The following is a 288,358-nucleotide window of genomic DNA, read 5'->3' on the forward strand; positions in this document are numbered from 1 at the left end:
CAAAATACATCTGGAAAGACTGAGTTCTAAACCCTGACCATTACACAATATAACCTAAATTACACAGAGAGGAAATTGGCAGTGGTATTTCCAAAAGAAAGAACTTGCTTTGGATCAGAGGGGACACCACCACCCATGCCTTGAAGCCCCTGTGCACCCTAGAAATCTTGGAGTTTTATTTGAAGTGTCATAAATGGATTATTCTTGTTTAAAAATATTTTCAAAATTATCAACCTTTTGATAAAGGACTTAAAGATTTCTTCCACGTTCCCAGGAATGTATAAGGCAGACATCTTTGTTTACGTGTCATGACCTGAAAACGCTGATGAAAATAGAGATCTTGTTACCCACGCCTTCTCTACCCTTATTAAAATACTGCACGTATTATTCTTGGAAGGCACAGATCATGACCATCATTTGGGAAAAATTCCTAAGAACCCAGTCTTCTTGGATTTTGTTTATTAGTACACAGCCAGCTGTGCATGCAGCTCCGTGTCATAGCGTTGGCCTATTTTCTCTCTTTGTTCAGTATTGTCCCTCCTCTAGGGGGTTTATTTTTAGCGTCGATTGAAATTAAAGAGTTCAGTGGAATCGGTTATCATAAATAAAAACAGCTTTGTCGGAAAAACAAAGGAATTCAAGAAAAAGAAAATACTTGATGGATCTTACTTAAGATCAGTACAACAAATGCCTGGCTTCTAAGGAAACAGAAATATTTTTTTTTTCAACGTTTATTTATTTTTGGGACAGAGAGAGACAGAGCATGAACGGGGGAGGGGCAGAGAGAGAGGGAGACACAGAATCGGAAACAGGCTCCAGGCTCTGAGCCATCAGCCCAGAGCCCGACGCGGGGCTCGAACTCGCGGACCGCGAGATCGTGACCTGAGCTGAAGTCGGACGCTTAACCGACTGCGCCACCCAGGCGCCCCGGAAACAGAAATATTTTAATTAAACCTTGCAAATCTTCAAAAGTTGAGCATCATTCTGTGGGTTGATTTTTCTCACGTGACTGGAAAATTAAATGGCTCAAGTTACTTCATAAAGCATATCAATGAGCAGGTACACAAATCCTGAGAACAGCTCTTCCCTTAACTTTCAATCCAAATTGGTTCAGATATCACGAAGACAGACGGCCAATGTCTAGCCCAGGGAACAACTGATCGATTCCTTCCTGGTTACCTTTAGGTCTCTATCTTTGCTCTCTATCATGCCTACCTGGAATGTATGTTGTTCATATCACACCGGTTTACTCTCTATGATCCAGGTAGGAATACGGAATTAAAATGGAAAAAAAGGGGCGCCTGGGTGGCGCAGTCGGTTAAGCGTCCGACTTCAGCCAGGTCACGATCTCGCGGTCCGGGAGTTCGAGCCCCGCGTCAGGCTCTGGGCTGATGGCTCAGAGCCTGGAGCCTGTTTCCGATTCTGTGTCTCCCTCTCTCTCTGCCCCTCGCCTGTTCATGCTCTGTCTCTCTCTGTCCCAAAAATAAATAAACGTTGAAAAAAAAAATTTAAAAAAATAAAATGGAAAAAAAAATAGCTTCATAAAAAAGAGGAAAAATGAAATTGCAATAAGAAATTGTAACTTATTTCAGGTCACTGAAATTCAATACACGTAGAATTTCTTTCCTGTTCTAAATCTGTTTCTCCTACTACCTTCTTTATACTGTTGGTAATGGCATCACCATCAATACGATTCAAGTCGGAAAGCCTAGAACAGTCTTTGTTTCTCCAGTGCCCACATGTAGGCACTCATCAAGTACAGTTGATTTCATCCCTTAGAAACTCCTTCATATCAGTTCCGTCTTCTAACTCCACTACCACTGACCTAGTCTGTGTCCTCATTTCTCACAAAAACCTTTCTCACACTTCTTGCCAATCTTCCCTCTTATCTGCCACAGTCATCCACACATACCTCTAAAAGGTCAATCCGAATATTCCTTTCCTTCATTCACATTCACCACTTAAAGAACTATGGCTAAATTCCTTACCATGGAGCTCAGGGTCTTTCATAACTAACCCTAGTCTACCTTCCTAACGTCATCTCCAACCACTCATTTCCATACGTCTTACATGCTAACACTCTGGATAGATGGATGGATGGATGGATGGATGGATGGATTTATTTTGTGTATGTATGTGTGTATTTTTTCTTTTAATGACTATGAACTTTTATATTTATTTTTTAAGTAATTTATTTAATGTATGTATTTATATTTTTATTTTGTTTACTTTTCTCCCAGATGAACCATGGAATTTCAGGCCCCTATTTTCAGCTTGTTTTTCTCGTGCTTATTCTCACTGCCTGGGATGCCCTCACCCCCTTCAGTCACTAATAAAACTCTAACTCATCTTTAATTATTATTTTTTTAATATGAAATGTATTGTCAAATTGGTTTCCATACAACACCCAGTGCTCATCCCAACAGGTGCCTTCCTCAATGCCCATCACCCACTTTCCCCTCCCTCTCACCCCCCCATCAACCCTCAGTTTATTCTCAGTTTTTTTTTTTTCAACGTTTATTTATTTTTGGGACAGAGAGAGAGACAGAGCATGAACGGGCGAGGGGCAGAGAGAGAGGGAGACACAGAATCGGAAACAGGCTCCAGGCTCTGAGCCATCAGCCCAGAGCCTGACGCGGGGCTCGAACTCACGGAACGTGAGATCGTGACCTGGCTGAAGTCGGACGCTTAACCGACTGCGCCACCCAGGCGCCCCCAATTCTCAGTTTTTAAGAGTCTCTTATGGTTTGCCTCCCTCCCTCTCTAACTTCTAACTCATCTTTAAAGATCCAACGTTCTTGGGAACCTGCGTGGCTCAGTCAGTTAAGCATCTGACGCTTGATTTCGGCTCAGGTTGTGATCTCACAGTTCATGGGTTTGAGCCCTGCAATGTGACTAAGTGTCTATGCTGACAATGCAGAGCCTGCTTGGGATTCTCTCTCTCCCTCTCTCTCTGTCCCTCCCCTGCTTGCGTGCTCTCTCTTTCTCATAAATAAATAAATAAATAAATAAATAAATAAACATTAAAAAACAATAAACAAAGATCCAACTCTGAAATATCACCTTTGCTCCACAGCTTTCCCTTCATTTCCTCCACAACCACCACTGCCACTCTAGAAACACAGAAGTGCTCCCTCATTTATGTTCCTATAAGCCCTTCTCTTCCAGCTCTTATCGATTTATACCATACATGGATCATATGTGTATACTAGTCCTCACTTATTATCTGTGTCTCACATCTCTGCTGAGTATGTATCGCCAAGGTCGATACCGTATGACCCTGTTCACCCTCAAGCTATGGCTGATTGGACCAAAGATGAAATACTATTTTGCAATGGACAGATCTGGTGGCTACCACATTAACCAAGTGGTCAAGCTTGAGGACAACAACGGAATGGCTTGATATGATGTGACTCCTCATTGGATACTGTGGGAATTATACACACCACTCATGTGATCTTCTTCCTAGATGTTTTACCTGAAGCTAATCATAAGGAAACATTCTAATAAATCCAGAATGTGGGACATTCTGCAGAACATCGAGCCTGGACTCTTCAAAAGGCTCAATGCAATGAAAAATAGGTTGCTAATGGGAATCTCATATCTACTCTGTGAATCTTTAGAGCTATAAGCCAGATCCCCAAGAATTCAAACCAGATAATAACTCCCTCCCTTGAATCCAGCAAAGACTCAAATCCTCTCAGAAGTGTAAGGGACCTACACCTGTTCACTGCCATCCACTGGAGAAACATCAGGATTTCTAATCACTATCAAGCAGCTTAATCCACACATCCTTGATCAGCTCCCAGAATGTAAGGTCATTCGGCTGTCTGTTCTCCTTCTAACTATTGTTCCTTTATCCCCTGACTAAACCTACCACTGATCTCTTTATCTCTTACCTCTCCATTTTATCTTTTAAACCTCCATTACATTTCAACAAACTGTATTACAATTTAAGCTCCTTTCACCAACTTTAACTTTCTCTAACCTCAATTTAAACAGGTTAATCTCTTGATAACACTCCTCTTCCCACACCATCAAGTGGAGGCTGCTATTTCTCTAACATTAAATTGACCCTTGGATCAAGTAATGGGATCAGTGTCTGCTTCATTTCATACTTCTTTTAGAGCTGGACACATCTGTAAAAACCTTGGTTTATTGCCTGGGAAAATGTTGCTTTATGGCATCTAAACACACCTTCTTTGGTTGTGGAACTACCAATCGCTGCTCATGTTCCTCCATTCATTAGATTTGACTCGTGGTTACTTCAGTATTCTTTTCCACTCATGTCTGGACATCCTAAGGTGTTCCAAATCTACGTTAATGATCTATCCATCATTCTGGACTAGGAGTACCTTAATCTTCATCTCCCATGACTTCCACCCCATTTGGGGCAGACATTTCCACGGCAACCCTCTGGACCTTGTAGTCACACAGCACTAATTACCTCTGAACTAAATTTGGTCACCATGCCATTTGACAATGCTTTCGTGATTCTCACTCTCCCGATCTCAGGATGTCAATTCTTGCACCACTATTTCACAAACTCATCTGCTTTATCCATATAAACTCTCCATCATCTTTTCTTTTATTCCCTATCAAATTTAGATTTCATGTTCTATCACTTCAACCCTCTGTTGTCAGTATCAGCTCCCATGTTTTGTGGCCTAAGGCTTGCTGGGGGCAATGTAGTTAGATTTTACTAAAAAGTGTATTCAATCAAATATGTTCATGGTGCTGTTATAATTTTTATCCTTACTCATTTTTTGGTTTCTTGATGAATCAAACACTGAGAAAGACATGTTAAAATATCTATGATGGGGGGCGCCTGGGTGGCTCAGTCGGTTAAGTGTCCGACTTCGGCTCAGGTCATGATCTCACAGTCCGTGAGTTCGAGCCCCGCGTCGGGCTCTGTGCTGACAGCTCAGAGCCAGGAGCCTGTTTCAGATTCTGTGTCTCCCTCTCTCTCTGCCCCTCCCCTATTCATGCTCTGTCTCTCTCTGTCTCAAAAATAAATAAACGTTAAAAAAATTTTTTTTAAATATCTATGATGGTACATTTGTTATTTGTTTATATTCTATCTATAGATTTTGCTCTATGTGTTTTAAGGCTAAGATACTGGGTACATGCAAGTTTGGAATTATGACATCTTCATAATGAGTTGAAACTTTTATTTTGAGGTTAACTGTCAATACGAATGTATCATACTTATTGCCCATTATGTCTCAGTATAATATATAAGCTCTTTATTGTTATAATTTGGCTGCTAACTTCACCATGATTTTACATTCAACCTCTCAACATACCTTGTTAACAGCATATATTTATGTATTTTTCTTTTTAATATATTGATTCGGTCTGACAATCTGTGTGTTTAACAGGAAATTTAGCTCTATTTACATTTATTGCCTGAAGTTATTTTATATTTTTTGTCTTGTGTTTCTCTGTATTTTATTATCTTTTTTAAATAATGGCTTTGGGATATGATTCACATATCGTACAACCCACCTTTTTAAAGTGAACAATTGAACAGATTTTAGTACAAAGAATTGTGCAAACATTAATACCGTCAATTTTAGAATATTTTTATCAGCCCAAAAAGAAATCTCAGATTCACTAGCATGCCCACCCACCCACAACCCTGCTCCGACCCTGTCAAACGTAGAAACTATTAATCTATGTTCTCTCTCTATAGATTTGCCGATTCTGATGCAGGAAAAGCATTTAACAAAGTACAACATCCATTCATGGTAAAAAAAACCCTCAATAAATTAAGGATACGTGGAACATACCTCAGCATCAAAAAGGCCATGTATGAAAAACCCACAGCCAAGATCATCCTCAATGGGTAATAACTGAGAACTTTTCCTTTAAGGTCAGGGGCAAGACAGGGATGTCTACTCTCACCATTGTTTTTTACACAGCACTGCAAGTCCTAGCCTCAGCAATCAGATAACAGAAATAAAAGGCATCCAAATTGGCAAAGAAGAAGTCGAATTTTCACTATTTGCAGATGATGTGATACTCTATGGGGAAAACTCAAAAGTCTCAACCCCAAAAAAATTGCTAGAACTGATACACAAATTCAGTAAGGTCACAGGATACAGAATCAACATACAGAAATTTGTTGCATTTCTATACACCAATAACGAAGCAGCAGAAAGAGAAATCAAGGAATTGATCCCATTTACTACTGCACCCAAAACCATAAGATACCTAAGGAATAAACCTAACCAAAGAGCCAAAACATATGTATTCTGAAAACTATAAAACACTGATGCAAGAAATTGAAGATCACACAAAGAAATGGAAAAACATTCCATGCTCATAGATTGGAAGAACAAGTATTATTAAAATGTCTATACTACTCAAAGCAATCTACACATTTAATGCAATCCTTATCAAAATACCAGCAGCATTTTCACAGAGCTAGAACAAACAATCCTAAAATTCGTATGGAACCACAAAAGACCCTGAATAACCAAAACAATCTTGAAAAAGAAAAGGAAAGCTGGAGGCACCATAATTCTGGACTTAAAGCTATATTACAAAGCCGTAATCATCAAGACAGTATGGTACTGGCGCAATGGAACAGAATAGAAAACCCAGAAATAGACGCACAACTATATGGTCAACTCATCTTTGAAAAAGCAGGACAATGGAAAAAAGACAGTTTCTTCAACAAGCGGTGTTGGGAAAACTGGAGAGCAACATGCAAAAGAACAAAACTGGACCACTTGCTTACACCACACACAAAAATAAATTCAAAATGGATGAAAGATCTAAATGTGAGATAGAAGACCATCAAAATCCTAGAGGAGAACACAGGCAGTAACCTCTTTGACATCGGCCATAGCAACTTCCTACTAGATATGTCTTCTGGGGCAAGGTAAACAAAAGCAAAAATAAGCCATTGATACTTCATCAGGATAAAAAGCTTCTGCACAGTGAAGGTTGTGAAAAAGTTAATTCTGACATTTTTTTTGCTAGTATTCTCATTTCCTGTATGAAGGAATGGATTTTCAGAGGTCCCTACTCCACCAATGTGGAAATGCTTCCCTCATCATCCTTCCATTTTTTTTTTTTAATTTTTTTTCCAACGTTTTTATTTATTTTTGGGACAGAGAGAGACAGAGCATGAATGGGGGAGGGGCAGAGAGAGAGGGAGACACAGACTCGGAAACAGGCTCCAGGCTCCGAGCCATCAGCCCAGAGCCTGACGCGGGGCTCGAACTCACGGACCGCGAGATCGTGACCTGGCTGAAGTCGGACGCCCAACCGACTGCGCCACCCAGGCGCCCCATCATCCTTCCATTTTGATTGACTTTTTTTTCTCATGCCATCTCCCCCTTTTATTTTAGAATATTTTTCTTTAGGGGCGCCTGGGTGGCTCAATCGGTTAAGCATCCAACATCAGCTCAGTCATGATCTCATGGTTCGTGGGTTTGAGCCCCGCGTCGCGCTCTGTGCTGACAGCTCAGAGTCTGGAGCCTGCTTCAAATCCTGTGTCTCCCTCTCTCTCTGCCCCTCCCCTGTTCATGTGCTCTCTCTCTCTCTCTCTGTCTCTCTTCCTCTCAAAAATAACCATTAAAAACATTTTTTTAGAATATTTTTCTTTAATCTTTTTTAGTGGTTTCCTAAGACATTTTATCATGCATGTTTAAAGTCCCAAGTTAAACAACATCTTACCTCCTCCTGAAAAGACAAGCAACACAGAACATTAACTCAAATCGCACCTTCCTCATAAGTTACTTGAATATAGTCTCGTATTTTAATTTTATTATATTTTCTTTAAATTAGCCATTGTTCTTATCACTTAATACAGTCAATGGTGGTTTTGATTTACCCATATATTTACTTCTACCTTTATTTGTCATTTGTCCTCAAATCTCGGATGATCTCAGATCATTTTCCTTCTCCAAAAAAAAAAAAGTACTTACTTTAAAATTTTCATCAACACGACTCAATGGGTGGTAAATAATCTTGTCACGTGTCTATAAATATAATTTTGTCCTAGCCTTTAAAAAAATGGTCTCACAGGGGCGCCTGGGTGGCTCAGTGGGTTGAGCGTCTGACTTCAGCTCAGGTCATGATCTCGCAGTTCGTGGGTTTGAGCCCCATCATCGGGCTCACTGCTGTCAGCACAGATCCTGCTTCAGATCCTTTTTCCCTCTCTCTCTGCCCCTCCCCCACTTGCAGTGTCTCAAAAATAAATATTTTTATAATTTTTTTAAAGTTTATTTATTTTTGAGAGAGAGAGACAGAGAGAGTGAGAGGGGGAGGGGCAGAGAGGGGGAGAGAGAATCTCAAGCAGGCTCCGCACGGTCAGCATGGAACCCGATGTGGGGCTTGAACTCACAAACCATGAGATAATGACCTGAGCCGAAACAGACTTGGACACTTAACCGACTGAGCCACGCAGGCACCCCTCAAAAATAAGAATTTTTAAAAAATGGTCTCATTGAGTATATAGTTCTTAGTTGATAATGACTTTCTATCAGACACTGAAGATATTATTCTCCTGCCTTCTACCTTTCATTGCCGTATTAGAGAAATAAGCAATTAAGCGAATCACTGATGCTTTGTAGCTCTTTTCACTCTAGGTGTTTTGTCTTTTGCTTTTCCTCTGGTGTTCTATGTATTACCACAAGGTTTGTAAGTGTGGATCTCTCTTTTATTTTAATTGAGATGGGTGTTCTTTTTTTTTTTTTTTAATTTTTTTTTTTCAACGTTTATTTATTTTTGGGACAGAGAGAGACAGAGCATGAACGGGGGAGGGGCAGAGACAGAGGGAGACACAGAATCGGAAACTGGCTCCAGGCTCTGAGCCATCAGCCCAGAGCCCGACGCGGGGCTCGAACTCCCGGACCGCGAGATCGTGACCTGGCTGAAGTCGGACGCTTAACCGACTGCGCCACCCAGGCGCCCTCCAAACACAAACTAAAGAGCATTTTACCATGTCCGCAATAACTAAGTAAAAATATAATTTCAAAAGTACCATTCGCAATTGCATCAAAATCATAAAATATCCAGGCATTAACTTAATCAGGAAGGCCAAAGGTCTCTATGGAGAAAATGATAAATTCTAATAGCAGACACAGAAAAGCCAAATAGACATACATTCCGTACTCCTGGCTGGAATGACTTGTTACAAATGCATCAATTATCCCCAATTAATATTTAAATCCTATGTAATCTCAACTAAAATTCTAGTTCGTTTTTTTAAGAAAGTAAATAAATGTCCTAAAAATGTACACAGTATAATAAAGGTCCACGCATTGTTATGTCAACCTTAAGAAGGGTGAAGAAAGTGCCATAATAACTTTTTTTTTTTTTACTTTTTAGAAAACCGTAATACTATTGCAACAAATACACCTATATAACAAAATAGGAAGCACATAGATAGACACGTGTTTATGTGACAATTTAAAATAACAAAGATGGGGCGCCTGGGTGGCTCAGTCAGTTGAACGTCCGACTTCGGCTCAGGTCATGATCTTACGGTCCGTGGGTTCGAGCTCCACGTCGGACTCTGTGCTGACAGCTCAGAGCCTGGAGCCTGTTTCAGATTCTGTGTCTCCCTCTCTCTCTGCCCCTCCCCCGTTCATGCTCTGTCTCTGTCTCAAAAATAAATAAACATTAAAAATTTTTTTTTAAATAACAAAGATGGCACCACAAATCAAAGGAAAAATAATGGATTACTTAGTACATGGTGTTGAAAAAAACCCTCTCTCTGTATGAAGGAATATAAATGAATATTGCCATTGTGTTACAATAAGAAAGTCTCTGCCTCCCAAGTTTGTCCCTGTGATCCAAAGCAAGCAGGTCTGAAAACTCCATCTTGACAAATAATCCTTCCTTTTCTGAAGAATCTGCCCTTATAAAAACATAATTATAGGCGAACTAATCTTTGACAAAGCAGGAAAGAGTATCCAATGGAAAAAAGACGGTCTCTTCAACAAATGGTGCTGGGAGAACTGGACAGCAACATGCAGAAGAATGAAACTAGACCACTTGCTTATACCACACACAAAAATAAACTCAAAATGGATGAAAGACCTAAATGTGAGGCAGGAAACCATCAAAATCCTAGATGAGAGCACAGGCCACAACCTCTTTGACCTCGGCCACAGTAATTCCAATAAATAAATAAATAAATAAGAAAACGTTAATCACTATGTCATATATCTGCAACTATTGCACAATTGTGTCAATTATTCAAATTAAAATATATTTTTTAAATTTTTTAATGTTTATTTATTTTTGAGAGAAAGAGAGAGAGAGAGCATGATCGGGGGAGGGTCAGAGATAAAGGGAGACACAGAATCCGAAGCAGGTTCCAGGCTCTGAGCTGTCAGCACAGAGCCCGATGCAGGGCTCGAACCCACAACCTATGAGGTCACGGCCTGAGCTGAAGTCGGATGCTTAACCGACTGAGCCACCCAGGTACCCCTAAGATAATTTTTAATAAATAAATGAAATTTTAAAAAGTGTTTTATTTATTTTTGAGAGAGACAGAGTGTGAGCAGGGGAGGGGCAGAGAGAGAGAGAGGGAGACACAGAATCCGAAGCAGGCTCCAGGCTCTGAGCTGTCAGTACAGAGCCCAACTGGGGGCTCGAACCCAAGAATTGTGAGATCATGACCTGAACCGAAATCAGAGGCTTAAGCGACTGAGCCACCCAGGTGCCCCATAAACAAATGAAATTTCAATTTGGTTCATCAAAAAAAGTGACAAGTCTTACAAATGATTTGAATATGAAAAATAAAGTTAAAAAAGATGACACCCAGTTTCCTATCATGAGCACCTGAGTGGATGATATTAATATTTATTCCTATGGGTATGAATGTGTTTGAGGCCAGGGTGCAGAATCAGTAGTTCTTTTTTATGTTTATTTATTTTGAGACAGAGTGAGTGTGGAAGGGACAGAGAGAGAGAATCTCAAGCAGGCTTTGCACGGTCAGTGCAGAGCCCAACACGGGGCTCGAACTAATGAACTGTGAGATCATTACTCTGAGCTAAAGTTGAACGCGTAACCAACTGAGCCATGCAGGAACCCTCAAAATCGATAGTTCGTTATTGGCTATTTTAGGATTGAGATGTCTGAGATACTACAATATGATGTTAAGTAGGCAACTGGATACATTCGTTTGAAACTCAGGAAACAGTTAAGCCAAAGATAAAAGTTCTAAGTCTACAGAATAGTGCGGTTCTCAACTCTGGCTGCAAAGGAGTATAACCTGGGAAGCTTTTAATAATAGTACAGTCTAAGCTACATTCCCAGCATTCGTCTATGTGGTCTGTAATTGGCACTGGAAGTTTTTAAATGCTCCCTAGGTGATTCTATATTGCAGCTATGGCTGAGAAGCATTGATATAGTTAGAAGTGGAGGAGTTCTCCAAAAGAGAAAGAGTAGACAGAAAGAAGGCACAGGAATGTGACCTAAAGAGCAAAGGTTTTCAAAACCGAGATTTACGACCCATCTGTATCATAATCTTTGGGGGTACTGGTCAAAGATAGGTTCTTAGGCTTCATTCAGAGCTCTTAAATCAGAATTTCTGAGAATGCCCAAGAATCTGCATTTTAACAAGCTTCCAAGGTGATCGTAGTGTATTACTAAAGTTTGAGAACCTCTCATTTAGAAGTAGGGTAGGCGTAGCCAGGGGAATGCGGAGGCAAACTGGGAGAATACAGTGTCCTAAAGATATGAGAGGGCAATGTTGAAAGGAGGGAGAGGCCAACAATGAGGAAAGCTGGTGAGAGGTCGAAAGAAATGATGAGAATAAAGAACTGACCATATCTGGAAACACTGAGATCATGGCGATTTTAGCAAGAGCAATCCTTGTCAGTGAGGTGGGGAGGTAGGGAAGAATAGAGGGGACTGAAGGATGAATGGGAGGCGAGGAAGTGGAGACAGCTTAAGGAATCTTCTAAGAGATTTGGGTTTGTAGGCAAGCAGAAACAGCAGCCAATTGCTGGGAGTACTGTGGGGGGTTTTGTGATTGTTTTCAAATAGCATGTGTTTTTATCTTGATAGTAACAATCAAGGTGGAGGCAAGAAAATTAACTAACAAAAAAAGCAAAGTACAGTTTTGTTTTGTTTTTTTTTCCCTTCAGATAATAGGTGGCCTTTGATTAAGTGGAAAGACACATCTTCCATTGTAAGAGTCCTGAATAATCCAATAGTTTTAAGGGTAGTTCAATCTGCAAGTGGAAAGATTAGGGAGTTCTCAACTGATCATTTCTACTTATGAAATGAAGTGTGAAGCAAATTAACCAAGAAAATGTGGGGATGAACTTAAATTCCTGAAAAGCTTATAATTTGTATACATTACCTCTAGTTGGACCACTGAGAAAGCATTCCACCTCAAAATGAAGTATTTAATATGGCAGGAATCATATTAAAGTTACTTTGTTGCTAAGGAGATAATCAGACCTTCTGGTTTAAAGCAATCTCTTCTGCATTATAGTGCAAACCTGGAATTTCAACTGAGCAACTGTTAGACTTTTTTTTCTTTTTCAAAAAATTTTTTTAATGCTTATATATTTTTGAGACAGAGACAGAATGCGAGTGGGGTGGGGCAAAGAGAGAGGGAGGCACAGAATCCGAAGCAGGCTCCAGGCTCCGAGCTGTCAGCACAGAGCCCGACACGGGGCTCAAACTCACGAGCTGTGAGATCATGACCTGAGCCGAAGTCAGACACTCAACCGACTGAGCCACCCAGGCGCCCCCTGTTAGACTTTTAAATAGACGATACCCATAAAGGAGGATTGGTACCTACCTACAGGCAATCCTGTGGCCAACCAATATAAAGCTTACATCTGAATTATGATATAATTTTCTCAACAAAATATCTTTGGCCATCTGCACATTTAATATCCAAATGGAGGAAACCTACGTCACATAAGAGCTATGCTGGGCAATCTACACAATTCCCATTTCATCTACTCCATGTACTAGCCATATAGACAGGTTAAGTTAGCACAAAGTTCCATAGCTCGTAAAGGAATTTTGGATTAAAGGGTCTGTCTTATGCTCTGTGCACAATACATAACAAATTATTACACTTAAGGTTCACTGAACGCAGCACTGAGTGATCTCCAAAACTTAGGGAAACAGTGATCCTCTTGTACGAATTCCATTGTATATTATATACCACTTCTTCTTTATCCATTCATCAGTCAATGAGCCTTTGGGCTCTTTCCATAATTTGGCTACTGTTGATAATGCTGCTATAAACATTGAGGGGCATGTGACCCTTTAAATCAACATTTTTATATCCTTTGGATAAATCCCTAGGAGTGCAATTACTGGGTCGTAGGGTAGTTCTACTTTTAACTCTTTGAGGAATCTCCATACTATTTTCCAGAGTGGCTGCACCAGTTTGCATTCCCACCAGCAGTGCAAGAAGATTCCCCTTTAACTGCATCCTTGCCAACATCTGTTGTTTCCTGTGTTAATTTTAGCCATTCTGACAGGTGTGAGGGGATATCTCATTGCAGTTTTTTTTTTTTTTAGTTTATTTATTTTGAGAGAAAGAGAGAGCGAGCATGGGGGAGGGGCAGAGAGAAAGGGAGAGAGAGAATCCCAAGCATGCTCTGGGCTGTCAGCGTGCAGCCCAACACGGGGCTCTATCTCACAAACCGATACCAAGAGTCAGACACTTATCTGACTGAGCCACCCAGACGTCCCTCATTGTAGTTTTGATTTGTATTTCCCTGATGATGAGTGATGTTGAGCATCTTTTCACATATCTGTTAGCCATCTGTATGTTTTCTTTGGAAAAATGTCTATGCACGTCTTCTGCCCATTTCTTAACTGGATTATTTGTATTTTGGGTGTTGACTTTGATAAGTTCTTACAATTTTTTTTAATGTTTATTTATTTTTGAGAGAGAGAGACAGAGCACAAGTGGGGAAGGGCAGTGAGAGAGAGAGAGAGAGAGGGAGGGAGGGAGGGAGACACAGAATCTGAAGCAGGATCGAGGCTCCGAGTTGTCAGCATAGAGCCTGACATGGGGCCCACACTCACAGACCACGAGATCATGACCTGAGCCGAAGTTGGATGCTTAACTGACTGAGCCACGCAGGCATCCTAACTTTGATAAGTTCTTTACAGATTTTGCAGGAGGAAAGAATATCCAATGGAAAAAAGACAGTCTCTTCAACAAATGGTGTTGGGAAAACTGGACAGCAACATGGAAAAGAATGAAACTGGACCGCTTTCTTATGCCAAACACAAAAATAAATTCAAAATGGATGAAAGACCTAAATGTGAGGCAGGACACCATCAAGTCCTAGAGGAGAACACAGGGAGTAATCTCTTTGACATTGGTCACAGCAACTTCTTACTAGACACATCTCCTGAGGCAAGGGAAACAAAAGCAAAAATGAACTATTGGGACCTCATCAAGATAAAAAGCTTCTGCACAGCGAAGGAAACCATCAACAAACTAGAAGGCAAACATTGGAATGGGAGGATATTTGCAAATAACATATCTGATAAAGTGTTAGTATCATAATCTATAAAAAATTTATCAATCTCTACTCATTTTTTAATTGGATTATCAGGGCTTTTTTTAGTGTTGTGTAAGTTCTTCACAGATTTCAGATATTAACCCCTTATTGGACATTTGTAAGTGTCTTCTCTCGTCAGTAGGTTGCATTTTTATGGTTTCCTTCACTGTAGAAAAGTCTTTTATTTTGGTGTTGTCACAATAGTTTAGTTTTGCTTTTGTTTTCCTTGCCTGAGGAGACCTATCCATAAATATGTTGCTAAGGCCGGTGTCCAAGAAGCTATTGTCTATTTCCTCATTTCGGAGTTTTATAGTTTTATGTCTAACACATTTAGGTCTTTAATGCATTTGGAGTTTCCTTTTGTGTTTGGTGTAAGAAAGTGGTCCAGTTTCATTCTTCTACATGTTGCTGCCCAGTTTTCCCAAAACCATTTGATGAAGACAGACTGTCCTTTATCCATTGTACTTTTTTCCCTTTTTTATCATAGATTAATTAACCATGTAAGTATGAGTTTATTTGGGGCTCTCTCTCTTATAATTCTGGGCCTCAGCTTCCTAGTATAAAGAATGAAACAGCAGCAGTACACAAATTGTAAAAGCTTTTATGGAATTAAATTTTTTATGATTATACCTAGGAGTGTATCATGAACTATTTCTTATCTTATTACATAAAACACCTGGAAATTTTGGTGGCACACAATAACAAGAAATTATACCAGTACTTTGTATATCGGTACATTTGTACATTTGGTATATTTGTACATTTTATTTAAAAAAATGTATACAGCATAGATGTTGTTTCTTCACTAATAAGCATGATTATATGCAATTAAGTACGATTTTATAATTTAGGTTACACCATAACACTAATTTCTAACACTAAATCAATCTTAATTTTATTATTTGAAAAAAATTTTTTTAACGTTTATTTATTTTTGAGACAGAGACAGAGCATGAATGGAGGAGGGTCAGAGAGAGAGAGAGAGACACAGAATCCGAAACAAGTGCCAGGCTCTGAGCGGTCAGCACAGAGCCCGACGCGGGGCTCGAACTCACGGACCGCGAGATCATGACCTGAGCCGAAGTCGGCCGCTTAACCGACTGAGCCACCCAGGTGCCCCTCAATCTTAATTTTAAAGATTATGAATAAGAGACAAACTTCAGTAAAAGTATATGGATTTCATTATTTGTAATTCAATTAATAAAAAAGCATCTAGTACAATGTTTCACATGATTCTGCTCTCCCTTTTTATATTTAATTATTAACCTTCCCATATTTTCATCAGAGTAAATGAGTCATCTTGCCCCAGAAGTCATTCAGCTGCCCTTGGTAATTCAGGCTAACTTGTATTTTAATTTGATTTTTAATGGACAATTTACCACATGCTTTGGGAGGCACTAAAATAAGTGAAATGATTCCAAATGTTTTAAGTCAATATAACTTACTTTACCATAAAAAAAAGGAATGAAATAGAGGCACCTGCGTGGCTCAGTCGGTTAAGCCACCAACTCTTGATCTCAGCTCAGGTCATGATCTCACAGTTGTGAGATCAAGCCCCACGTTGGGCTCCACACTGACAGCATGGAGCCTGCTTGGGATTCTTTCTCCCTCCCTCTCTCTGCCCCTCTCCTGCTCATGCTCTCATTCTCTGTCTCTAAAAATAAATAAATAAATAAACATCTTTAAAAAAGGAATGAAATAAATAAATACCTTTTTCCATTTGTTCACAAGGGATGTAATCTGTAACTGAAAGTGTGAACTCTAATTAAAAAACCGTAAATTGGGGCGCCTGGGTGGCTCAGTCGGTTAAGCGTCTGATTTCAGCTCAGGTCATGAGTTCACAGTTTGTGAGTTTGAGCCCCGCGTGGGGCTCTGTGCTGACAGCTCAGGGCCTGGAGCCTGCTTCGGATTCTGCGTCTTCCTCTCTCTCCGCCCCCTCCCCCACTTGAGCGCACGCGCGCGCTCTCTCTCTCTTTCTCTCTCAAAAATAAATAAGCATTAAAAAATTATAAATATTTAAAATTAAGTATGTATTTGTATGGGGCCCAAATTTTGTATTCATCATGGTAGCCTGAAAGAGTAAGTATGCTTTGAACTTGAAACCAAGAATTTCTGCCTAGCAAGAGGAGAATGGACTAACATGAACACCATGAAAAGTAAGTGTAGTTTTCTTTCTAAGCATTCCAAAAGAGGAACATGCTTTGCGTTAATATTTGCTAATTTAACATTATATGAACTTGAGTTTTATAAATACTTATATTATTCTTCATGTGACTAAAATCACATGGTCATGTGTGCTTAAAATAGATTTTAAAAGAAAATTTAAAAAATAGTATTAATCAGAGCATCAAGAACATCTCTTTTTTTTTTTTAAGTTTTTAAAATTTATTTTGAGAGAGACAGAGACAGAGGGAGACAGAGAATCCCAAGGAGGCTCTGCACTGTCAGCACAGAGCTCAATCTCATGAACTGAGAGATCATGACCTGAGCCGAGATCAAGAGTTGGAGGCTTACTCCACTGAGCCACCAAGGCGCCCTAAGCACACCTTTTAAAACCATAAAAGAAGGGGAAAGCGTTGGTGGGGAATGGGTTAAATAGGCAATGGGGACTAAGGAATGCACCTGTCCTGATGAGTACCAGGTGATGTATGGAAGTGTTCAAACACTATATTGTTCACCCGAAACTAATACAACACTGTATGTTAACTAGCTGAAATTAATATAAAAACTTAAGAAAATAATTAAATAAAACCATAAAAGAAAATCCAAAAGTTCTTAATAAAGTAGAACACATTTCAGAATAGAGACCTATTAAAAAATGCTAAGTACCTGTTACCAAGACCTTGAATCATCACTTAAAATATCGAACTACTATTGTATAATAAACTGATACTGACATAAAGTTTGAACGACCACAAAGCCTTATTACTAAAACTGATTACTCAACCAGCAAGATCTGCATCACTTGGGAGCTTGTTAGAAATGGAAAATCTGGGGGCGCCTGGGTGGCGCAGTCGGTTAAGCGTCCGACTTCAGCCAGGTCACGATCTCGCGGTCTGGGAGTTCGAGCCCCGCGTCAGGCTCTGGGCTGATGGCTCAGAGCCTGGAGCCTGTTTCCGATTCTGTGTCTCCCTCTCTCTCTGCCCCTCCCCTGTTCATGCTCTGTCTCTCTCTGTCCCAAAAATAAATAAACGTTGAAAAAAAAAATTAAAAAAAAAAAAAAAAAAAAGAAATGGAAAATCTGAAAGCCCACCCCTGAACTGTTGAATCAACTGGTATTTGGTTAATAAGGTCACTAGGTGCTCCACATGCATATTAAAGTTTCAGAATCACTGTCCTATAGAATAATATTATTACTTCATAAATTATACAGCATTACTTGTTATTTCTTTGCATTAGAAGTGACTGAGGTATCTGAAAAAGTTCTAGAAAATTCAATTTGCTATCTGAAAAATCTATTTCTATTTATATATTTACATATGTACATACCTAATATATTTTTTGCCTATTTAGGTAGACCCTTGATGAATATTAATGGCATACAGTAAAAATGATTAACTTTCCTTAATCTTCAAGTGGCAGGATAATATTATGTATTTAAGAATCAAAGAAAATAGGCTGCAATAGCTTCTTCAAAATTTTTTAAAAGAAAAAATTTAAAGAATTTTAAAGAATCTTCTCTTTTACAAATTGTGGTAACTTTCAAATGATTCAGTCAGCAACTTCCCATCCTAAACTACTGATGTCAGAATTCTCACAGCTTGTAAAAACTCTGATTTTCCAATGCAGTAAGACTCTCCTTGGCTACAATAGACGAAGCCTTGCTTAACACGTGCGTGCGTGCGTGCACACACACACACACACACACACACACACTCACACACACACTCTCTCCCTCTTTCTGTGGAAAATCTAAGCTATTTTAACACCATAAGCACAGGGATTTTTTTCATGTTTTAAAATGCAGAAATAAAAAAGACTACGCCTTAAGGAAGAGAAGACATCTAGGCATTTCCAAATTAACTTAATATACATTAATGTATCAAAGGGCACCCAGTCTGTTAGAGCACTCTGGATGCTGAGACAGGTTCCTGAGAACCTTAGAACCACTCTATGTATAACATCAATATTTATTAAAGCAAATAAAGACAATTCAAAATTCTGTGATAAAGTTAGGATACTTTTTTAACAACTTATGCTCAATGTTTACTTCTTTTCCAAAAAAACTTTTTTTTACATTTATTTATTTTTGATAGAGAGAGACAAAGCACAAGTTGGGGAGGGGCAGAGAGAGGAGGAGACACAGAATCCAAAGCAGGCTTCAGGCTCTGAGCTGTCGGCACAGAGCCCGACGAGGGGCTCGAACTCACAAACTGTGAGATCATGACCCGAGCCGAAGTCGGCCACTTAACCGACTGAGCCACTCAGGCACCCCACTGTTTACTTACTTCTTAAGCACATCTTTAAATCTCAGACTTTAGGGTAGCTTTATAGTTACAGGGGCAATATCACCTTTAATAATAATATTTACCTGAATAAGCTTCCACTAGTAGGATGAGTAATAATTATGAATAAATGACAGTCATTTTAATGAAATAGGTGGAGCTTTTAAAAACTGGAATTACTTGAAAATGAAAGATTTTTTTAATCAAATTGCTTAAGGGTAATTCAATCATATACCTCACACTAAATTCTACAATATAAATAACCACCTATCCTATCTTTTATTTTACGTAAAAGTTTATCTGACATTTATGTATCTAAAGAGTCTAACTTATATAAAGGTGATTTATTTTGTGACGGTATCTTAGGAACTGTAAAGAGAATCTGAACTCTTAAGCAACTTACATGAAATATCCTCTTGAAGTCTATTTTTCCATAGTAGAGAATACAGACACAAGCTATCAAATACCTAGGAAAGATGGATGCTGTGATGTTGGGAGAAGAAGTAAAGAGAGAGAAAAGAAATCTCAGACTTTAATTTTTTCATTCAACTTTATCCACAGTTTGCATCGGTAATATACATTTAGTGTTCCATTTATTTTTAAATGCATCAGAAAATCAATTATGATAGATCTGTGACCAATACAAAGATTTCTGAATTCTTCAAAAAATTCACTTAGAAAAGTCGATAAACTAGCATTCTGTAAAGATAATTATTAAACAAATGGTAATGCATTTTTACTCCTTATTTCAATTCTAACATATCCAACATCACTTCTTTCTTGTGCCATACAGTAATAAGATTTAGCAGAAGTAGCTATCTACTACATTTTTTAGGGCCTAATAAAATATTTGCTTGACTTATTTAACCCCTTCAAATCACAAATCCAATTCAAATAATTATAATCATTCTTAATTCAATAAGTGATGAAGTAAATATAAAATAACCATAAAAACCATTTAGAATAAAATTTACACTTATTTTAAAAACTACTAAAAGAAATACATCAGAGCCTTGATAAAATGTGTCCTTGGGGACTATGCTGAGAAACTGACTTAGAGGTGGTGTTGCCTTTTGGCACTAGAGTAAATAGACTGACATGATGTGAACCTCAGATGGACCCATCTTAAATGGAATCATGCTTTGCGGCGAAGAATGCTGTAAGTGAGGTTCTGGTGTATTTTCCCTTTAAAGCAATAACTGACAAGTAAGTGAAATGCAATAAGGAAATGGCCTATAATTTCAATGAGAAACAGGAAAATACCTGTAAAACAATTAACATCTAGACTGACTGAGAAGAGGAATCCTACCGCATGGGAACTATGAAAGCAGTATGAATGATTGCTGTAGCTCTTAATGGTCACTTGATTTGTAACGCTGTCAGATCTGTACAATAAAAACTAACAACTTGAGATCTTTATTTGCCATTTCTTACCTTTATTACCCAAGTTTTCACTAGCGAGATTGATTATGCCAATGAAGTTTTTTTTTAAATCCAACTGAAAAATAGTAACTAATTAGCTGAAATATTTAAAGTAATAAATTACTAATAATTTAATTTTAAACCTTACAGTTATAAGAAGCTTTAGTTCTTTAAAAGCTCCAATTTCACACTTGGGGAATGTAAAGAACACATGTGTATTCTAATGCCAAAATGTAATTATATGGCTTCATTGCCAACTGATCAATAAAAGTAGAGTTGTTTCTAAACCAACCCTTATTATACCATTTGGCACACTAGTTTTTACCTTTTATATATACCCTTTGAAATACCCAGGCCAACACTTTTAATAAGTTGCATCCATATTAAGAGGTAACAAGTGCAAATAATCACATATTTAAGATATGGTACTTGCTTGGCTACTACAAAAGTAATTATACTAAGGTTCTTCTATAGCAAACTGAGTTATTACAGTAATGTTTTTGAAAAATTCCTGCACTCCTACCAACGTAAATTTATCCAGCTCCAAACTAAACAAGGACTTTAGGTAACATAGCATACTTAGGAAAATATTTATAGAATGGTCTGTGTTTAATTCAACATCATGTTCATTGAGGATCCTAAGATTTACAGGATCCACAAATGGCCAGATTCCAAATACACACCTATTCTTCAATCGCTGCTCTATGAATCTGAAAAAAAAAAAAACAACCCAGCTAATGGCAGCATGCCGACTGAAAGTCCAGACACAGATCCAAACTTTGGCAGTTTTATCAAAGTGTCCTTGATAATGAGTACTTGGCTACTTCTCAAAAACCTTACTGCTTTGTGTAACATTTTCAATACAGAAATAAAATACTCTTCAAATAATACATATTAAAAGATGATTAAGTTTTGCAAAATTAAATAGCATAAATTAAGCATATTAACATTGTTTTTTTTTTTTTTTGACAACATGACATAACCAATTTAAGGAAAACTGCAATGGACTAAATAAAAAACCACAAATGTCACCGTGTGAGGCACATTTAAATCCTCACATATAACTGACCTTACAAAATCTACTAAAATATTTTAAAGTTCCATTGATTCCATTAATACATAAAAAGAAATTGCAAAAATGCTTAAGACTATGTAAGAGTCATCAATTACACAGGCACTTCACATGTAAACAGTCTACAGTACAACTGAAAATATTTTGGCACTAACCTATAATACTAAAAGAATTTAATATAAAGCCAGAGTTCTGCATTTTCTACTCATTTTTTTCTAGAAAACTAAGACCAAAGATTGAAGAAACTGTGTATAAACTAGAATTAGAAGTGTATTAAATAACTCAAATATAGAATAGTTTTAAATCGGTAAAAAAATGATTACCTCATCCAGGTGTTTACTAGTATGCTCTGATATAAAAAAGTAAACCTAATGTGATTATTAAATTGAAACCACATCTTAAATTTAGTATCAATCTGGTTTTTGAAAAATAATGAAGGTTATCAACTGACTCAGTAAAAAGAGAATTTGAATTTATCAAAAACTCTTATTAAGTTAATCCAGTTTTTTCCCCAAAAGAAGTTTGGGCAATTTGAAATTTAACTTTGATGTTTTAACATGATTTTTTTTAAGCTATGGATTGACCTAATAAAATTATTAATTTTGATTAGACATTCTTATCACGAATTTGAGATTTTTTAAATCACTTCAAATAAATGAAACTATACACTTAAAATTTTGAAATGTTACATCAAGCCGTAGAAAGCTGAGATGCCTTGGTTGTAGGTAATTCAAGAAGAGCCTGCACTGTGACACCAACTTTCACAAGACCTCTCTCTTCCAGAATATGATGAGGCAAACAGAGTCTTTCCTGAAAAACAAAATAAATGATATCAGAACATCTGTTTTTTAATAGTGCAGTAAAGCCTGAACAAGTCAGAACTGGATTTTTAAAACATGTGTCCTGTAAAACTTCAAGTAGAAAGTACACAATTTTAATTAAATTCTAAACTTTTTATTCTCTTCTTGAGGTGTAATTGCCATGTAACATTATATTAGTTTCAAGTGTAAAACATAATGATTTGAACAGCATTCTCTTCTCTGTATCTATAATGTGCATTTTATTTTGTTTGTCCACTTGGGTTTTTTTTAGAGTCTACATGTAAGTGGAAACATACAGGATTTGTCGTTCTCTGTCTGACTTAATTTTGTTTAGCATAATTCCCTCAAAGACCATCCAAGTCACAAATGGCAAGATTTCGTTCTTTTTTATGGCTGAGTAGTATTCCGCTGTATGTATACCACATCTGTGTCCATTCATCCACCAACGGTCTCTTCGGTTGCTTCCATATCCTGGCTATCGTAAATAATGCCACAATGAACACAGGGGTGTGAATATCCCCTTGAATTGGTATGTTTGTTTTCTTTGGATAAACACTCAGAAGTAGAATTGCTGGATCATATGGTATTTCTATTTTTAATTTTTGAGGATCCCGCATACTGTTGGCCACAGTGGCTGCACCAATTTACCTTCCCATCAACCTGACGCAAGGGTTCTCTTTTTTCCACGTCCTCATCAACATTTTGTCTTTTGGACAACAGCCATTCTAACAGCAGTCAGGTGGCATCTCATTGTACAAATTCTAATTCTAAAATGGCTCTTTTGATAGACTTTTAGGGTATGGGATTCTATTTTACGGTCTCTGTTTTGATCTGAGGTTGATCTGATCCACATAAATAAGCGAGTATTTTAAAGTGAGACAGCCATGCTAGAAGTTCCCTAAGCTCTTGTGCTGGAGTAGAAAGAGCACTCCATTTCCAGTCAGGAAATCTAAGGGCCATGCAATACGAAGTACTAAAGGTACTAAAAACTACCCAGAGACTCAGTTTCTGCAACCTGAAGAAAGGACCGTGTAAGAAACAAACTGAAGAGTGTAAACTCTTCGGTCCTGTACAAAATTGGCCTCTCTCGTTCATTCTACCAGTTCTGAGGTTCCACGGTCTCTAATATATGAAATGATTCAGTACTTTTTTTTTGTCTTACTGTTACTTCTTTCCAGCTGCTAGTGATCTTTGTTGCTTCTTAGTTCAGTGGTCTAGAATTTGAGAAGTAGCAACTGCCTCCGCTTGTAAGCACATCACATCTCATTTGACCTTAAGGCAGCTTTGCATTAGGTTTCATTAGCCTTGGCTGATCCTCTTCTAACTTCTTTCCTTTTTGTAAGTAATCTCTACTCCCGACGTGGGGCTCAAACTCACCACCCCAAGATCAAGAGTCACATGCTCTACCAACTCAGCCAGCCAGGTTGTCCCTCTTCTAGCATTCTTGATGTTTTCAAGAGTTCTGTCTTCACTCTCTTCTCTTTTGTACTATATCTTCTCTTTGGTATTCTCAAAGCCTTATCAAAATTGCAAGGGTTAACTAAATAAATTTGGTAGCTATTTCTGAAGAAACAGGGCAGTCCACTGCTTCAGCTGGGACACACATTCATCTCAGGAAAGTAAGCTAGTAATGGATAGTGTGGGCGGCAAACAGACCATCGACAGGACCCATCTGGTCCATAACTATACACTTGGTGAGCACAGTATCTTACAAGTCTAGAAACATTACATTTTTTTCTAAATCCACTGTTTCTTCAAACGTGGGGGGCCTTGGCAAGACTAGGCCCCTATTCCCAAACAGTAATAACTATATCCTCCACCCTGATGACTTTCAAATCTTTATTTCCTGCCATGACCTCTCTATTGAGCTCCAGATACAAATATGAACATGATACAGCCAAATGGATGTCTAACAGGCAGATCAAAATCAATCTGTCCACAACCGAATTACATCATCACTAAGTTAAACTGTCCTTTTATATTCTGTACCTACGTCAGTAATACACTATTCAATTTCTCTCAATATAAACCTCGGAATCCTAATAGTCTTCTCTTTCTTCCTTATTCCCATAAACCATTCACCAAACACTACTGGTAATAATCCCATTTATCAGAAGCATTCTCAAAAACTATCTTCTTATCTCCATTTTCACAATAGCACTTGCTGCCTTCCCAATGTTTTGTTTATTTATTCAAATAATCACTGAAATGTTAGAAAAGAAAAAAAGGTTTCAAATCAATGACCTCAGCTTCCACCTTAGAACTAGAAAAAGAACAAACAAATTAAGCCGATGGCAAGAAGAAAGAAAGAACATATGAAGTTGAGAGAGGAAAGCAATAAAATAAAAACCAGAAAATAATAGACAAAAAAAAAAAAATCAGTGAAACCAAATGTTAGTTCACTGAGAAAATTTTTAAAAATTCATAAGCTTCTAGCTAGGTTAATCAGAAAAAAGAAAATACACAAATTACCTACATCAGTAATAAGAGAAGTAACATCAGAAGAGATATTACAAATACTAAACTGATAATAAGGGGACATTATAAACAACTTTATAATAATAAGTTTGACAAACTACATGAAATAGACAAATTCCTTGACACACAGTATACCAAAAGCTCATGCAAGAAGAAACAGAAAACCAGCATAGCCTTGTATCTATTAAAGAAATTAGAATTGTAGTTAAAATCCTTTCCACAAAGAAAACTTTTGGCCCAGCTGGGTTCATTAAAGAATCTGACCAAATGTTTTAAAAGGAAATAAGATCAATTCTACACAAAATTTTCACAAAAAGTGAGGAGCAGGGAATACTTCCTAACCTATTTCTTAAGGTCAATATTACCATGACACTAAAGCCAGGCAAAAGATATTAAAAGAAAAGAAAACTAAAGACCAATATCCCCATGAACATAGATGTAAAAAGTCTAAACAAAATTTTAGCAAACTGAGTTCAACAATATCAAAACAACAACAAAATCTATGATGACCAAGAGGGTTTATCCCAGAAGTCTACGTTTGAGTTAATATCTGAAAATCAACCACCATTAAGTCACAATACTGTGAAAGAAAAAGGATGTTATCATCTCAGTAGTTGTAGAAAAAGCATTTGACAGAACTCAACATCCGTTCCTGATAAGAACTCTCAACAATCTAGGAACAGAAAGGAATTTGCTCAACCCGATACAGTTCATCTATAAAGAAAAACAACAGCTAACATTTGCAAAGCATATATCTCATAGAGTACTTTTATCTGGAATATAGAAAAAAAACACCCACAACTCATTAATAAAAAGGTGAATAATCCAATTAGTAAAGGGGCACAGGATTTGAAAAGACACTTCTCCAAAGAATGTATACAAATAGTCAATAAGCACATGCAAATGTGTCCCACATAATTAGCCACTAGGCAAATGCTAATTAAAACCACAATGGCTGTGGGTGCCTCACATCCAGTGAGCTATGCTAGCTTACTGTCAACTTCCCCTAGAGGGTGAGGGTCCCCAATCCAGCTGCACAGCTGTGGATGCTGGGGATTGTGTTGGATGTCCAGAAACAGTCAGGGGTGGCAAATGGGTCAGATCCACATTTCAGCTCTGGAGGAACTCTGGGTGCGGGGTGGGGCAATGGGATCCTCCGGCCTTTGCATCCCAGGCTCCCCCATCGAGCCCAGAGCCCAATCCCTCCCGAGGCAATGGCAGGACTGGGTCCCTAGCTGACCAGGCGCAGGGATGCTGCAGGGGAGGCGACACAGGCATCAGCCACAAGAAACCGAAAGCAGCAGCTGCGAATCTCTCCCAAGCACAGTAAATGATGTGACGTTCCCCGGCTCCTCTGAGAATCTCTGCCTGCTCCCTCCTCTTTCCCACCCTCAGCTGTGTCCTTGGGGCCTACGTATAGAATGAAGAAAGCTGAAACAAGTGTTCAAAAAAAAATTTGTTCATGAGTGTTCATAGCAGCGTTATTCATAAGAAACAATGAGTGGAAACAGCCCAAACGTCCATCAACTTATGAACTGTAAACAAAATGTGGTATAAATGTTAGTCCGTTAGTTAGGAGGTATCAGCCAGGAGGGATAAACTGGTGCTGGCCACACCCTCGGAGGCACCCCCAAAGGTTAACAGCCACACCTTCAGAGCCACCTCTAAGGGCTAACAGAGCAGGAAAGGCTTAGCCACAGAGTTGGCTCAAAAGGCACAAAGGGACTTCTAAGAAGTGAGCAAGCACACAAAAGGTTGCCTTGTGCTATCCCCTGTCACCTTAGGTTACCTTCAAGTCACAGCAAAGCCCATTAAAACTCTTGAATATGCAGCACATAAATAAATACAATTATAACAGAATGCATCATAAGTAGGCACAACGCACAGAAGCCAAAATGTTACACAATCAGCAGCCGACAATCAAAAATGCCAGTCAAAGCCAAATTTATATGTAAACAAAGCAGGCTTATAAGGCTGTAGCTAGAGCTTCTCAGGTCCGTTGCCATTCTTACTCCGGCAGGGGCCTGCTTTCACTCTTAAAAGTATACTATACTTATCTACTTGATAAACTCTATCTCCCTATTCTGGTCTCAGGTCTCTAATTCATTGCTGCATCCAGGCCAAGAACCTAGTGACCCAGTAACCTCGACATACAATAAAATATTCAGCCATAAAAATAAATAAAGTACCACTTTACACAACAACACGGATAAACCTTGGAAACATTATACAAAATGAAAAAAGCAGACACAAAAGATCCCATATTGTAGGACTTCATTTATACGTAATGTCCAGGATAGGCAAATCCGTAGAAACAGAATGGGGTGCGGGGTGCTGGGGGTGGGGAGTATGGACAGGGAGACTACTAATGGGTAAGAGGTTTCTTTCTGGGAGGATAAAAATATTCTAGGGGAGGAGCTAAGATGGTAGAATACTAGGAGGACCCTAGGCTTCCCTCATCACTGGAACATACCTAGATAACCATCAAATCATTCTGAATACCTAAAAAATCCATTTGAGGACTGACAGAACAAACTGCACAACTAAAGGGAGAGAAGGGGCCACATCATGGAAGGTAGGAGGCACGGAGCTATGGTCTGGGGAAGAAAAGTGCTGCAGAGGGGAGGGAGCCCTGGTTGTGGAGAAGAGAGAGAGAGAGAGAGAGAGAGAGAGAGAGAGAGAAGCACAATAGGGGGTAGCATAAGGAAAACACTTCTCCAAAGCTACTGACTGGGAAAAGGAGAGAGGCTGATTTTCATGAGTTTTTGCACCCAGTGGCTCAAAGACTGAAGTATTAGAGGTCTGTGGCACAGCTGGTCTAGAGCCCTGAGAGCGCTGCAGTGCTCCTGTAAGAGGAGATAGGCAGGTAACCCAGGGGCAGACATGTGACGCGTGGATTGCCTGAGATGCACTGGCAGAGACAGTTCTCCATTCTTGGAGCACATCTGAGAGAGGTGGAGTTTCCTCTCCAGGGACAAAGGAGCCAGGGAACGCCATTTCCCACCCCTGCCCCCTGAGCATAGACACAGAGACACCCACTGAGGGCAGCCAACCTAGGCACTGGTTCTTTAGCGCACTTGGCCCCTGCCCTTCTGGGTCAAACCTGCATCAATCCCAGTGCAGCAAGACCCTCCCCAGGAAGACCGGCACAGGTCCCCCCCCACCCCCCGCCATACCTGGGTCCCTAAAGTTCAGAGTTTTAAACTCAGTGGGCCTGGCTGGGATAGAGTCCAAAGTGCACTGCACTGCTCCAGGCAGGCAAACAATCCAGACATATTGTGAAAACAGCAATCTGAAAAACACCTAGGACACATGAGGGGAAATTATTAGCTCCTCTGGGAGGGCTTCCCTGACAGCAGTGAGCATAAACCCCTCTCTGGGGACAAAGGAGCTGGTTGGTGCCATTTCCCTCTCCCATCCCTCAGCATAGACTAACTTCAGTCAACAGCACAGTGCCAACATCCGCTGCTGAAATTACTTTCACTAAGCCCCGCCACCCTTCGTTGTGCTGGTACTGCTTTTCTCAGGCAAACATCCCTGAGAACTGATGCAGCAGGCTCCTCCCCCAGAAGACCGGCACAAAACCCTGCACAAACCACATCTACTGACCATAAAGATCTGCAAGGCTTCAGCTCTAGTGGAAAAAGCATCAGGTCTGTTACCAAGCAGACCAAAGCACATGTAGATAGAACTCGCCACGCTCTGGCCAAGGTCCAAACACTCCCCACTGCAGGCAAGGAGCAACTCTACAGAAGACTAACGGACGGGATACAACAGTCATAACGCGGCAGCAGAGCACATGTAGCATACACCAGAGACACTTCCTGAAGCGTCAGGCCCTGGATGTTCTATGATTTCTTATTCATAGAGCCATTAACCTCAGAAGCAGGGAACATAACAGGCTTTCCTAACACACAGAAGAAGACAGAAACCTAGACAAAATGCCAAGACAAAGGAATTCACCCCAAAAGAAAGAATAAGAAAAAGTCATGGCCAGGGATCTAATCAAAACAGATGTAAGTAATACGCCTGATCCAGAATTTAAAAATTTTTTTTTTCAACGTTTATTTATTTTTGGGACAGAGAGAGAGACAGAGCATGAACGGGGGAGGGCCAGAGAGAGAGGGAGACACAGAATGGGAAACAGGCTCCAGGCTCTGAGCCATCAGCCCAGAGCCCGACGCGGGGCTCGAACTCACGGACCGCGAGATCGTGACCTGGCTGAAGTTGGACGCTTAACCGACTGCGCCACCCAGGCGCCCCAGAATTTAAAACAACAATCATAAGGATACTAGCTGGGCTTGGGAAAAGCATAGAAGACATCAGGGAGACACTTACCACAGCGATAAAAGAGCTTAAAACTGATAAGGCCAAAATGAAAAGTGAAATAACCAAGATTCGAAACCAACTGGTTGTAATGACCACAAGGATGGAAGAAGCAGAGGAATGAACAACATATAAGATAAAATTATGGAAATAATGAATCTAATCAAAAGAAGGAAAGAAAAATCTTGGACCATGAATGTAGACTTAGGGAACTCGGTGGCTTAATGAAGTGTAGTTAACATTCATATCATAGGACACCCAGAAGAAGAGAGAGAAAAGGGGACAGAAAATTTATTTGAGGAAATTATAGCATCCCTAATCTGGGGAAGGAAATAGACTTCCAAATCCAGGAGGCACAGAAAACTCCCATCAAAATCAACAGAAACAGGCCAACACCAAAATATATCATTAATTTGCAAAATACAGAGGTAAGGAAAAAAATCCTAAAAGCAGAAGACAAAAGAAGTCCCTAACTTACAAGAGATGACAAATAAGGTTAGCAGCAGATCTCTCTACAGAAACTTGGCAGGCTAGAAGGGAGTGGAATGATACACTCAATGTGCTGAATGGGAAAAATCTTCAGCCAAGAATACTCTATCGAGCAAGGCAATCAATCAGAAAAGAAGGAAAGATAAAAGAGTTTCCTAGACAAACAAAAATTAAGAGTTTGTGACCACTAAAGTAGCCCTGCAAGAAATATTAAAGGGGACTCTTTGAGTGGGAAAGAAAGACCAAAAGCAACAAAGATTAGAAAGGAACAGAGAAAATCTCCAGAAACAATGACAAAACAAGTAATAAGATGGCACTAAATTCATATCTATCATTACTCTGAATGTAAATGGACGAAATGCTCCACTCAAAAGACACAGGGTGTCAGGATGCATAAAAAACAAGAGCCATCGAGGGGCGCTTGGGTGGCTCAGTCAGTTAAGTGTCCAACTTTGGCTCAGGTCATGATCTTACAGTTCGTGGGTTCAAACCCTGTGTTGGGCTCCATGATGACAGCTCAGAGCCTGGAGCTTGCTTCGGATTCTGTGTCTCCCTCTCTACCCCTCCCCCACTCGTGCTCGGTCTCTATCTCTCAAAAATAAATAAAACATTAAAAAAAAAAAGACGCATCTATATGCTGCCTAGAAGAGACCCATTTTGGACCTATAGACAGCTGCATACTGAAAGTAAGCAGAGGGAAAAACATTTACCATGCAAATGGACATCAAAACAAAAAAGCCAGAGTAGCAATACTTATATCAGACAAACTAGATTTTAAACTAAAGATTGTAACAAGAGATGAAGAAGGGCACTATATCATAATAAAGGAGTCTATCCAACAAGATCTAACAAGTAAATATTTATGTCCCCAACTTGAAACCCCAAACATATAAAACAATTAATAACAAACATAAAGGAACTCATTGACAATAATACAATAATGGTAGACTTTAAAACCCCACTCATATCAATGGACAGATCATCTGAACAGAAAATCAACAAGAACAATGCCTTTGAATGACACACTGGACCAGATGGACTTAATAGATACTTTCAGAACATTTTATCCAAAAGCAACAGAATATACATTCTTCTCAAGCGCACATGGGACATTCTCCAGGATAGATCATGTATTAGTTCACAAATCAGGGCTCAGCAAGTACAAAAAGATTGAGATCATACCATGCATATTTTCAGATCCCAACGCTATGAAACTGAAAGTGAACCACAAGAAAAATTTTGAAAATACCACAAATACATGGGAGGATAAAGAATATCATTCTAAAGAATGAATAAGTCAACCAGGAAATTAAAGAAGAAATAAAAAACACACATGGAAACAAATGAAAATGAACAAGATGGTCCAAGAGATTTGGGATGCAGCAAAAGTGATCATAAGAGGGAAGTATACAGCAATACAGAGCTACCTCAAGAAGCAAGAAAAATCTCAAATACACAGCCTAACCTTACACATAAAGGAGCTAGAAAAAGAACAACATATGAAGCCTAAAGCAAGTAGATAGGAAATAATAAATATCAGAGCAGAAATAAATGATATAGAAGGAAGAACAAGAACAACAAAAAACCACAGTAGAACAGACCAAAGACACCAGAAGCTGATTCCTTGAAAAAATTAATAAAACTGATAAACCCCTACCTGGACTTATCAAAAAGAAAAGAGAAAGGACCCAAATAAATAAAATCATGAATGAGTGGGGAGAAATCACAACCAACACCACAGAAATACAAAGAATTATAAGAGAAAATTATAAAAAAATATATGTAAACAAATTGTGGACATTCTGGAATACAATCTGGAATAAATTCCTAGAAATATATCAACTACCAAAACTGAAATGAGGAAATAGAAAACTTGAACAGACTAATAATAACCAGCAAAGAAATTGAATCAGTAATCAAAACTCTCCCAACAAACAAAGTCCAGGATCAGATGGCTTCAGAGGATTAATCTAACAAACATTTAAAGAAGAGTTAATAGCTATTCTTCTCAAACTGTTCCAAAAAATAGAAATGGAAGGAAAACCGCCACGTTCATTCTACGAGGACAGCATTACCTTGATTCTAAAACCAGATAAACCCATTAGAAACAGAACTACAACCCAATATCCCTGATGAACATGGATGCAAAAATTCTCAACAAAATACTAGCAAAGCGAATCCAACAGCACATTAAAATAACCATTCTCCACGATCAAGTAGGATTTCTTCCTGGTTGCCAGGGTTGGTCAATATTCACAAATCAATCAATGTGAAACACCACATTCATAAAGGAAAGGATAAGAACCAACATGATCCTCTCAACAGACGCAGAAAAAGCATTTGACAAACTACAGCATCCATTCATGATAAAACCCTCAAGAAAGTAGGGATCCAGGGAACGTATCTCAACATCTTAAAGGTCATATATGAAAAACCCATGGCTAGTATCATCCTCGCTGGGGAAAAACGGAGAGCTTTTCCTCTACAGTCAGGAATAAGACAAGGCTGTCCACTCACAATGCTGTTATTTAACATAGTACTGGAAGTCCTAGCCTCAGCAATCAGACAACAAAAAGAAATAAAAGGCATCCAAATTGGCAAAGAAGAAGTCAAACTTTTCACTATTTGCACATTACATGATATCTATGGAGAAAACGCAGAAGACTCTACCAAAAGACTGCTGGAGTTGATACACAAATTCAGTGAGGTCGCAGGATACAAAATCAACATACAGAAATCTGTTGCATTTCTATACACAAATAACGAAGCAGCAGAAAGAGAAATCAAGGAATCAATCCCATTTACGATTCTACCGAAAACCATGAGACACTCAGGAATAAACAAATCAAAGAGGTAAAAGATCTGTATTCCAAAAACTATAAAACATTGATGAAGGAAACTGAAGACACCACAAGGAAATCGAAAGACATACCATGGATATTCTTTCCTGCTTTGTCAAAGAGGAGTTGACCATATAGTTGTGGATTCACCTCTGGGTTTTTTATTCTGTTCCACTGATCTATGTGTCTGTTTTTGTGCCAGTACCATACTGTCTTGGTCCCTACAGGTTTGTAATACAGCTTGAAGTCTGGATTTGTGACCCCCTCCAGCTTTGCTTTTCTTTTTCAGGATTTCTTTGGCTATTCGGGGTCTTTTGTGGTTTCATACAAATCCAAAAGCACAATTTTTAAACATGATAAATTTTACTTCAAAAAATATAAAGCTTGTGCTGTTTGGAAGATACTATAATGAGGGGCACCTGGGTGGCTCATTTGGCTAAGCATCTGACTCGACTTTGGCTCAGGTCATGATCTCATGGTTCTGGAGTTCAAGCCCTGTATTGAGCTCTACGCTGACAGCGCAGCGTCTGCTCGAGCTTCTCTCTCTGTCCCTCCCTCTCTGCCCTTCCCCTTCGTGCTCTCCATGAATATAAATAAATAAACTTAAAAAAAGATACTCTAATGAGAATGAAAAGATAAGCCAAAGACTTGTGATACAATATTTGTTTATCACATATCTGGCAAAGAACTTAGTTCATAATTTATAGAGAAATCTCAAACTCAGTGACAAGAAAACAGCTCAATTAAAAAACAGACAAAAGAGGGGTGCCTGGGTGGCTCAGTTGAGTAAGTATCTGACTCGATCTCGGCCCAAGTCTTGATCTCACGGTTCCTGGGATGAAGTCCCGTGTCAGGCTCTGTCACTGATAGTGCAGAGCTTGCTTGGGATTCTCTCCCTCTCTCTCTCTCTCTCTCTGCCCCTCTCCTGCGCACACATGCATGCATTCTCTCTAAATAAATAAATAAACTTTGAAAAAAGAGACTAAAATAATAGAAGATTAGAATAGAATACGCCATAAAAGAAGCCATACCAATGGCAAATAAGCCCCTGAAAAGATGATCAACATCATTAGCCTTCAGGGAAGTGCAGATTAAAACCACATTGACAAACTGGTACACACCTATCACAATGGCAAAAAATAAAGAAAAAAAACCCACTATATTAAATGCTGTTGAGGATATGGAGGAACTAGAACTCTCATATACTGTTGACAGGAATGTAAAATGGTACAACTACTTTGGGAAACAGTTTTTCACTTTCCTGTAAGGTTAAGTACACACCTACCATATGTTTCATTCATGTTACTCCTGGGTATCTACCCCAAATTAAAGAATGTATGTATATATCCAAAGACTTGTGTATAAATGTTCATAGCAGTCTTATTTGTCTCAGTGGTCGCTAAAACTGGAAACAATCCAAATGACCATCAACAAGTCAATAGACCAACAAATTGTGGTTCACAATGAAATACTACTCAGCAATAAAAAGGAATGATCTATTTATATATGCAACATCACTGATGAGTCTTAAAACAATTACACTGAGTGAAAAAAGCCAGAAAAAAAATCATACATATTCTATCATTCCATTTATATACAACTCTAGATAGAAAATGCAAACTATTTTTTTTATTTTTATTTTTTTTACATTTATTTATTTTTGAGAATCAGAGTGAGACAAAGCATGAGACACAGACTCCAAAGCAGGCTCCAGGCTCTGAGCTGCCAGCACAGAGCCCGACGCGGGGCTCGAACCCACAAACTGTGAGATCATGACCTGAGCTGAAGTCGGACGCTCAACCGACTGAGCCACCCAGGCACCCCAGAAAATGCAAACTAAACTATAACGAGAGATAGCAGATTAGTGGTTACCCACGGAAAAAAGGATTGCCAAGGGACACACGGAAAGTTTTAGGGGTCATGAACATGCTCATTATCTTGACTATGGTGATGATTTCATGGTGTATGCATGCCAAAACTTACTTAATTGTATAGCTTATCTATATGCACTTTATTGTATGTCAATTATACCTCAAAAAAGCTATTAAAACACAAAAATCTCTTGGGGCTCCTGGGTGGCTTAGTCAGTTAGGCATCTGACTTCGGCTCAGGTCATGATCTCAGGGTTCGTGAATTAGAGTCTCACATCGGATGAGCTTGAGCCCAACTTTGGGTGAGCCTCACTTCTCTCTCTCCCTCTCTCTGCCCCTCATGGGATTCTCTCTCCCTCTCTCTGCCCCTAGCTCACTTGCACCCTCTCTCTAAAAAAAATACAAAAATACAAAAGTACATTAAAATGAAAAAAAAAAACACTAAATGAAGAAATGGACTCTATATTACAATTTCTAAGTCAAGGAAAAACAAGAAGCTAATGATAAAACTCTTTCCCCAATACCAGTAGCTGGGAAGTTTTGAAAATGGGAGTTGATAACTGGTCCTTCCATAGTCCCTCTTGTGGTAGCATGGGTGGGTTACTAACCCTTTCCTAAAACAAGCTAGAAAGAGAGTATTAGACTATGCTAAGTAGAATAGTTTCCGTTAAGACCTTCTTAATTGATGCTTCTTGCCTACTGTACCAAGAAGGCATCTGGAATATGTTGCAATGTCTTTTCTTTCATATAAAAGAACACAAATAGAGAGTATCCAAGCTTGAGGATATGTTCTAAAGTTAGTTCACCTGGGTTCATAGCTTGGCCCCACTGTGCACTAAAGATGAGACCTTGGGCAAGTTCTCTAACCTCCCTGTGCCTCAGTTTACTCATCTGTAAAATGTGCATTCATTCGATAAATGTTTATCGAGAATGCCCCCCCCAAAAAACTCTTAAAAATGATAAAACAGAAAAATATATATAATGTAATCCTAACTAGAAAACAAAACTTCCTAATTTTTCTGTTTTCTCAATAAGAGATTAAGAGTCTAACAAAGAAGAACTAACATAAAAGTGTTTAAGAATTAAAATTTTAAAACATCATGTCAAGCATAAAGATGTAATTAGAGAACAGCAGCATGTAGTTTCGAAATTACAGGGTAATTCAACTGATTCTCTCTATATAAATTATATTTATTCACTTGAGGAAAGAGATTAAAGTGGAATCTGTCGACCAGATTATTAGGACACTGGTAAAAAGAGCTAAGTGAGCACAACTCAATATATAAATGTATCAAATCAACACACTGCACACCAAACTTAATGTTATGGATCAATTATATCTCAATAAAAATGAATTTTTAAAAATAAAAGGATGTCAGCAAATTTGACAACAAATTATATTTAAAAAACTAAATAAAGAAAATAAAAGGGAAAAGTATCACAACTATATTGTGATCTGCTAACAACACCATGTCCTTTCAACACCTGATCATCTTGATGTTGGGCCTATGATGTTTTCTAAAAAAGTTGTATTTTAATTATTTGTTTTCATTATACATTTACAATACTACTTTAACTGCTAATTTTATAGTACTGCAATTATCACCTGAAACATAAGCCAAATTCTACAAATTTCAGACAAAGTTTATCCCATGAGAAATTGTCATAATATGTTACTAATATGTAGAATTCGACATTCTAAAGTTTAAAACGCTGTTCACCCTGAATGCAAATCTTCTGATGAGAGTCTACCCATGGATTTACAAAGCAGTCCAAATGTGTTTCAGCAGGAGAAATGAAAGCAGCAACTGCATCACAATCAACTTTTAATATAGCCACTAAGTTATGTTTTCTCAATGATATGTATGATTACTGCATTTTTCCACATATGTAGCTATTTTATAAATGACTTTAAAAGCAGCTTTAAAACATTCATTAGACAGCTGCTACAGTTAAAGCTGGAACTCAGTAAAAGGTACCAAGAGAACGTATTCATTTTCACGTCCAGAAAGCATTATTTGTTCCTATTGTGAAGAAGAACCCTGGTATGCACATAATAAGTTAATATTTAAACGATCATTTTGTTAGAAAAAGAACAGTTACCTGTGAGACACCCAACTTTTTACATGCATCAAGAAAATTTTCTACATTTCTTCGACATTTTGCCATGCTCAGTTTAGGCTGTGAAGTAAGGGGAAAAAGGTATTTTTCAGGCACATTTATACAAAAATTAATCAAAACCAAAAATTACATTTACTGACGTGTATTACTGAAAGACAGTTTTGAGAAGCTCTATCTTCCTTTAGAGAATTACTGAAGAAACTTACCACTGCTGGTGATGGCACGTGAATACTAGCTACGGAGCGTGGCCTTATATGATTGGCTAAATGGCAAAGAACAACCCCATCCATCAGTGCAGCTCCAATGTCATCAGGCAAAATGACTTTTAACCTGGATTCAAGATTCTATAAAGAAATGGGTATAAATCACAGATATTCTATCTAAATATAAATGCTATATGTTTGTATCAGTAACCATTATATAATCCAAAATTTTAAAAAGCTTTGCAAATAAAATGCATCTAGCTTGCTAATTTTCCAAGTTAAACTCATTTCTGCAAAGCAAATCTGTAAGGTCAATCTCGCTTACGTTGCGAAGTTGTCGTATTTGCTCTCGTTCTTCCCGGAGATGTTCCATCTTTCTTCTCATTGTAAATCCTGGATCTGCTGCCCCATATTCCTGACGAGATGAGCGGCTAAAAGCTATAAAAACAGACATTTCCTAGCTTATCACAAGGCTAACAGGAAGAAGCAACCAGCAGTGGGGAAAGAGGCATGATGAAAAGGAATCAGTACAAAACTACAAAAAACACCATCACTCAATACATTCTAAATACTTTTTGTAGAATATCATTGAAATCTACTTATGTGCATAACTGAAAGCAACAGGGAAGACAAGTGTAACAATTTCTACCACCCATACATGTTCTTATTTAAACATATGTTATTAGAAACTTATGATCCAGGTTAAAAATTGTTATTGAACATACATCAGCCGTTATTATCTTTAAAGAAAAAGGAAATTATTCTTGAAGGTCAATACAGTTATTCAGGAATAAAAACTATAATTCAATACCTTGCCAAGTAACATGGATCCATTTTCTTTTGGGCTTGCCAAATGCGAAAAGATCCCTTTTTAAAACCACAATATAATGGAGTGCTAGAATTTCAAACAGTGTTTGGTCTGCTGGCAGAGTGGTCATTCTAACAGCAGTCACAGTAGAGTAGAAATAAGACTGCAGTATATCTAAGGCAAAAAGCTGAGGTTTCAGGAGCTTGAAGGTAAAGAGGAAGAAAGAAATGGGGGATGGGAATTGGAAAGACAAATAAGGTTAAGAGAAAATTACTTTTAGGAGAGGGGAAAGAATCTATGTGTACTTAAAACTACGGAATCAATCCCATTTAAGCAGGAAAGCTCTAGTTTCATACATAACCAATACATTTTATTTGCAGAATATATATTTACCTGATCTAGGCTTCAAGCCAAAAGGACCATGTGAAAAACCATCAGTTCTATCATACTCCTAAAAAAAAAAAAAAAAAAGAAAAGAAAAGAAAGAAAGAAAATAAATAAATAAAACCACTTCTCTTTCCAAATAACCAAGGTAGTTATTTGTATCCGTTTCAATTTTAGAAGTATTTGGTTTTTTCCATGATTAGTGGAGCACAGAAAGGTAAACTGCATTTCAATTCAAATCGATACATTTCACTTTTAAAAGACCTACAAATATTTGCTAATTGATCTGACTGCATAAGCTTTTAAATACTTCTCTCTCATAGTTTAAGGAAAATTAAAAATTATTGAATTACATAAAATAAATAGGTATTTTTTGAATGAAGAACCAGATTAAAGCCTCCGAAAAAAATGAAGTGAGCTTCAATGAAGAAATAAGTGAAATTAGCAACATTTACTAAGTGTCTACTACGGACTTGACATTGAATAGATAATCTGAGGCAAATCTACACGTTCACAGTAATAGGGAGTGACAGGTGATACCAACAGATGACAAATTATCATCTCTTCTATTTTAAGGTTCACTGTTTCCAAGTGCATTTTGAGGTGTGCTATGGAAAGAACTGTGGTATGTTTTTAACGTCTGAGCTTGGAGTTAGAAAGCTTAGCAAAACATTTAATTTCTCTGTGACTATTTCTTCACATTTAAAATGGAAGACTGTTGTGAAGATTAACTGAGATAACTAAAAGAAAGCACTCTGGAAATTGTACAGCTGTAAGAAAACAATTTTAGCACTAGCTTACTTAACACTTGCAACAACTGCAAGGGCCTCAGTCGCTTCCCTACCATTTATTGACTGGGATCTTTGGCAAAGGTTACCAGTCTCCTCAGCTATAAAATTATGAGGATAATACTCAGCTCATGGGGCTGCTCTAGGTTCAGGTGTACAGGCAAGCACTTTGTTAAAAGCAGAGTACTATAACTAGGGGCGCCTGGCTGGCCCAGTCGGAAGAGCATGCAACTCTTGATCTCGGGGTCATGAGTTCAAGCCCTACGTTGTGCATGGAGCCTCCTTAACATTTTTTAAAAAATGAAAATGAAAATAAATAGTATAGCAATATACTAAATGTTTTTACCATTTTGTTTTACAGATGAAATGGGAGTTATCAGAATTTCGGTGATTCTCTGAATCTTCTGCTGATTAGTATGGTACATGCAGTTCAAGTTGAATGTTAATTGAGCCACCACCACATGTATTCATCACCCTATCCATCCACAAGCCTCACGATTTGTTCGTTATTTTGGTTAAAAGAATTATGAATTCCCCCAAGTTTCATTTCTCCAAATGCAAGCAAAATGTATTATAAAAGCAATATAATTTATCTGAGAAAACTGGCACTAATACTCTCTCCCCATGAGCATAGATCATAAAATCATAAAGCAACCAGGCAACTAGTCACTTATATGCTTACATTTTTATAACTGAAAGTAAAAGAAAGGATTAACAAAAGCATGTGACAAAGACTAATTTTACAATACCCTAACTTAAATTACTTTCTAAAAGAACGCAAACCATTTTACCTGCCATACAAATAATTTAGAGATGTGTTTATAAAACTAACATCCAAGTCCATTTAAAAGTTTTATAATGCAACTCACCCAAAACAACAGACAAATGATCCGGGCTTTTTAAAAAAACTAACACCACCTATATAAAATGAAACACTACCTTTGTAATTAACCAAAGTTATATGGTGAATATGGATGACCCAAACATTTAGACAAAGTTCCAAATTCACCAAATGAATACATAATCATTTATTTACCAATGCCAACACACTTTTATAATACTAAATAAGGTCATCTGAAGTAGCAAAGATACTGCTTAGAATTGTTCATTTATCTCTTGTTGTAAAGCAATAGGTCTCACTAAATTAGAAGAACCAATCATTCAAACCACTAGAGTATTTGGGTAAGATCTCACAAACTCCACCTTTCATCCACCCCTCCTTCCCCAGGCTCGCCCTTAGGTCTAAGATGCCAGGAAATGTGTACCCTCCTGTCGATAGGAACAACCCACCGCAGGGATGTTTCTCGTGGAAAAAGGAAGTTTCTGTTGCATTGCTTTCAGACCTAAGTGGTTATGAGAAAAACCAAAGGTCATTGCACAATGCTGAAGTACTTCTTTCAAATTTAAAACTGTAAAGTTGCTCTTCTCATTTCAAAATATAGATGAATTCTAAAACACAGAATTTTATAAAGGGAAGTCTTTTCTGTGCTCTACAGGCATTTTCCAATTATGATTATGAACATTTGTACAAAAGATGGTGTCCTCAGAATTTTTTTACAGACTAGGTTTGTACAAATTAACCTACTGTGGATTTTTTAATATGAGTGAATAAATTGTATTGTTTCAAAAAAAAAAAAAGAAAGAAAGATGAGGTTACAGAGAAGAGACAAGGAAGAAACCTATGTAAACATATATAAAAACAGAACTTGTACCTCAGATGATACTGGAGATTGTGGTGACATATAAGCATTATCACTGTCTTGCTAAAATATAAAAATAAAAAGATGAAAGATGAAATTAAAATACAAATGATGATTTAGACATATAAAAGAAAAACTGAAAATTGCTTCTGATCCACTGCTAAAGGAAGAATCTAGAAAATACCATCTACCACCTTGCCACTCAAAGTGTGATCGGTGAACCAACAGCATCAGCACCCTCTGGGAGCCTGTTAGAAATGCAGAATCTCAGGCCAACCCTAGACCCGCTGAACCAGAATCTAGATCAATAAAATCATAAGCACTTTAAGGTATCAGAAGCACTATCTAGTCATATCAAATATTCCTGTGAATTTATGTCCTTTAAGTAACACAAATGAGGAAAATCTTTCTTTATTTCTTACAAGAGATCCATATATTAGGATTAATTCAAAATGCCAACAATACGCGACAATCTGAGAGAAGTACGTGGAGGCAAGTAAAAATTGCATCACCTCAAATAAGAACATTTACCTGGAAAATTACGTGTATCTACTATAGGCTTAGAAATAAATACAAAAGATTTACCTGCCTAAACTAACATTAAATGGTCCATGTTTTTTTAATGACCACTAGCAACCAAATTGAAAAATCTTAACATTTAACCTTGAATATGCATACCATAGGACATCATCATTTCCTTCAACAGAAGATTACCGACTACCTACTGTATGTCAGACACTGTGCTACACAGTGGGAATATTAAAACTTAGTAAAATATCATCCACTCAAGGATCTCTCAGTCTAGGGGGAAAATAGATTCATTTGTACAGGCAATACAACCTTCTCAGTACAATGACAGACCCATGGCCTGGCATATTATGAGACGCAGATGAGGGGCACCTGGGGAAATGGTAGGGGTGGTGGAGAAAGGCAAATTTCCTGGGAAAGTAAAAAACTGAGTAGGTATTTACCAGAAACAGAAGGAAGGGAACAACATTCCAAGATGAGAGGACAAGGACGAAGGCACGGGAGCAAAAATCAAAGGATGAGGCAGAAAACCTGTGAGCAGTTCATACTGCTGGACAGCACAACGAAAGCGAGAGAAAGCAGAACACATCATGAGCAGAGGCTGGTGTGGTAAACAGGGGCTTGATCAGGAAGGCCCTAGAATTTACCTTCTAAGTGACGGGGACGCATTGAAGGTTTCTAAGCAAGGAGAGAACCTGCTCACATTTCTGTGTTCTTTGGAGCAGTCACTGTGGCTGCAGGGAGGAAAATGGACTGGAGAAAGGGATGAGAGCAAGGACGCTATTGTGGTGGTACACGCAGAAACTGTTAAGGGCCTGGGCCAGGGCAGAAATAGCAGAAGTGCAGGTGGGGAATGTATTCAAAACATTTCAGTATCAAAAAGAAAAAGTAGGTCTTGCTAAGTGATTAGATATTGAGGTAGGCAGGACCAGAGTGGATATAAAATATAAAGGGACAGGGACAATAGCCAAGCTGAGCGTCTAGCTCAGGGTTCAGCAAACATTTTCTGTGTGGTCCCATTTCTTAAAATTGAAGTATTCAGAAGCCCTGCCAAGTACTCAACACCAAATTAATACCAATCCCTTCAACCAAAAATACCCAAAGCTGAAGTATTTATGGTGATGACACTGTGTCATTCCAAAAATGCTAGGTTACTGCATAACTTAAAATGGTGAGGTAGAAAAATTTATAGTAAGGCACAAACCATAGAAATCTAATTTCAAATGTTAAAATAGTGCACAGAATTTGCAGAAAAAGATTAACAAATTCCCAAAGAATCTCAACTGACCACAAGGTTGGTTTAGGGAGACAAAAGATGAGGAAATGTAAAAGGTAAATGTTAATGAAATTCTAAAACCGAACTATTAGATGGGGCGCCTGGGTGGCTCAGTCAGTTAAGCGTCTGACTTCAGCTCAGGTCATGATCTTGTGGTTCGTGGGTTCGAGCTCTGTGTCGAGCTCTGTGCTGACGGCTCAGAGCCTGGAACCTGCTTCTGATTCTGTGTCTCCCTCTCTCTCTCTCTGCCTCTCCCCTGCTCTCACACTTGTCTCGCTCTCAAAAATAAATAAACATTAAAAAGAAAGAACTGAACTATCAGAAATTCCATTCGAGGTAAAAGATATATGGAAATTACATAATTAAATCAATAACTGCATGATGATGTTCTGTTTGTATTATTGGAAAAAACCCACGCATTAAATCACTAACAAACTGACAGATGTATTACATTTTACTTTCATTGAACCAACTACATATGAAAAGTAAACATTTTAAAGAATTGCTTTACCCTCTTTTCTCACCTCATCGTTTTCATTGCCACTTGAACTCTTCCTTGATGATTTATACTGAAAAAAATTTAAAACATATACTTTACTTTTCTTTGAACATACGAATTCTCTACGAGTAAATGCTATGTGAGGTTTATTCATATCTTATTAAATTCTCTGATACTTTCGTTAAATTACCTGATACCAAGTTTAGATATATAAGCAGTTAAATAGTCCTTGGCGCTTACTAATAGCTAACATACAGTGCTTTCTATGTGCAAGGCATTGTTCTATATATCTAGTAACGTTTCTTTCCTGAGCCGATCCATTTCCCATCCATTCAGGTTTGCTATCTGAAGGTTGTCTTAAGTTCTCCCTTTTTCTTAACCCACCATATCCAAGACATCATTGTCAATTCTTTCCGTAATCTCTCTCAGACTTACTTCTTCTGAACTCTTGTAACTACCAGGGTGCCTGGGTGGCTCAGTCAATTAAGTGTGCGACTTTGGTTCTGGTCATGATCTCACGGTTTGTGGGTCCAAGCCCCACGTCGGGCTCTGTGTTGACAGCTCAGAGCCTGGAGCCTGCTTCAGATTCCATGTCTCCCTCTCTCTCTGCCCCTCCCCCACTTGTTCTCTCTCTCTCTCTCTCTCTCTCTCCCTCTCTCTCTCTCAAAAATAAATAAACATTTGAATTCTTACAACTACCAACTTATCCTGGGCCCCCATTATCTCACACTTTGTCTGTAATTTCACCAAAAATGCAACCTATTGCTAAGAAGCCTACTGATTTCAGGTAAGAAAAAATACCATACTAGGTGTTTATATTGACTATACAATAACAGTAGTAGCAATAATAGCTAATGCTAATATTACTGCTTCCTATAGCCCAAGTACTGAAAGAAGTGTGTTTACATGTATCATCCCATTTAATCATCTGTAACCACCCTCAAGTAAATACTATTATCTGCATCTTATACTGAGGCACAAAGATAATATGCTTAAAATAAAAAATGCTACTATGTGAAAAGGTGCTTGTTTTTACAATCAAGAATTGAAGAAATGCAGTATGACAACCACTAGTGTTCTTATTTCTAAGTCCTCCTCACCACAAATAATCTCGTAAATCAGTGGCAGGTTACAACACTTGAAATATTGGGGCGCCTGGGTGGCTCAGTCAGTTAGGTTTCCGACTTTGGCTCAGGTCATGATCTAGCAGTTCGTGGGTTTGAGCCCGGCATCCGGCTCTGTGCTGACAACTTGGAGCCTGGAGCCTGCTTCGGATCCTGTGTCCTCCCTTTCTTCCTGCCCTGACCCTGCTCTCTCTCTCTCTCTCTCTCGAAAATAAACATTAAAAAAAATTTTTTTTAAACACTCGAAATACCATTTGCAACTCAGGATTCTCCTATTGGAAAACCGACTTGCAAATTTCTTTGCCTGGCACTCCCATGTTTTATTTAATGGCACCCTTTACTTACGCAGCTTTAATTCCCTAACTCTTGGGAAACGAGATAACCTACCTGATAGCTCAACCACAGATTGGTGAACGAGCACTATTACGGATTACAAATACGAGACCTAAGTTCCTCCACTGTCTCTCCAGTGATTTATGACAACCACCACTAACCTACCAGGGTGCTTTTTCAAGCTGACCTCAGACATAGTCTCAATATGTTTGCAACCCGATGTTCCAGAGACAGCCCCTGAAGGGAGCCGGCATGTGCGAGCAGACCTATCTGCCATCTCTAGGCTCAATGCTCACTGGCAGCATGTATTCTTGGTCCTATTCTACTTTAACAAAAGGGTGACATTTGCACAGCAGACCCCAGGACCTGAAGGTGGTGTCAGTCATAGCAATAATGGAGAAGAAACGCATGGATGTCAAAACGGAGCCGCTGCCAAGCTGAATACTGATGCAGGATCTCACCCCTAAAGGCACTGTTGGGAGGGTTTCAAAGAGGTTACTACCAGTACCACAAGTATGCCAATGCGAAGAAAGGGAGCATCGTGGGGGTTTCTATGTCACTGGCATCTTACATGCTTTTCAACTACTGCCGTTCATACAAGGACACTCAAACATAAGCAGCTACACAAGTACCACTGAAGAAGGCCCAGTATGGATTCCTGCCTTCCTGACCATGACCTTCTTTGCCAGGCACCCCTGATAATTTGCTGCAACCTTTTTTATTTTAATGGAGAATGAATACCCGATAGAAGATGACTCCTGCAAAAACAAAAACTAAAACAAAAGAATGACATTTGAGTGAATAATAAGCTAATTTTTATTAACTGTATACTCTGTGGCAAGTGCTTTTCTAATAAGCACTTTATATTATTAAGTAATTCATTAGTGAAAATAATCCTGTAAAGGAAGACACTATTCGAGTCATTTGAGGATAGAAAAAAATTAAGCTTAGCAAGGTTAGGTAATTTGTCAAAGTCACACAGTTAGCTGATCTCCCAGTTAAACACTGGAACCAAAGTGGTTTGATTTGACAAGCCAAGGATATTAACCCCTATGCTATACTTCCATCTCTAAATCCCGAATGATTAGCAAAGGTTTGCCAGGAATACAAAGGGCTGGTGGGCATTCTCAGAAGAAGGAAAGCACAGAGGAATAAAGAAGCTCAGTCTGTGCAGAAAACAAAGAGTAGCAGTATGGCTACTTGAGAAGAGTGAATTGTGGAAGGTAGTAAGACTTAGAGAAGTCGGGAAGCCTGGCGCCTGACATTTTTTAAAAGTCCAAACTTGGGGTGTCTGGGTAGCTCAGTCAGTTAAGTGTCTGACTCTTGATTTCGACTGAGGTCATGATCTCATGGTTCATGAGATCGAGCCCCATGTCAGGCTCTGCACTGACAGCACAGAGCCTGCTTGGGATTCTCTCTCTCTCTCTCTCTCTCTCTCTCTCTCCCTCCCCCTCAAAATAAATAAATAAACATTAAAAAATTAGTTTAAATAAAAAAATTCTTAAAATGTCCAAGCTTTCTGTTATTGATACTAGAGAGTCAAGAAAGTCTGGCCCTAAAATAAAAAAGATAAGGCAATAGCTGCAAGGGGAATTAGGGATAACTGTAGAGGTCTAAGCACATTTATAAGATGGAAAGTAAAGAGACAGAAAGGATGTAGAGAAGTGAATAATTGATAAAGGAAAGAAACAGAGGATGATGAAGTCAAGAACACAGATAGTAATAATATTACCTACTACTCAACTATACTTCTAATGAAAACACAGAAAGGTACTACTTAGTTTGCATTACTGCACAGATTTGAAGGTCCTAAAACCCCAAACTTAATATATACACAGATTTGAAAATATTCTAGAAGTCCAACTTGTACTGAATCAACGCAGCTGCCCTCAATTAGTATTAGTCTGAATAACTGAAGCTTACTATATCTAAATTCAAATAATATAATAAAGACCTGTTTACAAACCAGAGAAACAAAAAGGTCAATTCACTTTTGAAATTTAAGTTAATTTCACAGGAGAGACAGTAACTAGTGCACAAACTCGAACTCGGAACAAATCAGGTTATTTCACAAACCCAACTGGCTTCCCCATCCCAGTATAAAATTAACCATGATCATAGAAAATATACAAAAATATTTTCCTTGGAGTTAGCCTTTAAATTCAAACATTATACTATATTTATGCAATCAGATAGGTATTTTAAGGGTCATTGTAATGTTTTAGCGCAACAGTAATAAGATACCTTTGAAGACAAATATGTATGGCATTTCGATAAATCAAATCATCCTTAAAACTGATATGTTACAGTTACTGTAATGCTTTATAACTTCTTTGTTTAGAAATCAATCATCAAATGCATTTAGAAATTCATGTGTTATCATTCTTACAAGAAATTAAAGCTACTAATTTATATTAATGTAATTTATCAAAAAATCAGATGTTCATATTTTGTTGTGTATCTCATTAAAAAGGTTAACACGTTTCTGTAAAGTGTAAAATACATTTGCTTTTTGTAAATGATTTTTAATAAGGTAATATATTTCCTGAAATACTTTTACTTTGAAAAATGTGGTGACTTTATTTTGGCAATAAGGACACTAAATTTGATTTAGTAGAGTAGTAATCTACACAAGAATGGCCTGGAAGCCTAGAAGGGTTAGTCAGTATCACTCTGCTGTACTGATTTACTTACTCAGATAATCTGACCCAATTTATCTTCTTGTTCACATAATCTGGCTAATATGTTGAAACATTTTTTACTTACTTTCAGGGGCTTACCTGAAAAACCTTACTACCCAAATTCAGTCTTGGCAACTAGGAAGCAGTAACTGGAGAGATCCACATACAACAAACATTCACACAAACGCTTTCAATAAATATACTGAATAACAACACCATTAATAATTTACCATGGAACATAAAGAAACCTTGTGGCTTAGCCATTTATATGTCTTAGGATAAAGCGGCAACAAAAGCTCTGTATGTTTCTTAACACAGAAAAGCTAAAGGGGCCATCACTGAGTGAGCCTGGTGATATTTTGCTATGAATCTCTAGAGTAGTGCATTTTAATGTTGAATGAACTATAAATCCAGATTAAGTGCAGTGCTATATCCTATGAATAACCCTTTTGATTCCTGGGAGACGGGTGATTAAAAGAAATTTTGTTTTTTTTAAATAAAGACACTTCATAGCTGTCAATGATGTTTCAATCAAGAAAATCCTGGCAATTCTGAATAATGGTTTTGACTTAGAAACTATCTCAGGGTTTATATATTTTTTTTTACATCTTAGGAAAAAAATTGTTGACATTCCATTTTTTTGCAGTGTCCTAACACTGACATCTTCTGACTGTTGAGGAGAACTACATATCTCCTTAAAATTTCCCAGTCACTAAAACTTATCTTTGCACCCACTTTATTTTAAAGTGGAAGACATTAACATTTGTTGAAAGATAATAATGTAATGGACATTTCAAATATTATCTCATTTGATCTCTTAGCAACTTATAAAAGAGAAATATTACAGGAGACAATTGAAGCCATAAAAAATAAAATCCTTATCAACAAATGATGCTATTAACTCAAAGAACTTTTTTAAGAGCTCACTGAGGCTTCTATTAAGACTTTATTGAGAAGTTCAGTTGGGGGCGCCTGGGTGGCTCAGTAAGTCTTAAATGTCTGACTTCTTTCTGCTCAGGTCATGATCTCATGGTTTGTGGGTTTGAGCCCCACGTCAGGCTCTGTGCTGACAGCTTAGAGCCTGGAGCCTGCTTCAGATTCTCTGTCTCCCTCTCTCTCTGCCCCTCCTCTGCTCGTACTCTGTCTCTCTCTCTCAAAAATAAATAAACATTAAAATTTTTTTTAAAAAGTTCCGTTGGGTTACCATAAAATATTTTTTAAAACAATGAAACTGTATTAATTTGCAAGTTTAATTTGATATTAGGCTATCCACAGTAGATAAACAGACAGCACAGCATAGGCTCTGGGTTCAAATCCTGACTCAGCTACTTATTAGCTAAGTGACGTGGAGCATATTACTTTGCCTCTCTGTGCCTTAATTTCTCCATTTGTAAAACAGGAACGATAAGGTACTTACTTCACAGGATTGTTATGAATATTAAATGAGTTGATATTTGTAAAGTACTTAGAACAGTGCAAAGCACTTAGTACATGGTGTGCAAGAGTTCTGATAAATTGTCAGAATTTATATGCTTTTACTTTACTAGTAGATCAAATAAATATCAAAATCTCATTCTTTAGCCAGAAATACCAAAACTTCCCCCACATCATCACTCATTCATCAGGTTTTCTCTACTAACAAATTTTATCGAGTGCCTTTGTTCGAGATCCTATAAACTAAAAGAGGAGACTTTAAAATCAATGTCAGAATGTACATAAAACTGCAGATCTGTAGAGACATGGGATAAACAGACTTACACCATTACTGATCAGGGTTCTACTTTAGAGTGTTTTTCCTTTTTTCCCTATGTCTTCTATTACTTCATTACCTCTCACACTGACCAGGTAACATGAAGCGCAATAAAAAGATTCAGTAATTACTTGTTGAAAGATGAAACTTGCTATGACATGTAATGTTTCTGTTTTGGTCATATGATACTGCTTCCATATATGTTATACTCCCATATAAGGAAACAGATCAATGTGTACAGATAACCACTTCTACCAAAGAAAAACATGAAATATAATCCTACCCATTAGTGATATAAACTTCAAATTACCTACTCATTAGCATAGAGCAATGTCATTTACATAAAATGATTATTATTAGATAAAAATTAGGCTTCAGGAAACAGAAAAGTACACAAAGACAACAGAATTTGCTATTCATGGGGCAGGAAGCTTCTCCGCACTGTTCATTTGAGTCAGAAATTCCAATAATGGATTCTGATTAGTACTGAATATTATGCTAATTCCACAGGCATCTACAAACATAGCGGACTTTAACCACAAATGAGTAATACTACAATACTTACAAAGGTATACCCAGTAAAATTTCATTAAAACACTCCTAAACTAGAAATCTGAGAGAATTCAGATAGTCTAAGCTTTCCAAATTTATCTATGATAAAAGATCATCTTAAGAAATCTACTAAGGTAGCAAGAAGAAAAAATGAGGGACAAACACTTTCAGGCATTTTTAAGAGCCATGTACACAGCATTTATTTAGACAGAAACAGTTAAATGCTAATTGCAAATATGTGTGAACTACATACTGAAACAAATCTAATTAAAGACCTTTTCTAAGTAATTCTTCTAAAACATTACTACATATTGCTACAATTAGCAGGATAGCAACCATCCATCTTTCTTGTCAGGTATTTGGTAAATCACAATTCAGACTGATCTACTCATCCTTAGTTATTCTGAATTATTGAAATTTTACCTATTTAACTGGATCATAGTATCTATACTCTTGCATGGGGGAAATCAAGACAAAATAACATATTTACTATATGTAACTAGAGTTCTATTCTACCTTATTAACCCAAAACTGATAAAATCAAAACTAATAATTACGAAGTAAATTTTGCAATTCAATAAAGTACCTTGAAATATTCTTTTCTAATCTGTTTGCTCCGCCTCCTTTCTTCACTCTGCCAGATTATAGGTTGAGATTCTGGCCACTGCTGTTCATCTATTTGATCCTTCTGATTTTCTAAAGGCTGTAATGAGACAATTTCTTTTAACTAAATAAATGAGAACAAAATATTAGATATAACAGTAATTCATTTTCCTCTTACCTGCCATGTGAGAGGTGATAACGGTGAATTAACTTCATCTGCTGAGACACTACAAAATTAAAGATGCCTTAATATATTAAAATCTTTAGAATTACCCTTAAGTATTTATTATGAGCATTATAAAGTTGTCTCTCTCTCTCTTTTTGTAGCAGAAATCTAAAGAATTTACCCATGTCTATGGTTTGAACTAATAACATAAAACTTAGCTGACAAAAACATATTTAAGTTCCCAATCACTTATATTCCTTTAAAAAACATTAAAACGAGTTTACTTAATATCATCCTACGCACAGAACTCCTCTAAGGACTTTTTAGAGGCCAAAAGAAACGTGACACCTAGACAAACAATGAAAACACAGAATGTTTATTGTATTACACCATTACCAAAACCAAACAAACAAACAAACAAACAGAAGCTGAGTAATTTCTTTATACAAATGTCTTTTGTTTAAATGCCAAAGAGAATAGGGGAGCAATTCTTTTTTGACTATTGAATTACTGATTATGAACCTCTAACCCTTCATTCTGACACACAGGGGCTATGGCAGAAATTCTTTTCATCTATTTTTGTGGGGAACAGTAAACCACACATGCTGTTGTTAGGTAGCCACTCTGAACAAGAAGTTCCTTTGGAAAAAATACACAAACAAAATTCCCACAAGAGCTATTATTATTCAACACTGTTATAGAACTTCTCTATAGTACAGTTAGAAAAGAAACATGTAAAAATTAGAGAGAAAGAAATAAATTTTCAAAATTTATAGAAAACATAATTAGCCAAAGGAGGTAAAATCTATTCTTACTAAGAGAATGTTACGAGTTATAAAAAAATATACAAAAGTTAATAGCCTTCTCATATATCAATTATAACAAGCTATAAAATATATTAGGAAAAAACTCATTCATAAAAGGAAGGAAAAGCAAAAATATGGAAGAAACTGAACTTAAACATGCATAAGACCTACATGGAAAAAAAAAAAAACTACCAATGTCTAGTAAGGAACTTGAATAATTGGAAAGTTCTTAGAAAGACTAAGTATTATAGGTGTAACTTTTACTTCAAATTAATGGACACCTGAAATGAACTATAATAAAAAACCAGAAAGTATTTTGGGGCTTGTATTAGAAATGCAATAGGGGCGCTTAGGTGGCTCGGTGGTTTAAGGGTCTGACTTTGGCTCAAGTCATGATCTCGTGGTTCACAAGTTCGAGCCCCGCGACAGGCTTTGTGCTGACAGCTCAGAGCCTGGAGCTTGCTTCGGATTCTGTGTCTCCCTCTCCCTTTCTCTCTCTCTCTGTCTCTCTCCCACTTGTGCTCTGTCTCTGTCTCTGTCTCTCTCTCAAAAGTAAACATGAATTTTTTTTTAAATAAAGAAATGTGATAAAAGAATTTCCAAGTTGATTTGGAAGAACAGATGATCAGGAAGAGAAAAGTTATGTAATAAAAGGGACTTCCTTACTAGGAAATTACATATATTCTATTAAATTAGAGTAATTAAATACTACTAGATCCAGATTTTCCAGGGGAAAACAAGTACAGGACCACAAATATAACAACTTTTGATTTAAAAATATGAAATTTACAATCACCGTAGAAATGATAGGTTATGTAGCAAATAGTGTTGAGACAACTGGTTAACCAATTATAAAATACACACAGAAAGAAAGAAAAACAGAAGGGGAGGAGGAGAGGGCGTGAAAAAAGGAGAGAGGGAGCAAGAGAGGAAAAAAAAACACCAGATACCTTACTTTTTATCAAATACCAAATTAATGACTAAAAGATTTAAATATAAATAAAGATAACATCACAAGCATATGAAAAATATGGGCAGTAGAAGTTTTTACACATTGGGACAGACAAGGTATATGAAGAAGCAAACTAAATATTGACAAAACACACAAAATGTAGGAATTATACTTTGTGTCTGGCCAAGACAGAAGTAACAGTGATCAGATTTATTCCCTGACTAAAAACACTAAAAGAACAGACAAGATATATAAAATTCTACCTTCCAAGATCCTGAATATCAGACAAGGCCAAAAAAAAAAAAAAAAAAAGACATTTTTTTTTTTTTCCTGGACAGACGGCTAACAAACAAGTCAAACCCCACAACTGTGCCAGGTTGCTGCAGAAAGAGAGCTTCCAGGCTTCAGGCTTCAGCCCACAGACGAGGAACCAAAGCACGGCCCAAGGGTATCCGTGAATTAAGGAAACCGAGCTGGGACCCAGAGTGAAAGAGGTAGATGGAATTAACAGGACAAAGTAATAAAGAAAAGAGCAACACGCAGAGAAAGAACTTACGAACTCTCACAAATTTTCTTCAAATTTTCAAATTTCAAAATCTTCAAATTTTCAGCTGAGTACTGATCACTGATCTTATACTAGGCAAAAGAATGAATCACCAGAAAGATTCGACAGAATAGTTCTCAGACTCACAGAGGACTACAAGCAATACGGGTTCCCACAAGCCAGACCGGAAAAGCATATAGTTGATGGAGCACCAGCCAGAGTACTAAGAAAGTCTTGCCCCACGAGGGGGCCAAATCTGGCCCTAGACTAAATGTCACACTGATTCCACGTAACAAGTCATAAAAACCAAGTCCCCAAAATATCAAATCGTTGTCAAGTAATTTAACCACATCCGAGAACAAAGTTCCAGAATATTTACAGCAATGCGGTAAGATCCAGCACCCAAGAAGGTGAAGTTCACGGTTCGACCAAAAATTCAATCAGGTAATGTTCAGGAAGCTCGAGGAAAAGACTAAACATGTTAAGTACAGACGTGATGGACATAAAATAGATAAAAATCAAAGTTCAAGAGATGACAAGTACAACATCTCTTTCAAGTGCGAAGAAAATGACACTACATGGAAACACAAAGGAACACGGGGCACTAGAGATGGTGACGAAGGGAGTAAGGATAAAAGGCATTATTCTGATTATTTAAATGTCCTTAAAGAAGTAACTGACTATTTAAAGCAAAAGTATGACAATGTATTATGGGGCTTATGACATGTATAGAAGTCAAATGTGTAGCCGCAACACCACAGAGGCCAGAAGGGAAGAAATAGGATTCTGTTGTGAAGTCATGCAATGTATGAAATGGCCTAATAGCACTTGGGAGATAGACTGTGAGATGTTCAAATACTATACTGTAACCCCCAAAATAATAACTAACGTATGATAACCAAGAGTTATAGCTAATAAGCCCATGAAGGAGAGAAAGAGGAATTTTCAAATAAAATTTAAAAGACAAGAGAAAAAGAAGAAAGATGGCTACAAAGAATAGATAAGACAAAAATTAAACACATTACAAGATGATAGATTTAAATCCATTAATACCAATAATTCCATTAAATATGAGCAATATTAACGCTGCCATTAAAATTCAGACTGTCAGATTAGATAAAAAAGGAAGGTGCCACCATATGCTAACTATAAGAAACCCACTGTCTTCACAAAAACACAAATAGGTTAAAAATAAAAGGATGGTAGGGGCGCCTGGGTGACTCAGTCGGTTGAGCGACCGACTCCAGCTCAGGTCATGATCTCAAGGTCTGTGAGTTCGAGCCCCGCGTCGGGCTCTGTGCTGACAGCTCAGAGCCTGGAGCCTGCTTCGGATTCTGTGTCTCCCTCTCTCTCTGCCCCTCCCCCACTCATGCTCTGTCTCTCTCTGTCTCAGAAATAAATAAACATTTTTTTAAAATTCAAAAAAATAAAAGGATGGAGAAAGATGTATCATGTGCTGAGATGACTATATAATATCAGAAAAGTAGACTTCAGAGCAAAGAACATTACCAGAGATATAAAAAATGCCATTTCATAATGACCAATGTATAAACTCACCCTAAACATTTATACAGCTAATAAAAGCCTCAGAACATATGAAGGAAAAATGATAGGACTTCAAAGACAAATCCCCGATTTGTGCTGGAGATTTCAATAGTCTTCTCTAACAACTGATAAAGCTGACTGACACTGAAGTGTGCCAAGGGGGCGGTGGGGTAGTGAAGACAAACAATGAACAAATAAAGCAATACACATTCAGGATGCCAGATAGTAAAAAAGTATAAATTTAGAACGTCATAGGGTTCTGTGGAGAAAAATAAACCCGAGATATGGATAAAGAGACAGAAGTGGGAGAGGCATGGTCTTTTACTTAAGTTGTTCAGGGAACCCCTTGCTGCTGCTGCAGAAACCTGACGGCAGAGCATAGGGCTTATACGGTTACCTGGGGGGAATCATTCCAGGCAGAGGCAAAAGCCTTGAAGGAGTGGAAAATGCCTGGTATATTGAGATTCAACAAGGAGGCCAGTAGAGCTAGAGAAGAACTAACTAACTAGGAAGACCGAGGCAAGAGAGGAAGACAACAGGGAGCCAGATGATGTTAGAGGTTTCCGAGTCCTCAAAGGGCTCTGGTTTTTATTCTCAATGAGATGGAAAGTCATTAAAGAATTACTTCTGAAGGGTGACGTGATCTGACTTACATTTGAAAAAATACCGATCTGATGCTTTTTTGAAAAACAGGCTAAAGGAAAGCAAGGGCGGGAGAACTGTTAGGAAGCTACTGTAATAAATGAAGTAAGAGAAGGCCAGGGCTAGGGTGGTAGGTGTGGAGGTGACAAGATGTGATCGGATTCAGGGTATATTTTGAAGGTAGCATCAACAAGATTTGCTCGTGGATTAGATAGGGTGTGTGAAAGAAAGTGACGAGGTTGACTCTGAGGTTTTTGAGATGAGTAACTACAAGGATGAGTTGACATTTTCAGAAATGGGAAAAAAAATACAGGAAAACCAAGTTTAAGAGGTACAAGGAGGGAGATTAAGAGTGTGGTTTTGGAAAATTAAGTTTCATATGCCTATGATACATCTAAGTAGAGGTGCTCAATAGGCACCGGGTCATACAACTCTGTGTACACACGCACACACAGATGAAAAAAGGGCCTCAAGGGAAAAATACCAAAGTACTATAGCTTGTGATCTGTAGAGAGATGGACAATAGGTGCTGTTTGTTTATGTGTTTGCTAAATTTCATAATTTTTCAACAAAAAAGCTACACTAATCTTATAATCAGGAACAAATTTAAATTATTTTTTGTTCTTAAAAAAAATATTGAGGGCCGCCTGGGTGGCTCAGTCGGTTAAGCGTCCTACTTCGGCTCAGGTCACGATCTCGCGGTCCGTGAGTTCAAGCTCCGCCTCGGGCTCTGGGCTGACGGCTCAGAGCCTGGAGCCTGCTTCCGATTCTGTGTCTCCCTCTCTCTCTGCCCCTCCCCCGTTCATGCTCTGTCTCTCTCTGTCTCAAAAATAAATAAAACGTTAAAAAAAAAATTAAAAGAAAAAAAGAAAATATTGAGTGTTTTGAAGATGAGGAAAGTAGAAGTAACAGTTCTATGAAGGAGAGGCCAGGATTATACATCACAATTTTGAGGTCTGAGTAACTGGGGCTTTCTCAAGAGAATGTTAGGAACCTGGGGAGGAAGCTTAAGATGGGAATGAAAGGAAGTGACAGGGAAAGTGATAACACAAACTTTACGAGAGCAAACATGTAAGAAAACACAACCAGTTTTCAAAAAGGGAGGGAGTGGGTTAAATCCAATTAATGAAATTTGAATAGAGGAAAGTTTCTAGACTGGAGTATAAAAAGTCATCTTGGGGGTGCCTGGGTGGCTCAGTCAGTTAAGCGTCCAGTTCTTGATTTTGGCTCAGGTCATGATGTCACAGTTGTGAGATCAAGCCCCGCGGTGGGCTTGGCACTGGGCATGGGGCCTGCTTGGGATTCTCTCTCTCCCTCTCTTTCTACCCCTCCCCAGATCACTCATGCTCTCTAAATAAATAAATCAATAAACGAACTTAAAAAACAGTCATCTCACACTTGAACTCAGAATTCTGAAAGCCCAAGTGAAAAAAAGAAGGGTGATCCCAGTAGAGAAACCAGGATATAGAACACAGATATATGAAACCATGCTAGAATAAAGAAGAAAAAGCACCCTTCCAAACGGCAAAATTGCCAGTGGGAAAGCACATGATAAGGTTCTTGAGGTAGGCAGAAACTCACTTCAATCTTACAGGTTAAGTCAAACATTTTCAGCTTTCTCCTGAAAGTTACAAAGAACCAGTAGAAAATAATAAATGGGAGGCACACAGTTAGATGGTTTTAGAGCCATCCCTCTTTACATCAGTGCAGAAGACAAATTTAAAGGTAGGCAAACGTGAAGAAAAGAGATGACTGGTGACTGCTGCAGTAATCCAGGAGGAAAAGGATGGGGTCTAAACCAACACCACTGTGCTAGGAATGGAGAGGTTGGGAAAGATGCAAGTGATGTTAAGGAGCTAGAATTTTCTGTGATTGACTAGATGACTGACTAGATTGGGAGGGGTGCCTAACAGAGAGAAGTTTCCGATGATTTCAAAGTTGCTGGCTTGGGTGACTAAGTAGTGACACATTCATTCAGGCTAACCCTATGAGAAGCAGTCACGTCGGGAAAAAGTAAGTTCACTTTAGACCGTGAGGTATCCAGGAAAAGTTATCAGTGGGATGTGTGAACCTTGAGGAAGCTGAATGCTGTTACCATATCTTACGATGAGGGGTTCTGGAACCAGACAACCTGGGCTTGAATCTTCACTGTACCACTTACTAGCTGTGTGACCTTGAGCAAATTATGGTAATTTCTGAGCCTCAGTTTTCTCCCCTACAAAATGGGGTAACAACAGTAACGAACTTCACAAAGAGGATTAAATGAGAGAAGACATCTAACACATCAGAACAGTTTGCACATAACAAGCATTCAAGAAATGTTCGCTCTCTCTGTATTTTAATACTCAGCCTACCCCTAGCCTTGGACCTCTACACTCCTGGGGGAATGACCCAGGAGTTGAGCCTGATGCAAATTTTCAAACCACCATAAAGAATAAATTGAAACTTTCAAAGTCTTCTAGTTCTGTGGAATTCATATATATTAACTTAGACCCTGTATTTATGTAGAAGAATTTAGTAAAACCCAATTGAAATGAAACGAAAAAGTGAACAGTAACAGAGAATAAACACAATGATGAAGAAAAACATTATTCCTGGCAGTAATAGTAATCCAATAAATGGTTTGCTGAATTAATAAATGAATAAACGATTCTATCACCAAGACAGAATGCAGATATGAGCACAAAATAGATCAAATAAGCATTTTTGGATTCGTTTATATCAAAAGTAAATTCAACTCGTGCTGTAAACACATTTCCCCATTAAGTTATCTAGTTATATTAAATCTATATCATTTATTCAATTAAAGCCCACACATGGGAACACCACTGTTAGAGAATCAAGTTTCATTATACAATACTAAATATAAGGACTAAGATATTTATATACCTCTTTTCGCATTCCACAGTTTGTTTTGGCTTGTTTCTTGGGACAGAAGTTGAATGGTTAAGAATCCTAGAAGTAAAGCAATACGTTAATTTCAAAATACATCGAAAAGTATTCTTTTTTTTTTTTTGCACACGATAGAAAAGATCTCCCTAATAAACTGCATCTGGTCCATGAAGATCTCTGCTAGAAAACAACGTTAAATATTATTTCGATCTAATGCCTATAAGCGCACTGGGTATTACTAGGGAATGAAGCTCACCGACTGTTCCATGCATCTTCTTTCATAAACCCTTTCTTTAAGTTTGGGGATCTTCTAACCATGCTATTGCCCTACGTATCTAACTTTTGGCCGAGACAGAAGATAAACAGATGCAGGTTGTTTAGGTACCATCATGATTGATTTCATTTTCCCAGCACAGCAAATGACACGAGTTATATTGATGTAACAGATGACTATTTTGCTAAAAGCCAAATACATCTTAATTCTAAAGGCAAAGCCATGTTGAAGTTCCATTCTTAAAAAAAAAAAAAACACAAGTTTATTACATTTTTAATACCCAAATGAAATGGTATTTGAAGAAAACAAAAAAGAAAAAGAATGATAAAGCATTATATGAGAGAACTATTTGTCCATAATTTTATAGAATTCTAAATATTATTCTCAAAGTCAAAAGTAATGAATTAATATATTTCTTTAGCATAAGTCACCAACATATTTAATAGTTCTTAATATTTATCTAGTGACCATAGATATAAATGTAACTTTTCAATTTTAAAGTTTAGTCTAATAAAGAATAAAATACATCTTTTATTCAAAACTTTTTGGAGGTCAACTATCAAAATATACAGGAGAAAACACTTAAAAATTAAAACTACATATTAACTACTAAAATATATCATAAGCTAAAGATAAGTTGGTAACTACAGAAAGATGGTTGACATAAAGAAGCCAATTTCTATGACCCCGCGTTCCTCACTAGCTTGGATGTATTAAAGCTCCCCTGGGGAAAGTCACATGAGAGGCAAAGGACAAGGAACACAGGCAAAGGAGTGTAGCTTTGCACCAAAGAATTTCGAGATTAATGACATCTTTATTCTTCTTAGTATGGGCATGTAACTAAAATTGCACTTAATCCCCAAATGCAGAAGAATCAGGGTAAAAAAATACCCAAGACTATTAAGAAGAAATACTTTTTTAAAGAGTGATTTTTAAAAAAGAGATATAACAGTGTGAACTATCCTGAGGGGTGAGTGTCAGAATTATTGCGGGGGGGGGGGGCGAAAGGGGGGGGGGGATCATATTACTATGCCCTCACTACAGTAAATTCTGAATTCTCCTCAAACCACACTTACTAGCATTGTGATCACTGATGCATATGAGTCATACTGGAGGAGAAAGAAAAAAACACTTGAGACCTACTTACCTATAAAATGTATTTCATACACTTAAGAATTCTCCTATGTAAATGTTTGTTTGTACGTGGATCTTTAATGTTTTACTCTGTGATATTAAAGGTCAAAATAAACCTCTGCTTGGGGCGCCTGGGTAGCTCAGCCAGTTAAGCTGTCCAACTTCAGCTCACGTCGTGACCTCCCGGTTCACGAGTTCGAGTCCCGCGTCGGGCTCTGTGCTGACAGCTCAGAGCCTGGAGCCTGCTTCGGATTCTGTGTCTCCCTCTCTCTGCCCCTCCCCTGCTCATGTTCTGTCTGTCTCTCTCTCAAAAATAAATAAACATTGAAAAATAATAATAATAATAAACATCTGCTTTATCTAAATATCTATTCTAGATTATTAACACATTTCCCTAATCCAGTTACCAGTACTATGTTTTAAGTAAAAGACTATAAAATTCAGCTGTACCCACCTGGCCCCTTAACACTTAAGGCTTCCACAAACTCTACAGACACCCTGATGCATGCCCTGCTGCTCTGGTCCTCTGGAAGAGGTTTTCACTGAGCGATGCTCTAGAACATAAACGCCTCCGTCTGTATTCACATCTCCCGTACATCACCCAAACCAAAAGACGGAAGGGGTAAGATTAGGGGGAGAGGACAGGGAAGTCATTAGTAAAGCAAACAGAAAAGAAAGAATGGATGGATTTCAAGGGTTGAGAGAACTACTTAATTAGTTATAACAAGCTAGAGGTTAACACTGGACTACTTGTATGGTCAGAAAAAAAAAATCCCATGAAATTGGTTATGTACATAATTTCAAAATTCCAAACCAAAGTAATGAACTTCTCAAAATCTGATTTTCCTTTCCATGATCCTTAGTTATACATCAATAGAACGTTTCAAAATTGCTTTTTTTTTTTTTATTCAGCCATATCACATAGTACTCAGAAGTACATCTTTACACAATAAGTGAAAACTCTCAGGACACACTTAACAGCAAATAACATAATTATTAAAAAGAAAGATATAATAGAAAATAGCATACAAGTTAAGAGGAATGAACATGCAATGGGAACCGGTCAACTGAAGCTATTCATTGCAAAAGACCCACACATATTGTAATCCTTTCTCTAGGATGATAACCAAGCAAATTCTAAGGAGCCAGCTAAACGTCAACTTATTATAAAGCCACATAATAAGAAAATCTGTGTAAGAAAAATAACAGTAGCCACCTCTCTAAGAATAAGATAGATAAGAAGGATTGGTGGAAATTTGAAGAATTAGCTAAATAATTTAGGGTAGAACATTAAGGTAATTTTTAAGACAATAGTATTTTTTTTTAATTTCCCAAATTACAGCGAATGTTGAAAACTTGCAGAATAGGGGCGCCTGGATGCCTCAGTAGATTAAGCGTCCAACTTCAGCTCAGGCCATGATCTAATGGTTTGTGAGTTTGAGCCCTGCATCAGGCTCTGTGCTCACAGCTCAGAGCCTGGAGCCTGCTTCAGATTCTGTGTCTCCTTCGCCCTCTGCCCCTCCCCTGCTCACACTCTGTCTCTCTCTCTCTCTCTCTCTCTCAAAAATAAATTAAAACATTTTTTAAACACTTGCAGAACAGCTGTTTTAATATGGACAGCTTCACTGATTCAGAGGGACTTCAATACACTCAAATACAAGTAGAAATAATCCAGTATTTTGATAAGGGGGATAAAGATGAGCTTCTAAAAACTCAACAGTAAACTGCCAACACAAAGTAGCTTAACCTATGCAATTCAGAGAGGAAAGTCTTCTAAAAACTAGGCTTCAGACTTTGAACACGTACCAGTTATCTACTTGATAGTCTATTCGATCTCCTTTCCCACTCTTTTTGACTATTAATTCTGTGCAATACCCTCTTGTTATTTTCCTAGGGTAGCTTCATCCACCTAGTATTAGTATAAACATGCGTAATGAATAAAAGACATTTTTAAAAGTAGCAGGAACTAAACAACTGGCAAAGTTGCTTTAAGAAAATCATCGCTGAACCCAACCTAAGCAGCTTTTTAACAGCCTCTCGTTTGGGAGTGCGCACACGGCTTCTTTCAGCTCAGAGCTACCACTGCATTTACCTTCAACTAGTAGCTAGCTAAAGAACTTCTAAGTAGTATACAGTCAAAACAGGAGTCCGAGGTGGTACTTCCTGATATGCGAGGGTAACCTTACTCTAAATAAATTATTTTAAATCGTGACAAACAACAAACAAAAACATTGCAACGACTGTGTTACAACCTAAAGAGACATATTATAACTCCTGGTTGATCTGCAATTTTAAATAGCATTTCAGATTCTTTATGAATAAAGTTGGAATCTACAATGCAGTATGGAAGAGAAATCTACAACCAGAGAAGGTGTAAATAACATCAAATCCTCTAAGGCATGGATATATCCTTATAGAAGATTACTTCTGATTTTCTTGGACTCACTCCAATTCAAGTATTGTAATAGTAAACAAAAATTTTAATTATCTATACCTAAGAGATGTGAGCAATAGCAACATACTTTAGAAAAAGGGAAGAGATTATTTAGTGGAGAAAATGCTAGAGTTAGCATAAAAAAATTCTGAGATCAATTTAACAGAACTGGCCAAGGATCTAATTAAAATTGTTTATAAATTATACATTTCAAAAGTAAAATGTGTTCCTTACATTATGACCAGATATGATAAATATTTTAATGCCTTCCAAAGCTAGACATAATTATTACATTAATGTCACTGCATATTAACGTTTATCTTTAAAAAATCTGTACTCCTATGTGTTAACATCTGAAAAGGGAGATGAAGAGAAACATCAGACATAAATTGCTTTTGCACACATCTAAAAAAATAAGTTATTTAGAAAGGACATCACTACTAAATTAATAGTTCCTATTAGCTTTACATTTGTTTACCTCATCTTCCAGCAATCAGTTAACTAATAATATTACTGAGTACCTACCATGTACAAGGCACAGTGCTAGGTGCTATTTTGTACAGATCACAAAACTATCACACAAAAAAACCCTAGGAAACATCATTTGATGTTGTTTCTATGCTAAAAAGAATAATTCAAGTCATAGGAATAGATTAAAAACTAATACAGTAGTAGAAAACTGGAAAATATAGAAATGATATATAGGACGATGTTAAAATCTAAAATTATGTACTCTGGTGCTATTCTTCACACAATCACAGAAATACTGTCGTGGGTTCTTTCAAAATCAATATTATCTGCTCATAATGATAAATACAATTATTTCACCCGCCAGGTACAAAAGATAGAAACTCAACTATTTCTTCAGCTACACAGAGCAGGTGATGGCTTGCTTCAACAAACCTCTTAAACCATGGGGGAGATCAATACTCGGATTATACTGGAAGGGGAAAAACATACACTAGCACTCACAAGTAGCCAGTATAAAAAGAGGCCCATTAGAAATGAATCATAGGAAGAGATTAGAAAATAAATTTCACAGAAAAGGGTGATAGAAAGTTATGGTAAAAGAAAAACATGAACTGGGAATGAGGATACATTAGATATAGAAGGAATAAGGATGAGTGATATTTTCTAGTATGGTTTTTAATTCTATAAATGTAGTAGCTGCACACACGCACAAAAAATATTTAGTAATTATTTTAAAAAACATAGTGGCCCTTAAAACCACACATCTGCAATTTGCTAAGTCTTAACAGCCATTATTCTCAGCCTATCTAAGCAAATGCCAGTATATCTCATATGCTCAGCCTATCTAAGCAAATGCCAGTATACATCCTAAAACACGGTCACGTGAGCCACAAACATTTATTGTTTTGATTAAGAAAAACAAAATACTCATTAGTTACCCACACTAATAAATGTACCAAAATTATCCTTTTAATTTTCTCAAAGCAAAAAACCACTCAGATCTTCTTTATCATTTCAAAACTAAACTAAATCATGCAGATGCACGAAGAGCTGACCCTGAGCAGCACGCAGAACTTCTGTAATTAAAAAGGGACTCGCACTCATTTCATACTCCTTCATATAATGTCTTTCTTATGGCCAACGGCACGTGTATCTGGAGAAAGTCCAGCCAGAGGGAGAAACCCTCCCTGACCAAGAAGCAGACCAAAGTGAACCTGTGACCTTCAAACCATAATGCTGATTTAATCAACAATTATGTAAGTCCATTCAATTCTAAGGAGTTTACGCATATCCCAAGTAATCTGGAATTTCATAAAAAGCATACTACACACACATGACACGGGGAAAAATGCTTATAACGTCTCTAAGGCTATTGTGAGCTAAAATGAATACCAACAAATAAATCAGTTACTATTATTTAGCACACAGGACTAAAAAAGAGACACCTACACAGTAGTTAAATAAAATGACTATGTGGGTATAAACCATTTGTTAATTGTGGGTGTAACTGGACGCTTCTCTCCTAAGTATTTCCTAGTGTCTTTTAATAGCCCCTTGACACAGATCTTAAATGGTCCTATTGTTTACTGGAAACTTCATTTGATAATCTTTGAATAATCATTTGAGGATTATAACGTCTGCCTATTTGAATCTCATTACTGAAAAAAATACCTGTTCTTCTGCTCTTGCTGCAATAACTGAGCGGCTATTTTCCTCAAATCAGTTACTTCCTTCAAATCATCATCCTCTTCCTCTGCAAGTAACTGTTCTTTCCCAAGTCTGAAAGGTGACACAAACATGGTTATCCAGAAAGTAAGGCAGATGACATTTTATGCCAGCTTCCAGAAGCAGAAACCATTTGTTCGTTTTTAATATCAACTGAAAGCTAAAAACCTAATGTCCTTGTACTTGAAACATTAAAACAAGAAATAAGGAATATTTAAGGAATATAAAAACATACCTAACCTCTAGTCAATAGGAAATGTGTCATACTGGTGATATTAATAAATGGCTAACAAAGTAAACTGTATTACCGTTTTGTAATTTCTGAAATGTATAATTTAACAACGCATACTCCTCAGTCTTGAGTGTAATAAGAACTCCAGAGCCCTATATGCCTGTCTTTATAAATATCAAATGTTATCAGTTTATCAGTTTATTCATTGTGACGTTAAAAGTCTCTATGTAAGATGTTTAAGTAGAGGAAGTGCAAAACAGGTCCAAGTAAGACTGGCGAATTTGCAGGAAAATGCTCATTAAAATACATAATTTTTAATCAAAGAGAACAAAGGAATTTTTAAATAAGTTCTCCAAACTCCAGTGATTTTATCCCAAAGGTATTTCATTTACAACGCAGTATCAAACCCTAAGACTCCGTATCTTCACCATATCTTGTATGCCACTGTGACCCTCAAGTTTAGGCAAAGATCTTCAGGAGATAAAGTGAGAAAGTAAGAGAAGAATGACATATAAAGAGTGTAAGACAAAGCAATGTACCTCCTTATGGGGTACCAGAGATGATTAATTCAAGATTGCTTAAAAAGTTACCAATGAGGTCATTTGGAGGAAGCACAATGGACAGAAAAGAGAAAAGCCTGGAGATCAGAAACAGCTAGGGTCACACCGTAGGTTCTAGTGGATGCCATCTAAGTGGTTCTAGGCAAGAAACTTTAGAGTCTCCCAAGCTTCATCTTCCTCATCTGTAAAAATGGGGATAGCATTAACCCTGCAAGATTTAGTGAAGATTAAGTAAGAAACATGAGGGGCACCTGGCTGGCTCAGCTGGGAGAGCACGAAACTCTTGATCTCAGGGCCATGAGTTTGAGTCCCATGTTGGGTTAAATAAATAAAACTTAAAAAACTATATAATAATCTTTGGGACACCTGGCCGGCTCAGTTGCAAGAGCACGCAACTCTTGATCTCAGGGTCATGAGTTCGAGGCCCACACTGGCTATAGAGATTACTAAAACAAAATAAAAATCTTTAAAAATAAATAAATAAGAAACACGGGAAAGCACACAGCACAGATCCTGGTACATGGTAGGTATACGACAAATGTTCCTTCCTTCCTTCCTTCCTTCCTTCCTTCCTTCAGCTGTATAGCAACTTTAAGGAGTGACTGAATGTGGCAGGTCACACTCCATGATTTCCTAAGATGATACAGAAAAGATCTCAAGTGCATTATTTTCATAAAACAGAAGTAAATACCCTTAAAATTACTATAACCAGTCTGATGAAATGGAAAGTGTAGTAGACAAAGAGTTGAAACATCTCAGTTCCAGACATTTGAAACTCCAGGTCTATATCCTTATTGGCCAAATGATGCAAAAAAAAAAAAAAAAAAATCATTTATTTTCAAGAGTTGCTTAATAGCTCAAATGAAGCAATGAATGTGAAGGTACAGTCGTCCTCGGTAATAATAGAATTATTACACTTCTTAGCCAGGGTGGTGGGGGGATGTATATACTACACTGAGCTTAAATGCTTACTATCCTCTTCAGTTTAAATGAGGAATGCAGACAAATGTTTCGTGTATAAGTTACATTTCAACTGGAGGATTCGTGTATGCTTACCTTTTTTCATCTCCCAATTCTTCATTTTTCTGAGATTTCTCAGGACCTTTTTCTTTTCCCTTACATAAAAGAAAGTTACCATTTTAAATCTGTGTGGTGTACTTTTGTGAGATAAAGGAGAGTATGTTATTAATATTTGTTCAAAGTTTTCTTTACCTTAAGGAAAGAGACATATGATCCAATATGTGCATCTCCTTGTTCAAGAACTGCTACATCTTCTGTGTTGGGATCAATAAAATCATACACCTCCTGGTCTAAGTATAGATTAGTAATTATTAGAAAATATAAATAGTAAGCAGTATGCTTTCATACTGTAGTGTTTAGAATAAAAGTATATTTTTTCAATAAAAGAGGTGGCCAAAGACATTGTAATTTTTCGAAATGCATTTTTGATTAAGGGCAATATACATGAAATAAAAATAGGGGTGCCTGGGTGGCTCAGTCAGTTGAACATCCGACTTCAGTTTGGGTCATGATCTTGAGGTCCATGAGTTTGAGCCCCACGTCGGGCTCTGTGCTGATAGCTCAGAGCTTGGACCTGCTTCAGATTCTGTGTGTGTGTGTGTGTGTGTGTGTGTGTGTGTGTGTGTGTGTCTCTCTCTCTGCCCCTCCCCCACTTACGCGCACATGCTCTCTCTCTCCCTCTCTCTCTCAAAAACAAATAAACATTAAAAAAAATTAAAATAAAATAGCAGGCACCCATATGAATTACCTTTCTGAGAATCAGGTTTGCTTCCAATTGAGTGACTGTCATTTCTTGATGTCTGTTCTCTATTTGACTCGGAGACTTGAGAGTGAAGGCTGATTGTGTCGTCATCTGATGGCTGAAAGGAATAAGCACAAAGTACAAATGAGGCACTTGAAACATAGAATAAGGATTAGGTTATTTTAATTTCACATAAGACGTGTAGAGTATCTGCTTTACATCTCCAGTTCTCAAACCAAAAATTAGTATGTTAAGCTTTCCTGTTCTGCTTCTAAAAATGTGCATGTCCTTTTTTCATCTGAAGTCATGAAATGCAATAATGATTGTATTTTTAAGCAAAATAAATCAAGTGTGCACAAGTGTCTATGTATTTCAAAACTCTAACAAAGTTTACAAATAAAATAGATTAGCAATAAAAAAGACTCACTTCAGTTGTAGATAATCGTTTCTCTCCATTATCACTTCCAATCCCAGAGTCAGGGCCATGATTTTTATTTGGATAAAAATCTTCCATACTATGGAAATAGAAATTCTAAGGACAATTAGGGTTTTCTTCTTAAATCAATACAGACTTGACCTAAAATGTCCCTAGATAATACAGAATATATACTCTTGATGTTTAACATCCTTAAGGACATGAAGGGAAAGTATCAGAAACCATCTGATAAAATATTTTATTCATATCCCTCATGTAATATTTTCCCTTCATGTGCTCTGTTGTAAAGTGTCAATTGTTAACAAAAAACTATTACTTCTCCTGAGAGATTCAGAAAAGCAGAGTCCTGCTAAAAAATACTCTTAATGAAAGCCCTTTCTATTTTTCTCATTGCTTTAACAAATTTTACCATAGAACACTGAAATATGTTTTTAACTTCATAGTTTCTTCTTCATTAGCTGTAAAAATACGATTTCGCTTTATAAATAATGCCCATCCGATAATTAAGAGAAAATGCAAAAAAAAAAAAAGTATGCAAAGCACTGAATAAACAATTGTTTTGGCAGAGCTGTCCTTGAAAATTTCGTAATTACACAACACAAAAGTATGCCACCCAGGTTGCAAGGTATTTTTCGCTTTAATTTGCAAATTTACATACGCGCAACCTTGCATACACTCCATACGGACCACTTATTATGTGCCAGGAATTAAGCTAAGTGCTTTAAAGACAATACCTCACACACGCCTTGTAAAAACTCTAGCAGGTTGGTGGTGCAGTCTCACTCTGCAGATGAGAAAACTGAGGCCAGGAGGGATTGAACAACTTTTCCATGACACGCAATTTGCAAATGGCGGCTTAAATGTGATCCCAAGATTATCTAACACTGAAGTCTCTGATCTTAATCACGATGCTCTTATTTCTTCCCCAAATGCCGATCCGTACACTTTCCAGGAATGTATCAATATAGGTGCGCCGCCTCCTCCCCTCCGTACGCAGAAGGCCGGGCGGGGCCCGCGCGACGCCCGCGCAACGCCCCGCCCACTCCCTCCCCCCCCACCCATCATCAGGCTGTGACGTCGTCAGGAAGCGCGCTCGTGAGCCACGAGGCAGAGCGAGCGACCGCGCGCCGGGAGGAGGCGGCTGAACGCCGGGAGGTCGCATAGAGCGAACGAGCGAGCGCCCGCGCGTGTGACCCGTGTGGCGTGAGGCGTGAGGGGAAGCCGCTGCCTGCCCCCTTCGCCTTCCCTTCTCTCCTGTTCCCTGCGACCGTGACCGCGACCGCGGAGCAGCACCATGTGGGCGCCGGCGGCCGAACTCGGTAAAAAGCTCAACTCCAACCACGACGGGTCCAGCGAGACCGCAGAAAAAGAACAGCAAGAAGCGATTGAACATATAGATGAAATACAGAGTGAAATCGACATACTTAATGAACAAGCCAGCGAGGAGATCCTGAAAATCGAAGAGAAATACAACAAACTCCGCCAACCGTTTTTTCAGAAGAGGTCGGAAGTGATCGCCAAAATCCCAAATTTTTGGGTAACAACATTCGTCAACCATCCACAAGTGTCTGCGCTGCTTGGGGAGGAGGATGAAGCGGTGCTGCATTATCTGACAAGAGTTGAAGTGGCAGAATTTGAAGATACCCAGTCAGGTTACAAAATAGATTTATATTTTGATGAAAACCCTTACTTCGAAAATAAAGTTCTCTCCAAGGAATTTCACGTGAATGAGAGTGGTGACGCATCTTTGAAGTCCACCGAAATCATATGGAAATCTGGAAAGGATCTGACGAAACGTTCAAGTCAGGCACCGGACACGGGCAGCAGGAAGAGAAAGTATGAAGAACCTGAGAGCTTTTTCGCCTGGTTCACTAACCATCCTGATGCAGACGTGGATGAGTTAGGCGAGCTCATCAAAGATGATATTTGGCCAAATCCACTGCAGTACTACTTGCTTCCTGATACAGATGATGAAGAATTAGAAGACGAAGAAGTGGAAGAAGAAGAGGAAGAGGAAGAGGAAGAAGAAGAAGAAGAAGAAGAAGAGGAAGAGGAAGAGGAAGAGGAAAAAGAAGAAAAAGGGGAAGGAGAAGAAGAGAAGAAGGAAGAGGAAGAAGAAGGTGAAGATGATGACAAGGGGGAGAAAGGCGAGCCGGATGGAGAGAAAGGCGAGCCGGATGACGACAAAGGTGACTAATGGAACGCGGATGGATGCCAACCTTCCTTTTTCAGTTTTCTCCAGTCTCTGGGAGCAACTTGCAGTCTTCCCCACCCCCACCCCGCCCACCCCCGCCCTTCTCCTCCTCTTGTGCTCATTTGCCCTGTTTTTTGTGTACTTCATTTTTTTTAAAAATGTTTGTTTGTTTGTTTTTCAGAGAGAGAGCCAGAGACACACGCAGCGTGAGAGCCACAGGCGGAGAGAGGGGGAGACGCAGAACCCGAAGCAGGCTCCAGTCTCCAAGCAGTCCGCGCAGAACCGGATGCGGGGCTCCAACCCACAAACCGTGAGATCACGACCCGAGCCCAAGTTGGACTGAGCCACACAGGCGCCCCTCGTTTGCCTTATGTTTTGAAGTCTCTTTTCTCTCCCTTTATGCCATGGTTCTCTACTTATTGGGGGGGGGGGGAGGGGGATACGTTGAGCAGAATACACTGGGAAAAGAATCTCTACCCCTTTCTGTTCCAAATTCATTTTTATCCCTTTAAAAATTTCGTCTCAAAAACTTTATGGAATCAGCACTGCCATGTTCTGTGGGGAAAAAAGGGGAAAAAAAAGACAAACGTTCTGCTCCCTTAGCTCTGCTGGAAGCTGGAGGGTGTTTAGGCCCCTGTGTAGTAGTGCATAGAATTCTAGCTGTTTCCCTCCTTTCTCTGGATACTGGGCTCAGAGAGTAGTACACTGTGTCTCTGAATATGGACAGTTAGCATTTACCACCGTTATCTGTCTGCTTTCTCTTGTTTAAAAAAAAAAAAAGAAAACTTTAAAAAATAGGATTAGAGAAGGTGAGCAAAGGGTGAGATGTTTGGGTGGGTTGAGCGGGCACTTTGACCACATGGCTTCTGCTCTGGCAGGTTTAGAATTGTGATGTTTAACAGACATCCTTGCAGCTGAAGATGACACTCTTACAACAAAATTCTCTCCTGATGATGATTTGAGCCCTGCCACTTGCCAGGAGAGCCGGCAGAACCTGTAGGATCTTATTTAGAATTGACATTCTCTTGGAATTTTGTTCTTGTTTATTTTTAAATATCTTTTTCTCTCATTGGAAAGATGATGCTCAGTTTTAAACGTTAAACGTGTACAAGTTGCTTTGTTACAATAAAACTAAATTTCTACAAAAAGGATTTGATGCTTTTCTCTCAGAACAGATGTATTTCATTATGACTTTCCAAGTTTGAGTCATATAATGTATTGTCAAACTTGGTCACCCTGACTCCGTATTTTTTGACATGCACTTTGCCGGGTGACCTCAGGGCTTGTGTGGACTGAGAAAGGGATTTGAATTAATGGGTACGATTTGCCATCAGCTTCTGAAATCTTCCACCTCAGTTGGGGTACCAGATTGCTCAAAAGTCAGTTCTGATTATGCTGTGCCCTTGATTTGTATCCCAAATTGGCGTTTTTAAAAATGGGCCTTTATTTACCTGGATGTAATCACAGTGCCTGCCACCGCGGTCAGACAGACCTGGTGCTCTAATGCCGAATTACACAAAGGGCGGTTGCTGGCCTGTCTTCATTGGCACTATGAGATGTGGCCGAGAAGACAGACTCTCAAGAGAAGTCTGTGCTGGTGGTGAACTCAGGAGTACTTTCGTCTCAAAGTACTAGCTATTTCGCGCACAGCTCTCAAGCGAGGCCTGTCTGTGTGAATCTGGGTGAGAATGACCGGCTCGGCTCCGCTAAATGCCATTGTGCGCAGACTAACATTTTGGGAAGCTACCTAATGCATAAGCTTTTTCATGCTGTAAAGGATGATAGCTAAAATTAAATGCCACTTAACTTTTTCAGAGAGGAATTCGTGGAGAGCCAGGTCAAATTCAGTTTTCTGATGCATGAAACTTTATAAATGGAACGATTCCATCGATAGGCAAAGGGTAATGAAAACCTGTCTAGATGGATAGCACGTATAATTTCTGCACAGGTCATGTTTAGTAAGTACTACATCAGTGTATACGGGTCAGGAATCTTGCTCCAATAAAGGAACATAAAGATTTAAAACTATATATGTATAAAAAATTAAATAAACTCAGGTGAGCAATTACCAAGTGTCAGACACTATGCTGAATGCCTGAAAAGATAGGAGATGAATTAAACAAATGTTTGGCCTCAAAGGGCTCTCAGCCCAGAGGGGAAGTGTGTTTATATATTTTGAAGACTATGACAAAGGTAAATATATCAAGTAACATGAGAAAAGAGTGATCAATTAATTCTCCTTGGTAAGGTTAGGAAGGGCCTCACCCAAGAAAGTGGCTTTGGAGCTTAGTCTAGAAGGATGAAGAGAGGCAATAATTGCTAGCATTTATGGAGTGTCCTTATTAGCTACTGTGCCAGGTACACATCGTATTTTATTTATAATCCTTACATTCTGCAATTCATGCATCATTTCTTTTCATAAGTGAGAACAGAACTTCTAAAAGTTACCCTCCCAAGGGGGAAAAACAGAACCCTTACTGAATATCATGTCTTGAACTAGTTGCCGAGTACACATTTAATTCTCACAACAAGCTTTTGAAGTGGGTATTGTTAACATTTTAAACAAAGAAATAGGCTCAGAGACAGTAAACAACTTATGCAGGCAAAAGAAGAATTAAGAGGTTAAACCATGATTAGAAGCAAAATCCACCTGACGCCACTGCACAATAATACATCCGTGTACTATACTAAAATCTATGCGTATCTGTGATAGTTGACAATGATAACAATAAGCTATTAGTTGAGGAACTGTTACGGGTAAGGCGTGTTAAGTGCTCTATATACATTATTTAATTTAATCCCGACAGCATCCATATGATTATTTCCCTTTTTACAAATGTAAGAACACTGAGGACTACAGACATTATGACACAAGGACATGAAGTTATCAAGAGTCAGAGAAGGGCTTCACGGGTATATTATGCCTGACTGCAAAAGTTGATATACCTAACCACTGTAATGCTTATCTATGTAGAATAAATACTTTACAAAATCGCCAAGGCACAGAAGGCTATTCTAGGTAGTAAGAATCAAAGAGACAAAAGCATAAGCATAGAGGTGGAAAGTGCACACAGGAATTTTCTAAGTAGTTCAAAACAGCCTGTGAGTAGAAAATTAGCACGCCTAAGAGTCGGAGTCGCTTCATAAGTAGATTCAATTGACTTGTACTATCCTATATAGTAGCCACTAACCATCATATGGCTGTTGAGCACTGGACATATGGCTAGTCTAAACTCAAACGTGCTATAAATGAAAAACACACACCAGATTTCAATGATGTAACAGAAAAAGAATGAAAAACCTTACATTTTTTATAGGGATTACATGTTGAAACATGTAATTACGGGTTTTGGATATCCTGGGTTCAGTAACATTAAAATTAATTTCACCTGTTTCAGTTTTACTTTTTTTTTATGTGTATTTATCTTGAGAGAGAGAGAGAGAGAGAGTCAGACAGAGAGAGACAGAGGGGGAGAGAGAATCCCAAGAGGGGCTGGATCTCACAAACCGTGAGATCACGACCTGAGCCGAAATCAAGAGTCGGACGCTTAACTGACTGAGCCTACCCAGGCGCCCCATTTTTGCTTTTTTTTTTTTTAATGGATTACAAGAAAATGTAAAATTACACATGTGGCTTATATTCCACTTCTATTGGACACCAGTGCTAGAGACCATCTCTAAAATATATCTCCGTTCTTTCCACTCCTTTTCATCTCCGCCGCACCCACCCTATTCCAGACCCCTTGATCTCTTGGCAGTACTTCAACAACCTAACTAGTCCCTGTGCTTCTACGTTTGTTTACTTCCAATCTACGCTCCTTTCAAAAGCCAAAATAGCTGTTTAAATATAAACCAGATCATGTTATTCCACGGCTCATAACTGTCTGCTGACTTCCCACTGCACTGTAAGTAAAATTCAAACTCTGCACACCACAGCCCCCAAAGCCCCCACGTGACTTGAGGCCTGACTACTTCTCCAAAATCAACTTGGACGTCTTTTTCTTCAGCCACTCTGCTCCGACCGTGCTGGCCTTTCAGTTTCTTTAACACACCAAGTTTCTTCCTAACTTCGGGTCTTAGTGCATGTCGTTCTTTCTGCCTGAAATGTTCCTCCCTTAGTCTTTACGCAGCTAGCTTTTCTCCTTTCAAGTCTTGACTTAAAACCTCACCTTCCCAAAGCGACATTCCCTGACCACACTCCTGAAACATGTTCCTCTCCTTTGTAGCCCCTGCCACAATTTGAAGTCGTATGTGTGCATGTGTATTAAGGTTTCTTTGCTTCATTTGCTGGCTGGCTCCTTCTCCACTAGACTGTGGGCTCCATGAGGGCCGACACCAAGGTACAGGCCATTCAACAAAACATACCCTGAACCTGCCAGCAGGCATCTGACTGCTATTTGGTGTTTGTTTCAACTGATATTGGTACAATAAACAAATGATTAATATAATCAATGTCACTACTAAAGGAAATTCATTTTTACATAAACGTAAAGCAAACTAATAGAGATCACAATACGAATAAAGCCTAATTTTTATAGAACTGTTTGGTTTATTATCACTCATAATATTAAACAGAATAATCTTTAGGAATTAAATATAATGTGTAAATATTTAATTCTACTGAGGCAACAGAAATATTCTAGAAAACATCCCATTTGGGAATTCAAAAACACTACTTAATATACTGCCATTCCAATTACTCTAAACTTTGTCACAAATAAAATGACAAACCTTTAAACATTTCAGGCAGGAGTGTAGTCTCCCTTTCTGCAGTCTCACCCCATTCCACATTATTTCCCATACTACTTGGTGGAATTGTATTTTCATAAAATCTTTCAGACATCCCGAAAGGATGAATCAAAAACAGATAGTCAAATCTACCATTTCAAAATCTCACGAGGAGATAAACACCAACGTCGTACAGAATATCAGTGATAAGTCATCTTTAATCCAGACGTAAAGAATATGAAGAAAAGGAGAAAGGTACCCTAAAATGTCTCACCCCCAAATCAAATTCTACTAGTTATTACAATACTAGTTAGTACAATAGAGGGATTATCATAATAAATTAACAGTTGCCAAGGGCTACGAAATTAGTGTTTCTGTAATATAAAGTCAAACATTTACATTTTGCTACCAAAATACTAGTAATACTTAGTTTTTTGAGAAAATCCCAAATTTATTCTAGTATCACAGAATTCTATGATGGTGATATTTCACTTCAGTCAATTGTTGATTTTAATCCTGGGCCAATCAACCTAAATATATTCAGTACACTCAAGATGAATCTGTATCTTTTACCTACAGAGAAGACAGCAATCATGAAATGAGACTGTATGAATATTAAGAATATTACATTACCTGTCTGTGAGAGGCTGGGAGGGCATCCTTTTACTCAGCGAGGGAAGATCCAGAGAATCTGGTTTCTTATCCATTCTGCAACATGCTTGGATATTTAAGTATTTAAATATGTGTACTTTACCCTTTAAACATATCTGTCAACAAATAATTGAGAAAGTAGATTTAGTTATATAGGCCCAAATATTAATGTCACCTACCAATTTATTTATATGTATATATATATATATATATATTTTAAGTTTATTTACTTTGAGAGAGACAGAATACGAGAGGAGGCGGCACAGAGAGAGAGACAAAGTGGGAAGACAGATAATCCCTAGCTGGCTCCACAGGGTCAGCACAGAGCCTGATGTGGGGCTCGAACTAACCAAACTGAGAGATCATGACCTGAGCTGAAATCAAGAGTTGGACATTTAACCAACTGAGCCACCCAGGTGCCCCTATTTATATATTTTAATAATCTTAAATTATGCTGAAACATCACAATCACAATAGAAACTTTACATATCTGAATCATTTGTACTTCTGACAGTTTATGAAAAAATCTGACAATACCAACTAAAAGTCTACTGCCATTTATAAGTTAATTTTTCTGTACGTGACTAAAGTTTTCTTGCTAAAAGTACAACAAACCACTAAATAATATAAAATCTATAATTCACGAAAGTTGCTTATTTTATTTTATTTTATTAATGTTTATTTTGAGAGAGAGAGAGAGAGAGAGAGAGAGAGCGAGCGGGGAAGGGGCAGAGAGAGACAGAGACACAGAATCCAAAGCAGGCTCTAGGCTCCAAGCTGTCAGCACAGAGCCGATGCAGGACTCAAACTCAAACCTCGAGATCATGACCCGAGCCGAAGTTGGATGCTTCACCGACTGAGCCAGGCGCCCCTCACAAAAGTTGTTTTTATTAGAAAAAAGTGAGAAGAAATATATTCACTGTAGTGATGAGAACAGAAAAAAAATAATAATAACCCATGTAATTCTTTAAAATAATCTTATCAGAACCACAAAGTTGTTTGGTCCAAACACTGGAATAAAGTTAATCAAAATAATATAAATATAGGAAAAATGAATTTGTTGAAAGGTGTGATAGCAGGCCAGTTAGAGTTAAATAATTTTTCAAATGGCCAATTCAACTAAAATATTGTCCTGAAAAGTTACTTTCATTGGTGGTGGAGAAGAGGAATAATGAGGGCTAAAATACTATGTGAAAGAAAGTATTTTACATAAAAAAGACAATGAGCAGTAAGAAAATGGTAAGTTAACTTCAGTCACCATGAATAATATCAAATAAATATTTCTCAAAAACTGTAATCATGGGGTGCCTGGCTGGTCAGTCAGTAAAGCGTGCCACTCTTGATCTCGGGGTCCTGAGTTCAAGCCCCACATTGTGTAGAGAGCTTACTTTAAAAAAATTTTTAGGGGAGCCTGGGTGGCTCAGTCAGTTAAGCCTCCAACCCTTCGTTTCCGCTCAGGTCATGATCCCATGGTTTATGAGTACGAGCCCCACATTTGGATCTGCGCTGTTGGCGTGGAGCCTGTTTGGGTTTCTCTCACTCTGCCCCTCCTCCTCTCCTGTGCGTTGTCTCTCTCTCTCTCTCTCTCTCTCTCTCTCACACACACACACACACACACACACACACATTTTAAAAAATGAAGACAAAAAATAAAAACAGTTTTTTATAACTTATTCAAAAAGGTTTTGGAAGGACTGGCTGGCTCAGTCGGTGGAGCATGGGACTCTTGATCTCGGGGTTGTGAGATCAAGCCCCACATCGGGTGTAGAGATTACTTAGAAAGTGAAATCTTAAAAACCATGCTTTGTTTTATGGATGGTCTTACATAACCTACAAACATGCAAAAAATAATCAACAAAGAAAACAGTAAGAAACAAACAAAAAAAAAACCAGTAAGAAAAGTACATGAAACAGTAATTATCATTCCAGGCATAAAGAATGTTTCTTAGATAATTGTAACAGATACAAGACCTGACCACTGAAAAACTTCATTTAAAAGGAAAAACTCTGAGCTATTAGAATATAAATAATTACCAATTAAAATATATCCCATTATCTGTATAAACCAAAAAACAATCATCTTTCATTACCAAATTAAATACCGGTGAATTCTTTTCTTCTGTAAATTTTTTATTGCAGTAATTCACATACATAATTTAAAATCAAAGAGAATTACAAAAGTGGTAACGAAAAATTAATCCCCCATTTCACTCCTTTCAATCTCCAAGACTTAGTCCCCACATACCAACTCTTTCGAGCGGTTTTCTGCTATTTACCTTCATATATATCAGTAATATGGTTCTGTTTTACTTCTTAGCTATATATGTTATTTATTGAGGTCTTACTAAGGAAAATGAGGACTCAGATTTCTTACATTACCACTGCCCACCACTATCACATATCATCACCGCCACCATACCATCCTCCCATCTTCAATCCCCATCAATTTATTTCCTCCTTCAGAAGTATAGCCTAGTGGTTAGAGCACAGACCCTGCAGTCAGACTGCCTTGCTTTGGAACCAGCTGTACCCACGCTAGCTATGTGGCATTGAATAAGTAAGTCCCATAACTTCTATGCTTCTGTTTCCTCATATATAAAATGAGATATAATAGTACCTGTTTTACAGGGTTACTGTAAGAATCAAATAATTTAATGCATGTAAAGCATTTCGATAGTGCCTGGAACACAGTAAGCACTAGAAATATCTCTGCTATTATTACTCCTATGTCACAATCTCTCATTAAATCAAAATACAGTATTATGACAAGAAAATATTCTGCTGAGGCCAAGAGTGATACACATTTGGCTGCTGAGTTATGGAAGAGAATCTGAGAGAATCTACCTACGCCGTAGAATAAACCCCAGGCTTTTGCTAAGGCAAGTGAGGGCTAGGCATGCAACTACAGAGCTAAGGGCAAGAATCCGAGGGTGTAAATCTTTTTTTTTTTTAATTTTTTTTTTTTAACGTTTATTTATTTTTGAGACAGGGAGAGACAGAGCATGAACGGGGGAGGGTCAGAGAGAGAGGGAGACACAGAATCTGAAACAGGCTCCAGGCTCTGAGCTGTCAGCACAGAGTCCGATGCGGGCTCGAACTCACGGACCGCGAGATCGTGACCTGAGCCGAAGTCGGCCGCTTAACCGACTGAGCCACCCAGGCGCCCCCGAGGGTGTAAATCTTAAGACCTGTAGTGTCCAATATGGCAGTCACACTAGTCACATGAAGCTATTTCATCTAAAATTAATCAAGATAAGATTAAATTTAAATTTAGGCTCCTTAGGGGGCGCCTGGTGGCTCAGTCGGTTAAGAGTCTGGCTTTGGCTCAGGTCATGATCTCACGTTTCATGAGTTTGAGCCCCACTTCAGGCTCTGTGCTGACAGCTCAGAGCCTGGAGCCTTCTCTGGATTCTGTCTCCCTCTCTCTCTGCCCCTTCCCCGCTAGCTCGCTCTCTCTCTCTCTCTCTCGCTCTCTCTCAAAAATAAATAAACATTAAAAACAATTCTGGACAGCACAAATCACAGAACATTCCTGTAGCTGACAAAGTTCTGCTGGACAGCACTGCCTCAGACATTCTACAGACTTTCACAGTTCCAGTCTTTCATCCTTCTGTTCAGTTACAGCTCTCCTCCAGTACCAAGCCATTCCCAGGTCTAACACAGCAAGTAAATCAACCTTCTTCGTGTTGCCCTCTCCCATAGCAGACCCAAGTTCCAGCTTTCCCCTGCGCTGCTAAGGCAGCTACTACCAGGACACCAGGCAGCCTTCATTTGAATTAGAAAAAGCATCCTCTTTGGAATGAGTGGAATGTACCTTTGTAGAAAGAAAAAGGCAACCCTTCTTCTGGAGCAGAGCGCCTGCTGGCATCTCACTGCCTTGTGCCTCCTCAGCCAGATCCTCTCGTGCCAGTGTAAGTAAAGACCCCAGTTCCCACTATTTCATCTATCTTCCATGTTCCAAAATTCTGTTGCCATCCCTCCCCTGCTGCCCTCTTCCCTCTCATTCTCTGGCCTTATTATGGGTTTATATCTTGGTACATTCCTTTACTGTCATTTTAGTAGATTCCATATGGATTGAATCCTCAAACTAAAAGGCTGAATTAATTCTTTTCCACTTGTATCTTGTTCTTTCTGTTAGGATTCCATCTATCAGTGTTGAGAACGCGTTCCAATCAATCATACAACAAAAAGTCAAGTAGATACATACCCGAGTAGGATAGAGGCAGAGACCCTCCACAGTCTATGTTTTTAAAGGAACGCTGACAAACAGAATTACGCATCTGGGCATTCTAAATTCTGTGCTCCAGAAGTGAAACTAAAACTCCTACCAAAGTGAAAAAGTCACTTCGCAGAAAAACTCCTTTGGCCAAGAAGGCCTCAACACCGAATGGACTCCTAATTCTGATGCTTTCTGATTTAGCAATCTGATGGATAATTATGAAGAAAAATAGAAGGAACACGTACTGTATTTTTATTACAAACCTGTGCTGGTGGTACTTGCAATGGATTATTATCCAAAATCATTACTTGCAAATGATGCAGCTTCCTGTAACAAACTGGAATTTCGGTCACTTTATTACAGGAGAAATCCAGCTTGACTAAGGGAAGATCTCCTAATTCTGTTCAGAAATGAAAAATAATTAAATTACATTGCATATAGTTGCTCTCTTGTTCATTTCAGTAAAAAGAATGAGCATCTTACCATCTGGCAACACGTGAAGATTATTTCTTCTGATATTTAGCTCTCTAAGTGAATGTAATTTTCCCATTTGTTGGGGAAGGACCTGAATCTCATTGCAGCTGATATCCTAAGGAAAGTAAGAAAATAAAACGATAACAAACTAACTGAGAAATACAGACATATTTCCATTTTCAAATCAAAGCACATGGCTAATAGCAAAAGCTACCTCAAATGTTGTTTCTCTGAAAATGGATTATCTGGCAGATTTCTATTAATGTTTCATCATAAAGTCAAGGTGGCACAGTTAAATTTTTCCGTGCAAAACTGTGAATAATAACTTAGGACTACATAATTCAGCCTTTTGAAAATCGCAGCTGAAGACTACTCTCACCAGCCAAAACCAGAAGTAAGGATAATCCAGGCACTCCTCATTCAGAGGTAAAATAAAAAACAACGATCAATCACTTTGATAATCTGTCAATTATGGTAGTTTTGAATTACTCTGTTGGACAGAAGCTGAGAAAGTCAAGCATTTACAGACATGAGCTGGAGAACCAAAGGCTATGGTCAGAATCAATTTAAACCTCTTTCTCAACGGGACACAAAATATGAGGGGTTACAAGCTCAAAATCTTGTGGCTCACATCATAACGCAAAGACTTTCCAGGAGATCTGAATCAGAAATGTCTCAAGGTTAAATTAAAATGCAAGTTCCTGATTTAAAGGTAAATGACACCACTTTCCCATAACAGGAGACAGCTGAAAGTAACTGTGCTCTCCTCTTCCTCCCCTCAAAGAAAAATCTGCAGCGTGAGCTCATACAGCAATCATTCCAGACACACGGCAAATGAAATTCACATTCTTCTGCAACTTCTTCCAATTTCCAGCTTTCACTGGAAATGATATTAGCTTGAAGGGAACAGAGTGGCACATATATTCAGTTTTATCAAAAATTAAAAAGGCAAGAGGGTAAATTCTGAATACTGAAGCCACGTAGGGAAAAATCCAATAGAGCTAAGACATTGGAAAAATGTATCCCGGAACACCTGGATGGCTCAGTTGGTCAAGTGCCTGACTCCTGATTTTGGCTCAAGTCATGATCTTACGATTCGTGAGATCAAGCCCCAAGTCAGGCTCCGTGCTGACAGCACCCGAGCCTGCTTGGGATTCTCTCTCTCTGCCCCTCCCCTGCTCACACGCTCGTGCTCTCGCTGTATTTCAAAATAAATAAATAAACTTTAAAAAAAAGAAAAAATGTACCCTACATACTTCTTTCAAACTATACCTAAGGCACCTTCATTCAACAATATCTATTCATCAAATACTATTTGCTAAACCAGGTTCTAAGTGCTGAATTTAGATTGTCTCATGGAGAAGCTGGTATTTGAGCAGTCTTGTCAGAGCTGAAAGTATGAGCCATGCCAATATATAAGAAAGGCAAAAAAGAAGGAACTTAAGGAAAAAAAGAAGGAACAATAAATGTAAAAAGGCTCGTGAGCAAAACATGCCTGACTTGTACTAAAAAACAGTAAGAAATTCAGTGTCACTAGAAGAAAGCGGGCAAGCAGGAGACTAAACTGGGGGGAGGGGTACAACTTAGGCCTTTACTTGGAGAGGTGTGGGCAGGAACCAAAAACTTATAAACAGAGGTATGACATGATCTGACTTCTATTTTGACAGGACCTTTGCTGCTACGGTGAGAATAGGCTATTATCCAAATGAAAGATAATCAAATTTGGAGAAAACGTCCTTTAAATTAATACTATTGCTTCCTGCAAAAAGTATCCGATACTGGAGAGTTCTATATAAAAAAAATCCATTGAAATTTGATAGCCGCCCAGAAGAAATAAACCCAAACACAAAAAACTGACCCACTCACCAATAGGTACTCTACACAATACTCTGCCGGGATTGGAGACCTGAGAAGATTTCCTAGGTTTCTAATTACAGAATCGCACTATAGTTGGCCACCACATTCTTGCGGAATGGTGTCACGGGAAATACTCCAATGACAGGTAATACCCACAAATTCATTACGTGATTTACCATTATCAATTAGCCATCTTAATGCTATCTATCCACTGTTACTGATTTCAAGAATTTAAATAAAAGCATGATATTTTTATAGTGTCTAGTAAAATACAACCTTTAGTAGCTTTAAAATATTCTATTTAATAACTAAAAATACTAGAATAATTCTAAAAATCCTAAATATTCTTAAAATTTTATCTATCCCAAAACCATCTCATGTAATATAATTTAGAACATAGGGCCAAAACTAAATGACAAAAAAAAGAAAAAGAAATTACACAGCCACAGAATCTTAAAGTATAATATTTATAAAATCTTTAGAAATATTAAATATCTTGGGGCGCCTGGGTGGCGCAGTCGGTTGAGCGTCCGACTTCAGCCAGGTCACGATCTTGCGGTCTGTGAGTTCGAGCCCCGCGTCGGGCTCTGGGCTGATGGCTCAGAGCCTGGAGCCTGTTTCCGATTCTGTGTCTCCCTCTCTCTCTGCCCCTCCCCCGTTCATGCTCTGTCTCTCTCTGTCCCAAAAATGAATAAACGTTGAAAAAAAAAAAAATTTAAAAAAAAATTTAGAAATATTAAATATCTAGGGGCACCTGGGTGGCTCAGTCAGTTAACCGTCCAATTCTTGACTTCAGCTCAGGTCATGATCTCAAGGTCCATGAGTTCGAGCCTCACCTCAGGGTCTGCGCTGACAGCGTGGAGCCTGTCTGGGATTCTCTCTGTCTCCCTCTCTCTCTGCCCCTCCCTCACTCACTACACTCTCTCTTTCTCTCTCCCTCAAAATAAATACACTTAAAAGAAATATTAACAGTGTCTGGGTCAAGCTAAATATTGGTCCCCTTTTTACTATGAATTTGTTAAATCACATCTAGAATCTTCTGTTCATTTGTGAGTATAATGTTAAAAGGGACCTTAATAAAGGGAAACATTTTCAGGATAAAAATAGCTAAAAATAGTGAGGCACCTGGGTGGCTCAGTCGGTTAAGTGTCCCACTTCGGCTCAGGTCATGATCTCACGGTTCATGGGTTTGAGCCCCACATCGGGCTCTGTGCTGACAGCTCGGAGCCCGGAGCCTGATTCATATTCTGTGTCTCCCTCTCTCTCTGCCCCTCCCTTGCTCATGCTGGGTCTCTCAACAATATATAAATGTTAAAAAAAAAAATTTTAAATAGCTAAAAATAAAAAGTAATGAAGAACAGAAATACAGAAAATATAGAAAGGAGTAAAAGTAGTAAGGATGTTTAAACTACAGAAAAATAGGCCTTAGAGTTTGGTGAAATGGGAGAGTAAACACATGACAGATTACAAATACTTGAAGGGAAGAAAAGTTGTCATTATCTATACTTTTTCACATGGTAGTCCCAGGACCAATGGATAAAAGTGGTAGGGGGCGTGTATTTTAGTTCAAAATAATAAAGGTAACAAATAGGAGTTTTGCAAAAGAGAATAAAGGATGCCTCGGTGACACACACACACAAGATTTATCCACCACTGAAAACGTACAACTAGATGTGTTGGGGATTCCTATGCTAGCAAGTGGTTAAAATTCTATGGTTCTAAAACATAACGGGACTAAGTTCAAGGCAGTCTCCTTGTGTTATAATTGCACATGCAGGTATTCATTACTGGATAAAAGAAATAAAAGGATGATGTTCCTGAAACGTCTGTTCATAACATTCTATTTGCACATTAATTTGCCCCTGAAGAATCATGGATAAGTTCCTCAAAAAAACTTTTGGCCCTCCACACATAATAAAGTCATACTTAAGAATACTTTTGTTTTTTTTAACGTTTACTTATTTTGAGAGAGAGAAAGAGAGAGGGCAAGACAGAGTACGAGGCGGGGGAGGGCCAGAGAGAGAGAGAGAGGGAGAGAGAGAATCCCAAGCAGTCTCCGTGCTGTCAGCGCAGAGCCTGAAGTGGGGCTCAACCCCACAAACGGTGAGATCATGACCCGAGCCAAAATCAAGAGTCAGACGTTTAACCAGCTGAGCCACCAAGGCACCCCAATACTTAAGAATACTTTTAAAATGTCCGTATATCCGGAAAGCATTACTCCAGACAGAACAAAAAATAGAAATAAACAGCAAGCTATACCGTGTGAGGTGGAAGCATTGGCGAGAAAGAAATGCCTTTCAAAGTCCTTCTAGACGGACTAAGAATCAAACTGACATGAGACAAATTAACAGGAGAAAATGAAATCCCGTTTCTTAAGTACGGAGAATCCATACCAACATGAAATTCCCAAGACAGGCAAGAAGAGGCTTATATGACATCCTGAGCTAAGGAGAGGGGTAAGAGTCTGGGGATACAAAGGAGGAAGAGCATTATTAGCAGGAAGGTGAGAGGACATGTTTGGAAAACAAAGTGTGCTGGATTATTCAAATAACTTTCTTAGGCAAAGAGGAACCTCTGTTAATAGTGCCTATCCTGGTACAGGCTCTCCTTTCCACTGTAAATTTAGACAGTTGAGGTGGGGAACTAAAGAACTTTTCTTAAATCTGTTGGATGGATTGCTTTTAACTCAAAAGAAGCATGCCAAAGTGCCCATCCTGGCCTGCCCTTGGCCCCTCCAGAAAGTAACAGAAAGATGAGAAAACGGGCCAATGTTTTGAGGAGATAATTATGTTTCTCTCAAAGTTCAATGTCCTTTAATACCTAAAATGTCCTGTACAAGGTAACTACTTTATTCCTTTATTTCTACAATCAGTTGTACACAATGGCCTCTTTCTATCTTGGTCCCAAAAGTGTTGTAAAATCACATGAGAATATAGAAGCGCGAGAGCTATTTTGTTCATTCTACTTTGCAGGCATTACACTCTCTTCCTTTATTCCCTTTCTCTGAGGCTTTCATAGCAGCCCCGGTCGAAGACCTTTACTGCCCCCAAAATGCACAGACAAATGCTTACTGGTTTGAAAAGCATTTCTCAAAGCTTATAAGCAAACCTTCTGACCTCACTAGGCCTGAGAAACAGCCAGGCTCTTAATGTGGCTGTGAGCTAAAATCAGACATAAGCAATGGGATCTCAAAATTTTACTACGGTGAACACAGACACATACCAAGTTATTCTTTAAAAAAAAATTACACTGGAATTCCATAAAAAGCAATCTTCCAAAATACATGTTATGCATATTACACACAATACATTATTATACACGACCAATACAACTGTTTTACTCACCAATTCCATTAAGTCTTTTAACTTGCCAATTTCTTCTGGAATGGATACCAGTTTATTATTACTGACGACCAAAACTTTAAGGGGAAGGTCAAATAGGTATTTTGGCAATGTTGACAAAAGATTTCGACTGAAAAGAATAAGAGAGTCTCATTATGAGATATGTCTGAAATTTCTGCTCTGTTGAAAAAGAACAAATCACCTCAAAAGTAAATAAAAAGCTTCACCAAATAATAACTATCATTTAATGAGTGCTTACTCTGTATCATACTAAAAGCCTTAAATGTAGTATCTCCTCTAATACTCACATTAACCCCGGAAGGCAGGTTAGCAGTACTATCTCTATTATACAAATAAGAAAACAAAGGTTACAACTGTGTTAAGTGACTTGCCCAGTCACAAAAGACTGCAAAGCCTGTGTTGTCACCTATGATACTGTCTTACATGCCATCAGTTCTCAAAACCCAGAATCATTCTTCTGCGCTAGAAAATGCCAGAACCTTGTTCTCTGGTCTCATTTCACCGCATTCAATACCTCCATACCTTTACCTAAGGAAAAGTCCCAAGGATAAGTTTGCACATGCCACCATGTTAAAACGTTTATAAAAGAATGACTGGGGCTACATGTTCAAAAACATGTAGTAACCCTAATCCATTCCCTTTTCTTATGAGTTTATGGTATAAGGGCCCACCCACACCGTTATCTCGGATCAAAGCTGACAGAACATTCCTATCTCTGTGGATATAGCACAATTAACATTAGAAACAACTAACCTAAATATAGCAACAACTCGCATTTATTGAGTACATACTACGTGTCAGGCCACGGTCGGAGTACCTCCCATGAGTTAACTTCGCTAACCCTCACAACAACCTGCTTTAGGAAGAGAGAGAATATCACGATGCCCATTTTACAGATGAAGAATCAGTCAAAAAGAGATTAAGCAAACTGCTCTAAGTCACACAGTTGGGAAATAGGAGAGCCAGGATTCAAATCTGGGCAGTAAGGCTCTGGGGTCCTTCCCCTCAACGTACGTACGGTGGGTCAAATTCACATACCAATGCAGACTGACCCAAATGATCCCTGCTATAGATTCAATGTTTGTGTTCCCCACAAAATTATAATGTTGAAACCTAATCCCTCATGTAATGGCCTCTGGAAGTAGGGCCTTTGGGAGGTGATCGGGTCATACGGGTGGAGCCCCCATGAACGGGTTTAGTGCCCTTATAAAAAAAATACCTCAGAGAGCTCCCTTGCTCCCTCTGCCAAGTGGGGACAGCTAGACGACGGCCGTTTATGAAATCAGGAAGCAGGTCCTCACCAGACACCAAATCTGCCGGTGCCTTGACCTTGGACTTCCCGCCTCCAGAAATGTGAAAAATAAGTTTCTGTTGTTTACAAGGCACCCAGTACATGGCATCCCGTCATAGCAGTCCAAACAGACTAAGACAATCCCCCTACTAAAAAAATATAAAGTATACCATTACATTTACACACTAACAAGTATTCATAAAAATAAGCTATTATTTTTCCTGTTTTTCAAAGTGGCAGTGATAGACCTGTACCTAGCATTGTGCGGAACATACACAGCAACAAAAACCCAGTGGCAGCCCAAGGAAGAACATCAGGACCTCTCCCTCCCCATGTTATGCCTGCAGAGGACATCCAGAAATACTAGATTGGCTTTAATCACAAGGAACAGACTTAAAAAAATAGACAATGCCCCTAGACCAGCAATCCTGGCCAGGCTGCTGGAATGTCAAATATGCCAGGAGCTTGTTACAATTCTTGACGCTTTCAGGATCAAATAGAATCCTTGGGAAGGTGCCCTTGTGGAGCACACAAGGATCTTCCTACAGAATTCTTCTAAAAAAGGGAAGAGCACACAGGAAGAGAGAGCTGAAAAAGCATCTTACAAGTTTCTCAAGGTATTTTCACCAAAATAAAAAACAAAGTAAGTGAGGAAAATAACAGCACATACAAACTCATTCTAACCTTCCCCAGACCAAAAAAAGTTAAAAATTGGTCTATTTTGGGCGGGGGGGAGCACCTGGCTGGCTCAGTGGGTAGAGCATGCGATTCTTGATCTCAGGGTTGTGAGTTCAAGCCCCACGCTGGGCCTAGAGCTTATTTAAAGAAAAAAAAAAAGCCTATTTTCCTCCTTTAAGAAGGTTCATTGAGTTAGCAGTCAGCTTTCTCCAGAGTCGAATTTCTTTATACACAGCTACTAAGTCATTAATCTTCACTTTTTTGCCATGTTTTAGAGACAAAAGAAATCAGAAACAAGGACTAATGTTATTTCAATAAAGTTTGTTCAAAACTGTGACTATACACAAAAATCGGGAGGTGACTTTTAGAGATCAAAACAGCAAAGAATCAGAGAAAGTTTCAGTGAAACTATTTTAAGATTACCATACATTTCTATTCAAATAGAAATTCAATTTTTGACAAGTTACTTTTTTCCATAAAAGAGCAAACAAACAAAAACAGACAAAACTTAAACTAAGGCCTTACTTGCCTCAAACCTCTCCCCCAAGCCAGGCCAAGGAGATATTAGAGAATTAGAAAAGAGCAACCCAAATGACTACATCTATGAAAGGAATTTCCTCTCACACATTTTCAAGTATAAAGTTTCAGCTAAAATAGTTAAGTACTGCTAGATGACGTCACTGAGGGAGACACACAGAAGGATTAATACATCGCAGCGAGGAAGGAGCATTATTATTTATATGTATTAGTATTTCCCACTTCCCTATATGGGAATTTAGACAGGTTATTTTGTTAAGGAGGGGGAAGAAATGACCCTTACAACTAAAAAAAAAAAAGGAACGCAAGAAAATGATTCTACTTTTTTTGAAGATTTGATTTTTTTTAATAATGTCTACACCCAACATGGGGCTCAAGCCCACAACCCCGAGATCAAGAGCCACACATGTCACAAAGGCGCCCCAAAAATTATCTTAACCATAAGTCACAATATACCAGTTTCCATTCAATGTCACTCATTTGACAGGACAATCTTTTTCTTATACTTATCGAATGGTGACTGGTATAAATAGAGGGTAACAGCTAAGAAAGAGAGTTCTACAGTCATACTGCTTTGATCTGAATCTTGGCTCTACCACTTGCTGTGTGTGTGTGTGTGTGTGTGTGTGTGTCTGTGTGTCTATATGTGTACACATACACACACACACACACACGACTTTGGGCATACGGTTTCCCTCTGCACTTCAGTTTCTCATCCGTAATGCAGGGATAATAATAGTACCTTTCTCAAAATGCTGCTGAGGAGATGATGTCACATGGATAACATATTTGTAATGTCTGGCACACAGTAAGCATTATTAACATCAACTGTTATCTACTTCCTAGCATTCCAACGCTCCCATCCCAATCCATCCATCCTTAAAGTGGCAACAAGAACTCACAAGAGTGTGAAAAACAGAGCTCAAGAACTGTTTCTTCATAATGGTTCGCTTTAAGGGGCGTCTGGGTGGCTCAGTCAGTTAAGTGCCCAACTCTTGGTTTCGGCTCAGGTCATGATCTCATGGTTCGTGAGTTCAGGCCCCTCATCGGGCTTTGAGCTTGGGATTCTGTCCCCCTCTCTCTCTGCCCCTCCCCTCCTTGCACTTGCTCTCTCTCTCAAAATAAAGAATAAACTTAAAAATAATAATAATAATAATAATAATAATGTTTCACTCTGAGGATGCATATAAATAAATCTGTAGTGTGGTGCTATGGTTTCAGAAAAATACTTCTGCTCTAAAGCCTTGCTACCCAAAGGCATAAGGACAGCAGGCATTGGCATTACCAGGGGGCTCACTAGATATGCAGATAATCAGATGTTTTAATCCCCAGGTGGCTCCTGTGCAGGTTAAAGGTTGAGAAGCAATACTCTCAAGAACAAGACTAAAAACCTATAAAGTAATGTGAACACGTAACAAATATAAGTAAGACACTGCTGAAATAAATATGGGTTACACAGCCAAACCAAACAAAATCCTTTGTTACTGGAAAGGGTTAGAACTGTAATAAAAAACAAAATCTACAAAAAAAAAAAAAGGTTTCCTTACCTAATGTTAAGGTATGTTAACATCTGCAGGTTTTTAATAGCTTCAGGAATGGTTTTGATGCAATTATGATATAAATTTAATGTTTCAAGAGGTGCAAATAACCAAACATCAGAAGGAATTTCTGTAAAACGATTTCTCGAAAGATCTGAAAAAGAAAAGTAATATTTGAGTATCAAACATAAACCTGTATCTATTAACAATTAACAGAATTATTTTCATACTTGCTGAATCACTTAGAACCTAAGCAACTACTTAAAATATCATAAAATATGGGGCTCCTGGCTGGCTCAGTCGGTACAGCATGCAACTCTTGATCTCAAGATTGTGAGTTCAAGCCCCAGTTGGGTGTAGAGCTCACATACATACATACGTACATACATACAATATTATAAAATATTATCCAAAAAGGCAAAAAAAACCCATGTAGAAACATACTCATTTAAAGCTTATTTATTAACAAATTGTACTTGATACGCTTTGATAGCTTTAAAATTTATCTTTCAAAATACCAATGAAGAATTCTCTCCGATCCTTTCAAAAACACAAAACGTCCTCCGCTGATCCCACATCCTCCTCCACCTCTTCCTCCTTCACAGCCAAACTTACATAAATCTACAACACATCTAAATTCCTTACTTACCATGCATTTCTCAACCCACTGTAATTTTGTTTCTATTCCACTTTCATGCTCATCAAGGTCACCAACAGCCTCCATATCACTAATGACTCATCCACCTGGAAACATTTCCCTTCTCTTGGCTTAGAAGCCTACATTTCTGCATCACTTCTTATCATCTCTCTGGCTACTTATTAGTCTCTTGCTAGATTTTCCCCTGTCTGTATTGTAAACGTCGATGTTCCTAAGAGCTGTGACAAGATATTCTCTCCATCTTAAGATACACACTTTAGCGGATGATTCCACCCAGTCCCAGGGCCAAAATAATCTTTATATACCGACAAGTTTCAAATTAAAGCTCTGTCTCGGGGTGCCTGGGTGGCGCAGTCGGTTAAGCGTCCGACTTCAGCCAGGTCACGATCTCGCGGTCCGTGAGTTCGAGCCCCGCGTCAGGCTCTGGGCTGATGGCTCGGAGCCTGGAGCCTGTTTCCGATTCTGTGTCTCCCTCTCTCTCTGCCCCTCCCCCGTTCATGCTCTGTCTCTCTCTGTCCCAAAAAAATAAATAAAAAAAAAATAAAAAAAAAAAAACAAATTAAAGCTCTGTCTCAACACCTATGTTCTGATCATCAGAACTTCTCTTGATAACTCTCAAGCACCTCAAATTCTACAAAATCTGTACAGATTCTGTAAAAATCCGAACTGAAGATCTTCTTCCTCACATCTGTTTCTCTTATCTCAGGTAATGTCACCAACATCCTCCTGCTGAGTTGCACAAGCCAGACACCTGGTATTGATTCTTGATTCCTTCCTCTCCTAAATTATTCCACATACACACAAATATACTTCCATTCATTTCAATTTTCACAAAAATAAAATCGTGGAATTATTATAACCATTACACCTCCTTTAAAGGTTTGTTAAATGGCATTTTGAAAAAAACTTAGGACATCATGTGGCAGGTTGAAAAAAATATCCTAAAAGCGTTTCTTAAGTGAAGCACTACTGACCTTTTAGGGGGCATGACGATTTGTCGTGTGAGGCTATCTGGGTGTTAAAGGATATTTAGCAGCATCCCTGCCATCTATCCATAAGATGCCATTAATACCATCTAATCATGGCAGCCAAAAAATGTCCCCTGGGGTTCAAACCCCCCTACACGTGTTGAGAACCACTGCTACCTCATCAGAGAAGTTCACTTTGCTTACATTAATTCATTATACTTATTTGGTTAAAAACATAAGAATATTATTTATCTGTGTCAGGGAGAACATCGATAGTGTACCTTCACCCACCATGTATCATTTAGCATGTGATCTGCCCTCATGAGAAGAACAGCCTCCTATCAATGCTCAACTTCCTCACTCTGAAGAATGAGACCCATTTACTTAGCAATACAGTAGATTCCTATTTGGAATATTAATATACATGTATTAATGTATGTGTGTGTATAAACACGTACTCACCTAATGTAAAATTTTATAATAGGCAAAAGAAAACATTAGTTATGATTATTTGAGGATTAATTTGGAAACTTCTTCCTACAACCGTAAGATTCTGAATGACTAAATAAAAGGATAGACAGAATTACTAGAAACCAAAATCTGAACTTGAAACAGAAGTTTCTCAATATCCTGGCTTACTTCCTCTGGATACCCAAGCATCATGGAGGACAAATGAATTCATTATTTCTTTAGTTTAGGATGTTTCTTTTACATTTAGGGTTCTACCTCTTGCTCTTGTAACTTCAGAATCCCAGGAGTTGAAAATTACTGTTTACAATTAATTTTAAATCCTAAAAACAAACTTTGCCTAGTTCATTATTCTGTATAAGTATTATATACCCATAAATAATACAGTGGTCCTAGAGCTAGATGATGGAAGCTTCAATTAAGATTGCAAGAATAAGGATAAGAAAATTAGGTAGAATTTGAAATATATCTTGGCATTAGTACTTAACAGGGATTGGGCAAGTGATTGTCTATGTGGGATACATAAGAGGCAAGAATCAAGGATGGCATCCAGGACTCTGGCCTAAGCAACTAAAAATGATGCTACTTAATAAAAGAGGTGGGGGTAGAACAGGATTTTTGGTTTTATGCTGGTGGAAGTTTTATTTTGTTTTTTGAGGCAGAGGTTAGAATCGAAGATTCTATTTCATATCTGTATAATGTGAGATATCTGAAAGAGAGCCAATGGAGGAGTTAGTCAGATGATTATAGATCTCAGAAATGAGGTCTGGGATGGATATATAAAACTGAAAGTGGTGGGAACGTGGTCAGTACTATAAAATCATAGAAATGGAAGACATCACCAAACATCAGAGTATGGAGTTGGAAAAAGCTCAAGAATGGGCCATCAGGATAGCCAATATTTACAAGCTGAGTAGAGGGGGGGAAAGCAAGCAGAGAAGACTAAAAATAATGGTCAAGAGAAAGAGTGCTCTAAAAAGTGACAGGAAAAAAATATCAAAATTACTATTTGTTCAGCTACAAGGTAAAAGCAATCATAATCCTATTCTTGATTTGTTTTATCAGCAGACAAGCTAACTGTTGGTCTGATGCGTAACTGTAGCCCCAAACATAAGAGAAACAAAATGAGTGTACATTTATTTCCTGACAATATAAAAAAGCCAAAATATCAGTATTAATAAAAACATTGATTTTAATAAAATAATTTAAATACTATGAACACATTATTTTAATAAGTTACATATTATTGTGTGAGGCTTTATGTTCTTTCCCCTCTAAAAAAAAAGATTATTTAAATTACCAAGTAATATTGAGAGTTCCCTTAGGGAATTTAATTAAATTTGCAATAATAACCTATTTTCTGGATGAGCTAATATACTTGCTTAGTAAACACCACTTAAAATTACAATTAATTATTCTAATTTAATTGAGTGAAATCAAAGCATAATAAACTCAAAATTAAAACTCAAGCCATTATCAAGCCCTTAATTAAGAATATCTTGTTCTAGGGTTTTTCAGATTTTAAATCTCTATAAACATCCTTTCTAGGAATTCGATGAACAGAATAACAATGTCAAAAGAAAAAAATACGACCAAGGAAAGAAAGGGAATAACACAAAACAATCTGTATCTCAATTTCTTGAAATATCACACACTAACAGCAGCTCACATTTTCCTTCAAAAAAGTACAAATGGACTTTTAGATAGATAACAATGGATAAAATTCTAACTTCTAAATTTTTCATCTTGCGACGTACAATGAAAACATAAAGGAATTTTTACAACATTCAAAATCATTTAATTAACATGTACAGTTGGGCACCTAGACTAACATGACTGGTAACGAACATACTCAAGAAACACATGCAGAATTGGTATCGTATTTAATATGGTTCCATCCAAAGATGAGAAAACAAACTGTTAATTTATTCCTTATGGGGACGTTCATCTCACAACAGCCTTATAAAGCCTGCCTTCTTTGGGGGTAAACGGGACTTGGGAAAAGATAATTATAAAGATGTTCCTGCTTTCCCCCACACACACACAAAAGAAAACTAAAATTCGTTCCGTATCTTCCTGAAGTGAGTTGAATGGTGGCCCTCCAAGACACCAGGCCCTAATTGCTGTGAACGCTTACGCGGTAACATCGTGCAGATATAATTAAGAGTCTTGCACTGAGGAGACTAACCTGGATTGTCCAGGTGGGCCCTAACTTCCCCCACAGGCATCCTGATAGGAGGAAGGCACGGGGAGGTTGGACACACACATAAGAGGAGAAAGCCGTGTGAAGATGGAGAGAGAATTGGAGCGATGCAGCCAAAGTATGCCAGCAGCCGCCAGAAGCTGCAAGAGGCAAGGAAAGAATTCTCCTGTAGAGCCTCTGGAGGGCGAACAGCACTGCTGAAATCTTGATTTTAGCCCCATAAGACTCATTTCCTATTCTGGCCTCCAGAACTGTAAAAAAAAAAAAAAATAAGCTTCTGCCGTTTTTAAACCACCAAGTTTGTGGTAATTTGTTACAGCAGACACAGGAAACTAACACACTCCTCATCAAAATAGTTTATCAGAAGTAATGAGAGAATGCCTGCAATTTTTCTTTTTTAAATGAAATAGCTGCACATTTTTTCTTCCTTAAGCAGGAAGGTGAGATCTCAGTTAATTAGTGTCCTTGGAGATAAGCACCTTTATAACCACTGAATTATTTTTCTTTTGTCTTGGTTTTAATCATAAATCATTACCAAGCAGTACTGGCAACAACTCAACAGCAGACAGACTGCTGTGTACTGTTTCCTGCCTTCCTTCAAACCTCTCCCGGTAAAACTGCGAGGAGCCTTTTAGAGATGTTAATAGGTCATTTTACATAATCTGATCTAAATTATGTCCTGTATCACTCTTGGGCTTCAGAGGTCAAGGAAGCCAGGGGAAGGAAGGAAAGGAGTCAGATGGAATGGAAATCTGTTTGCTGTCCCCCAAGCTGCAGCCACAAGAGCCACAGATGGGTCCATATGCCAGCCAGTGCCATTCCTGGCCCACCGGCTGGCATTCCTGCCAAGGTATAGAAAACGGCTTTCAGAAATTATACTATTATACCATAGTAATTATACTAATTATAGTTTGATCTTATTCCATGTACAAAAGAGTGTACGGTTTTTGTCACAAATTGTTGAAATTTAAACGAAGATGCGTGAGTCTTCTTTAGGTGATATTTAATAATATAGATTACTATAGCCCCTCTTATTAAAAGAATCCTAGATAATATCTGAAAATCTGACACATTTCTACCTCTGGAAAAATATCTAATAATGAAGCATGTTGTTGGAACACACCCTCATCATTAACCGAGATATCATCATAGAATTTTCTGCTTAAAGAAACATGAGGGGGGCGCCTGGGTGGCGCAGTCGGTTAAGCGTCCGACTTCAGCCAGGTCACGATCTCGCGGTCTGTGGGTTCGAGCCCCGCGTCAGGCTCTGGGCTGATGGCTCAGAGCCTGGAGCCTGTTTCCGATTCTGTGTCTCCCTCTCTCTCTGCCCCTCCCCCGTTCATGCTCTGTCTCTCTCTGTCCCAAAAATAAATAAACGTTGAAAAAAAAAAATTAAAAAAAAAAAAAAAAAGAAACATGAGGAGGGCACCTGGCTGGCTCGGTCAGCAGAGCATGTGACTCTTGATCTCGGGAGTCATAGGTTTGAGCCCCACGTTGGGGGCCGAGTTTACTTAATAAAAAAAAATTTTTTTAAAGAAACATGAGGATTAAGTGGAGAAATAATTTGAAATGAGAACTCAAAATTCACACCAACAATAACCTAAGTGGAACTGGGGTGACTATTTCTCTCTCTCTCTCTGTCTCTCTGTCTCTGTCTCTCTCTCTGACACACACACACCCTGCATATGCTAGATCAGAATACTAGAGGCCTTGCATAATTATGTTTAATCCTCATAACAGCCTTGTAAGGTAGCTATTATTCCACATTATATGTATGAATCAAAAACAGATTGAATGTCATGCCCAATGTTAAAAAACTAGTAATAACCGACAGCACCAGGGTTCCAAACTCAGATGGGACTTCAAAGCCCACATTCTATGTGTGGATTTCCACTCCTTCAACACACTATTATGACCTCATGTCCCAGATTTCAAATATTCTGTTCCACTGGAATCAGAAAGCAGGGTCAGAGAAATTCTCAATCTCCTAGCCACATTCATAGGTTAGGTTACTTCTTGCAATAGGAAGCAGTGTGTAAATCTTAGTTCAAGTCCAATTTTTAATTAAGAAAATAATGAACACCTTTATAAAGCTCTCAGCTGTTCCTAATTTACCAATTCAGAAGTGTTTGGTCTGAGCCAACACATAGCTTTCTTGGCTCCTTGAAGAGTGGACTCTACTAATTTTTCAGTATTTTTAACCAATCCAATGAACAAGGATTAAAGAAAATGAAACAAGTTTCTTCAAAAGGTAAGTAACATCTTATAGGCAAAACCAGTCAGCTGAGTACCTGTCAAAAACTCTGAAGAATCTGAGACTTTATCGTACTTGCAAGCCAACGAGTTAGCCTAACATAGTTGTATGGATGCTGGATGAAGGTAGGAGGTTCCTGTGAGACAAAGGACTTTATTACTCACAGGTGGCAGAAGCAGCATATTTTTATCAGTTCTCCTTGCCTCCCAAATCCCACCAGGGCAACACAGATAAGTACAGATGAATGCTTACCCACATAGTATATCGTGTTATAGGAGAGGAACTCTGAGCTGGGAGAACCAAATCTTTTATAATAGACAGTAAGCATGCATGCACTTTGTTCAAAGGGAGGCATTATCTTCATAGTAGACATTAAGCACAACTGTCCTTTGCTCTGCAGAGAGAAACTATCTCATTTTTCCAAAAGACAGTCCTGAACAAAGAGCAGTTAGTGCCTCATTCACAAGCTGTGCAGAAACATGAAGCCCATGGAAAATTATCTCCCAATAGTACCATGTACATTCCTTATCAAGCAGGGATTTGAAGTTGCAGCCTCACCACAGAGACTATACAAGGTAAAACAATTACCTTAATTCTCAAGTTCGCTGTCGTCCTGCACTTACTGTCTGTGATAGAGGCAGGCAAATCCTGATCCTCACCTTCTAAGCCCCATTCTCTTTATTTCCTGGGCAGCATTCTGACTGGACTCATTTATTCAAACAAAATTCTCTTAAGCACTATGAATTAGGCACTAGGTGTTAAGGTAGGTAAAAAGCCCAATCAGACACCAACCCTAAGTAATCCCAATTATTGTTTCACTCTAGCACCAAATATAATCTACTTAGATAATAACAACTCACTGAAAGAAGCTATGTAAAAAGAATCACACCCACTTAGTTCTACTAAAATTGTAATTTTTATAAAGCTGTTGTGGTGAGACCAGTACTATATCATTCGTGGAGTATATCTCAAAGTTCACACAAAGACTGACAGCATGAAAAGGGAAAGGTAGCCACTATTTAGCAGCTGAGCACTAAACTGGATCTGAATATTCTGATTCTACTGATTACTACCTATAAAACATCGCCAAAGTCACTTATTTACTATTCCTCACTCAGAGATATTGGAAAGGAGTGAATCTTCTATGAAAAACCTAAAATCCCAAGAAACAATAGAAATGAAGGGAAAATTACCAACTTGCACCTAGTGATATATATATATATATATACATATATATATATATGCTAATAAAGATACAAAATAAAATGATAGAAATTGATCATTATATTCAGTTCTTATGACATGGAAAATATGTACCAGAATTCTATGTCTTTAGGGTGTGGATAAAAATCAACCAACCCAAAAGCATGTATCCTAATATGAAAATTTTTAAATTAAATTTTCTGTGCCCTTTGGTAACTGATATTACTCAAATGTAAGCAGTTACAGTATGTAAAATCTCATTAATATGCTCTCAAATATGAATGCTTCCTTACCTATTTTTCCATCTAGAAGAAATGTCAGGACCAAAAACAAAAGCAACAAGAAACCAGGAGGCATCACAGCTGTCTGTTGATGCAAGAATGGAGAGTGTCTTTGAAGTATCAGAGACTCTGATGTTGGAGCCTGATGGGAAATGACAACCCCGTGGCTCTGGCATCTGCTTTCAACAGATGCCCTCTGCAAAGACAGGTGATTTCTTGATTCAGTATTCCCTAGAAGGGTGTTGGGCTATCATTCGGGACAAGATAATGGAAAGTCCATCTAAAACTCTGAAGCCTTGTTGAATGAGTAAGACGTATGGGTAACAGAATTTCTAAGCTCCGTGGTGAGTTAAATTGCTAACCGTAAGTACAGTGGAGAGAAAAAAAAAAGGGGGTCAAGTAGATATGTGAAAAAAAATGAAGAAAAAATGCTTTAAAGCCAACAATTATGAGAAACAATAACAGGCAGACCTCACTGGCCTACAGCAACCAACACTGGAAAGCTCTTTTTGAGCACAGGCACTTTGAGAAGTAAGGGTGCAAACAAAAACAGATGCTACAAGGAGAAACCACAGCTGCTAACCAGAGGGTAGATTACATGCATGCTCAGTGAGAAAAGGACTGTGAGTCATACAACTATTAGGCCACGTGGAAGTATGAGACTTTATTTAAAAAAAAAAAAAAAAAAAAGGAGGGGGCAGCTCCATGCAGTTATCTGTAGGAAATCCTGCGAAGTGTTTTAGTTTCGCCAAGAAATAACGACTAATTAACCGTGCAATGACACTCTAACATCAAAGTAATGTTTAAAAATGACACTATACTTCAAACCTTATGAAGACTTATTCTACTGTACATTTGGCATTATGAATCTATGCAGTATTATTTATTAAATGGTTCTTGGAAAACCTTTATTTTCAAAAGACAAATGTTATAGCCTCATCATATAACTTTTACTAAAATAAATTCCAGATGGAGGAAAAAGATAAAAATGAACCAGAAAAAAAACCAGAAAAACACTGTAGTGAATAGTCACTATTAGAATGGGGAAGGACTTTCAAAACATTAAATAAGGGAATAATTCAAAAATGAAAAGATTTCTAGATTTAGTGACATAACAAGAAAGGAAAACTGAAGTAAAAAAAAAAGCAATGTGTATATATATATATATATATACATACATACACACATATATATATATGTGTGTGTGTATATATATGTATACACACATCCCAATAGCTCATAGGTAAAACCTGGGCCAAAGACATAAACAGAATCAAAAATGAAAAATTATCAATGACCAAGATGCCCATGAAAATATGTTCAACCTCACTGTCAATCAAAAGAAATGCAAAGAATAAGATACCATAACTCACTCATCAAATTTAAAGGTTTTTAAAGGTATCGCTCAGTATTGGCAAGGCATTTCCATACACCACTGATGGGATTTCAAAATGAGATAACCTGTCTAGAAGGCAATTTGACAATATGAATCAAGGTCCCGAAAAATGTTCATACCCATTGATCCAAGAAATCAACCTCTAGCAATTTTTGAAACCAAATAAAGATACATAAGAAATTATGTACATTGGCAGCACCTGAGTGGCTCAGTCGGTTAAGCGTCCAACTTCGGATCAGGTCATGATCTCACATTTCTTGAGTTCGAGCCTGCATGGGGCCGTCTGCGGTCAGCACAGAGCCCGCTTTGGATCCTCTGTCCCCCTCTCTCTCTGCCCCTCCCCCGCACTCTCTCAAAATAAATAAACTTAAAAAAACCTTTTAATTAAAAAAAGGAAATTATGTACATTTAAGGATTATTTAAAACAGTAGAAAATTAGAAACAACTTAAATGTCCAACAGTAGGTAAAGGCTAAGTAAAATATGGTATATCCTTAAAGTAGAAGATCTTGCAGCCTTTAAAAATTTAATTTTAATTAAATTTAATTTAATTTTAATTAAATTTAATTTAATTAATTTAATTTAATTTAATTTCTTAATACGAAAATAAGAATACTCACAAAATAACTAGAGCATTTTAAATATCAAACTGTATACACAGTATGAACCGTTTCCTTTAAAAAGGTACATCTTTAGAAAGTACCTTTTATACGCTCCTCATACACATATAAAGGTAGGGAGTGTGGGAGTATGAAGTAAATATACCAAAATGTTAATATTTATTCAAGGTTGGTGGAATGCAGAGTATTTTGTATTTTCTTCCCTATGCTTTTACTTTCCAGGTTTTCTACAATAAATAAACGTTTCTATTATAAGAAAAACACAACATTATACTATTTTAAAGGTATTCGACTGACTACACAAGGTAAACTGAATTCTAACCATATACATCCCACTCATTAAAATGGTATGTGCAGACAGTTACAGGCTTGGTAAGTTGGTATTATATATAATCTTCTCTTTTGATGGGACACAACTTGGTCCTGCTACCACAACCTCCTACAAAGCATCTATCACACGTTATCATCTATAACATGATGCTGAGTCATGTTATACTGACTCTACTAAACATCATAATTTATTAAATTACCAGGAAAGTATGCAACTTTTAATGGCAAGATCATGCTCTCATGTCAATCCTTTTCTTTTTTTTAAGTGTATTTATTTTTGAGAGACAGAGAGATAGGATACGTTTATACAGTATACTTTTTATTTGTCTTAATTTAGACACCTTAGTAGCTTCCTACTGCACGAGAAAAGAAAAATCTAATGTAATAAGAGAACAGTCTGCATCAAATGGACTCCCCAGAACAGTAGGCTTTGGATTCCAAAACACAAGTAGTTCTTTAAAAAAAGAGGCGGGGGAGGTCACCTGGCTGGCTCAGTAGGTAGAGCATGTGACTCTTGATCTAAAAAGGGTCATGAGTTTGAGCCCCACATTGGGCTCAAAAAGTACTCATAAAGTAGAGCTTACTTTCAACAAGCAGTCCTGGGGTGGTGGGGGGGGGGGGGAACACCTGGGTGGCTTAGCTGGTTAAGCGTCTGACTTCGGCTCAGGTTGTGATCTCACGGTTCATGGGTTCAAGCCTGGCAACAAGCTGCGTGCTGACAATGCAGAGCCAGCTTGGGATTCTCTCTCTCTCTGCCCCTACCTGACTTGCACTTTCTCTCTCAAAATAAATAAATGAACTTAAAAAAAAAAGTAGTCCTAAGGGCACCTGGGTGGCTCAGTCAGTTAGGCATCTGACTCTGTTAATTTTTTTTAATCTTTTTATTTTGAGAGAAAGAGAGATCAGGGGTGGGGAAAGAGAGAGAGAAAGGGAGAGAGAGAGAATCCCAAGCAGACTCCACACCGCCAACATGCAACCAGATGCAGGGCTCAAACTCATGAACCACGAGACCATGACCTGAGCCAAAAATCAAGAGGCAGAGGCTCAACTGACCGAGCCACCCATGTGCCCCGTAAGTGGACCAACTCCTGATTTCAGCTCAGGTCATGATCTCACGGTTTCACCGGTTCGAGCCCCATGTCGGGCGCTGCTCACTGACCATGCGGGGCCTACTTGGGATTCTCCCTCTTTCCCTCTCTCTGCCCTTCCCCTGTTCACACTCTGTCTCTCTCAAAATAAATAAATAAACTTAAAAAAAAAGAGGCTAATGACTGCTTCTCAGCCTTTTGATTAAGATCAAGTGTCAAAAGAATGGCTAATGAATTATCTTTTTTAAAAAAAGTAGTCTTTGAGGAGGGTTAAAAACAACAACAACAACAACAACAACAACAAAGCCAAGAGCAAGCTAAATAGATACAAAACCATCCTAAATAAAACTAACTGCTTCATCTTTGATGAATCCAGATTATGAGGAATTTTACAGGCAGCATACTGTGCTCTTTAAGAAAAAGTACTGTATTTAGAAAGCAAAGATCATGCTTACTTGAGCTGTTTCACAACAAAGCACTAAAATATCAGATGCTGAAATTTTTTTTTAATTTTTTTTTTTTTTTATTTTTGAGACAGAGAGAGACAGAGCATGAACAGGGAGGGTCAGAGAGAGAGGGAGACACAGAATCTGATGCAGGTTCCAGGCTCTGAGCCGTCAGCACAGAGCCTGAAGCGGGGCTCGAACCCACGGACCGTGAGATCATGACCTGAGCCGAAGTCGGACGCTCAACCGACTGAGCCACCCAGGCGCCCCTGGATGTGGAAATTAAAAGCAAGTTACAGCACATTAATCACAAAGTAATGACAAATTCCACAAACCAGGCCAAAGAAGACTCCATCCGTTCGTGGTAAGTGGTCAAGCAACGCCTACAGAGCAGCACACTGGCAGCTACCAGTAAGACCGAGTGAATTCACAGGCACTTTATTGCTAACAGAGAAAGCATCGTAGGAACACTATCAGTCCCCCACGTCTCAAGTCCTACAGGACACAACCAAACTGGAGGGTGGGACCAAGTGACAGACCACAGGCACAGTGGGCCGCCCGTTCTGGAGACGTCAATTCTAGACTGGATTGCAGCTCTGCACTTTTATGCTCACAGCTATACCTGGATGTCCAACGTCCCAAAATGAGAGAAGAAGATAATAAACTCCCACAAGATAGGGAGGTGGATAAGAAATGACCTCACGTCATCTGTCTATGTGCCCTGTACCGGGGAGGAGTCTTCCCCCAAGATATGGGTCAGACCGTGGTCGAGCCCGGCGTATGTGGACTATGAGGAAACGTGCAAGATCACCAAGGTACCGTGGCAGAGCCATTCCACTAGTTTTTAGTAAAAAAGAACAAGAAGTCCGTACAGAAAAGAATATACCATGACGTGCTCCTCCCCACAATTTTAAATCCAGAAATCTGACAACCATTGCAGAGAAGCACAACACCGAACCAAACACTATAGGGAATTTTTGTATCTGCCCTCAAAGCATTTAAATTCCTCTCGGGGCAAGCAATTTAAAGCCAAAAATACAATTGCACCTGGCTGTCTACTCACATTAAATAGTCACTTAAAATTCTAACAGTAGAAGATGGTTAAATAAAATACGGTACATTCATACAATAGACTATTAGGCCGTCATAAAAAATGTTATAAAAATTTTTCTTCAATGAACACTGGCATAAGGAAGACTCAGGAAGAACAATTTGGAAGAAGACTGTACAATAGACTATAATGGGAAGACTTTTATGGCAACATTACACAGATAAATGTTGAGAAAATTCAATGATGAGGTGATGAGGCTTTTTACAAGAGAAGCACTGAACATATAAAGAGTTGTTTATGAGGGCCTTTAAGCTCTGATCCTACTGAGGATGATAAACTTTGCAGCTCGGAAGTGTAGACCTTAGCTTTGCCTAAGGCAAATGGAGGACGACAGACGAATCATGTAAGAACAGAGTACTGGACCAAGACATGCAAAAAATATAGTTTTAAACAATTTAGAGCTATACTACCAAGAAAACTGCTAAATCTAATCATAAAATGTGCATTTATCTCCCAATTTTTACGGGACTTCATCTACCAATGTAATTTTCAAAACAGAATTTGTTAAACCAACATAATAATCCTCAAAACATTTTATAATTCAATATTTTCTGTGGGGGCTGGGCTTAGGAATCCCCCGGGCTTACACCAATGGGTTAACAAGGCACAAAGAAATACAAAGCCATAGGATGCTCACACCCGAGTTTGGGTAAACCAGACTGGCACACTAAGAATAGGGAGGTGTAAAGGCACCCCAAAATAGAGAGGAGATGCAGAGCCCCAGAATAGAGAGAGAGGGGCAAAAACCCAAAATAGGAACGGGCGCAAAGGTTCCCAATACAAAGGTATATGACGTAAACCAGATCAGGCGTGCGGGGCCAAAATGCCCCCCAATTTAGTACTATAGCAGAAAAGCTGCTTTCACAGGAGGGAAGGGCCAAGTTAGGTAAACTGATAAACTGGACTATGGATTGCTGTGCTGCAGGCGAAGCAGCCCACAGTGGAGATGGTTAACAAAAGAAAAGGTGCCTTGTTAACCCTGAGGTTATTCCCCCTATCTGTCTCATCCTCTAGGCTAGCTAAGATAAACAAGCACAGCGCCTCCTGTCTGCCCTCAACAACCATCTGCCCATCTGCCCGGCGTCAGGATTTTGTTTTGTAACTGACCCAAACCCCAAACACCGTATATCTTCAAAACCCCCCTTTTCCCTCATGTCCCCAAGTTAATGTTCACTGTTCCTTTGTCTCTTTGTGCACGCCCATCACGTTTGTAAGCCTTCTGATCTGAATAAATACAGGGCAAGGACCCTTATTTGGGGCTCTTGTCTTTTTCCAGACATTAGCCATCTCTCACTTTAATCCTGCATCCCGCTCTTTTGCTGGCCAAAAGAGAACTTTAGACTTAGAGTCTACCACAGTTTTCAAAAATCAATTTTATTAGTTAACCTAAATATTTAAAAGTAGTCAACTATTCTGTGGAGCACCTGGCTGGCTCATTTGGTAGAACATGCAACTCTTGATCTCGGGATCGTGGGTTCAAGCCCTATGTTGGTCATACAGTCTATAAGCAAACAAACAAACAAACAAATAAATAAATAAAAGCTGTCAATTATTATAAAATAAAAACATATCCCATGCTACAATATAACAATATACAAAAACTATAGATAAAATAAATACACTTTTTTTTTTTTAGGAAGAGCATGACTCTTGATCTCAGGATCATGAGTTCAAGCCCCACACTAGGTCTAGAGGTTATTAAAAACATAAAGAAATAAACTTTAAAAAAAACTATAGCTAATGTGCAATAGTTAAAAATTAAATAATCATATTTCTGCGTATGAAGCAATAATAAACTTATTTTTGTAGTGACTGGCTGGCTCAGCCGGTAGAGCACACAACTCATGATCTTAGGGTTGTGAGTTCAAGCCCAACGCTGGGCATGGAGCCTACTTTCAAAAACTAAAATAAAAAATAAACGTATTTCTTTTCTTCTAATAGTTTTTCATTTTTTTAAATAATAACAAAGCAATTATTATTTTTTTTTAATGTTTATTTTTGAAAGAGAGACAGCGTGACTGGAGGAGGGGCAGAGAGAGAGGGAGACACAGAATCTGAAGCAGGCTCCAGGCTCTGAGCTGTCAGCACAGAGCCTGACACGGGGCTTGAACTCACAAACTGCGAGATCATGACCCGAGCCGAAGTCGGACACTTAACCAACTGAGCTACCCAGGTACCTCAATAACAAAATAATTAAAACAACATCAGGGAGACAATGAGAAGTCCAATCTGACTGGAGAACAGGGTACACAGATGAGCAGTGGGAAATATAGAGGAAAAAGAAATAGACAAATTATGGGAGAACTGAAAAGGCATTCAGGGTAAGAAGCAAGCTTAATTGAACAAATGTGTTAAACACCTACTATGCACCACACACTCTAGTGCTGGAGTGGCAGCAAAGTAACTACATTCAAATAACTCCAAAATCAGTAAAAGGAAATGTAAACAAATACCATATTTCTTTGATTTTATAATGCCCGTTTTCTTCTAATGTTAACATTTCTGAAATCCACGTGTGTGCTTATTGTGGAAGTTTTTTTTCCAGAAAAGTTATTAAATTGATGGTGAATGCTACAACAAAGGAAATATATTAATTGCAATAAAGGATCACACCTGTTATAACAGAAGTATAGAGTAATCACTATATGTGGAAGATGAGAGGACAGGAAACAAATAAAGACCTGATCTGGGATACAAAAGATCAATAGGAATTCACAAGGTAGAAAAGAAGGAGAAGGACATTTAACAGTAGGTGGTAAAAACATGGAAACCTAGAAGCTCATGATATGGGGCACCAGGGTGGCTCAGTCAGTTAAGTGTCCAGCTCTTGGTTTCAGCTCAGGTCACGATCTCAGTTTCGTGACTTTGAGCCCCACACCGGGCTAATGTGCTGGCAGCGTGGAACCTGCTTGGGATTCTGTCTCTCCCTCTTTCTCTTCCCCTCCCCCGCTCGTGCTCTGTCTTTCTCAAAATAAACTTGAAAAAAAAAAAAAAGAAGTGCATGATACCGTCAAGGAACAGCATGTAGTTTGGGAGACTGCACTGTGGAGTCTGGGGGCAGTATAAGACTAACTTGAGGGGCGCCTGGGTGGCTCGGTCGGTTAAGCGACTGACTTCACCTCAGGTCATGACCTCACGGTTTGTGAGTTCAAGCCCCATGTTGGGCTCTGTGCTGACAGATCCGAGCCAGCTTCCGGTTCTGTGTCTCCCTCTCTCTCTGCCCCTCCCCCATTCACACTCTGTCTCTCTCTCTTTCAAAAATAAATAAATATTAAAAAAAAAAAAAAGACTAACTTGAAGAGCAGTAAGCCAGGAATGCAAGGGGGATATAATAGACAAAAAAACAATCAATGTAAGCATACCATATTAATGCAGTAAAAGACAAAACCCATGTGATCATCTCAACAAACACAGAAAAAGCATCTGAAAAATCCAACACCCTACTGTGATTTAAAAAATTTTTCAAAAACTTCGGTATAAAAGGCTTCGGTATAAAAGGTTATAAAAGGTTATTCAACTTAATAAAGGGCATCTATGAAAAAAAACAGAGCTAACACCATATTCAATGGTGAAAGACTGACTGCATTCCTCTTAAATTCAGGAACAAGGCAAGAATTTCCACTCTCACCATTTCTACTCAACATTGTACTACCAGAAGTTCTAGCCAGGACAATTAAGTCAGAAACAAGTAAAAAGCATCCAGATTAAAAAAAAAAAAAAAAAAAAAGAAGTAAAACATTTCTATTTGCAGATGACATGATCTTGTATACAGAAAACCTACTGAACCATTAAAAAACTATTAGAATGAAGACACTAGTTCAGCAAGGTTGCAAGATAAAAGGTCAGTATGTAAAAACCAATTATATTTCTATGCACTAGCAATGAGTATCCCCACAACAAAATTAAGAAAAAATTTCCATATTTACTCAGCCATAAAAAAAAATCTTGCCATATGAAACAATTTGGATGAAACCAGATGGTATTATGGTAAGTGAAATAAGTCAGCAGAAAAAGATAAATACCTTGTGATTTCACTTATATTTGGAATCTAAAAAACAAAACAAATAAAACAAACATAAACACAGAGAACAAACTGGTGGTGGGAGGAGGGATGGGCAGAATAGGTGATGGGGATTAAGAGGAACAAGTTTCCAGTTATGAAATAAATAAGTCACAGGAATGTAAAGTGTGGCATAGGGAATATAGTCAATAGTATTGTAATAACTTTGTAGGGTGATAGATGATAACTACACATCATGGTAATCATTTTGTAATGTTTATTAATGTCAAATCAGTACACTGTAGAATTGAAACTAATCTAATATTCTATGACAAGTAAACTTTAAAAAAGAAAAATTCTATTTACAGTAAAATAAAAAAAAATAAAAACTTAGGAAAATTATAAAATGTTGAAAGAAATGAAAACTATAAATAAGTCAAAAGACATGAACATTTGAGACACCGGGGTGGCTCAGTCGGTTAAGGGTCCGAATTCAGCTCAGGTCATGATCTTGTGGTTTGTGAGTTCAAGCTGTACTGACAGCTCAGAGCCTGGAGCTCACTTGGGATTCTGTGTCTCCCTCTCTCTCGGCCCCTCCCCTACTCATGCCGTGTGTCTTTCTCTCAAAAATAAATGAACGTTTTAGGAAAAATTTTTTTTTAATTTTTACAGACATGAATATTCACAGGTTGGACAATCTAATATTAAGACAGTAAAACTCCCCCAAAGTGATCTAGAAATTCAACACAATTCCTATCAAAATCCCAACTTGCATTTTCTAAAGAAATGGACAGGCTGATCCTAAAATTTATACAAGAAGGCAAGGGTCTCAGAACGGCCAAAGCAATCTTGGAAAAGAACAATGCTGGAAGACTCACACCTCCTGGTTATAAAACTTCAGACACAGCTCACTACACAGCTACAGAAATCAAGAGAGTGTGGTACTGGGATAAGGACAGAAATATATATATATAATATATATATAATATATATATATATTCTACTCCATATATATATCAGAAATAAAGATCAATGGAGTAGAATTGAGAGTCCAGAAATAAACATTTACATTTACAATCAACTGATTTTCAACAAAGGTGACAAGACAAGTGGATGAGGAAAGAAATTTATTATCGAGAAATGGTGCTAGGACAACCAAATCCACATGCAAAAGGATAAAGGTGGACCCTGACCTCACACCATACACAAAAAACTAAAAATGGACAATACACCTAAATGTAAAAGCTAAAGCTATGAAATTCAAACAAAAACATAAGGGTAAACCTTCATAACCCTGGGTTAGGCAATGGTTTCTCAGGTATGGCACCAAAAGCACAAGTAACATAACTAAAAATAGATAAAATGTGCTTTGTCAAAATTTCAAAATTTTGTGTTTCAAAGTAGAGATCCCACAGAATAGGAAAAAAATATCTGCAAACCATATATCTGTTAAGGGATTTATGTACGGAATTAAAAAAATAAAAACTCTTATAACTCAGTAAAGATAAGACAGCCCAATTAGAAAACAGGCAAAAAGTCTGAATAGATATTTCCATTAGGAAGATATACACATGAGATGCTTAACATCAATAGTTATTATGGAAATGCAAATCAAAACCATGAGGAGATTATACTTCACACCCTAAGATGGCTGTCAACAAAAATACAGGTAATAACAAGTGTTGTCCAGGAGGTGGAGAAATTAGAATCCTCACGATGTAAAATGGTGGTGCTAGCACTTTGGAAACAATTTAACATTTCCTCAGATTGTTAAACATAGAATTACCACGGGATTCAGGAATTCCACTCCTACCTATATACACAAGAAAGTGACAACAGACATCTACACAAAAACGTGTACATCAGTGTTCACAGCAGTATTATTTATAATAAACAGCCAGAGTGGAAACAATCCAATTGTCTATCAACTGATGAATGGATAAATAAAATGTACAATGGAATATTATTCAGATTTAAAAAGGAATGAAGTACTGATACATGCTACAACATAAACGAACTTTGAAAACATTATGGTAAATAAATCTGTCACAAAAGGCCAGATACTTTATGAATCAATCTATATGAAATGTCCAGAATGGGCTAATTCTATAGAGACAGAAAAGAGATTAGCGGTTAACTAAGTCTGGATGAGGGGAATGAGAAGGTAATGGGGAGGGACTGCTTATAGTTATGGGGTTTTGGGGGAACACAATGGAAATATTCGAAAATTACACTGTAGTGATGGGTGCAGAACTAATAATCAATAAACTATACACTTTAATTTTTTTTATTTTGTTTTTTTTAATTTAAGAGAGCTCGCAGGCACACACACGTGCATGCAGGGGTGGTGGAGGGGTGGAGGGAGAAGGAGAGAGAGAACTTAAGCAGGCTCCTTGCTCAGCATAGAGCCCAATGCAGGGCTCAACCCCATGACCCTGGGATCATGACCTGAGCTGAAATGGAGAGTCGGACGCTCAGGGTGCCTGGGTGGCTCAGTTGGTTAAGCGTCAGACTTCGGCTCAGGTCATGACCTCACGGTTCCTGGGTTTGAGCCCCACAGCTCAGAGCCTGGAGCCTGCTTCAGATTCTGTGTCTCCCTCTCTCTTCTTGTCCCCTAGCTGTGCTCTCTCTCTCTCTCTCTAAGAATAAATAAACTAAAAAATAAACAAACAAAAAAGAGACCCTCAACCAACTGAGCCATCCAGGTGCCCCTATACTATCTATATACTTTAAATGGGTGAATTTTTGTTATGTGACTTATAACTCAAGAAAATGTTAAAAAGAAAAGGAGTAAGCAGAGATAGATCTGGAAAAAAAGATCTGTGTCTTAAAATATGAAACTGGACCTCATTCTATTATATAAAAATCAATTCCATATTGATTAGGAACTTAAAATGTTTATCCAAAACAACCCTTTAAAACTCTTAGTAAAAAAGGTAGATGAATATATTTCACACATTCTTAAAACAAGACACAAAAAGCAATAACTATAAAGCACGGACAAAGTTGACTGTATTAAAATTTTGAACATTTGCTAATGAAAAGACTTCTTAAAAAGCAAAAAGAGGGGCGCCTGGGTGGCTCAGTAGGTTAAGCGTCCAACTTCAGCTCAGGTCATGATCTCGCGGTCCGTGAGTTGAAGCCCCGCGTCGGGCTCTATGCTGACAGCCCAGAGCCTGGAGCCTGCTTTGGATTCTGTGTCTGCCTCTCTCTCTGCCCCTCTCCAGCTTGTGTTCTGTTTCTCTCTGTCTCTCAAAATAAATAAATAAGCAAATGTTTTTTAAAAATTTTAAAAAAACAATTTAAAAAAGTAGCAAAAAGACAAGTGATAAACTAGGAGAAAACATTCACAATATGCAAAGTTGACAAATGAGTAGTGTAAGGAATACTTTAACTCATAGAATTCTATAAGAAAAGGACAAACAGCCAATAGAAATTGGGCAAAATACACAAAAAGTTATTTCACAGTACAGGAAACACCTATGGCCAAAAAGACATTTGAAGGTATGTTAACATCACTCGTGATCAGAAAAATGTATACCAAGAAACACTTCACTGAAACACCATTTTAAACTCATTTGGCCAAAATGTGTAGATCTGACAATACTATGTGCTGGAGATCTGGATTCGTAGGCTCTCTCATACATGATGAAGGAAATGTACTTTTTTTTTTTTCATTTCAGAGAGAGAGAGAGAGAGAGAACGCATGCACAGGGGAGAGGGGCAGAGGGAGCGAGGGAGAGAATAGGGAATGCTAAGCAGGTTCCTCGTTCAGCGTGGAGACCGACACAGTGCTCGATCCCAGGACCCTGGCATCATGACCTGAGCTGAATCATGAGTCTGGATGCTCAACCAACTGAGCAACCCAGGAGCCCCAAGAGAAATGTAAATTTTACACCAATCTGGCAGTCTCTCAAGTTGAACGCTGGCATGCCACATAACCCCGAAATTCCACTACCAAGTGTATACGCAAGAGAAATTCTTGCACGTGCACCACAGGAGACATAATAATACTTACAGCAGCACTGTTCACAAGAGCAAAAACGTGGCAACAACCCAAATGGCCATCAGAGAGAAAGTGAATAGAGTATAGTCACACAATGAAAGATAAATATTAAGTAATACAAAAATTACCAGTCATATAGAGCACAGTGTATGCGTTAGCTTTTTTAAACGTTTTTTTAAATATTCAAGACAAGGAATAAGCAAGGAATAAGCTTACTGGCTCCAAGGTGTGTTAGCAGCTACGAGTGACAATCAGATCTGCATATTAGAAAGAGTGCTGTGGCTACAGTGTGAAGAATTGGATTTGAAGCATATAGGAGGCAGAGAGAGATCATTCAGGAAAACTGCTGATAAGTCCAGTTAAAGGTGAGGGGAGGAGGACCTGAATTACAACAATAGCAGCGAAAATAGACAGGAAGGAAAGAGATCTGAAAGCTATTCAAAGGGCTATGCCCAACAGGCCTTAGTTCCTAACTAGATATAGAAGGGAAAGGGAAGAGTCGAAAATCATTCTCAAGTTTATGGTCTGGGTGACCAGGGGGCCTAAGGTCAATAGCAAGAGCTGGTTTTTTAACTTATTTTTTTAAGTTTATTTATTTATTTGGAGAGAGAACGTGCACACGAGGGAGGCAGAGGCAGAAAAAGAGGGAGAGAGAGAATCCCAAGCGGGATCTGTGCCAATAGCAGGGCTTGATTTCACGAACCATGAGATCCTGACCTGAGCCGAAATCAAGAGTCAGAGGCCTAACCAACTGAGCCACACAGGCACCCCAGGAGCTGATTTTTTAAATATATTTTGAGTTTGAAGAGACTCTTTAAGATGTCAATATTTATGTAGTTTCCCTCTTCATGAGTAACTATAGAATCTGATCCTTTCCCCTACCTCCAATATCCTCTATAAAGCCCTCTCTGATTTTCTACCAATGCAATCAGATGTCACCTCTCCCTCTTTGAACCTGCACTGTGGCAGTCCTCTCTATGCACTACAGGATCCTTAGGGGATTCCAGGCCTCTACCTACTAGATGTCAGTAGCATTCCAAAGTTGTGGCAATCAAAACATCTCCAGATATTACTAAATATACTCTAGGGCAAATCTTCCCTGGTTGAGAACAATTGATCTAGCCTATACAATAGATACGTGAGTACAAATAAGTATTTATTTCATAGCACTATGAAATCATAAATTCCTTTAAGGCAGCAACTTTACAATCTTGTCCATATAGGTAAAATACATATGAAAACCCCATTCTTTTTTTTCTTAAACGAATGTTCCTTTGGGGCACCTGGGTGGCTCAGTTGGTTGGGTGTCCAACTCTTGGTTTTGGCTCAGGTCATGATGTCTCAGTTTGGGTTCGAGCTCCGCATTGGGCTCTGTGCTGACAGCCTGCTTTGAATTCCCTCTCTCCCTCTCTCTGCCCCCTCCCTCACTTGTGTGCTCTCTTTCTCAAAAAATAAACTTAAAAAAATTTTTTTAAATAAAAAAAAAAATGTTTTTTTTTTTTTTTAAGTTTATTTATTTTTGAGAGAGAGATACAGTGTGCAAGCAGAGGATGGGAAGAGAGAGAGGGAGACACAGAATCGGAAGCAGGCTCCAGGCTCCGAGCCGTCAGCACAGAGCCCGACGCGGGGCGTGAACTCACAAATCGCAAGATCATGAGCTGAGCCAAAGTCTGCACTTAACTGACTGAGCCACCCAGGTACCCCATGACAAATCCATTCTTACATATTAAGGCAGGTTAAGTTATCTATGTTCATAGGGTGCCTGGGTAGCTCAGTTGATTGAGCATCTGGCTCTTGATTTCAGTTCAGGTCATCTCACAGTTTGTGAGTTCAAGTCCTGCATCAGGCTCTACGCTGACAGCACAGAGCCTGCTTGAGATTCTCTCTCTCTCCCTCTCTCTCTGCCTCACCCCGGCTTGAGCTCTCTCTCTCTCTCTCAAAATAAATAAATAAACTTAAAAAAAAAGTTATCTATGTCCAATTTACTATTTTTAATTTATAAATATCTTTAAAAGTAATTGATTTCTTTTTAAGTTTTTATTTATTTATTTTATTTATTTAACTACACCAAACATGGGGATCGAACTCCGACCCCAAAATGAAAAGTCACATACTCTTGTGAGTGAGCCAGGCAGGTACCCTTAAAAGCAATTGATTTCCCACTGACACAGACATCCCCAACCAAATAGCTCAAAGTATTAAGGATTTACATATTGGAATTACTTTTTTAAGAGAGGAAGAATTCTAGGGGTGCCTGGGTGGCTCAGTCGGTTAAGTGTCCGACTTCGGCTCAGGTCATGATCTCACGTTTCGTGAGTTCGAGCCCCACGTTGGGCTCTGTGCCTGGAGCCTGCTTCGGATTCTGTGTCTCCCTCTCCCTCTGCCTCTCCCCCGCTCATGCTCTGTCTCTGTCTCTCAAAAACAAAGATTAAAAAAAAAAAGAGAAAGGAAGAATTCTAGGCTGTGCATTCTAGAGCCTCTTTGGGGCATAACCATCTAATGAAGTGATTTCTGAATGCAATCCAAATTTCCAAATGTTCTAGAACTGGTTAGTCTCCATAGAGTTCAAATAAAAGTTTATGCTGCAGTTATTTTATTTCTGTCTTTTGTCATCTTGAATCCTTAATATTATGCATAAAATTCTACTGAAAAAGACTGAAGTGATCAATTTAAAGGTAAAGTGACAAAAATCTCTGTCAAAAATCATACAGGAGTACATAAAATTAGATTTACATCCTTAGTTGGAAAAAAACAACTTTTAAAATTTTTCCTATCAAAAAATACATTAGAAAACAGCCATTGTTTACCCATTACAGGACACTGATATTCTGTAAGTGGAATGCTACCAACTTACAATTTATTTGAAACAGGAGAAATGTAAAGATTAAAATTTAAAACTTGACCTTTAGAAGACTTGAGTGCACTAGTTTTTAAGTGAGACTAAACATAAACTTAAATTACAATTATAAAACTGTCTTGTACAGGGGCATCTGAGTAGCTCAGTCAGTTAAAGCGTCCGGCTCTTGATTTCAGCTCAGGTCATGATCTCACAGTTCGTGAGTTCGAGCCCTGTATCCAGCTCTGCACTGACAGCACAGAGCCTCCCTGGGATACACTCTCTCTCTCTCTCTGTCTCTCTCTCTCTGTCTCTCTCTCTCTCTCTCTCTCCTTCTCTGCCCCTCCCCTGCTCATACTCCCTCTATTTCTCTCTCAAAATAAATAAATAAACATTTTTAAAAAATAAAATAAAACTGACTGGTACAGCTTTTATTATATTAAATGGTTCCCTGGAATGTAAGGTGTTCCTTTCTATAAAGGGAAGCAGACAAAACTTTCTGAAACTTTCCAGAGTATTAAAATGATTCAAGAAGTACCCAAATATACCAGAGTGTAACAAAACAGAGAGAACTAAAAGATTTCCCCTCTAGGTCATGATGAAAAACTTTGGGGGCGCCTGGGTGGCTCGGTCGGTTGAGCGTCCGACTTCGGCTCAGGTCGTGATCTCACAGCTCTGAGTTTGAGCCCCGCGTCGGGCTCTGTGCTGACAGCTCAGAGCCTGCGGCCTGCTTCGGATTCTGTGCCTCCCTCTCTCTCTGCCCCAACTCACTCGCGTTCTGTCTCTGTCTCTCTCAAAAATAAATAAAACATCAAAAAAATTAAAATTAAAATTAAAAAAATAAAAACTTTGTAGAATAAAGGGTGGGTATCACACAGTTTAAGCATCCCTTAGAGTGAACTGTTGGGATGGTCTAGGAGAATGATATGCCCTTCTGCACAGTTTCACAGTGCCTTGGAAATTAAACAATTACTACGTACCAGGGAATCAATAAGCTGCAAGTCTTCAATTATTTCCATTGGTGAAATATATTTTATTTGTGAAAAGTATTCCTAGCATCATCTTTTATTTTGTCCGTATGCTTCTGGATCTTGTCCCACTTTATGCTTTGATGACAAATAAATGCTTCAGGGTTTGTATTACAGATAATCTAAATCCAAGTATTAAATTTTAAACTTTAAGCAAAGTGTCCCTGTAAATCCAATTCCAAAATATCCCGATCAACCACTTCTGTTCTTTTACCTGCCACAGAGTATATATATTTTTTCATAAAATATGATAAGCTCATATTTTCCAAAAGCTACTAATTTAGCTGCTTACCACACAGTCCTAATTCTAAACTGTGGCTTCTTCTCCAAATTGATTCCTTAAAGCACTATGCTCTACTGAATACCTTTTCCTACGCTCATCAACCTTTTCCCTGATGACACTGCCTCAGTTCTTTACGATTAAAAGTTAAGACATTAACGTCCCCAGACATCTAACTTCACTTGCACCTTAGTCAGGCTACTTCTCCCATCCTTGGCTAACAGCTCCCCACCCTGTTCTTGCTTCCCTCGCCCTCAAATAAAGGTCCTCTCTCCTCCTCCTCTTGCATTTTAACACCGAACTCTCCACCAGTTTCCTCCTCTCAGCCTCTTAGTATGTTTGCGAAAATACACAGTAAACCTTCGGTTAACACCTGCCCTTAACACGCAGTGTCTATTCTCAACTCTGTGTTCATAACAGTTTTTCCCCTGAAATTCTGCAACTGCCCCTCCTACCTAACCATAACTTGATCCCATGCTGATTGTTTTGATCTCAAGATTCAGCATACATCTAACTTTAAAGGAAGCTTTCTCAAACTAACTTCACCCCCACTAAAAGGAAGCCTTATGACACAGTTTCACATCACTTATTTGTAGATTTTATAAAAGCACACAATTTCGAGTATTCTCATATAATTCTTTTCCTTTTTATGAATATTTTAGTAAGTTTCTTTTTTAAGTTTGTTTGTTTATTTATTTATTTATTTATTTATTTATTTATTTATTTGTAATCTCTACACCTAACATGGAGCTCCAGCTAAGCCAGCCAGGCACACCTATTCTTTTACAATTGTCACACATATTCCTGTACACATTCAACTACTATGTTACAAACCCTTCAAGGACAAGAACCATGTCTTTTTCTTTTGTACTGGCTAGTCATGTTTCCAAAGTTGGAGTTCAGTAAAGGCTTTCTTAATGAATCTCTTCTAAAACCGTCAGAATGAGAAGCATGGCGACAAGCTATGCATCTATCACGCGACACAGAACAAAACACACTGCGCCACGAGCGAAAATTATATAACCTATGAAGTTAGGTAAGCATTCTCCAGAATAAATACTCTATTAATATAGCGTTTAGTTGAACGAGAGTTTTATTATAAAGGCAGAATGTGTCACAATGGAAATAACACTGTAATGGTGAGTGCTACCGGCGGAAAACCTAGGCTCTGACCCACACTTTGTCATACGCTGGCCATTTCGCTTTGGGCAAATCACTTAACCTCTCACAACAACAAGGAGTAATTACTATGTATACTCTGCCGAGCTCACAGGGTTATTATTAGGATACAATAGTATAATGTACATGAAAGCGCTTAGAAATTTATAAAGAACTATATAAATGGTAATATTTTAATGATGAACATACCCTCCAATTTAAGATGACATTTTATTTTAAAATGTGAACTTACAAAGGAGAGCAATTAGGGGCACCTACTTATGCTGTAGAAGAATTCATCACTGAATAAAATAAATCGCTGCAAGGTCCAGCAACTGAAATTCAATCTAGAGCAAGTAAACGATGAGTTAACTGTCAAAAATGTGCTTCACGTCCAATTTTCCAGGAAGACGCTTATTACATAAAGCAAAGTAGATACCTGAATCAGTCCACAAAATCACAATCACAGGTCCATTCCACTGGATGCACTGAGAGGACCTTCACCTACAATCAGATGCTGCAAAGTTTATCTGGCTCCATTGTACAACCTGATACAATGCACCATATGCCCCGCAGTTGAAGGGGTGAACCAGCACATGTAGGAAATAGTACAGTTGACTCCAGGTTTACAGGAAAACATGTGATTAACCAGGACACAGCACGATCTGATGCGTGTAAGAATTCCTAACTCTGTTTCACAGACCTATTGTTTATGAACATAAAGGGATAGGAAGAAGCAGAGGGAGCAGCTGCAAGTAGGCTGAGACTTATTTGTAGCATTGGTGACAAAGTCAAAGATGAAAAGCTTCAAGATTTGTTTGGGTGGCTATTAAATAATTTTCAAGCTCTCTTAAGGTCAACAAATTATCACAGTATCCACAGAGACGAAAAAGTTCTAGGTAATTTCCCTTTGCCTCGCCAAGTCTACCTATAGACCGTGGAAGACAAGACATTACAACAAGAGTCAGCTACTTTCCTGAAATGGATTACCAGCTTTCTCATCCCTGTTTTTATGTCTTTATATAGACGAGGACTTTAACCAAGAAGAATCTCAAAGGCAGACATATTCAAAAAGGTCAGGAGCACAAACCACCAATTGAAGATTCAAGTAAATTAGCAAACTCTCCCTTTTAAATATTCATCTCCTGAAAAGGCTGCATAATTAGTTAGCTTTGGGCTACATCAGAGCAGAAGAAGGGGAGTGAGCTAAAGAGGGGAAAAGAAACAAGGAGAGCAGGCGGGCAGGGCCAGGTGAAGAACACACACCAGAAATGCAAAAAAGGTAATGAAACATCAAAAACAAACTTGGTCAATAGCTACCAACTATCCATCTTCCCTCACAGCAAGACTATTAATAGAGAAAACAAGATTTTGCTGCTACGTGTTTTGGGGGCACTATTTTCTTAACGCAAAGTTATTGAACAGTATTAAATATAAACCAGTGCAAATATAAACTGAAGAAACTATAGCTTCTTGTAAGTTTCTACTCATTAGAGGCATGATATAATGGGAAAAAAATGTGTCTCTGCTTCACCAAGTCTAATAAAAATAATACTGAGGGGCGCCTGGGTGGCTCAATCATATATAAGCATCAGACTCTTGATTTCGGCTCAGGATTTCGGCTCTCGTCCTGATCTCAAGGTGAGATCAAGCCCTGAGGCAGCTCGGCGCTGACAGCAGGGATGGAACCTGTTTGAGATTCTCTCTCTCTCTCTCTCTCTCTCTCTCTCTGCCCCTCCCCCACTCATTCCCTCGCACTCTCTGCCCCCCCAAGTAAATAAATAAACATTAAGAAAAGTTTATTCCTAGGTATTTAAAAACTAATAAAATAAAATGAAAAGAATACTGAACTAGATCTTGAATACATAGCTCCTAATTTTGATTTTGACCCTCTTGACAAGTGACTTCGGTTTAGTCACTACATTCTTATCCATGTTCTCATTCACTTAAACAGTATTTCTTGAGTACCTTAAAAATGAGCTATTTTAGACTTTCTCGGCCCTGACTACACTTTAGGATCATCTGGGAAGACTTTAAAAACAAAACAAAAAACGAGCCTCTTGGCCCCTGAGATTCTGATTTAATTGGTCTGGGGTGGGGCCCAGGGTTTTTAAAAAACACTCCCTTGCGATTTTAACGTGCAGCCCAGGTGAAGAACCACAGGTCTACCTTGTCTTGTGGATGTATATGTGAGAAACAGCAAAATGATACAAAAAGCCTTCCCTGCTTCCTTTGAAATTTATCACTTTTCCCTTCTTATCCAACTTAGCTTTACCCCCAGATTCTCACCACCTCACACCTAGATTAACAGAATACCTTCCTACCTATTTTCCCTTCCTCCAGTCTCCTCCCAATCCAATAAACCATGATATGCTTGCCTAACTAATGAGTTTGGTTCTGAAACATTATCCCACTGAGAGTCATTTTAAGTGTAACAATACCAACAAACAGAACTGTTTTCATCAAACGGAGGATACTTTATGTATACATATGTGTATGTATGAGCGTGTGTGTGTGTATGTATCATCTCAAATGTGCTCTATTCTTCTTCAGTTTCAGTGTACCCACCTTCATTTATACATAATGAATAGTAGTCCCCAACATACAAAAATATTGCCCCTAAATAGTTCATGACTGAATTTTGTCAAAAATGAATGGCAAATGAGTCACTCACAAATTTCTCATTTAAATCTGGAAGGGTTCCCACAAGGAACACGCATTCGACTGAAAAAAAAAAGTACAATGAGGTGGAATTATCTCAAACCCTCTGTCTTACAGTAGACACCAATAAAGTTTATGACAAATGAATGCTTGCCAACGACAAATACGGTTCTGCTTTGTGTTAAAAGCTCGCCTCAAGAAAACCAACTGAAGGCTTAAAAGCTAAAGATTATAAGCACACAAGATGATACTGATGCGTATGAAAAATATTATCAAGTACAATATAAGCAATATATAAAGAGAAGACGAAACAAGGAAATGACCTATCCCCTGCCTTTAAGTAGCTCCCCATCTTCTCAGGCACCACATGACACAAACATAAAAAGAAACTAAGGCCAGCACTAACAACTATGTGGTAAAGATAGTAAGTACCATAAAGACTCAAAAACAGGGAGACTGCTATGGACTCAGGGAGTCACTGACAGCTTCTTGGAAAAGCTGGGGCTTGAACAAAACTAAATAGGTGGAGTAAAGGAAGAAATCCCAAGCATGTGGGTGACCTTCAACAAACATGAGGCAGAAAATTCATTAAATACATTTGAGGAAGGGGGAGTTGACTTGGTCGGAACAGAGGGTTCTATGTAGGAGTGTTTGGGGTAATAAGGTTGCAACAATAAACTGGAGCAGACAGTGAAAGCCCTGAACGCCAAGCCAGGATGCTCCAACTTTGTCCTACAGACAGATCCTTTACAGGTTATAAAGGACAATAAGCAACAGTGTAGCCTTATAATGATGCAGTCTGAAACCATTTTTCTCGAAGCCTTTGAAGAACATACCAAGTACTATAATATTTTGCCAATATATTCATAAATATGTGAACATATTGTTTATGAAATGTGTTCAGAGTGAAGGAGTAAATACTCAAACATGCTTTCCAAAATACAGAATCAGCGATCGATTACGCATTCATAGTTCTTAGGGTAATTCCTAAGAGAACACTGGGCGGAAGGCTTCAATTTTAGGTTTTCCTCCTCTCTGCACCCTCCTCCAAACACATATCTAAATTTAATATCCAGAAACTGAACACACTGAAATAGTGTTACTCCGAAAATAAGAGGCCTTTTATTACTTCTCATTATGGGCGAATTTACTTGCTGTACTGTTTCAAAATTACTACATCTATTCAAATAATTTTATCCATGATCTCTTTCAGCAAAGCAAATAAAAATAGCTAACAAATGTAAAGATTATGAAAAGCAAAAAACCCTTCAAGAAACCAAAACACATTTAAAACAATCAGCGCTGATTTATAAGACAGAGGGGAAAGAGAGTATGTTCATAACAAAAAATGCCATCCACAACAAAGAGTACCAGAGAGGGTACGAAGAACATTACAATAGCCAATTTCTCAACCAAAATGATAAGCCATTAGCCCACAACTCCCTGAAGAACAGAGTTCATTCTGTCTCTCAAAAATGCCCTTCAATGTTTTGGCTATTGCTGCTATAAAAATTAGGACTCTTAACATAACTCAAAAGAAGGATCCTTTCCCCTAGTGACCAGACACGTTAGTGATTGATGATTTCATTTGCCACTGCAGCAAATACTAATTTAACCACCACTACCTTCTCAACACCAGGAAAATGAAAAATCTCAGTCTTTACAGGCATACGTGACAAGAAGGCAAGAATATTCTCGGATGATTCACACACATACACACACAAAATAAGAACACAAGAAAACCGTGGCAATGCTGCTGTCGCTGCACTACGAAAAGGAATATGCCATTCTTACAGGCACGTATGCCTTTAAAGAATATGTAGCAATTGTGATTTTATGTATTGTCTTTTTTTTTTTTTTTTAACCCGTCCGGGGAAAGATGGGAACATCCAGGAGAGTTGGAAGAAGTGCATTAAGGAAGGTGTCAATACCTCCCTCCCTACTCCTTACTGGACAAAGTCGCTTTAACAATAATGCTCTTTCACCCCTCACATCCCGCCCGGTTTCCATACATCCTTCAATCAGCACACACGCACGCGCGCGCGCGCGCGCGCACACACACACACACACACACACACACACACACACACCCGCCACCATTCCCTCCTCTCCCCCTCACATTCAGGAGAACAGGCTGCTCCGACTTTGTCAGTCTCGCCGCCCCCGCGAACCCGCCCAGACCAGCAGAGTCCAACAACGCAGCCACGCAGCCACCTACTCCCCCCACCTCCTCCATCCGAGCCCAGCTTCCCCTCCCCGCCCCCCCACCCCGTCCTGTCACCTGCTTGGGTGGTGTCCGTCAGGTCGTAGCCGCTGCCGGGGAAGTCTCGGAGTTTCCTACCGCTGAGGCTCAGGATGCCGGAGTTGCCCGCCTCCTCCAGGGCCCGGTCCAGGCTCCTCACCGTGTGCTGAGGCTGCAGGCTCCCCGGGTTCCACTGCGGCCCGTTGGGGAACGGCTGACCGAAAAGAGTCGGTACCGGGATGGGCACCACCAGGGTCCCGCCGCCGCCGCCGCCGCCGCCTCCCCCTCCGGCTCCGCCACCTCCCCCTCCGGCTGCGCCACCGCCACCGCTACTTCCACCTCCACCACAACCGCCGCCCCCACTGTTAACACCACCTCCCTGACTCGCCGCCATGTTCCTGGGAGAGAGAATAGCCCCCGACAATACTCTCAGCTTGTGCCGCGAGTGTAGGGGATTCTTAGGACGCATGCGCAGGCTGGGGGGGGGTGGCGGCTGAGGGGGGGGCGAGGTTGAGGGTGGGAAGGAACCAGGGGGCGGGCTGGGAGGAGGTGTTGGGTAGAGAAGAGACGGTGTTCAAACGTGCAGAACGCTTGCTTTAAGAAATGTGTGCTCAGAGGAAGGATGCTAAATCTCGGTTCCGCTGCTTTGGGTACCAAAATCTTGCGAAGCGACACCAGCTTAAACACAGGTCAGTTAGCAGTGGGTCTCCAAATCTGGAAATTGCTTCACCTTTCTCCCTCTGCAAAACAAAGGCAAATATATCAGATAGGGGTGAAAGGGATTCGTTTCAGAATATATTGAAACAGCATTCAGAAGGGCTATCAGCCACCTTATTGAAACGCTTACCGCACATGCCTCAGGAATTGTTTACCAGTGTTGACACGGAGAGAAACGGCGGAGGGGCATTTGGGGAGGAAAACTGGTGCAGAATTGAGTTTTAAGCATATATGAATTTTGCCATATAATTTAGACTTCCAAAATAGGAAACGACTTTTTAAATGTTTTCAAGTATGTGTGGGTCCCAGCCAAACTGCTGCCTTCGAAAACTTGGAAAAGTTCTCTGCATGCTGTTCTATCACTCTTTGAAGTTGTGCCAAGATCTCCAAAATATCTCAGGTTTCTTCTCATCATGTCAGTATGGCTGATGGAAAACTCTTTGATCGTTAAACAACCTTAAAGTTTATTTTTGGAATGAAGGTTTTGGTTTTAGGTGGAATTCTGTAGGTTTAACACTGAAGATAACAAGCTAATCAATCTTGGATTTTAGGAGGCCATTCTTAGAACCTGAACCCAATCATTCAGGCCACTGTTACCTCTCTACCTGCACTCAGAGTATTCAAGTCTTTTTCATGAAGAGTCAGTAAAGTTACCAAAAAAAAAAAAAAAAAAAAAAAACTATCAGAATGTTTGGACATATTCGGTTATCATTAATTTGAATATCCAATGCATCTCTTTTACATGCATTTCAATTTGAGCAATCTGCTAACAATCTCATTTTCTTAGAGCTATCTCCACAAAAGTTTATCTGCCATTGGCTCTACTTTGGGGAAAAATGCAGGAGAAATTAACAACTTGTCTAAATTGCTTTGTGGCCATACAGGCTAATTAAAATTATGTTGTCAGAAATTACATTTGCCATATGCATGACCCACAGAAGGAAGAGAACTGAGAATCAGACCCTACGATGAATTAGCAAGTGAAATCAAATTATTTAAACCCACTGGTGTCTGAAAGGGATGCTGTACCTTATATCTCATCTCTATATCACAATTCAAATCAAGTATTAATTGAGAACTTCCAGAATCAAGAAGGGCAGGAGGAGAAACTAAAGTCATTAGTCAGAGAAAAGATTAGGAAAGGAACTCTTTTAATAATTAGCCAATAAGAATTTTGACATTATTTATTTTATTTTTTTTTTCAACGTTTATTTATTTTTGGGACAGAGAGAGACAGAGCATGAACGGGGGAGGGGCAGAGAGAGAGGGAGACGCAGAATCGGAAACAGGCTCCAGGCTCTGAGCCATCAGCCCAGAGCCAGATGCGGGGCTCGAACTCACGGACAGCGAGATCGTGACCTGGCTGAAGTCGGACGCTCAACCGACTGCGCCACCCAGGCGCCCCAACATTATTTAAAACAATGTATTGGACTCCAGGAAAAATGGGTCTTCAGGATCAGGATACCCATCAAGTGAAAATGGCCATGTACAACCAAATTTAGAAGTAAAATAATCTTTTGGGGCACCTGGGTGGTTCAGTCACTTAAGCATCTGACTTCGGCTCAGGTCATGGTCTCATGGTCCATGAGTTAGAATCCTGCATTGGGCTCCGTGCTGACAGCTCAGAGCCTGGAGCCTGCTTTGGATTCTGTGTCTCCCTCGCTCTCTGCCCCTCCCCCACTCGTGCTCGCTCATTCTCTCTCTCTCTCTCTCAAAAATAAATAAAAATTAATTCTTAAAAAAGAACTATCTTTCAAAGAATTAAAAGAGAGTCTAAGTACAAAAAGCAGGAAGCCTGCAAAGTTGGCTAGATATACAAGACAATCGGACAAAATAACACATTCCAGAGCTCTTTCACACAAATATCAAGGCCATAAGGAGTGTTAAAAGGTAAACTGAGGCATACTTTAAAATGTTCAGAGTTGATCTGAGCACTCATCGACTTAAATTAGGCAGAGTACCAAACCAGAAGTAGCTCGGCCAACAGGAGCCAGGGGAAAGACAAGTAGAAAAAATGCGGAAGCAGAGAAGGGAAATTATCTGATTGGCTATGACTTAAAACTTCCTTGGCTGTTTGTGATTGGTTGTCCTTAGCATTTTGATTTCATAACCTTGAGGCATTTATAGGCTTAAATTCTGGTTTGCTTAAGTAAGTCGCCTTAACACTAGAGCCACCTCACTCAGTCTGATGGCCTCCTTGTTTCATTAATTTAACAGGAGAGAGAAGGTTTAGAGGAAAGAATATGAAATTTAGAAATTCGTTCCAACCACTTAGCTGCCTCTGGAATACTCAGAAAAGTGACTTAAAATCTCTGTACTTCAGTTTCCGCAAAATGACACTAAAAAATGACAACAAGAAGAACAAGGAGAAGAAAATTTAAAGTAGTGCTTACTATTTACCAGGAACGGGTCTCATTCCTTTACATATACAAAGCCATTCAGCCCTCATAACAATCCTGTAAAATAAGCCCTATTATTCTTCCATTTTATGGATGAGATAAAACAGTCTGTGCTTTACAAAGGATTGTTCTAGGAATAAATAAGGTTACTTATGAGCTATTACGCTTTTCCAGCAACTCTTCTCTGCAAGTAATAGTATAGCATTAGGTACTCAATAACTGTTAATCTCTTTATTATATCCTTGCCCCTCTCAAAAAAGAAAACTAAATAACAAGGAATATACAAATACAGGAGCCAAGGGAGAAATCAGTTAATTTGTTGATAATTGTGGGCAAAGAGATACTTGACATGTTGCATGATTCTTTTTTTTTTTTTTTTTTATATCACTCTACACTAGAGAATATTTTACAATGATTACCACTTCAGTGTTATTTCTGATATGGACATGTTAGCCATTGGTTAAATTGCAGTCAATAGTCAGCATTATCCAAGCCAAACTTAGAAAACAAATGTTGATAGGGACACGTGGGCGGCTCAGTCAGTTAGTGTCTGACTCTTGATTTCTGCTCAGGTTGTGGTCCTCAGGGATTCCTGAGTTCGAGCCCCACATCCGGCTCCGCACCGACTGCAGAGTCTGCTTGGGATTCTCTCTCTTTCTCTCTCTCTCTCTCTGTCTCTTTCTCTCTGCCCCTTCCCAGCTTGAGCTCTGTCTCTCTCAAAATAAATAAATAAACTTAAAAAAAAACAACAAATGTTGATAAATCACCAGGACTAGATGACACATATCAAAGATTACAGAAGGAAAACAAGGGATTTTGAACAAAATATGCAGCCTCTATCAAATAAAGCACTGGCAAATGACAAATGTGATTGTATTCAAGAGAAGTCTAAAGGGACCTTCTGAAATTCCAGGCCCGTTTAGAGTCACTGCTATTCCAAACAAATTGGTAGTTACTCAACATCTCCAAACAATATGGAGTAGGAAAGGCACAGTCCAAAACTCCAAATTCTTCTATTAGAGAACAAGATTATTGTGATAGACTACAGGATGTTCTTAACCAGTCTGTAAATGAATCAAAAGTGAGATATGTTTTATCTCAGGATCTAGAGTAAGTCAATGAACCTGGGGATTAAATGGACCAAACTATAGTATGAATTTTTTTTTAATCTTGATCAGAAGCGAAGAAAAAGCCCTGTGAGTCTCTGCAGTTTGTTCCCTGAAAACATCAGGTCAATTACATGCTAATTTTGGGGGAAGGGGGTGCAGGGGGCTAGCTGGCTCTATTGGGAGAGCATGTGACTCTTGATCTCGGGGTTGTGAATTCAAGCCTGCCTGGGGCATAAGGCTTACTTAAAATAAATAAATAAACAAATTCAGGGAAAATAAGAAATGGTGGGTATCATCAAGATATATATCAGAAGCCCTAAAAAAACCTATTTTTGGGGTGCCTGGGTGGCTCAGTCGGTTAGGCGTCCGGCTTTAGTTCAGGTCATGTTCTCACTGTTCGTGGTTCGAGACCCACATTGGGCTCTGTGCTGAGAGCTCAGAACCTGGAGCCTGCTTCGGATTCTGTGTCTCCCTTTTGCTGGCCCTCCCCCGCTCACACTCTGTCTCTCTCTCTCAAAAATAAATAAACGTTTAAAAAAGTTTTTTTAAAAAACAACCTATTTTTTAAATCAACAAAGATATATTTTTTAAGATTTTAGTTTTAAGTAATCTCTACACCCAACACGGGGCTCAAACTTATAGCCCCAAGATCCAGGGTCACGTGCTCTACTGACTGAGCCAGCCAGGCACCCCTGGAAAAGCCATTAATATATCTGTACTGAACTACTTCACAGCTGCAGCTAGAACGAGATGTGCAGTTCTGCTCACTCCAATCTCAGCACAACTCTTGAATTAGAGAAAGCCCTGAGAAGTGCACTTAAAATGATTGGCGACATGGGGAAAGGGGAAACTCACTTGGTCCTCCTCTCTCTAGTAACTTGATCTTTAGTCCCTTCCAAAATCCCTGTTCTGGTATGGGACTTTCAGAAGACTATACGTTAACTTATTTCAGCATAATTTATAGCACACTATTTACAACATCCTTGATCCTCCTTTGCCTCTCTGTCCCTGCTTCTACCCTTGCAGCTAACCCTTTGCACTGCTTTAACCGATCTTGACAAACTCTCTAATCCCAAAGTTAATATTTATTAACTCAAAAGAGATTTTGACAAATGTATCAGTGATCATTATTACTTAAAAGAAGCTATTGCATACCTAATCTTCAGTGTCGACATCAACAAGCACTATTTTATTCTGTCGTGGTCAGAATCCCTGCTATGACACTTACAAGGTATGAGATAGACAAGTCTTACCTCTCAAGCTTCAGACTCCTCATCTAAGGACCAGAAATCATAACATTATTAGCTGTTTCATAGGATTGTAGTGAGGATTACATGAGAAAATTACATAAAACACCTACCATATTATAAAGGTTATTATTATCTTTTTTCTAGGTTCACTTTGCCAATAGAACACTGAATTGAGTGAACCATGAATTACCAGCATGGCAATTCTTAAATTCTTCTGTATTATTGTGCCACCAGCGCTAACAGACATTTTCCTCTGTGCTGCTGTTGAAGTTATATCCTTGTTAACTCACTCCAAATTTCTGCCTCTCCTAACTTTTGTGTCACCACTATGATCCCTTAACCTGATTCCAATTCCTGTTTAATGTCTCTAATGCAATTCCAGATTTTGACCTCTAGGTTTCTAGTATGTTAACCTGATACCATGAAATCCATTTAAATATCTGTCCCAGGGGTGCCTGGGTGGCCCAACTCTTGATTTCAGCTCAGGTCATGATCCCAGGGTCGTGAGATCGAGCCCCACATCGATTTCTGTGCTAAGCATGGAGCCTGGTTCAGAGTCTTTCTCTCTCCCTCTGCTCCTCTTCCCCACCCACTCATTCTCTCTTATTTTTTTTTTAAGTTTATTTATTTATTTTGAGAGAGACAGAGAGAGCCTGAGCAGGGGAGAGGCAGAGAGAGAGGAAGAATCCCAAGCAGGCTCCACGAGGCCAGCACAGAGCCGGATGTGGGACTCAAACCCACAAAACTGAGTTCATGACCTGAGCTGAAACCAAAAGCCAGACACTTAACCGACTGAGCCACCCAGGTGCCCCTCGCGTTCTCTCCCTCTTAAAAAAAAAAAAAAAAGTTTAAATATCTGTTCCAAATCCTTCTCAAAAATATACCTTAAAATGCAGCTCAGTGAACTGAGCCACCCAGGTGCCCCTCGCGTTCTCTCCCTCTTAAAAAAAAAAAAAAAAAAAAGTTTAAATATCTGTTCCAAATCCTTCTCAAAAATATACCTTAAAATGCAGCTCAGTGAACTGAGCCACCCAGGTGCCCCTCGCGTTCTCTCCCTCTTAAAAAAAAAAAAAAAAAAAAAAAGTTTAAACATCTGTTCCAAATCCTTCTCAAAAATATACCTTAAAATGCAGCTCAGTGAATAGAGCATGTGACTCTTGATCTTGATCTTGGAATTGTGAGTTCGAGCCCCACATTGGGGGTAGAGTTTACTCAAAAATAAAAAACCAACACAAACAGAGAGGGAGGGAGGCAAACCACAAGAGACTCTTAAATACAGAGAACAAACTGAAGGTGGATGCGGGGTGGGGGTGGAGAGGGGAAAATGGGCGATGGGCATTGAGGAGGGCACTTGATGGGATGAGCACTGGGTGTTTTATGAAAGCCAATTTGACAATACATTATTTTAAAAAATAATAAGATTACAAAAAAATTAAAAAATAAATAAATAAAAATAAAAAGCCAATATATATATATATATTTTTTTTTGTATATATATTTTTTCTGTATATATATATATATATATATATATATATTTGCTTGTTTTGTTTTCTTTTGTTTTGTGTAAGTGACACAAGTCTGTTAAACATCCTGAAGAGCTTTCTTATTAGAGGAGCATGTAAAAGATACAGAGCTAGAGCACAGAATTTTGCTACTTTAGCTTGGCCGAAAGAAAGTATATAAAGCATCACACTAGATTATTAAAACTGTAATTAGAAAACATAAGGTTGAGGAAGATTTTTTTTTTTTTTTAGTCTTCTTTAGTATTACATTGGAAAGTCTCCTCTTTATATATAAACATGGAAACATGCCATATGCCTTTTGGGTAATCTTGTCTTGTATAATTTTCTTCTTCTTCTTGTACTATGTGAAAGAGAATGATGAAGTAGGGCCTTTTTGAGCAAAATCCAAATTCCTAATAGGAAAACCTAGGCAACAATCATGCTACCTATAAGCAGGCTATACCTGTGATAGAGAAAAACAGACATTAGTGGCATTTCAGTAAAGCATATTAAAGGAATTATGATATCAAGCTAGATTAAAACCTCAGGAGAAAATATAAATGCCAGCAGAGTTTAGATTCTTTATGTCCTTAAATAGAATAAGATAGAAACATTTGGCCCAAAATCTGTGTATAAAATGAAGCTTGTGGGGCGCCTGGCTGGGTCACTGTCTCAGTCGGTGCAGCATTAGGTGGTGATTTCCAGATCATGAGTTTGAGCCCCACGATGGGCATGGAGATTACTTAAAAAAAAAAAAAAAAAAAAGGTTGTGATGAAATGATGAAGAATCAAGTTGGACATCTACACATCTACGAAAGTCTAATTATATTTGTTTACCTTAAAATTTGGCTCAAAAAATTTTTTGGTTCAAGAGTGCGTGGGTGGCTCAGTCGGTTGAGCGTCCGACTTCGGCTCAGGACATCATCCCATAGTTCGTGGGTTCCAGCCCCATGTCAGGCTCTTTGCTGACAGCTCAGAGCCTGGAGCCTGCTTCAGATTCTGTGTCTCCCTCTCTTTCTGCCCCTCCCCGACTCATGCTCTGTCTGTCTTTCTCTCAACAATAAATAAACATTAAAAAAAATTGGGGGGGAGGGGGTTCAAATCTTCATTATCATACATAGCATTTATTTCATGTGAAGAGTGGCTGGTTTACGGGTTTATGTTTTTTGGTTCCCTCTCTCTCGATCACGTAAATGTAGGACATAAATCTCTGTGGGACTGTGACTGAGGTATCACCTGGTGATGGTATACCCAAACTACACGGGTTTTTTGCTTTTTTGTTGGGGGCGGGGGGTTTGGTTTGATGATGAAATTCCTTTTATTTTTTTTTTTGAGTTTATTTATTTTGAGAGAGAGCGAGAAAGAGCACATGTGCGTGCATGAGAGAGTAGGGGAGGGGCACAGAGAAAGGGAGAGAGAATCCCAAGCAGTCTCCATGCTCAGTGTGTAGCCCAATGCAGGGCTCAATCTCATGACCATGAAATCATGACTTGAGCTGATATCAAGAGTTGGACGCTTAACCGACTGAGCCACCCAGGCACCCCAAAATTCCTCTTAAAGACTAAGTCTACAAACCTAAATTTCTAGGGTTGCCTGGCTGGCTTGGTTGGTAGAGAATGTGACTCTTGACTTCAGTCAGGGTTATGAGTTCGAGCTCCACATTGGGTGCAGAGATTACTTAAAAGATTAATTAAAATCTGATAAACCTAAAGCTCTAAAGTGATAACTGGGTCACAAATGACCCTAAACTCCAGTTTTTCCTCTCCATGTGGCACCAAGACTATTTCTTCTTGGCCACTGCCATAATCATGACCCCAGTTAGCCTACTTGTAAGTTGTCAGAAGGAAGGGTCAAAGCTGTGTTCCCTGAACAAGAGAGGGTATGATCAAATATTGCAAGTTATTTTAGATGTGTCTTGTTTTGGTGAGGCAGTCAGAAATTTCAGTCTTCACTAACATTATAGGTTTAGGTTGGCAATGCTAACCCTCAAGAGCTATTTATTTCTGCTTAAGTACTTTGTCTACAATTATGGTACGATTCCACAAAGTAGGAGAAAATATATTGGTTGCAATGACCTCATGTTTTACACTTCCTGTCTTTAACACGAATAGTTAATGTAGAAAAGTAACACACTTTCCCACTCTTTTGTGGTTGTAAAGGTCTCTCTATTGAAACAGCTAGCCATAGTCACTCAATAACGGAGTAGATAATTCTAAGGTACTACTGAATAAACAACTAGGTTATCCTTGATGGCTTCATTGACTTCTCTATTTTGTGCAAGTTGAATACTCCTTAATAAATTCTTCACCTTAAATACTTCTATTTAGATTAAAACCTTTTTTTTTTAAGGATACAGACATACAGTTCCAGAGGCCTTTAAAATTTTCTTAGCTAAATAATAATAATAATAATAATAATAATAAAATAATAAAATAAGATTTTCTGAGCTGGCAATGGCTTCTCCTACCGGTCATAAACAATAGCCTTTTGATAGGTTGGCAAAACCATAAATGCACCATACTACGTGAATACTAACATCGTCTCTACCGCCATAAACTTCGTTCAAGTCATTATTTTCTCTATTGTAGTCTCCTCACACTGGCCTTTCTGCTTCTATTCCTCTACAACTTAGTAATTACCTAAGGGCGCCCGGGTGACTCAGCTGGGTGGCTCAGTTGGTTCTCTCTGCACCTCCCCCCTCACACCGTGTCTCTCTCTATCTCTTGGAAATAAATAAATGTTAACAAAAACAATTTTAATTAATAATAATTATGTGGTCTTGGGCAAGTACCTTAGCTTCTTTGTGTCCCCTTTTTCTTATCTGAAAAACAGGTATGATAATCCCACCTACCTTACAGGGATACTGTGAGGATTAGAATTATTTAATACATGTAGAGCATCTAGAAGAGTATCTAGCACATAGGAAGTCCTCAAAGAACCTTTGCTAGTATAATTGCCATTATCATTAACATACTCTGCTTGCTAGTAATACCTAGTAAATGATCTCTCTTAATTGCACAAGGGTCCTGTGGAGTAGACATTATTATTAAACCCATTGTATTTACTTACTTACTTATTTATTGTTGAGAGAGAGAGAGAGAGAGCACACGAGCAGGGGGAGGGGCAGAGAGGGGGGGTGGGGCAGAGAGAGGGAGACAGCAGGCTCCGGAGTGGGGTCTGCACTAACAGCAGCAAGCCTGACATGGGGTTCAAACTCACGAACTGTGAGATCTTGACCCGAGCTGAAGTCTGACATTTAACCGACTGAGCCACCCAGGCGCCCAAATTATCCCCATTTTATAAGTGAGGAAACTGGTTCAGAGAAATTAAGTAACTTGTTCAAGGTTTCAGTTGAAAAGTGGCAAAGCAAAAATTTGAACAGGAATATGATTGACTCCTAACCCTAGGTTCACTTTTTAAAAAAAATTTTTTTTAATGTTTTATTTTATTTTTGAGAGAGACAGAGCGTGAGTCGGGGAGGGGCAGAGAGAGAGGGAGACACAGAATCCGAAACAGGCTCCAGGCTCTGAGCTGTCAGCACAGAGCCCAATGCAGGGCTCAAACCCATGAACTGAAAGATCATGACCGGAGCCGAAGTCGGACGCTTAACCGACAGAGCTACCCAGGTGCCCTTCTTTTTTTTTAATTTTTTTTTTTTTTTATTTATTTTTGAGACAGAGAGACACAGAGCATGAGCAGGGGAGGGGCAGAGAGAGAGGGAGACACAGAATCTGAAACAGGCTCCAGGCTCTGAGCTGTCAGCACAGAGCCGGACACGGGGCTCAAACCCAAAGACCGCGAGATCGTGACCTGAGCTGAAGTCGGACGTTAACCAACTGAGCCACTAGGTGCCCTTAACCCTAAGTTCTTAACCACTGTAACTTCTGGCAGAAAAATATCTGCATTAATGTCTCTTCTCAGTCCAAAAAATTTTGGCTACTTAAGTCCTTCAAAGTTATCTCCATATAACAGTTACTACCAGTTGCTAAGTACTGCCTGGTTAATTTATATAAAATCACTAAGTTTACTCATTAACAATTTCCATCAATTTTCAAATCAACCAACTTTCTTATATGGACTTATATTGACTGTCTTCTCTTTTGAAATCCTATAAACCCAAGATTATCACAACAGATTTGTTAAAGGTTTTATTATTATTATTATTATTATTAAGAAAATTTACCCCTAGCCCTGGTTCACAGAGACAACCAAAGGTATGTATTTGGTGATAATATTTTTATACATTTGATTCCAGGTTTTCCTGTAGGCATAAATTTTTATTTTATTTATTAGTTATGATACATATAAATATCTATAGTATTTATTTATTTTATAAATTGATATAAGCATTTTTATTATTATCTCCTCTTTACAGATATTATTTTAAATGTTAATTTATTTATTTAAGTAATCTCCACATCCAATGTGGGGCTTGAACTCACAGCCCCCAGATCAAGAGTTGCATGCTTTTCTGACTGATCCAGCCAGGCACCCCTCTTTACAGATATAACTATATACTGCATATTATATATTTCTCTATATTATATAACCATATACTGCTTGATCTGTACATCTGTTATTGCATGTTAGGTTCTTACCAATATTCCTTTATTATGCATAACCTTGCTATTAAGATTATTACTAATAAAGTGCTTTTCTTATGTATGTTTTCCTTACTCTAGATTCCAAGAAACTCAGTTACTTAATCATAGGGTAGAAATATTTTAAGTCTCTTAATAAATATTGACAAGTTGCTTCCCAAAAGGTTGTACCTATTTACATTGTCAAAACAATATAAGTAAGATTATTTTGCCAGTACTGGGAATGTTCAGTTTTTTTAAATATCTTTAATATATTATATATGGCAAAAAAGAAAAAAGAGTCTTAGTTCTTCTGCTTAAAGCCAACATAGCCTAAAGACACCAGATTTATTGTCCTACCTGAAATAGCCAAAAACTTGAACAAAGTATATGAAACTATGGTTTTCAAGACACTGAATATCAGTCAACAAAAAAAAGTAATACATGAGGTATGAGACACAAGTGAAGTAAGACCTGCAAATGCTCAATTTTATTGCTTTGAGAGAATTTCCAGAAACTTCCTCGACTGGAATAAAGAAAATCTATGAAACACCTACAACTAACAATAAACTTGATGGTGAAAGAAGGCTTTCTTTCTAAGATCAGGAACAAGAAAAGGATGCCCACTCTCACCAACTCATTGAACATTGTACTGAAATTTCTAGACAGAGTAAGACGGCAAAGGAAGGAAAGAAAAGAAAAGAAGAGAAGAGAGGAGAGGAGAGGAGAGGAAAAGAGAGGAAAGGAGAAAGAAGAGAAGAGAAGAGAAGAGAAGAGAAGAGAAGAGAAGAGAAAAGAGAAGAAAAGAGAAGAAAAGAGAAGAAAAGAAAAGAAAAGAAAAGAAAAGAAAAGAAAAGAGAAAAGATAAGGAAAGGGAAGGGAAGGGAAGGGAAGGGAAGAGAAGGGAAGGAACGAGGCACGCCTGGGTGGCTCAGTCAGTTGAGCCTGATTCTTGATTTTGACTCAGGTCATGATCTCAGTGGTGAGATGGAGCCCCTAGTCCCACGTCTGGCTCAGCACTGGGCACGGAGCCTACTTGAGATTCTCTCTCTCCCTCTCCTTCTGTCCCTCCCCTGCTCATGTGCACTCTCTCTCTTTCTCAAAAAAAAAAGAAAGAAAGAAAGAAAGAGGGGAGAGAGAGAGAGAAAGAAAGAAAGGAAGGAAGAAAGAAGAGAAGGAGAGAGAGAAAAGAGAACAGGAAGGTAGGAGGGTGGGAGACAAGCTGGAAGGGAAGAAAGGAGGAAGAGAGGGAGGAAGGGAGGGAGAGAGAGAGGGAGAGTTTGAGGCAGATAAGCATCTGGATTGGAAAGGAGTCTTTATTCGTAGATGATATGATCATCAATGCAGAAAATCCAGTGGAGTCTACAAAACAGCTACAAGAACAAATAAATGAGTTTGACACAGTTGCAGAATAGGAAATCTGACAAAGATGTGAAAGACCTGTACACAGAAAACTACAAACTACTGCTAAAACAAATTAAATACATCATAAATGGATACATATCAACTCCAAGGGTTGGAAGACAATACTGTTATGATGTCAATTCTCCCCAAAGCCTCAGAAGGCATTTTTGTAGAAATTGGCAAGCCAATTCTCGAATTCATACGAAGATGCAAAGGATCTAGAATAGTAATCACAATTTGGAAAAAGAAGAACAAAATTCAAGACAAAGCTACACTAATCAAGGCAGTGTGGTACTCGTTTAAAAACAGAGAAATAGGGGCGCCTGGGTGGCGCAGTCGGTTAAGCGTCCGACTTCAGCCAGGTCACGATCTCGCGGTCCGTGGGTTCGAGCCCCGCGTCGGGCTCTGGGCTGATGGCTCAGAGCCTGGAGCCTGTTTCCAATTCTGTGTCTCCCTCTCTCTGTCCCTCCCCCATTCATGCTCTGTCTCTCTCTGTCCCAAAAAATAAATAAACTTTGAAAAAAAAAAAAAATTTAAAAAAAAAAAAAAAAACAGAGAAATAGATTAATGGCACAGAATAGAAAGTCCAGAAATAAACTCATATATACGGACAAATGACGTTTGACAATGGTATAAAGGCAAATAAGTGGAAAACAAGACAGTTCCAACAAATGCTGCTAGCACAATTAAATATTCATATGCGGGGGCACGTGGGTGGCTCATTCAGTTAAGCATCTGACTTCACTCAGGTCATAATATCGAAGTTCCTGGGTTTGAGCCCCACATCAGGCTCTGTGCTGACAGTGCGGAGCCTGCTTGGGAGTCTCTCTGTCCCTCCCTCTCCGCCCCTCCCCCACTTGCATCTGTCTCTCTCCCTCTCTCAAAAATAAATAAATAAATAAATAAATAAATAAATAAATAAATAAATAAATAATATTCATATGCAAAAAAGACAAACATAGATCCATACCTCACATCACATATAAACGCTAACCAACAGTGAATCACAGACCTAAATGTAAAACCTAAAACTTGAAATAAAACATAGGAGGAAATATTTGTGGCCTTGATTTTAGGGAAAGATGTCTTAAACGTGACACCAATAACACAATCCATTAAAAAATTAACAAATTTGACCTTATCTAGATTATAAATCTCTGCTCTTTGAAAGACAAAGATTCTTGTTGAGGGAATGAAAAGAGAAAGCACAGAATGAGAGAATGGTATATTCACCAAGTTCATCATGGTGATGGCTGCATGAGTGTGTACGTATGTCCAAACTTATCAAATTGCACACTTTCATTATGTGTACTTCATTGTATGTCAATTATGTCTCTGTAAAAATGTGAAAATTGATAAATATTCATTGTAAAATGAACATGGAAAAAAGTGCTTAAGATTAAAGTTTCAGTAAAATAAAAATACAAAAAATATTAAAATGGTTTAATAGCATTTTATAGAAAATTGATCAAAGATTTAAACTGGGTTCATTGAATTCACTCTTAATATGCTTTCTCAACAAAAACAGTCAATGAAATGTAATTCTGAATCAAATGTTTGTACATACAAGTAAGAAATCAACATGTTTGGGGTGCCTGGCTGGCTCAGTCCAGTGGAGAGAGTAACTCTTGATCTCAAGGTTGTGAGTTCAAGCCCCATGTTGGGCGTGGAGCCTACTAGAAAGAAAGAAAGAAAGAAAGAAAGAAAGAAAGAAAGAGGGAGGGAGGGAGGGAAGGAGGGAGGGAGGAAGGAAAAGGAAAGGGAAGGGAAGGGAAGGGAAGGGAAGGGAAGGGAAGGGAAGGGAAGGAAAGGAAAGGAAAGGAAAGGAAAGGAAAGGAAAGGAAAGGAAAGGAAAGGAAGAAATCAACATGTTCTTAGAGTTCAAATATGTACTGTAGCAAAATCGGTGAAAATGTTAGAATGAAAATGGCCTGGACCCAATTGGGATAATTGAAGTAATATTGAATTATATCCCCTTGATGAGTTTACAATGTAGCTGAAGAAGTAAGACTTGCATATAATACACTGTTAAATAATAGTTAAATTATCTATAGGGTATATGTTTCCATTTATAATCGTAATGGGAAATCAAAGAACTAAGAAAGTTAAGGAAATCTTCATGGCAGGGTTGGAATTTGATCTGAGCCATGAAGGACAGTGGGGCAGACAGAGCAGATAGAGTATTACACCTCAGGAAGGGACAGAGACAGAAAAAGAGCATGTCGTGTTTTAGGAACAGGCCGCAGCATGGCCTGACCATAGGGGGCACGTTGGAATGAATGAAAGATAAGCTTGCATAGGTAGCATGGAACTAGATTATAAAAGACCTTCAGGTCAGAAAGAGATGTTTTGGTTGGATTTATTAGACAAATTTCTCAAAGAGGATATGATATCATTACACTGGATGAGTTTAAACAGGAAAAAAATGGTATAGAGGAGATTTAACTATTCTGGAAGACTAAGGTAGTGGTGTCAGAAATGTTTAGGAGACAAATTTAAGAGAGATTTTATAGGAGGACTCAACAAGGCTTGGAGACCTATTAGACATTTATTTCCATCACATCATTCGTTCTATTCCTTGTTTCCTTGATATTTGATTGATATCTAGTGTTGATCTAATATTTAAGTCTCCTTTCACATCCATAGTTAAGAATAATTACATAGTCACATTTATATAATCTAAGCCTGGGATCTTTTCTATTCTTGTTCAAGCATAATCTATCATCTAACTCTTCCTGATTAATTTATTCAGTATTAAGCATTCTGAGTTCAGTTTTATTAACATGCTTTACATGATGGCTCTATTGTAACCTCACTTCATAATCTGATATACTGCTTATTCTGTTTATTCTGTTGTTTTTTTTTTTTTTACAACAAGATTCATTTTTATTTTTTTCATTTATTTTTTAAGTAAGCCCTGTGTCCAGCACGGGGCTTGAACTCATAACACTGAGATCAAGAGTCCCATACTTAGGGCTCCTGAGTGGCTCGGTTGGTAAAACGTCCAACTTTGGCTCAGGTTGTGATCTCAAGGTTGGTGGGTTCAAGCCCCAAATCTGGCTCTGAGGGGCAGTGTGGAGCCTGCCTCGGATTCTCTGCTCCCTCTGTCTCTACCCCTCCCCCATTCTCTCAATCTCTCTCTCTCTCTCTCTCTTTCTCTCTCTCTCAACATAAATAAACATTAAAAAAAAAAAAAAGCGTCGCATGCTCCAAGGGCTGAGCCAGCCAGGCACCCCACAAGATTCATTTTTAAATGGATATATTGAACTATAATTTTTTAAACTTTTGGACTATAATTTTTAAAACTTTCTTTAGTATTATTTTTAAAGCAGGCCCCACACCCAACTTGGGGCTTGAACTCACAACTCTGAGATCAAGAGTTGCATGCTCTGTCGACTGAGCTAGCCAGGTGCCCCTAAAACTTCCTGTAGTGTTTTAAACTTAATTTCTGTGATAATTGTCCTAATAATTTAACATTTATTCTAGTTATTTCTTCTGACTGTTCCTGTATGTACTGAAGTCAATATCATTGTCAAATGCATTCCATACCTCTTCCGGACTCTTCCTTTGTAAAATAAACAGATTTCTGGCCCAGAAAGTTTCTTTTTTTTTTTGTGGGATTGCGCAGAGGGTATTTGGGCATTTGGAGAGAGGAAAAGAGACAGCTGGCAGAACCTTTCTCCCCTGCTCTGACCCTAGCTTGCTTTATTCCCATTGCACAATTGCCCAGAGCAGGCTGAACTACATTAGTTATTAACCCTCCACGATAGGCTAAGCGACCAATCGTCGGCAAATGGTTACCCTTGCAAGCTGAGCAGAGAAGAGAATATTTTTCTTTTGAAAAGGACGTTTTCAGAATGATTTTCATACCCTCTCTCTACTGCCACCACATCCACCACTTTGACCTCAGGGTCAAACTAAGGCGTGGATCAACACAAAACGAGGACAACACAACTCTGTCTGAACAGTCTCTCTCAGACTCAAACCCATTCCCTTCCTGCCATCCCCAGTGCTCCCTCTTGGTTCAGACCCTAGTCACAACATCCTGAGCTATTACAGCAGCCTCCTAACTAGTCGCCCTCCTTCTGGTCTTGCCTCTCTCTGGTCCTTTCCATTCTCTACACTGCAGCCAGAGCACCTTATCAAAATGGTCACTTACCAGCTCCCCTACGGCGTACAGAAGAAAGTCCAGCAGCCTTAGCGTAGCATACAGGGCCTTTCATGATTTGGCTCTTGCCTATCTTTCCAGCTTCATCTCTCACCACTCACTGGCTTTGTACTTCATGCTCTGGTCTAGTCCTCCTCGGTTACCTACATTTCCTGCCACATACCATGCCGCTCCCCTTGACTGAGTTGAACTCCCCGAACTCTTCCCTCTGGGTAACGCCTACTCATCTTTCAGGATTCAGTTGAGGCATCGCTTTTCCAAAAAGCCTTTATTCAACTTCTCATCAGCTGGCTTCCCTCCGGCTCACTTTGTTCTCAATACGTTCTGGGCTTTTCTCTAATTGGTTATTACCGAGTTCTGGTCCAGGGGCACCTGGGTGGCTCAGTCGGTTGAGCATCCAACTCTTGATGTCAGCTTGGGTCGTGATCCCAGGGTCATAGGATCGAGCCCCACAGTGGGCTCCACGCTGAGCCTGGAGCCTGTTGGAGATTCTCTCTCTCCCTCTGCCCGTCTCCCCCACTCGCCCTTGCTCTCTCTCTCAAAACAAATTTTCAAAAATTAAAAGAGTCTGGTCCCAACTCTTTTTGAGGTATGCATATATGCATGTGAGAATTGAAATCACTTCATCCTAACATCTGCAGTAGAAAGATCTTTTGGGGGCGCCTGGGTGGCTCAGTCGGTTGGGCTTCCGACTTCGGCTCAGGTCATGATCTCGCGGTCCGTGAGTTCGAGCCCCGCCTCAGGCTCCATGCTGACAGCTCAGAGCCTGGAGCCTGCTTCGGATTCTGTATCTCCCTCTCTCTCTGCTCCCGCTCGCGCTTTGTCTCTCCCCGTAGCTCAAAAATAAATAAATGTAAAAAAAAAAAAAAAAAAAAAAAGATCTTTTTTTTCTCAGACTCACATTCTAAACTCGCCTCTCTTCACATCATAGTTGAGATCATGTCCCCATCCTTGCATTCTCCACAAAGCTGCCATGTTTCAAAGTTTTGTTGCTTGCAACCCCAAGTCCCTTTCAGACTTCCAGTTCTATCTGAAGACGCTAACAACTAATTTCACCCAATGTGACTGCTCCCCCCCCCCCCTGGATTTCTGGGAGCCTCAGACTCCAGCCTTGTGAGCAGCTAAATTCCACTGCTCACTGCCCTAAGGCCAAATCCGAGAAAGGTTTTCTGGCTCATAAATTTTTCCTGCTGTTTGGAGTAGGGAGCACAGAGCCTGGGTGTCATAACAGAAAGTGCTAATCTGTACACCGGGTGTACTGAAGCATGTAAAGCCAATTCATAACATTCTATGACACTTTTATGAGCTTAAAAGCATCTTGCCAGACCTATTCAAATTGTATGCATGTGGGAGAATGGTGCTCATAGCTATATTTAGAGTTTTAGATCATCTTTTACAAATATGCCAAGGTACCCTCGGTAGTCTGTGAGATATCAAAAATGTTTCCGAAGAAGTGTGCCAAGGTTCCAGTTCCTTCTGATGTGGCAGGGCTGCTTACAGAATAGTGATCCTTATTGTGGGTTAAGAGGTTGGGCAGCTGGACAAGAAGGACAGCTTTCTAATAAGACGTAAAGCAGATTGTTAATCTGCTGAGACTCCAGAGAGAGGATCAGGAGGTGACCGGGGGCAGCAGTTCCCACAAAAGGCTGGCAGGGGGACATCTCAGGGGCTCAGGGGAAGTGGACTTACCCAGAAGTCAGTGTGCCACCTTTAGCGGGATACTATATATGGCTGCCCCTCTTCAGGATATGCCTTTATCTACTGTCGTCTCCCCCCATTCCCTCTGTCATTTTTTGTTAACGTTTACGTGTTTGTTTTTGAGGGAAAGAGAGTGAGCAGAGGAGGTGCAGAGAGGGAGAGCGAATCCCAAGCCAGCGCCTCACTGTCAGCGCGGAGCCCAACGCGGGGTTCGATCCCACGAACCGTAAGATCATGACCTGAGCTGAAATCGGGAGCCAGATGCAGACGCTTGACCGGCCGAGCCATCCAGGTGCCCCTTTCTCTTTCTTTCTCATCTGTGACCTTCAGGTTATCCATTCCCTGTAATCCATTCCCGCCCTAACGGGTTTTAGCTAACAACAAAATCACAGTCAATAATGTGACACGTGTACAGTTTCAGAAGGTACAGAAAGCAGGTTAATGGAGATAATATCTTCGCTCCACTTCTAATTAATCAAAATACACCCGGGGCGCCCGGGAGGCTCAGTGGGTTGGGCGTCCGACTTCGGCTCAGGTCGTGATCTCACAGTTCGTGGGTTTGAGCCCCTCGTCGGGCTCTGTGCTGAGAGCTCGGAGCCTGGAGCCTGCTTCGGATTCTGTGGCTCCCTCTCTCTCTGCCCCTCCCCCGCTCTCTCTCTCTGTCTCTCAAAAATAAATAAGTGTAAAAAAAAAAATTAAAAAATATACCTGAATATTTGGTTCTAGCATGGGGGCTACACTTGAATAGACACAAATATCTAGTGACTTTGAAGACCAAGTCTTATAAACACCATTTATTGGAAATTTTTAAAAATACATTTTCCTAGGCAGTGTCTCTTGACAAGTAGTCTATGGACTATCCATATCAGAATTCTCTGGGATACTTGTTAAAATTTCAGATTCCTGGGGCGCCTGGGTGGCTCAGTCGGTTAAGCGTCCGACTTCAGCCAGGTCACGATCTCGCGGTCCGTGAGTTCGAGCCCCGTGTCAGGCTCTGGGCTGATGGCTCAGAGCCTGGAGCCTGTTTCCGATTCTGTGTCTCCCTCTCTCTCTGCCCCTCCCCCGTTCATGCTCTGTCTCTCTCTGTCCCAAAAATAAAAAAAATAAAAAAAATAAAAAAATAAAAATTTCAGATTCCTGAGCTCAATCCCAGACCTATTGAATCAGAGTCTCTGGGGATAGGACCAGGAGATCTACATTTTTTGCATCTTCCCCAGGCAATTCTGTTGTACATTAAATCTTGAAAATCAATGGTTTAGAAAGGACATAATAATGACCTTCATCTACTTGGAAGGGTTCTTATACGGAAAAAGGAAAAGATTAATTTTGAGTTGCTCAAGAAAGGAAAAGATTAGTTTTGTGCTGCTCAAGAAGGCAGAACTTTAACTATGGATGGAAGCTGTAATAGGGAAGTGCTTACAATGAGGAAAATTAAAAAAAAAAACAATTAGTCATCAATAGGAGTAACTTTCTTGAAAATCAGTGTGTTCTTCACCTCTAGAAGTGTTCATATAGAGGGGATAAAGGGCTGTCTTTAAGGCACGATGTCATAGGGTTTTTACATTGAGTGGGAAGTTGAACAAAGTGATTTCCTGAACCCCTTCTAACTCACGCACTTGATAAATTTATGCAAAAAGCTTCAAACTAGTGAGATTATGCCATGGCCTCCAAAATTGATAATGCTGATTTCTTTGATCTTTCCTTTTTTTTATTTTTTAATTTTTTTTAATTTTTATTTTAAAAAAAATTTTTTTAACGTTTATTCATTTTTGAGAGACACAGAGACAGAGTGTGAATGGGGGAAGGGCAGAGAGAGAGGGAGACAGAGAATCTGAAGCACGTTTATTTACTTTTGAGACAGAGAGACAGACAGCATGAACGGGGGAGGGTCAGAGAGAGGGAGACACAGAATCTGAAACAGGCTCCAGGCTCTGAGCTGTCAGCACAGAGCCCGACGCGGGGCTCGAACCCACGAACTGTGCGATCATGACCTGAGCCGAAGTCGGACGTTCAACCGACTGAGCCACCCAGGCGCCCCTCCTTTTTTTTTTTTTTTAAGTTTATTTATTTTGAGGAAGAGAGAGTGAGCAGGGGAGGGGCAGAGAGAGAGGGAGAGATAGAGAATCCCAAGCAGGTTCCTTGCTGTCAGTGCAGAGCCTGATGCTGGGCTAGATCCCATGAACCATGAAATCATGACCTGAGCTGAAATCAAGAGCTGGATACAGAAGCTTAACCGACTGAACCACCCGCGTGCCCCTCTTTGATCTTTCCTTTATTTAGCATTTGCTTGTGAGCAACTAGTATGAATTGAACACTGTGTTAGTTTGTAGAGATACAGTGGTCAACAGGCAGCAATGTTCCTGTCTTCATGGAATGTACAGTGTAGTCAGAAAACAGGATAAAGGTACAATTACAGAGCAGTAAGTTCTGTGATGGAGGAAATACAAAGTGTTAAGGGAACATAAAGAAGGTGCACCTCACTGGATTTGGGAGTCCGGGAATGCTCTCTGGAGGACATAATATCTAAGCTAAGAGCTCAACAATTGGCAGGAGTTAACGAGGCACAGAGACAGAAGAGCCTATGCAAAGGGCAGGAGGCAAAAGATAGCAAACCCACTCAGGGAAATGAAGGCAATTCAGAATGGCTAGAATAAAAGTGCCAGGGGGCACTGGCACTGAAACGGTATATGGGGTCCAAGTCTGAATGAGACTAAAATAGTCTAGGGGGTCCAAATGTCTCTGGGCCATGTAGATCATAATAAAGACTTTGGATTTTATCCCAAAAGGCAATGTGGAACCATTGAAGGGTTTTAAGAAAGAAAATAATAGGATCAAATTTTTAGTTTACCAAAAAATATTTTTTAGTGCCCAGAAAATATTGGAGAGCAGGCAAGACTAAGGGCCTGGACACCAGTTACAAAAGGCTTTCTTCAGTAGTTTGGAAGAAAGGCAACATTGCTTAGACCAATGAGAAGATATTGGAGATGAAGAGATGTGAATTATTTGAGAAAGATTATAAGTTATCTTTTTTTTTAACGTTTATTTATTTTTGAGACAGAGAGAGATAAAGCATGAACGGGGGAGGGTCAGGGAGAGGGAGACACAGAATCTGAAACAGGCTCCAGGCTCTGAGCTGTCAGCACAGAGCCCGACGCGGGGCTCGAACTCACGGACCGCGAGATCATGACCTGAGCCGAAGTCGGCCGCTTAACTGACTGAGCCACCCAGGCGCCCCTATAAGTTATCTTTGATAGGAGTTGATGATTGGATGTAAGGGTTAAGGAGAAGCAGGAAACAAGGACAGTTCTTAGGTTTATGGCTTGAGCAGCTGAATGGATGGTAGCATTGCTCAGTGAGACAGAGAAATAAGGGCCATAGGTTCTATGCAGAGAAGGTGGACACGATGAGGTCAGTTTGGAACATGGAGAATTTGAGCAGCCTATAAGGTATCCACATAAAGATAGAAAATAGGCAATTGCTTATGTTGAAGAAGGAGAGGGATCTGAGCCAGAGATTAGGTTTGAAAGTCATCAGCTTTTGAAACCACATGAAATAGACAGAAACACCCAGGGAGAGTATAGTAAGTGAGAAAATCTAGGAGAAATCCCTATGAAAACTAACAAGCTACAGATGAGAGAACAAAGAGCCAGGACACCTGGCTGGCTCAGTTGGTAGAGCACGATCTCAGGGTTGTGAGTTCAAGTCCCATGCTGGGTGTGGAGCCTACTTAAAATAAAGATTAAAAGAGAGAGACAGACAGACAGACAGACAGAGCGCCTGGGTGGCTTAGTTGGTTAAGCGCTGGACTTCAGCTCAAGTCATGATCTCACAGTTGGTGAGTTGGAGCTCCGCCTCCAGGCCCTGTGCTGACAGTTCAGAGCCTGGAGCCTGCTTCGGATTCTGTGTCTCCCTCTGTCTCTGCCCCTCCCCTGCTCACACTCTGTCTCTCTCTCTCTCAGAAATAAACATTAAAAAAGAGAGAGAGAAAACAGCCTACAAGGAGCACTGAGAATGTCCAGATTTTTTATTCATGCATTTCTATTGTTTTTTATCTCCAGTTGTGAACCACTGAACTCTAATAATGGTTTGGTATACATTAAAAGGCACTCTCTGTCGGGGAGCCAGGGTGGCTCAGTCGGTTAAGTGTCTGACTTCAGCTCAGGCCATGAACTTGCAGTTTGCGAGTTTAAGCCCCACCTCAGGCTCTGTGCTGATAGCTCGGAGCCTGGAGCCTGCTTCGGATTCTGTGTCTCCTTCTCTCTCTGTTCCTCCCCTGCTTGCACTTTGACTCTCTCTCTCTCTCTCTCAAAAGTAAATAAAGATTAAAAACATTTTTTTTTTTTTTAAATACACTCATTGCCCCATTTGACTACTTGGTTTTCTGATCATTTCCTTAGTACACAGAACAGTCTCTTGCTCTGACTTTCAGCAATAATGTTCTGGAACCCTACTTGCTTACCTAGTGCCCAGCTGGCTTTGATCTCTGGCACAATGTTTCCTATGACTATTAGCTACTTTCTGATTACTACCTCACCGCCATCATTCATATAAAGTAGAAGGTAAATGTGTGGATACACAGCCACACAGACTGATCTTGAGTTACTTATGCAACCTCTCTAAGACTCAGGTAAGTGGCTCATGACCACCAGATCATAAGCTCCATGAAGACAAGAATCTTGTTTACTATGACAGCCCCAGGGCCTGGTACATTATGATTACTCTGTTAATATTTGTTGATTGAATAACAAATCCATAAAATGTGGATTTGGGCACATACCTATCCCATTGTTGTCATTAGTATTGAAAGGGAGAACTACGTTACGAATATAAAGCCCGAAACATCCTGAGGGTCCAGGAATAATGGTTGTCACTGCCATCATGATGTCTTGCTGCTCTTGACTCTGGAACATCACCTTATCACCCTAGCCTAATGTAATTTACAGTCATGGCTGGACACGGCTGACCCTGGCTTTTCTCCTCTTTTGCATGAGATTGCCAGTTTCCTCAACACCTGGTAAAGATTTCCGTAACTGGGTATTGTATTTCCATAACTGTGATTCTGACTTCATCCAAACCAAAAAAATTAATAGCAATTTTATTTTGAAAATTCTAATATTATATTAAGACTGATGCTGAAAATTCATGATTCAGCGTATTAGGAAATACATTGTTTACAGTCTTTATAATAATAATCTTCTCTTTTTCTTTATCTATTTTTTAAAAGATTTCATTTTTAAATAATCTCTACATCCAACATGGGGCTCAAACTCACAACCCTGAGGTCAGGAGCCAGCCAGGCGCCCCATAATAATCTTTTAAATGGGAGTTATATGATGTAATTAAAAATAAAAGGAAAAGGGGCGTCTGTGTGGCTCAGTCCGTTGAGCATAGGACATCGGTTCAGGTCATGACCTCCATTTCCTGAGTTTGAGCCCCTCATGGCCCCCTGCTGTGAGTGTCCGCTTAGGATCCTTTGTCCCCCTCTCTCTGCCCCTCCTCCCCTCTCTCTCTCTCTCTCCCTCTCTCTCTCAAAAACAAACATTTTTTTTAAAACTTTATAAAAACAAAATAAAAATAAAAGGAAGATGAATCAATCCAAACCAAGAAACCATGCCTTAGACATTAGTAAAAGAGAACCCTTTCAACTAATATCGAAACTGGTGAAGTGCAAGTTTGGTTTCAGCTACTTGTATACACTAGGGATGCTCAAATCCGTAAAGAACAAAAGCAGAAGATTTGGAAATAGTGATGATGTGAATCAAACTAGGGAAAGATGGATTTGGCGAATTGCTTTCTCAGCCCTGAGGCAGGGAATGATTCTGTTTACCAGCTGTCTGCCTATTTTCCTAATGTATCTGTTGGGCATTTGCTGTAGAGAGGAAAACAAACAAAAGTCTTGCCAATATAGGTGAAATTCTGAACAAGTGACCTAAATAAAGGTAATTGGTGTGGTGAGACAAAGAATAATGTTATATAACACTTCCCCGGACTATGTATATTTAATGGCTTAACCTCTAAGAAGAGACCATGGGGTGGTGGATAGAAATGGATGTGAATTTGTGTAGGCCTAATAGCAATAAAAGTTTGGGGAAAAAAAATTAAATTGTCTGAAGGTAAAAGTAAATGACTAGAACGAGGAAAACATAGACATTTTTGACTGTCCGTTGGTCAGGTCAACACCAGAGATCAGGTTGAGAACACTCTTACGGAAGCAACATTGTAATACGTGAATGTAAATTTATCTAATTATGTTTCCGACGTAGTTGATGATACATAAAAATGTCTAATTGTTGTGTAATCAGGAGAGAGCCAACCCTATTTTGCCCCAAACTCACTTGATAACATTTTATTAAAAGAGATTTTAGATATTCCCTCCACATGCCAAACCTTTTCAGAGTAGAACTGGCTTCATAAGTCTATCAACTGGATGACATTGTAAATCCTATCAAAGAAGATCCTCCCAAGAGCATAAATAGATTGTAAATTCATTATTTTAGAGTAGGTATAGCAACAATCACAAAAACACAACAACAAGAACGCATGCAGGATGACACTTACCAAATGAAAGGTTATAGGCGGAAAGATGTCTCCCCAAGATTTGGTAGCTCTCCCTGTAGAGGAGACAGACTAAGCAAATCTCTCCTTCCCTCATCTGCCGGTCCAATCCTGAACACAGGCCTTATTGTCAAAGCTAACTAACATTCAGGAAATGATCTTGTGTCTTCACTCTAAGGTCTTTCACAAAGATAAAATATAGACTGAGGTAGAGCGCAGAAGAGAGAAACACAAAAATGTGTCGCTGAAACGCTGTCAGAAAATCTCTGATAAATTCAAGCGAAGTCCCATTTATTTGTGACAGAACCAGTTCTGGAAGTCTACAGATACCTGAAATGTATTAAAAGAACCATTTTCCTATCCATCTGATTTGGCAGTGGAGTGCCTCTTAGTGTCCATGGTAACTCCCCTAGAGTGGTTTGGAAATTTATCATTAAAAGGCTTGCACATTAAAATATAATGGGTCAGCCACAGTCCGTAGGTAATGTTCAGTTTCTGAACTTCAAAACAAATTTAAACCATTCTGTACCTTTAGGAACATATTATCAGCTGAATCCGTATATAAAAACTAGCCAATTTTTAAAGTCCACAGCAAAATGATTTTTCAAGTATTACAAAGTATATAGCTTTGTAATATAGAAAGGGTAAAAATAGGAGCGTATTTGGAAATCTAGTCTCCTGTTTCCTTAAAAAAAATAAATAAAAATAAAGCCTTCAGAAATGTTTTCTTAATATAAAAATAAAGGCTTCAGAAACATTGTCTTAAAAAATAGGCTCACAAAATACAAAATGTATATATAAGCTGTAATCATAGAAATGTTAACGAAGGAATAGGTGAACTTCTATTAATGTCCTCAACTGGCTTGTTTGTGTTCTTTATTTCATTTTATTTTATATTTTTTTATTTAATGTTTATTTATCTTGAGAGAGAGAGAGAGAGAGAGAGAGAGACAGAGCGGGAGCCAGGGAGGGGCAGAGAGAGAGGGAGACACAGAATCAGAAGCAGGCTCCAGGCTCCGAGCTGTCAGCACAGAGCCCGACGAGGGGCTCAAACTCACGGACTGTGAGATCATGACCTGAGCTGAAGTAGTATACTTCACTGACTGAGCCACCCAGGCACCCCTTTAAATTTTTATTTTTTAAGTGATCTCTACACCCAACGTGGGGCTCAAACTCACAACCCCGATACCAAGAGTCTCATGCTCTACCGACTGAGCCAGCCAGTCACCCCTAAAGTGACTATTTACAACTCCAAAACTTCTAACATTTTTTGGTTATTCTTTCAGCATTAAGAAGCTAACTGAAATTGAAGTAAGGCGAAATTTAATGTAGTGGGTTGAAACTAAAGAAATCTGTCTTGGTTCCCACCTATAACCCTTCCTTGACAGGTTTCATATTACAATTTGAGAAACTGGTTAAATGCATGGAAATACTTCATTGGTCTGCTTGAAAGCAACTGACCTTTACCCGGCCTGTTAATCAGTGAGTGAAGTCAGTGAGATGTGACTAATCCCAGAGAAACAGTGAATATACCTTAGTGTGAGTAAAACCTGGCAGGAACTCGGGATGTATGTAGCTGAAATTGAAATTAAGAATACAAAATGTTAATCTTTTAGTGGTTTGAAATGCATTCTCTCTCTCTCTCTCTCTATATATATATATATATGTATATATAAACTTAAAAAAAGTATATATGCTTTTTTATATATATATTATATATATTTAGTATATATTTATATATAGTATATATAGTATAGTACTTATTATATAAGTATTTTATATTTAGTATATATATATATATTTCTTTTTTTTTTAATTTATTTGTTTACTTTGAGAGAGAGAGAGAGCACAAGCGGGGGAGTTGCAGAGAGAAGGAGAGACAAAATCCCAAGCAGGCTCCGAGCCATCAGCACACAACCAGATGCGGGGATCCATCTCACAAATCTTTAGATCATGACCTGAGCCTAGATCAAAAGTCAGAGGCTTCACCGACTGAGCCACTGGACCTCCCTGCATTCTATATTTTTAAAAAATAGATATCTCTTTGGGGTGCCTGGGTGGCTCAGTCAGTGAAGCCTCTGACTTCGGCTCAGGTCATGATCTCGCAGTTCGTGAGTTTGAGCCCCGCATCAGGCTCTCTGTGCTGACAGCTCAGAGCCTGGAGCCTGCTTCAGATTCTGTGTCTCCCTCTCTCTCTGCCCCTCCTCTGCTCACACTCTGTCTCTCTCTCTCTAAAAAAAAATAAACATTAAAAAAAATAAAAATAAAAGAATCAAAACCAAATGGATAAAATTAATCTCCTGGGAAAATATTTTCAGGAAAATAACCCACGTAAGAGGTGATTTCTGAGTATGTTTATAATTGGACTAGGGGGTTCTTAAGTCGGAAACACCCCATTTAAAAGACGGTGTCAGGTTAAAATGTAACAATGAGCTATAATCAAGGCCACGTAAAACATGTCTGTCATGAGGAAAAATTAAAATGGACAAAAGTTGTGATAATTGATAAAGAGATATAATAAAGTAAGAGATTCAGTGTGTAGCCATATGTCCATTTCTCTGGTGCCATTCAGTTTTTCTTTATTTTTCTTTTATTTATTTTTCTTTATTTTAATATAATTTATTGTCAAGTTAGCTAGCATACGGTGTATAAGAGTGCGCTCTTGGTCTCGGGGGTAGATTCCCGTGATTCATCGCAGTTTTTCTTTACAGCCCTATCCCTATAAAAGCAGTGGATGCATCTGATTTTATAACTGGATTACCCTAGCCATTAAGATAATTCAATCCTTTATGCTTCCTTTATACCAAAAGAGACTTTTATCTACTACATATTTCACTGTGAACATTACCCCTCAAGCCCCCGATAAGTAGACGCTGTAATGCATTGTGGTTCTCCCTCCTCCCGCCACCATGAATAGACATGCTAAGCAGCCAGCTAGACTCCCTCTGTGCCATCTTACGGAAAAGGTGGATATGCTTGAATTGATGCTCTGCTGTTGGGAACAGACTTCTATAACTCCATTCGAGAAAAATATTCTTGGGGCGCCTGGGTGGCTCGTTGGTTAAGGGTCCGACTTCGGCTCAGGTCATGATCTCACAGTTCGTGGGTTCCAGCCCCACATCGAGCTCTGTGCTGACCGAGGTCAGAGCCCGGAGCCTGCCTCGGATTCTGTGTCTCCCTCTCTCTCTGCCCCTCCCCTGCTCAAGCTCTGTCTCTCTTTCAAAAATAAATAAACAGTAAAAAAAATTTTTTTTAATTTATAAAAAGAAAAATATTCCTTATTTTCAAAACGTATTGAAGAAATTAGTACCTTACACTGCGGCACCTGGGTGGCTCAGTGGGTTAAGCCTCCAACTTTTGATTTCAGCTTGGGTCATGATCATGGTTTGTGAGTTCAAGTCCCACATTGGGCTCTGCGCTGACAGTATGGAGCCTGTTTGGGATTCTCTCTGTCTCCCCCTCTCCCTCTGCCCCTCCCCCACTCGTGCTGTCTCTCTCTGTAAAAAAATAAATAAACGTCAAAAAAAAAAAAAGAAAAGGCACCTTACATTGGTACAGCCACTATGAAAGCAGTAAGGAAGTTCCTCGAAAACTTAACAAGAAAACTACCATATGATCTAGCAATCCCCCATCTGGGTTATATCCAAAGGAAATAAAATCACCATCTGAAAGATGGGGTGCGTGAGTGGCTCAGTCGGTTACGTCCGACTTTGGCTCAGGTCATGATCTCACGAGGAGTTCAAGCCCTGCATCCGGCTCTGTGCTGACAGCTCAGGGCCTGGAGCCTGCTTAGGATTCTGTGTCCCTGTCTCTCTGCCCCTCCCCCACTCATGCTCTGTCTCTCTATCTCTCTGTCTCTCTCTCAAAAATAAATAAACAACGGGGTGCCTGGGTGGCTCAATCAGTTAAGCAGCTCGGATCACGATCTCACAGTCCGTGAGTTCGAGCCCCGCGTCGGGCTCTGTGCAGACAGCTCCGGGCCTGGAGCCTGCTTCAGATTCTGTGTCTCCCTCTCTCTGCCCCTCCCCCGTTCATGTTCTGTCTTTCTCTGTCTCAAAACTAAAGAAACATTAAAAAAAATTTTTTTTTTCATAAATAAACTTTAAAAATTTTTTTTTAAAAATCTCTATGGGGCGCCTGGGTGGCGCAGTCGGTTAAGCGTCCGACTTCAGCCAGGTCACGATCTCGCGGTCCGTGAGTTCGAGCCCCGCGTCAGGCTCTGGGCTGATGGCTCGGAGCCTGGAGCCTGTTTCCGATTCTGTGTCTCCCTCTCTCTCTGCCCCTCCCCCGTTCATGCTCTGTCTCTCTCTGTCCCAAAAATAAATAAACGTTGAAAAAAAAATTAAAAAAAAAAATCTCTAAGAGATATCTACACCCCCACATTCACTAAAGAATTATTCACAAGAGCCAAGACCTGAAAAGAACCTAAATGTTTGTCAATGGAGGAAGAGATCATGAAAGTGTGATATATGTAAAAAATGGAATATCATTCAACTTTACGAAAAGAAGGAAATTCTGACTTATGCTACTGCATGGGCGAAGCTGGAGGGCATTATGCGAAGTAAAGTTAAGTCTGACACACAAAGACAAATATCGTACGATCTTACTTATATGTGGAACTTTAAAAAGTTGAACTCGTGGAACCAGACAGTAGAACGGTGGATGCCAGAGTCTGGGGAGTGGGGGATATAGGAAGATGTGAGTCAAAGGCTACAAATTTCCACTTACACGATGAATGGTTTCAAGATCTAATGTACAGTATGGTGACTCTAGTTAACAATACCACACTGTATACCAGAAATTTGATAAGTAAACAGATCTTAATTAAGTATTCTTGCCACACAGACAAAAAAATGATAACTCTATGAAGTGATGGATGTATCAGTTAACATCATTGTGGTAACCACTTCACAATGTATATGTATATTAAATCATCGTGTTGTATTATCTTTTTAAAAACCACATTGTACAACCTAAATATATACAATTTTGGTCCATCATACCTCAGTAAAGCTAGAGAAAAATAACTGGATCTTGCATTTGATTAAAAATGGGGTATATCCTGATTTGAGAAAACTCAATGACACACATATATATATGTGTATACATATATATGTATACATATATGTATACATATACATATATGTATATACGCATGTATATGTATACATATACATATATGTATATACGTATATATGTATATATGTGTGTATGTGTATATATACATATATATGTATACATATACATGTGTATATGTATACATATATATATACATATGTATATGTATACATATATATATATACATATATATATATAGTAATCTCTACTCCCAATATGGGGCTCAAACTCACGACCCTGAGACCAAGAGTCACATCTTCCACAGACTGAGCCAGCCAGGTGCCCCTCCAATGACATATATAAACTCTGAGAAATAAGTCCACTGACCCAATCAAAGGAGGGACGCGGAGACTGGGAGCACAGTGAAGCAAGGCTTTAGTCAACGTTCTTGCAAGAGCAGATGTCTGATGGACAGGCACACCCGGGGCAGTTACAGCAGGCAATTTATCTCCTAGCAAGAAGTCCCTCCCCTGATTCCTCATTGGCTGAGTACCACAGAGGTTACAGCCTTACCCAGACATTGCATTTGCCCATGTAAGGCAAAAAGTAGTCTGATTGGATCAAATGTGCATTCCCTAAGGTGATGCAGAGACTTTCAGTCCCTCCTTTGTTCTTTGGCACATGCTCATGGCAAAGCCTGGGAAAATAAGCCCGCAAAACTGGAGGGAGGAATCAGGAAGAGAAGTGTCCAAGGGTTTGGGACTCCATTATGGGGGTGGGGGGATTCATATATATTTCCGTTAGGTTGTAAACCTACTGTTAACTAGATAGCACTGCTTTAAAAAAACAACAACAACAACTCAATGTTTCTTTTTGAGAGAGAGAGACAGAAATGGAGTGTGAGCAAGGGAGGGAGGGCAGAGACAGGGAGACAGGGAATCTGAAGCAGGCTCCAGGCTCTGAGCTGTCTGCACAGAGCCCGATGCAGGGCTCGAACTCACAAACTGTTAGATCATGACCTAAGCCAAAGTCGGACACTTAACGAACTGAGCCACCCGGGCACCCCTAGATAGCACAGCTTTTAATAGGTGTTTCTGGAAATGAATCATCTCCCTCACTTCTCACGTAAACAAATAACACCAGAAACAGAAATCAGGGAGTGAATAAATTATTTAAAGTCTTTTTCTTACAGATTCACTGTGTGTTTCTTGTAAATAATAAATAACTCTTACAGATTTCAAATGTCAGTGAGCTATAGACATAACTTTTTAGAAATGTTTCTAATATTTCAAGTGAGGAACAACTTCAAAATATGTAGAGCATTTGGTAATCTTTGACATATTTATTTCTCTTACATTCTACAGCCAGTTTTGCTTCTTCAAAATATACTCCAAATCCAACCACTTTGCACTGTTCCAAATCACCATCATCTCTCACCTGGATTATTGCAATCGCAGACCACTTCTCCTTACTTTCTGCCTCCATTCCTGTCCCCTAAAATCTTTTCTCAACCCAGCAGCCAGAGTGATACATATTTAAAATATTTTTTAAGTTCATTCATTTATTTTGAGAGAGAGACAAAGAACAAGGGGCAGAGACAGCGAGAATCCCAAGCAGGCTCTGCACTGACACACTACAGAGCCCGACGCTGGGCTCGAACTCACAAACCTAACCCAAAACCTAGTGTCCGATGCTTAAACCACTGAGCCACCCAGGCGCCCCAGGGTGATTCATATTTAAAATAGAGGTCAAATCACCACCTCTCTCCTCGGTTCAAAACCCTACAAATGGCTTCCCATCTTAGTCACAAAAACAAAACAAACTGAACCAAGGTAGTGAAGTGTAGCAGAATATATCACCCCAAAAGGTGCCTCTTTGACATAAGGATTATTTTGAGCTGATTATTTTGAGAAAGAGCAGACACAGCAGAAGCTCTACAAACAGAGTAGAAGTTACCCTTTTGTAAGGGCAATTTACATTTATAAAGGAAATCTCCGTGAAGGTATTGATTTTTTAAATGTGGTGCAGTTCCTTTATTTTTCACTGGTTTCCACAATCAGAAACCCGGAAACCCGAAAACCCAAAGATGGTGCATCTCTTATAAAACATCGGTTTGGTACGCAAGGCTGCAATTATGGCCAACCCTTTTTGTATTAAAAATGAGAACAAATGGTGAATGTTACTTAACAAAAGTACTTGAGCCTGAATAGACTTAGTGGAATGTTTAATGAAAGGAGGAAGGTAATTGTGATTATTATTATGTGGCATTTTGTATAATAGTAGAGAGACTACAAAATGTTCCCTGCTATTCATTTGCAGAAGGTTCTTAACAAAGAGCTCATATATTCCTAAGAAAACTGAAGATTTTTTGAAAATGCTTGAGTATATGGCTAGCAATGCCCCAGTGAAAGTAGATAATTTATCTAAGCATCTGAATACAGGAGAGCAACAAACAGGATTCAGGCCAGAAAATGAAGCGGTCATTAATGAGGGGTGTAGATCTCTTACTGAATGCATTATTTTATCCAAAAACGTCGGTATTTGATATCACAGTCAAAAAATAGGGAAGAATTGAAAATGTTTTTCCTACTAAGAAAAATATGTTTCTTTGAAATTTTTAGGAATGAAATTAAAAAAAAAAATTTTCTTTGATGTTTATTTATTCTGGAGACAGAGGCAGAGCATGAACTGGGGAGGGGCAGAGAGAGAGACAGAATCTGAAACAGGCTCCAGGCTCTGAGCTGTCAGCACAGAGCCCCACGCAGGGCTCGAACCCATGAACTGTGAGATCATGACCTGAGCTGAAGTCGGACGCCCAACTGACTGAGACACCCAGGCGCCCCAGGAATGAGATTTTTAAAATGCCATGTCTCAAAGGTGGCTTTGGGGCTAGATACTAAATTATGAAGCCTGAACGGAAATGCCCAGGAAATAGGATGTCAGGACTGAATCAATTTTCTGATGAAACGTAGGTAAATTTATTTTTGTTCACATTTTTGCGTAATAAAAATATTCTAAAGAATATTGTTTCTCGTGGTTGAATTAATAAAACCAAATTCAACTGAATTAGATTAATAAAAAACCAAAAGAGCTTTTTTCATGCTTGACCGTGTGGTACATTTTTGGATTATCATTTTGAACAATGATCACTCTCCAGTGGCCTAGAAATAGAAGGTGAATTTGTGTGTTCGTTTGCTGTGTTGTTAACAAGGAGAAGTAAAAATCTCTGATAACAGGTTTATTGTGATGCTTCATTTTTGTTTGATTGTTTCAGATTTTATAAATCTGAACTTTATCATATTGGGCTTGTTTTTTTTTTGAATGTCAAGGCTGTTTTAGCAGTTGTCTTTTTTTTTTTTTTTTTTTATTCTCAAGTTCGTTAACACACCGTGTCGTCTCGGCCCCAGGAGTAGATTCCAGTGATGCATCACTTATATATAACACCCAGTACTTCATTTTTTATTCCAAGTGGAAGACAGCAAACACCCCCGATGAATCAGTTGGAAGTGGTCGTTAAGTAGATAAAGAAAATGTAAGATTTCCCATATATGAAGCCGATTCACAGAAAAGAATTTCAATATTCGATACTTGGACATTTTTATCCTTTTTCTCAGCTTTGTGCATTTCCGGCACGCAGCTACGACAGGAGCTCTGTGCCCCGGCCCCAGCTCCGGTTGTCTGTACAGGTCAGGCTACACGCGGAGAGCTAAACAATTCACCAGCTGTGTATCAGACTGTGTGCCACAAACTATCCCCATTCCTTGCAGGGGAAAGATGAGGGACCAAAAAAAAAAAAAAAAAAAAAAAGGAAATGCGTATTTTTCTGAGCTCTTCTCTAGGAGGGACCTCAATTACATCTCTTCTCTCTGTCTGAGCTTCAATAATGAAACACACGAACGTGCGATCCTGATGAGAAAAAAAAAAGGCTGCGGGTGGGGGAGGAGAGGCACTGTGTCCACTGTAGTGGAAAGAGAAAAGAAGCAACGACAATAGCTTTAAACAGACGAGAACATGTGAAGCATGGTGTTCATGAAAAGCCTTATCATGACCGTGAATCGATGTAGCCAATACAATTATGAAAAGATTTTTAAGGCCGCAGGATAAAATGCAAGGGGCCAGAAAAACAACAAGTGCACTTGATTATTTGCCCAGTTGCATTTTTTGGATACATTTGTTTTCACCTCCCATTTCCCCGAGGGTAGGTATTTCAAAATGGTAGCAAAATTCTCATCGCAAATGTAAACTGCTTAAGTTTCTACATTTTAAGATGCTCTAGGTGTGTTCTGACAACCAAAAAAATGACAATAAGATATCCCACCGCCTTCCTCTGCCATGGTTTCCCTGATAGGTAATGTGACTCAGAAAACTAATTCTTTAGTTTTCCTCTGCCAATTCCTACCTGTGTTGTGTGAGACAAAAAGCTAACCTCGCTGGAGTTAAGTGTCTTTACCTCTAAACTAACATGGTTGGACTGGACTCTACTCAGGGCTCTTCTCCACTTCTATCCTTTTTTTTTTTTTTTTTTTTGTAAATGTTTATTTGTTTCTGAGAGAGAGAGAGAGAGAGGAGGAGGGACAGAGAGAAAGGAAGACAGGATCCGTAGTGGTTTCTGCACTGATAGCAGAGATTCCGATGTGGGGCTCGAACTCATGAACCGCGATATCATGACCCGAGCGAAGTCGGAAGCGTAACCAACTGAGCCACCCAGGTGCCCCTAAAATTCTATCCTTTTTAAGAATTATTATTGGGGCGCCTGGGTGGCGCAGTCGGTTGAGCGTCCGACTTCAGCCAGGTCACGATCTCGCGGTCCGGGAGTTCGAGCCCCGCGTCGGGCTCTGGGCTGATGGCTCAGAGCCTGGAGCCTGTTTCCGATTCTGTGTCTCCCTCTCTCTCTGCTCCTCCCCCGTTCATGCTCTGTCTCTCTCTGTCCCAAAAATAAATAAACGTTGAAAAAAAAAATTTTTTAAAAAAAGAATTATTATTTCTGGGGCGCCTGGGTGGCGCAGTCGGTTAAGCGTCCGACTTCAGCCAGGTCACGATCTCACGCTCCGTGAGTTCGAGCCCCGCGTCGGGCTCTGGGCTGATGGCTCAGAGCCTGGAGCCTGTTTCCGATTCTGTGTCTCCCTCTCTCTGCCCCTCCCCCGTTCATGCTCTGTCTCTCTCTGTCCCAAAAATAAATAAACGTTGAAAAAAAAAATTAAAAAAAAAAAAAAGAATTATTATTTCTATTTTGGAGCTGGGACTACTTGGTATAGAGCAAAAGAAAGATCCAGAAGAAAATGAGTTTAAAAAATAACGATTTAGGCCAGGAAAGAATTGTAGACTCGTATTATCCAAACGCACCTAAAAGACATAATTTCTTAAACTTGCCTTCACTTTGTAGTGCATAATTACATTATTTTGTAATGCAATTAATAATATTCAGAATGGCTCCATTTTGTGGAAGATTAATTTAAACTTTTTTTTTTTAACCAAAATGTCACTTCTTTTACAAACACAAAACACCGTTAAAAATACTAAAATGGCAAATGTGATGGTTACTGATGTGGAAATGTTGGGGTTGGGAGCCAATGGCCAAGGAAGAAATCTTGAGACATCTTCAGTGCACAAAGGTGGTTTTATTAAAGCACAGGGACAGGACCCATGGGCAGGAAGAGCTGCCCTGGGCTTGTGAGGAGATACTGATTACATAAGGTAAAGTCCAGGGGAAGTTTCCAGTGAGATTTTCATAAGTTAAAGAAGAGTCCCAGGATACCGGAGGCCTGGCTATTGTCAAGCTAAAGTTGTGTTTCCCTCCAGCAGAGCATTAACATTTAGACGGCGGGGAGTTCCTGGAGGAATGTTCTAGTCTGCCAGCCTCAAGTATTTATCAATGGGCTGCACGTTATAAAGAAACTCAATTTGATCTACCATTTCCCTCTGCCTTTGTTTCCCACATAATTTCCCCCTGAGCAGTTTTGACCCTTAAATCTTTAAGTTTGCAAGGGGGTAGAGATGTCCCTACCTATGAATGGGTCAACGTTGGTCAGTTGGCAAACCATACATATATAGGAGCTATCAAAGGCAGAGACAGCCAACCCAACATATATGAACCTCCTTGAGTAGAAAAGATCATCTATCAGCTAGAAGTTACGGCAAGGAAGGACTACTGGCACCAGGCAGGGAGACATACAAGAAAAGACGACAAAAGAAGGAAAAGAAGCCCGAGTACAAAGACCTTTGATACTTAACTAAAACTTTCCTCCAGCCCTTTATTGCCGTTTGAAGAGAAATTTGAGATCTTCCACAGGTTCACAGGAATAATACGGCACGTCAGCTGGCATGTTAGATTCCTGCGAGGAAGGTACAGGTTTAATTCTTGATATATGTGTCCATGACGAACGTCGTTCTAATTTTACTGCAGTGGGAGTACATGGTATGATGCGGTAGGGGCCTTTCCATTTTGGAGATAAGTCCCCTACTGTATTAGACTTTCCTTCTTTTTTTTTTTTTTTAATTTTTAAAAAAATGTTTTATTCTATTTTTGATACAAAGAGAGACAGAACACAAGCAGCGAGGGGGCAGAGGGAGAGCGGGAGACACAGAATCCGAAGTGGGCTCCAGGCTCTGAGCTGCCAGTACAGAGCCCGAAGCAGGGCTCCAGCCCACGAACCGTGAGATCACAACCTGAGCTGAAGTAGGACGCTTAACCGACGGAACCATCCAGGCGCCCTGTATTAGGCTTTCAATTCTTTAAATAAACCAGGTCTCCTGGGTTTATATGGGGTAGGTTTTTAGTAACTGCCAGATCGGGTTTAGGGAGGACATGGTTTGCATATTCATTTAGACATTTATGAATTAACCCGGCCGCAAGTGAATAATTTCACAAAGCACTATTGTCTTTATCTACAAAGATGCGTTATTGAAACATGATTTTCCTCTCTGTAATAAGCCTCATTTCCAGAGATAGCCAAAGACTAATTCATTTGTAAAACGATTTTAACAAACTTAGCCTAATTATTTGCATAAGCTTAGCAATAATTGTGATTGATTATAGAAGTCTCCTAAAATTTGCTTTGCTGGAACTTTTATAATACTTGCCATCCAACATGCCTGTAATACCTGTAGATTTGGGTGTATTCCTCTTCTTGAGGTCCCCAAACATCCTAAGGTTCCGGCACCTGCCAGGAAGTGACATTCTTTACTCACCTGGTAAGGCTACTGGGAACTCTGTAATCAAGGTAACAGGCCAACCATTTCCAAGGGGCTTTATGGCTCCATGTTTCCTGAAGTCAATCTTAGTTGCTTAAAGCTGTCTAGTCATATCTGTCGATGCGTGTCTCTCAAATAGGACATTCCAGTCAAAGCCTTGGTAAAATAACCAGTATTTCCAATGGTGTCCTGTTACAAGGAGAACAGATTCTTATTGAATTTATGCAAATGCCCATGATTGCCACAAAAGAAAGGACACTCAACAAGAGTTTGAATTTCAGAGGGTTCGGGTAGAGAGAAAAGTTAAACACTTCAATTCGTTCACAGAGGAATACTTTATCTTATTTCTGTAAGTCATAGATCTCTTAAGAGAAAATTTCCTTAATCTGGAGGAAGAGGGGCCCCTGGGTGGCTCAGTTGGTTAAGCCTCTGGCTCTTGATTTCGGCTCACGTCATGATCTCAGGGTTTGTGAGTTTGAGCCCCACATTGGGCTCTGCGCTGACAGTATGGAGCTTGTTTCGGATTCTGTTTCCTTCTCTCTCTGCCCCCCCCCCCCAACTTGCTCTCTGTATCTTTTTCAAAAATAAATAAGAAATAAACGTAAAAAAAATCTGGAAGAGTAAACATTAGAGAACCAGCAATGTCTCAAACAAAAGTCACAAACACTATGATCTTCTTCCTTAATTTACTTAGTCCCATATTACTAATTCTTGTTCAGTTTGAATGCAGCTTGTAGTTAGTTGTAGAAATTTTTATGCATTCTAATTTTATGATCTTAAAGAAGTCAAGTACCTGTATTTGTTCTAAAAGTCCTTTTGATAAATCTCCTTGAAGATGAAACACGTTTTGTTAAGAGCATCAGAACAATTAACTATACATGACAAAAATCTCAGAGATGGGCATTGTTAACAATCTGATGGGAGATTTCATTATGATGCAATTGACAAGGAAATTCAATTATTTCTGTCACACGTAATACTTTAATAATCAGAATGTTAAGTGATGACCTTATTTACCAAAACGTATTGAAACTTCAGGAATTGCATATTTATATTTGAACAGTTATAACATTTACCCAAGCAATACAACCTAAGGTTTATCCTTATTTGTTTGACAGTGCTTTCAGAGCAAACATACCAAATAAAAAAGCCTAATTGGTCAAAAAAGACTTCATTTACAATTTAAATCTTGGGAAGTTTGTTGAAAAGCCTCAGAAAGTTATAAAGCACCTGCCTAAATAGGATTACAGATCATTACAAAAGCTAATTATTTATTGAACCAAGGTGGCAATAAGAGATTCCCAAGGCAAATATGTAGGGTTTATATAGCTGTTAACAAAACTTAGCTCCTTTAACATCGAGAAGTTTTAACCAAGTAATCAAAGACGTGATAAAGACGAAACGAGAAACTTTGATGTTCTGGGCAGACAAAAGAAAAAAAAAAAAGTTGTTTATAATTTCTTATCAAGCATAAACCAACAAAAAAGTTTTTGTCTTCTGAACAGCGAGAAAGCAGAATTTCAATCTTTTATCAGTATACTTTTAAAATTCACTTATTTTAACCTTAGTCTGTCCTGACCACACATGAAATTCCTTTCCAAAGATTTCCCTTTATAAACCTCGTACAGCTTTTTAATTTAAAGTTGCTTCCCTTATTTCCATCAGTCTTAGTTACATTTAGCAGCATTTTGAACTCTTAGGAACATCAGTCTCCAGTGAAAACTAAGTAGTAACCAATTGTGAATGGTGACACCAGAATTCTTTGGATGGCAAATTAATGGATATATTTAAGCACAAAGCATGTTTTCCCACAGACCTAAATATCGTTAGTTTCTTTCAGTAAGAAGTCAAAAGCAGATAAACCATATGTTTAGCAATCAACATTTTGGTATTTTATCTCACTTGCAAAAGTCCTAGATGTCCAATGAATTCAATCCAATTTATCATCCAAGCAAAACTTTAAAGTTTCAAGTTATCAAAGACTTTGAAGACTACCTTAAAAATTACCCATGAAAACTTTGAAACAGACTTAACCATTTTAAGTCATCTTTTTGCTGACACATAGCAACAGATATAACATGAGCTTATTTGACAACTTCAGTAAACCCAGAGAGAATAAAAAGTTCCATATTTAATGCTGATAACTCTAGCTTTTAAATGCTTATTTATTTTTGAGAGAGAGAGTGCGTGCAAGAGCAGGGGAGGGGCAGAGAGAGAGGGAGACAAAGGATCCAAAGTGGGCTCCACACTGACAGCAGAGAGCCCGATATGGGGGCTCGAACTCATGAACCATGAGATCGTGACCTGAGCTGAAGTTGGATGCTCAACTGACTGAACCACCCAGGTGCCCTGATGGCTCTATTTTTTTTTAAATTTTTTTTTAACGTTTATTTATTTTTGAGACAGAGAGAGACAGAGCATGAATGGGGGAGGGACAGAGAGAGAGGGAGACACAGAATCGGAAGCAGGCTCCAGGCTCCGAGCCATCAGCCCAGAGCCTGACGCGGGGCTCGAACTCATGGACCGCAAGATCATGACCTGAGTTGAAGTCGGACGCTCAACCGACTGAGCCACCCAGGCGCCCCTCTATTTTTTAATTAAGCCAAAAGCTTAAATTAATTTTAACGCTGAATATATTCCACCTGTATCCACTTAAAAGTCAATCAATTTGTTGTCCAATGTCAGTTTTTACCGGGGACACTGCTAGGGAAATCTGAAGTGGGTGGTCCAAGGTGGGGGGTGCTCTTCGCTCCTCAACAGCAAGGGGAGGAGGAGGAGCCAATGGTGCCAGAGGCACCTAGGGTGGCATAGGAACCAGTTAAACAGGCTGCACCCAAGATGGTGCCGACACAGGAGGAGGCAGAAGGGGTGAGGTGCCACCAGATGGCAGAGAAAGAGAGCTCCTGGTTCTAAGCTTTGTCAGTTCAGACAGATGAGCAGACGCCATGTTTGGTTTTTTTCCTTACCAAAGTGGAAATATGCTGTCCATATCAGGCCAGAGAGGACAGGGCGTTTCCCCCAAACAAAAGGAGCTTTGGCGGCTGCTTGGCATTACTCCTTAAAGGCTCTGTCCCAAGGTAACTAACCACAGTTGGCTCCAATTATAGCCATTAGCCCGGGAAATGGATAAGGGAGAAGCCCCCACATACGACTAGAGTAACCTGGGCCCCGAATGGGAGAACAGCGAGAGTCAGAGATCTTGTCCCCTTCGTCAGGGATGGCCTTTGTTTCCTCCAGCAACCTGGGTTTCTTTGGAGGACGCCTATTTAGACCATTATCAGCCAATAGATCAGGAGGAGGTTTACTGGCCAAACACATTCTGCAAGAAGCCCTTAGGTCCGGGTCGTGATTTAGAGCCATGGAGACCTGAACCTAGGGTACCTCCGTCCATTTGCCCGGTTTCCTTCAGGAGAGTTCCAACTGACGACCCTACGAAGGCCATGCAGCGTTACAGAACATCAGTCCTGTCAAATTTTGCAATCCGAACTGTTTCCAGTGGGTCAAAAGGCATCCCAAAGGCCAAGTCCTCGGGAGAGTCCTTGGGAACTGAAGAGAGAAGTTCCATTACCAAAAATCCCCCCGACTCCTGGGCAGTGCCCCACACGCAGGATATTTGACACGCGAGAGGTTGCTGGTGTCAAAGCTGATGAGGGAAACAAAGGCAAGAGAAATGCGACTGAAATTAAATTTCCTTTCAGCTTGCAGCCCACTGACGGACACCTGAAACATGCAGTGTGACCTTGCTCAAGGAACTCATGGCTGCCTTACTTCCTCAATGTTTTTGTTTTATTAAAGATGAAAAGTAACCTTATCTTAACAGTAGCGAGCACCTCAAGGTCCTTAAAGCCTTGCTTTCAAATTCCTTAGAGACTTCCGCTCTCCCTCACCCGGACTAACTTAAAAGTATATAATCAGTCACTCCTCACAACCCCAGGGCAGCTCTTTCTGCCCAGGGGTCCTGTTCCCGTGCTTTAATCAAATCACCTTTTGTACCAAAGACGTCTCAAGAATTCTTTCTTAGCTGTTTGCTCAAGAACCGCATCATTTTGGTGCCCTTAGGTGGGGCTTTGAGTCTTTTCATGTGGACTCTGAGCCGATGCAAACCTGGTGAGTACTTTCTCTTTTCTTCCTTCACTCATTTCAGGGGCTTTTCGAGGAGGATGGTCCTATCGGAACACTTTCATGTCAATTGCTCAGACTGCAGTCCTCTCCCCCGTGGCTCCTCGACAGGGAGGAGAAAGCCGGCCTTTTGGCTGGAAGTTAGTACCCTCGTGGGAATGATGGTAAGACCCAGAAACTCGATGCCTTCTCTTTATTCCTGTCCCTATACCAAGTTGTCTGTCTTGGGCACCGGACAGCCACCTAAATCACCACGAAAGCTGCCAAAATTAAGACTCCTGTGTTGCAGTTTCCTCCTCGTTGGTCTAATGTGATCCCCTCCACATCCCTGGTCTAGCCACCTCTGGCCGAGAAATTTCCACTGGGAGCAGGCCAAAACCAGTACCTGATTGAATTAAAACTCAACTGGGGACCATTTCCTATGGAAGTTGGCTGAAAAGACTACATGTGTTAGAATGTCACTTAGATCATGATGAATTTCTATCTTTACTGTTTTCTGTCAATGTCCTCTTCCTACTACTGAAACTACAGAATTGGGGAATACCCTTTATAAAAGTTTTCTAGTGTTTTCCATGGGTAAAAATGGCACAGCCTTCAAGGAAACTAAGGCATGACCTTCATGGCATGCTCCTCAAGACAAGGTAAACTAAGGTATGGACTTTTACAGCACTTTTATGGCATGGCTTTCAAGGCACGGTATTTCGGACCACACGCCAGGCACCCATTTGTAGCCCAGGATGCAATGGGGAAGCGGCGGGTCTCTAGCATGCCTTCTCCAGGGCCCTCAGTGGCTGGTCAGTGATCATAGCAATTTTGTTTGGGGGACACCTCCAGTTGCTTTGACACCAGGAAGCTCTGACATATCATGTGTGGGTGCCACCCGGGAGTCAGGGGGATTTTTGGTAATGAACCTTCTCTATGTTTCTAGGAACATAGGATCTTCTTCAGTCCCCAACGGCCTTCCCTGGGGATGCCTTTTAACCCACTGGAATCAATTTGGACTGCAAGATCTAAGAAAGAAAAAACTGATACTTTGTAATACTGCCTGGCCTCAATACTCCTGAGGAGATGACGAAAAATGGCCCGTTCAGGGGCCATTAAATCTTAATATAATCTATCAGTTAGATCTCTTCTGCAAGAAACAGGGCAAATGGACTGAAGTACCCTATGTCTAGGCTTTCATGGTCCTCAATCAGGGTCCAGAACCGGGGGCCTCTCGCAGAATGTGTTTGGCCACTAACCAGGCTGCTAAACTCCCTCCTGATATATTGGATGATTCTCTAAACAGGCCTCCTCCGAATAAACCCACGTTGCTGGAGCAAACACAGGCCCTGACGAAGGGGACTCCAACACTCTCTCTCACCCTTCCTCCTTCCTAATAGACTCAGGTTCCTCTAGCTGTATGTGGGGGCTTCTCCCTCATTCATTCCTTGGGTTAATGACTATTAAAATTGGAGCCTATTGCCTCTGGTTAGTCTACCTTGGGAAGGAGACTTTATGGAATATTCCCAAGCAGCTATCCCGAAACTCCTTGTGTCTGGGGGAAGTCCCCTGTCTTCTCTGGCCCCACACGGACTGCCCACTTCTGCTTGTGGGTGGGGAAAAAAAAAATCTGCTCATCTGTCGAAGCTGATGGGCTTTAGGACGGCGAGATTTCTTTCTCTGTCCTCTGGGCTTTTATCCACCTCCAGCCTTCCTGGAGTTACCTCACCTCTTCCGTCTCCTCCTGCCCCTCCTCCTGCGTCTGCACCGTCTTGGGAGCGGCCTACATCTTCCATGCCACTGCCACCATCAGTCCTTCCTCCTGCCTTCTCTGTCAAGGAGTGAAGAACACCCCCTTGGACTTACACCATCCGCTACGGACCCCCCCCCACTGGGGCCCCAGGTAAAAATTCGCGATGGTGAACAAAGTGATTGCCTTTTAAAGTGGACCCAAGTGGAACATATTTGGTATTTGAACTAATTTAAGTTTGTTGGTTTAATTAATGTAGACATATATTTAGAGCTATCGGCATTAAATATAAAACCTTGTCTACCTAGGTTTACTGATGATCAAATAAGCTCGTGAATATCTCCACTGCAATTCGGTAACAAAAAGATGACTTAAAATGATGGCTAATTCTGTCTTAAGAGTTTTTATGGGTCGTTGTTAAGATAGCTTTCGAAGTCTTTGGTAACCTGAAACATGAACGTTTTGTTTGAATGATAAATTTAAATTAAATTCATTGGACATTTAGGTCTTTTTCAAATAGGATAAGACGTTAAATTAATTACTAAAGCATTAATTACTAGACATAAGTTTGTACTTTTGACTTATTGTAGAGAAAGTAAGGATATTTGGGTCTTTGGAAAAGCTGCTTTGTGCTTAGTTGATTCATAAATTTGTCATCTAAAAAATTCTGGTGTCACAGCTCACAATTGGTTACTACTGGGTTTTCACTGGAGACTAAGGCTTCTAAGAGTTGAAATTCTGCTAAATGTAATTAAGACTGATGAAAATAAGGAAAGGAATACTGTATGTAGAAAAGTAGGAGATATGTAAGAAAGATATAAGGAATGGAAATACATTTTCATTGAAGGTAAAAGAAAGTAATTTTGTCCTAAATGAGACTAGTTGTTTGGAGAGAAATGCCTTGGGACAATATCTGAATGCAAAGGAAAGTTCTAGAAGGTTTGTGAAGGGAAATCTTTGGAAAGGAATTTTATGCGTGGTTAAGATGGACCAAGGTTGAAATGAGTGGATTTTAAAAATATACTGGTAGGGCCCCTGGGTGGCTCAGTTGGTTAAGCGTCTGACTTCAGCTCAGGTCATGATCTCACAGTTCATGGGTTTGAGCCCCACATTAGACTCTGTGCTGACAGCTTGGAGCCTGGATCCTGCTTCGGATTCTGTGTCTCCGTCTCTTTCTCTGCCCTTCCCCTGCTTCTGCTCTGTATCTCTCTGTCTCTCAAAAATGAATAAACCTTAAAAAAAATTGTTTCTAAATACACTGGTGTAAGATTGAAATTCTGCTTTTCTCTCTGTTCAAAAGACAAAGTTTTCTTGGATTGTTAATCTGCTCTTGATAAAAAAAAAAAAATGTAAACAAAGGTCTTTTCTCTTTTGTCTGTGGGAAAACCAAAGCTTTATGTTTTGTCTTTATCAGGCCTTTGATTGCTTAGTTAAAACTTCTCAATGTTAAAGGAGCTAGGTTTTGCTAACAACTACATAACCCTACATATTTGCCTTTAGAATCTCTTATTGCCACCTAGGTTAAATAAATAATTAAGATTTGTGATGATCTGTAATCCTATTTAGGATGTGCTTTATAACTTTCTAAGGTTTTAACAAACTTCCCGGGATTTAAATTGTAAATGAAATCTTTTTGAACAGTTGGGCCTTTTTATTTGGTATGTTACTTGGAAAGCCCTGTCAAACAAATAATGGTAAACCTTAGGTTGTATTGCTTGGGTAAAGGCTATAACTATTCAAATATATATATATATATATATATATATATATATATATATATGGAATTCCTAACGTTTTAGTATAAAGTGTAACATTTTGGTATAAGGTCGTTACTTAACCTTCTAATTATCGAAGGGTTATGTGTCACAGAAATAAGTGAATTTCCTTGTCAATTGCATCATAAGAACTCTCATATCGGATTGTTAATCATGTCCATTTTTGAGTCTTTTGTCATTTATAGTTATTGTCCTGATGCTCTTATAAAATGTGTTTCATCTTCAAGGAGATTTATAAAAAGGACTTTTGGGACAAATACAGGAATTTGACAACTTTAAGATCGTAAAACAAATGGGTAAAAAATTTCCTGAACTAAAAAGCTGCATTCAAACTGCACAAGAATTAGTAACATGGGACTAAGTAAATTAAGGAAGAAGATCATAGCTTTTGTGACTCTTGTTGGAAATATTGCTGGTTCTCTAATGTTTGTTGTTCCAGATTAAGGAAACGGTTCTCTTCAAATATCCATGATATATAGAAATGTGACAAAGTATTCATTTGTGAACAAACTAAAGCGTTTAACTTTTCTCTCTACCTGAACCCTCTGAAATTCAAACGCTCTCAGTGAGTATTCTTTCTTTCATGGCAATTGAAGTTATTTGCACAAGTTCAGTAAGAGTCTGTTCTTGAAACAGGACATCAATGGAAATACTAGTTATTTTCCCAAGGCTTTGATTGGAACGTCCTATTTGAGAGACACACATAGACTCAGATATGACCAGACATTTTTAAGAAACTAAGGTTGACTTTATGAAACCTGGAGCCTATAAGGCCCCTTGGAAATGTTGGCCTGATACCTTGTTTACAGGGTTCCCAGCAGCCTTACCAGGTGAGTAAAAAGTGTCACTTCCTGGCAGGTGCAGGAACCTCAGGATATCTCGTGGAAGGAATTCACCCAAATCTAAAGGTATTGCAGTCCTGTCTGATGGCAAGTACTTGACTTAGCTTCTGGCCTGGAGAAGCTACTAAAAGTTCAATCTAGAGATTCCTTCTGAAAAGTTACAGTTACAGCAAAGCAAATTTTACAAGATCCGTATGACCGATCGCTGTTCTTGCCGAGCTTATGTCAATAATCAAGCTGAGTTTGTTAAAACTGGACTTGTTCTACAAACGGACTAGTCTTAATTTGGCTATCTCTGGAAATAGAGGGTTATTAAAGAGAAAGATTATGTTTCAACAGTGCACCTTTATGGATGTTAAATTCTAGATCTGATTGTCATTAAATGTTTGCTGTTTGCCTACACTAGACAACTTGAGATAAACTTCAGAGAAATTGTCATGAATCTCATGTAAAGACAACCTTTGTGCCTGGTGCTCTACGAGCCATTCCAAAGAATCGCCACAGACATTTGTGTTGCAAGCCAGAAAAACCCATCTGATTCCCGCTACCTGTTCCCACTCCCTCTGAGGATGCTTCAAGCCTGACATCTAGAAATCTTCTCAATGGCAGTGTTTGAGACTCAGACACTCAATTTATAATTTTGCTCTAACCATTAACCCATATTTTTCTTGTTTCTTTAAAGTGCCTCATATTAAGGCACTCTGATTGCTTACTAAGCAAAACAGAGTCTATATGATGGTTAACACCTCCTACCATGCAATCAAGGCCTTAAATGACTCTCAAAATAACATTATATTACTAAACACTAAAATAACTCAAATGCATAGAACAGTTCTACAAAATAAAATGGCATTAGATGTTTTAGCTGCTGCACAAGGCGGAACTTGAGCTCTCATAAAAACAGAATGCTGGGTATACATTCCAGATCATCATCAAAATATTTCTGGATTTCTGACAAATGCTCAAATTGGCGCTTTAAATGATCCCTCTTTTTCCTTTACTAATTGGTTAAATTCCTGGACCAAAGAAAGCTATTTGTTGACTATCGAAGGACTCTTATTTGAGCTTCTTTTTGTTATTTTAATCATGTTTTGCTGTTTTCTCCCACATTTCTCTATCTGGTGCCAAGACTCTTTCAGGGCCCTAAATGCAAGTCAACAGATGATCCTTTGTTACTCGTTATCAAGTCTAGATACAGCTGCCTCAGCCTTTCCTAACTCCTATTAAATTCTCAACTGACCAACCTTGGCCCATAGGTAGGAACATCCTTACGCCCCTTTTCAACAAGAAGAAGGTACAGAAGATGAGACTTTCCACCTTCAAAAACCTTAGAGACTTGGTCAGCGTTGTTCAGGGGGGGAAATGATGAGGGAAACAAAGGCAAGAGAAATGTAGCTGAAATTAAGTCTCCGCACAGCTTGCAGCCCACTGATAGACACCTGAAACACGCAGAGTGTGACCTTCCTCAGGCATCTCTTGTCTGCCTTACTGCATTAATGTTTTTGTTTTATTAAAGACTAAAAGTAACCTTAACAGTAGTAGCCCTTCAAGGTCCTAAAAGCCTTGCTTTCAAATTCCTTAGAGTTTGAAATCCCTAACCCCCATTGAAATCCCTAATCCCTCGGGGCACCTGGGCGGCTCAGGTCGTGATCCATCCAATTTCGGCCCGGATGGTGATCTCACAGTTCGTGGGTTCGAGCCCCACATCGGGCTCTGTGCTGACAGCTCAGGGCCTGGAGCCTGCGTCTGATTCTGTGTCTCCCTCTCTCTCTGCCCCTCCCCCGCTCACGCTCTGTCTCTCTCTCTCAAAAATAAATAAACATTAAAAAAAATTTTTTTTTGAAAGAAATCCCTGATCCCTAACCCCCATTAACTTGAAAGTATATAATCAGTCACGCCTCACAACCCCAGAGCAACTCTTTCTGCCCAGGGGTCCTGTCCCCGTGCTTTAATAAAATCACCTTTCTGTACCAAAGACATCTCAAGAATTCTTTCTTTAGCTGTTTGCTGAAGAACCCCATCAAAAGCAACCCGAGGTGTCCCTGCAACAAAATTGCTATGATTACTGCTTGCCATAAAGGAGGGAGGCCGGCCCTCCCCCGGCTTCCCCATTGCATTCCCGACTACAATGGGTGCCCACACATGGACGAGTTTGCCTTGCTGAGAAGGCCGTGAAGAACCTGCCATTTTTAACCCATGGAAAATGCTGGAAAAGTTTTACAAAGTGAAATTACCCCATCTTGTAGTTGAAGTAGTTAGTAGAAGACATTAGCGGGAAACAGGAAAGATAAAAAATGCAGCATGGTCTAAGTGACGTTTCCAACACGTGTCATCTTCACTTCCTAGGAAACGGTTCCCACTTAGGTTTTCCTTCAGTCCGGTACTGGTTTCAACCAGCTCTGGACAGAGGTCTGGCAGCCGGAAGCAGCTAGACCAGAGATGCGGAGATCCCAATCGACCAATGAGTGGGATACCTCACAAGGGGGCCTTCGGTTTGGCTGCTCTCCTGGTGACTTAGTTGGCTGTCCTTTGCCCAAGACAGACAACTTTATATAAGGACAGAGATGAAGAGAGGGCCTCAAGTTTCTAGCTCTTATTACCATTCCAGACAGGGTGCTAACTGATGAGGTTTTTGGGGGTGATAGGGGGGTTCATGGGGTCCAGAGCCGACGGCCCAGAAAGAATTCTTGAAGACGTCTTTGGTGCAAAAAGGTGATTTTAATGAAGCACCGGGACAGGACCCCGTGGGCAGGAAGAGCTGCCCAGGCACCATGAAGAGACACTGGTTATGTACTATGGAGTTGGGGGGAGGTAAGGTCCAGGGGAAGTTTCCAGTGAGATTTTCATATGCTAAAGAAGACTCCCAGGATGGAGGAGGCCTAGCTATTGTCCAGGGAGGGTTGTTTTTCCCTCTAGCAAAGCATCAATTAGCATTAAGACAGTAAGTTCCCGGAGAAACATTTTACTCTGCCAGCCTCAAGTATTTGCCAACGGGCTGCAGGTTATAAGGAAATTGAGTTCCATCTGCCATTTCCTTCTGCCTTTGTTTCCCACATCGCTGTGGAGGGGTGATGGAGACTTAGGTCCCGCAGGACTTTGATCTTTATCAGTTAACCCTTTGTTTTTTCCCCTTTCCTTTGTTCTTGGGCCACCAGGAGAGGAATATCACCCGGATCCCACCTGGGGGGGGGGGTTGCAGCCTGTCACCTTGCCTTATGCTCCCTCATGACTAACTTCCAGCCAAAAGGCAAGCTTTCTCCTCCCCGTAGAATAGCCACCGGCTAGAGGATTGCAGCCAGAGCAATGGACATGAAAGTGTCCCAATTAAGACTGTACTCCTCGAAAAGCCCCTGAAATGAGAGTAGAGGGAGAGAAGAAGTACTCACCACGTTTGCATGAGGCTCAGGGTCCACACGAAAAGACTCAAAGCCCCACGCAAGGACGCCAAAAGGTTGTGGTTTGAAGTGTTGGGGTTCGGAGTCCAGATGAGAGAGCTTAACCTCATGTGAAGGTGCCAAACTCATGTGGCAAAATGGTGGGGGGGGGTTGGGAGCCGGTAACCAAGAAAGAATTCTTGAGACATCTTTGGCGCAAAAAGGTGGTTTTATTAAAACCCGGAACAGGACCCGTGGGCAGGAAGAGCTGCCCCAGGATTGTGAGGAGAGACTGGCTATATACTTGGGAGTTGGGGGAGGAAAAGGGGAAATTTCCGAAGAATTTTCATGTGTTAAAGAAGACTCCCAGCATCCCTGAGGCCTAGCTATTGTCAAGCTAAAGTGGTGTTTCCCTCTAGCAGAGCATTAAGACAGTAGGGAGTTCCTGGAGGAATGTTCTAGTCTGCCAGCCTCAAGTATTTGTCAGTGGGGCTGCAGGTTACAAAGAAATTTAATTTTATCTGCCATTTTCCTCTGTCTTTGTTTCCCACATCAGTGACCAGTAGCAACACTTGAGGCAGAATTGCTTTTTCTTTTTTTAAAAAAAAATTTTTTTAATGTTTATTTATTTTTGAGACAAAGAGAGACAGAGCATGAACGGGGGAGGGTCAGAGAGAGAGGCAGACACAGAATCCGAAGCAAGCTCCAGGCTCCGAGCTGTCAGCACAGAGCCCGACGCGGGGCTCGAACTCACGGACCGCGAGATCATGACCTGAACCAAAGTCGGACGCCTAACCGACTGAGCCACGCAGGCGCCCCCAGAATTGCTTTTTCATGTTCCTAGTGTCACCAGCTAGACCCCAAGACCTGGCCTTTACTGCCCCCCTACTTGTACTCGCCAACCTTGGTCCCACATTCTTTTCTGAAGTTCTGCTTTGACAAATTACCTCTTAACTCAGGCAAATAAAAACCCACCTCAAGCAATAGCAACTGCCCTGACAAGAACGCCAACAGGCCCTGACCAGTATGACTAAAAACCTTCCTCCACTCCCCCACTCCGCCCCCCTCCCCACCGTGACTTGCACCTGCTCAGATGGACCATGGAGTGACCTCTAGAACGAATGACAATTACCTTTACATCCTTACAATACTAAAATCTCCACCCAAGGAGGGGCACAAGCTTCATTTACATAACACACAATGTATGTATAGGCATTTTTCCTTAAGATGCATGCATGACCTTACGCCCATCTCTACATATGATGAGGAAGATCTCTCATTTTTTTTTTTTTTTTACGTAAGGGCTTGAACTCGTGACCCCAAGATCCAGAGTGGCATGCTTTACCAACTGAGCCAGCCAGGGGTCCCCGAGAATCCCTCTTTTAAAATATCCACCCTGGGGGCCCCTGGGTGGCTCAGTCGGTTAGGCGGCCGACTCTTGATGTCGGGCCAGGTCACGGTCTCACGGTTGGTGAGTTCAAGCCCTATGACGGGTTCTGTGCTCACAGAGTGGAACCTGCTTGTTATTCTCTCTCCCTCTGTCTCTCTGCCCCTCCCCTGCTTATGTGCTCCACGCATACACTCTCTCTCGAAATAAATCAATAAGCATTAAAAAAAATTTTTTTTAATGTTTATTTTTGACAGAGAGAGAGAGAGAGAGAGACAGAGCATGAGCAGGGGAGGGGCAGAGAGAGAGAGAGGGAGACGCAGAATCCGAAGCAGGCTCCAGGCTCCCAGCTGTCAGCACAGAGCCCGACGCGGGGCTCGAACTCACAGCCCGTGAGATCATGACCTGAGCCGAAGCCGGATGCTCAACCGACTGAGCCACCCAGGCGCCCCAATAAATAAGAATTTTTAAATAAAATGAAAGTAAATGCTCCTTTGCCATTATGAAAACGGATAATGCCAAAAGGAATAAATTGAATAAATTATTTTTTCCAATATAAGATTGAAGTAATAAAACTAATACATCTGATTGAAATAATGGTAACTTAGTTAAATTGTCTGCACGATTTCAATGAATTTTTTTAATATGAAATTTATTGTCAAATTGGTTTCCATACAACACCCAGTGCTCATCCCAACAGGTGCCCTCCTCAGTACCCATCACCCACCCTCCCCTCCCCTCCCTCCCACCCCCCATCAACCCTCAGTTCTCAGTTTTTAAGAGTCTCTTATGCTTTGCCTCCCACCCTCTCTAACCTCTTTTTTTTTTCTTTCCCTCCCCCATGGACTCTGTTAAGTTTCTCAGGCTCCACATAAGAGTGAAACCATATGGTATCTGTCTTTCTCTGTATGGCTTATTTCACTTAGCATCACACACTCCAGTTCCATTCACGTTGCTACAAAAGGCCATAGTTCATTCTTTCTCTCAATGAATTTTTTAAATAAAGAAAAACAACTTGTAAGTATGTCCCTGGGGAGTGTCATTTTCTAAAAATTAAAATTTTTATAAATAAATAAGTAAATATTAGACTTTAAAATTCTTTTTAATTTTTATGAAATATTAAAAAAAATTTTTTTTACATTTATTTATTTTTGAGAGACAGAGAGAGACAGTGCGTGAGCAAGGGAGGGGCAGAGAGAGAGAGAGACACAGAATCCGAAGCAGGTTCCAGGCTCTGAGCTGTCAGCACAGAGCCCGACGTGGGGCTGGAAGCCACGAACCGTGAGATCATGACCTGAGCCGAAGTGGGAAGCTTAACCGACCGAGCCACCCAGGCGCCCCGAAATTCTTTTTAATTTTTAATTGAAGTATACTTGACATATTTCGTTTCCAGTGTCCAAATAGTGATTTGACAATTATGTACGTTATGATATGCTTATCATAAGTATACTTACTATCTATCACCGCACAGTTATTAAAATATTATTGACTATATTCCTTATGCTGTACTTTTCTTTCTTGTGACTTATTTAGTTTATAACTGTAAGTTTGTACCTCTTAATCCCCTTCACCTATTTCACCCATCTCCATACCACATTCTCCTCTGGCAACTACTAGTTTGTTCTCCATATTTATGAGGTTGTTTCCTCTTGTTGCTGGGTGTTCATTTGTTTCTTGGATTCCACATATAAGTGAAATCGTATTATATTTGCCTTTCTCTGTCTGACTTATCTTACTTAGCATAATACCTTCTAGGTCCACACCCATATTGTCACAAATGGCAAGATTCCATTCTTTTTTATATGCATTTTTCCAAAGACATATAAATGGTCAACAGACATATGAAAAGATGCTCAACATCACTAATCATCAGAGAAATGCAAATCAGAACCACAATGAGATATCACCTCACACTTGTCAGCACAACTAATATCAAAAAGACAAAAGTGGCTCCTGGGTGGCTCAGTCAATTAAGCATCTGACTTCAGCTCAGGTCATGATTTCGAGATTCGTGAGTTTGTGCCCCACTTCGGGCTCTGTGCTGACAGTGCAGAGCCTGCTTGGGATTTTCTCTCTCTCCCTGCCTCTCTCTCCCTCTCTCTCTCAAAATAAACAAATAGACTTAAAAAAAATAAGACAAGAAACCTGGGTGGCTCAGTTGGTTGAACGTCTGACTCTTGGTTTTGACTCAGGTCATGATCTCTCAGTTTGTGGGTTTGGGCCCCACGTCGGGGTCTGCAATGACAGTGCAGAACCTGCTTGGGACTATAGAAAGCAGTACAGAGGCTCCTCACAAAAATTGAAAATTGAAGTACCATGAAATCCAGTAATTCAACTTGTAGGTATCTGCCCAAGACAAATGAAAACACGAATTTGTAAAGATATATTCATTCCTATGTTTATTGCAGCATTATTTACAATTGCCAAGATATGGAAGCAACCTAAGTGTCCATCAGTAGATGAATGGACAAAGGAGATGTGGCTGAAAATTAATGTTTAAAATCTGTAGTGTTCTTTTTTTCCGAGATTTTATTTTTCAGTAATCTCTACACCCAACATGGGGCTTGAACTTACAACCCTGAGATCAAGATTCGCGTGTTCTACAGACCAAGCCACTCAGGAACCCCTAAAATCTGTAGTTTGCAATACAAATTGGATCGAATAAAATGAAATATAACATAACTTATGAAACCTTATTTTTGCTATTCTGCACCCAGGATATTCCATTACGTTAATTATGCAAAAAAAAAAAAAATAGCATGAGACATGTTGGCAAAGAAAAGTATATTTTATTTTATTTTACTTTATTTTATTTTATTTTATTTCAGTATATGAAATTTATTGTCAAATTGGTTTCTATACAACACCCAGTGCTCATCCCAAAAGGTGCCCTCCTCAGTACCCATCACCCACCCTCCCCTCCCAGAAAAGTATATTTTAAAAACAGTACTGGCTTGAAACGTGTTATATGTTCTAACTAGTTTACAAAGATGTTATTTTGAAAACTTGTATTGGTAAATGAATATTCCTAACTGATGGGATTCTGAAAAGTTATCCCAAAATGTGGAATCTTGACAAATGGAATATTTTCAGCTGAAGGAGTTTGAAAACAGAAGCAGGAAGCTCACTCTGGACTCACCCTGCCTCCACCCCAAACAGGGCATAAAACCCTCCCGTGAGATATGCCTTGTCTACACCCAGTGGAAAGGACCATCCTTGTCTTAGAAGATAAAGGGACACCAAGAAGAATTCTACCAGGCCTCTCTAAATTTCCCCCATTCTACTATAATCATGTCCTATTAAATTAATGAAACAAGGAAACTGTTAGACTCAGGTGGGTCTACCGCTTGCCCCCTGTACCTAAGCAAACCACAATCTAAGCCTTTAACTGCCTCGAGGTTATGAAATCAAAATGCTAAGGGCAACCAATCGCAAACAGCCAAGTAGGCTTTCTGCTAGAGACCATCAAATGATTTCCTTTTTTTTTCCCTTCCGTGATTTCTCTGTATGTATTTCCCCTGGTCTTGGTCAGCAGAACACTCTTAACCACTCCTGGTTTGGTGCTGCCTGATTCAAAAAGACAAATGCTCAAATAAACTTTTCAAATTTTTTTTTTAACGTTTTTATTTATTTTTGAGACAGAGAGAGGCAGAGCATGAACGGGGGAGGGACAGAGAGAGAGGGAGACGCAGAATCGGAAGCAGGCTCCAGGCTCTGAGCCATCAGCCCAGAGCCCGACGCGGGGCTCGAACTCACGGACGGTGAGATCGTGACTTGAGCTGAAGTCGGACGCTCAACGGACTGAGCCACCCAGGCGCCCCTAAACTTTTCAAATTTTAATACGCCTCAATGTACCTTTTCATACTACCTATTCGTTAACCTAACATATTCTTCCATGACTGTCCACTTCTCATCAAATGTAGCATAAAATAGGGGCGTCTGGGTGGCTCGGTCGGTGGAGCATCCGACTTCAGCTCAGTCATGATCTCACGGTCCGTGGGTTCGAGCCCCGCGTCGGGCTCTGTGCTGACAGCTCAGAGCCTGGAGCCTGCTTCCGATTCTGTGTCTCCATCTGTCTCTCTGCCCCTTCCCAGCTCATGTTCTGTCTCTCTCTGCCTCTCAAAAATAAAAAAAAAATGTAATAAAAAATAATTTAAAATGCTTACATATTAAAAAAAATTGTAGCATAAAATACACGTCTAACTGTGGGTCTTCATTTCCTTACGAAGACTCCTGTATAATGTGAGATTTACATTAAATAAATTTGTATGCCTTTCTCCTGTTAACCTGTCTTTGCAGTCTAACTTTCAGACCCAGCCGAGGACCCTTTTCCTACTTTATTTTTTATAGTTTTCTTATTGTTTACTTTTGAGAAATTTTGGGAATGGCGAGATCGTGACCTAAGCCAAAGTCAGACGCTTAACCGACTGAGCCATCCAGGCGCCCCTACCTCTGTCATTTAAAAAATGTGTGTGAAGGGCACCTAGATGGCTCAGGTGGTTAAGGGTCCAACTCTGGGTTTTGGCTTAGGTCATGATCTCACAGTTTGTGGGTTGGAGCCCCGGGTTGGGCTCTGTGCTGACAGCAGGGAGCCCGCTTGGGATTTTTCTCTCCCCCCTCTCTCCCTGCTCCCCCCTGCTCCCACTCTCTGTCTCTCTCAATATAAAAAAAAAATTTTTTTAGGTGTGTGATAATATTCTTTTAGAAAATCAGAAATGCTGAGTTATTTTTAGATGCTCGTTTGCCCTATGAAGTCTTTCCTACCAAAGCCCTTCCACATCTTTCTTTTCTTTTTTTTTTAATTTTATTTATTTATTTTTTTTTAAATTTTTTTTAATGTTTATTTATTTTTGAGACAGAGAGAGACAGAGCATGAACAGGGGAGGGGCAGAGAGAGAGGGAGACACAGAATCGGAAGCAGGCTCCAGGCTCTGAGCCATCAGCCCAGAGCCCGACGTGGGGCTCGAACTCATGGACCGTGAGATCGTGACCTGAGCCAAAGTCGGATGCTCAACCGACTGAGCCACCCAGGCGCCCCTCCACATCTTTATTTTCTTTAATATTTATTTGTTTTGAGAAAGAGAGAGGGAAAGAGAGAGAGAGCGCACACACACACACACACACACACACACACACGAAAGAGAGAGTGGGGGAGGGGCAGGAAGAGAAGGAGAGAGAATCCCAACCAGGTTCCATGCTGTCAGCACAGAGCCCAACACAGGGCTACGTTCCGTGAACCATGAGATCATTACCTGAGCAGAAAGCAAGAGTCGGACAGTTGGACATTTAACCAATGGAGCCACCCAGGAGCCCTAGCCCTTCCACATCTTAAAAAAAAATAGATGTGTTGAGATATGATTCACATACCATAGAATTCATTCATTTAAATTGTACTTTATATCAATTACTGAAAGTGTGGTGTTGAAACCTCCAATTGTTACTGTTGAATTGTCTATTTCTCCCTTGAGTTTCACCAGTTTCTGTTTCAACTATTTGGGGGCTCTGTTGTTAAATGCATATGTGTTTCTTTCTGGTTTTTAATGTTTATTTATTTATTTTGAGACAGAGAGAGACAGAGCATGAGCAGGGGAGGGGCACAGGGAGGGAGAACGAGAATCTCAAGCAGGCTCCATGCTGTCAGCACAGAACCCAACGTGGGGCCTGAACTCACCAACTGTGAGATCATGACCTGAGCCCAAATCAAGAGTCGGACGCTTAACGGACTGAGCCACCCAGGCGCGCAATGCATATGTGTTTCTAATTGTGATGGCATAGCACAATGCTCGTTAGTCTATTATACCATTTGTCACAATTCACCATCACTATTATGATGTTGTACCTGTCTCTCTCCCTACTGTGTTTCAGCTTTCTTTGCACGATATAATCTAATCAAGTCCATGGGAGATAATAGTAGTCAGCAAATGTTAAATGAGCGAATGAATAAATCCTTTGTTTTGTATTTACCTCAAAGACATTCCTGCCATGCTTAATATTTTGAGTTCAAGATAGTGATACACAACATTCTGAAAGGCAATTTCAAAAAAGTGCAACTGACATTTGAAAATGTCAAGTGGAATTTGGATGAAATCCACCCCCCACCAATTTCCTTTGCAAATTTCAGTATATGTTACATTCAATTCAGTTGTGTGAAAAAAATTAGCACAGCTGCAGAGGTTGAGTTCTCTTCCTTTGCAACTTCTACTTGTATAAATTTATAACATTTTTACAGAAATTATTTCATTTCTCTTGTATTTTAGAGTTTAAATTCCCCTACCACTAATGCCCTCATGCCCTCAGTGGAATGTCAGAAAAAGTAAGAAACTGTAACGGGAAAAAAAAAAACAACCCTCTAGGTATTAAATGTTTTCCTCATTTATGTCTATTGTATTTGCTATCTACCATTAACCAGGCTCGCAGGCTAGAATTGCAACATAACAGGAAATAACAGATTATTTACTCTCCAGGAAAATACTCTCTGTACAATTTTGATAAATATGAACACAAGCTCTGATACAATTTCAGAGTGCAGTGTAAAAATTCTATTATTTTCTTTAAAAGTTAAGTGACCCTCTCCTTACATGATTGTATACTCATACTGCTAAATATTTGGGAATATATTTGGCTATATCGCAAAAAAGAGTACTTAGAAGAAAGTGTTTTTTGAAATAATCTAACAGTATAATTAGTAATCGTGTTAGAAATATTAACTTTTAGCGGTCATGGGTGGCTCAGTTGGTTGATTGTCCCACTATTAATTTCGACTTGGGTCATGATTCCCAGGTTGTGGGATCCAGCCCTACATCAGGCTTGGTGCTGAGTGTGGAGCGTGCTTGGGATTCTCTCTCTCTCTCTCTCTCTCTCTCCTTTTGCCCCTCTCCTCCCATTCTAAAAAAAAACAATAATAAAATAAAAAGAAATAAGAAAAAGAAAAGAAATATTAACCTCTAATGAAAGTCTCTGCAGGGGGCTGCCTGGCTAAGTAGGTACAGCATGTGACTCTTGAGCTCGGGGTTGTGAGTTCAAGCCCCACCTTAAGTGTAGAGCTTTACTTAAAAGAATGAATAAATGATAATAATTTAAAAGGGGCACCTGGGTGGCTCATTCCATTAGGCATCTGACTGTTGGTTTCAGCCCAGGTCTTGATCTCACAGTTTGTGGGATGGAGCCCTGTGTCGGGCTCTGTGCTGACATCACAGAGACTGCTTGGGAGTCCCTCTCTCCCTCTTTTTCTGCCCCTCCCCTGCTCATGCTCTCTCTCTCCATCTCAAAATAAATAAATAAACAATAAAAAATTAAAAAAAAAGAAAGTCTTGTTAGAAAACTTACACTGGAAACATATTTACATGACAAAATATGTTAAATGTATAATGCAATAATTTTATATATAACAAACATGAGTATATAATTATATATATATATATATATAAAACTATATATAATAATCTTATGTACCTAATAATTATATTATTATGGAAACTGGTCTGGATCAGCCAGCAGAAGAACCAAGAGGCACTTGGAGATCTTGGAAGGCAGGAGGTTTGTTTTACACTGGCGGGCTCAAAAGAGATCATTCTCCAGGGGTCTGAGCCCAGAGTATAAGCAGAGGGGACAATTTATAGTCTGTTACTTCCGCATTCCTCATTAGTCGTAATTTGGAGCCAGCGGCAAGCAAGGAAGAAGAACCCAGAAGGGGAGTCTTCAGGCAGGACTGGAATTACCCTATCAATCCTGTCGGCCATCTTGTAACAGTTTTTTCCCTATCAATATACGTAACTATATAACTATAACTATAACTATAACTATAACTATATATATATAAACATGTATATAAACATATATATATGTATAAACATATATGTATATATATATAGTCCTTGTAACTGGACTAAGAATTAAATTGACATGAGACGGATTAACAGGAGAAAATAAAATTTAGTTTTGTATGTACAGGAAATCCATAGAAACATGAATTGCCAAAGACAAGTCAGGCAACAGAAGACTTCTATGACATCCTGAGCTAAAGTGAGGCTTAGGGGTCTGGGGATAAACGGGGGAAGAAGACAGGAAGAAGGTGAGTGGAGAGGTTTGGAAAACAAAGGGTGTTCTCTTATGCAAATAAGTTTCTTAGGTAAAGAGGAATCTCTTTTAATAGCTCTCTTTCTGGTACAGGCTCTCCTTTTCAATGTAAATTTAGGCAGTTGAGGGGGTGGGAAAGAGCTTTTCCTGAATCTGCTGGGTTTTGATTGCTTCTAACTCAAAATAATCTTCATTTCAAAGTAGCCCTTCTTGGGGCAGCCTGTACTTGGCCCCTATAATATATATATTCATGTATATGTATATGTATATGATATGTATATGTATATGTATACACACACATATATTTTTTTAACCATGCAACTTTTAACTACACAAAAGTTTTTACACAGAAAGTATAGCTAGGGGCGCGTGGATGGCTAAGTCAGTTAAGCCTCTTGATTTTGGCTCATGGTCCTGAGCCTGCTTGAGATTCTCTCTCTTCCTCTCTCTCTCTGCCCCTTCCCCACTTGCACACGGGCACACACGAGCTCTCCCTCTCTTTCTCAAAATAAATAGATAAGCATTAAAAAAAAGAAAGTATAGCTAGAAGGAAATATACAAAATGTTTAGAGTAATTTTCGAAAATGTGGTTATTCTTCTCTTTTCTTTCCTTTTTCTTTCCTTTTTTTGTGTCTACAAATATGTGAATGAAACTGATAATTTAGGTAAACAATATTTTTAAGATTTTAATTAATCTCTACACCCAACATGGGGCTCGAACTCACAACCTTGATATCAAGAGTCGCATTGCTCTACCAACTGCCCCAGCCAGGTGCCCCAAATGAATTTTTCAACTTTGTCTTTTTAAGAAGAAGAAACTTAAGCTTGCCTTAAATATTGCTGAAACATATCTTTAGTTACTCAAGGATCAACTAATTACCTACCAAACAATAAATTACACTGTGTTCAAAAAGACATAACCTGGTGGTAAAAAAGGAATTGACAGAGGATTACCTCCATTATGTCCTCAAACTTTCTAATTGATTAAGTTCTTCCTTCCAGCTAGTCTCTAACACAGGCGAAAGACCCGGTGGGCATAGCATCACCTGATGGGAACCAAAACTACCCCCTCCAGCTCTGAGGACTGCCCTAAGTCAGCAAGACCCCACTCATGATTGCCCCCAAGACAATGATTGACCTGACCTTTACTGCCCACCTGCCTGTACCCACCAACCTTTGTCCCACATTTTCTTTATATAAATCTAGAGGTATTTTCAGCCCTTGGGAGACAGTTTTGAGAGGTTAGTCCACCGTCTTCCCAGTGTTGGTCTCACTGAAATAAAATCCTTTCTGGTTTCACCACCGCTCGTTTTTCTGCCTTTGGATTTTGTCAGTGGCGAGTGGCCAACGTCAGTCTGTGTAGGGTCCCCAAAACTAGGTGCTTTTGCATCCCTATACCCTGGCTACAAGATAACCAATCCAAAATGGAGTCACTGATGCTAAGCCTCCTGTCAGCAAACCAAGACTTACTACCTAATCTAATTGCAGTTTCAGCCTCTCCTGGGAATGTAACCTTTAACCAATCAATCTGGAATTCCCTGGTCAGCACTAGTGAATAAATTTGCCTGATACAAACCTCCCATCCCTCTTTGGAAGGCAACCTTGCCTGAAACAATGCACTCTTTGCTAATAAACTGCCATTCATCCCCCCCTTTCTCCCCTTAAAAAACCTTTCTTTTTCTACCGTCCTTCAGACCTCCTTTCTATTTGCTAGATGGGATACTGCCTGATTCGTGTATCGTTGAATAAACCAATTTTATCTTTAAATTTACTTAGTTGAGTTTTGTTGTTTAACAGGTTTCGTGGCAGCCAGGGCTGAAGGAGACTTCCAACAACTTCAGAGACAATGAGAGTCAAAGGTATGATACCTGAAAACCCTTTTGAGTTTCCTTTCTTGCTATTTCTGAGGGCCATGGGTAAGTTCTTAGTTCTGAGCTCTGTTCTCTTTGCATGGAGCTCCCGATCTAAGTGACTTTCCACAGTTCCCCCATGTGAATGGAATCCCTCCCTGACCGCTCTCCCTACTCTCCCACACTTCAGGCTGGGAACTGATTGTGGTTACCAGATTGGGTGTTGAGTTGAGCCAAGCCCAACTTGAAATCTGGATTTGGTCCAGGATCAGACTGGGCCCAACTGGGGTTACAAACCAGACTGGGTTTGGAACCAGACTGAGCTCAATTTACACTGGACAGGGTACAGTGAGAGGCCTTGTTTTAAGTAAGGGCTATTGCTAATGGGAATCTTGGAGGCCAAAAAAAGGAGCTACAGAATTAGACAGCATGGGTCAAGCACTTAGAAGCTGACAGAATGCCTGGCACCTAACTCAAAGACTCCCATGTTAGATAAGTCGGTTACAAAACAGGTTAGATGGGCACTAGGTCACCCGCCAACTTTACGAGAATTTCCGGGCAACAAAGTACATTGTAAAATTCCACATAATTCCCAATCCAGGGGCACATCCCTCTTAGGTATTAGGTTGGCTCCAAGAGACCCAAAAACTTAGCCAAAAAAAAAAAAAAAAATGAGATTATTAAAATCAAAAGAATTAAGGACACCACCTTCCAGCATACCTCCCCAAGACTAGGTATATCTAAGAACTACGGTTCCAGAAGCTACAGATAGCTACAAAGATGGCAAAATCTTGCTAAGTGTTTGTGTCCTGAGAACTGGGCTTGGTAACTGCGAGGCTGAGGGTTCCAAAATATGGCTAGACAGAAATGTGAGTTGTACCCTATTTGTGGCTAGATATGACTGGACCAAAATGCGGGCGAAATTCTCCTTGTGGCTGGGTTCCTACCTAACCACTTCCAGCCATTAGGGGGAATTACAGCGACCATTTTGAGGAATGTTCAAATTAGGTACGCCCACTATTTTTTTTTTTTTTAGAAAATATTTATTCATTTTTGGGAGAGTACAAGGAGGGGAGGGGCAAAGACAGGCGGACAGAGGATCTGAGGCGGGCTCTGTGCTGACAGACTGACAGCAGTAAGCCCGATGTGGGGCTCTTAACTGTACCCTCAAAGAAGGGACTTCATATGGGCCCCTTCTAGAGTGGATGAGACTCAGGAATTTTCCGGTAAAATGCGACATTATTCTCTTAAACTACAAACTAAAAATTAATGAGACACCTTGGTGAATTCTAGTAGCTACTGGAGCTGCACTCTAAACCCCACTTGGCCTATGGATGGGATCCTGGGGAAGCTAGTGAAAACTGGCTAAGGGTGAGAATGCTTACCAGACTTGGCTGTCCCAGATCTTTATCAGTAGAACCCAGTAGAGAAAGGAAAACAAAATATCTTTTGCATCCTCTTTCTAAATATCTGAGTCCGAGGGATTGTTAAATACTGCCAGAAATATTTACTGTTCGTCCCAGCTGGAAACTGATGAGATATTGAAAGAGATTTTACTTTATTTTATTTTATTTTATTTTATTTTATTTTATTTTATTTTTAGCAGTTGGCTAAATTGGAAGCTGATATTCAGAACCCGATAGGAATTTTTTTTATTAGGCCCTCTCCCCTCAACTAAAACAAAACTATGTAACGAGAGGAAAAATAAAGCTTTCTAAAGCCTTTGTGGAAGGATTCCTAGAACTCTTAAAAATAGGGAAACTAGGGGTGCCTGAGGGGCTCAGGTGGTTAAGCGCCAGCTTCGGCTCAGGTCATGATCTCATGGTCCGTAGGTTCGAGCCCCGCGTCGGGCTCTGTGCCGACAGCTCGGAGCCTGGAGCCTGCTTCGGATTCTGTGTCTCCCTCTCTCTCTGCCCCTCCCCCACTTGCCCTCTGTCTCTGTCTCTCTCTATCTCTCTGTCTCTCCCTCAAAAATGAGTAAACATTACAAAAAGTTTTTAAAACTAGGAAAACTGAGCCAAAGGTTTTGGGTTTCTTTTCAAGTTCACATGGCCTAAGACAATCTTCAGTGAATAAAAGCTACTTTAAGTTGGTGTTTTAAACAAAATGGACTGTCTGTAGCGTTATCAACATTAAATGAATGCAATACAGACATACAACTTTTATTACACCTGGCTTTCCTAACCTCATAAGTAGATGTTTCCTCTGTTACAAAATTTGTCAGTCAGAAAAACAGCGGGGAATATTGAATGACTTTGTCTAACGTGTAATAACGCTTTCATAAGTAATCTAAACATCATTATCAAGAGCAAATGCTTTATTTTTTTTAATTTTTTTTTTTAACATTTATTTATTTTTGAGACAGAGAGAAAGAGAGCGCATGAACAGGGGAGAGTCAGAGAAAGAGGGAGACACAGAATCTGAAACAGGCTCCAGGTTCTGAGCTGTCAGCACAGAGCCTGACGTGGGGCTCGAACCCACAGACCGTGAGATCATGACCTGAGCCGAAGTTGGACACTTAACCGACTGAGCCACCCAGGCGCCCCAAGAGCAAATGCTTTAAATGGACATAAATGCATAAGAGTTTCTAGGTGAACTTTCCAGCAAAGAGTTCCCAAAATCTTTTGGATACTCAAAAGTTAAAGTTTGGGCAAGTTAGGTTAAATGATGAGTTAGAACAAATATATTGAATATCTAGGTCATCTCCAAATAAAATAAAATACTGAAACATTACTAAAAATAGATTTTTACAGAGGAACTAGTGATATTTGGGTGCATTAGTAAACATGTTTTGTGCCATACTGAAAAATGTACTATGAGAAAGCATGTATTTCTACAAATTACAAAAAGTATTTCTATATTTGTCAAGCCACAGAATGCTAGTGTAAGAGATAGTCCAGAATTGTTCACATCTTAATTTTCAGTAGAAAATAAGGCTTTTGAGGATTAAAAATTTTAATATATGTAATTTAAAGTATTTCATTTAATTTCAATGCAGGTAAAATATATTTACATATAAATATATGTAAATTAAAGCTACTAGAAATTATAGGGGAAGCATCTCCGTGTTCAAGGAAAGTAGAATCTGTATTTTCAGTAAGAAAAGGTATGAGATGCATTTTGTTGAAGAAAAAGAAATTTAATTTGTCCTAAAGTGAAGCTGGCTATTTCAGAATGGGAAAGAGTAAAAACAGGACAAAATCTTAATGTAAAAAAGAAATTCATAGAGGGGCATCTGGCTGGCTCAGTGGGTAAAACATCTAACTCTTGATCTCAGGGTCATGAGTTTGATTCCCATGTTGGGTGTAGAGATGACTAAAAACATGTGTGTGTGTATATATATACATACATATATATATATAAAATAAAAATCTTTGCATAGCAACAGAAACCATTAACAAAAAAAAAGGCAACCTACTGAATGGGAGAAGATATTTGCAAATGATATATTCAATAAGCACTTAATATCCAAAATATATAAAGAATTCACACAACTGAACACCAAGAAAACAAATAATCTGTTTAAACAAAACGTGAATCAAAATCACAATGGGATATCACCTCACACCAGTCAGAATGGGAAAAATCAAAAACACAAGAAACAAGTGTTGACAAAGACGTGGAGAAAAGGGAACACTCATATACTATTGGTAGGAATGTAAATTGGTGCAACCACTGTGGAAAACACCATTTAAAAAATTAAAGACAGTAATTCCACTTCTGGGTATTTACCCAAAGAAAACAAAAACACACTAATTTGAAAAGATGTATATACCCTTATGTTTCTTGCATCAATATTTATATCGCTAAGATACAGAAGCAGTTCAAGGGTTCATCGATAAATGAATGGATAAGGAAGTGGTGTATATACATACATGCCGTGGAATATTACTCAGCCATGAAAAGGAATTAGATCTTGCCATTTGCAACATCATGGGTGGCACTGGAGGGCATCATGTTAAATAAAATAAGTCAGAAACAAAAAGCCAAATACCATATGATTTCACTCATATATGGAATTTAAGAAACAAAAAAAAAAAAATCAAAGAATAGAAAAGAGATGAACCAAAAACCAGACTCTTAACTGCAGAGAACAGATGGTTACCAGATGGCAGAAGGGTGAGGGGATGGGGGAAATAGGTGATGGGGATTAAGAGTACACTTACCATGATGAGCACTGAGTAATGTACAGAATTGTTGAATTACTATATTGTACGCCTGAAACTAACATAACACTGCATGTTAACTATACTGAAATTAAAACAAATATTTTCTTTATGTTTTATTTGTATAGGTATATAAGTATTCCAGAAATAAAAGTAGACCCTTGTAAACAATGATGACACATGTCCTTTTTCTCTTACATGATTCCTCCAAAATCCAGAGATTCCTGGGTCTTTTTATGGCAAAAATAGTCATTTACATAAGTTCAATAAGAATCTGTTTTCCTTGTAACAAGACACAATTAGAAACATTGCTTATATTACCAAGGCATTGACTGAAATGTCATATTTTTTTGAAATGCCATATTGGACAGAGATATGTGCAGACTCAAAAATGACCGGGGGGGGGCGCCTGGGTGGCGCAGTCGGTTAAGCGTCCGACTTCAACCAGGTCACGATCTCGCGGTCCGTGAGTTCGAGCCCCGCGTCAGGCTCTGGGCTGATGGCTCGGAGCCTGGAGCCTGTTTCTGATTCTGTGTCTCCCTCTCTCTCCGCCCCTCCCCCGTTCATGCTCTGTCTCTCTCTGTCCCAAAAATAAATAAAAAACGTTGAAAAAAAAATTAAAAAAAAAAAATGACCAGAGAGTTTAAAAAAAAAACTAAGGTTAACTTTATGAAACCAATATGCCCTTTGAAAAAATCGGCCTGGTACCTTGCCTATGAGGTTTCAGCAAAGCAGTCTTAAAAAGAGCTTACATGGTCAATCACTATTCTTGCCGCACTTGTGTAAATAATCATAGCATATTTAGTGCAAACAAGTTATCTTTGGTGAAAAAAAGGGGGGTAATTGTATTAAGAAGAATTATGCTAGCACCTTTTTAATAATAGATTCTAATCCTATTAATTGCCTTAGGGTTTTGTTATAGACCTATAACAGAACTGGGTCCTGAATTCTTCTGGTTTCCTCAAATATCTGGCTATAAATTTTCAGACTAACATTTCCCATTTTCTCCCATCCTGCGAGTTTGGAATCGCTCAGAACAAAGACTGCCCTTTAATCTCCTTGGAAAAGACTAGACCAGGTCTTCCCCACTGACCGGATGGGAGCTGAATTTCAGGGACTTGAACCCTGGATATGTATTTCACAGCTAAAGGAGTCTTCACCTGATAGCTGGTCCTCCACACAGCCGGAGACTTCGAAATCAAATTGGCTAACAGAAGAAGTAGCTGACCTCAAGGCAGGCTGCTCCCTCCCAAGACCCTAGATCAAGACTGCATACTTTAACTAAACATGAAACTGTTCTTTTTCTCTCATTCTTTCCTTTAGAGTGTCGTTGGCCTGAAAAGATAATGCCATCATCTGTTGCTCCCAGGCAGTTGCTAAAAAGGGTAATCCAACCTCCGAACAACCTTTGTTGGGCTTGCACGATGCCCCTGCTTCAGTTTCTCTAGAACAAACTCCGCCCTTTCACTCTTGGGTCACACTTTCTAACCTGGGGATCCATTCCCCCATCTCTAGTTAACAACTCCAAATGCAGGGAACCTTGGGTCTGGGTTCTATACAGAGAAAAGAAAACAAGCAAAGGTAATCAGAAGGAAACCAGCTGGAGGTGCCTGGGTGGCTCAGTCCGTTAAGCGGTTAAGTGTCTCTTGACCTCGGCTCAGGTCATGATCTCAGGGTTCATGAGTTTGAAGCCCGAACCAGGCTCTCTGCTGTCAGCACAGAGCTCGTTTTGGATCCTCTGTCCTTGTCTCCCTCTGCCACTCCCCAACTCATACTCTTTCTCTCTCTCTCTCAAAAATAAACATTAAAAAAAAGAGAGAGAGAATAAAACCACTTGTGTCGTCTATAGACCCTTACATTTTACTTACCCCCACGTCTGTACCAGAGGCAGATTGAAAATTAGCTCCCTTTGGTGGGTCCCAACTTCCCTGTTTAGGAATAAATGTACATAAGGCTGTGATCAGGAACCTCTCCTTAATTCTTGAAAATATTACAGAATCTGTTGCTAACGCAACAGCTGTCTGACAAAAATCCTTAGACCCTCTGGCCAAAATTGTTCTTGTGGGTAGGGATAACCCTTGATTATGTTTTAGCTGCACAAGGAGGTGTTTGTGCTGTGGCCAATACCACCTCTTGTACCTGGATTAACACTTCTGGGGAAGTTGGAACTCAGTTACATAAGCTCACTGAGCAAGCCACTTGGCTTTGAAAGGTGACTCCTTCAATGTGGTCTTTCTTTGACTTATTTGATTTTAATTGGTTTGGGGCCTGGAGACCATGGCTTGAAGGGAACTCCAGACATCGGTAATTATCTCACTTGTAATAATCATAGTAATCTCCTTGGTGTGCTATACTCTCTCAAACATTTAAATGCATGTTTGCAGCCGCTAACTACCCCCCAAAAATGACGTCCCTAAAACTGGAATGCCAGGAAAAGAATAAAGAAAATCACCCACTAAAAAATTGTGAGCCTGATGTTGTGACCTGTGAATATCACAGAGTCCGCAAAATCGTCGTGACCTGTGAGTACCGCACAAAGAATCAACAAAAACTGGGAGAACTTGAGAGGTGGCTGGGAGTGGCACTAAAACCTTAAAATTTGGTCATATCTCTCAGCTTAGCTAAGAGTTTGATCAAAGAGGCTGAAGATGGTTAAAAAAGAGACAACCTGCCCAAAATGGAGTCACTGATGCTAAGTCCCACATCACCAAACTGAGACTTAATACCTAATCTAATTGGAGTTTCAGCCTTTTCCAAGAATATAGTCTTTTTAAAAATTTTATTTATTTATTTTGAGAGAGAGCAAGCGAGCAAGGGAGGGACAGAGAAAGAGGGAGAGAGAGAATCCCAAGCAGTCTCTGCTCTGTTAGCACAGAGCCCGGCTCAATCTCATGAGCCATGAGATCGTGACCTGCGCTGAGATCAAGAGTTGGACACTTAACCACTTAACTGACTGAGCCACCCAGGTGCCCCATGCCAGGAATGTAACTTGTTTAACACAAGGAATAGGAATCATTGCATTCTCAAAATTATCTGTTAAGAACAATATAACAGGGGTGTCTGGCTGACTCAGTTGGAAGAGCATGCAACTCTCGATCTCAGGGTTGTGAGTTCAAGGCTTACATTGGGTGTAGAGATTACTTGATAATAAAGTCTAAAAAAGAAAACATTATAACAGAACTCTTTCCATAAAGCACTTAACTTTTAAATCAAAATAATTTGTGGGGCGCCGGGGTGGCTTAGTCGGTTTAACATCAGAATCTTGATCTCCACTCAGGTCATGATCTCACGATTTGTGAGTTCAACGCCACTTCGGGATTTGCCCTGACATCTTGGAGCCTGCTTGAGATTCTCTGTCTCCCTCTCTCTCTGCCTGCACCACCCCCCCCTGCTCAAATAAATAAATACATTTAAAAAATAAATTAATTAATTGTTATGGTACTCTGCCAGAGAAATTTGCCTAAGAAAGAATAGTTAAGTATATGTAAATTAATACCTAATTTTGTTCTAAAGTATAGTGCTTAATCTCCATTCTAGGTACATAAAACCTATGTTGCTCTCACTTCTCTAGGTGGGAATGATTACCTATTTTTTCTTCTATTATCATCTCTACCTGTTATTATTTTTTTTAACGTTTATTTATTTTTGAGATAGAGAGAGACAGAGCATGAACGGGGGAGGGTCAGAGAGAGAGAGGGAGACACAGAATCTGAAACAGGCTCCAGGCTCTGAGCTGTCAGCACAGAGCCCGACGCGGGGCTTGAACCCACGAACCATGAGATCATGACCTGAGCCGAAGTCGGATGATTAACCAGCTGAGCCACCCAGGCGCCCCTCTACCTATTATTTTAAAAATCTCTAAATCATATGACTGCAATAATTGGCCAGAGGTCACCATGTGTTTGTTTTTCCAATAGCCTCAGACTTAGAAAGAACCTCAGAGATCACTGATTGTAACACATTGAACACATTAATTAATGTAACACATTAGCTTCCGCTTCAATGCTTCCAGTGTCAATACCTCAATTCAAGGCGGTTTATCTTATTGTTGTAGTTTTGTCCCACTGTTGTGGTTTACTTATTGGAGTGTCTCTGTATAGTACGTGGAAATCAATTTTCCTGTAACTTGGGCTAGTACTGCCCTCTAGTGCTGCACAAAGTGATAACTTTGCTCCCTCTTCCTAGGATTATTTGAAAACAGTTATGGTCCCCTGATATTTCTACAGACGAAACGTGTACAATCTCTTCAATCATGCTTCACAGGACATGATTTAAATCTCCCCGCAAATTTAGTTGAGTTCCTTTGTTTCATTCTAGTTTGTCAGTTAATATATGGTGGCCAATACTAAAGCAAAATTCAATGTATTATTTCTCTTATGCTGGATGTTCAACTGATGCCAGCAGGAACAGCGTTCTTAGTCGAATGGGACTGACTCTGGTTGTCTTCAGAATCGAAGGAATTTACTGAAAGTCAGTTGGGTAGCTCAAGAAAGCTAAAGACTCTAGAGAACCAGGTTCAAGAAAAAAAGACAGGAACCAAGAATAGTTGGAAATCCAGAATTGCTGGGGCGCCTGGGTGGCTCAGTCGGTTAAGCGTCCGACTTCGGCTCAGGTCATGATCTCACGGTCTGTGAGTTCGAGACTCATGTCAGGCTCTGTGCTGAAAGCTCAGAGCCTGGAGCCTGCTTCAGATTCTGTGTCTCCCTCTCACTCTACCCCTTCCCCTCTGCTGCTCATGTGCTGTCTCTCTGTTGCTCTCAAAAATAAACATTAAAAAGAAATTTAATAAAAAAAAGAAATTCAGAGTTGTAACTAAAATCGTACCTCAGAATTAATCTGATGAGGCCACCAGTGCCACACACTGCTGCTGGAAACACAGCACTGCCACTGATGCCCCTAGAGATTGACTTATTGTGGCCAGAATGAATTCGACACTGTCCCTGCTTCTGTGTTGTGCTAATACCAGCTTCCATGCAGGCCAAGTCTAGGTCATATGTTTCCACTCAGTTTCTCGGAAATTTTCTTGGTTTGTAATTGGAGACAGGCTCTGCCTCCCAGTAAGATCCTAATGCTGAACAATCCCTATCAAAATAACACCGGCATTCTTCACAGAGCTAGAGCAAACAATCCTAGAATTTGTATGAAACCAGAAAAGACCCCAAATAGCCAAAGCAATCCTGAAAAAGAAACGCTCAAAGCTGGAGGCATCACAATCCCGGACTTCAAGCTGTATTACAAAGCTGTAATCATCAAGACAGTATGGTACTGGCACAAAAACAGACACTCAGATTAATGGAACGGAACAGAGAACCCAGAAATGGACCCACAAACGTATGGCCAACTAATCTTTGACAAAGCAGGAAAGAATATCCAGTGGGAGGAGAAAAACAGTTTCTTCAGCCAATGGTGCTGGGAAAACAGGACAGGAACACGCAGAAAAATGAACCTGGACCACTTTCTTACACCGTACCCAAAAATAAACTCAAAACGGATGAAAGACCTAAACGTAAGACAGGAAGCCATCAAAATCCTCGAGGAGAAAGCAGGCAAAAACCTCTTTGACCTCTGTGGGGGATAAGCTTAGGAATCCCCTGGGGCTTACACCAATGGGTTCACAAGGCATAAAGACTTACAAAGTCATAAAATACTCACAACCAAGTTTGGATAAACCAGATTGGCACCCCAAGGATATGGGGGGTGAAAAAGCACCCCAAGAATAGCGAGGTACAATGGTGCCAGGAATAGGGAGGTGCGACGGCACCCCAAAATAGAGAGGGGGTGCAGAATAGAGAGGAAGAGGCAAAGGCCCAGAAAAGGAACAGGCACAAAGGTGCCCAATACATAGGAATATGAAATAAACAAGATTAGATGTTCAGGGTGGAAGCATCCCCAATTTAGTACGATAGCAGAAAAGCTGCTTGCACAGGAGGATAGGGCCAGGTTAGGTAAACTGGTGAATTGGACTATGGACCACTGAGCTGCAGGCGAAGCAGCCCCAAGAGAAGAGATGGTTAACAAAAGAAAAGGTGCCTTATTAACCCTGAGGTTATTCCCCCTATCTGTCTCATCCCCTAGGCTAGCTAAGATAAACAGAGGTGCTGCCTCATGTCTGCCATTAACAGCTATCTGCCCATTTGCCCGGCTCCAGGATTTTGTTTTATATTGACCCAAACCCCAGACACCGTATATCTTCAAAACCCCCCTTTCCTTCACGTCCACAAGTTAATGTTCACTGTTTCTTTGTCTCTTTGTGCACACCCATCCCATCAAATTTGTAAGCCTTCTGATCTGAATAAATATGGGACGAGGACCCTTATACGGGGCTCTTGTCTTTTCCTGGACATTAGCCATCTCTTGCTTTAATCCCGTGTCCGCTCTTTTGCTGGCCAAAAGAGAACTTTAGACTTAGAGTCTATGACAGACCTCAGCTGCAGCAACTTCTTACTCAAGAGTCAAGGGAAACAAAAGCAAAAATGAATTTTTGGGACCTCATCAAGATAAAAAGCTTCTGCACACGAAAGGAAACAATCAGCAAAACTAAAAGGTAACCAACGGAATGGGAGAAGATATTTGCAAATGACATATCAGATAAAGGGTTAGTATCCAAAATCTATAAAGAACTTATCAAACTCAACACCCAAAAAACAAATAATCCAGTCAAGGAATGGGCAAAAGACATGAATAGACACTTCTCCAGAGAAGACATCCAGATGGCCAACCAACACATGAAAAGATGCTCCACATCACTCATCATCAGGGAAATACAAATCAAAATCACAATGAGATACCACCTCACACCTGTCAGAATGGCTAACATTAACAACTCAGGCAACAACAGATGTTGGCGAGGATGCAGAGAAAGAGGCTCTCTTTCTAGAAAACAGTATGGAGGTTCCTCAAAAAATTAACTATGACCCAGCAATTGCACTATCCAAGGGTTACAGGTGTGCTGTTTCTTTTTAAAAAAATTTTTTTAATGTTTATTTATTTTTGAGACAGAGAAAGACAGAGCATGAATGGGGGGAGGGTCAGAGAGAGAGACACAGAATCTGAAACAGGCTCCAGGCTCTGAGCTGGCAGCACAGAGCCCGACGTGGGACTCGAACTCACGGACCGCAAGATCATGACCTGAGCCGAAGTTGGACGCTTAACCAACTGAGCCACCCAGGCGCCCCCAGGTGTGCTGTTTCAAAGGGGCACGTGCACCCCAATGTTTATTGCAGACCTATCGACAATAGCCAAAGTATTGAAAGAGCCCAAATGTCCATCAGTGGATGAATGGATAAAGAAGATGTGGTATCTATATACAATGGAGTATATTACTCAGCAATCAAAAATAATGAAATCTTGCCATTTGCAACTATGTGGATGGAACTAGAGGGTATTATGCTAAGTGAAATTAGTCATTCATAGAAAGACGAATATCATATGACTTCACTCATATGAGGAATTTAAGATACAAAACAGATGAACATAAGGGAAGGGAAGCAAAAATAAAATAAAGACAGGGAGGGGGACAGAACATAAGAGACTGTTAAATATAGAGAACAAACAGAGGGTTGCTGGAGGGGTTGTGGGAGGGGAGATGGGCTAAAAGGGTAAGGGGCATTAAGGAATCTACTCCTGAAATCATTGTTGCACTATATACTAACTTGGATATAAATTAAAAAATCAATAAATTATTTAAAAAAGATTCTAATGCTGAGAGTTTCGCAAAAAAAATAGGAAGGGACTTCATTTGCTGAGCAGCTGACTAATGTTTTAAAAGACTCATTTTGGCTTCTGTGTGGGGAATGAACATAAGAACCATGACAGAAGTATGAAGATTAGTTAGGAAGCTATTGAAACGCCCAGAGTCTAAGAGACCCCCAAAAACGAACCACCAGAGTCCAGAGTCAAAGCTAAGCAGCAAGGGTCATTTATCGCAGGTTCGAACCTGGACCTCTGCGCCCCCCTTGCCGGTGACGCCAAGAGGCCCTGAGAGAGGTTTTTACACCCCTTTTATAGACAGGTACAAACAAGTCATGGGGAAATCAGGAATTTTCCACAGTTACAGAGCTGTGATTGGTTGGTGTTTAAAGTTGGACACTTAACAGTATTCGATTGGCTCCTGCCTTTAGGTCAGACCACAACCGGGGGTACGGGTATCACAATGATTGATCAGGAATACACGGATGTGCCAAGCAACAATGATTGATCAGGAGTACACGGATGTGCCAAGTAACAATGGTTGATCAAGAATATACGGATGTGCCAGGCAATAATGATTGATCAGGAATACATGGGCGCGCCAAGCAATTGTACAGAAGCGGAACAAGCTGGTTAAGCTTGGTTAGGTTTCAGTTTCCCATAACTTAAGCTTTTAAGTTTCAATTTTCTCAGGCCTCTCACTATTTCAATAATGGAGGCAAGAAATGATGATGGCTTGAATCAAGATGGTCGTGGTCGATGTGGTGAGAGATGATGAGATTCTGGATATATTTTGAAGGTAGAACTCACAGAATTTGCAGATGGATTGGATATAGGGCGTGATAGGAGAAAAAAAGTCAAGAATGACTTCAAATCCTTTGTCCCGAGCAAATAGAAGAATAGAATTGCCATTCAAACCATGAAACAGACTCTTAACTATAGAGACCAAACAGAGGGTTGCTGGGGGGGAGGGGGGGGGGATGGATGAAATGGGTGATGGGGATTAAGTAGGGCACTTATTGTGATGAGCACCAGGTGTAACATGTAAGTGATGAGTCACTTAATTCTACACCTGAAGCTAATATTACACTGTACGTTAACTAACTGGAATTTAAATAAAAACTTGGAAAAAAGAAAAAGAATGATGGAGTTGCCATTTACCGAAATGAGACAGAACGTAGGAAGAGCAGGTTTTGTGAGGGAAGATTTGATTTTGGTCCTGGGGTGCCTGGCTGGCTCAGTCAGTTCAGCGTCTGAGTCTTGATTTCAACTCAGGTCATGATCTCACTGTTCATGAGATCAAGCCTCACACTGGGTTCTGTAAGCTGACAGCACAGAGCCTGCTTGGGATTCTCTCTCTCCCTCTCTCTCTCTCTCTCTCTGCCCCTCCCCTGCTCTAGTACACGTGCCTGTTCTCTCTCTCTACAATAAATACACTTTTTTTTTTTTTTAAGCATCTGGTCTTGAAAACTTAGGATCATGATGACCGTTGTATATCTGAGTAGATATGTTGAGTAGGTATATCAGTTACACAAACTTTCAGTGGAGAGGTCTGAGCTAGAGATTCGAATTTAGGAGTCATCTCTGTACAGCTGCTTTTGAAAGCCGGGAGACTGGATGCGATCATTGAGGCAGTATATACGTAAATACAGAAACTCTCTAAGGACTGGGCTTTGGCCCCTGTGTTTAAAGCATTGCTTCTCAAAGCATGGTCCCTACACCAGCAACATCAGCATCACATGGGAACTTGCTAGAAATACACATTTTTCTTCCCAATTCCTGACCTACTGAAATCAGCATCTCTGGGGGTAGAGCCCAGCAAGCTGTGTTTTAGTAAGGTGATTCAAATGTATGCTAAAGTTTGAGCACCAATGGTTTAGAGGTCAGGATGAGGAGGAGCCAGAAAAGAAAACATAAATGGAGCAGCTGGTAAGGTAGAAGGAAACCCAGGAGGGAATGGTATCTTAGGAGTCAAGTGAACAAAGCATTTCAAGGAGGAAAAAGTAATCAACTACATCAAATCCTGCTGGTGTATCAAATAAATTAACCAGTTCTGCTCTTTTGGGAGGATAAACTAAAGTTCACACTGTTGACCTTCACTGGATTCTTCTAATAAATCTTCCTTTTTGTTCAACCTAGTTGGAGTAGACTTCTGTTGTTTCCCATCAAAAGATCCTTGACTAAAAGATACCCAAATGTTCTACAATTGATTTAAAGAAACATTTTTTAATGTTTATTTTTGAGAGAGAGAGAGAGAGAGAGAACAGAGCGTGAGTGGCTGAGAGGCAGAGAGAGAGGGACACACAGAATCCGAAGCAGGCTCCAGGCTCCCAGCTGTCAGCACAAAGTCCCATGCGGGGCTCCAACTCATGAACCACGAGATCATGACCTGAGCCGAAGTCGGACACTTAACTGACTGAGCCACTCAGGTGCTTCTCTCTCTCTCTCTCTCTCTTTTTTTTTATTCTAAGTTCATTCATTTATTTTTGAGAGAGAACATGCATGTGTGCACATGCAAGCAGGGGAGGGGCAAAGAGAGACGGAGAGATAGAATCCCAAGCAGGCTCAGCACTGTCAGCCCAGAGCCCAATGCAGGGCTCACAAACCATGAGTTCCTGACCTGAGCTGATACCAAGAGTTAGATGCTTAACTGACTGAGCCACCCAGGTGCCCAGAGGTTTAAACAAATGAATATTTGCAAAGCTCTTAGAACAGTGCCTGGCAGATAGCAAATGTTATAAGTGTTCATTAAATAAAAAATAATTAATTGATCAGTCTTCAACTTGTGGCCTGTTAGAAGTCTGCTGAAGGTTAGGAAAACAACCAACCAGCTCTTAATTACTAAATTTAATGACTTCTCCGGTTCTTAGCTAACTTGATCATTCAGCAATCCTTGACTTGGTGGACCACTAGGTCCCTCTTAGAATTTTCCCTTTATTTCCTGGATGCTTCTTTGCTAGTTCTTCCCATAGCTCTCTGACACTTTCTACTCAATTTCCTTTGTAATTTCCTTGGGAGCCTGTCTTTGGTCCTCCTCCCTTCTTATTCTATAATGCAATAAATCTGATATTAAAAAATGCTCCAGGGGCACCTGGGTGGCTCAGCTGAGCAACCGACTTCGGCTCAGGTCATGGGCTCAGGGTTCGTGGGTTCCAGCCCTGCGTCCAGCCCTGCGCTGACAGCTCAGAGCCTGGAGCCTGCTTTGGATTCTGTGTCTCCCCCTCTCTCTGTTCCTCCCCTGCTCGCAATCTCTCTCTCTCTCTGTCTCTCAAAAATAAATATTTTTCAGAAAAAATTTAAAAAATGCTCCAAACCGTTTGCATACAAATCTCTCCATAATCTATTTTCTGCTGATCTCTTCAGATTCGTCTTTCAGTACCTCACCACATGAAGTGACTTGACCTTTTCAGAGTGTTGGGAGCACAGTGTCCCCTGTCAGGAAATACCCTTTCCACCCTTAGAATTATTCCCTATCTTTTCAAGTCTTAAATGAATTTTTCTGGATACCTTAGGTGATTTTCTCCTGTAGGTCTCACATGTATTTTATAGATACCTGTATCCTCAGAGACTAATATAGTAAGGAACCCAGATATTTATATTGTGATTTCTGTGACAGCTTGAGCACGTTTTCAGCTCTCAAAATGTATTAATTTTATTTTTATTTCCTCTGAAGAACCAGTGACACCCCGGATTCTTCCCACACTTAAAAATAGTGTATACCGAGGGGCGCCTGGGTGGCGCAGTCGGTTAAGCGTCCGACTTCAGCCAGGTCACGATCTCGCGGTCCGTGAGTTCGAGCCCCGCGTCGGGCTCTGGGCTGATGGCTCGGAGCCTGGAGCCTGTTTCCGGTTCTGTGTCTCCCTCTCTCTCTGCCCCTCCCCTGTTCATGCTCTGTCTCTCTCTGTCCCAAAAATAAATAAACGTTGAAAAAAAATTAAAAAAAAAAATAGTGTATACCGAGCAGTATTGAGGTGATAAGAAGAATAGTTACATTTTTTTTTTTTTTTGTCTTAAGACATGTCATGGCCACATCTTTAGGGAAGTCATGAAAAGGTATGTGGTTGGGGTGCCTGGGTGGCGCAGTCGGTTGAGCGTCCGACTTCCGCCAGGTCACGATCTCGCGGTCCCTGAGTTCGAGCCCCGTGTCAGGCTCTGGGCTGATGGCTCGGAGCCTGGAGCCTGTTTCCGATTCTGTGTCTCCCTCTCTCTCTGCCCCTCCCCCGTTCATGCTCTGTCTCTCTCTGTCCCAAAAATAAATAAAAAACGTTGAAAAAAAATTAAAAAAAAAAAGGTATGTGGTACTACAAGCCTGTGGATGGATCCTAACTGCTAAATTTGTGGTAGCTCTTCAGATTTGAGGGAAGCGGCGAACCTATCACGTCAAGAACATAACGTTTTCTTCACCAAGAATGCCAACAGCAAAGAGGACAAATGGGTTTTTCTGAGTTCTGAAAAGCGAAGGTCAAGGTGTCACAGAAGAAAAAGAGTTGTTCCTGACAGGACGGTGGACGCACAAGACAAGAGACGGTTCTTAGAAAGATGGGTAAAAAAAATGCGAGGGTCTTTTTTTGTTGTTGTTGTTATGAGCCAAGATCCCGTGCAGAGATCTGTGGGGGAAGGCGTGGTAATTGCTAAGCTCCACCCCCTGAGCCTTAGCAACAGTGACGGAAAGGACTGTGATTGGGTGACAAGTTTCGCCAGAACCCTACGGAGCAGGGAGGGGGCGCACTCACTACGTAAGCCTAGCTGAGAGCCGTGTGCAGTTACGCTGTGAAGATGGCTTCGGTTTTCAACCGGACGCTTTCTGGAATTGTGCTGGAAGAACCTGACAATGGGGGAAAGATGGCTTTTCTTGATATGTCTTTAGGTATGTAGACCCCAGCCCCCAGCCCCAACTAGTCAGGGCTCACTGGTTTCGGACAGAAGACCTCGAGTGGCGGGCGCCATGAGGCACACGCCGCCGGGCGAGACGAGGCTAGTGCTCTGTGCGCCATTCCAGGCCCCCAAGTGGGTAAAGCCCCATTCCGGGTCCCCAGTTGGGTAAAGCTCCGTTCCAGGCCCCCAAGTAAAGTACGTTGGGTCAAGCCCAGACCTTTCTGCTGCCATTTTATACAGAGCCAATAGGTGGGAAGTTGGCGGAAGCTGACAGAAATTGTGTGTGGCACGATTGCTGTAAAGGTTCAGGCTGAGGGAAATAAAAAAGCCAGCCGTCTCCATATATTTTGTTCTCTTAAGGGTGGATAGCTAGCTACCTGCCCACTTCGTATGTGGGGCCACATGCTCCTGGAAGTCCGAGAGCCTGTCACAAATTACTGGATTCTAGGGACTAGTTTTCGAAGAGTGATAATGGGCAGCAAGAAAAGGGGCGGTGTATTCGCTTGCTTGTTTCTTGCTTGTTTTTTGTTTCTTCGCTTGCACCTTTCCTCTCTATTGGCACCCTCGAACCTTCTAACCTCAGAACTCTTCACGATTAATACCCACTTTCGAAATGGGGAAGGGGAGGGGGAGATGGGCGGACTTCGTAAATGAAGTTGGCGAGCTGAGCAGGAACCGCTAAACTTAAAAATGGCGGCAGGTCGGGTGCGGTACGGGGAGTGGGGAGGCGGGGGGGGGGGGATTAGGAGGAGGAAGAGGTGGGGGGAGGGGAAAGGGTGGGGAGGGGAGAGGTGGGGAGGGGGAAGGGGGGATGGGTCGAGTGGAGGGGGGAGGGGGAGGGGTGGGGGAAGGGGTGAGGTATGGGGGGAGTGGTGGGGTGGGGGAAGGGGCAGGGTAGATGCAGCGCAGGGGTTGCAGCGGGGGGGGGGGGCGGGAGAAGCAGGGGAGGAGAGCGTGCCAAAAAAACGAGGTGGGTAAGGATAGGGAGGGCATGCCTTATTAGTAGAGGGGACAGCCATGCGCGTGGAGAAGAGCAGGAGAGGCGAATGTTAGACGTGGGAGGAGCAGAACACGTCGTGGGGGGGATTTAGAGATGAGTGGGGTAGAGGAGGAGAAAAGAGACCCAGGCTTCCGGAAAAAGAGAGGAAAGCGGAGCAAGGAGGGGGGGGGACCTTAGTGGGGTGGGAGGAGTAAGAAAAGCCCACGTTAGAAGTGGGGTTGGAGCGAAGCACAAGACCTTAGAAACGGAAGAAGTAGAGCGGGGATGGAAGATCCTAGAAGTGGGGGGCTGGGGCGCAGTGAGGGTGAAACTTTGAAATGGAAAGGCACAGCGCGGGGGAGAGGTGACCTTATTATAAGTGGGGAGGTAGGGGGGACTTCAGAAATGAGGAAGGAGCAGGGGTTCAGATCTAAAATCTGAGACAGGGAGCAGCTGTGAGGGCAGTTGTTAGAAATGCCGAGAACGACAAACCATCAGTCAGGGAGGATCTTGTTTGTAAGCGGCAGGGAGCCGGCGGAGTAGACTTCTGAAATGAAAGAGGATTGTTTGCCTTTTTATTGTCGTAATAGTTGTTTTTTTTTTTTTTAACATATTGTGGCCACTAGACCCCTCTCAGGTATACAATTCATAAATATCTTCTCCTGTATTCTGGGTTGGTTTTTTACTTTCTTGATGGTGTCCTTTGAAGCACAAGAATTTTTACTTTGGATGAAGTCCAGTTTGCTTTTTTCTTTTGTGGTTCATGATTTGGTATCATAGATAAGAAATTATGACGATTTACCTCTAGGTTTTCCTCTAAGAGTTTTCCAGGTTGGTGTTTTACGTTTACATCTTTGACCCATTTTGAGTTGCTTTTTTGCAAATGGTTGAGCTAAGATCCGACTTCATTCTTTTGCATGTACAGGTCCTCTAACATCATTTGGTAAAAAAAAAAAAAAAGATTATTGTTTCCTCTATTGGGTGGTCTTGGTAGAATTGCTTTCTTTTTTTTTTTTTTTTTTTAATTTTTTTTAATGTTTATTTATTTTTGAGACTGAGACAGCATGCGAGCAGGGGAGGGGCAGAGAGAGACACAGAACCTGAAACAGGCTCCAGGCTCTGAGTTGTCCAAACAGAACCCGATGGGGGGCTAGAACCAATGAACCGTAAGATCATGACCTGAGCTGAAATCTGCTTAACTGACTGAGCCACCCAGGAGCCCCTAGAATTGCTTTCTTGATTTCATATTTGGAAAAAAAATTTCATATTTGAATAGTTCATTGCTGGTGTATAGAAATAGGATTTACTTTTGTGTATGGATCTTGTGTTCCACACTTTTGCCAAGCTTGTTTATTGCCTCTAATTTGTGTGTGTGTGTGTGTGTGTATCTTTAAGATTTTCTTTATGTAAGATAATGACATCTGAGAATATAGAGGTTTCCACTTCTTTCCTTCAAATCTGGTTGCCTTTGATTTCTTTTTCTGGACTAATTCTCCTGGCTAGAATTGCCAATGAAATGTTAAATAGATGTGCTAGGAGTGGACATTCTTGACTTGTTTCTGATCTTAGGGGGAAGGTTTTCAGTCTTTCACCGTTACTCATCATTTTAGCTGTGGGTTTTTCCTGGATGCTTTTTATAAGGTTGAGGAAATTTCCTATTTCCTGCCATCCCCCCTTTACCCCTGAGGGGGAATGGCCCAGAATAGTACCTAAGACATTTTCTTGCTTTTTTTCCTTTAAAATTTTTTTTTTCAACGTTTATTTATTTTTGGGACAGAGAGAGACAGAGCATGAACGGGGGAGGGGCAGAGAGAGAGGGAGACACAGAATCGGAAACAGGCTCCAGGCTCTGAGCCATCAGCCCAGAGCCTGACGCGGGGCTCGAACTCACGGACCGCGAGATCGTGACCTGGCTGAAGTCGGACGCTTAACCGACTGTGCCACCCAGGCGCCCCTGAATATTCTTTTTTTTTTTTTTTAATTTTTTTTTTCAACGTTTATTTATTTTTGGGACAGAGAGAGACAGAGCATGAACGGGGGAGGGGCAGAGAGAGAGGGAGACACAGAATCGGAAACAGGCTCCAGGCTCCGAGCCGTCAGCCCAGAGCCCGACGCGGGGCTCGAACTCCCGGACCGCGAGATCGTGACCTGGCTGAAGTCGGACGCTTAACCGACTGCGCCACCCAGGCGCCCCGCTTTTTTTCCTTTAAAGTGTTTTTAACAATCTGTTTAATGATGGGTATCGGTAAGCTTTACTCTTCTAAGACGTAATCCGTGTGGATTCCAGACTACAGATTCTGGCTTCTTGCCCTCCGCCACAGGCTCCACTGTGAGTTCTGAAATATTTTGTGGCGTTAAAGTAACTTTTATTTTATTTTTTGATGTGAGAAGAGAGAGAGAGAGAAAGAGTCTTTATCAGGCTCCACACTGAGTGTGGAGTCTGATGTGGGGCTCGATCCCACCATGCTGGGACTGGGACCTGAGCCGAAATCAAGAGTTGGATGCTCAAGTGACTGAGCCACCCAGACATCCCTAAAATGACTTTTATTTTTTATTTATTTTTTTTTTTTAATTTTTTTTTTCAACATTTATTTATTTTTGGGACAGAGAGAGACAGAGCATGAACGGGGGAGGGGCAGAGAGAGAGGGAGACACAGAATCGGAAACAGGCTCCAGGCTCTGAGCCATGAGCCCAGAGACTGACGCAGGGCTCGAACTCACGGACCGCGAGATCGTGACCTGGCTGAAGTCGGACGCCCAACCGACTGCGCCACCCAGGCGCCCCTAAAATGACTTTTAAAAAAGAATATTGGGTCACTGGGCAGGGCTGGGACTATGGTGAGACAAGTGAGGCCCTTGCCAAAGGTGCAAAATTTAGGGAGGCGATACAAATTTGACGATTGAGATAATGTTTTTAATGAAATATTTTAAAAAATCAAATGGACAAACTTCAGCCCTCTGGCTGGTCGTGTATTTCTGTAAGGAAAGGAACTGGAATGAAGTAAGTGGGGCAAGGTTGCACCCACACGGTCTGATCTGGTTTCTGTTGTTGATATTTTATTCATCAGGGATTGTTCTTGTGTTGATTTAAAAAAAAAAAACATTTTTAAGATTTTATTTTTAAGTAATCTCTACACCCAATGTGGGGCTCAAACTCACAACCCCGAGATCGAGAGTCGAATGTTTTACCAACTGAGCTCTCCCACCCCCACCCGCATTAATTTTTATTTTTAAAAATATTGTGTTATAAATACTGAAGGTTTTTTTTTTTTTTTTTTGGAGCGTCCTAAAAATTATGCATGAGGTGAGTGCTTCATTTACCTTAGTCTAGGCTCTGCCCTGTCACCGGGAGCCTGAGTGGGGGGGAAATTCCAGAGCCAAGGAGAATCTATAGCACTGAAATCAAACCTAATGCTTCCTGTGCTTTTTTTCGCTGTTGATTTCACTGTCTTATACTCTTAAACGTTGGTTCCCCAGATCCATATTTATACCATTTCAGACAGACGGGGAACAGGCAAAACTGGTTAGTCATGAAAGGCCCTTCCAGTTCAAAGCCAAGAAAAATACATCATGAGGGAGCAAATACATGTTGCTTCTATGAGTTGACGAGAAATCCATGCTTTTCTAGTACATTTCCCCATGATTTTATTAAGGTGAAAATATTACTCTTAACAATGCATACTTGTCTTTGGATAGCTGCGCATGTATCTTAGAAAAGTAATTTGGGGGCACCCGAGTGGCTCACTCGGTTAAGCTGCGGACTCTCGTGTTCAGCTCAGGTCACGGACTCACGGTTCGTGAGATCGAGCCCCACACAGGGCTCCCAGCTGACAGTGCACGGAAACTGCTACTGATTGTCTCTCTCGTTCACTCTCTGTCCCTCCCCTGCTCGCACTTAGTGTCTCTCAAAATAAATAAATTAAAAAAAGAAAAATTTAATGTTATTTATATCATTCACATATATAATTTTATATTATCTGTATCATGTATACTGAATGCAAGATTACTACTTTCATTGTAAGACGATGTGATAAAATAGGAAAAGGCTGTACAAATTTATTTTTGTCCTTGTCCCAGTAAACATTTTCAGAACGTATTATAGTGTTTTCTTAGAAATAAAAGGCAGGGCGCCTGGGTATCTCAGTCGGTTGGGTGTCCATCTTCAGCTCAGGTCATGGTCTCACGGTCTGTGAGTTCGAGCCCCGCGTCGGGCCCTGTGCTGACAGCCCGGAGCCCGGAGCCTGCTTCGGATTCTGTGTCCCCCTCTCTCTCTGCCCCTCCCCTGCGTGTGCTGTGTCTCCCTTTGTCTTTCGAAAATGAATAAACATTTAAAAACAATTAAGAAATAAAAGGCAAAAATATGGGGCGCCTGGCTGGCTCAGGTCACTCAAAAATATGACCAGAATTGGAACTGGCCACAGCGCTGCTCGGTCTACAGGAGACTAAGGCAAAAGTACTGTAGTGTCAGAGAAAAACGACTACTTTCTGCTTGCTAGATGCATTGGGTCCCAGATCCATAAATGTTTATAAAGCATCCACTCTGTATTGAGCCCTGGGCTGGGCACTGGGTACCCTGATGAACAGTGGCCTCCTCTCGAGTGGCTCATGATTCAGTTGCAGCGACAGCTAAGTACAGATGTGCAGTTCTGTGTTGTGTTCAGTGTTCTGGAAGCATATACAAAGTCCGTCAGAAATGGAGGGGAACCTAAGTCACGCGTTTTGAGGTTTCTAGTATTTTAAGTATTTAAAAAATGACAGGACAGTGTCTACAAAAACCAGAGTACATTTTAAATGTTCACAAAGAGTAAAATAGTGATTTCAACACGTTCTAAAATACAAAGGAATATAATTATGCTTTTTAGGGGCACCGGGTCGTAGGACCTGACATACATGAGACACTCAACAAATGCTTGGGGCGCCTGGGTGGCGCAGTCGGTTAAGCGTCCGACTTCAGCCAGGTCACGATCTCGCGGTCCGTGAGTTCGAGCCCCGCGTCAGGCTCTGGGCTGATGGCTCAGAGCCTGGAGCCTGTTTCCGATTCTGTGTCTCCCTCTCTCTCTGCCTCTCCCCCGTTCATGCTCTGTCTCTCTCTGTCCCAAAAATAAATAAACGTTGAAAAAAAAAATTAAAAAAAAAAAAAAACAAATGCTTGTTCAGTTTTTAAGATATTAAATTTTTTTTTTATTCATTATTTTTGAGAGAGAGAGAGAGAGAGAGAGAGTGTCAAGGCACAGGAGCGGGGAGAGGGAGACACAGAATCTGAAACAGGCTCCAGGCTCTGAGCGGTCAGCCCAAAGCCCGCTGCGGGGCTCGAACCCACAGACCGCGAGATCATGACCTGAGCGGAAGTCGGATGCTCAACTGACTGAGCCACCCAGGCGCCCTAAGACATTTTCTGCCTTGTTTAATCCTTCTGTGACTCTAAGACCGAGCTTGCCATTAGTTTTGGTGACTGGGAGGTCAGGAAAAATTAAGTCACTGAGAATTGTCCAGGAGTGCCACTAGGCAGACTGGCCCCGGAGCACTCTCTCGTGTCATTGTGAAACGTACCTCTGACTCAGGAAGGAGCTTGCTCTTCCCTTTCTCCTCTCTGAAGTTTTGCTCTCCTGTTTAGGAAGTCACCCATTGCACTGGGTCCCTGAGAGCTGGGTGGCAGCCATTTTAGGGCTGATGAGGGCGAGAGGTTGGAGATGAAAAAAACTTCCTGCGGTGTCCTCTAAGATGTTTTGATTCGTGCACTCGCTTACTCTGTAATGAGAAAAAAACTCTGCCCAGAGATCTGTACAGACTTTAAATGTAGAATACAGGGGAAAGAACGGAGGGGAAAAAAAAGAGAAGGTAAGAGAATGCAGAAGGAATACAAGGAACCGAAAATTAAAGGCTATGTCTTTGCGAGACGTTAACAACCATTGGCTCCTGACAGGCAGACAGAACCAGGGCTTAAAACCCGTTTGTCAAGAAATGATACTCGATTGTTGAGTTTTTTTTTTTAATGTTTATTCATTTTTGAAAGACAGGCAGAGACAGAGCACAAGCAGGGGTGGGGTGGAGAGAGGGGCGGGGGGGGGGGGAGACACAGAATCTAAAGCAGGTTCCAGGCTCTGAGCTGTCAGCACAGAGCCTGACATGGGGCTCGAACCCAGGACCGCGAGATCATGACCTGAGCCGAAGTCAGACGCTCAATCAGCTGAGCCACCCAGGCGCCCCAAGAGTCAGACATTTAACCGACTGAGGCACCCAGGTGCCCCAGCTTGTGCCCATTTCCAAAGATAACTTGACCTAAGTAAGCTTGCATCCATTGATAGAACATCCAACTTTTAAATCTTCCCATCGCAGATATCAGGAGAGAGATTTTAAGGCAGGTTGTATGTGTCTCTCATCCTTCAAATCGTGCCATGTAAGTGCTGTCTATCTGAGAGCGTTAAGAACATGCCTGACTACAAGGTAAAGTCTGATTGCTCCCTGCTATTTATGCTAATCTTGGTTCCTTGCCTCTTTGGTGTTTCCTGTGAACGTCCGTCACTATTATTTCCTTTCTTACAATTCACAAAAATGAATGTAACTAATTGTCTAGCACTGACATTTAATCCAGAATGACTCTACTGCTCTGTGTTTCTCTCAAGCTAAAACAACACTTAGTAAAATCATTCATTTAAATGATTTCCCCTTTAGGCTACGTCACTGTGAAGGAATTTTATTTTTGCATAAATGATGTTACTGTAAATCTGTTTAACGGGAATCTTTCTCTTTGTTGTTTCAGGAAACTGACTCTAAAATGTCTGCATTGTTTGATCTTTGTTATGGTTTTACAAGTTCCTTATTATACAGGTGTCATGTTTTAGGGCTTCCAGTTTTTACAGCGTTCTAACGTATGATGAGGTAGAATATAGATTATTCACTTGAGACACGTTGTAATTCGGCTTTTTCTATTGTCTTCGTTTTTTTTTGTATTTTCTAACACAGATGACATTATAACGCTTAATAAGGTAGAAGATGTAAACAGTGAATCAAGCAAGAAAGGGAAAGAGAGCGATGAGAAAAGGAGCCCAACTTCAAGACAGCCATCAAATGCTCGTAGATGTCCCCAGCAGAAAGGTAAAAGTTTACTAAAAATCAAACATTGTAAAGAGTCTGAAATATTTGTGAATAACTAGGTAAGCAAATTCACAAACTTGGAACGTATCCTAAAGTTGCCTTATGCTGCTAGTTTGATTTTTCTTGAAAATAATAGGCATGTTGGTTCGGTAAGAATGTATGCCATGACAAATGAAAACAAATTTTTAATTTCTGTGTGTTACTTCCTTAAGGGAGAGCACGATGAGAATAAGAAATATTTTGCGCCAGTTCACAAGCCTGGCTTGTTGGTCCCATTCTACTTTTGGGAGGTAACACAGGAGGCATAAAGGCATGGTTAGTAACCTGAGCACCATGGCATCCACATTTTGAAAAAAATGAACGCTCGTACAGCAGAGTACAGAAGAGCATGAAAAAAGTCTTCTTTTTGTATTGCCAATCCCATTGGTTAGTGCAGCGTGCATATTTTAATAAGAACGTGCTGCAGATTGCCGTTGTAGAGAAGTCTGTTCAGCGGTTAAGGATCTCCATGGTTTAGTCAGCAGCCTGGAACCATCCTGACAGTGTGCATGCTCTAAGCCCCCTCCAGTTCCTACCCAGCGTCATTACAGTCCTTGTCTGAAACTTTCAGTGGCTTAATGGGCTCTGAGAAAAGGAGGGATGGTGGTTATTACAGGAACCAATCTGCTAAGAATGGGGAGGTAGCCCATTCTCCTGTTTCTAACTAAATGTAAAATTGATCTTTGTGAGCCTTTTGGAGATCCATATTCTTTGTTTCTGCAACTATCTTTACACCCAAAGCACAGCAGACAACTGAGGCGAATATTCGTATGGTTAATACAAAGCAGATAGTTTTTTTCCCATCTCTCCTTCTTCTAGTAGGGTATTCTTGCAGTTAATTTCAGATACCATGCCCCAACTTTGTTGTCATATGAAAACAAATTTGAGGTATTGCATACAAAGAAGACTACTATATTAAGATATGCAAATAGGAACAGTAGGGCAAAGACTGTTCTAGAATTCAGTGAGACTTTCAGATGATATCACACTAATGAAATGCCAAGTTTTGCAAAACCCAGGGCATAGCCTTGAAACAGTGAGATTGCAGATAATACTTCTGAACAATATGTTGAATTTACTGACTGAAAATACAGAAAATAATCATTTTTCAAGGACTCTCACAATTCACAAACAACGTTGACGAAGGAAATCAAGATGAAAAACCTTGCCAAGAATCTTCTGAGTTCAAGTCTGAACAAAGCACTTCAAACGAGCAGCCTGTAGATAATCAGGTAAATGTAAATGCTGAGAATTAACCAATATAAACGGTCCTAAATTTAATATAATTCTTAATATTAAAGATTATTTTCAGTTCCATTGAGAGCAGAGATTGTTTCATAGTACTCCCTCATGGCGCCTTGAACATAATTGAAACCCAATATTTGTTCATTGATTTTTGTCCTCCGTAACTGTTTTAATAAACACTTAATTTTTGCTATTTTCAATCATTGTGAGAAATTTTGAATTTACAAAATGCCAAAGTAGAGGATTGGTTTTGTGACTTGTCTTGCATAATCATTCTCATTTTTGCCCTCATCTAGAGTCTTTGATCTTTGGGTACAGTATAAAACAGCTTTAGTAGACTTGTGAATGAATCATAAAAACTAGAAGTCGGGCACCTGGCCTGGGTGGTTCAGTAGGTTAAGCGTCCGACTTCGGCTGAGTTTGTGAGTTTGAGCCCCACATCAAGCTCTCTCCTGCCAGTGCAGAACCCCATTTGGATCCTGTCTCCCTCTGTCTCTTCCCCTCCCCAGCTCATGCATGCTCTCTCTCTCTCTCTCTTTGTCGAAAATAAATAAAAACCTGAAAAAAAATGAAAAACTCTACTTACAAAAAAAAAAAAAAAAAACCCGAGAAGTCAGATGATACAGGATATGAAATACACTCTGGGTCCAACTGGTGGGGCATACTATAGTTGTACAAATTCGTCACCTCTGAACTTGTGTAAGTGAACCAGTCACTGGACAAGAGTTTGCGAGATCCTCATCTCCAGATTCATAAGCTAACATTCATGCCACTCTTTCGGCTGGGCCTCTAAGCGGATTCTTCTTAAGGCATTATGTGGCCATTTAGTAAAAAGCATGGTGGTTCTGGGAAATTAAACCATTTTGGGTCAGATTACATAAACGCCAGTCTTTTCCTTTTTTGGAGGGCATCATGTTGCATTTTCAAATAAAGGGTTAATTTAAATTGATTTAGCAAATACTGATTAAATGTCCACCCTGTGCAGGTGCTGTGCAAGATGTTAGAGCAATCCAGCTTCAAATATTATATGTGGGGGTAGGAGAAAAAGATAAAAGAATTTAGTGCCAGGCAAGTTGCAGTATATGTTCTAATGTGTACGTTAGATATTGTGATCATTCTGATTGGGAGGACTTGAGAAAGTTTGGTTTAACAAGTGACCTATAAATCTGTAGGGTGAGGAGTTTTTTCATAACGTTTGGAAAGAAGGATATGAGTTTATATCTGCTAATGTCTGAGGTGCATAAATGAACTGAGAATTATTGTAAAACAGTATTTACTTCTTTTTTTAATGTTTATTTATTTTTGAGAGAGAAAGAGACAGTGTGAGCAGGGGCGGGGGAGGGGCAGAGAGAGAGGGAGCCAGAACTTGAAGCAGGCTCCAGGCTCCGAGCTGTCAGCACAGAGCCCGATGCGGGGCTCAAATTCATGAACCATGAGATCATGACCTGAGCCGAAGTCGAACGCTTAACCGACTGAGCCACGAAGGCGCCCCCCCACCCTGCCTTTTTTTTTTTTTTAATTTTAATACCAGTATAGTTAACAACGGTGTTATATTAATTTCAGGTGCAGAATATAGTGATCCAGAAATTCTCAGTATTTTCAAATTTAAAGCCTGTTTTTTAATGCTTATTTATTTACTTTTGAAAGAGAGAGACAGAGAGACAGAGAGGCAGAGAGAGAGGGAGACAGAGAATCCCAAGCAGGTTCCGCACTGTCAGCACAGAGCCAGATGCGGGGCTCGGACTCACAAACCGTGAAATCATGACTTGAGCTGAAATCAAGAGTCTGATGCCCAACCGAGTCCCCCAAGTGCCCCTAAAGCACCTTTCTATCTCTCATACTTTTGAGACTTTTGAGACCGTCATTATAGCAGAACTCACCAGAAAAAAAAAAAGTACTCTGAGGTCAAGAAATATATTAAAATTTAAGCACGATTATTTCACCGATTAATTGAATAACAATTACAGTTTTCAATCATGTGTTGAAATTCTAATAACCTGGCTTTATACCGCACAAGATTTAGTCTCGATACCAGTGGAATACAATTGTATGTATTCTGCAGAATTTTTTTTGATAGTACCTGTTGTTTATAAGAAAACGAATGTGCGTTTCATTTTTGAAGGGGGGAAATTTGTCATAGCCAAGTGGATGAAAACATTTCTAAAAATCGTGCAGGCTCCTTTGGAGGTATTTGCTGCATGTGGGTCTTTAGGAGATGGGTCTCAATCCTTCCTGCCGTCTCTATGCTGCCAACACTAATCGCTTAGAAAAGGGAAGAGGTACCTGTGCATTTTACCCAGTCTCCTTCTGTTTTATGGTAGAAAGGCTGGAGAGTAAGTATGGTTTTGTGCTTTCACGGAGTAACAAATTTGTCTTTTTTTTTTTCCTTTTTTAAGTGAGAGTGAAGAGCTGTTTTTTAAAATTGTTACGTTGATTTAGTTTTTAAGGGAGGGAGAGCAAGCCAGGTAGAGGCAGAGAAAGAGAAAGAGAAATTCCAAGCAAGCTCCGCACCGTCAGCGCACAACCCGATATGGGGCTCGAACTCAAGAACCGTGAGCTCGTGATCTGAGCTGAAACCCAAGAGTCAGACACTTCACCGACTGGAGCCACCTGGGGTCCCCTGTCATATTTTTCATTTTACTTAAGTTTTATGTGAATAATATTCTTTATATCAGTACTTTCCTGTCTTTTAACAGTTGCTCTCAGCTTCCGCTAGTGTTCTGTTAGACAGTCATAATGGCGCATCTAGGGCATGTTTTGTTTGCCAGGCAATATTTCCTAGTGGAAAGCTTGATTTCTCAGCACGGTCCATATGGTTTCATCCTCTTGCATTTATATAACATCGTAGAGATTTGTGAAAGGTTTCATTATTTCCACGTGGCTGGTTCATTCTCCTGCCTTTTTGTTTAAAAAAGGCAGAAAGGCTGACTTGTTGCCAGGCCGATTTATTTATGGAACGGTATTAAGTCAACCTTCTGCTTTCTTTGTTGCTACCTTTCCCCTCACGTATTTGTCTTTCTCTCTAGAAGTAAGTATTAATTTATGTTGAAGAGAGAGTTTCTTTTTCATGAGCCCAAGCAAGTGAGGAATAAATAGTACGATTTTGAATACTTTCCTTTGGTTCGAGGGATTTGTACTACAAAATATTAAATATTCTGTCTCTCTTCAGCTGTAAAGTCACAGAATCTGTTTCTTTACATAAAACACCTTGGAATATATCCAGATTTGCAAAGTAACAAATTTTCTATATGTAAAACGTTTTTTTTGTTGTTGTTGTTTTGAGAGAGAGAGAGAGAGAGAGAGAGAGCGAGCACGGGAGAGGGGCAGAGGGAGAGGCAGAGAGAGAATCCCAAGCAGGCTCCACGTTCAGTGCAGAGCCTGATGCAGGGCTCGATCTCACGATAGTGAGAGCATTTCCTGAGCTGAAATCAAGAGTTGGACACTTAACTGACTGAACCACCCAGGCGCCCCTATATTTAAAACATTTTATTCGACTTTTATATTTTTATTAAAAATATTTATTTATTTTTGAGAGACAGTGAGAGAGACAAAGTGTGAGCGGCAGAGGGGCAGAGGGAGAAGGAGACGCAGAATCCGAAGCAGGCCCCAGGCTCTGAGCTGTCAGCACAGAGCCTCACTCACAAACCATGAGATTGTGACCTGAAGTTAGATGCTTAACCAACTGAGCTACCCAGGTGTCCCTAATTCTATTAAACTTTTATATGCGTGATATTCTTTGTGCCAGTGACATGGGCTCTGAGTTTTCTCTGCAAATTAGTTCTGAAAACTGTTTATAAAAGTAGGAGCGATGAAATTCTTAAAAAAAAAAAAAAAAATTGTCCGTAGAAATGGCTTTGACAAAACAGTATTATATTTGTCTTGCAAAATTGTGATTTTTTGCAGGAGAAGTGCGATGACAATTCCAACTCCCAAACAGAGAGGAGTGGGAGCCTGTCGGAAGAGAGTCAGCGACAACTGGAAACATCTCCAGGCCAATCGTCAGAAAACCAAGATCATTCAGAACGATCTCAAGGCCGGTCGGAGAGTTCTTGTGATCAGTCACAGAGTTCTTCTGGCCAGTTGGAGAGATCTCGTGGCCAGTCAGAGAGTTCTAATGAGCAATCTGAGACATCGTGTGACCAGTCAGAGAGATCTTGGGCCCAAACAGAAAGATCTCGTGGCCAATTAGAGAAAGCTTGTGATGAGCCAGAGACATCTGGTGCCCAACCAGAGAGCGCTCATGACCAGCCAGAGAGATCTCATGCCCGATTAGAGAGAGCTCATGACAAGCCAGAAAGATCTCATGCCCAAATAAAAAGATCTCGTGGCTACTCAGAAAGATCTCATAGCCGATCAAAGAGATCTCGTGGCCACACTGAGAGATATCATGGTCACTCAGAGAGGTCTCGTGATCATTCGAAGAGATCTCATATCCCATCAGGGAGATCTCATTTCCCATCAGGGAGATCTCCTGTCCCATCCAGGAGATATCCTGTCTCATCAGGGAGATATGTCCCATCAAGGAGATATCCTGTCCCATCAAGGAGATCTCCTGTCCGCTCAGGGAGATATCATATCCCATCAGGAAGATCTCCTTTCCCGTCAGGGAGATCTTATTTCCCATCAAGGAGATCTCCTGTCCCGTCAGGGAGATCTCATTTCCCATCAAGGAGATCTCCTTTCCTGTCAGGGAGATCTTATTTCCCATCAGGAAGATCTCCTGTCTCATCAGGGAGATATTTCTCATCAGGGAGATCTCCTGTTTGGTCAGGGAGATCTGTCTCATCAGGGAGATCTCCTTGCCTGTCAGGGAGATCTTATTTCCCGTCAAGGAGATCTCCTGTCCCGTCAGGGAGATTTCATTCCCCATCAGGGAGATCTCCTGTCCCATCAGAGAGATCTTATCTCTCCTCAGAGAGATCTCATCTCCTATCAGGGAGATATCATGGCCAATCCGGGAGATATCGAAGATACTCACCAGTAGAAAGATTCAAAACGTCACCCAAATTTGAGTCTGAATTTGACAGGTAAAGACATAATAAATATTTAATCGTTAGTATAATGTGTAGAGTAATATGGAAATGTACTTTATATATCTATATTTTAATGGGTGAATATGTTTTTGTAATAGATGTTGCATTGGGACTAAGGTATTAATAGAATGGAGGTAACGTATACATGGCATCAATATTCTTTCAACTTGCTCATCTCTAGTATCATCCACATTCTCAATGTGCCCTCATTAACTTGTTTCATCTAGGTGGGCTTTCCCTGGCAGAGCCCCATGTACTCAGCCTTTCCTACTGAGCCTTCCCGACAATCAAAATACATTGACTTGGTGTCCCATTCCCTTTGAAACTGTCCGGTTTCTAGGCTAGCTAATCTAACAGCAGACTATGCTAGATTGATAATATAATCTCTGATAATGAATTTCTGTCTTTCCTTCTCCGTCTCCTTCTCGAAAAGTCTTCAGAGAGTCCTCGGCATACAAATGATAGGCCTGTCTTTGGGTAGCTGAAGTTTTCTGCTTTTCTTGAATCAGACCATAGGAGAGGATGCTATTCTATGCATAGATGCAACACTCACCTTCTGAATACATTTAGAGTAGATCATGTGCATTTACTTGCCTCATACAACGGATAGGTTAGGTCTGTCTGCCCTAGCAAAAAAAAAAAAAAAAAAAAAAGAGAGGGAGAGAGAAATTTAATAGTATTACAAATTATTTGAGTTTTAAAAACGACAAGACGCTTGTAGTATGATTAGGTAATTGAGTAAAAGTTTATTTTCAGTTCAGACTTCTCAGTGATTGCCTTCAGCTTTCATTGCCCATAAATGTCTAGTCAGATACTTTAGCACATATTAACAACTGCACAGAATTGCTAGTTTCAGCTACATTTTCCCCCCAAAGTGTAGGGGTAGGTTATTGTGTATATAGACGATGACTGATGTAGGCACTATTTTAATGCTAACGGCCTCATCCTACTTACATTAACAGTACACAAATAATTTGCTATAAAAATTAAAATCTGCTTAACATTGATGATAGGCAATTAATATTTCTGCATTTCTTCAAGATTTTTATGTTTTGCTTTATTTTATATGGTAATTTTTGTCTGTCAAGTGGCATAATACTTCCACCGAGGTGCTGCAATTCCATTTACGATGACATATTTCTGTCATTGTCCGTTTTATTTTTAAAAATTTTTTTTTTAACGTTTATTTATTTTTGAGACAGAGAGAGACAGCATGAACGGGGGAGGGTCAGAGAGAGGGAGACACAGAATCCGAAACAGGCTCCAGGCTCCGAGCTGTCAGCACAGAGCCCGATGCGGGGCTCGAACTCACGGACTGCGAGATCGTGACCTGAGCCGAAGTCGGTCGCTCAACCAACTGAGCTACCCAGGCGCCCCCATTGTCCGTTTTAAAATTTAATGCACAATTCTGTTCAGTTGTTTCTCCTTTATTTTCTATTATTACAATTTCTTGTATTCTCAGCACAAATAAGAGTATTTGCTTGGTTAACATTAAAGTTATCAAATGCAGAACTATTATAAAAGAACGTATAAAGTACAGAAAATTCGTGTACTCTTATAATTGATCCCTTGGAGACTAATTCTTCAACTCCATCATTTTCCATTCAATACTATACATGAGTTGACCAGTTAGGTGTAATAATACTCTTCAGACCTGGAGTTGGCTTCTGCACTAAGTATAAAATGAAGACTTTAGTAATTTCATGCCCTCACGTGAAATTTTCCCCTCAGGCCAACTTCACCAGAAGATAAAGACAAACCAGAAGGGTTTAGTACACTTCTGCCTTAAATACGTCACCAACGTACAAGCCCAGTGTGGTTTGGATAAAAGGTAGTTGTGCAAATCTCTGGAATAAAGAATGAGAGCTTATTCAGAATATTATTTATTTATGGAGACTCGCAATAACGAGTTTCAATTCTGAAAAAAAACCAATATGATTCTCAAAAACTCTAAACAGAATTTATCGTAAGCAGGATGTGGGTTTGGATTTGTGACACTCCAAAAATACCAGATTTCAGCTTTCAGTACTTTTCTGATACGGTTAATTATATCCATAGACAGATGCCTTCTTTCTTGGCTGAAGTGATACGTAAATAGAGAAGCGTGCAGAACAAAAACTGTCTTTTGTACCCTCCACTAAGTAATTTCCATGAAGCGAATGGCAAAGTGCACCTATCTTTACATGAGCTGGGCTGTCCACCTGATGAAAGCTTTTCTAAATACAGATAACAGCTTCAGAGGAAATGAGCCTTTCAGTTTCAGAGTGCTTGCCATTTAAACTCCAACTACAGAGTGACAACTGACATCTTATTACCACTCCACCATTCCAAGTCATTCTTGATTCAATCTTGATTCAATCTTGATTCAATCATCAGATTCAAACCTGATGATGATTGACAGATCAGATCTTTGAGTCTAAAATCCCTAATTTACTATGCATCACTCTGAAAAACAGAAGTCTTTTCAGACTAATTACTTGATTTCCCGATTTTTGTTCCCAGATTCTTCACTATTCCCTAGCCTCATTTGTTACTCAATTGTTAGTATTTTTCTTACTTCTTGGAAGATGATGCCAGTGAGAATCTGGTCCGTGAGTTGTAAGGAAACGGCCCTTCTTGGAGTGAGTAGAGACAACATAAGAATATGAAAACATGGCTTTATGTCCCAATTCTGTCACTAAGGGCATTGGGCAAATTACTTAATATTTCTGGATCTCAGTTCCCTAATCAGTGCAAGGAGAAATTTGGGCTATGTGACTCAAGGTCTAGACCAACTGGAAACATCTTACAAGTTTATGAATTTTGGGTTTTTTGTTTAAAAAAATTGTAAAAAGCCACATAAAAGGACCATCTTCATCATTTTCAGGTTTACGCTTCAGTGATGTTAAGCATATTCACAGTGCTGTGAGACAGACCTATAGAACTTCTTCGTCTCACAAAACTGAAACTCTATACCTGTTAATAACTTCCCATTTTCCTTTCTGTTTCTGTGAATTTGACTACTCTAGATACTTCCTGTAAGTGGAATCATGTAGTGTTCCTTTTTGTTTTTGTTTTTGTTTTTGTGAGTGGCTTATTTCACTTAGCATAATATTCTCAAGGTTCATCTGTGTTTGTAGCCTGTGACAGGATTTCCTTCCTTTCGAAGGCTGAACGATACTCCATTGTGTGTATATACTTTATTTATCTATTGATGGACATTTGGGTTGCTTCTACTTCTTCAAATACCCTCTCTGCTCCTCCGTCCCCTTCGGAGATTCCCATAATGCATGTATTGGCCTGCTTGATAATATACCATAAATCCCTTAGGCTCTCTTCATTTTTCTTTGTTCATTTTTATTCTGGCTTCTCCAACTCAGTGATTTCAAATGACCTTGAAATGATTTCAAATGACCTCTTCAAGTTTGCTGGTTCTTTTTGCTGCCTAATCCAACCTTCTGTCGAACCCCTCTAATGAATTTTTCGTTTCAGCTATTGTATTTTTCAGCTCCGGAATTTATTTCGTTCTTTTTTTATAGGTTCTATCTCCTTGCTGATAATCCTATTTTGTTCACGCATCATCTTCCTGATTTCCTCTGGTTGTGTATCTGTGTTCTCTTTTAGCTCGTTGAGCATCTTTATGATCATTATTTTAAATTCATTGTCAGGTAGCTCATAGATCTGCATTCCTTTAAGGTTGATTTCTGTAGCTGTATTTTGGTTGATTGGACCAAGTCTCTGATTCTTTGTGCGTCTTATAATTTTTGCCGGGATTTGTGCATTTGAAAAAACAAACACTTTTCCCAGTCTTTACGTTCTGGCTTCGCGCAGGGGAAATCTGTCTGGGGAGTTCTAGCACCTCTCAAACCTTTTATAACCTCTTGTTCCCCTTGGCAGCTGCCTGCAGAACTGCAGCTCTGATGTGCTGCTTGCCTCTGTTTTCAGTAGCTTCCAGACTCTGGCCTTGGTCTCATTAATGCTCTGAGTCTGGTGAAACAAAAAAACTAGCCCCTCGGGCAGCCCCAGAGAAACCAGAACATTGGATACATGGTCTCCTCTTCAGTTTCCATCCCAAGGGTGGAGCCCTAGTCCAGGGGTTTCCTCGCGGTGGCTCTATGCTCATTGCATAGGGGGAGGGACAGAAATAGGTGCACTAAACGCGGGGAACATTCCTCCCCCATTCACTGGAATCCCTTCTTGGTTTTACAATAGCCAGAGTGCTGCAGTTTCTCAGCTGGTCTCTGGAGTTCTCACAGAGGTAGTCTAGTCTATATGTTGGTTTTATTTATTGACTTTTTACTAAAAAAATTTTTTTGTTAATGTTTATTTTTGAGAGGGAGAGAGACAGAGTGTGAGTGGAGGAGGGACAGAGAGAGAGGGAGACACAGAATCCGAAGCAGGCTCTGGGCTCCGAGCTGTCAGCGTAGAGCCTGACGCAGGGCTTGAACTCATGAATTTTGAGATCATGACCTGAGCTGAAGTCGGATGCTTAACCGACTGCGCCACCCAGGCGCCCCTATATGTTATTTTTAATAGAGTGTGTATCTTAGGCAAAAAAGGGCCTATAGCTTCCTAGTCTGCTGTGGTCTTCCTCAGCTTGGGCTGCCATGACAAAATACCACAGATTGGGTACTCTAAACAAGAGAAATCTATTTCTCACAGTTCTGGAGCCTGGAAGTCTGACATCAGGGTGCCAGCATGGTCGGGTTCTGGTGAGAGCTCTCTTCCTGTCTAGCCACCTTGTCTCTGTGTTCTAACATGGTGGAGAGAGAGCAAACTCTGGGCTCTTCCTCTCCTTTTTTTTTTTTTTAAATTTTTTTTCAACGTTTATTTTTGAGACAGAGAGAGACAGAGCGTGAACAGGGGAGGGGCAGAGAGAGAGGGAGACACAGAATCTGAAACAGGCTGCAGGCTCTGAGCGGTCAGCAGAGAGCCCGACGCGGGGCTCGAACTCACGGGCCGTGAGATCGTGACCTGAGCCGAAGTCGGACGCTTAACCGACCGAGCCACCCAGGCGCCCCTGGGCTCTTCCTCTTCTTATAAGGACACAAAATCCCATCATGGGGACCCCATCCTCATGACCTCCCCTGAGCCTAATTACTTCCCAAAAGACCCCTCCTCCAGGTACTATCGCATTGGGGGTTAGGTCTTTAGCATATGAATTTTGAGGAAACAAAACACTGAGTCTGTAAATGCTGTCTTGCTGACGTTACTCTGAAATAAAAATTTAAATAGAAATATTCAATTGCCTGGTTAACTTCTGATCTTTGCTATGCATGCGGTGAATAAAAATGCACCACTAAGCTGAAAATCACTTAGCGAAACACTATTCTGTATTCTAATCGCATCTAGCATTCAGTCTTAAATCAGATGTTTAAATATGTATAATAAAACAATATTGCTTGAAGACATACATTTTACAGAATTTCACTCAGTATAAAAGGTTGTTGTTTTAAAATATCACCATTTATGATTTGTGTCAGGTTTTTAACAATGAAAAGGCGTGAACACTTCCAGAAACAGGTGTATCGAAGACATGACCAAATGAACAGGAATCGAAGGGTAAGTATCGGCCTTTGCGGTTTTATAGCACAGATTCTATGTAGATTTTTTTATGTCGTTTTCATTTGAACCGGCTTTCTTTTTTGTAGCCATTTTTCTTCTAGTAGTTAGTTTTGGCATCTGCTTATATTGATGATTACTTTATTTAGTTAGTTAGTTATTTTACTCTTTATTAATTTTATTTTTTTTAACTTCTATCCAAATTAGTTAGCATACAGTGCAACAGTGATTTCAGGAGTAGATTCCTTAATGCCCCTTAGCCATTTAGCCCATCCCCCCTCCCGCCACCCCTCCAGGAACCCTCAGTTTGTTCTCCATATTTAGGAGTCTCTTCTGTTTTGTCCCCCTCCCTGTTTTTGTATTGTTTTTGTTTCCCTTCCCTTATGTTCATCTGTTCTCTGTCTTAAAGTCCTCATATGAGTGAAGTCATACGATATTTTTCTTTCTCTGACTGACTAGATGATTACTGTAATATGTGGTAAAACCTGTCTACCAACAACAGTGTAGGAAGAAACCTTGTATGTCAACCGTGTCTACATGTTTCCAGCCTTGCAGTACAGGTGCTTGCAAAAGGTTCCCCCTTCCCTTCCGTTACCCGCATTTCTACCTTATATTATTTAATTTAGCTTCGAAGTGGGCATTAGACAAAAATGAGTTGGGTTACAAATAAAACTTACTCGTAGTATTTATTTATTTATTTTTAAGTAGGCTCCACACCCAACGTGGGACTTGAATTCATGACCCTAAGATCAAGAGTCACATGCTCCACTGAACTGAGCTGCCCAGACACCCCAGTAGCATATGTTACCTTAAACATTCTTTTACAGTCCTTGAATCCCCAGGGCGTTGTCTTCATTTTATTACTTACTTACTTATTGGAGTGCTGTGAGTAACAGTTGCAAGAAATGCTGTATATTGACTGAGCCAATTAAACCTATTTTGCTGGAAACGTCCATCTTTATTACAGAGCTCACGTGTTTGACCTAAGTATTTATTTATTTATTTATTTATTTTTCAACGTTTATTTATTTTTGGGACAGAGAGAGACAGAGCATGAACGGGGGAGGGGCAGAGAGAGAGGGAGACACAGAATCGGAAACAGGCTCCAGGCTCTGAGCCATCAGCCCAGAGCCCGACGCGGGGCTCGAACTCACGGACCGCGAGATCGTGACCTGGCTGAAGTCGGACGCTTAACCGACTGCGCCACCCGGGCGCCCCTGACCTAAGTATTTAGATGAAAAGCTCTATTAAGTAGGTGTAGCTCTTACATGAGACACCTAATACTTGCTTACTCCTACACATGCCACTCTGGTATTTTTCCCGATACCTCTTCACCTATAGGAAAAGACAGGGTGGCTTAGATGGCAATGTGATACAGGGTAAACCGTTCTGGTTTGGGTCTGAGAGACGTGACTTCCCTTCCTGGCTAATCTCCTTACGAGCTGTGTGTATGACCTTGTACAAGTCACTTTCCCCACTCTCGGTATCAGTTTTCTTTCCCTATAAATAAGGTTAACGTGAAAGACGTCTGTAAGATATCCAAAGAGATCTAAGTGGTGTGGTGTGGTGACTAATGACAGGGGCTTTGGACTCACACTTGGATGGAATCGTATTTCTACCACTTAATACCAGTCTAATCAATTTCAGGATATCCACGCTTTTTTCAGTGTTTATCTCTCTGAAAGCAGGAAGTGCCTTACATTTGCTATGGTATACCATAGTTAAATTGGAAAGTTTAAAAACTTTTTCCGGGGCATCCGGGTGGCTCAGTCAGTTGAGCATGTGACTCTGGATTTCAGCTCAGGTCATGATCCCAGGGTCACGGGGTCGGGCATGCGTCAGGCTCTGCGCTGAGCTTAAGGTTCTCTCTCTCACTCTGCCCTGCTCTCCCTCTCTTTCTCTCAAATAAATAAATAAAATAAAAGCTCTTTCAGCGATATGTAAAATAACAGTGCATTTTATAATCACTGGTATCTTAGATTTGATGAAACATGGTAGCAGAGGTACCCTGGGCCAGTCCCTTTGAGCCTGCCTCCTCAGCTATAAAATGGCGATAATATTGACCTCATAGGTTGTTGTGATGATTAATTGAAATACGTGTAAACATTTTAGGATAGAGAGTTATGGTAAGCGTTCTATAATTGGAGTTCTTATTATTTTATTATTGCTCTGATGATTATATCGAATTATACATTATAATTACCAAATGTTCATGATGGCCATATAGACATGATTACTTTAAAAATCCATGGCTTTTTAAAAGTTCTTACATTCTGGGGCAACTGAGTGACTCAGTTGGTTAAGAGTCTGACTCTTGATTTCGGCTCAGATCATGACCTCACAGTCGTGAGATCGAGCCCTCCATCAGGCTCTGTGCTGGGCACGGAGCCTGCTGGAGATTCTCTCTCTCCCTTTCCCTCTGCCCCTCCCCTGCTCTCTCTCTCTCTCTCAAAATAAAGTCCTTGCAGGGGGGCCCGGGTGGCTCAGTCGGTTAAGCGTCCGACTTCAACTCAGGTCACGATCTCGTGGTCCGTGAGTTTGAGCCCCGCGTTGGGCTCTGGGCTGATGGCTCAGAGCCTGGAGCCTGCTTCGGATTCTGTCTCTCCCTCTCTCTCTGACCCTCCCCCGTTCATGCTCTGTCTCTCTCTGTCTCAAAAATAAACATTACAAAAAAAAAAGTCCTTGCATTCTAATTCATTTTATGTAATAGACAGATAGTCAAGAGATTTTCAATGTGAAGTAAAAATTCCCCTTGAGAATATAGGGGCAAATATGAGTATTTTTAAAATAGGAACAAAATCTCTAATAGGCTTCCACATGGATACAGCTACAACCTCGTAAGTGTTTCTGTTTGCCCATTCATTTCTTGAATCTGACCTGAGTTCCTACCTTTCTAACGAATTTTGCTGTCAAAAGATTTTTAGTACTTCTTTGTTGTCAAATTCAATGTCCTTTTCTTGGTCCTTTCTTTCTCTTTGTAGTATTTCATTTCTTTATTTGACACCTTTGAGCTCTCATTACATTTCAGAAATGTGCTATGTACTTGAGAAAGAAAGAAAGAAAACGAAGGAAAGAAAGGGAGAAAAGAGAGAAGGAAGGAGGGAAGAGAGAGAAGGAAAGAGTGAGGGAGGGAGAGAGACAGACACACACAGAGACAGAGAGAGAGAAGCATAGCAAAAATACTTAGAGGTGGGCGCAAGGTACAAACCAGCCAAGGAAATTATAGGAAGGGAGAGAGTGTTTGAGTTGAATTCTAAAGGCTGAGTAGAAGTAAGCAAAGCAGAAATGATGGGAAAGGCATTCCGATCAGAGGAAACAACATGATTAAAGTTACAGAAGTGGGGCACCTGGGTGGCTCAGTCGGTTGAGTGTCTGACTCTTGATTTCGGCTCAGGTCATGATCCCAATGTGGGGCTCAGGTTGTGGGATTGAGCCCCACATCTGGCTCTACGCTGAGCATGGAACCTAGTTGGGATTCTCTCTCTGCCTCTCTCCCCAATCCCCCAGAAAAAAATTAATGGTACAGAAGTGAAAGAAAGCACGGCATGTTTGGTAAACTGCAATTAGCTTGGTTTGACCAGACTGCAGTAGTTTTCCAACTCTGTACTGCAGAGGTCTAGAGGTTTTGAAGAGGTGCCTTAGGGGCCAACGAAGGCACTTTTGCTTTTCAGGATTTTGCATATTGGGATACCAAATTAAGATTTTGTTAGAACTAGGTTTTCTACCACTTTATTTTTTTTGTTTTTAAAGATTATTTTTTAATCTTTATTGATTTTTGAGAGAGACAGAGCGAGAGCGGGGGAGGGGCAGAGAGAGAGAGAGAGAGAGAGGGAGACACAGAATCTGAAGCAGGCTCCAGGCTCTGAGCTGTCCGCCCAGAGCCCGACGCGGAGCTCGAACTCACGGACCGTGAGATCATGACCTGAGACCAAGTCGGCCGCTTAAGTGACAGAGCCACCCCAGGCGCCCCGGTTTTCTACCATTTTAAAAAGTTAGTTTGAAAAATCACTGAGCTGAAGTGGAAAGTGTGTGGGCAGAGCTGTTGAGAGGTGAGCGTGAAGAGGTAGGCTGTCAGAAGCCAGATCACCGAGGGCCTGCGTGCCACGCTGGAGTATGGATTTTATATCGAGGGCAGTGTAGAAGTATGTATGGAAAGACCTTAAGGAAGGAACTGGCATTGATCAGTTTATTTTCAGAAATAATCACATTTAGCTCAAGTCCCTTTTTTACAATAGTGTCAAGTTCTAATTCCTGTTCCTTTCCCCCCGTTTCCTCCTATTCTTCTGCCTTCTACTTTGGCTTCTCTGTACCTAGTTAAGCTCCGGACTAATCTGCTGTGATTGCGACTGGTTTGCATATAAACCATAGCTTCATTCTCGAGGCATCCTTATCCTTCTTTAGTTCTTGGCAAAGACCCCATTAACTGGCGTTGCTGATAGAACATGGGTGAGCCTATGTGAGACTCTGTTTAACTCCTGGAGTCATTGCCATTAGACACGCATCCGTATCGAATTCAGGGCTGTCTTCCATGGCATATTTACACGTAAACACTAATATGTGCTTCCAACCTAAACACGAACTTTCCGATAAGAGGATATTTGATCTGTACCCATTAACTTTGAAGAATAACTACATGTGTGATGGTGCTTTTAAAAAAAAAAAAAGTTTTTATTTATTTTTGAGAGAGAAAGAGAGAGCAAGCAAGGGAGGGGCAGAGAGAGAGGGGGACCGAGGATCTGAAGCGGGCTCTGCGCTGACAGCAGAGATCCTGATGTGTGGCTCGAACTCACGAACCATGAGATCACGACCCAAGCCAAAGTCAGATGCTTAACTGACTGAACCATGCAGGAGCCCCTGTTATGGTGCTTTTATAGTCTACTGGCTCGATGGGCTTTTTGGCTGCTATTATATTGTTTGTAAGGCTGTTAGTACCAAATCTGCTTGCGAACTGTAATTGTGGTTACAATTTGATATAAAAACAGTTGGATCACCAAACACCGGTTACATATAAGCGGCTGCACTGAAACCAGTTCAGTTATGGAGTGATCTGGACCAATTCATGTTTGAATGGAATGTTTTCATCATGCTTTGGTTTGTTTCATTGACCGCATGTAGGTGTAAACTATGTTGTCACTTACAAAGTAATTACACGGATAAGGGATTTAAGGTAACTATTGGAAAAAATCCTAACTTACACATGAAATGTCTGACCGGGATACAGGTAAGACTTTCTAAAATTATTAGGATGATACAATTCTCCATCTCAGCTATTTTTTGTTCTTTTGTTTGTTTCAGAAGTAGAATTTAGCGATTCATCACTTACGTATAACATCGAGTGCTCATCCCAACAAGTGCCCTCCTTAAATGCCCACCACCCATTTAGCCCATCCCCCCACCCACCTTCCCTCCAGCAACCCTCAGTTCTCTGTATTTAAGAGCCTTTTATGGTTTGCCTCCCTCTGTGTTTTATCTTATTTTTCCTTCCCTTCCTCTACGTTTATCTGTTGTGTTTCTCAAATTCCACATAAGAGTGAAATCATATGATATTTGTCTTTCTTTGACTGACTTATTTCACTTGGAACACTCCTGTTAATTCCACGTTGTTGCAGATGGCAAGATTTCATTCTTTTTCATCGCCAAGTAGTATTCCATTGTATGTATGTATGTATGTATATATACGTACATATATATGTGTGTGTATATGTATATATATTTTTTTTCTTTAGCCATTCATCAGTCGATGGACATTTGGGCTCTTTCCACAATTTGGATATTGTTGATAGTGCTGCTGTATACGGGATATATATGCCCCTTCAAATCGGCATTTTTATATCCTTTGGATAGATACCTAGTAGTGCAATTGCTGGGTCACAGGGAAGTTCTATTTTTAATTTTTTAAGGAGCCCCCATATTGTTTTTCAGAGTGGCTGCACCACTTTGCATTCCCACCAGCAGGGCAAGAGAGTTCCTCTTTCTCTGCATCCTTGCCAACATCTGTTGTTTCCTGAGTCGTTAGTTCGCCATTCTGACAGGTGTGAGGTGGTATCTCATTGTGGTTTTGATTTGTATTTCCCTGATGATGAGTGATGTGGAGCATCTTTTCCTGTCTGTTAGCCATCTGGATGTCTTCTTTGGAGAAGTGTCTGTCTGTGTCTTTTGCCCATTTCTTCACTGGATTATTTGTTTTTTGGGTGTTGAGTTTGGTAAGTTCTTTATAGATTTTGGATACAAACCCTTTATCTGATATGTCATTTGCAAATATCTTCTCCCATTCCATTGGTTGCCTTTTAGTTTTGTTGATTGTTTCCTTCACTGTGCAGAAGTTTTTATCTTGATGCGGTCCCAGTAGCTCATTTTTGCTTTCATTTCCCTTGCCTCCAGAGACATGTCAAGTAAGAAGTTGCTGTGGCCAAGGTCAGAGAGGTTGCTGCCTGTTTTCTCCTGTAGGTTTTAGGTCTTACATCCGTATTGACTTTATTTTTGTGTATGGTTTAAGAAAGTGGTACCTGTTCATTCTTCTGCATCTCACTATCCAGTGTTCCCAGCACCATTTGCTGAAGAGATGGGGTTTTTTCTGTTGGATACTCTTTCCTGCTTTGTGGAAGATTAGTTGGCCATATATTTGTGGGTCCATTTCTGGGTTCTCTCTTCTACTCCATTGATCTATGTGTCTGTCTTTGTGCCAGTTCCATACTGTCTTGATGATTACAACTTTGTAATACAGCTTGAAGTCCGGAATTGTGATGCCTCCAGCTTTGGTTTTCTTTTTTGGGATTGCTTTGGCTATTTGGGGTCTTTTCTGGTTCCATACAAATTTTAGGACTGTTCTAGCTCTGTGAAGAATGCTGTTGGTATTTTGATTGGGATTGCATTGAATGTGTAGATTGCTTTGGGTAGTATCGACATTTGAACAGTATTTATTCTTCCAATCCATGAGCATGGGATGTTTTTCCATTTCTTTGTGTCTCCTTCAATTTCTTTCATAAGCTTTCTATAGTTTTCAGCGTACAGATATTTTACCTCTTTGGTTAGGTTTACTCCTAAGTGTCTTTCGGTTTTGGGTGCAATTGTAAATGGAATCGATTCCTTGATGTCTCTTCCTGCTGCTTCATTATTGGTGTATAGGAATGCAGCTGATCTCTGTACATTGATTTTATATCCTGTGACTGCTGAATTCATGTATCAGTTCTACCAGTTTTTTGGTGGAGTCTTTCGGGTTTTCCATGTGAGAGTATCATGTCATCTGTGAAGAGTGAAAGTTCGATTTCTTTCTTGCCGATTTGGATGTCTTTTATTTCTTTTTGTTGTCTGATTGCTGAGGCTAGGACTTCCAACACTGTGTTGAATAACAGTGGTGAGAGTGGACATTCCTGTCATGTTCCTGATCTTACAGGGAAAGTTCTCAGTTTTTGTGGGCCTTTCATATATGACTTTGGTGATGTTGAGGCATGTTCCTTCTATCCCTACTTTCTTGAGGGTTTTTATCAAGAAAGGATGCCTTATTTTGTCAAATGCTTCTTTCCACACCTATTAAAAGGATCACATGGTTATCTTTTCTTTTATTAATGTGGTATATTGGGTTGATTGATTTGCAAATATTGGACCAGCCCTGCAGCCCAGGAATAAATCGCACTTGACCATAGTGAATCATTCTTTTAATGTGCTGTTGAATTCGATTTGCTAGCATATTGCTGAGAATTCTTGCATCCAGCTTCATCAGGGATATGGGCCTGTAATTCTCCTTTTTAGTGGGGTCTTTGTCTGGTTTTAGCTATCTTTCAAAAAAAATTTTTTTTAAGTAATCTCTACACCCAACATGGGGCTTGAACTCACAACCCCAAGATCAAGACTTGCACGTTCTATTGACTGAGCCAGCCAGGCACCCCCTATCTTAGATACAATCAATATTACAGGCTTATTCTGTAAAGGTTATAAGGACACGCTTTGTGGATTTTATCTACAATTATTATCTTTCCCCTAGATCCAGACCAGTACTGTGGCATTTGACTTTTCCAGATCCCCATTTCCTAATTTGTTATGTTGAGGGGGTTGGACTGCTTGATCTCTAAGGACCCCACTGGCTTTGACATTCTTGCATCTGTGAATAGGGGAGAAAAATCTGAAATTGAATGTTAGATGGAGGATCAAGCAACAAGAATATTGTCACTGAAAATGTCAGTCAATTTAAAATAAAGAAAATAAGCATCTGGTGCTGAGTAAGGACGGCTTTTGCATGATTTGTCTCCACTTTCCCCATTTAGATATCACCAGAAAATGGCCGCAGATCCCGCGAAAGCGATCGAAGACGTGAAAGGTAATTGCAGATAGACATCGGTACAATAAATTTAACTCTTTTTAGGGGAAAAAATGAAACAAAGATAAATACAGGTAGCTTACAGGGAGAGGCTTCTAGAATGATCCTGAACAATCCATACCAATCTGTTTGATAATCCCAATATCGAACCAGAAAATTCGTGATTAAAACGGCCAGGCTTGATTTTACGGTTATGTCTGAGATGTCCTGGCTTCGTTTTCCTATGGCGAATACACATGTCTTGGTGTTATATTATATCCTTTCTACTTAACGCGTGCAGGAATTGTCACCTGAAGACTGAAGAATTCAGTACCATGAAGAATTTTCATTGTTTAATCTGAAAATTAAAACCCCCTGCCCTTTATAATATATACCAGACATGCTAAGTAAATTTCAGTGTTCCAGATGATCTTGGTTTCAAGCATGCAGGGCTTTGCCAGGTGAAATTGTCAGGAGCGTTTGTGTAACCCTTCAGAACTACAGCCATGAAAGAAGGAGTCCTGTTATATACCTTTAAAATGGGCCTAACCAAGAGCATCTGCGGAAGGGCTCAAAGAGCTGTGGACGTAGGAGCAGATTCATGATAATAGATAGTATTTACGGAGTGCCGATTGTGTGCTAGGCCCTGTGCTTAGCACTTTTACGTTTGTGGTATAATTTAATCCCCAGCAATCCTGTGAGGTAGGTACGAACATGTCCATGTTACAGATGAATAAAATAAGCTCCGGACAGTATATGAACTTCCTTGAAGCAATACGACTAATAACGTAATTCAGATTTTGAGTAATTAATTCAAATTTGGTTTGCGTGGCTACAAAGCCGTGGGCCTTCTACTCTTGTATATTGTCTCTCCACAAGTGCAAGTAAAGACGAGGTTAAATTCTTTAAAAGCCTAGCTTATTAGTTTTCTGTTGTTGCTTAACCAAATGACCACAAACCGTTGAAAACCACACTCATTTGTGATCTCAGAATTCTGTAGCTCAGACGTCCAGGGGTGCTGGGCTGGTTTTCCACCTAGGGCCTTATGGGGCTGAAATCAAGTTGCTGGCCCTGGGATGTACTCCTATCTGGAGGCTCTGGGGAAGAATCTGCTTCCAACCTCCTTCTAGTTGTTCCTTGAGGTTGTGGGAATGAGGTTTTCTGTTTCCTTCCTGGCTGTCAGTCAGGGGTCACTCTGCTTCTAGAGGGAGCCTGAATTCCCTTGCATGCGGCCCCTCCATCTACCAACCGGCAACAGCATGTCATGTCCTTCTCTTTCTTTTTCTTTCTTTCTTTCTTTCTTTCTTTCTTTCTTTCTTTTCTTTTTTTCTTCTTTCTTTCTCTTTCTTTCTTTCTTTCTTTCTTTTCTTTTTTTTCTTTTTTTTCTTCTTTCTTTCTCTTTCTTTCTTTCTTTCTTTCTTTCTTGATTTTTATTTTTAAGTGATTTCTATACCCAACGTGGGGCTTGAACTCACAACCCCAAGATCCAGAGTCACATGTTCTACCGAGTGAGCCAGCCAAGTGCCCCTCCTTCTTACTCTTTGCCCCCTCTTTTGCTTTTATCATGTGATTAGATTAGGCCAACCCAGATAAACCGGGATAATCTCCTTATTTTAAAAGTCCATTGAGTTAACTAAAAAATAAATGAATAAAGTAAAAAAATAAAGTCCATTGACTTGTAACTTGAATTACATCTACAAGGTGTCTTTTGCCAGATAAAGAAATATATTCATGGATGTGCTGTCTCATCACAGTCGCAGTTCTGGTGCAATTCTTTGGGGATTATTTTTGGAATTCTGCCTGCCGCATTTAGAATGTTACACTTATGTGCTTTTAAAATTAGCAATGGGATATATTGTGTTCAGTAAATAAAAAAAACATTTACACGTTCTGTGGAATGTTAAGGAAAAGGAAAGAGAACATGTGACTAAAAGTTAATTAGGAAACTAATATCTATTTAATTACTCAGAGCACTCTCTCTTTTATCTTTTTTTTTTTTTGAATTTTTTTAACGTTTATTTATTTTTGAGACAGAGACAGAGCATGAACGGGGGAGAGCCAGAGAGAGAGGGAGACACAGAATCTGAAACAGTCTCCAGGCTCTGAGCTGTCAGCACAGAGCCCGACGCGGGGCTCGAACTCACGGACCACGAGATCGTGACCTGAGCCAAAGTCGGACGCCTAACCGACTGAGCCACCCAGGCGCCCCTAGTCACTCCCTCTTAACTCCCTTACCTCCCTCCCCACTCCAGCCCAAGGCACCTACTAATCCATTTTCTTTATATATAGAGGCTGTGGCTACTTTTGTTCCAAAATGCTTCTAGGTATGACCATACTGAAATAATAGCAAAGCTGCTTTGGCATTTGAGGAGTAGAAAAACGCGTCTTGTGGTTTTGAAGAAACAATATAAAAAAAGGCTAGATTAATGCATACAAGTGATCTTCTTGGATGCTATGCAAAGATTCCTCAATTCAATACTTGGAACCTTAATGCTAAAAGGAACTTTGAAGATTCTTGAGTAAAACGTCTTCATTATACAGCTGGTGGAAATGAGACCTAGAGAGGTTAAGTTAAATGGCCCAAAGTTGCTCATCTAATTGTGCCCGTCAAATACATTTTTATTAAATATTATACTTAATTGACAGATACACGAGATGTGATGCTAAAGCTTTACACCTAAGAAATAAAAATACTTCAACCAATAGTTCTCTGCAGGAGCCCAAAGAAATAAGCCCGAAATTCAACTTTCAAGCAACTGGTCATCAGGTAAATGTAATAGAATAGCACCATAAGCTTCGCCCACGAGATGTTAAAGAATCCATGCGTAGTTTAAATATATATAAGGATTATCTGTTATGTGTAGGGAAAAAAAGTAGTTAAACAAAGCCTGTCCGGAGCCCTTTGATACACAAGAAATTTCTTCCCTGTATTTCACTTCTTTTGCTAAGGACACAAAGGTCAAGAAAACAAGCTGACCTCAATCATTCATTCTCAAGGTGAACTTCAAGTCAGATACGGATTTAGTTCAGTCTACTGTGTGTTCACCTCTGTAGTGGCCTTAAGGCTCAAGATGGTCGAGGCACCTTTCCAAGGAGATAATGTGTTTACGAAACTATAAAGTACAGCAAAAACAAAAACAAAAATGCTAATGTATAATGTTAGCAACAGGTGAAATTAACCAGAGGACCCTGTTCCACTCATATTCTGATTAATTGTGTTCTGCATAAAAGCATATATGACTCAGAATTAGAAAATGGGCAATATATAGTCATGGCTAGACTGCCTATGCCTCAGAGCAGTGTCAGTCTGGCTTCTGATTTAGGTTTCGGGGTGGTGTTAAAAGGGTATTGCTTGAAAATGGAGAAAGAAACGTAGGCTCAGTGACCGTCTGTACAAGGAAGAAACTGGAAGTTAAGTCTTGGGAGATCTTTGAGGTATTCCAGCTGGTTATAAACTAATAATACCACTTGGAAGTCACTTAGCCCCCCGGGGTGTCTTCACAAGGCAGATTACCAAATTCCTGGGCACAGTTAAGGCATTCAGTCTCCACTGCATAGAAGCAAGCCTGACCCTCATCCTGTGGAAGCTTACCCCCTTACTCTATGAGTAATTGCTTTCTTCACTGCCTCTTCAATTAAAGCCGTTTGATGACACTATTTAGCCTGTAAGAACCCAAGAGGTGGCCTTGGTGGTCTACCTCAGAGCAGGCAAAGTCTCTCATGCTTTTAGGGTCGCAGAGCAGAGTGCTGTATAGTTTCTTCAAACTCACAATCTTGTCTCTGGTCGCTCGCAGTCTCCTCCAACCACCCCCTGTCTACTTTAACAATCAAGTTTCGTGAGTATTTTTAAATATTGCTAAACCACTAAAGCCATAGCTTTTCTTTCCTTCACAGACTAAGCTTTCACTAAATGAAAGATTCTCTAAGCTGAAAACGAAGAAAACGCCAGAATCAGTTGTCAATTCTGAAGACCAAAAAGTCCTTTCCTCTTAAAGTTTCGCTGTTAACAAGGATATTGTAGCGAGTTTATGCTAGACGATAGACATATGCTTTCAGTATTTACCTTTTTGCTTCTCTTGTTAATGTATCTTTTCTTAAGTACGCTTTGATGCAAATAACCTGTCAACAATGTTTACATAAGAGAAAAAAAATGTTTACTTTGTGTGCATAAAAGAACGGAGAAATGAGTAAGAAGTGGGAAAGTTGATTTAGAATGAGACATGTTAGGAAGACAGCTAGGTTTTCAGAATGACTTGTCTTCAATGGTAGAGAATATATTTCTTTTCTTTTCTTTTTTATTTTTTGTTGCTTTGATTTTAAGTTGTTCTTTGAGCTCAAGAACCCACATGGGAATCCTAAATAGATTGTATTTCAACAGTAGAGCAAGATTATTGATGAGCATCTTTGATGATAAAATATTCTTTGCCTCAAAAGTTAGTAAGATCGAACTGTACTCTTCATGAAAAAGATAAATTGGTATCCAAGCCTTTTCACTTTTTCTGGGAAATTATGCTTTTGCTTTTGATATGAACTTATAAGAATTTCAAATTGTTCTACTGTAACTTGTTGTGAATGTATTAAGGTAATAAAGTTTAAATACAAATGTGGCTTTTTGTCTTTCCATTGATATTTGGGGTCCAAAGTACCGATGATCCTGAATAATGATACACACAGACTATCGAAGTGTAATTTGGATGTCAACTGTGTCCAGCTAAGCCTGTTGTTATAATACACTAAAAATAGTGGTTTATTAGTATTTCCTACTTCCATAAGACTTTCAGCCTCATTTAATAAATCTTGCCCTCACATTTATTTGTGCGAAGAAAATGAGATGCAATATAGAAATATAAGAATAGTTGGATTCTAGTCTGACTCATTTATACCATTGTGTTCTGAACCAAAGTAACAAATGGTTGAACCATTGAGTTGAAAAGCAAAGCCATGATCAGTTTGACCCAAGGTCTCTACATTTTGTGGTAGCTTTGCTCCGAGGGTCTAACCTTGAATATGGAGAATGACGATGTGCATGAAGCTTCATACTGTAATTGGCAGCAAGTGATTTGGGAGAGGATGTTTCTTCGGATCACAAAACCAATACACGTTCACTGAAGAAATTTTAGAAAACACAAAATACCATAAAAAACCCACATGCATAACGACTGTGATCTCTACCTCCGTATGTATTTTGTTGACACAAAGATTTCTTCCATAGCAAAGCTTGCTTTCCGCGGGAGGTATCCAGTTTCCCATTGCTAGACATTCGGGCTGCATCTAGTTTGAGTTTTTGTAAATGAAACCTCTGATGACCGTCCATGGAGCTAGATCTTTGCAGCAGATCTCCAATTTGTTCCATACGACCATTTCCTGGAAGTAGAATTGCTGGATTAAAGAGTACTTATTTAGAATGTTACACATACTAATAAATCGCTGTACAGAATATGAAAAGCCTTGTTTTCCCATACTCTCATCAACAGAGAATGTGGGATAGATGTACTGTTTTCAGTGTCTTGCTTGCTGATGGATAATACCGGGTGAAAAGAAACGGCGTAAGTCAACGAACTTCGTAATACCTTCCCAGCTCCAAGATGGTCTCTTTTCTGTATTGAACAGCAGCCATATAAATCACACATCTCTCCCTCTCTACCTTGAATAACGTTAGGAGTACAGGAGCATAAACAACCGGTTTGGTCCATGCCAAGAGATAAACACTCTGGGTATTTGTCAGTACATGAACCAAGAGACAGGCTGAGCTTTCCATGTTTGCCTCATTTGGCAACGATCATAGCACTGATTTTTTAATGTTTGTTTATTTAGTTATTTATTTTGAGAGACAGAGTATGAGTAGAGGAGGGGCAGAGAGGGAGGGAAAGACAATGCCAAGCAGGACACAGGGCTGGATCGCATGAACCCTGGGATCCTGTCTTGAGCTGAAATCAAGAGTTGGTCGCTTAACGGATGGAGCTGCCCAGGGGCCCCCATAGCATTAATTTTTGAAGTGAGATCTTCAGACCAGTGTGGTCAGCATCACTCAGGAACTTGCAAACTCTCCAGCCTCACCCCCAGATCTACTGAATCTGAAAGTCCGGGTGTGGGCCTCAGCAATCTGTGTGATGCGTGCTCAATTGTGAGATTGTACAATACGCTGCTCCTAAGTGGTAACTAAAATTCCTACCCGCAACCAGGTAGAAATTGTAGAGCCTACCCCATCTCCCTCTCTTCTGTTTTGATCTTTCTGCTTACTACTTTTTTTTTTTTAAGTTTAGCTATTTATTTTGAGAGAGAGAGAGAGAGGTGGGGAGGGGCAGAGTGAGAGAGGGAGAATCCCAAGCAGACTCCACGCTGTCAGCGCAGAGCCCAACGCGGGGTTCGAACTCATGAACTGTGAGATCACGACCTGAGCCGAGATGGATAGATGCTTAATGGACTGAGCCACCCAGGCGCCCCTCTGCTTATTACTTTCTACATATGTCCGTACCTGCACTCTCTCCCCTCCTCTCCACTTCCACTCTGAAACGCTATCCAGTGGATATGAATGCAGGTTGGAGGACTCTTTCTGGGAGGTTCTTGGGCTTCCTTGTTGGATCCTGCCCATCCTTCAAGCTACAGCTCTGCTATGTTAAATGGGTTTAAACGGGGTACAGAGTTATCTGTACGTGACTTGGCCCCTTTGTGATTTGATCCCTGGCTTTGCCCTCTAATCTTTTTTCCTTCCAATTTTCCTCCCCCACGTACCTTTCCAGCCACACCAGCTTCCTTCTTACGCCTCGAACACAGTAGGCTGCTCCCTGCCTCAGACTATTTGCACTTGCGTTTCCATCAGCCTAGGACACTTTTCGCCCTACAAGACTCTTCCTCCAGACATTGGCATGGCTCCCTCCCTCTGATCATTTGAGAAGCTCAAATACCGCTTTCCCACCACCTCAGAGGAACCTTCCATGACCACCCTATCTAAAACAGCACTGCAATCACTCTGCCCCCTCATCGTGCTTTCTTTTTCTTTTTTTTAATGGGTACCTATTTTTGAGAGAGACAGAGACAGAATGCGAGTGGGTTAGGGGCAGGGAGAGAGGGAGACACAGAATCTGAAGCAGGCTCCAGGCTCCGAGCTGTCAGCACAGAGCCCGACGCGGGGCTCGAACTCACAAGCTGTGAGATCATGACCTGAGCTGAAGTCAGGGACGCTTAACTGACTGAGCTACCCATGTGCCTCTTTTCTTCACTGTTTTAATCTCCAGTGCCTAACAAAGTGCCTAGTATATAGAAGGTGCTAATAAACCTTTGTTGACTGAAAGAGTATTGCAAAAAAAAAATGTATTAAACAAAGATTGGGAAGAAAATGCACCATCATCTTTTAGAATTTGGGAACTACAGGAAGTTGGTGTTACTACTTTTCCAGATTTTACAAATTTTCAGAAATAATCACATTTCACTCATGTCAGAAATAATACATTGTGAGTAAACTAATGAGCCATAAAAGTATTAAGTTGCTTTTTGGGTTTTGCGTCTGGTGCCTTCAGTTGTGTGGGTTTCCTGTTGTTTGCTGTGTGAGTCTGGCAGAAAGATTTCCTTGCTCCAGCTGAGTGCTGCCTCCTCACCCAGCAGATGGCAGCATAAAACTTCTAAAACACAGCCTTCCACAAAACTGCAAACCTCCATAAACAAAAAGGAAGGAGGGAGAGGAGAGGAGAGAGGAGAGGAGAGGAGAGGGGAGGGGAGGAGAGGGAGAGGAGAGGGGAGGAGAGGGGAGGAGAGGGGAGGAGAGGGGAAGGGAAGGGAAGGGAGGGGAAAGGAGGGGAAGGGAGGGAAGGGAAGGGAAGAAGAAAGAGACTTTATGGTTAAACAAGCTGTGGAGTGTTTGGATACTTCAGAAAATGGATATTTCTAAAAAACAGCCTAACACAGATTTCTCAGTTTGATTCAGACAGATGATCTTCAGGTTGTTTATTTATCTCTTTGGTTTTTTTTTTAAGGATTTTATTCTTAAGTAATCTCTACACCCAACGTAGGGCTTGAATTTACAACCCCCCGATCAAGAGTCTCAAGCTCTACTGACTGAGCCACCAGGCACCCCGTCTGTTTATTTTTTTTTTAATGTTTATTCATTTGGGGAGGGAGAGAGGTAGAGAGAGGGGGGGACAGAGGATCCGTGAAGCAGGCTCTGTGCTGACAGGAGAGAGCCCGATGTGGGGCTCGAACTCACAAGCCATGAGATCACGACCTGAGCTGAAACCGAGAGTTGGAGGCTTAGCCGACTGAGCCACCCAGGCACCCGTTCTTTCTTTTTTTGAATATTTATTTATTTATGAGAGAGAGAGAGAGAGAGAGAGAGAGAGCAAGAGCGCTCAAGAGTCGGGGAGAAGCAGAGTGAGAGGGAGACAGAGGATCCGAAGCAGGCTCTGTGCTAACAGCAGAGAGCCCGATGTGGGGCTCAAACTCACAAATGGCAACATCATGACCTGAGCCCAAGTCGGATGCTGAACCGCCTGAGCCACCCAGGTGCCCCTGTTGTTTTTTCTTTCTTAGGGAAAGAGGTCTGAGACTAAGGGCTTAAACAAGTTGGCTATTGAGAGCTAAACAAGGCGTAGGCCTCCTACCTTCAGCCCAGTGTAGCTTTATGCTTATTTGTGTTTTGCTATACCATTCTGCTTTTCTTTAAGAATATATACTTTTGCTGTCTAGGACTGGCTTTAAGATACCCGAGCAATAGTGGCGGCTGGGTGACTCAGTTGGTTAAGCATTCGACTCTTGATTTCGGCTCAGGTCGTAATCTTGAGGTTCGTTGGTTGGAGTCGCGCGTTGGGCTCTGTGCTGAGAACGCAGAGCCTGCTTGGGGTTCTCTCTCTCTCCCTCTCTCTCTCTGCTCCTCCCCTGTTTGCGCTCTCTCTCTCTGAAAATAAATAAACATTAAATATATATATATATATATTTTAAAAATTAACAAATAAAATATTCCAGCAATAAATAACAAGTTGGTAAAATATCATTATAGGTAATTTGTAAATAAGGAATATACCAGAAAGCAAAGAGTGGGAAACGGAGAGGCTGAGGATGAGGAGAAACTTCTCCCAGTTACTTCGTCACCTAGTCTTGGTTCTTGACTTCACCAACTGTGTGATCTTAGGCAAGTCGCTTCTCTTGTGGAAGTTTCAATTATCTGGTGAGGTCTTTAGAAAAGATGGCCTTTCAGGGCCCTGAAAGCAACATATCTCAGCTCCCTACAGAACCCTGAAATATTTAAGTTCCTCTTTGCATTTTCTGAAAATGAGGCCAAAGGAAGCCTCGGGTCAGAAGTCCCATGGTCTTGGCCGTATCATTATTTATTTATTTATTGTTTAAAGTTTATGTATTTACTATGAGAGAGAGAAAGACAGCAAGCTGGGGAGGGGCAGAGAAAGGGAGAGAGAGAGAGAGAGAGAGAGAGAGAGAGAGAGAATCCCAAGCAGGCTCCACACGGCCAGCACAGAGTCCAATGCAAGGCTCAAACTCACAGACTGTGGGATCATGACCTGAGCCAAAATCTCGAGTTGGAGGCTTAAGTGATTGAGCCACCCAGGTGCCCCCATATCATTCTTTAAAAAGTATGTTTATTATTTATTTTGAGAGAGGGAGAGAGAGAGAGCATGCCCTCGCAGGGGAGGGGCAAAGGGAGAGAGAGAGAGAGAGAGAGAATCCCAAGCAGGCTCTGAGCTAACAGCCTCAGAGCCCAATGTGGGGCTCGATCTCATGAACCGTGAGATCAAGACCTGAGCCTAAGTCAAGTGCTGGACACTTACCTGACCGAACCACCCAGGTGCCCCTGGCCATATTATTTCTTACAGCTAAGCAACCCTACAGCCCTATAGTTTCTCAGAAGGACTAAGGCCACCAGCAAGCAGACATACTCACCATGGAGGTCTCCCCTGGGACTGGGGGTACCCAAGGCAAATGGCTATGTACCACTCCCATGGCTATCCTCAGCTTCCATTTGAGTACAAGAGCACGGGCTGTGGTAGACCAAAGTTGAAATCCCATCTCTGCCACTTCCTGGCTGTGTGTGATCTTGGCTATTATTCCCAGTTCTCAATTTCCCCATATATAAAATTGTTGTGAGGAGCACGATAAGAATGAATATGGGGGCCCCTGGGTGGGTCAGGCGGTTAAGCGTCCAACTCTTGATTTTGGCTCGGGTCGTGATCCGCGGTTCGTGGGTTCGAGCCCCGCGTCAGGCTCCACGCTGACGGCACAGAACCTGCTTGAGATGTTCTTTCTCCCCGCCCCTCTCTGCCTCTCTCTCTCTTTCTCAAAACTAAATAAATAAACTTAAAAAAATTTAAAGAATTAATGTGAGTAGGAAGGTGGACAGAGAGGTGATATAGAAGAATACACCTGAGATACTGTTGAACTTCGATCTTTTAGGGTTCTCGCCCTTTCCTTTCAAGTTGCCAGTCATTGCCTCGGTGGTGGCGGTGGGATCTTCCGGACTTTGGAGGAACAAAGTATTCAGGCAGTGGTGTGCTTAAGCCAGCTTCCCGCGGGTCTTTATTTTCTGCCTTGAGGTGAAATTAATATGAAATTAACCGTTTTAAAGTGAACAATCCAGTGGCATACATCTAAGCGCCAAAACGTTTCCATCACTCCGAAATGAAACCCCACATCCATCAAGCAGTTACTCCCCATTCACCCTCCCCTCGGCCCCTGGCAAACAGCAATCTGCTTTCTGTTCCTATGGATTTACCTATTCTGGATATTTCGTATAAATGGAATCCTGTGACCTTTGTGTCTGGCGTCTGTCACTGAGCATAATGTTTTCAAGATCAATCCATCCCGGAGCAGATATCGGTACCTCACTCCTCTTTATGGCGGAATAGCATTCCCTGGTACAGGTGCACCGCATACCGCATTTTGTTTATCCGTTCATCAGCTGACGGGTATTTGAGTGGTTTCCACTTTTTGGTTATTATGAATAATGCTACCGTGAACATTCCCGTATAATTGTGTGTGTGCGAACGTGTTTCGAATGCTCTTGTGCACGTACCCAGGAGTAGAACTGCTGGGCCATAGGGTAACTCTGCGTCACCAGGGTTTGAAACAGATGCCTGTAGTCAGCTTTCAAGAACCAGCTGGAAAGGTATGCCACATCATCGGCCGGCAGGGAAATGCAAAACTAAACCACAGTGAGACACTGCTTCACAGCCAGTAGGATGGGTATAATCAAAAAGATAGGGGCACCAGGGCGGTGCAGCCAGTCGAGCCTCCGACTCTTGATTTTGGCTCAGGTCATGATCTCATGCTTCACGAGTTCGAGCCCCGCATCAGGCTCTGTGCTCACAGAGCAGAGCCTGCTTGGGATTCTCTCTCTCCCTCTCCCTCTGCCCTTCCCCCAAGTCTCGCGTGCGTGTGCACACATGCTCTCTCTCTCTCAAAATAAATAAATAAACTTAAAAAAAAAAGACGATAGCACAAGTTGATGGGGATGTGGACACATGGGAGCCCTCATACTTTGCTGGTGGGATTGTAATACGGTGCACAAAGCAGTTCGGCAGTTCCTGAAATGGTTAAACATACAGCCCTTGCATTTGCGAATGTTTCTTGGGCATGGGGATGGGGCAGTGGTCAGGGTGTGAACAGAATAGCTAGAGAGCCCCTCCTTTCCCCGGCGGTGGGATAGTCATTAAACATGTGCCCGTTCAGACAGATGGATAGATATACGGATATGATATTCATCTCTTTGGTGTCACCTCACGTCATATCCTCCAGCCCGACATCCACCTCACTTCCTCAAATGGCAGCATTCTGTTTTGCAATGGGAATTCTTCTCTCCTAACCAACTGGTACGGAGAAAGCCACTTGTGGTTTTCCTTTTTCGTGATGACTGATTTTTTTTTTTTTTTTTTGAAAAAGTGAGCAGGGGCGCCTGGGTGGCGCAGTCGGTTAAGCGTCCGACTTCAGCCAGGTCACGATCTCGCGGTCCGTGAGTTCGAGCCCCGCGTCAGGCTCTGGGCTGATGGCTCGGAGCCTGGAGCCTGTTTCCGATTCTGTGTCTCCCTCTCTCTCTGCCCCTCCCCCGTTCATGCTCTGTCTCTCTCTGTCCCAAAAATAAATAAACGTTGAAAAAAAAAATTTAAAAAAAAAAAAAAGAAAAAGTGAGCAGAGGCTTACCATGTAATTCATATATGCGATTCACTTTATGTATTTTCCTGTTTCTGGATCTTTCCACCCCCCGCCCCCCCCCCCGCGTTTTATTTATTTAAGTCACCTCTACACCCAACGTGGGGCTCGAACTCACGACCCCAAGATCAAGAGTCGCATCCTCCTCCGACTGACCCAGCCGGGTGCCCTGTCCTGCGTCTGGATCTTATTTGTGCTGTTCTACCCGTGCAAATGCATCTCTCGTTTCTTTCGGCCTGTCTAGATCCTTCCCACCCTTTGAGAGCCGGGTCGGATCCCACCCCCGCCCCCCCCCCCCCCATAAACACTTCGCTCAGTCAAACTCAGGATAGGAGCACCCAGTGACTCCGTGACATAACTCCTTGATACCATAGTACTCTTTTTTTTTTTTAATTTTTTTTCAACGTTTTTTATTTATTTTTGGGACAGAGAGAGACAGAGCATGAACGGGGGAGAGGCAGAGAGAGAGGGAGACACAGAATTGGAAACAGGCTCCAGGCTCTGAGCCATCAGCCCAGAGCCCGACGCGGGGCTCGAACCCACGGACCGCGAGATCGTGACCTGGCTGAAGTCGGACGCTTAACCGACTGCGCCACCCAGGCGCCCTGATACCATAGTACTCTTAACTAAACACACCACAAAATGCTGTTGTATCTTAACCTAGGGGAGTTAAATACATCATTTTTTGGTATATGTATTTCTGCCTGATGCTAGACAAACTGTGGCAGGCTCAAAAAGCTGAAGAAATGGTTAAGCTGGGTAAATTTAAGATGGAACCAATGTGAACGAAATTTGTTTTTTGTTTTTTTTATTTTACTTGGAATCATTCAATTTTACTTGGAACACTAGGGCTTTGTAGCCGTATTGTGTCACTTCTTTTGGGTGGCCAAGTAAGTGGGGTGAGAAATTGGCAGGTTTGGGTCCTGGTCACTGCTTTAGTAGCTAATTAGGTATGTAATCTTCTTTTTTTTTTAAGTTTATTTATTTTTGAGAGAGAGAGAGTGCATGTGTGTGCGTGAGCTCACAGTTTGTGTGTTCATGTGTGCATGTGTGCACAAGTCAGGGGGGGGGGGGCGCAGAGAGAGAGGGAGAGAATCCAAAGCAGGCTCTGCGCTGTCAGCACAGAGCCCGACGCGGGGCTCGAACTCACGAACCGTGAGACCGTGACCTGAACTGAAGTCGGACGCTCCACAGACTGAGCCAACCAGGCCCCCCCAGGTATGTAATCTGAGCTACCTTAACCCTCCCTAAGGATCAATTGGAAAATGGGGATGGTACACCTAGGAATGAACAATTCCTGTGGATTCTGTCTTTTTTTTTTTTTTTTTTTGCTGCTAGCTCTTTGCTCCACTTTGATTTCCCTAGTTCAGGGTCTCATCTTCCTTAGCCTAGGCCCTTGTCACTCAAAATATAGTCTGTGGCCACGCTGCAGCATGATAGAAATGCAGAATCCCAGGCTCCACTCCAAACCTACTAAAACACAATCTGCGCGTTAACAAGATCTTTTTTTTTTTTTTTTTTAAGTTCATCTATTTATTCTCGAGAGAGAACACGAGCCGGGGAGGGGAGAGAGAGAGGGAGAAAGAATCTCAACCAGGCTCCACGCTCTCAGCGCGGAGCCCGACTTGGGGCTCGAACTCACAGACTGCGAGATCGTGACCCGAGCTGAAGCCGAGAGTCGGATGCCTAAACGACTGAACCACCCAGGCGCCCCTGTTAACAAGATCTTGAGGTGATTTCTATGCGCAATCAAAACCTGAGACGCAGTGGCCTACGTTCATTATAGTGTCTTGGCCAGTCTCTCCGTCTCCACTCTGGCCCCTTCCAATCGACCTTCTCCATTGTAACTAGGTAGATCTTTTCAGTGGGCCAAGCAGATTTTATTACTTATTTATTTAAAATCCCTCAGGGGCTCCCTAGCAGAGGATATTGTCTATGTCGCTTTCTCTTTTGGGGAGTATTCACCCACCTTTGTTTCCTTATAATCTTTCAACGCTCCTCTTAAGTGGAACCCCATCATGGAAACCTTTTCTGTTCCTCCTGTAGTTAGGTCCCTACTCTAAGCAGCCTTTTCCGAAGGCATCGGCACTAGATTATTGTGGTTATGTGTGTACTTGTCTATGTCCCTTTCCCAGCTGTGAACTCTACCCCCACTGTGCTATGTCTGAGGATTCAGTGGGGAAGAAGACAAAGTCTCAACCCTCTTTTTAAAAAAAAAAAAAAAAGTTTATTCTTGAGAGAGAGACAGTCAGACAGAGCACAAGCAGGGGAGGGGCAGAGAGAGAGGGAGACACAGAATCTGAAGCAGGTTCCAGGCTCTGAGCTGTCAGCACTGAGCCCGACGTCGGGCTTGAACCCACAAACCGTGAGATCATGACCTTATAGCCGGTCAGACGCTTTACATACTGAGCCAGCCAGGCGCCCCAAGTCTCAACCCTTTTGAAGCTTCCAGCGCAGGTAGGGAAATGAGACAAGACACAAGCAACTCTGTAATTAAACTGTGATAAGTCTTACGATGGATACAAAGCAGGATAGGCTAAGAGTGGGGTGGGGGGCAAAGTCCTCCCTGGAAAAGTGACGTTCGCGTTGAGGTTGAAAGGCTGGGTAGCCATTAACCTTATTCATTTGCTTAAGCTGACACCCAGTATAAAACCTGGCACATAGTAGGATGCATAAATACTTACTGACTGTGCAGCCTAACTCCGTGTGGTAACATCTGCACAAGTTCTTTGGAGAGTATGAAGTGCGACAAAATGCAGCTTTATTACAGATTCGGTCTTGAGAGTTTAGGAAGCAGAATTCACTCCTCTCCTGGAGGGAGCCTTAGACAACATCCACAGACCGGCAAGTTCTGTCCTAGCCAAGTATATTCAGGCATACGATCTTCTCCCCAAACATAATTTTCCCGTTCTGTTTGGATCATCAACATGGCCTTTAATAAGATACCGGAGGGAGTAGACACATGGCTTGTGTGGGTGTAGTTTTGGATGGAGTCCTGTGGCAGGAAGGCAGCCAGTTCTAGCGCATTGACTTGAAGATCAGACTGGATGGCCTTCAGGGGAGGAGGGGGGAAGCTAAGGGCAGTGGGAAGTGGGGACGGTGGTTAAGAATGGTATTAATGTGGGGCGCCTGGGTGGCTCAGTCGGCGAGGCATCCGATTCTTGATTTCGGCTCAGGTCACGATGTCACGGTTCGTGAATTCGAGCCCTGCGTTGGGCTCTCTGCTGTCAGCACAGAGCCCGCTTGGGATCGTCTGTCCTCCTCTATCTCTGCCTCTCCCCTGCTCGTGCTCTCTCTCTGTCTCTCTCAAAAATAAATAAATACACTTAAAAAACAGCATTAATGTTGTTTTTGCCCCTCGATATGATCGGATTCCGTATTTAAGTGTTTGAGTTCCTTTCCTTTACTTCCCTAACTTTCTTTCTCTGAATCTAGTATTCCCCATCAGCGATGGGGATAATCTATCATAGAGTTGTGAATAGGACTCAGATAAGTATTTGATATAACATTTATTGAGTATAGATACTCAATAAACGAGTGTCGTTAGGGCAGCTATTCCTTGTGGATTGATTCCCGGATTGAGCCACGGTCAGTGTCAGGACTTTCTTCCATGCACAGGTTTCTATGTCTTTCCTTACAGGCTGGTTGCTTAGGCCCACAGGGATAATAATAGATGAATAGACTGCCTTGGTCACTCCCAGTGATCGCCAACAGTGCTGTTGTACTGGCTCCTTAAGAACCCTTGTTGGTTGACTAGTTAATTAAATCTTCAACAAACGTTGAAGTACCTACTGTGAGGTCCTATTGAGTACTTGCTATGTGCTAAGTCCTCGAATCAAAGAATAAATAAGATAGTCTGGGGTCGGGTTCAACTGTTGCTTCTCAAAGTTGAAGGTGGGGCTCTATTGGCAGTCTTACAGAGGACCATAGCCTTAACCTCAATCTTGGGGGACCAAAGAGAGGTAGAAACAGAAAGAACACTGTGATATATAGCCAGCAACTGTTGCTTGTAAGCCCTTGTACTCCAGCACATAACGAACATAGTGGTCCAAGGTAGTTTGACACTGGCCTTGGCTCCATTCAGGAAGTACAAATAGAAACTGGGAAAATAAATTGCTTCTAAGGAGGGGGAATGGGAAGAGAGACTTGATTTGTTACTGTGCGCATACATTACTTTGACCTTACTTTGATAAAATTCATAACACAATTAGTAAAATATGAAACTGACTCCAAAAGACTAGAACCTAACCCTTCCCCATTTCCATTTTGACCGGCCATTTGATACAACGAGTGTTTGGGATGAGGTAAGGCTTGGGAAAGGGGACGTAGAGTGGAAAAAAAAAACATATTTATTGGGCCAGCTGCTTGACAATATTTTATTTAAGCTTGAAAGGTTGTTTCTTTGTTCTTATGGCCCAAATATTTTCACATCAAAACAGCAGAATCAAGACAACCTACTTAGTGTATTTACCCTAATTCAGACACTTTACATTTGATACAGTATCCTTACCTATCTCCAGTACAGGAGGGAAATATATTGCTTTGTATATTTGCCAATATACAAATACATTGTTGTATATGTGTTGTGTGCTTTCTAGTCCCAGCTCTCCCTCCTATGAGTTGGAGGACGTGAGGCAAATTCTTTTCCCTCTCTGGATCATCGGCCCATCTGAACATGAGAGTGTGGATTATATAAGTTATTTTCATATTTTCAAACCGAATTTCTCTGGGAATCTAGGGTTATGAGCAAGGGCCTCATAGAACTTTATGAGGGTACAGAGGAGGAGAATTGTCAGGGAAATTAGAATATCCACCTTTGCTTCAACCAGAGCAGCTAAATCCTGCTCCCGTCTTTTATTTACTGCTTTTTCTAATAATATTACTACTGAAATAAGGGTTTTAAATATTTTAAATGTTTTTCTTTTTTTTTGTTTGAGAGAGAGAGAGAGAGAGAGAGAGAGAGAGAGAGAGAGGATCTCAAGCAGGCTCTATGCTCAGCACTCAGCTCAGAGCCCGACACAGGGCTTGATCCCACAACCCTGGGATCACAACCCAAGTGGAAATCAAGAGTCAGATGTTCAACCAACTGAGCCACTCGGGAACCCCTAAGATATTTTTCTAATAGTCAAATATTGAAAGCAATAATGCATTTCTAAAGGAAAATAGCTTAAAAATCACTTTGACATCATTATCTCATTTGATACCCAAAATAACAATATGGGGGGGGGTAAAGAAGGCGAGATCAAGAGAAGAGGAATTCTTGGGGCACCTGGCCGACTCAGTGGAGTGTGGGGCTCTTGACCTCAGTGTTGTGAGTTTGAGTCCCATGTTGGATGTAGAGCTTAATTAAAAAAAGAAAAGGAAAAAAGAGAAGGGGAATTCATTTTTAAAATTTTTATCTTTAAGTCATCTCTGCATCCAACATGGGCTTGAACACACAACCCCAAGACCGAGAGTCGCACACTCCACCCACTAAGCCAGCCAGGCGCCCCAGAGAAAAGAACTCCTTACCTCAGCATGTGCAGCTAGAGAATGGAAGAACCATGACTGGAACCCAGGTCTTCTGACGTTGAGGCTTATCTGGTCTCCACGGCACTATACTACAACACTTCTCAAGATTTGGTTCTAGTACAAAATAATGAAAAGTCCCTCAGAAGCAATGTTGGGCACCATGGACACTGAAGTCAGATAGGGAACTTCAAGATGCTCGGATCCTGCAGGCCACAATTATAAGTACCCAGCCAGAGTTGTTGAGCTGTTCCTCCTCTTTGTACAAGAGAGAACTGATCAAGGAAACTGGGGCGACCTATCATCTAAGGAAAGCGCTCTCCGTAGGAGAACGATTAGAGTTCACACAAATGCTGCGTTGAATCCTTCAACAAAGGCCTTGACTTACACTTTTACATAGATGGCTATGACTGGAAGGAAACTTCAAGATCACTGAGACCCAGGAACCCAGAACATTTTACCTAGGGGCATAGAGCTGGCCCAGTGGCAATTTAGGACAAAGACCTTGGGAGGCAGCGTGGCATAATGCAAGAAACGGACCTCCAAGGCAGATAGATCTAAGCTTGAATTGGAGTTCTTGTTCTTCTATCTGCAGCCTGGGGACCATTCACTTCCTCTCTCTGAGCCTCAGCTTCCTCATCGGTAAAATCGGGACGATGCCTCTTAAGGGGCATTCAAAAAAGGCAAAGGAGATCATGTGCAGATAGCTCCACTGCTTGTAGGCTCAATTGCTCTGAGACTTTCTTTGAAAAGTAGACAGAAATAACTACTTTGTAGGAATAATACCTATTTTGTAGGCTTGGTGTAGTTTTAAGTGACATTCCAAGTATTCGACGACTGGTAGAGCATGGGCACTGACCAATCCAAACAACACCTGCTGAAAATGATTTGGCTTGATCATACCGATGCATAATTGCCATATGGCCAAATATTAGCCTTCGTGTGGAAATTAAATTAAATGACATGGAACATAATGGATATGTAATGAGTCATATTTATGTCTCCTTTCCTTCCTGCTCCTACTTTTAGTTCTCTTTCTATCACATCTGGCTACTTAAGCAGAAGAATCTAGCTTCTCCCTCATGTGAATTACATAAACTATGTTTGTCTTTCTCGTTTAATAATTGTGTTTGAGCTCCTTATTTGATCACATTTTAGAGTCTCGACTTTTGAGGGGCGCCTGAGTGGCTCAGTCAGTTAGGTGTCCAACTCTTGATCTCAGCTCGTGTCTTGATCTCAGGGTCATAAGTTCAAGCCCCAATGCCAGGCGTGGAGCCTACTTAAAAATAAAACAAAACAAAATAAAATAAAGTCTTGACCTTTCAGTGTATTACGTTTTACACTCCAATGATTGGAAATTCACACTTCCATACTATTGAGGTGGCCATACTATTCTAAGGAACGTTGGGAGAGTAAGGTAGACATCTTGAGAAGCTCCCATAGACTACCAGTGAGTTCACTTGACTCATCTTTGAGGAAAAGGTCCCTTTGCCATGTGAAAAGATTTATGTCACTCAGAAAAGAGCCCAGTTCAGACCTAGGCCTGGCTTTAAAAGATACAAACAGGGGCGCCTGGCTGGCTCCGACAGAGGAGCTTGCGACTCTGGATCTTGGGGTTATGGGTTCAAGCCCCACGTTGGGTGTAGAGATTACTAAAAAAATAAATGAATAAACTTAAAAAAAGATATAGGGATGCCTTTGTGGCTCAGTCAGTTAAGCATCTGATTCTTGATTTCAGCTCAGGTCACGATCTCACGGTTCGTGAGATCGAGCCCCGGGTCGGGCTCTGTGCTGACAGCACAGAGCCTGCTTGGGATTTTCTCTCTCTCTGCCCCTCCCCTGTTCTCTCTCTCTCTCTCTCTCTCTCTCTCTCAAATACATAAATAAACTTCTCAAGTTGAATCAGGCATACGTGCAAAAAAGGACCCTTGTTTGCTTGGTTATCATATATGCCTGTTTGCATTAAGTATCTCCAGCACTTGCCAGGGAAAGGATCTTCTGACTTGAGATACCTGGCCGCAACTCTGGCAAGAAATACTGCCGTGGTAGAGTTGTTCCATTAGGGAGATGACGAGACCACTTAGCACTACCTTAATTTCTTCTGATCTTCTATTATTAAACTATACTGTGATATAAAACCTACGCAGTGAGTTGTTTCTCTCAATGGATCTTCCATTGAGATACCCCTACGCAGAAAACAGGTAGTTCGGGCTTAGGTTTTAGGGCAGCTCAGATTTGGAGTAGTATAAGGCAGTTACGTGCAGCTTAATCATACTCGAGTAAGTCGACTCTCACGGTTTTGGACCCACAGCGCTTTGAGGGCCCATCTCCTTTTCTTTTCCCACCCCACAGGGACAAGCTTAAATGTCTATAAAGCCTCCATCCAGATGCCTTACTCAGATGCCTTGCTCTTTAAAGCACTGCCAACAGGACCCGCTTATCCACAGTCCAGCAAGCTTTACTTTGCAGCCCAGACTGGTTTTTGGAATGGGCTCTTACAGAAATCTCTACACCAGAATAGTCTGTTCTGTATTCTGCTGTGCCCAATAAATGACTATTAAGAATTACAGACCAGTGGGCTGTCGTTTATAGACGCTATTCAAGTATTGTTCGCTGCTTTTGTGAAAATGCTGAGAACCCACTTTATAGTATTTTACTGTTCTTACATAATAATAGAAAATGGCTCCTGCGTATATTTGTATCTGTTTCCTTCTTGAAAAATTAAAAAAAAAAAAAGTGGTTCTTAATGACTGCGCCTGTAGGAACCAAGTCTTCCAAAAAGGGTTCCAAAAGGGGTTAACGATCTGTGTATCTTCTTAGACCCAGTGAAGATGTTAACGATGAAGGGGGTGGGGGGACCGAGCGTCGAGAAGGGCCTGAGGAGGTCAAAGTTATCAGACATCAGGAATTCTCTTGAAGCTGCTTTGAAACCCCAGTAGACATCGAGGAAGAGATTTGGATCCAGTTTGTTTTTATGCCCCAAGATGGAGCTACAGTAGTGCCGTCCTCCTGAAACTCAACGTATTTACTGAAGAACAGGGGCGATGAGGGGACCTTGTGTGTCTTCACACAGCAAGTGCAAGAGAAGGGAGGCATCGCGGTTTTTTTTCTTCTAAAGCATGATGTTTCCCAGCTGAGGAACATGCTGGGGCATGAGAGAATCATTGTAACTGTTTGGCCTGGCGTCTTTTCTCAGCAAGGTCTCACTCTTTGGGAAGGCAAGCCCATTGTCAAGGTCAGGCCACAGGTGAGGTTTTCAGGGCCAGGGGTTTGGTTCTCTCCCTTGTTATCCTTCCTGCCCAGGTTTTCACCATTCAAGGGGAATAAAGGGTAGACTGAGAGATACTGAGGGGGCCAAAAGTCTGACGACTAACCATTTTCATTAAATGCAGGAGTTCGGTAATTGCCAATTTACAATTGGTTTTGCTTCCAGCTGCTTCCGTTTTCAGCTGACTGGCCCAAGGGACTATTGAGACCAATAAAGCATTTAAGGATTGAGGAGGGAGGAGTTAATTCCATTTTTGATTTCCTGTTGCTTGGGTAACTCTGCTTCCTCCCTGAGCAAGGAGCTAACAAAGACCTCATCGTCATTTTGTAATTTATTTTGTAGTTTATTTTTTTTAACGTTTATTCATTTTGAGAGAGAGACGGTGTGGACAGGGGAAGGGCAGGGAGAGAGGGAGACACAGAACTCAAAGCAGGCTCCAGGCTCCGAGCTGTCGGCACAGAGACCGACTCGGGGCTCAAACCCATGGACGGTGAGATCATGATCTGAGCCGCAGTCGGCTGCTTAACCGACTGAGCCACCCAGGCGCCCCTCCTCATTACTTTTTAAAATATTTATTTATTTATTTATTTATTTATTTATTTTGAGAGAGAGAGAGAGAGCACGCGTGAGTGGGGTAGGAGCGAGAGAGAGAGAGGGAGAGAGAAAGAGAAAGAGAGAGAGAGAGAGACAGAATCTCAAGCAGGCTCCGCACTGTCAGCACAGAGCCCCATGTGGGGCTCGACCTCATAAACTATCATAGTACTTGAGAGGCGTTGGCAGGAATATCTCCCCAGCCTTAATAACATCAATGCTAACTCTATCATTGAGGGCTACTCATATGCGAGGCCATATTCTAAACACTATATGCATCAACTCATATATCCTGTACATCTCACAAGCCCATGAAGATGGTACTATTATTTTATAGATTAAATAAAGGGAGGTACGGAGAACAAAATTTCCTACGTTCACAGAGCTGGGAAATGGCACTGGGCTAACGCTGAGGCAGTCTGACTCCAAAGACCATCCGCTTAACCCTTAGCTGTATTGAAGGTAACACAGTGAAACCTTGGATTGCGAGGAACTTGTTCTGCGAGTGTTGCACAAGACGAGCAAACATTTCTCGTAAATTTTAACTTGATGAACGAGCGATGTCTTGCAATACGTATGGTACGTGAGGCCAACCGGCACAAGATCACAACTGACCCAGTGGCTCTTGAAATTCGCTTTGATGTACGAGTGCTTTGGATCACAAGCGTGTTTCCGGAACGACTTAGGCTCACACCCGAGGCGTATGTTCATTTCTGCACGAGCCAGCCTTGTCCGCCTTGAGCATCGGCTTCCTTGTGAGACCGTTGGGCCGGTAACTCAACTTCTCAGGAGCCAAGAGTAGAGTTCAAGAGTCCAGCCTACAAGCTGAGTCTCTTGCTCGGTTCTTTCCCGAAATGCCCATCTCCACTACCCTTTACCTTGCATCGTTAAACCAACTGACGTGCAGGGAGTTCGGCAAGGGCGGGTCTCAGCTGTGCCTTTAATGTCTGATGAGTCCGCTAGCGCCCTATGTCTTTCGTTTGATCTAAGGGAGATCTAATGAGAGATCATTTCCTGATAACACGCTGTCGGCTTCCAACACCGCTAGGAAAGCACGCCGCCGCAAACAATCCCTATTTTGGTATAAGTGCCTTTGAAAAGGGGGGCGCGAGAAGCAGCATACACTCCTCAGAGTTTGGGTCTGGTTTCCTGAGGTGTTCCATTTCAGAAGAGGCCCCTGACAACAGGCAGAGAAGAAAAACAAGTGTGGTCTGGGGCAGACAGTGTTTTTCAAACAGTTGGCCAAATCTCTCCTGGCAGCCGGGAAGCAGCTGAATCATCAAACGCCAGGCCTCTAACGGGATGGAGTCTGGGCTGCATTGAAGCACATTCCAGACTGACTGTGAAGGCCAGGGCCGCTGCTGCTTTACCAACGCTGGCTCCCGTCCAGGGGGCTGGCCTGGCCCAACTGCTCGTCGAAGCCTGATTTCATCTCCTCTCCCTCTCTTTCTTTGCCTCCGCGTTGTGATCTCCCGGCCAGCATTTGCCTGCCTTTGCGTGGAACGTTTGAATGACTTTTGGGGTCACCCCAGGCCCGGCCTCGGCTCCGCGAACTGAAGTTAATGAAATCCATTTCCTGGTCGGAAAGTCAAAATAGCAGGGGAAGAAAGTCACTGTGATCGAGCACTCAGGGACCGGACAAGAATGGGCAGACATTCTTTTCCGAGAGGCAGGAATGACCTAGGCATTCAGAAATTGAAAGCCAGATGTTTGGACAAAACCCTAGACCCAATTTGAATCTTCAAAGTGTTGAAATCCCTTAGGAAATCCTTTGACTAAAGCTTCAGAGAGTGGAAGGTAAGGAAGGGGGCCTCAGGAGGGTACTGCTCCTTGAAAATAAATAGATCCCTCCCTTTGTAGGAGAAGCAAAACAAATGTTTGGACTCATTAAGCATGAAGAATGCACGAGATTTTCTGCGTCTTTTAAGATGACTACCGCTGGTATCGCCATCCTGAGCCTAGTTATGAATGAGCACAAAAATATGTGTTTTGTTTCTCCATCTCTGCTAATGCGCATGTAACTATTGCTTAATTACATTTGTCCCTAATAAGTAAGAGGAAAGAAAGTGAGCAGTACATATGTGGGTATAATAAGGACTAGGTAAGGGGAAGCATTCAGTGTCTTGCTTGCTCAGATAGGTTTTTCACCTGCAGGAACATTGTGGAAGACAGGAGCCTGCTTCTTCACTGTTAACAGTAAACTGTGCATGCATGGAGGTGGGCGGGGCTGGGCTGGGGGCGGGGGGTGGGGGGAGGTTGTGACTTGGAAAGAACCTTGAAATTCCACCAAACTATAATCCATTGTCTGGACTCTGATGGGAAAAAGAAAGGAACTGGATTCTCCTCCCTTCCGTCCTTGCCAACCACATTCCTCCTCTGCTCTGTTCTCCCTGACCCCACCCGTAATAATAATAATAATAATAATAATAATGTGTGTTATTTTTATGAAACTCTAAATAGCTTTCACACACGTCTGCATTTGATCTGTATAACTTTTCTACACCAAGCCATGTTGGTTTGGAGTTCTGCTTCTCAAACTTTCGAGTGCCTCAGAATCACCTGGGAAGCATTTCACAAATGCAGATTTATAGGCTCTACCTTCATAAACAAAGTAGGTCTGGGATAGGTCTCTGGCATCCACATTTTCATTTTCATTTACTTTACTTTAATTTTTTATTCTTAAATTAATTTTTTTTTTAACATTTGTTGCTTGTTGAGAGACAGGGAGATACAAAGCACGAGCAGGGGAGGGGTGGGGGGGGGGGAGAGAATCCCAAGTAGGCTCCATGCTGTCAGCACAGAGCCCAAAATAGGGCTCGAGGTAGCGAAGCAGGAGATCATGACCTGAGCCGAAATCAAGAGTCAAACACGTAACCAACTGAGCCACCCAGGTGCCCTGAGACTCCGGTCTTTTTTTTTTTTTTTTTTTTTTTTATGAAACACAATTGGTAGGGTTTGAATAATAGCTCTGCCAATTATTAGCTGTATAACCTTGGGCAAGTCACTTACATTTTCCATGCCTCAGTTTCCTTATCTGGACGACGGAGATAAAATTCCTATATATTTCCTAGGGTTGTTGTAGGGATTAAATGACCTAATGTATGTACTCCACTTAGAACAATGCTGACATCAGAGAGCCAAAACCTAAGAGACTCTTAACAACTGAGAACAAACTGAGGGTTGATGGGGGGTGGGAGGGAGGGGAGGGGGGGTGATGGGCATGGAGGAGGGCACCTGTTGGGAGGAGCACTGGGTGTTGTAGGGAAACCAAGCTGACGATAAGTTTCATATTTAAAAAAAGAAAGAAAGAAAAAAATAATTAAGAGAGAGAAAAAAAAGAACAATGCTGACATCTAGTAAGAGGCAATAGTATTATGTTAATTACACTTTCCCTGAGTCATTGCTGAGCTGCAATGAATAGAGGATGGCTTGTGCCTAGAATTAACCATTTCTGAGGTTTTCATGTCCGTGCCTCAGTAAGCATTATGGCCGTGCACTAAATCCCTTTTCCAGACTAACAGATGAATCCTGATGACCTGTGGGGCTTCAGGTGTTTTCTGTGGCAACACTACAGGGCAAAGAGATATTTGACCACCAAACACAATACTTTTTCTCTCCTCTTAAAACTTAATCAGTGGAGGGACGCCTGGGGGGCTCAGTCGGTTAAGCGCCCAACTCTTGATTTCAGCTCAGGTCATGATCTCACGGTGTGCGAGTTTCAGCCCCCCATCGGGCTCTGTGCTGACAGTGTGGTGCCTGCTTGGAATCGTCAATCTCTCCCTCTCTCTCTGCCTCTCCCCGCTTGCATCGTCTCTCTCAAAATAAGTAAACACGGAAAAAAATTATTCCGTGAAATTTCATATAGATCTGGTCGGCGTTGGTATCCAGTGAAACGTACAGTCAAAACACCGTAGTGCAGGGCTATTATTCCTCTTTTAACTTTTCCACCTCAAGGCTGTTCAGCACATGAGGAAGGATGACGATGGTGAAGATGCTGGTGACGATGATGATGATGGAGTTACCAGGGGACTGAGGCTCCTTTAAGAGTATTAGGAAGGGGGCGCCTGGGTGGCTCGGTCGGTTAAGCGTCCGACTTCGACTCAGGTCACGATCTCGCGGTCCGTGGGTTCGAGCCCCGCGTCGGGCTCTGGGCTGATGGCTCAGAGCCTGGAGCCTGCTTCCGGTTTTGTGTCTCCCTCTCTCTCTGCCCCTCCCCCGTTCATGCTCTGTCTCTCTCTGTCTCAAAAAATAAATAAACGTTAAAAAAAAATTTTTTTTAAAGAGTATTAGGAAGGCCTATGGGGACACAGCCTCAATGCACTGCACAGAGTAGCATGGTGGCTGGTTATAGAAGTTATACTCAGGGGGGGTGCCTGGGTGGCTCAGTTAGTTAAGCGGCTGGCTCTTGATTTTAGGTCAGGTCATGATCTCAACGGTTCGTGAGAGGGAGCCCCTCATTGGGCTCTCTGCTGACAGCATGGAGCCTGCTTAGGATTCTCTCTCTCTCTCTCTCTCTCTCTCTTCCCTTCCCCTGCTCACACTTCTCTCTGTCTCCCTCTCAAAATAAGAAACATTTAAAAAAAAAAAAAAAGAGGTTACACTCAGGACTCGCTTCCCAGAATTTGCTGATGGGTAATACTTGGGGATTTGGGGCAGGGTTTCGAAGTCGGTAGATTTATTGGAGGCCTATTAGTGTGTGGGGACCCTCGGATATAGGTGTGTGTGAGGGGGGAGGGAAGAATAGAGAAACAGAGGGTAGAGGAAAGAGAAGGAGAGAAGTCAACAGAAACAGAGAGGAGTTTGAGGACAGAAAGCAAGAAAGGAGATTTTTTTTTTTTTTGCCAGGGAATGGTGGGAGACAGGGAGGGGTCTAGCAACTGTGTCCAGAATCTCCTAGAAGCTTCTGGAGCACGTCACGTCTCTCGGGGAAAGCAGAGTTTCGTTCCCGCCTGACTCAGCCCACAAACCGGCAGCTTTGCTCCCTGCTGTCTGGACCGTCACTCATGCACAGGGACCTCTGCTTCGGTGCCCCCGAGCCATGTCACGGTATAGTCCTCTTACCCTTGCTGCTCATGGGACCGCCGGCCAGCCAGCGAGGCGTCAGGGTAGCAACAAGCAGCCCAGGTTGGAGTGCAAAGGAGACACCGGCAAACATAAAACACCTCCATTCGTAAGTGTGTGGTACCAATTACAGCCAGTTAGCACTTAACACAGTTCAAGCAGCCGTTATCAATATGGAGGCCCCAAGGCTTGTGTCTCTGATTACGTGCCTCTGTGCATCCAAAGCACCCGCTTGCACACGGAGATCTTTCAGTAGCGGGCAATTTGCGTGAGCGTGATGCAGGAAGGGGTAAGCCCCCTCCTGGCTTTCTCTTTCAACAGGTTCAGTCACATAGTGCAGACTATTCACAGATCAGACCATCGATTCCCCGATGAGCGTCTGCTTGGCCTGGGCCCCAGGGCTACGGTGGCTGCAGCTTTGACTACTGCACTTTCTGTGCACGTGCAGCTCGCACATATTTGCCCTTGGAACGGGAGAGTCCCTGGCAGAGTACTTTGAAACTGGAGGATTGTTTCCCGTGTGTTTTGCAGCCTCCCCAAACACCCATGGCTCTTCTTATCGTCACAGTTCAGCTGACAATTTTGCACCTAACTGGGAGACAGCCACCAAATCAGAAGGCTTGCAGGATTTTTTTTTTTTTCTACTAGGCTACGACATCTCTTTAATTCTTCGACGGATGTACAGTTTGCATGAACCAAAGCCAGGGTCTATAGAAAGTCAGGAAAGAAGGCTAGAATTCATGGAAATGAACGGTTTTGCCTTTTGGAGACAACCCGAATCAGACAGAACTATTTATCCAGAGCCAGGTTCTTAAAAAATACCCCATGAAACAGAGAATAAAGGCATAGCCTTCCACACTTGGTTGTAAAAACAATGAACTAACTGGCCTTGGTGATCTACGCCATTGAGATCGTTTTCAGCAAGTTGCAGGGACCGGTGTGGTTTGCAAAAGTGAATCATCTATGTCCTGTGTTCAGGACGTACATTTTAGAAATCCTGACTGCATACCTTAGGGCAGTCATGATGGCACGCACTGGCCCTGGGTTACAGACCTGTAAAAAGGTTGGCGACGCTTGAGTCTGGGAATGCCTTCCCTGAACCACCTCCCAAGTTGGGTAAAATGTCTGTCAATAGATTTCTAAGAATTTACCTGTGTAGGTGCCTGTCATTCATAGTACACTGTGAAGTCCTTGAAGGCACAGACCGTATTCTACTCATATTTAAAACACGGCCACCGGGGCGCCTGGGTGGCGCAGTCGGTTAAGCGTCCGACTTCAGCCAGGTCACGATCTCGCAGTCCGGGAGTTCGAGCCCCGCGTCAGGCTCTGGGCTGATGGCTCGGAGCCTGGAGCCTGTTTCCGATTCTGTGTCTCCCTCTCTCTCTGCCCCTCCCCCGTTCATGCTCTGTCTCTCTCTGTCCCCCCAAAAATAAATAAACGTTGAAAAAAAATATTTAAAAAAAAAAAATAAAAAATAAAACACGGCCACCTACCTCCTGCATGATATAGAGTAGGTGCTAAATAAATACTTGGTAAGCTGTTGATAGAAGTCAGGCAACGGGACAAAGGAAACTTGGGCAAGGGAGTGGCCTAAAATGAACATTAAAAATATGGCCCACTGTCTACTCTGATTTCCATGATTTGCATGAAAATGTATACTCCTGGGACACCTGGGCGGCTCAGTCGGTGAAGCATCCGACTTCAGCTCAGGTCATGATCTCACGGTCTGTGAGTTCGAGCCCTGCCTCGGGCTCTGTGCTGACAGCTCGGAGCCTGGAGCTGCTTCGGATTCTCTGTGTCTCCCCTTCTCTCGCTGCCCCTCCCCTGCTTGCGCTCTGTCTCTCTCTCTCAAAAATAAACATTAAAAAAAATTTTTTTTTAATGAAAAAAAAATGCGTACTCCTGGATCTACATGACACGGCCAGGTTTCCATAAGATGATCAAGAAGCCCATTTTGCTAAGTCTCTCCTAAACTTCATTATTTTATTCTGGCATTTTGCCCAAAATCTCAGGCTAGGATCCCGTTTGTATCGTTTGAGTTTCCTTGAGGACCTTCCACGTGATCAGTCTTTCATATCTTAGTATGAAATTGTTGCATCTACAACCTTTGACTTGCCTTCCGTGCTTTAAGCTTAAATTTGTCTTATCACTACTAATATACAATCCATTCTGCACAAGAATACTAGGAGGGAACAAATAACTCTCCCTTCTCTTTGTGCTTCGTGTTTGTTCTTTGTACTGGTTCCCACAGTAGGTATATTCCCAATGGTTCTGCAGGGAGTCAACAGGAGTTTGGCTGAAAGCAAATGATGGATTACGCTCACTCAGAGAAATTCCATACTCATTTGTAACAAGCCGGGAAACAAGATGTCATGGAAAAATCACTGGCTTAGCAATCAGACTAACAGGGTTCTAGCCTTTGTTTTTCCACTTTGTTTTTTAATCTTTATTTCTGAGAGAGAGACAGAGTGCGAGCACGGGAGGAACAGAGAGGGAGGGAGACACAAAATCCAAAGCAGGCTCCAGGCTCCGAGCGGTCAGCACAGAGCCCGACGCGGGGCTCGAACTCAGGGACCGCGAGATCGTGAGCTGAGCTGAAGTCGGAGGCCTAACCGACGGAGCCACCCAGGTGCCCCTAGACTTGGTTTTGCCAGGAATTAACAATATAATCTTAGAGTCATATAAATACTTGCTGTGAATCTATTTCCACATCTGTCAAACAAAGGGGTGGTACATTTGATGCATTCATTTTACACATCTTTGATGGTTACCGAATACATGACAGGCATGGTGTGAGACACTTTAAGGAACAGAAAGATGGACCAGACGTGAATTTCTGTCCTTGAGAAGATTATAAGTCTGGAAGGCAGAAGGTACGTACTCAAAGGACTGAAATACAAGGTAGACAGGCCTAAGAACCACAAAATAGGTACCGAGAAAGTAGGTCATTATCTCACAGTTCCCTTCAGTTTCAACATTGTATGGTTTATAGTTAATTTTTCTTTCTTTTTTTAGGTTTATTTATTTTGAGAGAGAGGGGGGGGGGGGAGAGGCAGAGAGAGGGAGAGAGAGGATCCAAAGCAGGCTCCACGCTCAGCCTGACACAGGGCTCAATCCCAAGACTCTGGGATCATGACCTGAGCCAAAATCAGGAGTTGGACACCTAACCGACTGAGCCATTCAGGCACCCCTAAAATTAATTTGTCATAGAGAGAAGTCTTGTCTTCCCAAAACAGAAATATGAGAATTATTTATTAAAGGGGTTTCTTCCTTACCATTACCTCCTATATGAATGAGAAAGTTAGGAAAGTCCAACTGAATGATTTGGGGCCTCAATCACAGGGAAATAGAACGAGGACATTTTGCAGAAAGAGTTCACACTCTTTAACAAATCAGCAAGAGAAAACAACAGGAACTTTTGAAAATTAGTTACATTGTTTTGGGGGCGCCTGGGTGGCTCAGCCGGTTGAGCGTCTGACTTCGGCTCAGGTCATGATCTCGAGGTCCGTGAGTTCGAGCCCCGCGTCGGGCTCTGTGCTGACCGCTGGGAGCCCGGAGCCTGCTTCGGATTCTGTGTCTCCCTCTCTCTCTGCCCCTCCCCCTGCTCGTGCTCTGTCTCCCTCTGTCTCTCTGCTTCTGTCTCTGTCTCTCTCAGAAATAAATACACGTTAAAAAAATTTTTTTAAATAATAAAATCTCTCAAGTTGATCTGGAGTCAGGCAGCAATTTTAGGATTTAGTGACGCAAGCGTCCTTAAATAGACTTGAAGCCTGAGCCACAACCAGGAAGTATGTCATGTTTCTGTGGGGAACAAGCACATTATTTCCTCCAAAAGGCTTTTACAGAAATTTTAAAAATAGTCAAGTGTGGTCTTGTAATAAAAATAATGGGGCACAGTCTGCATAAACAGGTAATAAGATACAGGCACACAAAAGATGTAATAAAATTGTAACGTCCTTCCAGGGTCTAACATTAATAGACATTTTTCACAATTAAAGATCTGACGATGTTGTCTTTCCATGTGGAGATGGTTTTAACATCAAACTATGGTAAATGAAATGGATAATTCAGGTTGCAAGCCTATGAATTTTATATTCCTTTCCAACTGAATGTTGTCTCCCTCCCAAGATACCGTCTCAGAGGTTTGCCAATTACAACAGTGTGACTATTTTGAAAGAATGTTCATTTGAGTTCCCAGCCAAAAGAATGTCAAGGAGACATTGCCATTCAAAACATTCGCAAATGAACTCCATACTTCATTACCTCAATTGCAGGCACAAATATAAAGGCAATATGGGGTTTTCATTCAAAACATGGTTTTGTTTTGGTGTTTTCACTGCAACAAACGAAAAACCATGCTCTCTGTTAGGGAAAGATGCCCAAGGAAGGGAGAAAGATAGACTACCTCTCCTGCCGATGTGAACTTGACAGTTGTGTTCTGTTACTGACAATCACACACGCGTTTGGTTCCCAGTGGAGCCCGTTTTACTACCACTGACCGCTTTATGACTGTTGAGGATTGGAGGCTGTCTAATATCAGTGCCCATGGCAAACCACGGGAGATCAAATGTGCAGAGGCAAGAGAATGTGGTTTATTGGATGCTAAACTAAGCTGAAAGCCAGCAGACTTCAGTTCTATTTCTGGCCTCTCTTTGGACAGCCCATACCTTTCTTGACCTTGAGCAAGTCATTTACTATCACTCTACCCCAGGGGCTGCAATTAAGCCTCATTATGAGAAAACTCCAATGCCACATTTTTCCATAGCATGATTTATCAAGTCGGGAATAAGCGTAAAATGCACTACTTGAAGAGTCGCTCATTCACAATGCTTCAAAGCCCCACTGCCTAATGGCACCGTCAGAAGTATGGCTAAAAACAAACTCCGGTGAGGTCTGAGGGGGCAGTTATGGGGAAGAAGGAGAAAGGACAAAGATTTGCAGTTATCCCCCCTCCTTCCCTTCCTTTCTTCTAGTTCTCCCTTCCGCGGTTTTATTGGCAAAGGAATGGGAATTGCCAGCTGTTGCCTGCACTGGGGACATCCACGGTGATGACACTATTGACCAGAGGAAAGTTCTACCCGAATAACGCAGGGAAACAATCATGGAGGATTTTTTAAAATGTTATTTATTTATTTATTTATTTATTTATTTATTTTGAGAGAGAGCAAGAGAGCGAGAACGCTAGCAGGGGAGGGCAGAGAGAGCGAGCCAGAGAGAGAATCCCAAACAGGCTCTACGCTGTCAGCATGGATCTCGACGTGGGGCTCGATCCCACGAACCATAAGGTCATGACCTGAGCCACGGTCAAGAGTCGGATGCTTAACTGACTGAGGACCCCGGGGCCCCAATAATTGAAGGTTTCATAGTGAGAGGAGGGGGAATGGTCTATCATTCTGCACGTCTGATAATGTAACCGAAGCTTCAGAAGGGGCAACCAATATGATTGTCAGAATATCTGGGGTTTTTAAGCAACCAGGCTATAAACCAGGCTACTTTTGGGGGCAACTTTTTTTCTGGGGATGGGAATGTGACCTTTAAAAATGTGATGCCCAAGATATATACCTTCAGCTATAAGAAGGCAGTAGTAAAGCAAAATTCCTTTTATTCAAGGTTGTTCTACCAGAAAAAAAAATATCTAGGGATGCATTTATTTTGCATATTGTATACTGTTTGCATATTGTATACAGTTGAATATATTGTATATATGTATACTGAAGGATAGTTAGACCCAGTGATTATGATTTCTGTTCTATTTTATGGCATCAACTGAATTCTGTATAAGAATAGAATAGAGAGCTCTGGAGCCGGAAAGGGGTATTAGAACTAACCGAGGCAAGTAAACTGAGGCACAGAAAAAGAAAGTGAGTTGCCCAAGAGGGATACGTAGTAAATACTGAGACTAGAAATCTCGTCTCCTGAGTCTTACTACAACAATGAATATTTCATCGCTTGGATTTCACATCATATGGCATGACAAGTTCTTAGAAGTAGTACCATTTGAGTTTTCCTTCCTTCTCTAAGAGGTCCAACTACTAAATGTGAAACGAGTTACCGAAACCATAATTGACTCTAGTTGGAGGTTCCTTAGTTTTCATTTTGGCTTTAATTTTTCCACCAGTATGGCACAACTATTGATGTTTAGGCTTGTTATTATTAGTCCCAACAGAATGAAAGGAGGGGAAAAATATGAAAAGACTAAAATGTGTTGCCCAGCGAAGTCAGAGTATCTTCTACAGAAAAGTTTTAATAGGGAAAAAAATTACTGATTGTTTACTTTCTGGCCTAGAGATAGCAGACAAAATTAATCTTTTCTCCCTTCCTTCCTTCCTTCCTTCCTTCCTTCCTTCCTTCCCTTTTTTAAAGTAATTTCTACACTCAGTGTGGGACTTGAACTCACAGCCTGGAGACCAAGAGTTTCATGTTGCACTGACTGAGCCATCCAGGCGCCCGCAAATTAATCTTCTTTTTTTTAATTTATTTTGAGAGAGAGAGAGAGAGAGAGCAAGAGGGGGAGGGGCAGAGAGACAAAGGGAGAGAGAGAATCTCATGTAGGCTCCTTGCTGTCAGCACAGAGCCCCACAGGGGGCTCGATCCCACGAACCACGAGATCATGACCTGAGCTGAAATCAAGAGTTGGACGCTTGACGGCCGGAGCCATCCAGGTGCCCCCGCATTAATCTTTTGTAAAGCAATCTTCGACAGGTCTATAGTGTCGCCAGGGCCACTACTGGCATATCCAGAGCCTCTAGCACATTACAAAATGGCACCTCCTGTAGGCGGATGAATTGAGGAAAAAGAAAAAGAGTCCCCTCTCAACACAAGCTTCTGGAAGTACCTGTGCCAGTGGGACTTCCCCACTTCCCGCCCAGCCGCCCCAAACCCCTTGGTGCCGGGCGCAGACCGTATAACCTTAAGCAGTGACCTGGGGCGTGTCCTCCTTATTGCAAATGCTGTCGCTCCTGTCTGCGTCTTTTTCATTAGGAATAAGTTAAAATTCAGCTGCGGAAAACACGCAGTCTTGAGTTTCCTTGGCTTGACTCCGGTTTCAACAGGGACGGGAGCCCCAAGGCTCTGCAGTATCCGAGCCACAAACGTGGGCATTTACATTCGCGAATACATGGACCCATTCCCACCCATTTGCAGACCGCCCTGCCCATCTCTTCTCTCCAGCCCAATCGCACTGATGCTTTAAGGCCTCCTCTTGTCTTTCAAGCCGTCTTTGCTGACTCATTCCAATCCTCACTGACGGGTCCTCCTGCCACCCCCTAAGACTCCTTGTCTGCTGAGGATTCGGCGTGGATTAGTATGGCGTGGACGGGCATTTGGTGAGAGAACCCAGCAATGCTTAAATCACCAGGCTGCAGGCATATGACAGTGGCGTGCCTGCACGAGTGGCTTTGGGGCAAGGTGCAAGTCAAACGGCCACTCTCTAGCAGCCCTTCCGTGGAGTAGGGTAAACTTGGAAGCAAACGAGCCCCCGGCCGCCCGGTGCACCCAGTACCAGCATATACACCAGCGCTCCTGAAAACGGGACCGATCCGTCTCGATGGCAATTGTAAATGATAATCGAAAGTATGTCTCCGAAGTCAGGGAGGCGAGGCTTTTTAACATCGCCATTACCTTCAACGTGACAAACATCTGTAGCCTATTTAAAACTGGGAAGACAGCGAGAACGCTACTAAATTAACTGTCACAGTAACGCAGAAATGTGTTCTGGGGCACCTGGGTGGCTCAGCCAGGAAAGCGTCTGATGCTTCCCTTCAGCTCGGGTCGCGCGATGTCGTGGTTTGTGGCATCAAGCCCCTCTGCGCTGACCCTGAGGAGCCTGCCTGGGATTCTCTCTCTCCCTCTCTCTCTGCCCCTCCCCCATGCTCTCTCTCGCTCTGTCTCAAGAATAAATAAACATTAAAGGAAGAAATGTACTTTAATAATATAGCTAATCCCCTAAAACAGTTGCCGGCGCATGCCCCCTTTCTCGAACTAGGTGCATGTTTGAGTTAAGCAGATACGAGCAATTTCAAGTCTCCGTTTTCATCTTCAAAAGGGCTGTGCAGGGCGTGGAAGCACTAACGGTAATTGACGTGACTCCTGCTGATAGCTTATCAAATACGCATGCGCGGTAGTTCTTTTCTACTGGTTTGTATCCTGGTGCTCGTGACTGTTACTTTTGAGGTCGCTTTGAAGGAAAGCTTGCCTTTCTGGGAAATAACAAAACAACCAAAAAGTGGGTGGAGGGAGACCATTTTACTTCTCTCTCTATCCCCACACCCATTTCTAAGCTTAACACTTCAGTTGAGGAAAGGCCAAACATGCCCATGAAATAACAGGAGAAAAACACATCCTCCTAAGATCCACTGTAGATGAGCATGCCTTGTGGCTCTTCCCTAGCCACCTGCCCCTGAACAGAACACGGAAGGAAAATGACGCGGGGCTCGAACTCACGGACCGCGAGATCGTGACCTGGCTGAAGTCGGACGCTTAACCGACTGCGCCACCCGGGCGCCCCAACCACTTCTATTTTCTAAAGGGCTTAACTGAGACACGTGCTTAAGTGCTGGGTCAACAGGTACACGATTTAACGTAAAAATAAACCTTGGGTCTTCTGGCTGGCTCAGTCGGTAGAACACGCGACCCTCGATCTTGGGGTCGTGAGTTCAAGCCCCACACCGGGCATAGAGCTCACTTGAAAACACAAAAAGATCATAATAGAGTAAATCTTTATTTTTGAAACTCACCATAACCTGGTTTTATAGATACGAGGCTAACGGTGTGGCATCGTCTGTCTATTCAAAGAAGGTAGAAAAGAGTTAAGAACTGGAGAAAGAGTTTAAAACATCAAGAGTAGTTCCACTGGATGAGAAAAGCATACCCTCAAACCTCCTAATTATAGACGGGGCTCTGTGAGTTAATGACATTTCTTTATAAGACATGTGATTTTTTTTGTTTTTTTTTTCCGGCTGGAAGCAACACACAGTCAGGAATTGAGACAAACATCAATAGAACAAAAGCTGTGGCTCAGCTGTTTGGAGGAAATCAATTCAAACAACTCATAATTTGCTGGGTGACACCATGAAACATTAAGCTAAGTGGCGGCACCTGGCTTCAGAAGCATGCTCTCTAGGACAGCTACCAATTTATTCATGCTGAAAAGGAGGGTCCCCCCCTCCCCACCCCTTTCATGTAAAGCTTATAAACCAAAATAAGAAGGATATCAAAGGGCTCTAAAAAAAACAAAACAAAACAGGCTTCCCGACAGACAGTTCTCTCTCTGTCAGTTTACCTCAGCCAACTTTCTCGAACAAAGTGAACAAATGAGCTTTGCGAAGGAAATGCTTTCAGACCTACAAGCTGTGAACAGGACTTACGAGGGTTAGTCTGGAAAGGAGGCACGCAGGGTAGCGGAACATCGGTGTAACAGAAGTTCCGCTTCACGACCTGGCGAGGTGGTCAGGGAGGACAGTTTCATTAGTACCTGGGGTGGGAGGAAGGCGGCCCAGCACCTCTGTGCCTTACAAAATAGCAGGCAGAGAGACGGGCCCTGGTTCATCATGACCCGCTACCTAACTGTTTCAGAGAAGCCAATGAAAGTGGAGTTCACAGAAGGGAAAAAAGGGAGGCAAGGCCGATCTTGGGTAGACTGAGAAAGATGGCCGATGGGAGCACAGTTTGTGGTGAAGCAAGGTGCTAAGCATCATGGGGAAACTTTGGGGAGTACTCACCACCACATCATCGGCCACAAGTACACATTGAATGAAGACTTACGATATGGCGAGTTTGAGCTAGTTGAGGTGGGGGATAGAAAAGAAATGTAGCCGTTTTCCACCAAGAATACATCATCTAATGCAGACAAGATGAACGGTGAACACTGAGTACGTACTATGTGCCGGGTAGCGCTTCATACATGTTATCTTGCAACATAATCCTCACAAAGCCCCTCCCAGTGAAGTGGGTACTATTATTCCCTCCATTGTACAGACGAGGAGACCGAGTTCAAAAGAGGTTACACATTTCATACAGAATCACTCATCCGGTAAGTGACAGAGACAAGACGTAAATCATGGTTTCACTCTAGAATCTACACAATGGCTGGAGCCAACTGTAAGGCGGGGATAAAGATGTTGTCAACCACAGGGTTGTTAGGAGAACAAATGAGTTCACGTCTGAAAACGACAAGGAGAGTGACTGGCACGGAGCCAGCGTTCAAAAATGGTCAGTTATCATCGTCTTTAATGTCAGCAGTGTTTCCCTACATCTTAATGCAATAATCCTTTTTACAATATCCTTGACAGGTAATTCCTAGTTCCCCACTCTACATCTCCCCAGGGGCAGGAAGCTCAGAACGTGAGCAAGCTGTTTCGTTGTGCAATCACTCTTGCTGTTTAAAGGGATTTCCTGGGGCGCCTGGGTGGCTCAGTCGGTTAAGCGGCCAACTTCGGCTCAGGTCATGATCTCGCGCTCTGTGAGTTCAAGCCCCGCGTCGGGCTGTGTGCTGACAGCTCAGAGCCTGGAGCCTGTTTCAGATTCTGTGTCTCCCTCTCCCTGACCCTCCTCCGTTCATTCTCTGTCTCTCTCTGTCTCCGAAATAAGTAAAGGTTAAAAAAAAAAAAATAAAGGGATTTCATTTGATTGGCTGAAATGAACCTGCCTATATCTTTAGCCTACTGGCCCTAGTTCTGCCATTGAGAATAACACGGAATAAGCCGACGTCCACTTCCATTTGACATGACAGATTCAAAATGGGAAGAAGTAAAGAATCATTTCAGACTTTTGAGCTGGAGACCAGCATGAGGAAAGGCGGGTCTAGGGAAGATGCGTCTGATGAGAATAAGTAGAGCTGGGTTGGACGGCAGTGAGAATGGAGACGGGGGGACCAGTGAGGCGGATGTGGAAGTGATCTAGATCATATGGACCAGGACAAGAGCCGTGGCAGTGAGGACAGAGAAGCAGTACAGATAAAGGACACCTTTCCTGGGGAAATTTGACAGGGCTTGGGGATTGGCCAGATATGGGGTTCGAGGGGCAGGGGGAGGATAAAGAAAGTCTCATTGACGATCTTAAGTCTTCCAACCTAGCTATTGTGAGAGGAGCCAGGTTTTGTTTGGTTTTGCGTGTTTATTTGATTGTTTGGGAGGTGGGATGCATTTGGAGGGTGGGAAGATGACGAGTTTGGGTTTGAGTTGACAATTAGATATGCCAGAAAGATTTCTAGTAAATAGAGATTGGTGGCTCTGTGATGTCTAAGAGATGTCTAAGTAAGAGATACTACGTTTACAGCCATCAGTCAGAAGGATTACGTGGGTTAAACAAAGTGTTGACTCAGGGCTTCCGATGCTAGAGTGAGAATGTGGACGTGGTCCAGTCGGTAAAGTTGGCCCCGTGTGAACCCCTGAAGGACCTGGCATTCCAAAGCCTCTGGCTGCCCTCCCACTCATGGCTGTCCTTTTCTTTCCTTTGGATGGTGCCTGCTTCCATATCACTTGGGTCTCTGATACGCTTACCTCCTTCCACTTGCCTTCTTGTTAATATTGTGATGTAGGCAAAACTAATCTTAGTGGATCAAGGTGGTCATGTGGCAAGAACACAAACTAGTAGTTGAGAAACCTGGATTCTCATCTCAACTCTATCACTCCTCCTGAATCCCAGAAGGGCCCAAAGGGGCCGGATAGCTCAAAAAAATCAATGTGTGGGGCACCTGGGTGGCTCAGTCGGTTAAGCGTCTGACTCCTGACTTCGGCTTAGGTCATGATCTCGTGGTGCGTGAGTTCGAGCACCACAATGGGCTGTGCGCTGACAGCTCGGAGCCTGCTTCGGATTCTGTGTCTCCCTCTCTCTCTCTGCCCCTCCCCTGCTCTCTCTCTCTCTCTCTCTCTCATAAATAAGTAAATAAATATTAAAAAAATACCAATGTGGCCAATTTGCCTGTACTTAACACAGCCTCAGTTCACTGGCTCAGGGCTTTGAACCTGTTTCCAGATTCCCCACTCACCCTAAGGCGTAAAAGACAGCGCACAGCTTAGGGTGTCCAGCTGGAAAGAAAGCAGTAGATAATATGTTTACTGGGCAATCCCGAAATAATAGTCTTTGGTCTTGAAATGCAGTCTGCTATAGATGTCCAAACACATGCCTTCTAGTACAACCACTCATTCACCTTCTCCTGAACTCAGCTAGATGGGTCGCTGCTGGAGTTGGGGAAGGTACAGTGGGCAAAGTGAGACGTTTCATGGAATAGACTTCCCATGGGGAAAACCTAGAGTTATCTATTATATAGAGAGTATGTGAAAATATGCAGGTAAGTATAAAAAGGTCTGGAGGGTTGTAGATGGAATAATTATCAGAATGAAAGGGTGAGATTAAAGGGAGGGAGATTTCACACTAGTTGTCCAGTGTGTGAACTTTTGCAATGAAAATGTATTCCTGCATTACTTGTATAATAGGCAAAGAAATAAAAGTGATATTCATTAAAAAAAAAAAAAAAAAAGACAGTCGTGGGGCGCCTGGGTGGCTCCGTCGGTTAAGCATCCAACTTCGGCTCAGATCTTCGGTGCGCAGTTCCTGAGTTCGAGCCCCTCGTCGGGCTCTCTGCTGTCAGCGTGGAGCCTGCTTCAGATCCTCTGTCTCCCTCTCTCTGCCACTCCTCTTTCTCTTTCAAAAATAAACCTTAAAAAAAAAAAAGATAGTTGTTGGGGTGCCTGGGTGGCTTGGTCGGTTGAGCATCTGACTCTTGATTGTGGCTCGGGTCATGATCCCAGGGTTGTGGGATTGAGTTCTGTGTCAGGCTCCACGATGAGTGTGGAGCCTGCTTAAGATTCTCTCCCTCTCTCTCTCTCTCTCTCTCTTTCTCTCTCTCTCTCTCTCCCCTGCTCGTGCTCTCTCAAAATAAAAAATAAAAATAAAGGGGCGCCTGGGTGGCGCAGTCGGTTAAGCGTCTGACTTCAGCCAGGTCACGATCTCGCGGTCCGGGAGTTCGAGCCCCGCGTCGGGCTCCGGGCTGACGGCTCAGAGCCTGGAGCCTGTTTCCGATTCTGTGTCTCCCTCTCTTTCTGCCCCTCCCCCGTTCATGCTCTGTCTCTCTCTGTCCCAAAAATAAATAAACGTTGAAAAAAAAATTAAAAAAAAAAAATAAATAAATAAATAAAAATAAATAAAAAAGACAATTGTTTATTAAATCTGAGAAGCTGAAAAGTTTAGGGTAGCAAAAGTTTCTGGTATCACCGATGATAGACGACGTCACGTCTTAGGGTGCTTGCAGTTTTCCTCCTCTGTCTTCCCAAGATCACCAGCCTCCCTAGGAAATAGAATCAAGAAAAAGGGTGTTTACAAAGAAGGCAAAGAAGAAATGGAATGCTTCAAGCGGCCTTGGGAAGGATAGCTGATGGGCTACAGTCCCCAAAGGCTAGCCGAGCCGTGTGTCAGCAGAAAACCGGAGGGGCCCCTTTTACCTCCTCCTACCATTTGACAAGCAAACAAGGGAAAATGTCGTGTGAGTCCGCTGCAGAGGTGGGGAGTTCTTGAGCGCGGTAGTGACAATGCCCTGCTTCCCTAGATCTGGCACATTTCAGGAGGAGCTGACGTGTTGATGCCTGCTAAAACACGATGTGGGAAGAAGAATAAATGTGGGCAAGCCTGGCTAGCCACTCAGAGGGAAATGATCTCATTTCCCCTGCTGGGCAACCCCCAGTTGATGGTAAATGGAATAAGACAGGGTAGCATTTAAATTCCATCATTATGGCTTTTTTCTTGAAAGCCACAACTTTACAGATGATGGCTTCTATTGTCTCTTAAGCTCTCTATCATAGCTGTCGCCAGAAAAGGAGAAAGATTCAGAAACACTGTGTTGGCCAGAATTTTGTTCTCCTGCTTCTCTGCGAGGGATGTTTTCACTGTTCCCCCCCCCCCCGCCCCCGCAAATGTAAAGGGGCGGCCTTTGGCACTTGTTAGGGTCTTATGTGCTGGCTGGTTGGAAGTCGTGAATATTGGAGCCTTTAATCCATAATCTCTCCCGGTACAATTTGTCTATGAGATTCCTTTCCTGTCCTGCTAGAGGGTAGTGGAGTTATAATTCATGATCCTGTGATCTTCAACATGGCTTCTGGCATAGTGAGTAAGTTCTTTGTTCTTTTAGGACAGAACTGTCACTCATCACTAAACAGCCCTTCATTTTTTTCCTGAACACTGACTCATAGAATCATAGATTTCTCAGGGATGGAAGGAAGCCGAGAGGTCGTCCAATCCAACCCCTTATTAGTTGACTCCAGGCAGTGCCTAAGCACGGTGAATTACTTCATGCCCCAAATAAGTGCTAGTTAGTGATACAAAAAGGGTGACTTGGGAGGGTCAGCGATGGAACACCTCCAAAAGCACTCTAAAGAGATGTGAGCTACAAGGTCCGATGTAAGAAAAAGGCATATTTAATAACATCTTTGTTTCTGGGAGGATTAATGAGGTACAAACCCAAATTCAAAACTGAGAACCTCCTAATTATGTAATAATAGTGATAATGAGGATGATGATGATAATAATTAGAGTGATTGAAATCAGTTAAGATTTTTCCGCACGCTTGCTACGTGTCTGTCACGGAGGGAAGTTACGCATGTGAATTACGTGCTCATCACATCACTCCATGGGCCTGCTGTTATTCCCCATTTCACAGATGAGCACACTAGGGCTTTAGGAAGGATGGAGGGGTTTACCCAAGGTCAAACACCTATCAAGCAGCAGATCTAATACTGGAACCCCTCGAAAGAAGACAGCTACTGTAGAAAATAGTTATCTCCCGCATTAGTCCCCAGCTGCCTGGCTGCGAGGGGATATGTTTCATCATCTTTTCCCTAGACCCCCTTGAGATCCTTCTCAGTCTATAAGCCCTCATTTGAGCTGAAGCAGAAATAGTTCTTGCTTCTGTCCCTTCACACAAAGGATGTTTTGGTTTCAGCCAAGAGCAAGAGAAATGCTTTCCTGGGCTTTGGTTAACCCTAGTGCATTTGGAGCAGGTGATAGGTTTAAAGGGATAATAATAGCCTACGGTCCCGGACAGCTGGTTTGAGAGGAATTAAAACCCTACTCTCATCCAAAGAAAAAGGATCTTTTATACAAACTCTCTGCCCAGCTAGTCAGAATGCAACAATCCATCGAAGAGAGTGACGGTTTCGTATTAAAATGTCTCAGGGAGAAGTTTTCCTGTTAAGTGCATCTCCCTTTGAATACTGCATTTTAAAAAGTTGGGTTCCTGTGCTGTGAGCAAAAGCAGGTAAGAATGCCACAGAAATAACCAGAATCACGGGTGACAAAGGACCCAAGCCTTTGTCGCACATTCATACTTTTCCAAATGCTCTTCCATACTTAATTTTATTTGATTGTCCCAATAGCCCTATGGAGTAGGCAAGACATATTTTCTTTTCTTTTTTTTTTAATATTTATTTATTTATTTAGGGGCGCCTGGGTGGCTCAGTCGGTTAAGTGTCTGACTTTGGCTCAGGTCATGATCTCACGGTTCGTGAGTTCGAACCCCACGTCGGGCTCTGTGCTAACAGTTGGGAGCCTGGAGCCTGGAGCCTGCTTCGGATTCTCTGTTTCCCTCTCTCTCTCTCTCTTTCTGCCCCTCCCCTGCTCACGCTCTGTCTCTTTCTGTCTCAAAAATAAATAATAAAACGCATTAACATTTTTTGTAATGTTTATTTATTTATTTTCAGCGGGGAGGGGCAGAGGGAGAGGGAGAGACAGCATCCCAAGCAGGCCCTATACCCAGCGCAGAGCCCAACATGCGGTAGGATCTTGTGACGGTGAGATCATGACCTGAGCCGAGATCAAGAGTCAGATTCTTAACTGACTGAGCCACCCAGGTGCCCCCATGTTTACATTTCTTAATCATTATGAAATAGCCCTACAAATTTTATTATTCCCCTTTGGTCTTAGAGGTCTTGGTATTAACAATGTCCCTGGTCTTTGATCTTCATAGGAAATTAGTGTATGTCAAAGCATTCGTATATTACGTTGGTGCTGGAATTTCCTGAATCTAATATTTGAAAATTCAGTATGTGGTCATTGTCCTCACCTAAGGTCAGCACAGCAATAATTTGTTTTAGCACAACATTAATTTTAAGGAGTTTGTAAAAGGGATTGCTTGTACATTTAGAAAGAAGAGGGGAAAAGAACTAATTGAATACTAATTACACACTGGTTCCTTTATGTTCATTATCTCATTTAATGCTCTCAATACCAAAACACGAAAATAACACTATTGTCCCACTTTGCATTTAAGAAATTGACACTTAGAGATGTTAAATAACAGGACCAAGAGCCTGTAGATATCAAGTGATGAAGCTGGGACTCAAAGTGACTCCAAAGTCTGGGTTTTTAACAACTGTGCTTTTTAGTAGCTGAAGCTAAATTAATACCAATAGTCATCTTTTTATTTCCTTTTTATTTTTTAAATGTTTATGTTATTATTATTATTATTTTGAGAGACAGAGAGAGCAGGGGAGGAGCAGAGAGAGAGAGGGAGACAGAAAATCCCAAGCAGGCTCCCAAGCTGTCAGTAGAGAGCCCAACGTGGGGCTTGAATCCACGAACTGTGAGATCATGACCTGAACCAAAATCAAGAGTTACATGCTTAACTGACTGAGCCACCCAGCCTCCCCACCAATAACCCATCTTGAGTGTTTATTACCTACCAACCAATGTGCTAATGACTTGGCTCTCCTTATCCCTTTAACTTTTAAAACCTATGAACTAGGTACTTATTATCTCCAATTTATAGGTAAGAAAACTGAGACTAATAATGTTAAGGAATTTAAGTCCTACAGCTAATAAGGGAAGGAACCAAAATGATCACTATGCATCTCGGGTTTTCTGGGCAGTATTTAGACAATACTGAGAGAATACTAAGAGAACGGGAGTAAACAATCACTTTGCAGCAATAGTTTGAGTATATGCACAAAATCACAGGTCAAAAACTCAAGGCCCATGAGAAACATAACTTCTGTGTTCTCAAGGTTGCTGACCAGTTGGGGCCGGCCGGGGGAGGGGGTGCGTTTTTGATATTGAGAAGCCCTCAGTGAAGACAGAAGCCATTCAATAAATCAGCAAGGTTAAGAACAGAAGTGTCAACTGGGACACAGTTTATCCATTTCTTGGCTGTGGTGATATTAGCCAGTTCATGAACTTGAGCCCTGACATATATAATCTTTTACCTTGTATTTGCTTCAGAAATTTTATAGATGAAAAAATTGAAAGAATGATGTGATGAATTGCTATGTAATGACACACGAGCTATGTGGTCAAGACATCTAAGAGATAAAGTATACACCGATAGAGGCATCAACTGGGATCCCAATTCTGCTGCTTCCTAGCCGTGTGATCCTGGCCAAGATACATAACTTCTCTAAGCCTCAGTCTACCTGTCTTTAAAATGAGGCAATCAGGGGCCCCCGCCTGGCTCAGTCGGAGGAGCTTGTGACTCTCGATCTCAGGGTCCTAAGTTTGAGTCCCACATAGGGTGTAGAGATTACTAAAAAAAAAATAAATAAATAAATAAAAGAAACTTAAAAAATAAATAAAATGAAGCAATTGTACCTACCCCACAGGGTTGCTGTGGGTCTCTAATGAGTTTAAACATGCAAAACACTTTGTCCTTTATTTGGCACATAGCAAGAACTCAATATTTTATCAGTGGCCTTTGTCTTTCCCTCGAGAATCATTACTTAAAATCAGTCACCATGTAGAAGCAACTGGGTGGCTCAGTCCGTTAAGCATCCGACTTTGGCTCAGGTCGTGATCTCGGGGTTCGCTGAGTTCGAGCCCCGCGTCGGGCTCTGTGCTGACAGCTCAGAGCCCGGAGCCTGCTTCGGATTCCGTGTCTCCCTCTCTCTCTGCCCCTCCCCTGCTCGCGCTCTGTCTCTGTCTCTCTCTCAAAAATAAATAAACTTCAAAAAATAAGATTAATCTCCATACAGCCAGGACTTTTTCAGATCTGAAAAATAGACACGTCTACATGCATTTATGAGTAGCAGTCGTTTTGTATTATCTCACCATTTCTACCTCGTTAGGCAGTTGTGGCTACCCCGGATCGTACGCTTCCTCACAGCACACGCAAAAACTGACTCGCACAAAAAAATGGATGAGTTTGTGGCTGACTTACTAAGATTTGCACAAAATTATTGCTGCGTTTTAATTTGTTTGTTCCTCCCCCCCCCCCCCCGCCCCCGTATTGCTTGGCAGAACTGCCTAAGTAGCACTTAGCCAACCAGAAATACATGGGAAAGGAAAGTTATCCAAGCAGACACTCAGCATTGTTTGGCAGACTTGACAACCACTGGCAAATTAACCTTCACACACTCTGATAATACTGCAGAGTTACAGAAGCCGCCCTATGTGCCTCCATGCAGCTGTCTGGTTTGCTGATGCGTGTTCCTAAAATAAAAATTAAAAAAAAAAAAAAAAAGAAAGAAACACACGCACACACACACACGCACGCACACACACACACACACATGCACGCACGCGCGCGCGCGCGCGCGCGCGCTCCTTGTCTTTTTCCTCGCCACAATCCCACGACTCAGCCCTTCTCCCTGAAGCCATGAAAGCTTGAAGCTCATTTCCAGACACACCATGTGGACCAAGAAGCGTCCGGAGATGGGAGGATGGAGAAAGCTTGTATTGTTTATTGACTATCAGAGGACGTTTCCTCCGAGCGACCTCAGGCATGTGTGAGTGCTATCATAAGAGCCGCATTTTAAAGGGGTGAAGTCATCGCACACGCTGCCTTAGAAGAGTATGCGAGTGCCGAAGACTGTCCTCAACAGCATTTCCAGATCTGCTGTTTTTAAAAACCCAGAGATTTCTTTCTTTCTTTCTTTCTTTCTTTTTTTTTTAAAAAAAAAACATAAATCAAGAGCGAGCACGGCAAAGGTTCAGCAGTCCGCTTCCGCGCGTGGCTACCCTTAGGTCTTGGAACTCCATTTCTTAGCCAGGTGGCCTTTGGGGGCTGAAAGAAGGGAACGCAGAGATGGGGGGAGGGGAGGAGACAGACCGCGCCAAGAATCCAATAAAGAAAGGGACAAGCTGCAGAAACATAGAAGGATCAGTAACCCCAAGCAAGAGAAAGCAGCGGAGAGAGTGAAGGGGAAGAAAATCCGAGGAAGTGAAGGGGGAAGAAAAGTTGCGTTAAGTTGAGATACAGCCAAAAAAAATAAATAAATAAATAAAAATAAATAAATAAAATAAAAATTAAAAAGTAACTTCCATTTTCCTGATGAATGCCCTTTTAGTCTAGAATCAGAATTCTATACAGTCAAAGAGCCACCATTAATTCCCTGGGAGGCTCCAATTTCAACCTGCATTGGCCTTAACAATAAAAAAAAAAATTGTGTGCCAATTTGGAAAGCAGCACTCAAAACAATCAAGGAATGTAAAAGCCTCTCCTGGGTGATCGCGGTGGTCGTGCCTGACGGGGAAGTGAAAATCTTTTCATGCAAATGCCTTTCCCTCCAAATTCTATTAATCCTGACGTTTTATGTTTTGAAAGACATTAAGTGTAGATTAAATAAAAATAAAATCATGGGGCCTTGGCTTTTGGAGAAAGGACAGGCCAATCAGGAATGCTTGTTATTGGTAAGAATTGTTCAGGTGAATTATGGCGCTTGGTAATTGTTTGGACAAGAGAGTGGGCATAAGCTTTCTCTCCTACCATGAGGCTGTGTGCACACTTTGTTCTCCAAGAACAAAAAAATCTCTACATATTAAATAAAGGAGATGTATTTACGTTGGACTTTAGTGGGAGTCTGGTCAAAAGAGATCTGTCCCTTTGTGGAAATATGAACAACTCCCAGCGTGGAAAGTACATAAACACACCCACAGACATCATGGCCCCTCACTCTCCTTTTGTCTCCAAACGTCAGAGACCATATGCCATCTTCCCTTCTCAAGTCCCTGTTTGATGCTCTGGAATTGCAGGTTTATCCTGGCAAATCCCATATTTATTTCTTTTAATATTTTTAAAAATATTTGTTTATTTTGAAAGAGAGAGCATGAGTGTATGCACGTGTGCACATGCATGAGCAGGGGAAGAGCAGAGAGGGAGAGAGAGAGAGAAAGAGAGAGAGAATCCCAAGTAGGCTCCACATTGTCAGCGTGGAGACCGATGCAGGACTTGAACCCATAAACTGTGGGACCATGACCTGAGCTGAAGTCAAGACTCAGACGCTCAACTGACTCAGCCACCCAGATGCCCCACAAAGTCCATATTTAATATTATAGATGAAAATCAGAGAAAGTTAGAGCTGAAAATTATCATATATATAATATAGATATATATATATGTATATTATATACATATACACACACAAACATAGTTCAGCCAGTCAGCCATTTGCCTGAACCACTCATACCCTCCCGTCCTTTAGATGAGAGGCAATGTTGTCACAATTAAAATAGTTTAACTGGCAATCAAATTTCCCCCTTATTTTCAGGAAAAAAAATCTATTATGTAAAATTTGGTCGGATTCTATACAGTATTTGTACCTTAGCTATAATCTAGCCAATTCATTTTAGTGATCTTTCATGGAAATGTGTCATTCCAAGTCCTGCTAGGCATTTGGAGACGAATTGAAAATATTTCTTTCTTTTCTTCTTTCTTTCTTTTTCTTTCTTTCTTCCTTTCTTCCTTCCTTTCTTTCTTTCTTTCTTTCTTCTTTCTTTCTCTTTCTTTCTTTCTTTCTTTCTTCTTTCTTTCTTTCTTCTTTCTTTCTTTCTTTCTTTCTTCCTTCTTTCTTTCTTTCTTCTTTCTTTCTTTCTTTCTTTCTTTCTTTCTCTCTTTCTCTCTTTCTCTCTTTCTTCCTTTCTTTTGAGGGAGAATGAGAGAGCCCAAGCCATGTCAACACAGAGAGAGCACAAGAGAGAGCACGAGCTGTGACAGCATGGAACCCAATGCGGGGCCCGATCCCACGACCCCAGGGTCATGACCTGAGCTGAAATCAAGAGTCAGATGCTCAACCATCTGAGTCACTCAGGAGCCCCGAAAATACCTATTTTTTAACTTATTTCTCCTCTATTTCTTATGATTCTTTCTATCTCCCATACACATATACCTGAGAAAGAGAATGGGAAAATCGGAAAGCAAAGAAGAATAGACGTTAGGAGAGGCAGAAGGCAGCAGCTAGTTGTGTTGCAGCTACAATCACACATTTCCCTTGGTGTCAATCTTCCTAGTGTCTGAATTTCCCCAGATTAAGAGTGAGAATTGGGATTGACCCGAACAATGATGCAGAATGCATAATACTCAGTGGAGTTCAAAGCTATTTCCAGGGATGAAAGGGTGCAAAAACCCACCCACACAATTAAGGGTAAAACAAAATACAGTAATATCACACTTATCCAACCATTTAGCATACAGCCATGTACTGAAAGGCCCATAATTTCTCTCAGGAGTAAAAAGTGTGTTACCTTAAGCACTCCATGGCTAGATGACTGTGTGCAGAGTAAAAAGATTACAAGGGGGGGCGTCTGGGGGCACCTGGGTGGCTCAGTAGGTTGAGCGTCCGACTTCAGCCAGGTCACGATCTCGCGGTCCGTGAGTTCGAGCCCCGCGTCAGGCTCTGGGCTGATGGCTCAGAGCCTGGAGCCTGTTTCCGATTCTGTGTCTCCCTCTCTCTCTGCCCCTCCCCCGTTCATGCTCTGTCTCTCTCTGTCCCAAAAAATAAATAAACGTTGAAAAAAAATTAAAAAAAAAAAAAGAAGGGGCGTGTCTGGGTGGCTCAAACAGTGAAGCTACTGACTCTTGGTTTCAGCTCAGGTCCTGATCTCATGGCTCGTGGGTTTGCGCCCCACATGGGGCTGACGCTTCTGAAAGCAAGAAGCCTGCTTGGGATTCTCTCTCTCTCTGCCCCTCCCCTGCTTGCGCGCTCTCTCAAAATAAATAAATAAACTTAAAAAAAAAAAAAGCTGATGAGAAGGGATGCATCCAGGCATGAAAGTGGATGCTAACAGTTTCAGAGGAAAATGCACAAATGCCAGGGTCCAAGCTTAGCATCCAACACTGAACTATGGAGAGAGCAGTGCTGGTTAGTCCTCAAGAGCCCCATGTAATGCACGATGTGATCATTACATTCAGAAACTGCTTCTGTCCTCTCAGGGATCATACTCGCTCCTGGCCAGTTACCCTCCTGCTGTTGCGTGCCCTCCCCTCCGCTGGCTCCAAGTTTCAAGGGAGCATATGAACTAAAATATCTTCCCTTCGCTAAGGCCCGTGTTCACTCTCAGGCAGGTTTCCGTGCCCAGCTGGCCCCTCAGAAACAGGTTAGGTTACAGGGTGCCAGGGTAGCTCAGGCAGTTGAGCACCCAACTTCGGCTCAGGTTCATGAGTTCAAGCCCAGGGGTGGGGGGCCCCTGGGTGGCTCAGTCGGTTGAGCGTCCAACTTCGGCTCCGGCCATGATCTCATGGTTCGTAAGTTCGAGCCCCGCGTCGGGCTCTGTGCTGACAGCTCAGCGCCTGGAGCCTGCTTCGGATTCCGTGCCTCCGTCTCTCTGCCCCTCCCCAACTCATGTGCGAGCAAGCACTCTCTCTCTCTCCCTCTCTCAAAAATAAATAAACATTAAAAAAAGAAACAGGTTAGGTCCCTTCTTACATGTTCTCGTCACACCCTGCAGTTTCATCAAAACCGTAATTAGGTATTGGTGTCATTATTTCATTAGCCTATGGGTTCATTCCTTGGACACATATTTATTGCTCATCTACATGAGCCGTTCACTGCGCTCGGCACGGGGGCACCATAGTGGGCTGAACGTGGGCCTTGCTCTCTTGAAGCATCAAAGGAGACAGACTAATTGCACGTCTCATGTACGAATTCCTGACACCAACTGTCATGACTTCGGGCGCATTCACTAGTCCTTTGTGACACTATAAACACATAGAGGAAGAACGCTTTTTCGTCTCGCTCAGTCGTACAGTGTTCTCCGTGAGAAGCAGGTTAGAAAGCTTTTGCTTCAGTGTGAAGCATCCCTCGGGTTTCTGCAGTAGGCAGCAAGGCTCGCTGCTCCTATGGGTTCTCAGAAGGCAACGCGCCGGGCTCCCCTCTGGCCAAGGGAGTCAGCCTCCCGAGTTCTAGAGGTTCACTGTGTCGGGACCTCACATCAAGCTAGATCAGTGAGGGTTCTGGCAAGGGGAACTGTACTCAGAATTAGGAATTTACTGGCCCCCTGACTTTGCTGTACTGCTAAATCGTCAGGGTTGACCTAAGAGGTCCGGATGATTTAACAGAAATGGTTTTGCAGGATTTCAGGGTCTCAGGAAAGGAGCACTCAACAGCCACACATACAGAGTTCAGAAAGAAGAAGTGTGGGTGTCCAAGAAAAGAAAAGGAACCTGGTATGAATCCCCAGGCGTGTTGAGGCTTGGATTCTGAGGTTCACCAGGAATGGCTTTCTTTTCTCGGCCATTCTTTCATTACCTAGCAGGTCAAGTGGGGAACTGTCATTGTTGATCATGCAAAAACAGTCCCTGCTTTGAATCGCAGGTAAGCTTAAATGTGTCACAAGAATATTACTAGCTGTGCCAGGATGCAGTGGAAAGTTCCAAGACCATGAACCGTCCATTTACATCCTAGCCACAGGTAGTTCTTGGGCTATATATGGTATTTTTTTTTTTTTTTTACAATTCAAGAAGAGTGGGGCACCTGGGTGGCTGAGTCGGTTAAGCATCCGACTCTTGGTTTCTGCTGCTCGGGTCAAAATCTCACGGTTCTGAGTTCCCGGTTCTGAGCCCCGCATCGGGCTTTGTGCTAACAGCACGGGGTCTGCTTGGAATTCTCTGTCTCCCTCACTCTCTGCCCCTCCCCTCCTCTCTCTCTCTCTCTCTCTCTCAAAATAAATAAACAAACTTTAACAAAAAAAGAATTTAAGGGGCGCCTGGGTGGCTCGGTCGGTTAGGCGGCATTCAACCTCGGCTCAGGTCATGATCTCATGGTTCGTGAGTTCAAGCCCCCATGGGGCTCTGGGCTGACAGCTCGGAGCCTGGAGCCCGCTTCGGATTCTGTGTCTCGCTCTCTCTCTCTGCCCCTCCCCCCTGCTCGTGCTCTGTCCCTCTCTCTCAAAATAAATAAACATTAAAAATTTTTTAGAAAGAAAGACTTCAAGAATATTTCTTATTATAAAGATAATACATGTGGCTCTAGAGTCTCTGTGAAATACATTAAAAAATTGTGAGAAAGAAAACAGAAGTCCTACCTCCCAGAGATAATCACTATTCACATCTCCGTATATATCCTTCCATTCTCCCTATGGATATAGCGCATAGCGCAACAGGGTCAGTAGGCTGTCAAAACCAAGGTGCCGGTAACTTTCCTGTTGCCAAGGAATGTGTGAAACCCTGAGAAAGACTTCCAACAAAAGACCTGAGCCAGAGAGATCATTCTAGGCGTCACCAGCCCAAGATGGCAGGAAAGGCATTTGGAAGCAATGCTATCTACCATTTACTACTGACAGCTTACTGTGTCAGGTGCTGTTCCAAAGTGACATTAAATACATTCTCTCCAATCCTCAGAAGAATCAGCCTCATCCCCTTTTACATACGAGGAAGCTGAAATCCAGAACAAACAACAGGTGACGTGTTACTTTTCTACTGCCGCCGTTAATAATCCCCACGCACTTAGTGGCCGCAAACGTGACCCACGTATCAGCTCTCTCCCTTTCTGGAGGCCGTGGGTGTGAATTTGCTTCGAAGCTCCTTCACGACGTGGGCAGAATTCCATTCCTCCCGACTGCAGGACTGAGGTCCCACTTTCTTCGCTGGCCGTCAGCTGAGGGCTTTCCTCAATTTCTAGAGGCTGCTCTTCCTCGTGGAGCCCCTGTACAGCCGGACCGGGATTGGGGTTTGGTTAAATAACCAGGGGATGGGAAGGTGGAATTTTGCCAACCGCAGGTGATTTTTGCCAAGGTCACACAGCTAATTAAGCAGTAGACCTGGGATTAGAATGTAGGTTTTCTGCATCCAAAAGAGTTTGCTCTGTGTAAGTCCTAATTCTTTGTTGTTGTCGTTGTTGTTAATTAATAAAAGGGAAGCTGGGTGATATTTCAAGAAAGACTATATAAAGAGCAGAGGGCCAGGGCTATGACATTGGGAACACCGGGCAGGAGACTGCGGAAAGTAAGTCCAAAAATACTTATTTTATTCAGCTACACATCACGTGTGGGAGTCACTGCCTTCGGTAATCACCCCTCCGCGTTGCTTGTCTGTTGTTTTTTTTTTTTTTAAACCAGGCTAGTTCTGGAATCAAAAAAAAGCCAAGCATGGGGCGCCTAGGTGGCTCAGTCGGTTGAGCGTCCATCCAACTCTTGATCTCAGCTCGGGTTGTGAGTTCAGGCCCCTGGTTGGCCTCCGCGCGGGGTGTGAAGTCTACTTAAAACAAAAACAAAAACAAAAGCCCGCCGAAACCCTACAGACAGAGAGTAGAATGGTGGCTGAGGGTTGTGGGAAAGGAGGAAATGTTGGTCAAAGGATACAAACTTCTAAGTTGGAAAAGAAATAAGTTCTGGGGATCCAATGTACAGCATGGTGATTAGAGTTAATAATACTAAAATTTGGAGCGCCTGGGTGGCTCATTGGGTTGAGCGTCTGGCTCTTGGTTTCGGCTCAGGTCATGACCTCACGGTTCATGGGTTCAAGTCCTGCGAGGGGCTCTGCACTGACAGCAAGGAGCTTGCTTGGGATTCTCTGTCTGTCTGTCTGTCTCTCTCTCTGCCTCTCCCTTGCTTGTGCTCTCTCTCTCTGTCTCAAAATAAACACTTTAAAAAATAATATTGCTAAAAGTTTCTAAGAGAGTAGTTATTAAGTATTCTCACCACACACACACACAAAGAACAGGTAATTATGCAACATGATGGAGGTATTAGCTAATGTTATGGTGGTAATCAGTTTGGAGTATCTAAGGATATCAAATCAACACAGTTTACCTCAAACTTACACAACGGTAATAGGTCAATTATATCTCAATAAACCTGGGGGCGGGGGGAGAAAACAATCCTGAATATTCTTGGGTAGTTCACTTCCCTATAAAATTTGGAGTCTGTTTACCAGATCCTCTGTCTCCCTCTCTCTCTGCGCCTCCCCCACTTGCTCTCTCTCTCTCTCTCTCTCTCTCCCCCTCAAAAATAAATAAACATGAAAAAATAACATTATTCTAAATGATCTGTACATGCCTACAGCTCTAGTCAGCCATGTTTCTGTGCTTACAGTCTCCCAAGCACGTGATTCTGTCAGCACCCGGGACAGGCAAGGGGTCAGTGTCACATCTCCGTCTGACTTCTATGGTGGCGAGGGGCCCTCTCTGCCTCTCTCTATTTGGCTTTGGGGCAAAGCTTGTCACATTTGATCAGATTAAGATTTCATCACGTGCCTAGGTATTTCTGAGGAATGCCATGGGTTAGCCTTTTGACCTCTGATTTGGGATGGATTGGAATCTGTAAATGGGAGAGCCCAGGGCCAGGTGGACACGAGCGGACGGCACAGGATGAAAAAAAAGAGTTCGAGAACTGGAGGTGTAAAATCAGAGAGATTGGGCCATTTTTCTCTTACTTTGGAATAAAAATCAACTAAAACTCCTCTAATAAATTCAATCCCTTCCTTTGCCTCCTCTATACCACCACCTTCCCAAACCCCAGCCCTGCCCTCCAATGCATTCACATGTACATATATCCATATACTCACGCACACATAGGCGCACAGAGGACTGCAGGAATAAGCTTGTTGGGATGAAGCAAAGGGAGGAGTCCAGAATCCCAAAGGTGGTGAAGACCCTTTGAGAGACTCAGACGAACGCTTAAAGCCGTCTGGTAGGCAATGGAATCTTGACTGGTCCCCGTCATCCGGTAGAAATAACTGAGCTTCACAAGGTTCCTGTTTTTTTATTTTCATTTTTTTAAACAACAACAAAAATGTTTGTTTATTTTGAGGGGGCGAGAGAGCGAAGGAGGGGCAGAGAGAGAGGGAGAGAGAGAGAATCCCAAGCAGGCTCCACGCTGCCAGTGCAGAGCCCGATGTGGGGCTCGAACCCACAAAACTGCGAGATCACGACCTGAGCCGAAAGCAAGAGTCGACACTCAACCGACCGGAGCCACCAAAGTTTCTGTTTTAAAGTCAAAGACTGTGCGTGCCCTTAACCTTGCTGGGTTCAACATCACCGTTTACCCAGACCTATAAAGCCTTTATTTCCCTAAGAAATTCCGTCAGTTAAAAAACCAAATACTTGGCCCTTATTAGATCCAGACCTGCATCTATATTTTCAAGGACCTGTCTGCACGTTTGGATTTGGTTTGCTAAGACCTGGTCTGACTTCAAATGGGAATGAAAGGGATATAAATACAGGAAACAGTTCATTTATTCATTTTCTGCCTCTGTTTATGGGGCAGATGGGGATAAGTCCACAGCACAATTCTTTAAAGCTAATGATTCTCTGAGGCAAGTGCCTCAGTGTCTCAAAAGCAGATGCTCAAATATCGTTTGAATCAAACTGCTGTCAGCTACTTTTATCAGTTAAGAAGACAGATGATTAGAAAATATCTTCATCTCTCTGGCTGGCATCTGCACAGTTGGAAAAGAATCACTCTTCATTCCTAGAAATGAATATATATCTGCTGATCAGGATTCTGGAGTGGAAAAAAAAAAGTTGCAGCTCAGGCCAGATTAATAGGTGAAGTTTGTTTGACCTCCGTTGATTATTTAGTGTCTGCCTTATGCTGTCCCCTCCCTTTAGTGCATAAGGAGCAACATTAACGCACTCCTCTCTGCCAAGCTGGATGGGTGAGGCAATAGAAGTAAAAAAATAAACCTTGAAAATTGAAACTCAGTGGAATTGATTCATAATAGGTGACCCTGGCCTCCTTGGAAGGGGTTTTCTTAGGAAGAAACCCTGTAAAAGTGTCATAGATAGGAAAAGTGTCACTGGAATCTTGTCAGAAAGGCTTGAGTCTTTGAGGGGCGCCTGGGTGGCTCAGTCAGTTAAGCATCCGACTTCTGCTCAGGTCACGATCTCCCCGTTCGTGAGTTCGAGCCCTGCGTCAGCCCTGTGCTGACAGCTTGGAGCCTGGAGCTTGCTTCGGATTCTGTGTCTCCCTCTCTTTCGGCCCCTCCCCTGCTCGCATTCTCTCTCTCTCTCTCTCTCTCTCTCTCTCTCTCAAAACTAAATAAAAATTTAAAAAATTTTAAGAAAGACTTGTGTCTTTGGGGTGCCTGGGTGGCTCAGTCAGTTGAGCGTTGGACTCTTGATTTTGGCTCAGGTTGTGACCTCACGGTCGTGAGATTGAGCCCCATGCCAAGCTCTGTGCTGGGCGTGGAACCTGCTTAAGATTCTCTCTCTCCCTCTCCCTCTGCCCCTCCCCCACTCGCTCCCACCCACTTGTGTGCTCGCTCTCAAAAAAAATTTGTTTAAAAGTTAGAAAAAATAAAGGCGTCAGTCTTCTTCAAGCTCAGTGAAGAAACAGGACTGACTGGAATGAGAGTGCTGGAAAACACTGTGATCTTTTCAACTGCATTGGAACTTCCCCAGTGTGGCATGAGATCAGGGTGAAAAATAGAAAACGGGGATGGGAATAACAAACGAGGAATGAACGAAGTGGGGGGAAATGGAAGTTAAAATGTGGGGAGCACCTGGCTGGCTCAGTCGGTAGAACACATGACCTCTGATCTCAGGGTTCTGAGTCCAAGCCCCGGGTTGGGCTTAGAGCTCACTTAAAAAAAAGGGGGGGCTGGGGCGCCTGGGTGGCTCAGTCGGTTAAGCGGCCGACTTTGGCTCAGGTCATGATCTCGCGGTCCGTGAGTTCGAGCCCCGCGTCGGGCTCTGGTTTCAGATTCTTTGTCTCCCTCTCTCTAACCCTCCCCCGTTCATGCTTTGTCTCTCTCTATCTCAAAAATAAATAAAACGTTAAAAAAAATTTTTTTTAAAATAAATAAAAAAAGGGGGGGAATTAAAATGGGAATAATTTGCCAGTTTTCAGAGAAGAGTGGGCTCTCGCCCTTGCTATGAGTTACTGAGAGAAAATAGCCTTGTGGTAGAGAAGGATATTCATCTCGTTATGTTTATCGGAAGAAAATGAAACTATAGAACTCCAGACCAACCCCTTCCGTTTGTTCAAACCGTGCCCTCCGAGCAATCTTCCCATGTGTAATTTGGTTCTCTGAGTGACATGCCCATCCGGAGGGAATGCCCTGGGCAGATGACAAATGTGTATTATCCCACTAGATCCACCTGTAAATTAATAAATGACTCCCTGGTTTCTATGTCTGTCTTTTTCTGCAAAGCTGACGCCTGACCTCGAACCCATGAGGAATTTGCAAGCAGCCTGCCCATTAAACTTTGATAAAAGCGGCACGTTAAGCATTTTCATTGTTATTCTACAGAAGAGCTACACTCTCACATGGCCTACAGATCTCATGATTTCTGCTGGAAATCAAATGCAAAAAGCCAAGATGGTGGGGGGATCGATGTGGCAGAAGGAGAAAGGGCTTTACCGTCTTAAGACCTGAATGTGGACACGATACCCATGTTCCTTCTCTCTATGTTCTCATTTGGAAATGGGGTTACTAATACATACCTACTTCTGGAAGGTTTCTTGTGAGATTAAATGGGGAAAAACACATACGTATAGATGGCAAATGGAGGGTGTTCCGTAAGAGGAGTTTTATTACGGCCATCGCTGCCTGAACTTACATCTTAAACATACGTTAGAGTTAACCCAAAAGGCATTAAGGTCTTGGGGAGTCATTTTGGACCCGAGCCAAGAAGTGGAGTGGCAAAAGAATTTGGCGGACGGAGGCCCGTCAGGATCTTTGGAAATCACAGTCCAGTGGCCCCTAAAAAGAGGTCTTCTAGTCCACTAAACACACGCAAGGAGGAAGTGATTATGGAACCGTTATTGACATACATTTTGAGTGACTGCGTGCTTTGTAGAGACATACTACTCCCCCCAAGATGCAAACAAGATACCTTCTACTCGCATCCAGGGAAACCTTGCTGAGCAGGCGATGAAGATAATAACTGCTAGCATTAGTTCATCAGCCCTGGCTCTTGTTAACACAACTTTTGTCAACGCAGTCGCAAGCACAAAGTCTTTCCGGAATTTTTTTTCATATGCGTTTGTTTATCTCAGTAAGTATCTCCTGTAGGTGATGCTGCTGAACGGGTAACATGTCCTGATTCGTTCCCAGGAGCCAGGCAATAAACGAAAGTGCTCGTCCATGCTTTATCTCATTCACTTCCGTTGATAAACTGATTCATTAGGTCCTCGTATTATCCCGATTTTACAGGTGGAGGCCTTGGGGCTTAAACGTTAGGTCATTTGACTTAGGTCATACAGCTATAAATGGTTGAGCATAGAGTCAAGCCAGGTTGGTAATTCCAGAAGCCATTCTCGTACCTCCAATTTGCCTTTACCATTTATTCCAGGAAAGCTATTTAATGTTTTTGTTTTGTTTTGTTTAGAAAGAGAGAGAGAGAGAGAGAGAGAGCACAGAAGCAGGATAGAGGGGCAGAGGGAGACAGAAAGAGAATCTTAAACAGGCTCCCCATTCAGAGCAGAGCCTGATGCGGGGCTGGGGCTCGATCCCATGACCCTGGGATCATGACCTGAGCCAAAATCAAGAGTCGGAGGTTCAACTGACTGAGCCACCCAGGCGCCCCACTATTCAAACTGAAATAGCAATTTCCACTCTCACCCATTTGGAACATGGTGAATTTGTCATTTTGGCCCTGAGAATGACAAAGCCCGTAATAAAGACCACTCCGTAGAGTAGTCCTGGAGTATCTAATTTCATAAATGCTCCTGGATTAAATAACAAATAGATATAAAACTTTCCTGTTTTACCCGTCATAATAACTATGACGGATTAAAAAAAAATCACAAAATGAAGCTGAAAAAGAAGGCGATGGCCCTATTTGATTAAAAAATTATTATAGATGAAAAACTAAGAATCACATCTTTTTGCTGAGAAAACTGCAAAAATTGACCTGAGGAATTAGCCTTGGTAGAAGTTATCACAACAAAGGACACAAAATGGAAAATGGATGAAAACACACTAAGAAAAATACATCATTAACTGCAAACTGAATAGAGAATCTTGCAAAAATATAAATCTATAAAATGATCCAGGCAGGGCACCTGGGTGGCTCAGTCGGTTAAGTGTCCGACTTCGGCTCAGGTCATGATCTCGCGGTCCGTGAGTTCGAGCCCCGTGTCGGGCTCTGTGCTGACAGCTCAGAGCCTGGAGCCTGCTTCGGATTCTGTGTCTCTCCCTCTCTCAGCCCCTCTCAAGTTCATGCTGTCTCTCTCTCTCTCTCTCTCTCTCAATAATAAACATTAAAAAAAATTAAAATGATCCAGGCAAATTGGACTATGTAAATGGTCACAAAAGTAAAACTATATATATATACACATATTATATTAATATTATTATATTAATTAATAATATATATTCTATTATATTAATATATTATTATAATATATAATACATATAATATTATCTTTTTTTTTTTTAATTTTTTTTTTTAACATTTATTTATTTTTGGGACAGAGAGAGACAGAGCATGAACGGGGGAGGGGCAGAGAGAGAGGGAGACACAGAATCGGAAACAGGCTCCAGGCTCTGAGCCATCAGCCCAGAGCCCGACGCGGGGCTCGAACTCACGGACCGCGAGATCGTGACCTGGCTGAAGTCGGACGCTTAACCGACTGCGCCACCCAGGCGCCCCGTAATATTATCTTTTTTATATAAAGTAAAACAATATATATGTATGTGTGTGTGCTTGTGTGTGTGTGTCTCATTATGACCTTTATAAAGACTGATTCCGATAAAATAATTTAAGGAAAATTAAAAGTGAAAGTGGAAAAATTTTGCATATTTCAACTTCCATGCATAGCAAAATTGATAAAAGGAACAGAAGGGCTGAATGCTGTTGTCTCCAGAAAATACTGAAATGAAGAAAATTCATCCATGTCATAATTAAGAATCACTATCTTGAAAAAAGAAAAAAGAATAACTATAGCAAAATGGTTTTTTTTTTAATGTTTATTTATTTTTGAGACAGAAAGAGACAGAGCATGAGCGGGGGAGGGGCAGAGAGAGAGGGAGACACAGAATCCGAAGCAGGCTCCAGGCTCTGAGCAGTCAGCACAGAGCCCGACGCGGGGCTCGAACTCACGGACGGTGAGATCATGACCTGAGCCGAAGTCGGACGCTTAACCGACCGAGCCACCCGGGCGCCCCTATAGCAAAATGTTTTTAAAAAGTGTGGGCCTGGGTTCGAATTCCGGTGCTGTCACTGAACTGTAATCCTCAGTTGGTGGCTTCACCCCTTGGCACCCCAATGACATCACCTGTAACTCGGGGATTAAAATAGCAAGTACCTCATTAGGTTCTTGTGAGGAGTAAATAAGACGGTATACATAACGCACTTAAAACAGTGCCTGGCCCGTTGTAAGTGCTACATAAACATTAGCTCTGTATATAAATATGGAATATTTGTAATCATTGCATGACAAGGTACTAGAAAGTCATGATGGTCTTCCCATCGTTGAAAGAACATGTGACCATTGATCAAAAGTCCCAGGCTCGATAAGCAAGTTTCAGGTTGCTTCAATCGCCACAACTTAAAGTTGCAATGATTACAGAAAGGAGGTTAGAAGTGTTTCAAAAGAGTCTCCTGCATTGCTCAAATGTACTATTTTGTTTTCTATTGTTGGAGAGGTATGTGGAGAGTGTAGATAGAAATTGGTCTTCGTAAAAACAGATATGTGATTTAGACGCATACATATTCGGGCTATAAAGTTGCCCTTTGGGGCGCCTGAGTGGCTCGGTCGGTTGAGCGTCTAACTCTTGATTTCGGCTCAGGTCATAATCCCAGGGTCGTGCGATCGAGCCCTGTGCTGGGCTTGGCAGTGAGCGCCGAGCCTATTTAAGATTCTCTCTCACTCCCTGGGCCCCTCTGCCCCACAGGTGGTCTCTTTCTCTCTCTCTGAAAAACAGAAAAGAAAAGGAAAGGAAAGGAAAGAAAAGAAAAGAAGAAAAGGAAAAAAAAAAAGAAAAGAAAAAAGGTTGCCCTTTGATTCAAAGATGCCGAGGTCACATTTCTACTAGGTATTTCCATATTTTGTTCAAATTGATCTCTTTGTTAAGTATGCGTCTCCCTCAATGATGCATTCTGGTCCATTTTCCATCTCCTCCTCCTTTCACTAATCAAGACACTCTCTTCTCTGAATTCACATTGCATTCCCGATCAGGACCATGGAACTTCAGACCTCATTATTTGTAGTGGTCTCTGTGCCCCAGATGCTTTTAGTCCAGAGTTCTCGACCACAGCCGCCCAGTAGAATTACCTGGGGAGCTTTAAAAACACTGACACCCAGGCGGCCCGCTAGATGTTCTTATTAAGTCGGGTTTAGCTGCAGCCTGGAGATGGGGATTTTGAAAAGCTCCCCAGGAGATCTTAATGTGCAGCCAGGGTTGAGAACCGCCATTTCAGCCCTTTGCGAAGGTAAGCTCTTTTATAATAGAAAATGTTTTCCATTAGCAACCCTCGAATTTGTTCGGATGCTGGTATACCTGCATTTGATTGATTCATATAAATGAAGAACCATTTTAGCGACAAAGAAACTACTGCGGTTCGAGTGTAAAATATAAAGGCGCAGCCGTGAGCACCTTTAACCGAAACAGGCTTTTGAACTTGACATGAATGGCTGATTCCCAGTTTCCCCCTAATATTCTTTGGCTTCTTGTTCGGACATCTGTTAGCATTCACTAGCAGTCTGGCAGTAACAGGTATCAAAGTATTAAACAAAAATTACGAGCCCCCCAAAAGTGATTGAATTCCATCTTTTTGCTTTCTTTTTCTTGCAGAGTGAGACGAGCCTACTGTTATTCGATTTCTGCTCTTGGAATTCTTCCATTCAGGCAGCAGAACACCCAACACAATCACGATTGCCGACATTTATGAAACTCTTACTGCCTAGCAGATGCCCTGATTTAAATACATTCTTTGGAACGTCTGTACTTTATAAAGATGTAAATTATTTTGTAAGGATAGTTTTTGTCAAAAGGGCTGAAGGCTATGCAAAAAGTATCTTATTTAGAAGTAACTTGCTAGGGGCGCCTGGGTGGCTCGGTTGCTTGAGCGGCGGACTCTTGATTTCAGCTCAGGTTGATTGATTTCATGATCTCACGGTTCGTGTGTTCAAGCCCTATGTCGGGCTCTGTGCTACCAGCACGTGGGATTCTCTCCCTCTCTCTCTGTCCCTTCCCTGCTCGTGTGCTCTCTCTCTCTCTCTCTCAAAATAAATACATAAACATTTAAAAAAAGAAAAAGAAATAACTTGTCTGAAGAAGGCCCCTTCGATCTCATTATGAAATGATTTTCTGTTTTATTAGTAACAATGGCATGGGCACGAATTTGTAAACGGTACCAGTTATGCATGTAAGTTATTTTACTTAAATACAATCTCCGGAGGCCTCCACACTTGGTTAGTAGTCTGAGGCCTACGGGTCGTAAACTAAATGTTGAACTGCAAATTTGGAGTCTGTGGTCCGATGCATAATGCTCCCCCCCCCCAAATTAACCAGGTCCTAATCTCTGGAACCTGTGAATGTTACCTTGTAGGGCATAAGAGACCGGGTGGGTGTCTAAATTAAGGCTCACAGTTTGTGAGTTCAAGCCCCGTGTCGGTCTCTGTGCCGACAGCTCGGAGCCTGGAACCTGCTTCGGATTCTGTGTCTCCCTCTCTCTCTTCCCCTCCCCTGCTCGTGCTCTGTCTCTCTCTCTCTCTCTCTCAAAAATTAACAAACATTAAAAATAAGTAAGTTAAATGAAGCAAAAGGAGATTTGACAGAGAAAGAAAAGGTTATGTGACAATCGGAGCAGAGAGTGGGGGTGGGGGAGAGGAGAGAGAGTGAGCGAGAGATGAAATGCTATGCTACAGTCATTATAGATGGAGGAAAGGGACACAAACCAAGGAATGCAGCTCTAGAAGCTGGAAAAGGCAAGAAAACATCATCCCCCTAGAGCTTCCAGGGAACAAGGCCCCACTGATGTCTTGATTTCAGCCCAGTGAAACTGATTTTGGATTTCTGGCTTCCAAAACTGCAGAAGAATAAATGTGCATTGTTTTAAGCCACCAAGTTTGGGATAATTTGTTACAGCTGCCATAGGAAATTAATACAGGGTTGTTCCCCACTTAGATATTGTCAGCAAAAATGAAGGTCATGATTTTAGGCCTAGGTCATTACCACCCTTATTAACAAAATGGAGGGACACTTCAAAACCAAGGAAATATTGACTGAACCTATTGCTTTCTTTTTAAATTGATGTGGTATGCAATGGAAAACTGGGCTTATTGCTAATGTAGAAACTACTTTAATTGAACAGTCTTTGAAGAAATTTGGCTCTATTTTTGGCTTGGGTCCACCCAGCCTGAGATGTGCCAAACCAACGCCATCTGTGTGGTTTACATCAGGAAGTGTTCTTTTTTAAAAGGATGTTTTGGGGAAAAAATGAATCCTTACATGGTAGTTAAATTGCAACTTGAAATTCTTTTTTAAAAAATGTGTATTTATTTATTTTGAGGGGGGGAGAGAGAGAGAGAGAAAGAGAGAGAGAGAGAGAGAGAGAGAGAGAGAGAGAGAGAGAGAGAATCCCAAGCAGGCTCCACACTGTCAGCCCAGAGCCCGATGGGGGGCTCGAGCTCACGAATGGTGAGAGCATGACCTGAGTGGAAATCAAGAGTCGGGCGCTTAACCGACTGAGCCACCCTGGCGCCCCTCAACTTGAACTTCTTTATAAAAAAAAAAGTGGAAAGCAACAAATGAGATACGGGTTATCAGTTGTATCGAATTAGTTAAAGAACAAGGCCATTAGACTGAGCTGGTTCTGATACCTTAGCAGCAGACATAAAACAAACCAAATCCTAAACCCGTAAATGCCTCATGATTAAGAAATCAAAACCTAAAGACAACCAGTTACAACCAGCCACCTAAGTTTTTCCAGCGAAGGCAAATGCTTAAGCTGTAGCCAATCAAATAATTTCCTTGCTTTGCTTCCGCTTTTTCTCTATCGAAGGCTTTCCCCTGGCTCCTATCTGTGGAGAGCTCCTAACCACTTCCAGCGTGGCACTGACTAATTTGAATCAGTTTTTGCTTACATAAACCTCCTAAAAATTTTTAATATGCTTCAGTTTATCTTCGGATAGTTCTTTGCTTATAAATGTGTTTATGGATCAGATAGGCTATCGATGCCTCCGTGACTCAGAATGTCATCAGATTAACCATTGCAACAGGAATTTGGATTTTTTTTCTCCCCCCTGCTAAAGACACTTTATAAACAAGCTAAAAGAGTACACTCACATCTTGGTAATAACAGGATGGCATACTCCTCACATATTTGGCTTTACTTAAATTTTCTGGAAAGTCAACTCGCTTTATCTAGAAGTCAACATGGATGTTTGTGGGTTGTCAGTAATTAAAAAAGGGGGGAGTCCAAATAAAGAATACAAAATGAAACATCTTTTAATGAAACAGGTGTTCCCTGGGCAAGGGTTGTGGGGGTTGGGATGGGGAGTGAAACTATTTTTCGAAAAGGTTGGATAATCCACAAATGACTGGCCCCACGAAGGGTCAGTGTAATGGCCACTAGAGAAGGCTAATAAAAATAAACAACTATCCCTACAAGTACTAAGCCATAAATTCTTAGTCGGTGAGTCTGTTTTGCAGAAAAAGAAAAAAAATACCTGTGGATTTTTGGTTTTGAAGTCTTTTGGTTTTGTTTTATCAAACACAATAATATGCGCCCTGGAATCTAGTTCTCTGCCTTTCATTTCCTGGTCACAAATGACTTCTAAGCTTCATCTTTGTTTTAATATCCATTTTGTAGCCTATATTTCTTTCTTTTTAAGTTTATTTATTTATTTTGAGAGAGACAGAGAGGGAGAGTGGGGGAGGGGCATAGAGAGAGGGAGAGAGAGAGAATCCCAAGCTCTGTGCTGTCAGCGCAGAGCCCAATGCGGGGCTCAGTCCTACAAACCGGAAGATCCTGACCTGAGCGGAAAT

The 288,358-nt window shown here is 40.9% G+C and overlaps 2 protein-coding genes and 1 non-coding gene across 4 annotated transcripts; 1 reads left to right on the plus strand and 2 right to left on the minus strand.

Moving 5' to 3' along the window:
- Window positions 1-22,145: 22,145 nt before the first annotated feature.
- LRCH2 (leucine rich repeats and calponin homology domain containing 2) lies at window positions 22,146-119,364 on the minus strand. 2 transcript variants are annotated; one of them, XM_047082053.1, is made up of 21 exons: window positions 119,010-119,364; window positions 87,744-87,888; window positions 83,673-83,799; window positions 78,481-78,586; window positions 78,261-78,397; window positions 73,761-73,894; window positions 66,197-66,284; window positions 65,776-65,887; window positions 65,220-65,317; window positions 65,064-65,122; window positions 63,162-63,269; window positions 57,175-57,240; window positions 49,809-49,857; window positions 49,614-49,730; window positions 42,613-42,657; window positions 40,297-40,347; window positions 37,806-37,863; window positions 36,930-37,042; window positions 36,608-36,745; window positions 36,384-36,461; window positions 22,146-22,265 (listed from the first exon to the last, which is right to left on the minus strand). In XM_047082053.1, the coding sequence occupies exons 1-21, from the start codon at window positions 119,362-119,364 to the stop codon at window positions 22,146-22,148; spliced, it is 2,304 nt and encodes a 767-aa protein (XP_046938009.1). The 2 variants fall into 2 exon arrangements, with proteins under 2 accessions (XP_046938009.1, XP_046938010.1); XM_047082054.1 differs by lacking the exon at window positions 40,297-40,347.
- LOC124514093 (small nucleolar RNA SNORA35) lies at window positions 39,842-39,970 on the minus strand. Its single transcript, XR_006962584.1, has one exon. It is a non-coding gene; the product is annotated as a small nucleolar RNA SNORA35 (small nucleolar RNA).
- LOC124513962 (protein SET-like) lies at window positions 67,500-68,609 on the plus strand. Its single transcript, XM_047082055.1, has 2 exons — window positions 67,500-68,373; window positions 68,581-68,609. The coding sequence occupies exons 1-2, from the start codon at window positions 67,500-67,502 to the stop codon at window positions 68,607-68,609; spliced, it is 903 nt and encodes a 300-aa protein (XP_046938011.1).
- Window positions 119,365-288,358: the final 168,994 nt, after the last annotated feature.

Source organism: Lynx rufus, unplaced genomic scaffold, assembly GCF_022079265.1.
Source record: "Lynx rufus isolate CCGP_SWC_20201006 ecotype Redwood Valley unplaced genomic scaffold, mLynRuf1.p SCAF_19, whole genome shotgun sequence".
NCBI lineage: Eukaryota > Metazoa > Chordata > Mammalia > Carnivora > Felidae > Lynx > Lynx rufus.

Bases quoted from the DNA above. Each gene is read 5' to 3' on its own strand.
- LOC124513962 (XM_047082055.1), top strand. From the start codon at position 67,500: ATGTGGGCGCCGGCGGCCGAACTCGGTAAAAAGCTCAACTCCAACCAC. The intron at 68,374-68,580 runs GCGAGCCGGATG...TTTGTTTTTCAG, and splicing joins CGAGCCGGATGGAGAGAAAG to AGAGAGAGCCAGAGACACAC.
- LRCH2 (XM_047082053.1), bottom strand. From the start codon at position 119,364: ATGGCGGCGAGTCAGGGAGGTGGTGTTAACAGTGGGGGCGGCGGTTGT. The intron at 83,800-87,743 runs GTAAGGAAACCT...TATTCTTTTCAG, and splicing joins TTAACATACCTTAACATTAG to TCGAAATCTTTTGTCAACAT. The intron at 65,123-65,219 runs GTAAAGAAAACT...CTTTTATGTAAG, and splicing joins CATATGTCTCTTTCCTTAAG to GGAAAAGAAAAAGGTCCTGA.